This window comes from Oryzias latipes, chromosome 3 (genome assembly GCF_002234675.1).
Source record: "Oryzias latipes chromosome 3, ASM223467v1".
Classification (NCBI taxonomy): Eukaryota; Metazoa; Chordata; class Actinopteri; order Beloniformes; family Adrianichthyidae; genus Oryzias; species Oryzias latipes.
The window spans coordinates 22,265,410-22,509,629 of record NC_019861.2 but is presented as its reverse complement, the minus strand read 5'-3'; the positions used below and the strand labels follow the sequence as shown (position 1 = coordinate 22,509,629).

Here is a 244,220-nt window from a genome sequence, read left to right as displayed (position 1 = left end):
TCATCCTGCGGAATAAGAGGAGGATGTGCTTTGGATTGGTTGTCAGAGCATCACAAGACCCCGCAGAGAAAGATACAGATCGGGCCATCACCCCGGCTTGCAATCTGAAATAAAACCCCATCATTGCATTTGCAGCTCTTGAATTTAGCATAAAGCGGATAGTTTTATGTAGCTTTTTTATTTTTGTTGTTGTTTTGTAACAGTTGTGTTGGTATTGGTCTTGATAGAAGGCCTGCCAAATGGTTGTTTAAATGCTCATCAGAGATTTATAACGTAGAAACATGACTGTATAAAAAAGTCATATAATCCTCATATGTTGCATTTGGATTATTTCTTTCAGTTCTTTCTTGGACAACAAATCACCAATTTCAGGCTTTTTAAATGTTTTATCAAATTATATGAAAACGAAGACATCACAAAAAAGCACAAACCTGTCCTTTTGTGCGCCAGTTCCAAGTCAGGGTAAATGTAAAGGTTGGGTCATGAGGGGAATCTAACGTAAAACCAAAGCTAAAACAAGTATGGAAATCAAAACCCACCTCTTTAAACCTGCCTTTCTACTATGATTGTCCATCCACCCGTTGGCTGGTTTTATTTTATTTATTTTTTTGTAATATACAGTGTCCTTGAGTGACAAGAAAGGTGCTTTAAAAGAAAATGGATTGTTTCTATTAAATAAAGAAAAAAAACCTTCATACTGGATTGGTGGCGGTTCGAGTTACAATGACTGCCACAGGTGCTGCTGAACGACAGGGTGCCTGTGAAAATTGAACTGTTCTTAGTCAAAGAAGGAGAGGAGGAAAGTGTGTTCATACGCAGACAAACAGGAGTCTATTGCTTTAAGAAGAAACTTTGAATTTATGGACTTTGACAGAAAAAAAGAGAGTTGGCCATTATTGAGAAGAAAAGTGTTGTAAAAAAGAAGTAAAACAAAGTTCAGGAGTGGTTAAGAAGAAAAGGAGAGCTAAGAAATGTGGGGTATTATACTGAGAGGACAGAAGACAGCAGAGTGGAGTAACGGAGCAAAATATGGCAAAATACAAACCAAAGGGCACATGAAGACTTGTGTGACAGATTGGAAACAAAATAATGAGAGATGGACCTGTGCAGGCTGGCATAACAGAGAAACAGAGTAAGAATAGAATGAGCAAGGACACGGATGGAAATGTGTTTACAGATTTCATAAGTGTGATGGAAAGATGTAAGAACATAAGAGCTGGTGAATGAGGAACATGTTAGAGAGCACATGGCAGAAGAGGTTGTTGTTGTGGAGCAGAAAGTAGCAAAGATCAGTAAGCATGTTGTTAAGAAGACATTGAAGTGGATATTAGTTAGCCTGACAACATTTCTGTGGAGGGATAGATAGATAGATAGATAGATAGATAGATAGATAGATAGATAGATAGATAGATAGATAGATAGATAGATAGATAGATAGATAGATAGATAGATAGATAGATAGATAGATAGATAGATAGATAGATAGATAGATAGATAGATAGATAGATAGATAGATAGATAGATAGATAGATAGATAGATAGATAGATAGATAGATAGATAGATAGATAGATAGATAGATAGATAGATAGATAGATAGATAGATAGATAGATAGATAGATAGATAGATAGACAACTTTATTTATCCATTTGGGAGGTTCCCGCATGGAAATTGACAAAATGGAATGGAAGAGGCGATAGTAGTGTTTCTGACTGGAATGTTAACAAGATCTTGGAGAATGAAAGGATGCCTGAGGAATGGAGGAGAAGTGTTCTGGTGCCCATCTTTCAGAACAAGGAAGAGAGGAGTTGTGAAACAAAAGAAGAATAGAGTAAAATTACATTTTGTGTTAGAATAGTTGACTCGGCTTAGAAAGCAGCATTTGCAAGCATCAGTGTGAATTAATGCAAGACAGTGAACCACACATGCAATGTTTGCTTTGAGGACGCTGCTGGAGAATAACAGATGAGGTCAGACGGAGCTGCATTGTGACTTTGTAGATCTAGAAAACGTCTGACAGAATATGAATAGAGGAGCTGTGGTTTGAGGTTTGTGTTTATGTTGTGCAGAACATGTGTGAGGGCTGTAAGATGTGCTGTAGGTGTAGCAAAGGAGTTCAGGGTGGAGGTGGGACTGCACCAATGGCCAGCTTTGAACTTCTTGTTTCCTGTGGTGATGGACAGACTGACAGATGAGTTTAAACAGGAATCTCAGTGGACCATGATGTTTGCAGATGACACTGTGATCTGTAACGCGAGCAGGAGGCAAGTGGGGGAACATAGAGAGTAATGAAGGTCAGCAGCAGCAAGACAGATGATATGTGTGTAAATGAGGGGGAGTCAAGTAGAACAGTGAGATTACAGGAAGTAGATGGGCTTAGGATATGTTGATTGTTCTGAGAGAGGAGGAAACAGAGGATAGGGTTAGAAGTGGATGATTTGATGTGGCATCCCCAAAAGGGAGCTGCTAAAAGGCAAACAAGAATCAATTAAATCAAAACACACTTAACCAGAGCTTCATATTTAAACTAATTTTCATTTTAAGTGCTTAGAATGCTTAGAATGTTTACCCTCAGCAATAGATGGAAGATCAGAAATGTAAACCAAGTCCACTTTTGTTTGGTTTATCGGAGCCATGAGGACTTCTTGATTAATGCATCCGCTCAATATAACCATTTAAGTGTATTAGCAACCAGTCCGCATCAATCCATATGGCTGGTCGGTGTGAACCGGCTGGGAGATCTAATTTCATTCTATAATTGAGACTGCTCAGTCACTCCCTCAATATATGGAATTGTGTCTTTGGCCAGAATGCTGATAAATGAACGTTTGTTCAAAGCTGTAAGAAAGGAAGTGTGAAATTAGGACATGCACAGTTTAATTTAATTGTGCTGTGGTTCATTTGTCTCCATCCTGAATAGATTTGGCTGGACAGAAGGTCTGTTTGCTATCTTAAGAAAAGCCACATGTTTTAGGTTAGCTACCCTTTACTATGTTTTATATGTGCGCAGTCACATCTCTGTATGTGTGCCATTAAATTACAAAGCTTTCTATTCATGTAAATGCTGTGGTAATCTCGTCTGTGCTGTATAACAACAGCTGTTTACATAACAGCCTGTGTTTCTATGATGATGATGGCAGTCTGGCTTTCCACCCCTCGGGCCTTTTGCAATATTAGACTGCAATCACACTCGCATAATCATCTCTTTTGCCACCTGCACGGCTTCGTTCATCTTATTGAAAGTGCCATTCAATTCCAGAGGGGTCGGCATGTCAGAGTTCTCAAACAGGTTTCATAGTTTCCATTTAAATAATATATGCTGTGCTTTCAGATGGATGCGGGGCTGTGAGATGCTGAGTCAACAAAAACAACAACAACAACAACCAAGGCTGTGTAGGCTATACCTTTGCCTCAGTGATCAACCATTCTGAATAATTGATGGGTAAATGATCAATTCCAGCTATGGAACATTCATTATGTTGTTTTAAAGCTACCACTCTGATTTACCAGAATCCTTCCAGAAAATTACTTACATGACACAACATGTAAAGGTGCCTCAAGACATTCAGAAAGAAGAGCAAACCAGATGTAGAGGAATCTGAGTCAATCTTTATGAAGATGACTGGGTTGCTCCCAAACATGTCCTTCCAAAACCTTGTTGTTCTCCTCCCCCTGTAACAAAAAAGTCTTGTTTCACGGCATACCATATATAGGCATGCTAAAAGAGCTGAGGGGCAGGAAATGCTTTCTCAACGCAACAGTTGCTTTGGGTCTCAGCTGACTACTGCACGATTGAAAGCCATCATGACATGATTTACAACTGCCTCCAAAAGGGAATTGACTCGTTTCTATTTTTAGCAAATTGAAATAGGGTTGAACGATGTAGAAATGCACAGAAACTGAAACTCTGACAACACTTAAGAATTATTGATAAAAAAGATTAAACACTTTAAGGGCTCTCTCGTCAATGAAAGAATTATGTGATAATCCATAAACTCCATCACTCAGAGGCACCGACTGGATAGGTATGAATGGAAATCAACCTGTGTGCAACGTTTAGAGAGAAATGTTGGAAAATTACAGAAACTGCTATGATGATCAACAGCACATCAGTGTTTTTGGTGATCATGCAGGCAAAAATGACTGCAGACAGAAGATTTGTACTAATAAATGTTGCTTGAGATTGTCAAATAATCATTTTTTTTGTGTTTACTAATGTTATATTTTTAAGTTAAATGTATTGATCTTAGATCAACATGTTTACACTAATTTTGCTCTTCACCTTGTGAACATCCTACATGAATGCTGGGTAAATTCACTTTAATGTAATGGATGCTTAAATCCAATTACTTGGATAAAGCAAACTTTTCAACCTCGGAAACCTGAAATTTCTTTTTTTTTTTTTTTTTTTTAACTTGTCCTGTCCAACAGCTGGGCAGTCAGATGAGAGCTGAGGGCCTCTTGGGTTGGACATATTTTACTTTAACAAGAGGAAACCTGAAATTTCTTTAAAAGCATGCAGAAAGGAACGTGCTCCGTCCCTTGTGAGGACAATGTGACTCTGAAAAAGCCATACAATGACTGTTTAGTATGCTGCTGATCTCCTGCTGGACCTCAAGGAGCCAATAAAAAACACGGTTCTGTATCTTAAAAGAGTAGAGTAAATTGCACCACAAAAATTGCCCCAAAAATTCTACAAAATATACTTTTAATAGCTTTTTGCAATTCTTATTCCTTTTTTCTTTCATGGCATGTGAGAACATTTTTCCAACAGCAGTAAAACGAAATTATTTCAAGTGCTGTTGCCATTCAGACCACCTTGTTTACCTAAAAAATGCTGATTCTTATACGTCACCATTCTTTTTAATCTGTTCTTTCACTCTTCTCTTCATCTCCATCCTGTTTTTCTTCTTTTCTCATGCTGTGGCTAGCTGTTTTGGATTCCTCCACCCCTCCAATAACTCAATGAGTATTCAGAACCCTACAGACAATAAATTTCTAGCAGTGACAGCCAACTCTGGGCCAGAGGCCTATCCGTAAATAATCGAATGATTAAGACTTTTCCTTCCTCTCAGGAGCAAATCTAAGCATCAAAAGCTTAGCACCCAGCAGATGGTATTACAGAAACGAGTGTTTTACAAAGCAAGCTCTAATGTACATCAGGGTCATGTGTTAAAAGAAGATGATCAATATGCCATTAAATACAATCTCTTCCAAGCTCAGAGGTGTATCATCGTCATTCCATCACACCTTAAGTTTCCTACTGATAAAATAGAATAGATTTACCCTCCAGTCCATAGGTGATAAAAATCTGTCAGAGATCCATGAAACAGCTTGACACAATGCTCTCACAGGGTGCTTTATGGGGCTGTGTGCACCAAAACACAGCCACTTTACCTTTATGGTAATTAAAACCAGATCCTGTAATTAAAGATGAGTTCACATTCATGGTTCAGTTTGTTGGAATGGTGTTGAGCACATTTGAAGAGAAAAATGCAGTTAACACTAAAAATTGTGGAGACAGAGGGGAGCACAATGATTTTGTCCAGGCCCTGGGCCTACTGGACCAGTTTGTTACCATGACAACGATGCTTGACTGTGTTTGCCAAAATATGTTTTTCAAAGTTCAGGTGTTTATAAGCCGATTTACTTTGAAACTATTAGAAATCCTAATTAAATATGTGCTTCTCAAACTGTGTGTCACGGTTTTCTGTGCTTTTGTGTTCTAGTTGTTTTTTGTTCTGTGATGCTTTGAGTTAACTTCCTGTTTTATTTAGTAGGATTTCCTGTTTTGTGTTGGTTTCATGTTTTACCTTTTCCCGACTTGTCCTGATTGTGTTCACCTGTGTCTGGTCTTGTCTGTGTGTATTTAAGTCTTGTCTTCCCCTTCCTCCTGTGCTGGTCCATAGTTTGTAGCTTGGATGTTTCCCCCATTTCGAGTTTTTGAGTGTTTCAAGTTTGCCTGCCTGTTCTGCAGTGGTTTTGTGTTTGTAGTTTGGTTAAGTTATTAAAACCCTTGTTCACCTGGAACTCCTACGTCCTCCTCTCTGCGCCTGGGTGCTTCCCCCATTTCCCCTCATAACACTGTGTTTTACCTTGTAAAAAGCTCTTTTGCAGTTTTACACAAAGGATGAAATAAAAACCACCCAATCAAATCAAAAACTGTTAGTACTACTTTAACAATCAGGGTCTAGGAGACAGTGAATGCACAATGTCTTATAAACTATGCAAAGGCTCATCTGTTTTTGCAACGTCACTTGGATGTAGTGCCTTTCAGTTTTATCCTTTCGTGCTGCACCTGTTCCACCTCTAATTCGGCTCTGCGACGGGTTGTGAGGGCAGATCTGAAACAGAACCGAATGTTATGTCACTGCAGCAGCAGCAACAAAGCACAGCATCCTAGAGGATGAGCCCCATGATAAAAGCTGCTGTTACTCACATTTTATTCTGTTCTTGGGAAAATAATACCCCCTTTCCTTTTTAAAGATCATTGTTCAAATTTGTTCTTGAATTGAATAAGTCTTTTGTCGTATGTCTGTGAAGAAGTAGTGCCACGATGAGGTCACCTTCAGAGTTTAAGAAGGACGCCATGTCTGTAACAGGAGCCAAAGATGTGGCTTTCTCTAAATGTGCATCACGGTTAGTGCTGGATGGGGTGACTTTCGCAGCTCCCTCCTGCCACAGTATTGACAGTTGTGGGTAAGCCATGGGCACTTTGTCTCAGAGAAAGCGATGGCTGCAAACCTGTCCCCTGCAAGAAGAAAAACAGCTGTGCTGTTGAGGCGCTGGACTCAGGCTGACACGTGAGTGAATCAGCAAAAGTAACCGCTGTCAGAACAGATATTTGCAGGGGTGCAGTCTGGCTTTTGGAGATGGGTGGTACAAAATTCTAGACTCATCCAGGTTGAAAGCCATGATGCGTGCACATAATAAAACACAGAATACACAAGACTGACACATTTGCATGCACATCTCTGAAAGTGTGAGAGAGGGAAAGTGCTTTATGTTTATTTTATATTTAGACATCCCTACCTTTGGTAACCTGAATCCTATCGTTTTCATCACAGCCTCTGCTAGTCTTTGAGCCCAGCTGCCTTTGGGTTCAGAGCACTCACAACCAATCCCATGAAAAAATGATGCTGCTGCACTCTCCAAACACTTCTGTGTCTGGTTGCCATCCCACAGCACCGTCTTCTGTTCCTCAGAATCTCTCCTGCAAATATAGATATTCCACATGGAGCATAAGTGTGACTGGATGCATGTCAGCATTTTGAATAATTCTTTTGATATTCTACTTATCATTTACCTGGCTGTGAAGGCAGCACTGGTTGGACAGATTACCACAAATCTAGAAGTAGAAAATATTGAGAATTCAGATCAGGGAGAAAAACTGTCGTTTTTTTCATCTGGTTCAGATCCTGCTTTGTGGATGTTTATATATGACGCATCCACCCTAGATAGGTTTTTTACTAAGGATCTGACAAAAATGTAAACATTACAAAGTGTTCTTTAGCCTCAAGAAAGAAAAGAGGTACTGGAATTTTTGCTGTAACACAAATATCTTAAAGTTGTTAAATTAATGTCAAACTGACTTTGAGCAATCGAGCCATGAAATATCATGAAGAAGGTTAGACTTCAGTTACACTTTATTTATTTATTTTTTGGTTTAAAATGATAAAACCAAAACAATCTTGAATAGATAATCTTATTTGACTCTAATATCAGTTAAAAAGAAAACGTTTTTCTTCTTTGATTAACAGCACACTAATAAACTTTTCTCACTTTCTCTAACCTGTGGAGGGAAACCCAATCACTTCTCGTGTCAAAGAGAAAACCTCCTCTCAGCTTCCCTGATCTTTAACCTGGATTTGAATAAAGTGAGTGTTTCTGGAAGTCTGTTCCAGATCTGTGGAGAGTAGAAGCTGAATGCACCTTTTTCATGTTTGGATTCAACTCTAGGGACTGACAACTGAAGACTTGATCCATTTGGGTCTGGTTGGTCTATATGAGATCACAAGCTTAATCATGTGTCTTGGTGCTAAACCATTCAAAGGTTAATTAAACAGCAACAGAACTTTAAAGTTTATCCTCTGGCAGTGCAAAGACCTCAGAATTGAACTAATGTGGTTCTACTTGCATGGTCCTTGTGAGAACCTGAGCAGCAGAGTTCTGAATAAGCTGCAGTTCCCTGTTGTGTTTAAATAGCCCAATAGATAACGTTTGAATATCAATGATCTAAATGGGCAGTTGTTATTTCTTATCTTCATTCAATAATTGTATTCATTGTCATTTTTGATTATGTTTTGTAACCCTATGCTATCCCCGTGCCAACACAAATATGCTGTATTTAAAAGCAATGCTTTTAATTCTTCAGTAGGACGTCCCCTGTGGAATGGCCGTTTGCCTCTGCAGAGGGGGCTGTCATGAGAAAGGAGTTTTAAAATAATGCTGGTTGTATCCTCGTTGTTGTAACATGTGCACGGGCATTTTTCGGCAAGTGCACACGTGCAGAAGAAAACATTTGAGCGTGATGAGTCAAAGTGGATCCTCATGCATGTGTGAGTTTGCAAATGTGCAGGCTTCCTCTCTTGAGGACTGAAAAGCAAACTCTGCTGCCCTCCTCTGAGCATAAAAGTTAATGCATTTCTAAAAAGGCAACTGTCTGATGAATGAACTATAAATATAGTTGAAGTAATGACTCAGACATTACTGCAATTCTTGATCTATAATAAAATAACGTTAATTTCACTTCACAACTTGAAACTAAGACACTTTGCCCTTGCAAAGTGTGTGTTTAAGTAAATCATGTCAACATCACTTATCATGGTGTGAGTGGGAACAGCCTTATACTAAAGTTTAAAACAAAGATAGGTCATTTTCCATACGGAAATATTTGTCTGAAAATAGTTTAACAAGAATCCCATCCACTGCTAATTATCCCTTTTCATACTTCCAAAATTTGTGTTACATGTCTTTTCACTGCCCACATTTCCTGAAAAGGCTGATATCAAATGGCTGCAACTTCAGTCGCTCTGTAGGTTCCAGAAAAAGTGCTAGTGGCTTCACTGTCTTTGCTGGACTTGATCTATTTTTAAAAAGAGATGTCAAGATTTCACAGTAGGAAGTGTTCAGCTTGTTAAGCCACATCTTAGTGGCATGTGTGAGTGGCACCTTAAATGTCATTCATGTGACGGTATCAGAGCATTGCTGGAAAACCTGCGATAAATCTTTTTTTTTTTAATTAAAGCTTTATTTTAAGGCCAACTTTGTCAATATTTTTTAAGTAATTTTTATAGAACATGTGTGAACATGTATGTATTTTTTCACATTCTCACAGTGTTTCATTTTTCTAGTTGGACCACAGGTTACAGCACTTGTAACCTGTGTTGTGATCTTCAGGACACAGTCTCCGTTTCACACTCATTGTGGTCCGTTTTTGTCCGTCGGAATCATTTCGTCTGCTATATCTGTAGACTTACGACACAACTTACATGGAGAAAAAATTCTCACAAATTAATCACAGTCACACTGGAATATTGCAGACTGCTTGGTGCCGTGACAGAATTTTTGGCAGAAGATGAATGGACAGATCAGAAATCTGGAAGAATTAGAAGAAAGTGGATCAGGGCTCTAAACTGTCCAACACGTTGTGTTGTTTCAGCTGGGCGGCCTCAGAGAAGGTGGGGAGATCCAAAAAATGACACTGCACACATGCACGGCAATGAAAAAGAAATCAAATGAATTTACAATGTTTTAAAGCAATATTTATAAGGTGATTAACTTGTAATTTTGAAGTTTTGTTAGATGTATTCCTCATTTTAAGTTGTTATTATAGCTAACTCACTGGCCTAGTGGTAGAGTGTCCACAAATCTACAGTCACGTCATACCAAACACTAAAAATGGAACCCATGTGCAATATAAAAGGCTACCGATGAAGCAATTTGGATGAAATGTTTCAACGAGAGAAGATAAGAAGTCCAGATGCTGTGACTTAGCTTCAAGTCAGCATTACTGGTTTGGATTTGGGGTTCAAACCACTGAATTATTCCCAAGCAAGGCTGTGACTGGAATTCAGTGTTCAGGATGGGTCAAATACAGTGAATAAACTCTGTTCTGGGTTGTAGAACTATCAGTAAAGAATTGCATAATACGTTTTAACTGCAGATAAACTTTTAGAATATTTTTTTTCCTGCTTTTTTTCTGGCTTTTTTCCAAACCCTGTCAGAAATACATTAGGTTGCTGTTAATGGGCACTTAATCTTGTTACACTGCTTGCATCATCTAGCAGAATTTGAATGAAAATGAAAATAAGTGATCAATGTTTTTTAAGTTTAAGTTTGATCACCATTTTGTGAAAATACAGCAAAGCAAAACGCAGCATGAGTTAAATTTATAATCTTTTTCTTTACGCACGATGGCGCAGTGGTTAGCAAGAAGCAAGAAGACCCCTGGTTCGAATCCGGGCTGGGAACATCAACAGGGAACCTTTCTGTGTGGAGTTTGCATGTTCTCCCCGTGCATGCGTGGGCTCTGGCAGCCCCATGACCCCAAAGGGGGACAAATTGATTAGAAGATGAATGAATTAATTAACAAACAGAAAAGGACTTCTTTACTGGAAGAAATAGTCAACAGAGCCAACTTTGAACCATTTAATTTTTATTTTTTTACTCATCAAATTTTGAGACTCTGTCAAAACAATAAGAACTAAAAATTAGTAGAATATCTGCTAACAAATCCAAGCATCAGCTTTTGGCTGACTCTTTTGCGGGTCATCAGAGTGAATCATTTGCCACCATCTAATCCTATCCTCTGCATCCTCCTTTGCTCACTCCAACCATCATCATGTCCTGGCATGACCGTGGCATCCTTCTACTGTTCCATCTTTGAGCATGTCCTTTTTTATGGTTTAATCAATAAATTGTATTCACCCAACAGCTTTGCTATTGTTATTGATAACATCATTCGTGTTTGCAGAGAGTTGCATGTGTGCTGTGACACAGTTCATGTTGTTAGCCTCAAGGTGGCAGCAGACTGGCACAGTTGAATTCCTCTCACAGAAGAGGGATAAGCTTAACTAGGAAATAAATTGTAACCTCATCCTCTGAGCCTTTGAACAGTCCGGTAAAAGGGCGGTATAAAAATGCCTCTTTCTGGCTCCCCCATCCTGTTTCTCCCCTCACCCCCACCCCCTCCTCAAACCCCCCTTGCGCTCTCTGTCTTTTAGGGAGGGTTTGTAAGGGCTGCTGCTTATTAAAGAGTCTGCAAGAGCAATGTGTTGAAGCACGGCCAGCTCAGCTCTCGATCTGAAGAATGTGTTGGCATATACAAGGGGCGCCACTCAAATGGAACTTTAATTCATTTACACAAAAACCAGAACAATCGTAAAAACAGACCTCAGGGCTGAGAGTTAACGGTTTAAGCAATCAGGACTAAAACATGCTTCACTTTTTTTCTAACTTCTGGTTGAGTTTTGATTATTGCTTTACTTTTCACGTTATAATGCGGTAGTAGCATGTGAGAGTGTGTGTCTTTATAGTTGTTCATAGGATGATAGAGGTGGGCTGTGAAGGAAGCTTTGATGTTTCCAGCCAAGTTTCCCCTGTGGACAGCAGCTGTTATGATAAACACTCTGTCCGGTAGCAACGGATCCTCCCAAGATTGTTTCCCACCTCTCCTCTCGCTCCCTTCTTTCTCTCTGTTTTCTCCTGAAGCTGTATTTAATGGATGGGAAATGAAAACAATAGCTGGGGTGGTGTGCAGTCCAGCAACCTGACGGTTGCACAAAGAATGTTAGGAGAAGACTTTGAAGCAATCAGAACACAGTCCAGACATTGTTTTCATTTAGGACTTTCTGAGTGGTTGAAAAAGAGACGGATTGTTCATCACTTCTCTAATTTGTTCATTTCTAATTTGGTGGGAAAAAGGGTGAGCAGCTATAGGCAGCCAAGCAACACGGCTTAAAGAACAACTCAATGGAGTCCTGCAATCCAATTTTACTTACATGTAGATTATCTAAAGATTATTCCTCTTGTAATCTGGCATTTGACAGAATCAATTAACAGATTGTCAGTTCATCCTCTTGCATAAAGACAGACAACCAGGCACAATCATGCTACAGAACCATTAATTTTTCTGTAGCATGATTGTGCCTGAGGATGATCCATCTAAACAGAAAATACATGTTTTTATATCTTTTCTTTCTTGGATTATCAGACAAAATGTCTCACAATTTCTGTGGAATCCTCAAATGAAAGTGTTCTATATGAGAGAGAAAAACCTTATTTTCTTTAAAAACTTTTAATTTGAAAAGCTTTTATGTTTGAAAGGTGCCACATAAATAAATGTGAAGTTTTACTTCATCCATTAACACCTTGATTGAGCTTCCTTTTTGTCTTCAGGTTGGCATCAATATATTTATGCTCTTCTCCTTTACATGTCAATCAGGGTAGGTCAGCCCTGGTCCTCAAGAGCCACAATCCTGACTGTTTTCCAGCTCTCCCTAGACCGTTTGCTGCTGATTAGCTGACTCCAGCGATTCCACATCCTGGTTATCATAACACACCTGATTTACATAGTCAGCATCAAGCAGTCCAGGGAGAAACAGTCAGGGTTGTGGCTCTTGAGGACTGGAGTTGGCCAGCCCTGGATCTCCTTTTGGTTTTTCTGATTCCCTCTCCAGAATGGAGTTTTCATTTTTTGATGTCCCTTTAACCTCTTGATGCTTGGCGTCCACATGCATGGACATCACATTTTGGGTTATGTTACCTCAGTAGTTAATTCTGCTTAAGTGGGGCCCTGTGTAAAGGGATAGTACAAATATTGGCCCGGATCTTAAGAAGTTAAAAATGATTCCATCTTCCTCCTATGGAAGGAAGATCCTCAAAAAATTAAACACTGCCGCCTTCATCTCCACTCCTCCTCTTCTCTTTATTGTCATTCGATGCTGCAAGTAAGCTACAATCACTTCGTCTTCACTGTCTTAACAAAGGATTTTAGAATTCCACACCAAGGTAGAGGGAACTGAATCAATTAATAAATAATCATATAACAATTTACTAATTTTGACTTTAGTTTATATTTGATCTATATGGGTAATACTTGAAATGTAAATCCTTAGCTGAGATGTTTGTAAGAAGTTAGTTATTTTCATGAATATTTAATGTATGCTCTGTGGCCACGACAGGCCCAAACCACAGGCACCCATGTGGAACGAGTCAGTGAACAGATCTTTATTCCGCCATGTGTAAGCTCACTCAGTCAAACTCCCATACTTTTTGTCACTTGTTTTTACTTGCTCATTTCCTCCCATTTGCCCTTCAAGATTTAACTTCCAAAGGTGATTCATGAAGTCGTCTTTGTCTTGTTTGCAATGTGACCCGCAGAAGGAACGCACATCTTCCAGCTGTGTTGAAAAACACTGGGAGTAGAGGGAAAGCAGTCCTGTAAAAACTCTGGCAGAATATGACCCACTGGAGCTTCCTGAATTCATATTCATATTTTCATACTTACTTTATTCTGTGCAGAGATTGAGAAGGCTGGAGCCAAAAACAGGCATTGTGGAAAAAACTGAAAGGGACAAAGACAACAGTACATTGCAGAATCACATCAAGGCAAAATATAAGATTTCTTCATTTGGCTTAGATTTTGGTAATAATATAATAGTGTGGATAATAGGTTCATATGAGTTCTGGGCAGTTTTCTTTTACCCATTTAAAATTACGATTTTCAATGCTGACAAAGCAAAACAGCTAATACTGAAAAATGCTAAAAATATCAAAAATATTCATCAAATTTTAAAGGAACCTATTTGTACAGTTGTATTTAGTCAGAAAGAAAAAACAAGACACAATCTGCCATCTGTTAATTATCATAGAGATTTTAAACATCTGCATCCAGCCTGAACGTTTAGTCTGCATCAAATAGGTTGTGTTTAAAAACTTTGTATTCAGCTTGTCTAAAAGTGACTTTAGATTTATTGATGCTAGAATATAATTGAATCGGTTAGTTCAAAAGGGGTCCAAGTCCAAGAGGTTTGTTTTTCCAGGAAATGATTTTAATTGCATAGCTTAAAGGGAGGCTACACCAAATGATTAATACTTTACCCAGATTCATAGCTTACAAAAGCTATAATAGAAAGCACCTTACTTTTAGAATTTCAGAGGACTGGCTAATTAAAGTCTCTGGACTTGGGCCCTTCTTGAATTAAACAGGGGCGTGCCATATTGGATAACTAGTGCTGCCATCTATGGGATAAAGCAAAACCCATGCAAGACAGGCCCAAGTCCAGGAATTTTGCACTTAATGCATTTTAAATGTCAAGCATAGTCAATACATTACAACGGACTTGGGACTTTTTTGCACATAATCAGATAGCTTTTCCCTTGAAGACAATAGAACATATAATATCTCTATTTTGAAAAAAATGTGGACTTGGGCCCCTTTTGAACTAACCGATTCAATTGTTCTGGTTCACCTCACTGCCACGCTCCCAACTTCCACCATACTGAACACCCTCTTAGGGCGTCAGTCAGTGAGCCAATCTATCATGGGAAATTTGTGCTAATGAGAGGAAAAACAAGGAAAAATGGTTGACAGACAGACGGGGTATTATAAGTGGAATATGGAAAGGCAAGAAGATGTAGAGCCCTGACCTCAGTGATGGATGAGGAAGAGGATGAGGGTTGATGGCTGTTCCCCTTATTTTTTTTAGCTCCTCTTAAGTATAAAAATCATACGAAGGGATAGCTGGTTTGCTGGAACAAAAAAAAAACTTCAGATTAGATGCAATTGGTGAAAGTTAAAATAAAAAAAGGAAGTGCATCAATACCATAGAAATTCTGCAAAGTAATCAATCAACATTTGGGTTTTACATGGTGAAGAAAAAAAACACTGTAGATATTAGTCAAACAAGGAGAAACCACAGATACTTTATGGAAAAACCTGAAACAACAGAATAAACGCTGGACACAGATGTTGCATCCTGGCTTTGCAAAAAAACATGACAAACCTTATCCCCATCGTCCTTTACTATACCAAGAGATGAATTTTAGAGATGTAGAAAGATATAAATAAGCAGATTCAGACTTGTGTAGTATGTAAATGCTGGATTATACACAACTGCAGCAATCATATTTCCAAACAAAACCAAATAAACCTGATTGCTATTATCACCTAATGACTTCTGGGACATGGCAAAAAAGGTTAGGTTATTGAAAAAAGAGGAGGATTAGAGAGTAGCGTGAGGCGAGGAAGACATGGAGCTAGTGAAGTTTAAACAAGTGGAAAAAGAGGGAAAGCAGGAGAGGAGAGGTTTCCCCTGCAGGGCTGTGTGGCTGGCTGTGTGCTCCTGTTCTGCTAGGCGGCCGTGGCTGGCTAAATAAACAATCCTAATTGGCTGTGGAGCCCCAGTAGTCTGGGGTTTCATTCGCTTTCATCCTCGGGAAGTTGCTGGGAAGCTGTGGGAGAGCTGAGGTGAAGCATCATGGTAAACACACATGTGCGCCGTGACGCACACTCATGAGGGCTTGAAGACAGACGTGCATAAATAAAGTGAACTTGAACCTATAGAAGCTGCATTTTGATACTTTCTTCTTCCTGTTCTTTCTGAAAATTGAATGAGAATGTGTGAGTGCGTTCTTGTGAGTTGCTTTTCTGCCTACAGTTGAGCTAAAGCGAAAGGGATGTGACCACCTGTCTGATATACAGGCAAATCTGCACATCTTTATTTTTTGTATTTAAACATACTTTATTTAAGTTATTTTTATAATCTTCGGAAGATTTAAAACTTTATAGAAAATAATAAAAAGCCTATTTTACACCAACCTATAGACTTTTTCCATCATAGTTAGACGTGTTTTACACCTTCTCTAAGAAAACAATTTATTATAAAACCATGAAAAAGCTTTTATTTTGCAAATAATTTGATTTAAAAAAACATAGAAAAGGTTTAATTTGGCTTTGCCTTATTGTTCACACAGCCAGTGATCTAATAAATATGTTAAGAACTGAAGTATCCAGAGGAAAGCCAGTCCTGAAATTCTAAAGCCCACATTTTCACTTCAATGCAAATGTGTTGTCTGAGAGAAGAAAAGCAGAAAATAAGAGCGTTTTTCTCTCTAGACACTGGCTTCCAGCCCAGCATGGCTTGAGAGAGGGAATTGCAAGAGTGGTTGTCATGGTGGAGATCAGCAGAACAAAGAAAATGAGAGTGGAATTAAAGTAAGCAAAATCTTTGTTCTTGTGATTCATCTGCTGCAGAAATTTTTAAGCGCAAAAAACTTCTGTTGCGTTCTCCCTCTTCTAAGAGAAGTCCTACAGTAACAAGTCATGTTATCTATTAAACACTCGTTATTTCAAAATACGTTAACTTAAATTAAAAGTTGTAGACATGTAAATGAAATCAGGGTCAAAATGCTGTCAATAATTAACCAAAATCATTTTTACAACCATTACCACAGCTTGACCGTAAACCTGCTCCTTGCAGAGATGCAGGCCACTGAGTTCTAAGCATCCTCTGGAAACTTGAAGCCCATGGTGGAAAAGCTTCTGGCAAAGTGCCCAAATCATGAGTCAAAGAGCTGGATGCTGGAGGAGGCTCCGACCCGTTTGGCCCCATCCCTGTTAAGCACAACCGGCTCACACAGACCCCAGGAATCCTCAAAACAACCAGAGAAGATTCCGTGTCCTCAGCTACAGGCGTGTGTGTGCACACACCGGTGTGTGTGTCTCTGTAAAAAAGTAGACTTACACAAGCTTTCCTACCTGCCAACATGGCAGGAGGACTCAGAGTAACACACACATATATTAAGGAGCAGAACCGGAAAAGAAAGCACTCACTCTTGACAGCTGGAACATAATGTGTGCTCGTGTGATTGCCAGGGTTGAGATGAAGGGCTCTTTTTTGGGGTAGGAGCAATCAAGCTGTCAATATCAGTGTGCAAAGAAAACACAAACGCACATGAACACATGGACAGGTGATGGGGGAAAAATAAGGGGGATTTGGAGCAGAATTTAAGAACAGGGGTTTGAACTAGGAGCACGATTATTGATACGGACAAGGGCAGACAGTGGTTCTCAAGGTTCCCTCCGAAGATGTCATGAGCATTTCCCTGACAGCAAGGAGAGAAAGTAAAAAGGAGTGAGGAACGGAGAGGGTGCTCTTCATCTGAAGCCTGCAAGCAGCCAAAAAAAACAGCAGACTCCAGTAGGTCGGCACAGGAAAGAGGAGGAGGGTGTATGTGTGTGTTGAGGAGGCGAGGGGGCTGTTAAAGCCCTTGTGTGTGCACTCTGTTCTCTTCAAGTGTTTGTTTTTGGCGATTCGCAGGGCCTTCAGCTGGACCCATCCCAGGGGAGTCATTATATTGCATTCTTTTCCCATTATTCCAGGCGTCTCCGCACGAGCAGCACCATCCCCAGATTTGACTGGCCTGTCCTCTGGCCCACGCTGCACCGTCTTTTCATCCTTGTCACTTTTTTTGTTGCTGTAAACAATCACGTTATTAGTGAAACATGGTGATATTCCAAAAAGAAAGAGAGCTTGAAGAGTGGGCTGAGGGATTTCTGCTGGGAAAAAGCTGGCACAAGAGTGTGCGTGTGTGCATCTTAGCTTGAGCGTTTTTCCTTTCCTTTTGAAAACTTTATCCTGACACATTTCAAATCAACACTGAAGATCCAGCAAATTTGGATCTCTGTCCTTTAAATTGCCACATGTGCTTGAAGCAGGGAACATGAATGTGATCCATCGAACAGGTGTCCCGAGCTCTTCACTTCCATGGGATCACAGCAGAACTCCACTGGGATCACTTATCACCTCCCCACAGTCATTCTTTCTGTCTCTTCTGCATCTCCTCTCCCCTTTCCGAAACTTCTCTTTGACCTTCCTCTGTGCAGCTTTCTTCTCCTGGGTCTGAGTGACCTGGGAATGGAGGAATGCTGCGCAGAAGTATGTCATTACTTTTCAGTGTTTCAGAAAGACGGAGGGGGACCGGCCTTCCACCCAGGAGGCACCTCACCACTGACAGACAAGTCCAGGTGAAAGTGGCTCGGGTCGTCCCAGTGTCACAGAGGACACACACATTTTACGCACACACGCGCTTTGGCACACATGCACAGGCTCCAGCCAGGCTGTGGCTCTGTGGGAAGAAGGGGAAAGGTCAACTTCAGCTGTGCTGGGGATCTCTGTGAGAGCAAGCAGGAGCTTCCTGACCCAAAGTCACATGGCAAGATCACATGATTTGATCATGCTACATTCCAAATCTACATTTTTTTTCCCTTTTTTCTTTGATTTAGGGTTTGATTGTTTGCTTATATACTTTTACTTATATATCACTTATACAAACAAAAAAAAACAATTTACATTAATTTATCTGCATTTTCTTTTTTTCTTTTTTGTATTTTTAAAAAAAATGCAATTATCTGTTCTTTTATCATTTAGCTGTTTTTGAATAAAAATAAAAGTTGTCAAGAAATTTTAACACATTTTGGATTTTCAAAAAATGGTTCCAATGGTCCTAAAACTGTTTTGAAGGACCATACTACACTTGGGTATAATAAAAGGTTAAAGTGTATTTGACTCGATTTACAAGTGTCACAGTGTTAAATTAGTGCTTACACATAAATAAATTTTAGCTTGGATTGACCGATTTGCTGAATTTAGGTAAAATTGTTTGAACTGATAATTAAATGACTTTTTCTACATTGAGCTGTTTTTTTCTCGTGCAGAGGAACCTCATTTTTCAGTTGCGATGATGACCTTGAGGAATCAAAAGATCCCTCAGACTGCATGACTAACAAAGAGAAAGCTCTGACTTCCTAGCCAAAGTTGCATGATCTTTATCTCCAGTCAGCCTGGCATGCTTTCCTTCTGCAAAGAAAGATAATTAGACTGTTGTCTCCAAAAATAACATTTTACAAGGCCAAAGACTCCGGGCAAGCTTCACCGCTCTGCAACCGCAGTTTGTAACTCTTTTCACAACAGTTTACAACCTGCTTCACTATTTCAGTGATGACTCTTCATCAAGGAACTGAACTTGTGACTCTTTGGCTTGATTCATGTCCTGCGTTACCTCCCTGTAATGGCATGTACACCCTTACTTCCTCACTGGCAGGATGCAGGGCTGCAGCTGGCAGAGAACAGCGGCTGTTATTTCTGGCATGAAAGCGTACCTGCCCCTTTCAGACCTTAACAAACAAGTGACACCAATAAACAATGAAGACTTATCAGAGCTTATTCACAGCCCCTCCAAACCCCTGTCAGTTCTACTCCTATCACTAACTTGTCATTTCAATAAAATTGTGCAACTAAGCTTTAAAAAATGCCCGTCAGGTGATGGGTGTCCCCTCTGTCCAGGTAATTTATTTCTCTCCGAAACGTTCTGGTTAACTTTCTGTTGCTTTTGTTGGATGCATGTTCAGGCAAAAAACAACAACTCGATCAAAAATTCAAAGGTGCACAAATAAAAAATCTTCATGTGATGACTTCTGCACAACCCAGGATTATCAAAATGAGCAGTGACCTCACACTCTTCAGTTTTACGACAATGACCGTCTAAATCAAACTGAGGAGCTGAGGTCAAGTCTCATAGTAATAAACACTAAGACAAAATGCAGACTTGTTTTTATTATCATAAATCAAGCCCATTGAGTCACTGGTAGGGAATCTGATGTGCACATTGAAGGCTGATCCACACACTTAAAGACCCACTTTAATTAAAATGGTGTTTTTAACATGTTCTTGTAGCATTATTCTCATGATGGAGGACACATGTAAAGAAAGTTCAGCTTAGAACTGTGTTTCTGACTATCTCTTCATTCAAATTGTTAGCAATAATAGGATCAATATGCACATCAATCTGTGCAAAAGTTTGGAAGTTGTTTGTTTTCGTGGGTGACACACAGAAACACTGCCGAGATCAACTCTAGGTTGACGCCATGAAATTGGCGGCACCCACTTCCGGGTTGGAAAAGAGCACAGGAAATACAACTAATATCTTGTAAAAAATGTGTTCTTTTGTGTGCCAAAGGTTATATATTATCCCATAGATGGATATTGTTTACTACAGAAGGCTAAGAATAGCATGGTATAGGACCTTAATAGACTGAGAGTGCTTTACTGAGAACGCTTTGAAAGTAGATTAAAAGCTGATCGAAGTGGGACTTTAAGGGTGTATTCAGACTGGACACATTTGGTTTGCTTAAAGTGAACCAGAATTCGTTTCCCCCGGTAATCCCGAACAAATTTTCAGTCGGAACACACCCAAGTAGACCCTGGTCCGGGACCAGGAACCTCTCTCGGACCCATCTTTCGAAGTGGTCTCAGTTTGTTTCCAATCGGACTGAGTTTCGGTTCGCTCTGAGATTCCTCAGTCTGAATAAAATCCATGTGTTCATGTGACGTAAACACAGTCAGAATGTAGCAACAGATGAGCAGCAGACAAATGTAAAGCAACGATTGTCGCACTATCAAAGAGGAAAAAAAGGTTCAACTCCTTTCTGGTTTCTCGTTTATTTTAATACAGCTGAAAACACTTCTTACATGCTTTTCTGTATCTTCTTACGCGGCACACGCTGCTGTGACATCATTCTTAAAGCTACCTTGTAGTTCCTTAACAGAATTCTCTCAAACCAATGCCATAACACCACAACGATGAGACACAGCAACTTATTGAAATGTGATCGGATGAATGCAGGCTCACCAAATACAACTTGATGTGGACCAAATTAAGTGGACTGGGTCCAGAGTAAATGGTTTACCCAGTCTGAAAAGCACCCTAAGACATTTTAAACAAAAGATCCATTCAAAAACTAAGAAAATTATGCTTTGTCCATTTTTCTCTATTATTGTACAAACAAAAACGTTAGCATAATATTAATGGAATGTATCTGAAAACTAATACAACGCTGAAGCCCACATCGTCCCAGCACATTCACCCGCAAGTGAAAGTTAGTGAATGTGAAGGAGAAATTGTCCTGCTTGAAAAAGACTCTCGCCATTTAAGACTGAATAGTTTTTAAACACACTGTGGGTCTTCCACTTCAAAGACGTTTCAAAAGGCACCACAAAACTCCTGACCACATGCTCAGCTGAAGAATTGATTCCAGATCTGTGTCTTGCACCAAGTGAAACATGTTCAAAGTGTTATCCACAACACTTTCTGCTTCGAAAACACACCTGTGATGTCTTTTGCTGAAATAAAACTATGGTTTTGAAAATTGGCAACATTTGGTGTTTGCTTGAGATTAGATTACCGGTACTGGTTTTTCCTGTTGAAGGCCAAATGTGGATCAAGGCCTGAGAAAGGAGCCTGGGAATTTAGTTTTTTTTTGGTTTTCTTGTGCTAAGTGGATTAAAAAAGAAAAAAACGAATGCTCAGTTGGAGGATACAATTCTTCAGAACAGATTGCCCCTTGTTCTCATCACATTATCCAATACCAGTGTTGTTTACTTGACATGTCACTACTAATTAGATGAAATTAAATGTAACTGCAGCTGAAGCTCCTCTATTTGGTATAAACCACAAGGAGCTGCAGAAAACATTGAAAGGCTTTTTCCTGTTTTAGTACATAACCATTTCCTGAGCATTATGATCACCTGTTTCCACTTTGTGACCACACAGGTAGATGGTACTTACAGTCATTTCAAATTTGTACATCAAACAACACAAGACTTGCATGAGCAAGAGAGAACAGCTATGGCAGAAAATGAGGAATTGAGAAAATAAGATGACAGAAAGAGGATGGATATGGGAAGGAGTGTTCCAGCAAAAGGTCGCTGAAGAATAATAGCTGTCAGTCAGCCTTGACCTGGGCACGTCTGCTTGATCTTGTGGGAGCAGTTTGTCAGAACATACAGAACACAGTAGATGGAACTATGGCATTTTCCTGTGGAGGAACAACCTTTGGCTGAAACATCAGCTTATGCTTGAAAGAGGGAACCACAAAAGTTCAAATGGGTTTTTTGTCTGACAAATATTTTTTTTTAAATTGTTTTATGAGCATATGTAACTGTTTTTGACTCTTGATTGAAGGTTTAAATTGAAAAAAAATATAAAACCTCTAAATATGCAACATTTCTGCTATCTTTTTTTGCTTTTTCAGCTCGTCTGCTTTTTAAAAGAATGGTGAAGTGTGCAGTCCTGTGGTGTAGCTGTAAAATAATGCCTCCCATATGGCCGTGAAAGCCATGGTACATATAACACCCCACAGCAACGAACAAAAACAGACAAGCTGTGTGTGTGCAAAGAGTGTGCAAACACTACTGTTAAGTTGTTTTATGGTGTTAAATCATCTGATGGGTAATCAGGCATTTTAATGGCAATCTGTTCAACAGCAGCAAACACGTACCAAAGGGAGGAATCCACAATCCATCCATTCATTAAAAAAAATGCTGTTTAACACATGACATTTCAATTTAGTTTGTTCAAACTTTATTTATAAATCGACTTGACAACTATGGGTTATTATTTATATTTGTTGATGCTTGCTCTATTTCATTTGTTTATTTGTCTTTCCTCAGTATTTTTTTATTTTTCTCCCTGGCATCTGTGATTTGCCAGCATGACCCTCTGGCTGCAGCAGGAGCTGGAGGAGTTGCAGGATTGGGGATTTCCCACAATGCAATACCAAGGTTGGACAGTGCACGGCAGCATTGTAAATCTGTGTTATTTGTGGCACACAGCATTTTATAGAAACTGTAAAATATGATAAGGAATGGAGTCCAAAAAGTTTTTTTTTTCCTGTTAATAACAAGACATTTATTTGCTATAAAACTGTAAAAACATTGCTTTTTGTTTTTCATCTCCTTGCTATTTGAACTGTTTCCACAACAGGTGAACTTCCCAAAAGAATGTCTTTCTGATGCACTGATGGAAAAAAAATCGATTATATGTCATAACAATTTTCTTAGATAAATAAACTGTCCATAAATATTAAATAAATCTGTTGTTTTTTTGTTTTGTATTTTTTTAAAAAGTTGTTACTTACTTGACATGTTTTCCCAGCTGCTTATATAATGCAATGCATATACTTGATTTTTTTTTGTTTTTGCAATGTGGAATTATGTTAATGTATATTGTGTTAAAGGAGATGAGCAGTTTTGGCACAATAGACCTATACGTTCATGATGCTTCATCCACTTTGTTTCACACAACATTTTCAGACTGGAAAGTTTTTACTTTTAAATGTTTTTGGCTTCCTGTTTATTTAGTTGTGTGCTACATTGCATTTTTGACACTTATAAGGGCAGATTACTTTTTTTAGGATGTTTCCCTGGTGTTTCTTTTCTGTGTTTATTTCCAAAAGCATCCAAATTAAACCTCATGTTTCCAATTAAAAAGCTAGTGCCAACCATGGAATATGAATGGATGAGAAATGTCACAGTTAGTCTGCCTCTGCTTCATAGATGGTCTAATTACTCATTATTACTTTGGCCCCTATAGCTGACTCCTATTGCAAAAAATTAAGACAAAATATTACAGGTTTTGCTGAAAGCTACATGTTTGCTAAATCATGAATGTCAGGAGCCAGAGGACAGGGGATAAAGCACAAAAACAAAAGTTCACCTGGATGATTAGGTGACAACAAAAATCAAGCATAATAATTAAAATTCGCATGAATGGATTGGCTGGATCCCTGCAGGAACCTAGTGGAGCTGAAGTATTTCTTAAAAACAAGCAGTTCTCTATATTTAGGTATTTTAATTAATGAACGAAATTTTATTGTTTTAAAATAATAACACATTGCCTTCTTAAAATAGAACATCAGTATGTTTTCTGCTAATAAAAATTAAATGCAAACCTTGAAAAATATCTGCTTAGGGGAAGAAATTCTTAAAAATCTAGTTTGTGTGCCTTTAATCAAAATCTGTTGAAATCATTAAAAAATATATGATAAAAATAAAGACAAAAAATGATTATTAGCTTTGTGTATTGTTGTTGTGGAAGCCGATACAGAGACTTATTACAAAAATATATATGAGTTTAGACTTGAAAGTGTGGCACCGGAAGTAACGCTGCCTGTCAGGCTTTATAGATGGTTATGGTACCTACACAGTGTTTGACAAGCTGATGAAAACTGATCATGTGACTCCTGTGAAGGACTTTTAAAAGCAGATGACATATGAGCCTGTGGAAATGCATGTTTGAGTGTTCCACAGAGCGTGACCCGCGTGCGCGACGGCCAGCTCCCGCGCGTCCGTGCACGTGCGATCTGTGCTACGATATTGTGCTGGTGGGGGGGGCTGGCAAGGGGTGGAGGTTGCCTTTGGGGTGTCGAAGCGGGTCCCGTGAATTTGGGATGGCGCTGTGTACAATGCGAGTGAGTCAGTGGCCAAAGTTGCACGGTGCGAGTTTGGAGAAAGTTCGCTGTTGATCCGAAGTTCATTCATGATGTGGAAGTGCAGTGCACACATGCGGACTACAGACTCCAAATAACACGGACTTCTCCGCTGCTTTGTTTATGGACGTTTTTTGCTTGAAAAGCAAAATTTTGCTGGAGCCGCTGCCGTTTCAATGGGTTGTCGTCTTTCTTATCGCTCTGTAAGTTGGACAAAGATTTATTTCATGGCTGGAGACGAGTATTTGTCACGAATATGGCCTAACTGATGATGCTTTTGTAGCCTTGTCTCGGGTGTTTAAAGACAATGAACTCCCCCCGTGAGCAGGAACTGACACCCTTATCTCGGAAACACCGACTTATGGCTGCAACAATGCCCGGCGAGGACAGCCCCCTGCCCGGCAACTCATCCAGGGCTGAGCGGAACGGAGTCGGGGGTCTTGTCCACTGTTTCATATGTGGAAGCGGAGTGACTCCGGGGAAGGAGCTGAGGTTACAAGTCACATTTCAGGGAGAGAGGCTTCCATTTTTCCCGTTTCTCCAAAACCAGGAGCCAGCCCCGTGCGCCTGTGAGCTGAGCCCGGACGGTTACGCACTGGTGTGCGCCGTGTGCCACTGCTTCCTGACGGAGCAGTGGAACTCCTTCGAGCGGAGCAGGACACCCATCGAGAAGCGCATGTACTGGCTGAAGAGACCCTATCAGTGCGACTCTCGGCGGGTCCCGCAGGAGTGGAACATCTCCTATGATCTGGAGAGGAGGATCAGCGTCGGCAGCCAGAACTACGACGGTGGCGCAGAGTCGGATTTCTCCTCTTTTTCCGAAAACGAGAACCTGTCAGATCAAGACATGGATTTAGTTGACAAAAGTGGTGTAGGCAAAGACAAGTGTCTCAGAGTGTCTGGCAAAATGACACGAGATGGTGTCAGGAGAAACAATGTCATCAATATTAAAAGCAGCCCAGAGTCACAGCGCGCGCTGCGATGCGTGATGGGGATCTACGGAGCGCAGGGGTCGCCTAAAGCTGAGCGGGTTCAGTCAGCATGGCGCGGGGCTAAAATTATGAATAATGTCTGTCAATCATCGGAAACTCTGGCAAAGTCCCAGGAGAGATTCCATCAGCGGGGTTATGACAATCCCCTATCTGACCCACCTGTGCAGGACAATGGAGTCATTATGCGCAACAGGCGCTGGCTGGAGGAGGAGAATGCCAGACATGTGGAATCGCGTCAGATCCTGCATGCTGCCGACAGCAGCTGCGCTCCGTCCAGCCGTCCATCACTGCAGCACCGAGGGAGTGCCGAGGATAACTCCAACGCTGCGCTGTCCTCTGTTGGAATGGCTGCTGCCATCCCTAAATGCACCCGCACTGTTCCCAGGGAGAACGCCTCTGACTACTCAGATGAAGATGAGATCAACATCACAAGTGATGATGAAAGGAATGCCTATGGTCGCAAAAGCAACCACGTCAGAACGTTGACAGTTCTCTCAGCCTCAAAGTGTTCTCAAGCAGATCACAGTGCAGACTCTAGTCCAGAGAGGTGTGTGTGTTACATCTGTGGGACTGGCCTCCGACATGATGATCAGTTTAAAGTTAGTGTGCAGAAGCAAGAGAAAGCGCAGGATGAACCCTTCTTCCCCTTTTTGTGGCTTCACTCTGCTCCCAGAGGTGCAGTTCCCATCAGTCTAGCTGGCACCACCCTCATCTGTGGCAGCTGTCACTCCTGTCTGATGCAGCAGTGGCAGAGTTTCCAACTGGCTGACGTCCCCATCCTCCAGCGCTTGTATGTTGTTCCTCTCAACCAGACTGGTGCTCTCCATCACTCCCAACTTGCATGGGAAGATAGAAAAAACTCTGCATCCACTGAATGTATTAGTGAACCCAAAACCTTTCATGAGGCATGTTTCCTCTGTGGTCAGGAGTCTAGAGGAGACATGAGAGCAGTATATGCACAAGTCGGTGCTGGCAAATCTCGTGGAGTGATGTATTTTCCTTTCATTAACCTGCTGCCTTGCCCACCGAATGCACAGGGGATGAGGAATGGGCGTGTACGCTGCTGCCACCAGTGTCACTCTCTCTTGGAAGACATCTGGGGTGCGTACCGGCGCAGCCTCAGCGAGGACCTCATCACATCTGTCAGCTCCTTCCTTATTAGATACCACGCCTCCTTGCCAGCTGATGAGTCTGGAGCTGTGTGTTTACAGAGAGGAGTGAACACAAACTCCAGCAGCTCCATTTCAGTGTGTTACCTATGTGGAGCTGAGCTGAGTGCAGGAGAGGAATATCAACTGCACGTCAACCCACCAGGTCGCTGTGGGGAGAGGGAGCCCTTCTTTCCATTTCTCACTGTGCACCCTCCTGCACCCCGAGCCAAGCCAGTTGACCCTACAGGCCTGGTTTCGGCATGTAAACTGTGCTTCCATGACCTACATGCTCAATGGGCACTTCATGAGAGCAAAGGCCAAACTCCATCAACCCCTGCAACTTGTAACTTACAGAATGCCAACCCACAGCAGCCCAGCTCACCCTGGGCCCGCCAGTACAGCTGTGAGACTTTTGTGTGTTTCTTCTGCAGGCAGGAGCAACGCAGGCAAGGTAGGCTGTGTGCTGTCACTGTGCAGCGGCTTCCTGTGTTCTTGTATGCGCCCCGTAGCCCTCGCACACTCCTTGTGGATGATGGTGGGAGGTTGATGATTGGCTCATGTGTGGAGTGCAAAGCAATGGTGCAGCTGGGACAGAGCATGCAGCAGGACACATCTAAGTTAAGATGTGGAGCTTCAACTGAGGAGAGGAAAGATCCAGAGACTCCCCCACCACCGCCAAGACCCAAGGTAAGAGAAAGCGCATGCAGCCTAAGTGTGACTCAGAGACACTGTAAGCTTCCTTACAGTATGGCACCTGTTCTTCCTCTGTTTTCTCTACACACATGGTAGCATTTAGTTTTTCTGAGTAATGTGTTCATGGAAGTACCAATAAATAATCATCTAGCTGTCAGATTGTATAAATATTCTGTTATGATATGGAAGTTGTTTGCTGTTCTGTTAATATGAATCATAGAAGAACCGTTCTAACGCTTTTGTTTGGCTTAAAGCTAAAAAGAAATTTAGGTCTTTTCACGACCATTCATTTGTATCAACAAACTAAAATTATGACCAAGAGCAAATAGGTTTTTGATGTGTTAGTGTGTTTGTTTGAGCCAGCATGACTGAGCAGTTGGTTTTTGAATGAATGCAGTGAAGACTTTGTTTAAAACCATAGCAGTAATGATGACAACTGTGACAGTTGACAAAAAGCAATACATATCTGAGTTTGATGTTAAATGTATGGAAAGTATGACTTAAATGTAAATAAGTTTATAAGCTACAAAGATACCAGTGTCCTCAGCATGAAGAGCATCAAATGTAACAATTGTCACAGTTCTGTGGCAGGATAACATCAGTTTCAGACCTCAAAAACATTTTCGATTTTTATAGTGCTAGAGCAGTGTTTACACGTTTAGTAGGATTGAAATAATTAATAGTGGATGTATTTAAATATTTTATAACTAATAGCTAATCAATTTAGGGGAGCAATTTAGCTCGTGCTGGTTTGCAGCACCTTTCCTTCTGTGAAACCAGGGTTCAAAACCGGGCTGCTCCCTATTCCCTTCTCTGCTTCTGTGCCAGTCCCAAGCCCAGATAAATTGAGAGGGTTGCGTCAGGAAGGGCATCCGGCATAAAACATTGCCAAGCTAACCATGCAACTCATCCTCAAAAGAGAGGTTGTTTCACTGTGGCAACCCTGATGGGAAAAGCCAAAAGAGAAAGAAGAATAGCTAGTAGATTTGATCAACTTCAGGGTTTTTCATTCTAATACCACATTCAATCAGTCTAAAAAGATGTTTGGTAGTTTTGTTAATTTAGGCAGTGATATCATTACATTGCATTTCTTTAAAATGTGTGTCATGTTCATTTATTTATATTTTCAATATAACTCCTCCCACCCATCCATTTCTTGGGTGTCACAGGGCTGCCAGAGTCTAACCAGGCTACTGTTGGGGAAGGGTACACCCTGGACAGGTCACCAGCCTGTCGCAGAGCCACCAGTATGAATTATTTTCCCAAATAATGACAATGAAAAGTCATTTTAATAAGCTACGATTCTGGTCCAGTGGTCCGGATGGGTTGGCATAGGGCACACAGTACACCTGTTTTAGTCCTCTGAGCAGAAATCACTATGTCATCATTAACTTTTTTTGCTTTCTTTTTCCCCACTTTTTATTGTTAAATAAAAGCAAATATCTATGTTTGTTAAGTCTTCCTCTGCCTCCGTCACTTCTGGTGTACTACAAGGGTCTGTTTTGGGTCCGCCTTATACTGCCTTTGCAGCATATTTTAAGATCTTCATATACATATATATATATATATATATATATATATATATATATATATATATATATATATATATAAAGAGCTTTAACACCTCAGGGTGTTTTTAAAATTCATATTTTAGGCAGGTGTCTATATTCGATCAAGAGTTCAGGAGGATGAATGATAATTTTATCCATCTAAATTAAGCTAAAACTGAGGTCCTCGTCTGTGCGCCTGACAAGTGCCTCAGGCATTTGCCTCTCTCTGATAGTCCAGGGGCTTGGTCCACTTGCTTGCTTAAGTCAGCCTTCTGTGAGGAGCCTCGGGGTAACTTTAGACCCAGTTTTATCTCTTGACTCTCACATTGGGTCCAATTAAATTATGAAATGGAGATACTCATCCATACTTTTACTTCTTCTTGTCTTGCTTATTGCAACTCCATCTTCACATGTTTAAGTAAAAAATCTGTCGACCGGCTACAGGTCGTCCAGAACGCTGCTGCAAGGCTTTTAACCAAAGTTATCACACGTGACCCCATTATTAATCCAGCTACACTGGCTCCCCATCTGTTTCCGTATGCATTTTAAAATCCTAGTTTTAACATACAGAGCCCTTAATAGTCAAGCTCCGATCTATATAAAAGATGTTGTGCGGCCATACACTCCCAGTAGGTTCCTGAGATCATGTGACCAGGGTCTGATAGCTGTTAAGAGAACCTGGCTAAAAATTAAAGGTGACAGAGCCTTTGCAGCAGTGGCTCCATCATTCTGGAACTCCCTTCCTTTCAGTCTCAGATCCATAGGCTTAGTGTTTTCTTTTAAAAGCAGCCAAAACAGAGCTTTTTCCTTATTTCTGTTTTTACTCTCTGTCTTCTACTTTGTGTTTTACTGTGAAGCACTTTGTGATTTTTTTTCTTGAAAGGGGCTATATAAATAAAGTTTATCATTATTATTATTAAATATAGGATTTGCTTGGATTCCGAGGAAGTTTCTCGTCATAATTTTTGCCTCGTTAGTGATAAAGTGTCCGTCTAAAGTCTGATTTAGCCGGTGACCTCCTGCCTGACATCATACCAGTGGCATGTAGAGCAGGAGCTGCAAACTGCTCCAGCAAAACAGGTGCTTTGTCCTTTAGCTGTCATGCCTTACACTTGAGTAAGTTGAACTATTATGCAGGAAGTAGCCACCTGCTTTTTGCTATTGCAGTGTGCGCTCACATACAAAGTTATGCTCAATTGAATTTTGATGACTGCAGCTGGGACCCCCCGACTTCCAAATTAAGAGACGTAACAGCAACCATAGTGGAGACGATGTCCATCTTGATGAAGGCTTTTTTTTTATATTCCTGTTGGTACACAAATCCATGTATGGAAATACCATATGGGTGGGTGACACCCTGTTGTATGAAATGAAAACTAAGATGTGACCGACTTGGTAAATGTGATGCAGATAGACACAGCTGTACGCGTTAAGGAGGTAATCATGTCTTTTGTTTGTGGGTTGCACACCAACTGTCATTAAGAGGTACTAGCTGTAGACCATCATGCATAGAAAAGATATCAGACCAGCAGGAACCTCAGTCAGGATGTGAGTTTAAATAATAAACATAACTAAACAAGAAAGAATGAGAGTATATTAACCACATGTAGCTGGAAATTATGTTGTAAAAGAAAAAAATAATTAAAATAAAAAGAAATACAAATTGTTACCCACAGATGTATATATTTAAACTGATTTAATTGTACGTCAACATGCTGTAAGTTAACATTTGATATGTGACACGTCACCTGATCGGAAGAGTTTATTTAAAATAATCTTTAGTCCTTTCATTAACTCAGCGTACACCAAGTGTTCAAGACAATGAATAACTTTATTTTATGTAATTTACTTCTAAATAATACGGGAATGTAAAATATATGACCTTATGCTGCATTTAAATCATTAAGATCATGACTACTTACTTTACCAATGCATTGCCATTAAGCATTACATTAGATGAACTTTGTGAAACATTTGGGCTGTTTTTGTTATTCAACTCCTTAAAGATAAATCTATAGCAGAAGCTTGTTTTCAGGAAATAACATTTTAAATTGTTTTTTTTATTATAAACATGTAATTGTTGTCGAGGTTCCTTAAGATGCTGTTGTTGTCTTCATATTTTAACATGTTTAGCTTCAGTGAATAGGAAGTTTTTTTTGTTATGTTAAAACTAATAAATACTTTTAAGGTAGAGTGAAAAGAGAGGCCTGAAAACCTTGAGCACTTAGTGTCTGCAATCTTTTTTCTGCTTGATTCACCACACATTGATTAGCTGTATTAGATTTAGCAAAATGCACAAGTTTGAATGCACTCTCTTAAAGAAACAGCTCAATTTGAATTAAAACACAACAAAGGGCCAAAGAGTGTGGGTGATATTATTTCTTTAGAACTTTCTGAAGCTCCTGACTCACTATGATCATTCTACACATCTATCATTTGTTTAAATTGATTTGTTTTGGGCATTGAGCCAACGTTATGTCATTACTGTTAATGGTGTGACAAACAGTGGCTGTTTAAGATTTCCCTTTTCATTGTAACAACATTTGATTGCAAATTGCTGCCCTCCTCTGGATGGTGGCACTTTTGTGTTCTGCCCAATCAAAGCAGCATCTGTTGTATACTTTTTTGATTGCAGGAGCCCGTTTTATCTATGGGTTTTGACTAGAATTTGTCTCAATAACTTGAAATTTTTTGCTAAAATCTAGAAAAACCTAAACATTTTTAACGTTGCGGGCATTCAAGTCGAAGGCCATTACAAATGAAAGAATAAAAAATAGGTATTTCTAACAGTTTTACTATCATTGTTTTTATTTGATTTAAAATAATCGCATTTTCAGAGTCTGGCTGATGAAATGTGCCGACTCTGCCACCTTTTAGAGTACCGGTACACAGTTGATGTTTGTCAACGCAGGTTCTCTAGAAATTTCTTTCTTTTTTAAATGTAGTCAAACAGCTGTCATGTTTAAATAATCTTTCTTTTAAATATATTATGTAACATGCTGACTGCTTTCGTGATACGGTCTATGAATTCCATTTTAATGCATGTGTACTTGTAAGCTGGTTTGAATAGCGTTGCTGTGAGTTCCTGTTTGGCAGCAAAATATGTGAGTGCACTGAGCCAGTAAATGAGCGGTCAGCTACCAGGCTGAAACAAAAATCAAGTCATTTGAGTTCAGGCAGTGCCAGCGTGAGTTTGTCTGCGTTTGCGTGATGCGCTTTTATTTTCCGGGACCTCAATTGATTTCTGCGTGATTTCTGAAACTCATGAAACTTGTATTTATTAAACATGAATTTGTGTATGTGTTGACCTAAAGGAAGTTGGAAATTTTAAACTAACAAGAAATATTGACTCTAAAAAAACAAAATCCCATAGCCGTTTATTGAAAAATAAACACCTTTTACTCAGTCATTATATTTGGCATTATAACTATTCTTGCTACCTTTATTTAAACATGTTCCTGCTAATCATACTTATTTTTTTCACGATATTTTTCTACTATTTTTTTAGTGCAAGTTATTCAAGTTATAAACTGGCCCATCACATGCCCTTAATAATGTACGGGTGTCCGCTGGCCCTAGGTCAAAAGTTTGAAAACATTTGACAGATTTTGTGTAGCCCACTTTCAAGTGGTAGTTGTAGGGCTTACTCCTGATTTTTCCAATTTTTACCAGGCTGGGATTTGTCAAAATACTTTGATTTTGGTTGCAGATGTGAAATGATTGGATCTATAACGACTTTAACTTGTGTTAAAGAGCGGTTGCCATAGAAATGTTGATTCAGAGTTCAAGTTGGACCAATCACTGCTTATTGACGACGTTGCCAGTGGTGGTGTCCGTATTGCGAAAAAATGGTGACTGAATTGACTTAATTTAGTTTGAAGCAGTAGCAAGTCATTTCCTATGGGTGACAACACACTCGCTGGGTCCATTTCTCATACACAGTCAATGATGTACACACATGTGTGGTAACAGGTTCCTCTTCCTTACTGAAGTTTGCGTTGTGATGCTATACACTGTCCGCCAGACTGAGATATAAGTATTTTTCTTTCAGAGGTAATCCGTTTTAACTGTGGTAATTATAGGAGACAAGAGAGTTTTCCAAACTAAGCTCCCTCAGTTTTTGACACATAATAACTGATGTTCAAGTATTCATTTACGGTCCTAAATGTGGTGCACTGCACTTACGCGTATCACCATCTCCCTCAAGAACAGCTGAAAGTTTTTTTTTGAATGTGTGTTTGCCAGGTGGTTGGAAGCACTGGCAGGTGTTTGCCTTTGTGCTGGCAAATGCAGCTGTAGTGTTGCCACAGCTGTTTTTTGTGAATAGTCAGTGTACATGGGCAGTTCTGCACCTGGAGACAAATTTAGTGTGCAGCACAGTAGCTATTGGCAGCCTATTTCCTGAAAAGGCATTTAACACGAGATCTGTTGGCTCAATTTTTATTTCTTGCTGCAATATAATGTTTCTCATTTGTGAGGCTTTTTCACATCTTTTGAGGCTCCCTAAAGGCCACGCAAATGACATTTATTAATTTTTTAGTTCTTCAACTCCATTTCCATTTTATTTCACTTTCAAGTGAAATAGAGCTGTTGCATGACAGCTGCATTCCTTTTACCAGCCAAACATACAATTATTGGAGAAATAGAAATGAGCATTTCTACAAACTATTTTGAAGCTGCTTTTTGCCTCAAACAGCTAATTGTTCGATTTGGATTATGTCCTTTTCGTTCAAGCATCCTCAAGTCACGCGCCTTGTATCCTCCACCCTCATTTCCACCCTCACTCATGACATTCTGCCACCTTGTTCCCCACATACTCAGCGTGCCCTACTAGTCTCAGAGTGACTGCACAGACAGAGAAAGAGAGCAATTCTTGTCTTAGCATCAAAGGATACTAGAGACTGTGCCTTCAGATGAACAACCCTGTAACCGTTGTTATTACATTTAACATCATGCTTTCCTATTCTTGCACTAAAAGTCTCTGAGTGACTGTCATGAAGGATTTATTTTCTGCGATGCACAGAAGCATCATTTTCTCCTCCGCCGTCTTCAGCTGCAGAATTCAGCTGCCCGACTACTAACGGGGACCAGACAGCGTGATCATATCACACCAATACTGCTCTCCCTGCACTAGCTGCCTGTTTCTTTTAGAATTGATTTTAAAATCTTACTCTTGGTTTTTAAATGTTTACATGGTCTGGCACCTCCTTGTCTTTCTGAGCTCTGCGATCTGTAGGCCAGATGCTCTTAGTGGTTCCAAGGACTCGACCAAGGGGGACAGAGCATTTTCAGTGGCTGCTCCTAAATTCTGGAATCGTCTCCCCCTGTCAGTGAGGTCTGCCAAATCCTTAAATGATTTTAAATCTCTGCTAAAAACTCATCTTTTTACATTGTCTTTTAACACCAGAGAGAATGATAGTAAGGCAGCTTTTTTAGTATTTTCCTTTATGGATGATTTTATTGCTATCGTTTTACTGTGCTTCTTTGAATTTTACCTATGGTTTTTGTGTATTTATACTTGTCCAGCACTTTGGATGTCTGGCAGATGTTAAAGCGCTATATAAATAAAGATGGATTGATTGATTGATTAATTGATTGATCATTTTATCATGTTTTGCCCTGCTGTCTTTAGCCATTTCATCTGCCTTGTTGACCAGTGATAGATATAGATTTTCATGGCTGTTTAATCACGTTTGTGATTTTAGTAAGGAATAAAAACTTTAAGGCATGCAGTCTTCTTTGAAAACACTTACCAGGATGGTCAGTGGCATTTCTCACATGGTCTGCGTGATGTTGACCAATATAAGTGAGTCACAGCAGATTTCACAATCCTCAAAGCCACAGTGAGCAGCCAGAGAGGAAAGTTCTCAGAGAAGAAGTCCTAGCCGTGCAACATGCTGCCAGACAGCTATCAATTTTCAAAATATGGAGCTAGAACATTTTACTTTTGAAAGCTCCATTTCACGCATGGTGAATAGAATAGTGACATAAAAAAGCTCATTGTCTCCTCCTGTATAAAACACTTAAGTTGTTATGAGAGGCTACAGACACAGAGGGACTCGAGATGTTTTTATGTTCCCCTCTTCTTCTGGGGGCTATAAAAATAGCACTTGGCTCAAGTTAAGTGTCAGAGGTCTTCTTCTCTTTCTCCTCCCTTCTTTTTCCAGCTGTGTCATGTCTTTTCTAGGCTCTTCTGTTCTGCATCACCTCAGTTTTTGCCCCTTCTTTCTCCACTTCCCTTTTTCTTGTTTTTTTCCCCCCTTTAGCCCCCTTTACCCCCTCTCGTCTCCTTCCTCTTGCTGTTCATCTCTCCCTCTGGTATTAGGGAGGCCACATGTTGCTGGCCTCTCCTGGCGGTGCGAGCCCCGTGGCAGGCCCTGGCTCCAGGCTGACGCTCAGTTTGATGTGTGTGCGCGACTGAATGTGTGTCCGTGTGTGTGCGGATGAGAAGGAGGACTGTAATGTGCTCTTGCATGCCTGACAGCGAGTGCATGTGCGCACAAGTGTGTGAGGCTGCTAACACAGTAACTTGATCATGGTGTGGCCGAACAGTACAGTGTGGAGCAGTGCTGTGATTTATCCCGCGGGGCCAGCAGATGGCTGCAACAGGAGTTTGTTTAAGTTTGCTTCAGAGCTGGGCAGGCAGCCAGGAGCGTAGAGGAGGTTTGCCAGAAAATGTTCACTAACTCTGGATGCCTAACCACATTACTCCCCCTCTCTTCTCCCCTCTGCCTCCCCCTAACCCTTCACAGCCCCTTCGGTCCAACACACACACAGACACACGAATGCTCTTGCAGACTTTCTGTCGCTACTCTCCTTTTACCCCTCTCTAATTTCTGTCTTTCCTCCCATCTGCTGCGCACACATGCTTACATACATATGCACGCTCACACGCACATGTACGCTTTAGTTTGTGAATTCGTCCCTGTTCTGTTGGCAGCATCTCGGCTTCAGACATGATCTCACACCTCAGGAGTGGACATTAAAGACTGAGGACGTGTCCACTGCGGTGGGGGCCTTCTGAACACAATCAGATGACTGGCACTCATCCTCTCATACTTGAAAAGGGATTGATCTCCTGAGCATAAATAGCAACAGCCATGAGTTGAACATACACGCACGACACACGACTGATGAAATAAAGTCCAGTTGGATTTTTTTTTCCTTCAATACGAGGCTTTTTTAGCTTTGTCCTTGGTTCTGTCTCTGTGTTGAGGGAGGCGATGATAGCCTTGCGTCACCTCATTTCAGGTCAACCTAATAGATAAATTCTCAACCTTTTGCTTCACACATCGGCTGCACTCACCACCGCTTATCTACTCTACATCCTGTACTTGTCTGTCTCTCCTCTCTGCATACTCCTCTGCTAGACAGAGACCTGCTCAAAATCGGAATGTCACATTGACTAAATCAGATCAAGCAGGACGCATAAAAACACAGCTGAAGAGCATGTCTGAATGGACACCCTGAGATGATTGGTGAGACTGTGTTAATGTGCACTGCTGAGGTAAATGTCATGTACGGGAAAGTGAAACAGATTTAGGCTTTAGGCACATGTTAAGTTTCATCTGAACTGCCCAATTCCTAATCTTTGATTAAGGGGAACATGTTGCCTATAATGTCCTCATCTTCAGTTTTTTTAAATGAATAATAATATTTAACTGTCTACATTACATGAATATTTGAATTTCATAGAAGTAGGTTTTTTGTGGCATCGTTTACTTATTCAGGCTTAAATGAAGAAATCAGTTCCTCTTAATGATTATTAAACTTAAAAATGTTTAAATGTTATCTGTATCATACCATCTGATAGTGTTTAAAGTTACAGGTATTTACTCCAATGTTACCAACAGGGGAGATTGTCAGGAAGTTTAAAGCAATCATTGCATGCAAACACCATGCAATACAAAAACGGCGGGACAAGAAAGCCTTTTGTTGTTGCACACAATGATATCATGAGAATTCCTGAGATGTTGTTATTTTTTTCTTTTAAAGACCCACTCCAATAAAAAAAGTGTTTTGGGTGTTTTTAACATGTACTTGTGGCATGTTTCTGATGATTGAGGACATATAAAATTAAAATTAAAATTCAATTTCTAAATATTTCATCAATGAAATAATTGTGAATAATATATATTTCTGATGAACTCCTGCCGCTCAGCAGAAGCTAAGTCCTAGATAACACACTGTTTTCTTTTTTTAAATTTTGGCTAAAAAAATCATAATCATAATTTAAACAAACACTGGAAACACTTTTAAAGTTGATCAAAAGATGACTAGAGTGGAACTTTAGCACTCTCGCCTCACAGCAAGGGGGACCTATGCTGTGTGGCGTTTGCATGTTCTCCTTCTGCATGAGTGGGTTTTTTTCCTCCCTCAGTCCAAAAATATTCATCATGGGTCAAATGGTGACTCTTAGTTGTCTATAAGTGTGTATTTGAGGGTGTGGTTGTATGTCAGTGTGTGGCCCTGCAATGGACTGGCAAACCATTCAGGGTGTTTCCTGCCTTTGCCCAACAGTGTCTGGCATAGGCTCCAGCAACGGGGCAACAGGGTTGCAGGAGCTTTAGAGGAGATTCAGAGGATGCGTGTTAAGCTTATACTAAACTTGCTTATCAAGCAAGTTTGAAAATGGATGGATGGATCGCTTCTATAGAAAGAACTTCTATGATCCATGTTTAATGATTTGGTCATGGTGTGAATATTAAACTGTTAAAACATCTAATTCTGTGTTTGGTTGATTTGCCAAAGGATTCAAGTTAAAATAGAAGGAAATGAACTGGTAAAAGAAACACTCTGTTATTAGACCAATTATTACCGAAACCTAAGGTTATCTCACGTGGCAGACTTCAGAATTATAGTTCCCCTTTGTGATCAGTGTACTGTGTTTCATTAGACACAGTAAACAAATTAATCTGGACAATGTGGACAATTCTTTTTGTTGATTTGAATTGATATAATTTTAGATAGAACTGGGTGCTGATTTTTACCAATGAGATGAGAGTTCAGTTTCTTACTTTTGCTGTTGTTATGCATTCGTAATCAGAGGGTTTTATGGTGTCAGGGTGATTTTCTATGCAACACGCTTTACCATGCAACATTTGTTTTTGAAAACCATTTCAAATGCAGATGAACCACATCAAATAGAATGGATGAAAGGAGGAGACAGGTGAATAAGAGCGGGAGCAGAAGCAGCCGGCAGCTCCACTCCTTGATGGCCTCAGAGGAGAGGAAGTGTGCGGGTCACAGGTCAGCTAGCTTAGCAGCTTGCTAATGAATATTTATATGCCAAGGTTACATTCAGTTGACACTCATGGGTTTTTGCCAAACTCATTACTTCAAGTGTGTTCATGTCTGCTTTCCTCATTACAGTCATTTGTTATGCAGGAGTGTTGTTTTTGAAATTGCAGTTACAAAAAACACTAAATGTAGACCCCCCCTCCTCCTTTCCTCATGTTTATTTCAATAATTGGACTTTAGGTTAAATATGGTTTCTAAATGAATGCTGTCCTTTCATGTGACTACATTCCAGTTTTAATAGCATTTGCAAACATAAAGCCTCAACAGAATTTTTAAAGGTTTTGTCCTTATTAGGTTAAATAATATGTCCTTAATTTATTGTTTTACTATTCTGTTATTCCATACAGACTTTTCTCTTTTCAGACTTCGCTTTTTAAAATCTTTGTATGTTTCTTAATGAGTATGATTTGCCAGCAGTCAGTGACCTACAAACACTTAAAACTGAAAAGATCCTTCTGTAGTGAGTAATGAAGGGTAACACAAACAGGACAGTGATTCAGAGGATACAAATAACGGTTTGTGCTAAATTTAGACCTTTAGATTTGCTGATTCTATCATACACGTTCTCCTTGTAACCCTTGTGCTATCCTTGGCACTTTAACATTGGGAGTTGGGTCATCTAGACCCACTAGACAGTGCGCTGAACCTTTTTTCTTCAATGATTTGTGAACCTCACTGGTGTCCATGGATAACATGAAATCTTTCCACCTTTATCATGGTAGGGAGAACACGTCAATGTGAGGGTGGGGTCATCTAAGATAGCACAAGGGTTAATGTCTGTACAAAGGCCTGCTTTGGTTCTGTCCAGGTGGTCTTTTTGTGAGCCAGTTGTTGTTCACCTGCTGGTTTGCCTGAGGAGATCTACGGGCGTAGCATTTCAGTGAATCCAGGCCTCAGACAGACTGACGCTGGCTGAGCAGTGATCAGATGCTTGTTTGACTTTCACTCAATGCAGAACATGTGTCTTTGTGGTGGACCGATTCAGGCTCCACAGGTGCCAGAGCTGTTCAGAGTTGAATATGAGCGTGTGACTGTGAGTTTGACTATGTGAGCTTTCCACAGATGTTGTGTGAGCATTTGGAGTAGCTGGTGACTTCGAGAGAATCTGTCAGAAAAGATCAAAGGCATCTTTCTCTGTTGTTCCCCTGCTCTTGGCTGAGTCAGCTTGCATGGAGTCTGAGCTGCTTTTATGGAATGTTGCTGAGCTGCTTCGCGGTCTGACACTGCATGCACGACTGTGGTGCTGTTGGATGTCTGCGATAGGTTGTTAAAACTGACTGACAGCCCTGCTTTTATGAGCTGCAATACATCAGCCAGTAGACCTGCCGTGGGAATAAACCCGTACATGTGTGTGCGTAACTCACAGCGCAGTGGGGATCAGAAACAGGGCCTGCTGCTGAATGATAAGGCCTTCTGACCTTTTCACCTCAAGTTTGTCGTGATGAGGTCATCTCAAATTACACGCAGCCAAATGCTCCTTGTGCTCTGGTATTAAAAACATGATGGGAAAGCTTTGTGAACAAAGTGATGGATGACTGTTGTCTGGCCAACTCTATGTCCATCACACAGGAAACAAAGACTTACAAACTAGGAAAACTCCTAACAGTCCCAGTATTTTTCTTTTAGTAAGAAGTAATATAAGTTAAGGAATCTCTGAAGTTCTGGGGCGGCTGGGGTTTAATTTTGCAGCCTCACGGCTGTGAAGTGGACCCTGGTGTTGTCCCGGTCTGGGTTGGCGCTGTGGCCATGCTCCCGTGGGCGGGCTGGCTCCTGGTATGAAGAGATTCCCAAATGCCGTTTCCTCACAGCAGAGCCAAGCCTTGTTTGTTTGTTTGTTTGTTTGCTTGCTTTTTTATTTATTTATTCATTTATTTATTTATTCATTTATTTATTTATTTATTTATTTTAACTTGTATTGGTAGTCAACATTCATTGTCGTGGGTCATGTGCTTTAATGGAGAGGAGTGGGAAGGGTGTAGGGTGGGTTGGGTTTTTACTGTAATGTTGTGTGTTTTTTGTTTTTAATGTTAAAGCGCTTCGAGCTGCACGAAATGCATGATAAGCGCTATTTTATAAATAAAGTTTGATTTGATTTGATTTGATTTGATTTACAACATTGAATAATCTTAGATTCCTTATTTATTTGCATAATTATATCATGCTATTGTTGCTTGTACTGCTCAGACAACTAAGGATCTAATTAAAGAACCACTCTGATAAAAGTTGTATTTATGGTATTTTTAACACGTTTTTATGGTATTTTTCTGATGATGGAGGACATATACAAAGAAAATTAAGCTTAAAATAAAAAAAAAACAAAAAAACGTGTAGACTAATAAATCCATGTACGTCTTTGTTTTATCTCGTCCAAACTGGTATCTGGCTCAAAACCTGCAATATTGCTCGTCATTTTGGTTGCACCGATAATGTTAGGTTGGGGTTGTGAAGAGCTGTAAGCTAGCAGGAGAGGACTCAGTTATGGGTAATGGGAGAGGGGGATGGGGTTGCTCCACACCAGAGATTCTGCCCACAACTTACAGGCAAATTTCTAATGAACTGCTGCTGCTCTGCAGAAACTATGTCCTAGAAAATGACTTTTTTTTTCTTTTTTGAAAAAGAAAAACTTAAAATTAAGAAACCTTGAGAAGATCCATGGCTTATGGTAAATTTAAAAACTGCATTAACTAAGAAATGATGGTCAGTCACAGAGTGATTTGTGTGGAACCAAATGAGAAACGTTGGAGGAATTCACACAGACATTCAGAAAAGTACTTGGTTACCTACTTACCAAGAGTGAGATTTTGTTTGTGTGTGTTTATTGTGAGGTTAAATTATCCATCACTTTGTGGTAATCACCATTTCCTCACGGCTTTCATCAAGAGTCTGTTCATTGACAAATTCACTCATGATTTTAAAAAAAATGTTTTCAAGGTGAATATGTGTTCCATGATGAAAAGGTTGAACTGAAAAAGTTTAAATGCCAGCATATTTTGACAGTGAGCTTCACCTCATATCCGAGACCAGGAGGAGCATGCAGGAAAATAGCATTCATCTTCTGTTGTGGACTTCCAAGCCAAGTGGTTGAGACATTTCGTTCTCACATTTGATCTCTGGATATTTGTCTTTTAAGAACTTTAGTCTCTCTTTGCTCTCCAAGTCTTCCTCCTCCATCTCTTCATTCTTGTCCTCATCCTTCTGTCTGTCTTTCTTTCAAGCCAATCTTTCCGGCGCCAGGGGCTGCTTCTTCTTTTCCCCTCCGGAGTAGTCAGATGTATTGGTTTAATGTTTTTTTTTTTAACCTAATTTTGCATTTTCATTACTTATCTCCAAACATTTGCATTGCTTTGTTTTGGGGTCACCAGTGAGAGGCCATGAACTGCTCAGCAGGGACAGTGGTATGGATCATGTGTTCAGTGTAGTTTGTGTGTGTACCCCTTTTTAGTGCACAGATGTTCTCAAAGGCTCCAGATTTAAGGCAGTGGTTCTCCCTCTCCCCTTGCAGGAAAAAAAGGGAAGTGTCTAATAAAGGCAGCCATATGAGACGAATGACTCATACACACCCGCACAGAAAGAGTCGGCTTCCATCGATCTCTCTGAGCTTGTGAAAGAGACTCAACGAATGAGTGAGAGCGAGGCAGGAAGCTGAGAGGGAGGCTGTGCCAAGCTGAGGCTGAATTCCTGCCAAGAGTCTACTTGTTTGCTCGTCTGGCTGGAGCCAGAGGCTGACCTTATTAGCTAGGAGGGCAGCCGTCTTATTAAAACACATCTGGCGCTCAGGGAGCCCAAATAGTCCTCATATTGTCTTCCTGCTTGCTCCTGACCTTGCGTTACCTAGCAGGAATGCTGACACGAGCTTCACGCATCTGCTCAGAGTTTCACCAGGGTCTTCTCCCCCTTCCTCCCCTACTCTTTCACCCTTGCTGTCTTTACTGGCGCCTGCACGGTAGCTCTATGGGACCTGTTTTTCTTCCTCCCCCCTTTTTCCTCTTCCCTCCCACCTTTTCCACACACTACCCTTCAACACCACCATCACTCTTTGGCGTTGTGTTCTGGTACCCCCCATGGAGAGGCTTTTCTCTTTTTTTTTTTCTTGAGCCCTGCCAGGTTGCTGTACCCATACAATTATTTCTGTACGTATTTGTTTTATGACAGGCTGTAACCTGGTCCTGCGGATTTTTTGAAAGGATGGATGATTCCTGAGGGATGACTACTCTATTATACAGCTGGTTGATTTGGGGAAACCTGTAGAGAAATGCAGATATTCAGACTTTAACTTTAAAGGAACCATACTTCTTCAAGTCAAGCTGTTAAAGAGCCTCAGACTACGAAAACTAAGGTTCTTATTAAAGACACACTCTGATGAAAGTTGTGTTTTTGGTATTTTTAACATGTTCTTATGGTATTTATCTCTTTGTGGAGGACATGTTTAAAGAAAATCAAGCTTGAAATTCCATTTCTAATGATTTCTTTATTCAAATAATTGTGAAACAGGAGCAGACAAAAATGACATTTAAAAAAGCTTGTAGTTACTATGTAAAATCTGTAATGTGCAGGCCACAAGCTCCCTGCTCCTCTCCATTGCGATGCATTCAAATAGATCCATGTATGTCTCTGTTTTTTCCGTCTGAGCTAGTATTTGGCTGAAAACTTTACAGCTGGATAGCTCCAATATTGCTTGCCGTTTTTGTTGCACAGGTAATGTTAGGTTGGGGGTGTGAGGGGCTGTAAGCTAGAGGGGAGAATGTAAACATAGGGGATGATGGGAAGTAAGTGCAGGCTTACTATCTGCTAACAGTCCCACCCAAAGCCCACCCAAAGACGTTTGAGGTGGATCCTCCTTCAGTTAGTGGATTCACATCATTTAGCTTTTTTCTGATTTATTTATTTATTGTTTTGTGGAAAAAACATTACTTCTTTTAATAAAGTTGCCTAAATTTGAAAAGTTAATTAGGTTTATATATTAGAGATTTTTAACTGTAAAATTTTGCCTGACTAGTCTACAGCAAAGGTTGCTATGTTGTTTATGCCTTAAAAATGACAGGTGATTAGCTCACAGTAAATGTAACTGTAAGCTCACCTGGGTGACCAGCAGATGGAATTCCGTCTGTTCATTATCCTTTAGTCGATCACGCCCTAAAAAACTTCAACCATGGAGCTTTCTATCTGTTTAACGTGACATATAGGATTTTCCATGAGTCAAAATAACGTGTTCATGGTTGCGGAGTCACATCTGTGATTTGACATCTGTTTGCTGGTGGAGTCTGGACTCACTCAAATCGGGAAAACAATTCCTCCTCTTCCTTTTTTCTCTTTTCTGTCTTCTTCTTTTAGCTTCTCTGAGCAAATCCTGCCTTTCTTCTTCATCTGTTCATGTATGAGTGGCTGAAAGCCCAGCCTTTGTGGATGATAAAGCATATGTGTGCGGTTTTGATCTTCTCTACTGCTCACTTGCACAGTATAAAGCCACAACCAATGATGAGTCACTTTTGCAAATTTGCATACTTCGTTTGCCGATCCACGTCTAATTTCCATTATTTATACGATGCCTTTAGTATTGATGTAGCAGGCGCCGCTGAGACTACATTTGTCCGATTTTGGTTTTTACTTTAGACATCTGCTTTGTCAAAGGTAGTTGTTTTTGTTTTCTGCTTCAAACAATAAGATTTGATGAGCTGCAAAAAAAACTAAGCTATACATTTGTTTTTGCATAAAAGCGATGCTAATTGTGGACTAAGTCCGTCATAAACACAAACATCAGCTCCTGAATACGTGAAGGGAGGGATGTGGTCACATATACATAAAGCGTTTGCATTTCTTGGATCTGGCAAAATGATTAGCGCTCTTGACCGTCGGCTCTTTCATCCCCCCTGTTTTACAAGGTAACACACACACCCCAGGTGATCTGCTAAAAGCTTTGTTTTATTTGCTCCAAGGCTGTCAACGAAGAGCCTTGCTCACAAATCTTTTTATGTTCATATTAGCGTTTGTGTGCTTGCTGTGAATGCACAGAGATGCACGCCCCATGCATTTCCATATCCTTAATCGTTTTAGAGAAGGTGATTTAAAAAACAATGTATACGCTTACATGTTTGTGTGTGTGGGGAGCGATAGAGAGAGATAGTTGGCTGAACAGACCCCACATCCTCTGGGGAGATTCCTAACATTCCTTTACTTCCTTACACACTACAAAGAAACCCATTTCGCAAGGGCCATCTTGGTTCTGTTTTGTTTTACACACACACACACACACACACAAATGAAAAAGAAAACAACCCATCTTAGGTTGTTAAGTTAGGTTTACTGAAGCAGCTTTAGTTCTTTTATTTATTGGTTTCAGCAAGGCTCTCTGAAGCTGTGATGACCATACTTCATGTGTGTGAGTGGGTGTGTGTGCCATGGGGTGGGCTGGAAAGCAGAAGTCTCTTCCTCCCTCCTTTGATAGAATAAATAAAAGTGCTTCCTCCCTCTGCTCCTTGGCTCTTCCTGTTGTCCCCCTCGTCCATAGAAGAAAGACCATGCCACTTCCATGCTGTACATTTTTCTGTCTTCTATTATTCTGCTTTTGTTTCTGTAGCTTACGACTTCCTCTGTCATTTTCAAATTAAGGGAAGGTATTTCCTAGTATTTCAGAATTCTCTGTAATGAAAAATCTTAAAATGTGAATACCTGGGAAACACACAAATTAATAAAAAAAAAATTATGAATTTTATTTAATGTGTAATTTACTTCTATGTAATTCAGTTCCTTTTGCATGTGAAGGATTTTCAGGGAAATGTGTGTGTGTTTTGTGTAAATGTTTTGTGTAAATGTGTGTGTATTCTGTGTGCGTGTGGCAGCCAGGTCCTCAGCCTGGGAACAGCTGTTCAGAGCTGCGTCGGCCACACATGTTTATGATTAGCACTTGGCGACTCCCCCCCTTCTTCCCTCTCTCAGCTGCCCTCCCTGTTCACCTCCCTCCTTTTCACCAGAGGCTGCGGCACGCTAGCGGCACCAATAATTTTAATTCCTAGTCTGAGTCTAGGAGCTCAAGCCTGTGTGCACAACCGCACACAGGCAAGTGCACGCAGAAATGTGCAAGCACAGACTTTTGCCAAGAGGGGGAGCACTCTACTCTCTGCTCTTTCATCTTTTCCTTCACCACTGCTCTTGACCTTCTGTCTTCACTGCTCCAGTAGTTTCCTCCACAGATGTTTTACCTGAGCAAGTTCAGAGATGACTTGTGGGGTCAGGATGTCCTCTTTCACTGCACAGTAATCCCTATGTTAAAGCTGTATATTGCTCTCCTTTCTCTGGTAGAGCCATCAATTAACCTCATGGTTTCTCGGTGATGTGATTGAATGAATAATAATCACTTTATCAGTCTGTATGCCTGCTATGAAATGACCATGTTAACCAGAAAGAAATGTCTTTCGGAGTCTTAAATTCTCGTGAAGCACATAGGAGAGCAGCAGACGCATTAATTCACAGAGGAAGATGGCTCTGTGGGAAATGGAAGAGTAGAATTAAAGAAAAGCCTAAATTTTGCAAAAAGGAGAAACCTAAATGATCACAACAGAAACAGATCAATTCAATTGTTTTTATAAGCCCAATATCACAACAATAGTCCCCTCAATGGGCTTCATACCGGTAATTGTTTAAGAACATGTAATCATAAAATTAAATAGGTAATGGCTAAACTAAACAGACTAGGCTAAACTGGGCATCCCTTCCCTTAGACCCTCCTTCTCAGTAAAGAAATACTCCTAAAAAAATTGAATTCTGGGAAAAAAAGAAGAAAACGGAGTGATCCCCACGAAGGAGGGATCCTCTCCCAGGACGGACAGGCGATGTACCAGAACCAGAATTAGCTTATCTAACTCTACAATTACATAGTTAAATAGTGCAGCAGATGAGCTTCATCCAGATGGAGATGGGGGACGCCTGGGGGCACGAGACAAGCCAGAGGCGAGTTACACGACCAGGTACAGGAACAAGGACAAGCCACCTGGAATCACTCCGGGGAGTGGGAAAGAGGGACAACACATGAATCGCACTGTACCAAAAAGAGGCATGGAGAACTAAATGATAAATTAACATGTAAAACAGAGCAAAAGAGGATAGCAAAAAGCACAGCTGTTTTGATCAGTCCTTTATTTATCTGGATTTCTGTCTGATTATTTTATCAACCCTCTAGTGAAATAGAATCTGGTACAGTGTTTGCAAATGCATAGTGGTCCAGTGCTCATTAATAACAAGCTTTGCTCCAATCATAAATATAAACATATCCTTTGTGTATATCAAGAGAGCCTGACACAAACACATATTTTGAGCTGTTACATTTATAAACATTAAAAGCTGTATTATAGCCACAAGGAGGCCCAAGTCTGGATCTCCCTGTGCCTGTACCCATCCTGGATAAAAAAACAGGGTTGTGAGGGGCATCCAGCCTAAAAATCTCTGTGCACAGACACCTCTGTGCACATCTCTGAAAACGGATTCATTGTGGCGCCCCAGAAGGGGCCAAAAGATAAACAACAACAAATAGCTGTATTGTTAAGGATTTGGCACTTTGTCTAGATCTTTCATGTTACTCCCCATGATTCAATATTGCTTCACTGTCCCTGTGTTGCCTGTACAGCTTCCCTTCAGGAATTATCTTGTGACAGAAATAATCAGTGAAAACATTTTGACACTGAGAGAAACCCACCATCGTCTGTTTTAGTTTTGCATGTTACAGGTGAACACGAATGCCGTGTTTTACGTTTCTGAATAACGGTCTGTTGGTATTTCTGCAATGAATGTACCTTTACTTGAGACTAGTAGAGATTGGAAGGTAGAAGGGTGATGCAGTTGCATCAACACCCACCAGATGGAGGCAGAACTCTATATAGGAGAGGCTCAGTGTTGTACATAAGAAAAAGTGTGTGTTATCCAATAAAACGAATAAGGATCTCACCACAGGTTTATGTTCAAATTTTTTGTATTCTTTTGGACTCAAAAGATATAGTTCTGGTATTCAAGAGAACAACAATTCAGTCTTATTTAGAGCACCAAGTGGTTCAACTATCCAGCACAAAAGAACAATATGTGTAGTTTGAAAACCTAGGCCACATGGAGCAGCTGTTTAAATGCTTTGTATGGTAACTGCTAGGGTGCTAGCATTTGTGTAGACACATGTGGTGAATGGTGTCATAACTTGGGCTGTGTTGTGGTAGACTTTCGGCTCCACACACCAGGCAAGTCTGTAATTACACAGACCAGTACACCCACACGCCCTCAAACACACACATGCATACGCACACACACAGTCTGTGGTGCTTTCTTTCTACCAACTCTCAATATCTCTTTTGGTTAAACTTCATGTGACACTTCCATGGTTGTCCCAGTTCTGGTTTGGCCATGAGATCTGTTGAAAGAGTAAATGTTTCAATGCTTTCTGTTCAGTTGTTCTCATGCTAAAAGCTTTAGCAGCACACATATTCACATAGACGCTGCAGCGCCACATCTTTGGATGACGTTACAAACATCTCCGAGAGGTTACACACCTTTCCAACAGACAGTTAACAAACAACTTTTAAACCGTCTCGTTAGCATTCCTCTGTTTTGTGGGTTGAATTCCCCCACACCTATAGTAACAGATGTTTGACCTTTAACCTCCAATGCTTCATTTTGACAGTCTGACTTTTTCAGTATGTGCCATTGATGGGAAGAACGGACAGATTTCAATCAAATTATTCAATTAGTTAAAAACCGGACAGTCATATGCTGCACCCAAACTGGCCTAAAGTATGCTTAGTATCTGAATTTTATAAACCCTGTCTTTCTCTCTCACACACACACACAAGCAGTCCCAGATGCACACAAATGCCACACAAACGCATTCCCACTCCCAGGGTGGCTAAACTAGATTAGTATGTATAAAGGCTCATAATCCCTCCTGCCTCCCTAGCAGGCGAAGAGGAGCCTGTCCTCCAAATTAGGTTTGGCCTCTGCAGTGATGAGCGGCTGCCAGCATCAGTCCGCTATATTTGTGAATATGCTGTGAAGCACAAGTCTGTAGTTGCTGTGATGAAGTGTACAATAGACACACTCAAATGAAGGGTCAACTGAAGTTGTAGCAGCAGCAGCAGCGTTCCAGCTTTCAGTTTACTGGGGTTTCATGTTGTCTGCTTCTGCTAAATGTCACATTACAGAAGCGGACTCAAATCTGCGAATCATAAACAGTCTCATTTTAACAGCAGGTTCTGCTGGCTTATTTTGCTGAATTGTGTTTAATGCAATTAAAAGGAATGTATTGTAGACAAAAAAGCTGTTTCCCTTAACGTTTTTCTTTATTGGAATAAGATGTTTGACATTGACTTAAGACTTTGTACAAGCCCAAATTCATATTCATATCTGTAATTCAGCAGATTTTTTTTACTGGGTTTTGCTAAATACTGCTTTTCATACTGTATCTAGAAGTGCTATGTGGAGGTTGTGTGCCAGTCTAAGATGATTTAGAGATGCTTTAACCCAACAGGCCAGAGGCTTCCTGACCTAAACAAAGATTGATATACAGGCCAGTGCATGATGTAGCTGTATAATACACACACAGATTTCCTGGCTGGCTGGATTATAGTATTACAGATCATGGTATTGTACTTCCCTAACACATTCAGCTGGTAAAATTAAATAGCAAATCTAAAAAATATACATTCTTAGTCAATACAATAATCTATATTAGCTTTCATATTATTTTAATTCCTTTGATTATTCTACTTAGCTGATAGTGTGAACGGTGTCCTTCTGTCATCCTCTGTTAGGCTTATCATCACGATTCAGCTGGCCTAATGTTATATGGAGGTTGTATTAGCGATGGGGCTGCACTCTTTCGGGTCTTTAGTGTGCTAATGGTGAAGGGCCCATAGGGAAGCACAGTAATTGCTCTTTATTTATGCTAAAAGACGGCTATGATTAACTAATATCACCCCTGAGTTAATGTGTGCACGCAGATTAACACACATGCAGTGTAAACGTGATCTTCCACACACACATAAACATAGATCCCCTCTTATAGAGTTTTTAGCTGTGAGACTGAGTGGAGAATTGCAATAATCCCTGGTGGCAGCCAGGACTACTTCTAAAGAGGGAAAATAATGCGAAGAAACAATCACACCAGTATTTAGTTAAATGGTTTAGTAGTAAACTTAAAGGGTATCATGCTATAGAGTGCAAAGGGATCCAAAATATTTCAAAACATTGCTGGATGTGAATGTATATGCATATTTTCTGCTTGCTAAAAAAGCAGATACAGCAAAACGATCCTGTGTTATGAGGAGACAGACAGCAAGCGGGGAAAGTCGTGTTCTTCTACAGCCTATTTAATTTACATATGACATCACTGCATTGGTCGCGTTCTAGCTGTGTTGTTCTTGCTCTCTGTCTCATGTACCCGCCTGCGTATGTGCCTGTTGGCATACTGTCAACTCCCCACAACAGCAGTGTTCTCATGTGTTTACTCCTAGTGTAGAAATTGTACACCTGGCTGTAATCAGAGCTGCAGTGAATTGCTTACAACAACAGTGTTCCCTCATTATGGCATCTGCAGATCACCTTTGTGTATAGGTGTGTGTGTAGGGGGGTGGTGGGCTTGGTGGAGGTGGGAGTTATTGGATTTCCTCTAGTAGCCTTACAAGCATTGACATTGCATGTGGACGCAGGCGAAGGGCCCTGCGGGTTATATGTGTGCACACTGTGTGCGCTCCAAAGATTCAGGTTGATTGGATTTCAGCTGATTAGCTCAGATCTGCCTGTATGGCTTTGAATGAATGAAATATGAAGACCTGCTAAATAACGGTATTCTTCTGTTGATGCGTTCCCAGAACATTGAGTTTTCTCATTAAACAAACATTGATTTGACCCAGCAATCCACAGGAATGTTTGACCTGCGCAGATATGATCACAGATAAATAGAAGTGTACAGATTATTTGTTAGTCCACTACATTACATGGAGAACGAAGCATACATATAAGATGAAATTGATAATTAACACTGTACTATTGGGCGATATATTTTTTATGTTTACACAGTAGAACATAGCCAATTATGTAAATATGTCCTAATTGTCATCAGTAAGATCAATGGATAAATTAGTTTGGTCTAACCATCAACCTGTTGTTAGCACAGCCAATCTCTTCTGCTTTTAGTGTTGTTTACTTTGTGATTTCCTAGTTATGTGTTAATTAGATAAGCAGCATATCTTTTAGTATTAGTCTTATCCTTTTTTCCCATGAACACTCAACTCTTAACGCTCACTCCTTCTTATTCTTAGTTTCCAACATCTTTGTATTTCCTTTTGTACTGATTTAATGTCAGTTAGTTACCCAATTTGCTTGTTCCGGGTGCTAAATACGTGGTAAACTGCACACAAACTTACACACACAGCTCTGTACACACAGCTCTCGCCTTGCTCCGCCCTTGGCTCATTGCTGTCTCTATGTCTCAGAGCACACGTTCATTATCTAATCTTCCTCTATGTTTAATTTACAGCCTTGGCTGCTGCTGCCATATGCTCCCTTTGTCTCAGCCTGTTAATACACTCCCTGAGATGTACACACACACACACACAACACACCACATCAACAAAGGTCTGCATGTACTTACTGTACTCTGCTTTTGCCTCACCATTCAGTAAAAAGGAAAGAACTAAATAAAACCAAACTTCCCAAAGGCAAACTGCATCTACCACCATTTAGCAGCATTTTTTACCCTTCCTGTGTTCACAAAAACAGATCTCGGTCTGATTATGCCTTGGTCTGCTTGTGTGTTTGATGTTCATGCATAAAGAGGAGATTGACAATGTTAGATAAGATATCTACTAATAACTCCTTCAAGCTATCTTTTGCTATTTTTTTTCTACCTGTCATTACATTACAGCATTCCATTATAGGTGTGACCTTCCCAGCTGGAGCATACTTGTCCTATATGTCATTTGCTGTGCCTCTTCTACCACTTCAAAATACACACATTGCAGTGTTTACTATATATCCTTGCACAGGATAAGGCAGAGGTGTGTTTGCACACTGTGTGCTCATCCAGGGGCAGCTAATGTAGTGTCACTGTGAAATATAAATGGGCCAAGAGCAGCCATGCTGTAGATGAGCACTCCCAGTCCTTTTTATACAGCGGGGTTGTGTGAAGAGCCCCTATCCTTATTCATTGTCATGGTTCTGCAGTTCTGCTATTGACTTTAAGTGCAATGATGCTACCACCTACTCTGTGCATTTGGGAAATATAATGAGCTGCAGCAATGGTTATTTCAATACGATGGAGTGGTGAGGGCAGGAGATGAGAGAGGATAACACAAGTGGAGGAATAGAGTCTGTTTGTATGTGTTTCACTCTGAAGCAGAGTAGATTCTTGCTTTTTTACCTGCAGCAGTTTACCTCAGTTTACGAGCTACACGAGTTGCTTTCCTGCACTTCTGTCCAAAGACAAGTTCTGAAATGACGCTCTCACACATTAAGGCACTTTCCGCTGGAGTGTGTGTGTGTTACAAGTTTGTGGTTAGCAAGGCTTTCTCTCTGGCTCCAGAGGCCCTGGCCAAGTCAGCATTGAGGTTTGGATCTCTTCTCTCAATGCTCCACACAGTCTTTTACACACACACACGCACACACAGGCATACACCCTGTGTATCTTGTATTTCTGTTTCACACATCAGGCTTTCCCTCTGCTTTCCCCAAAGTAAATTCAGTAGAATTTAGCTTCTTTAAAGACCCACTGGTGTTTTTGTTCATGTTGCATTTTTCTCATGATGGAATACATGTATTAAGAAAAGTAAGACTAAAACTGTGTTTCTAAGTGTTTCGTTATTCAAATAATTGTGAATCAGGAGCAAACGATAAAAGGCAGTTTGAGAAAGCTTGTTGTGACGTAAAGTCTACAATCAGCAGGCCACAAGTTCCCTGCTCCACTACATTTCGATGCATCCACTTGCAGACAAATAGATCCATGTACGTCTTTGTTTTCCTTGTGTGAGCTGCCATCTAACTCAAAACTGTACGGCTGGATAGCTTCAATATTGCTCGACATTTATTTTACACCAGTAATGTTAGATTGGGGTTGTTAGTGTCTGTAAGCTAGCGGGAGAGCGTTTAAACAAAGAATGTTGGGAAAATAAGTACTCTGTGCGAACAGTCCAGCACACAACTCAGGCAAATCTTTATTAACTTCTGCCGGTCTGCAGAAACTGTACCCAAGAAAATGACACAGGTTTGTTGATTTTGGCTAAAAACAGCATAATCATAGTTAAATGACCAGTGGGAACACTTTTTCAATAGATTAAAAGACGATTGGGTGGGACTTTGTTTTGGTTAAGTCATTCCTGTACGAAACATTGAAACAAAGCTATATATTTTGGGTGTTCCTCTACAGCTGAAGTCTCCAGGTGTGCTTTGCTGCTTTTTTCATTTCAGTGAAGACACATACACAAAGAAGGCACCATATTTCAGCTCTTAACCAGACAAAGAGCCATTGATTTTAGCAAGGCGTACAAGGAGTTAGAGGTGATCAATCTTGTTAAGCCTGTGGACCCCTCAGAAGATCTGGAGGAGAGTGGAAGTGAGACAGAAACAGAGACCAAGCAGGGGGAGCAAGTTGAGAGTGGTGTTCTGGAAATCTGGTCTTTTAATGGGATCACGGGGGCGGTGCTCCACAGATCCTAACATGAACTTAACATGCATTTCTCTGCAACAGGTTCAGCTGGGGATGGCTTTTATCAGGTGGGCAGCAAAGGAGAGGAGAGTTATAGTGAAGGAGGAGTGATGGAATTGAGATAGAGGTCGTGCAGTGATGCATGAAGTCTTCAGGGATTTGTCAGTGTTTGTGTGTGGTGAGGAATTTTATGGTGAGACTCAGATCTGCTTATCTGAGCATACAAGTGAGCACTGTGTGGTTCTGAAAAAGAATGGAGTGGAAGGACTATAATCTCCAAATTTCAAAAGGATAATTGTCAAATGGATTAATGATTTTAAAAACTGATTAACACCGATTCAGCATCTCTACTAGGAAAGATGGCTGGCAAATTATGATGATTTTGTTGGTCAAAGCTGGTCACATGTTGCACAGTTGTAAGATAGTCTTTAGTGTCAGAAGAGGTCACTATGTTGTTTGTATCTTAAATGTGGTTGCAATCAGCTGTTTCTTTTTATTTCGACTTTCTTTTTTTTCTTTCTCGCTCAATGCCACTTTAGATCCAGCTACAGATGACAAGATAGACAACACAATATTGCTTAAAAGCACATTATGTTACCTTTGAAAGGAGAGATGTTTTAATGAGTTGCTGTTAGCTTTTTATTTCCTGCTGAATGTCCTAAACTGTAGTTTCATTATGGCCCATATAACATATCTGTCAAAAATCTGTCCATAACAATCTACATTGCATTGGCTCTGTGGAAAAGAGGCACAGATGGATGCACATGGAAATTTTCTTCTTTTTGCCTGATGTTTAGGACCGAACAGATGCTGTGTTTTTATTATGTCTTTGGCCAGACTGCAAAGTGCCCAAACACAGAGACTAAAAAAAACAAACAAACTGAGAGACAGACCACAGCGTTGAGACATGTGACATCTAATCAATTATTACAGAAGTGTTGTTGAAGTGTGGTCATTGTGGGCTGGATCTGCTCTATGGATCAGGCTAGTATCATTGATTAGCTGAAACATATGATGTTCCTGTACGGACCAGAGGCTGGAAGGCCTGTGGAGACAGAGTTCTGCTCAGGCAGAGCACTTTGACTGGCCTGAGGCTTGGAGGACAGTCCGTTAATGCTTTGCTGCAGCTGATGCACAGCTGGCCCACAGCATATCTGGTTCTAGAAATGTACAACTTAATTAAATTTAATTTTATTTATAGAGCCCAATATTTACAACATTAATCATCTCAATGGGCTTCATACCGGTTAGTGTGTAATAAACATGAATCATAAAGAACATAAGGTCATGGATTTGAATAGGTAATGGCTAAACTAAACAGACTAAACTAAACTGGGCATCCCTGCCCTTAGACTGCAGTACTGGGATATCCACATACAATGCTACACATGCGACAAAATGCACATATACTGTAATTTATGTTACATATCAAGAGATTACATCTGCATTTAGGCATATCATTTCATAATTCTCTTTAGTTTAAGCATGTACGGTATATTAACAAAGTATATTTACAAAGTATCCAAACATACTTTTGTGGAAGTTTATTTAAGTTTGTTAATTTTTATTTTGTCAACTTGATTGTATTTCCAGCGCTGTGGAAGCTGCTGATGACATTAACTAATGTCGCTAAGAGTAAGGTCAAAAGGTGGTAATCTGAATAAAATTATGAAACACATTCAAACGTTTGACCTTTTTGATGACCTAAATCACTTTTTTTTGTTTTTGAACGGTAATTATCATTTTAAAATAACTAATGATACAGTTTAAGTTCTTTTTCTTGTCATAATAAAAACGAACTGAAATAAAACACGAACAAATGCCATACATCAGTTATTTTCTAATTGAGAGTTAGTCTCAACATAGGTGGTAGACAAAAACTGTTGATCAGACCCTACACATCTATTTCCTAGTTTATTTTAAAGCATAGTGCTTATATGTTCAGTCTACTAAAATGTAAAAAGTATGAATGTTGGATATTCCTTAATGTACAGACATGGTCAAAACTAATGTTTACAAAAAAGTGTTTTCATCAAGATGCAGACTAATTACTGGTCATGAACAAATAACCTTGTTGTTGTAGACATCAGCACCTTACCAAATGTGGAGACTGGTGACTGTCTCCTGGCTGTTATTGCTGCAACTGGCAGCTTGACACATTGATGAATGTTTAACAGGCATGGATGCATTGCATGTCAGTGCACAGAAACACACCGAAATCTATCACATCTGTTCGTCTAGCGCACACACACACTTACACGCATCATGTTAAATCCATCATGGCCTCTGTGTCCTGTGCTGCCAGCTGCTCACTGTTGTGTTACTACGTCTGCCCTGTTGCTAGGATACATGCACATTCATAGAGTAGCTCACCCCTTGTCATACACATTCTCTCTTCACCCATATGTTGCCAACGTGCTGCTGATTAGAAAGATGCAAATGAAAACACACGTGCTTGCACACGCACAGCGGGCTTTCTATTGGCCTGTTGATGTATGTACACCAATTTAACACAGCGCTATAGAGCATTCTGATGTGCACAGGTCATACATTACATGTAAAAAAATAATGTTTTAGTAATTGAGCTTTAGAACAGTTCCAATTCTCGTTAAGTTACTATCATTTTCAGTTGATTACAATCTTGTTTGTTGCTATGAAGGGATGAAGATTAGAGGTTGGATGTAAGACAAATATTTGTTCACTAGTGCCTTTGGTGAGTGCTGTCCATTTATTTCTTTGCAGTTCATCAGGAGGATCACTTTATTCCTATCAGTGAGGAAACCTTCCCAGCTGCTCCCTTTATTTACCTCACATCTTGGCACTGTCGCTGTTGTCTTTTTATCTCTTCTTAAGCCTGACTCTCTGCCTGTTCTCCATCTCCACTGTTTCCCTCTGCTTCCCTGGGTTCCTTTCATACCCAACTTTTCATCTTTACCTGCTCTCTTCCTACCGCCTACCATTTCCTCCTCTCATCTCCCATGCTCGCCTCCCCTCCAACCTCTTATATTGATGCCAATTCTTGCCCTCTCACCTGCTTTTGCTTCTTCCTCTCCATCTCCTCTCTCAGTTTCTCCCTATCTCACACTTACACAGCAGATGAGATTGTCTTTTACAGAGTCTCACTTGCCTGCCTCTCATCATTTCCTCCCTTCCGCTTTGACCGTCTCCCCCCGCACCTCCTTCCTTCCCCCTCTGGGCCTTGTTCTGCTTTAATCAGAAACTTAAGTGTTGCATCTTCACCCTGACAATTTTTGCCATTTAGTCTAGGGCTGTAGAAATAGGTGCATCCAGTTAGTGTGCCAGTCGGGATGCCATGCCAGCAGTAGCAATGATCAGCCGTAGCCCCCGGCAAGAGGAGCCACTGCTCTGCACGCACACATTCACAAACACACATGCTAGCAAACAACAGCAGGAGGTGGAAGAGCAGATACTTAGCCATGGCTACCTTTGAAATGCTGCCACACTATGCCTTGGAAGGCCAGAACAACACACAACAGTGACAATAGATCACAGTGGGACAGGTCATTTTCATAATCAACCATTTAAACTTTTGCTTGCTTTGACATCCAGTCTTGACTTGATATTGTGTGTTTTTTTAGATGCAGCCTTTCATTGTGGTTGAAGAGAATTTTTTCATGTTGTGGCTTCAGGACACCAGCAGTCTGTTTCTTGGCCACTTGGCATGCTCGTTCTGGAAGGCACTGCAGGCCTCTCCCCAGCTGGACCATGCCTGCTCTCAGTCTGGCTTGTCACATCCAGTGAGCCAGCTTCCTTCCAGCACTCAACCATCTGTTCACATCCTTTGTGGAACTCTACCTGCAGATATTATGAGAAATGAATATGAAGTTGGCTGACTAGTGCTTACATACTGCAGATATGCCTAGGAGGTCCCTGATAAAGTTTGTTTGGAGCCAAGAAAAGCAGAGCATCTTAATCTTGAATTTGGGAAAGGATGTAGAGTGTACAGGTGAAAAAATAGGATATCTAAACCCAGGGTTGGCACATGTCTGTGACACAAATAAAGAAAAAAAGGAGTCCACACTGGTCCAGGGTATCTATCCTCCTCAGATGGCCGTTTGGGCTTGTTAAGCTATCGCCTGGTAACAGAGACAGCCTATCAACAACCACCACGCCCCTTTGCACATGCTCACAGAGAGGGGCTCATTTGGATCTTTGAAGGGAAAACACACACTCCAGTAGAATACACACACATGCACACACATGCAAAACTACCCACAAATCCTGGCCTGTCATTGCTCTCCATTGTTGGCTGCGGTTGCTTTCTCCTGGTGTGACTGCCAGCAGATGGCTACCACTGAGCTGTCAGAGACGGCCTAGGGCCCACACACAATCACATACTCTCTCACAAATACACAGGAACACTCGTTCATACAAAGAGAGTCTTATTGCTCACAAAACATATGCATAGTTCCCACTGAATGGTGTTATCATTGGCTCAGTAACACTTCTCTAGTTCTGCTTATACCTCACTTTTTACAGTGTCTTTTACTCTGCCTTTTCGCAAAGACTCTTGATGTTAGTCTGCGGAGCGGCTCAGCTACAGGCTGCCCTCATGACCAGAACTCTGTAATGTACATGTGATCAATGTGATCAGCTTTAACCCAGTGTTTGACCTTGGAGCTCTAGAGGAAACTGTTTCTGGGGAGATAAATAAACTAGTACAAACAGAACCGAACCACATTAGATGGCTTACATGATTGCATGAAGGGGAATTTTTTTAATACAGCGATGTAAATCTGTCTATGTAACTTCTTTCAAACATAATGTTCTGATAGCTCAACTGGTTTTTACTTGTTTAATTGAGCAAAGCAATTGAACCCCCCCCCCCACCCCCCCACCCCCCCCCCCCCGTCTGCAAAAGAAAAAAAGTTGAAAGTAGTTAGATCATCTATCAGGGCAGAGTCATACAAACCTCAGAGTAAACTACAGAAAAAAGGTACACACTTCTCTCGGCAACGCGCGTTCAGGGCCACCTCCAATGAAATTTCCATGTAAATGTGTGTAAGTGTGTGTTTCTGGCTTCTGCGTCCACAACATCGCGTTCACACCTGACTTGAGTTTTTACATCCATTTTTGGGCTCCACATACAAAACATATAGCTATTGAAACGCGCATTGGAAGTTGGGACCAATCAGAGACTCGGATTTGGTAGTCATGCGGTGAAACTCACCAAACACTGAGTGAGCTAGTTTATTTGGTGAAATAAATATAAAACAAATTCGCCATATTCGTCGTTGCAAGGACACTATCAATGAACCCAACCGTTTCAGTTTTGTGTGCAAGATTTGCGTCATTTTAACATCTCGCACCAAACCTCTTCCAACGGTAGGTGGCAGACATGTGCTGGTAAACAGTAGAAAAAGAAGCCCCTTCCTGCTTGTCCATAGTGAACAACACATTCAACTGTGTGAACTGATTCCATGTGTAAAAGTTCTAGTGAAGTGGCTGCCAAGCCCTGTCCAAATGTAAAAGGTCATGGCCGAGGTCAGTAGATGACTGTAGCTACATGACATTCTTCCAGCATCTAATCATAGCTTTGATAAATGGCTGCAGAAAGGCAGCTGGTAGACGGCAGGCTGCGTTTGTGGCTGTGTTAGAACAAGACATGAGGAGAGAAGAGATGACAGGGTCTGTTCTTTGCAAAGGAACCCCCACACTCATTCACTCATGCAGGCAGAGCAAGTATTGACCACTTGGGGTCGTGATCCTGAAGAGGTTGTACACCTGACAAGATGAGCACGGCAACACCTTCTTTTGTCTGTGTCTAAAACCCCACACCTCCACTCAATACCTTTACTTGCGCCCGACGGCACATCTCCATACATCGTCACTCTGTCTGTCTTTCACACACACACACACACACACACACTCACAATCAGAGTTTGTTGTGTCTGCAGAAAGCTGGAGCTAATGACAGGCTTTGTGTTGTGTGTGCTCACTCAGCTGCCCCCTGGACTCACTTTACCCAGGCAGTAGAAAACAACCCTTTGTGCTTCTCTCTTTCTATCTGTGCATGTCTTTCTATGTTGTTCTTGCTGTTGGCCTGCTTTCTTCCCCCCCTGGAGGATTGACTTGTTTTGCTGTGCCTTGCTGTATATATTTCAGACGGTATATATTTTTTTTCTGGGTTCTTACGGTGCACTCAAAGGTAGAGCAGTGGTTTTGGCTGACTTAAGCCATTCACAATAGCAGGTAGATGGAGGAATAGGACATTTTATAATAATATAATATATATAATATAGTATTATATAATATAATAATATTAAGAATATTGGATTTGGTAGTCATGCGGTGAAAGGCTGGGGAATATTTTATTTTCCATGACTAAGCACATCATCCAGTATAAATTGTTTTTTTCTCAATTGATAATAAAGAATGAAGCATATCAAGTATTTCTGAGGCAGGACTATACATTAGCAGGACTAAAACATTTATTTGTACTACCTATCAGTTTTGTTGAACCTAAAAACATAAATCAGAGCTGACAGAGTTTGCTGAACAAAAATGTCTTTCTTGTCTGTAATTTTTTTGACTTTTTTTAAAACGTTTTAATGTTTTTTTGTGTGTGTGGGCACTTTAAAAATATTTGTTAAAACATAAAAATAATTGGAAAAATACAACAGTGGTTTATTGAGAGTTCCTAATAAAATTGAACGCTTTCTTTCATTTACTTTTCATAAATATTATTCAGAATATTCAACTAAGCATAAAAATGTTTTGACTGAAACAAAAATGAATATAGAGGCAAAAATATGCTCTTATTCAGAGCAAGGGCTTTGTTCAGAATACAGTGTAGATGGAACATAGTCATTGATCATGTTAGGGACTGGCAGGGTCACTAAATAACTGGTATTGTCTTAAGACACTCCAGCTCTAATCCATCACACAGAGGTTAACACTACGGTAACTATAGAGATAGTGGTCATCATAGAGCAGTGCTTTATCTCTTAACTTGTCTTCAGTTGTGTGTGGTTCATTGCCAAGTGTTGTCTGCAAAGCAATGGGACATTTCATTATTATTTTCCTTTTATATTTTATGACTGGTTGTGCTATGTTTTGATGCCTTTCACAAGTGTATTGTTAGGTCTTCACTGGTACATCTGTTATTCAGGGCATGAAGCTTTATCTTGAAGATGTTTTACCTTAATCTGAGCGGCTTTGTTAAACTTCTTCCAGATGCATCCAGTATATGAAAAGTTAGTTTCTCTGAAGAAAATAAATCCTATAATGATCCTGAATTAAGGAAATCCTTCACAGACAGTTTTCACAGGACAGAACAGAGGTTCATGTTTTATTTCTTGTTTTTCTTTTTATTAACCCTTGTGCTATCTTACATGACCCCACCCTTACTTTGACGTGTTCTCCCTACCATGACAAACGTGGATAAAGGTGGAAAGATTTCATGTAATCCATGGACACCAGTGAGGTTCACAAATCATTGAAGAAAAACAGTTCAGCGCACTGTCTAGTGGGTCTAGATGACCCTATCCCCAATGTTAAAGTGCCTAGGATAGCACAAGGGTTAAAGCCTTTCAATTGGGTTTTCTTCACAGCTATTAAGACAGATTAATGCAATGGTCTGTGATCTGTTGTGTTATGAAGTTTTGACCATTTAAGTGTCAGTATGACTGGTCTAACAGAAATGCTTTTTGATTTTCATGTCTAGAAATTAATCTCATTAGCAGTATTTTTATGGGCTTTTTCAAAACAGTCTTTCTGTATTTTTCTTTTTTGTACTGCTGTGTAGCTTGATGTAATGATAATTTCCTCCCCTTTTTCTTACTAGTTTAGAGGTTTTTTGACATTTTATTGAAAATTATTAGAACAATTACACCAAGTAAGTAGAGTATCAGCCACTTTTAAGCTGTCAGTTTGTTTGTTACAGCTTTCTACCTCCTGATGTGTCCCTCTAGCTGTTTTATGTCAAAATGCCAATTAAAAGCATTTCTTTTCATAATGGCGCAACAATAACTGGGGGGAGGGGGGCAATGAAACCCTCAAGATTCCAACAATCGTAGCTTACAAGCTTTATGAACATATTTACAATACACAAATAATTTCATATGCCTCTTAGCCCTTCAAGTTAAGAATCTGATATTGCTTAGTTAAATTAATGCTACGATTTCCTAAAATTCTTGAATGTAACTATAATTTGTATTACTCATCAAATGACAACAGATCAATGCAGGAAGAGACTATTCAATAGTACTTTCATCCTGTTGGAGATCTTGATTTGAAGTTATGTTCAGTTGTGAATGTTGGATTTATTCCTTGTGCCTGTCGATAAAAGTCTAAAGTTAAAGTCCCATTAGCTGTTACACACCTAGGTGTGTGACATTTGACCCGTCCCCCGGAGGGGGTGAGCCGCGCTTGGGATCCATTTGGTGGTTTAGCCCCCCAATCCAACCCCTTTGTGCTGAGTGTCAAGCAGGGAGGCATTAAGTCCCATTTTTAGAGTTGTTGGTATGACTCGGCCTGGATTTGAGCTCTCGAGGCCACTGAGGTGGTCCACATGAGTGTGATAATGTTTTATGCCTAGATGTGTATCCGCAGCTATTTAAATGGGATGTCTGATCAATGACATGTACAACAGTTTCACCAGTTTTATAGTATCTTTTTTTTTTTTTTTACAATACCCATATTACTTCTTAATTCCCCAGGCTGAATCAGATTACCGATATTCTGAAACAGTAATCTGATATCTTTGTATAAAAGATCACCTATATGTTAACCTTCTTGTCCCCTTGCGTCCAGTTTTCATGGCCAGCATGAGCAAGGAGTAACAAGTGGTTTAATTCTCTTAGAAATAATTTATGTATTGAACTTGAGCTCTGCTGTCTACCAGGACAAGCATGTTTTAACCTGAAGGGATCACTGCTGCATGTCAGGCAGAATCATGGTGTGGGCTGAGGTCAGCTGTAAGTTTCTGGTCTGCTCACATCCAGCATTATGTCAAACATGAGTTTTTCTAAGATAGAAACACACTGTCTATTCTTAAATCCCGAAACTTTATCCTCAATCAGGCTGTAATGTTTGATCAACAGTAAAAATTCTTGGTTTATCAGCAAAACACATTAATTTTATGTGCCTTATTTTCTAGTTTAATCTTTAATATCGTAATGCAACCTCTTTCTAAATTAATATTTAAAGTCCTTGAAAGTCCCAGTAAATATTGAAGTATTATCTGCGTTTAGAAAGCTGGAAGCATTGCTGCATGCATGCACTCCATGTTGTGTTCATATAAGGTTGTTTGTGTCAAATTGCATCTATCAAACACCAATCAAGTCAGTGGGAGAAGTGCCTCTGTTCTGGTTGTTGTGTTTCCGCCCCCGACTGACCTGAGTCTGACCTGTGTTTGGCCCCTGGTCCTCCTCAAGTCTGCCGTGTGGGTTTCCGTGTGGGTTTCCGTGTGCGCACATGCAGTACACAGCATGTGTGTGAATGCATGTTGTAACATGAGCCTGGGGTTAGGACAAGACTACTGCACAGTTCATTCAGGCAGAAAAAGAAAGACATGATAGCCTCGGGGTGGGCAGAGGAAGGACGAGAGAGATGGCAGGACAGCTAAAAGAGTGGGAAAAAAAAGGGAAGGTCGAGGGAGAAAGCAACGGACAAAAAGTAGCTAAGCTCTTCTTAACTCGAACTCTGTAGAAGAGAGATGTCATTGTGTGTCAGTTCGCTCGACTAACCAGCCTGTAGCAGAAGAAACAGATCTTTCCCCATCCTTCTCACACGATGCTACTTCCTCCCCTTCCCACTCTATCTTTATCTGCCTCTTTTTCCCTCATATCTTTTGGTGATAGCTTTTCTGCTTCACTTGAGAAGAGGAGAAATAGTCTTCAGCCCAGGGGAAAACAGCAGGACTAAGTTAGAGACCAAGCAGTGAACCTGTCATGTCTTAAGGCATGTGTAGTGGAGTTTTTCTCCCAATCATAAATAGGTGAGTGAAGATGGGCTGCACCAAATGTTGAGGACGAAGGGTCCGGAGGCGGGGGCACACTGCTAGCTTTGCTGCAGCGTCTCTCCCCCCCCCCCAGTATTTTGAGGAGGTTGGCACTCAGCTCTTCAAACACAGACGGGATCAAGTCTTCAAATCCCCTGGAAATGTCAGCCACGTTTGAGGAAATGTCAGCAAAGCTGAGAACACACACAAACACACATCAACCGAAGCATGCGCTCACACAGGCAGTTGTGCCCAACACCACAGAAACTAAATCACTGAGACATGAGGAAGTTATGTCTCATGGGTGAAATCCACCTCATCTCTTTGGTTTTCACAAACCTCGGGGGAGAATTACTGTTTCCTGCTGCAGGCATTTATTCACATTAATGCTCTACTTCTAATCCCTGACATTTTCTCATGAATACATATCTGCCTTGCCGCTCGCTGACATCAATGATTCAATGGGGTTATGATTTAACTTGTGATCATCTCATGAGAAAAACTCCAGTGATCCTGGTCTTCAAAACAAAACAAGGCTGGGGAAAAAAACATGACAAAAATGCTGGAAATACATTTTCAAAAATCCCTGCAGGTAACAGGAAAAATGCAACACCTTCAATGAAAGTCGTGTTTTTGGTATTTTTGACATGTTCTTGCGTCATTTTTTCTCGTGATGGAGGACATATAGAAAGAATTTAGAATTAGAACTGTGTATTTGAGTATTTCTTTATTCAGATGAATAATGCAGTTTGAAAAAGCTCTCAGTTGTGACGTAGAAACTGAAATGGGCGAGCAACAAGCACCCTGCTCTGCTCCATTCCAATACATCCACTTGCAAACAAATAGATCCAAGTACGTCTTTGATTTCTCGTCTGAGCTGGCTTTTTAGCTGAAAACTGGATGGTTGGATAGCTCTGATGGTTCTCACCATTTTTGTCACACTGGTAATGTTAGCTTGCAGTTGTGAGGGGCTTTAAACTATTGGAAGAGAATGTAAACAAAGGGATGATGGGATATCAGCAAAGGTTACTGCCACGCCAGCAGTCCTGCCCACAACTTAGTGGCAAGTTTCTGATGAAATTGCTGCGCCGCACAAACTGTGTTCCAGAAAAAAGACACAGTTTTTTTGGAGTTTGCCTAAAAACGGCATAATCATAATTAAAAGACCACTGTGAACTCTTTTACAATAGATCAAAAGATCATCGGACTGGGACTTTAAGAAATCCAAAACAATTCAAAATGTAGATTAAAGCCATGTTCCCTAAAAACACAACAAAATGAAAAAGAATTCTCCGCTGCTCCTGCTGATTCATTTATCGACATCTTCAAGTGGATTTCCTGCTGGACCTGTATGCATAGCTAACGGATGTCTCCATCACACTACATTTTAGATTACAAAAAAGTAGTACTTTTTGTTGTAACAAATGTCGCTAAATTTCTTTGAGTAATATATTACTCAACACATCCAGTAACTTGTGTTAATAGACTGAGCGACCAAAACAGTTTAAAGACTCAAGACCAGAAGAGATTGGAGGATCAAGATGTGACACAAAATGTTTGTCCTGCTTTTAGTTGGACAGTTTATGTTTTTATTCATGAACTAATTACCCTACTAGCTTTTATAGAACCAAACACAATTTTTTTGCCTCATATTAAAGTGTGTTTAAGCCCAATTTAACCTGAAGGGGGCACAAGCCAGTCTTTTTCTGTGGCTGTCCCAAGTCTGGGTAAATGCAGAGGGTTTTGCATCCAACACGAAGCCAAAGCCAATTTAAGTTGAATCGTAAACAGAATTTTCAGACCGGATCGGTCGTTAACAAATAGGGAAGGGTAGAAAATATTGCCTCAATACATCTGTTGTTAAACTATAATAGAACGTAATTCAAATTTTAGAGTTTGAGATATTTTCTGTACTCTGCCTGACTAGTGACCATTTGGTCAAGACAGGTTCTATTGCCTTAGCTTGACTCCATTTCATAAGTGAAAATAAATTTTTGTTTCCTTATAAATGCAAGTCCGTCTGTTAATCTGCATGTCATCACCATGATTTACACTCAGCTGGTAATGTCTGGTGATCCTATCAGAACACGCTGGGCTCTATGGTGCTGTGTGATCCCTGCTGGCAGACTCTCTGTATCCTGCTCTATCGTCTATTAGCAGCTTCCTCATGACCGATTAGAGGATAAAATTAACCTCACTTAGGCTTAGCTTTGTAGATTCTTCTAATTTCCCCTTAATGACTCCTGCTCTGTGTTTGAAATGCTCTATCTTTGTTGTCGTTGTTAAATTGTTGTATGTGTTTGTGTTTAATCTATAAAAGGCTCAACTGCACAGGCTCCAAATGTTGTTTTATCAGCCTTTAGTGCTGAAGACTGAACAACATCACATTATTCATAGAAATGGATTTACCTTTACAGATACGTTTGGATTCCTCACAGAAGATCAAATTGGCTTTAATATCTTTTTATTTGTCAAATCTAATTATAGAGCCTCTCACTTTTTGCCTCCGCTCTGCATGTAATTCTTTTTGGCTTTGATTGTTTAGCCTTCTTTTCACTATGCCGCTTGTGAACTGTGAAACTGCAACAGCCAGTTGATGCCTTCGCCCTGTCTTACACTGTCACTGTAGAACGTGTTTGATATGTTCTATTCAAGATCAGAGATGCGTTGAATCACATGGGATCAGCCTAAGAACTGATGGAAAAACTGTTTTCATAAGCCTTTAATTAGGCCACGCCCTCAAGGTTGTTGGTGAGAAGTGCGATGGGGTTCAAAATCAGAATACCTTTGTCTGGTTTCTAGGTAGCTTTAGTTTTTGTGTGTGTTTCCGGATCAATAAATAAATAAAAAATCTTACTTAACCAATACAGTGTATTTCTTTTGTGCTGCATATATACTGTAGCACTGTTGTCTGGTTGGATGAACTCCTGTTATTTCTGTCAACTTTTGTTAAGAGCAGTAATGCTGCTGAGTAAACTTAACTTTCATGCTTAAATTTCCATACAACAAGCAGTATGGAAATTTGGATACGGTAGTAATGAGAGCAGCAGCTACATGAAAGGTTTGCCAGCAGATCTTTGCATTGTGGCGTGCTGTTAGACATTTGAGAACGGTTGAACCTCTGTTTTCTTTCTGCCTCTTTTAACATCGATTGAGTGAAACTCTGGCCACTTTCCAGGCTGTTTTAGTGACAAAGAGTTCAAGAGAGAGAGGAGAAAAGAAGACAGCACAGACTTAGCAACTGAAAAGGTGAGGAAATCTGTAGGCAGGTTTATTGTGTGTTTTATCTGACGTAGAGTTAATCCTCGGGCTCAGACATGACTATTTATCTAGACGTTTTTTAAGCACATGACAGGACAGAGGAGGCACACCCAGGCTGTCTGATGATGAAGATAAAAAGTGACACACTTCCTGCTAAGACAGACAATTACTCTGATACTAGAGTCCCTAAAGTGGGACAGCTTTCTACCGAGGCTTATTGTAAAGCAAGATCAGTTCCAATGGTTTGGAACGTCTGCCACGTAAGAGACGGTTGCCTGGGCTTGAAGAAAGGGCAGGGGGGCAGGTCTGAAAGAGGCAGTTGAAGGAGAAATCCCCAGCCCAAAAAGAAAAAAAAAATGAATTTCCATTTAGGCCAACAGCCAAAACACTTATGAGTTTTTTTGTTGTCTCACACCTTCTGTGGTTTTTGCCCATTCAACTTTTTATCTGCAGGAGGAAGTATTAGCGCACCTCACAAACATGTGCTTGCACATGCAAACTCAATCACATAAACGCCACATAAAAAAGCACTAAGTATCTCATGAAATCATTTTTTCTTCATTTTATTTTTAGCAGTGTGTGTTTAGGAGAGGTGGTAGAGTCCTGTCAGTTTTCAGTGCCCTCCTCTGCTCTGTCGCACAGTGTCTCTGCCTCCCGCTGAGAGATATGTATATTTCATAAACCCAGGGTGCCTTTTTGTTTTAAGAAGCCCTTTCCTGCTTGTCTCACTGGTGCTCGTCAGTGGAGGGAGCCATCACAATCTCTTATTCCTTTTTTTTTTTTTAATCTTCACCATTCCTCTCTCCTAAATGACAGCTACCCTCTGCTTCTGCCGCCGCTTTTTACGGTCAGCTTGTCTCTCTGCTCAAGTCTCATCCCATCTATCTTCCCACTTTCTGTTGTGGAAGGGAGCGGGCTGGGCACATGCGAGTTGGCTCGGTCTGTCATGCAAAGTCTGTCTCTGTCTCTGCAGCTTCATCTTTGATTCTTGCTGTCTGTTTTGCGGCTATATCGCTTCAGGAAAGGGACACTTCTTCAACCAGAACTGCATAAGCTTTAGTTGAAATCTTTTTATAGCAGAGATGTGAGTGCTGTGACAGCAGCTAAAAATGGTCCCACCAGTGACAAAAAACAGCTCCAAGTGTTTTCTCTATTTGCAACATTCACCATTTTTCCATTTAAAACTTTGATTTAAATGCTAATTTTGAAGAAATGAAGGTTTAAAGAAAAAAACTACTACAGCTTTTAAAAATTCAGTTAACCCTTCAAAAATAAAGAAGTGAATGAGATGCTGCTTTGAAAGAAAAACCTTGCAGACAAACTTTTTGGGAAAGAAATCAGTATTTTTGCTGGCCTTGTACGGTTTTTTTTCTAGAAAAGTAAAGAAAATATAACACTTTTTCATTTTGTTTTCATATCTTTTAGGCAAAAACTGTGCCTTCAAGTTCAGCTGGGGCCACTAAAGACGTGGATCCAGGTTTGGGACCTTCTCAATCTGCAGGTGAAAACCCTCCTTCTCGCCCAAGGAGCTCAGAGCCTGAGAGAGTCGATCTCCCACCTTCCAGTAAGTACACAGCCCCAAAATGGCAGCTGCCTTTTTTCAATATTCGTCACCCCTCTATTTCTTCCTGCCATTGTGGCAGACATTTTGACAATTTTGAAAGTTGTCAACTTTTTTTGGTTTCTACATTATTACTCTGATGAAAAGCCTGTAACCTTAAAAACTGAGAAATCAATGCTATTTTATTTGCTTTTGCTGTATTCCAGTTACAGTACATCCCTCCTCAACTTCACTTAGCAAACATCATATCACTTCTTTTTTGTTCTGTATAGAACACATTTTTACTTAAAATGAAGTAAACGGTGAACCCCCTGGAATGAGTGTGGTTAGATCACCTAGTACTGTACGCATCACCTTTCTACACACACAAAGTCATTTTCTGGCCTGTTGGATCAAAACAATTCACCTATTCACTCTGCAGTGGGACTCTGGATTAGTCATTTGCCTGCAGTTTGTTTAGCAAATGTCCTGAGGATTCAATCCCTTGAGGAACTATTTGAATGCATTGTTAACTGCTCTTAATTTTAAATCCTCAGACAAGATAAACAAGTCACTGTGAAAGTTCAGCATACTTGCAAATCACATTTTGAGCTTTTTTTAAAAACATTTTTGTAATGTTATGTGAAAAAGTAGAAGTTTTACTACAGTTTGTGGTATGTTGATTGGTTTGTGACCTGCAGTATTTAGGGGCGGGTTACTTTGTATAAGAATGGATACGTGCTTTACACATGAGTCATATTTAACCCTGTAAAGCCCACTACATCAAAGAATTGACAGAAACTCTTTTTTATGAAATCCTCCAAAAAAGGAATTCTTTTGAGATATAACTATTTTAATTTAAAATGCAAAAATATTGACATGATTGTTTTGAGAAAAATTAAATTATTTATCAATATTTTAAATTTGATCCACACATTTTTAACATGGTGTTACTATATTATACAAAAAAATCATTATCGACAAATTTTGCATGAGTTTTTCTTAACATAAAGTTTTGAAAGTTTGTTAAACTTGTACTGCAAAAAGTGTTTTTCATTTTTCATGGAAGGAGGAATTTTGAAATGGGCAGAAAAAGCCCTTCTACTGCCCCTAGTGGTATTATGATGAACTACAGGCTAGAAAACATACCAAGTTTGGACAAATATGGACCAAGTCCTTTACAATGGGTTTTTAAGGAACATTTGGATCATGCCAATCAGAAATGCATGTGTCAAATATGATAAAAATTATTACATGGGGTTCAAACTAGGGTTCTCAAATTCCCATCGTTTGGCTGTTGGAATAGAGTGTGGTGTTTGTGTATGTATATATATATATATATATATATATATATATATATATATATATATATATATATATATATATATATATATATATATATATATATATATATATATATATATATATATATGTATGCGTGTATATATATATATATATATATATATATATATATATATATATATATATATATATATATATATATATATATATATATATATATATATTAGGGTTGTGCCGATGGACGATGTCATCGTCCATCGTGATGGGTGACTGACATCCCGATGGAGAGACCACCATCGTGATGCCACGCCCCCGCCACGTTGCGCGTCGACACCATAAGCCGCGGTTACATGTACAAAATATTTTGATGGGATCAATGGTCGGATTAGAATCCAACCGTGTAGATGGGCCCAGAAAAATGTTTTCAGAATATAAAAACGTTCACTAAGGTCACAATTTTGGTCGGAATAAATCATTCGCACATGCGCAGTATTCGCACATGCGCAGTTTGAAAACCGGAAGGGGATACAACTTCCGCCGAGCGGCTTTTTTCCCAAACTTTATTGAATGTAACAATTCAATACAAAACGATAACAGCGCCGAGCGGCTATATATATTGACATGTCAGCTCGGTAAAATACGAGATGATCTTCTAAACGTGCTTTTAATAATGTTACGGTTATTATGAAACACCTGTTCGCTCATCATTTGAATTTTAATCCGTGTGGTCAGTGCTTTTTCTGAACGGAGCCAGGATTAGCAGTATGCTAACACGTTCTAACAACATTAGCTTTGGGTGGCGCTGCATCCTGTGAATAACATCAGCCTTTATTTAGTCGGGACACGACTGGAAACACAAATCCACGTGATTGTTTGAATGTTTTCTAAGGACTGAGCAACATTTCTGCTTTGAAGCTCAAACCGCTGTGTGTGTCTGCTGACGATCCGAACTGTGCTCAGACACACGTTTAGACCCGGTTCTGAGTTCGGTAGCTAGTACCCCTAGAGCTGCGGGACGGATCGCAGTCTTAAATCTCCCACACATACCGCTCATGTACCCCCCCCTTCCCATCAAACACAAAGCTGTAAATTCGCACTCCGCCGGTCCACTCCGCTAAGTGCGGGAGTGGACTACTTCTTTTCTATTTTGTTTGTTACTTTTTCTGTTAAAGTCACTTCCCTCAGTTTATACTGGCTCATCGCGGATTAACCATTAGTTGGGAAATAAAATGAAAAAAGCAAAATAACGAATAGCAGTTATATAAGAACGAAAAATGTAAAAAAAATACCCCCCCCCCCCCCGACGATGTCATCGTCCATCCCGATGGTTGACAGCAAACATCGTCAACGGCCAAATTAGGGGACATCGCCCAACCCTAATATATATATATATATATATATATATATATATATATATATATATATATATATATATATATATATATATATATATATATATATATATATATATATATAATGTTTATATTCTTTTCTGTGTACTCTTCTGTCACTGAAGGATCGTCGATCGATGTCGTTATGGTGCTGCTGCTTATGTCTAAGTAAAGGAGTAGCCAATAGACCTTTTTCACACTTCCGCATTTTTCGACCGGAAATACGTCAATGACGTGTAAAAGAACTTCCTGTTAGCATAGCGGCAGATACGAAAAATGGCAGAGTCAAAGAATCGGAGTTTCTGTTGTGTTCCTGGCTGTTCGTCATCCAACCAAAAACAACCCTACCTTTCATTTCATTCTTTTCCTGTGGATCCAAACCTGAAAACGAAATGGATACAGGCGATTCGAAGAGATGAAGGGCATAGTTTTACTGTAAAAACAGGTAGCACCTTTGTCTGCAGCCGGCACTTCGCTCCGGAAGATTACATTGGTGGCTGCGTCGTTCGTCGCCTGAAGAGTGGTGTTGTCCCGAGCCTATTCCCTTGGAACAACTTTACTGCTCCTTTGAGAAGGGAGTCAGTGTATAACAGAACTTCCAAACGGCAGTCTATGCAGCTATGCTGTGCAGATAGCGACATTGAAGCTAAGGCAGTAAAGATGGATCACGACTACGTGTCACACCCACCTGCAGGTAAGGTTGTTCATAATGATTTGTTTAGTTAACGCTAGTCAACTATGTGTACCGTTATTGGATAAATGCGTTTGATCAAATTAATGTTTATAATATAAGCTGTTCACAAAATTCAACTAACGTTAGCCTACTACATCTGTAACATAGTCTCATGCTGTCTAGCTAGCTGTAAGGAGCCAGAGATGAGCAGTAGGGGAGAGTGGGGCACAACCTAACGCTTTTTAACTGTTTCTATTTTTGTAAACCTACTTTGGGTTTAGAGTATTTATTTTTCCCCAAAATTAATTTGTAATATGACCATATTACAGTTTAAAATGTAGTATGATGTAATAAAAAATATACAAGAAATCTTAAAATATAAGTGTTAATATAAAATAACGCAATTTTAAAAAAACTTAAACAATTTATTGATGTGGTAGCTAGTAAACACATTAAGTTTCATCATGCTATACATGCATGTGTGGAAGTATTTAAAACAAGTGTTACAACTGGCCCTGTGTTAGGTTATGTCCTGCTCTCCCCTATTTTAATTACATGTATTTGATTACTTTTGAGTATTTTGTGATTTGTATTTTCCTTAACAAAGATAAATGAAATGTAATTTGTAATAAATACTTAAAATACTTTTTGAAACATAATTGTGTTGTGTTGAAAGGTAGCATAAATATGTTAAGACTGGTTTTTAATTTCTTTATCTTTACAGGTGCTCTGGACGAGGCTTTGGATTACATCCACGATTTAGAAGCCAAGTTGCAAAACACTGGTCTACCACCCCCTACTCTCTTCAGCCGGTACTGTGCATCAGACGACCAAATACGTTTCTACACCAAATTTCCATCCGAGAGTGTTTTTACTATTTTTTGGGAGTCGATTGCACCATCTGCACATAGACTGGTGTACTGGACCAAAGCACAGAGGGCGGGTGAGGAATGCTGCGAAGAGCCCAGCCCACCACGCATCATGCCATTAATAGATGAGTTCTTGATGTACTCTATGCGGGTTGCTGTTGGCATGAAGGAGCAGCTCATTGCTGACATGTTTAATGTGAGCGTTGCCAGGGTTAGCAGGGTTACCATCACCTGGGCCAATTATCTCTTTATGATGCTCAGCTCACTTCCCATCTGGATAAGCAGGGAAAAGGTTAAGTCAATTATGCCCCTTAAATTCCAGAGGTACTGTCCCAATGTTAGAGTGATACTAGACTGCACAGAAATTGCCCTGGAGACAGCCTCATCCCTGACTTTACAGTCAGAAACATTTTCATCTTACAAAAACAGGACGACATTGAAAGGGCTAATTGGAGTTGCTCCCAATGGTTTGGTGACATTCATCTCACCCCTGTACACTGGGTGCATCTCAGATAAGGAGATCACCAGGATCAGTGGAGTCCTTCCCTTGCTGGAGCCAGGAGATGATGTCATGGCAGACAAAGGGTTCCTCATTCAAGACCTCCTTACTGACATTGGATGTAAGCTCGTCATTCCACCTTTCAAGCGTTCCGCTCAATTCAGCAAGGAGGAAACGGAACAAACACAAGCCATTGCCCGCCTCAGGATTATAGTGGAAAGAGTGATCGGTAGAATAAAATCCTTTCACATCTGGGACTCTCCCGTGCCGCTCACACTGATTGGCAGCGTGAATCAGATCTGGCTAAACTGCTGTGTTTTGGCAAATTATCAAGGACCTTTTTGTTTTGAAGATTGAATGTTTGATATGTAAATTATGTATCATGTGTAAATAGTATGTAAATAATTTAGTGTTCCCACATGTTCTTAAAAATCTAATTAAATTGTTATCTTAATATTTTTTATGTTGAAATGTGACTTTGACTTCACAAAAAAATTGAACAAATAAAACAATTTTGTTCAAAATTGTGCCTCATTTAATTTTTTGCTATGACATCAACTGATTAATAAAAGCTAAATAACAAACATTTACAATAAAAATAACATTACAGATCATCAACAGTAAGACAGAAGGCTGAACTGATTGTTAAATACAAGATTATTGTAATTCAAGGTATGCATTCATGTATGTGCCATAATAATATAAATCCAATTTCTCTTTCATTTCTGCTATGAATGAGTCATCACGCCAAATTCTTTCCACAGTTATCGTTGATAGGGTATCTGTAACAAAATCACACCATGTCAGTCCTGTGATTGCCAGCTGGCCCTGAACCTGCCAATAGTACTTATGTGAACGCCTCAGACTGGCGTGGCCTTCCTGCACCTTGAGGTGAGCAACCTGTGATGGATCATTTTTTGTGCTGCTCTTCACCTCAACCAAGCCAAAAGGAGGCGACTCTGAAGGGTCATACACACGACCGTCTGGACTGGCCCCGAGATGTGGTGCGTCAGGGTGAATGAAAAATCCTGCTGGTAAAACGTTAACTCTCAAAAGTGCAGCATAGTTTGCCAGCACTTCAGACTCCACTAGGAGACCACGCTTCATTGCAGCTGTTTGCTTTGTGGAGCCTCTGATCATCCGAATAGCTGCAGACTCCAGCTCTGCACGACACGCCCGACTACAACAAGCATCCCAAAATAGACTAGCGGTCAGCCTTGGTCGCCGTAGCTGTGTCCACGCAGGACATTTGGATTGCTGCTGAGTTTCTTTTGCTATCTCGCAGGACAGCTGTGGTGACACTTCTAGAGACTGGAGATGCATTAACTGATGCAAGGTCGGGACGAAATGCAACCTGGGAAAAGTGTGCTGCATCACAGGAAGGGAGGGAAATTCTGGAGCCATGTGGTGTAGGAGGAGGTCACTCGACTTCTTGGGTGGACAGTGATAGGACATGGGGGATCCACGAGGGACAGACCCAAATATGGATGGCGACAGCTCCATTTCAGAAACCCCATCCAATACAACAGCCATGAGAGATTGGGGCTGCACCTGGCTTAATTTGCTTCCAGATGCCATCATATCTGGATCTGGCAGTGGTCCTACACAAGACAAACACAAGATTATTGGTCACACAAAAGAAAAGAGATGAGTGCATAACTACAACTAAATTTTATTCATTATACCTGCAGTAACCACAAGTTGGTTAGTCATTACATTAAAAAAAACTTAACTTGCTCTCACAAAGCAACAAAAAGTTAAATTATTCACCTGTATATGCCTTGTACAGTGTGGACCTCAGACCTTCCCGACCAACGGTTTTGGGCTTTTGCACCACCAGCTCACTAACAGGTTCAGGATGGATTCCCTTATAAGTAAAAGGCAAAAAGCAATTAGTCTGTAGTCACTACTGGGGGTGTTTTTATAATAATTTACAGTTGTTATGGATACACATCAGTTCTTGAATCATAATGACAATTTGATCACAAACCTACCTGTGTTCTTGGTCTGTGCCATCTTTGCAAGCCACTCGTGCAGGCCAGGGGGGGTGGAACTGCCTGCAGACCCAGCTGTGAATAATGTGCGGTCTGGTACAGGATGGCAACTAGGTGATTGCAGAATCCTTTACCAGCCGCACAACTGCAGGAGAAAGCCTTCAGGTTGGCACTTTCTGCATTCAGTGATATCTAGACACAATAAATTAAATAGGTTACAATTAAGTTATTCTTATGTTGCTATGTCAATGTTCATTATAACATGAAACTATAAATTTCCGTAGGGTGACCAGATTTGAGTGTGTAAAAAAGAGGAGTAAAGTGAGTTTGTAAGATATTTCATCGAGAGTAATTGGTGTGCAGAGCTGCATGCATAAAGCAAATGTGTTCACATTTCATCTATGTTCAATGTTATTTTATTATATAAGTATCAAAAAAGCGGACATGTCCAGGAAAAGAGTACATCTGGTCACCCTAATTTCAGTAAAATAATAGTAAGTGAAGAAAGTGCCGCAACCGCAGCAAGAACAAGAACAAACACGCCAGAACGGGCAACTTTTGCCAACCGGCATACTGTCTTTTATAGTCAAACCTCCAGTTTGTGAGGCTCCTCACTCTTTCTCATTGACCTGAAGCATCTACCTCTCACTACCACCTGTCCCTGGAGTATATTTGATACTACAACAAAACATTACGTGTTATCTCACATAGAAAAATACACAATTTTACAATAATGTCAGTAACATTTCATATTAACATGGTACAGCTTCACCAAATTACTGGTTGTTATGTTAATCTCATGCATTCGCACTTAAACACACACAAAATATTCACTGCCATGTGTTATACCTTATATTACAAATTCACAACACCTAAGATTAAAAGTTGATGTACAGATTTATACCGGTGATGATGCGGCTATGCTATGGCTAAGCTAGCTAAAGCTTACCTTGGTAATTGTGGATAAACTCTTCATGGAACAATTTATACCCCTTGTCCAATTTGCTCCCTTTAGTGGACGAATGCATCTCCACACTCTTCACCACATCGGCGCTGGTGAACTTCGGAAGACAACTCAGGCTCGTCGAAAACACTAGTCTAGCTGCCATTTCTCCGCCAACAAAGCACAAACCGGAACTGGTTTTACACGTTGATGACGTATTTCCGGTTTTTGCGAAAAAGGTCTATCACAAAAGTGTTTCCGCCTTGTCTGATTTGATTGACAGACAGACTCATTCTGCTGAAAAAGGTCATTATGAAATAAATAAGTCATTCTGAAAAACAGCAACATGAAATAAAAACAAAGCTACTTTGTAAAATATTGATTTTGAAATCCAAGGCTCTGAAAAAAGCCATAGAATTATAATAATATTCAACATGATTAAAAATGAATATTTTTAAATGCTGTTTTAAAATAATGAACAGGTTTTTAAAGCAAAATGATATCTATTTAATAATATAATGGCTAATTTTAAAATGAGTGTGCAGGTTTTTCACAATTTCATGATCTCTTTATATATTTATGAGAGATAAATTGGTTGATTGTGCATTTGCATGTGTATTTGCATTAATTATAAACAATTCGGGACTCTATATTTTTCACTTTAGAGCTCTTTTTCCAATATTTAATATCCATTTTGCCTTGAGTCCCATTCTTTTACTGAAGCTCATATAATGGTCATTAAAATAAAACTCAGTTGGGTTAAAATATACAGTCCACACAGACATGCTCACACAGTCACTAAAACACTTTATTTGACAAACATAACGAAAGAGTCACAAGCATCCACAGGCGTGCACACACACCACGGAATGGTCCTGCTAGTGGTCTAATGTGGCTTGTGAAGGGAGTTTTCATGAGTTATTTAACTGCTCTCTATCATGCATGCTGTGCTGCAGCTTACACTAACGTGACATGGCCCATTTCCTCCGCTCAAGCTAGAAATATGACACAAGTGCTGCTTGTGGTGCTTACAAGAGAGTGGCAGAGAGGCACGCAGTCACACACCTTTGTGTCTAAACCTTTAAAGGTGTTCTTACGCCGTTTTAGCGCAGCATAAATGGACTGAGTCATCATCACAGCTAAACCTCGGCTAGGGCATTAAAGTGGTTCAGTCAATCATGAAAATCCTTACAATGAAAACTGACTGAGGTGGGGGGGGGCATCCGAGCTGTCCAGTGTGATTCGGATCATTGGATGCATGAAAATATTTGCTGAACACTTCACATATGAATTCGCTCAAAAACAGCTGCTTAGTCAATATATGGTGATGGGCCAAGTTAAACCTCCTGCTTCATTGACTAACACAGCAATCTGATGGAGGATGTTAACAATAGCTCACAAATAATGCAAGAATGAATGGAGAAGCTCTTAAACTTTGGCTTCTTGTGTGCACCTCATCAGGATTTTCCATGCCGTTTTTCACCGTTCTTCTAGTTTGGTATTAAGAAATAAATCTGTTGTATCTCTGTCAGTGTGTACTGAGGGGTATTTGTACACTAAAGCTGTGCATACTGAGGGTAGGATGGATTGTCACATTAGCAGCGTCCCACTATGGAGACCACCTGAGGGGAGGTTATGTTCTGAGAGCCTATATCAATCTACATTTTATTATGAGTATTCATTTCTTAAGATTTGTTTGAATTAATTTAACATGTTTCTCATCACTAAACAAGCATTTTGGAGATTATTGGGTTCAGTCTGACTATCACTGCATGAGGAAAAACCAATTTACTAAACATTTCTATGACAAAATGGAAGAAAGAAAGTGATGGAAATGTATGTCAGCTAGAGATAAGGTTGAGCAGCAGGTGGGTAAGAATGCATAAAGATAAGAGCTTTGAGATTACAGGAGTGATGTTCGAAGAGGAAAAGGAGGATAATAAGCGGAGGACAGGTGGAGATTGTCAGTGGATGTGTTGCTGGGAATGCATTCAAACCTAATGTACGGTGGGTGCAGAAGCAGAGGAATAAAGGCCACTGCTTGCTCAACCTCCTCCTATTCTTCTTTTCTTTTGTCTGCATCTGTAAGAGGGGGGAGGCTCCTCTAAAGCAAAGCAGATAGAATGGAGTATTTGTTGATGTGGATGGGAATAAGTGATTAAAATACCACTAGGAAAATTTAGGTAAATTAAGTCAGCAGACCACCATCTCTACCTTTTTTTGTTTTTTTTGCAGACTTACTATGCAGGTTCATAGAATAGACAAGCTAATAATAGATTGACTTCACCTTCCTAACAACAAATATTTTCTTGAGGTCACGCCGGCTTGATGACCTGTGTGCCCTCTGTTTTCACTCATCCGTTTGAATAATTCAATGATGCAGTAATCAGAGGATTTGGGAGAAGCAGAGCTCTGTTCTGCAGTGTGGCGCCAGTTCTGGCGGGCGGTAGTCAGGAGACGGTGGGTTTGGCGCTGCGCCACACTTATTAGCCGCATGCAGGGTGGACATGGGCCTGTGCCCCCGACTTAATCACTCACTTTGTTTGCATTTGCGTGATGAATCTGTTTGTTTGTGTGTATTGGTGCGAGTCTAGCGTTTGTGTCCAGATTCTTCTTTGGTCACACTGACCTTCTTGTGCCGTCACTCTTGGTTGATTTGTCCCCTCTCCAACACATTCCTCCCTCTGAGAGGCTGAGAAACAGACTTTTAACCCCATCTCCCTCCCTGCCATCTCTGTCCCTTTCTTTCCCTATTTTTTTCCACACTTCTCACCGTATATTGAGCGTGCCTTTTCCATCTAGAGCCTGCAAGCCAAAGAGAATGGGCCCAGGGAGAGATCTATAGATACACAATTGCTGGAGCACATCATTACTTTACCATAGCTCATCGCTGGAAACAGCAACCGGCTGGAAAACTAATAGATGCAAGCTGTCGGAGTTCAGGAAGTAATAAACCCTTCTTCATTTCACACATTTAATTATTTCCTTCTCACATATTGCACAAAAGACTTTAAATTATGACAGCTAAAGTGTCTGAGCGTGTTCCTTCACTCACTAATGTTTGGTTTCAATATGCAGTATGTTACAGTACAGTGCTTGGATTCTTATCTGTCCTGGAATACTGTCACAATAGACGCACAAAATTCGACTTTACCCCTGAAGCATGACAGTAAACAAACAAACAAACAAACCAGCAAGAAGGTGAAATACAAAACAAAGCACGTTCAGTGACAGAGTGTGTCAAATGTGTTGCTGGTTGTGGCTTCACAGTAGTTCAGATTTATGCGGAATAACATCCACAAAAGAAGTGTGAGGAATTCTGAGCCGATTGGAACACTAAATGCGTATAGTACCTTGTAAATATTTACACCGCAAGTTTACTTTAAAAAAATGTTGGTGGCTTTAAAGCTCAAAACAATCATACCTAACTTAACATGCCAGATGGTTTTCCGAACCATCTGGTGAAGTCAGTGCTGGGAAATGTCTGAAGGCAGTACTTTGCAGATGATGGGCTGAGCCATATGTCTTTTAGTGTAAAATCAAATAGGTCGACAATTCACTCAAACTTGACCAGAGCCTAATAAAAGATTTTTCCCTCAATGTTTATTTTTGCAAAAGGCAAAGATTTCACTCTGATCAAACCAAAATTATGTCTGTGTCAATAAATAAGTCAAAGGCTCCCGGCCTAAAGGAAGTCTTCAAGCTTCCATAGTAATATTATTGCATTTCCTGCTTTACCTGCATTTAATTCACATTTTTATGTTCAGTTATCAAACTTTTAAGTTGTTTTTACAAAATAATGTAACATGAAGAATTTGCACCAAAGAAATTTCTTCTTCATTTTGGTACCTGGTGTGAGTTAAGTGCTTAGTGTGAAGCTCTGAGGTCGGGTTACAGACGTGTTTCAGCGATAGCCCCCAAAACAGATGACCACTTAGTAGGAGACCTTGTGACTCTGACCTCTGACCTCACATTTGCCAGGAAACAGGTGTTTAACGCAAGATGAAGCCTGAACGGCGGCAGACTCATAGCTGGCGCCAATATGTGTTGTGGCTGTGTTTCTCCCTGACATCTTCTGTTGAGGTCCTCTCCTGTTTGGCCCCCTTTTTTTGTTTTTTTAGCTGTATTCCTTGCCTTTTCTTTCATCACTTTAGTCCTTCCCTCCTCTTGTCCAACCAGCCTGTTTCCACGTTTCACCATTGCTTGAATCTTTTCCTCTTCTTTCATTTTTCTCCATGTCCTTTCCTCCCTTCAAGCTACCCTCCCCTGTCAGGCGACTAGGCTCAGACTAAGTGCTTTCCGCTGTCTCTCTGCAGGTGGGACTGTAATAAAGCTTGTCAGAAGGGAGGTACAGGTCGCACTGTCACACGCTCTTTGCCTTATCTCTTTGACTCTCTCCTCCATCTCGTTCTCCAACACTCTCCTCTAAGGTCCTAAGCTTTCATTGGGATGTTTTTTTTAGTTTTTTTTTAGGTCTACCCTTTTCTTTCCATTTTGTCTGGTTCTTAACCTATGCCGCGCTCCTTGACTTGTCTCCCATATCCCTGTCGCTTACTGGTTTCCCTGCCAACAGCACTTTCCGGAGCAAGATGAAAAAGAGCAGCAACAGGAGACACCCCTCTCCACATAACAACCGCACACTCACACACCAGCACAGACACACACGTAATCCATGTAAATGACTCCAGGTGAGGTTGCATTGTTTGCCCAGCTGCTCCTCCTAACCTCTCCTCTCCTCTTCCATAGTAAACAAGCAGGTTACATGGAAATCAGCTTCCTCTACACAAAACAGTTCTTTCTTTTAGGTTTTGTATTTTTTGCTTTTTGTGTTATTTTTGCAAATATGTGCTTTAAACTGTCAAGAGCAACAAAAAGCCATTTTCATTTTGACCTAAGTGTGCATAACGATTTGTAAATTACTACACTAATGTTTTTTTAGGTCCTTTTGTGAGGTCACATTTCTTCCATGCTTTAAAACAGTAGTTTTCATTCATAAAGAAAATTTGTTGTAGATCATACAATTTTTTGTTTGTTCGTTTTTTCCTATTCTTGCCCATCAATGAGCCTGATGTGACCATGGGGGGTTCAGAGTCTTGCCCAGAGGTAATTTAAGCAACCTGAACTACATCAGCCCCCAAACTTAACTGAGCATGTCTGATAGTCCACATGCTGGTCTTCAAGTTTCCAGTAGAAATGCCCTCTCAGTGCCTGTCTGATTCTAGCCACAGGATGGCAACATTGAGCCCACTCCTGATATAGGAATCCTCTCAAACTCCTCTGAAGCAACATTGGCACACACCTTCTTTCTTTCTTTCACACATACACATTCACACCACTCTCTTTAGTCTATGTTAGCCCTGACTTGCATAAGGTGACAGAGTGCGGTGAATAATTTAGCCCTGGCCATGTTAACCACCGACAGAGAACATGGCCTCTCTCCTTCACCGTTGGCCTCAAAACCTTCTATTTCACTCTCACTCTTTCTTCGCCTCTGTCTTGTTTCCATATCTGCATTTTTAGTGTATGCTTTTCAGATGACATTCATTAGATCATTGCTTTTTGATTTCAGAAATAAAACAAGATTAACTATCCCCCCAAAAAGGGTTAAACACAGTGACGTGCACAGGATTTTAAAGGGGGAAGGGCTCAAAAATAGGGCAGCAAAAACCCTTTCTTCCCCTTTAAACAATAAAGAAATTAAGTAAAAATTTTAAAATGGACTACTATTAGATAAATACTCAGCTACTGTAGATGATGGTGATACAGTTGTCATTTTTCAATGTAAACAAATTATTGTCAGCATGAGTTCATTCACTTTATTATAGACTTGAAAGACATAAAAGTAATAAAACACTGGAGGCTTTTTATATTGGCACATTGTGCTGCAGATATAATCAACAGGAGTCAAGTTTAATACAGATGGTAATATTTTAAAAACAGATATCCCACAACCTTTATCTCCAAAATTCTGGAATCATTAATAATATGTAATAATATCATACTGTTGATGTGAGGGTACTTTAGTTTACTGGTAGTTTGTTTTTTCAGTGGCGTTTTTGGTCATCTGTCCTCAATCAGTCACTCCGTTCATGTTTATTATCCACAGTTGTCTTCTTTTCTGGTTTCTGTTCTACCTTGTCAGGTCAACTGATTTGTCGTTTTTTTTGTTACTTCACGGTTTTGTACTGTTTAAGTTTATTTATTAAACCTTTACGTTTTTCTGCCTACAACTCCAGTTTCCTGCATTTTGGCTCCTACACCTTCAGTTCCTGACACTTGTCTCCAATGTGACTCTTGTTCTAAATGGAGATTCATATCCAGATAAATTCTCTTTTGCATCTTATCCTCCAAACACAGGATTTTGTTTGGAGGTTAATACAGAACATTGTGAAACTGAATGAAACTGAGTTAAAAGAAGGCATTTCTAATCAGAGAATATTACATTAAATTGATACATTTAGTGTCAGATCTCCCTGGTGTTGTATTTTGAAATTTATACTGAACTTCCTGTCCCTGCATGATCTGCTGTATTGAATTGATGCGCTGCACGGACATCTGGCTAAAGTTAAAACTGACTCCTTAATTTTCAGTTTTGTATAACTTTCGAAATATGTGCGGCCAGTGCTGAACTTTTTTCTTGGCCACATGGAAAAGTGGAAGGGTTAAGGTTTGGATTACGGTTAGGGTCAAACCTCCAAGTGGTTTCTAGGTGTAGCTGTTTCTGCAGCTCATCGCTCCTCCAGGGGATGAATCAAATGTGCAGAACACATTTCACACACCTATGAGCGTGACGACTAATCAGTCTTTAACTTTAAGTTCAACTTTAAACGTATACGTATTACTTGTGGCCAGTATGAATTTCCATTGCTTTTTGAGCTGGTGGCACGTAAATATGTGCAAATAGCATCAGCCTTTTCTAAAATATGAACCCTATTTAAGCTCATTCAATTAGCGGATGGCAACTAGTTAGACCAGAACCCTCAGATTCACGTTGTTAAGTCATCTCTTCAGGTCTCCCGCCATCCCCGGCTGTCCCTAACTCTCTGCTGCAAAGAAAGAAACGGCAGCTCAGAACTCCTGTATTACAAAAAAATGGGTTTGATAGAATACTGGGGGGATTTTGTAGCCACATTTTTCATTTTTTCATTTTTCTTATATTTCTCACAGAAATGTATTCATGTTAATCCAATAAGAATCCAAGAAGAAAAAAACAGAGTGAACTTTACTTAACTTTACTTTATTTCTTTGGCATCTCTCAGGTCAGGGTGAATATAGTAAAGGGCCAAATTTAAGAAGAAATAAAATAGAATAAAATTAGACAACATGAGTACAAAGTATAAAATATAAATAAATAAATATGAATATGAATATTGTAGCGTCCCAATCTTTCAGAAGAATTATTGCACATGTGGAGTTAATTGTTTATTGCACTTAATGTACCAACTGGATGGCATGTCGTATGATTCAGTTCAGTCGTCTTCCCTCTCTGATGTGTTACGGCTATACGATAAGTCTGCCCATACGCAAATGTTACGACATTATCGCTATAGCGATGTACGATCAGGGTATGTCTTCAGATGTTAATGACAACAATAACCGCTTAAAATGTTTATAACGATGAAAATGTTTATTATAATGAAAAAGTTTACTTTCATGTTGAAAAAAAATCTAAGGAAATATTAAGGCTCAGGACCGTAATCCTGCAAAGGACTTCAAATGTTTTCTTCTCCTCCTGTTTTGTTTGATGACAGTTTACTCCCTTAGGTAAGAGGATACAGCACCTATTACAGACACGTTATGAACTCCGTTAACACAGACACGTTATTAATGGCAAAGCGCCGGCAGCAGCCCCTGAAATCCCCTCAGAGTGAAACCTCTTGTCCTGTTGCCAACATCTAAAAATCAAAAACACTCAAACACAGAGAACAACTCCAGTGTGGCTTTCATTCTATCACGTATCAATGAAATGTTGATTGTCTGTGATGGCAACAATTTACGATTATACAGTGTTGCATTTAAGCAATGGTCTTTTACTTTTCTGAGCTGTAATCCAGTCGTGGAAAACTCTTTGTTATTGAGGAAAACCTAAATTCTTGTCATCATGGAGTTATCCGGTGTTTGAAAGACTGGGAGGCAGAGCTGTCTGGAAATGCTACTGGCAGCTATCCATCCATCCATCTTACTCCGCCTATCGGGGTCGCATGGGCACCGGTCTAAGGAAAGGTGCCCAGACTTCCCTCGCCCCGGCCACTTCCTCCAGCTCCTCTGGGGGGACCCCGAGGCGTTCCCAGGCCAGCCGAGAGACATAGTCTCTCCAGCGTGTCCCGTGTCTTCCCTGGGCCCCTCGCTTCTCGTTCTTTCGGTCATGACCCATAGCTCATGACCATAGGTGAGTACTGGAATGAAGATCGACCGGTAAATTGAGAGCTTTGCTTTCTGGCTCAGATCTCTCTTCACCACAACGGACCGGTACAGCAACCGCATAACTACGAATGCTGCTCCGATCCGCCTGTCAATCTGATGCTCCGGTCTCGTGAACAAGACCCCAAGATATTTAAACTCCTCCACCTCTACGGTCAGCTATTATTTTAAAAACATTTTTTATTTTAATTTATTGATAATGAATTACAAGATGTTGTCTTGAAACAACAAACGTAAAAACAATATACATATACAAGTTACGGGAATAAATATAAATCCAATTACTTTACTTAACCTAACTACCACAATCTTGGCCACATCGAGGAAATGACAGGTTGGGTAGCCGTTAAAGATCAGGACTGATGAATATAGACCATAATGCATCGCGTTTGAACAATTTTTTGGCGAAAAAAAGTATTTAAATGTATTTTTTTAATAAACTATTACCGTTGACATCATCAGAACACAGTGGATTCATAAATAGTTGTTGATTAGGTTTTTACTTTGTGAGATCGGTGTCATATTGTCATATTTGCTTAAAAAAAAAAGCACTGAGCATTTTAAAATCCATTTTAAAATCCAGGGTGCTGTATACTCCCGCACTATATATAGGTTTTTTAGTAAGTAGGGATTAGGGTGGGAATTTGGAAATAGCCTCAAACATGTTGTTTTGCTTTATTGGGGGGGTCTGGGTAAAGCCAGTCAGTATCTGGTGTGACCATCATTTGCCCCATGCAGTGCAACATATCTCCTTCGCATTGAGTTGATCTGGCAGGCTCTGGACATACTGTTAGAAACCATCTCAGGAAACTCATCTGCATGCTAGATGTGCTCACTATTACAGATTTAGACAGACTTGTGAACAATATTTTAGTGAAATTGTTGTTTCATATATGTAAAAAATGTTTCAGATCTTTGGGTTCATCTCATGACAAACGGGAGAAAAAAACAAGTGTTCTGTTTATATTTTTGTTCAGTTTATTTAAATGAACCCACTATTAATTTATATATGGCAATATGTAAACTCTGAAAAGCTTTGTTTCTATTTGCATGTTTAATGGAAAAAAATTGTTAAAAAGCCCTCCTACAAGGAAAAAATGAAGTTCCTGTTTCATTTACTTTAGAGAATTTATGGCACTTAACCTACTGGTAAGGTGATACAAACGGTTCAAATAAGTGCAGATGGTTTGAAAAAACAAAAAGGAAGACTCGACGGTTGGCTAACAGATCCATCTGTCTGTGACTGTGTATCCAGAGTTGACTTTAGCCAATCAAGGGAGCAGAGTGCAGGCAGTGGTTCAGTCAAACTCAATGCAAAACTCTGTCATCGTCTGAGCAGCACTTCATTTCAAATCCAGAAAAAAATGACAGGCCTGATCTGTTTTTGTAGTCCCCATTAAAAAGGATATGCAATACCCAATGCAGTATACAACACTTCCTTCCTGTTATTTTTGCGCCCTGTTCTACCACAAGCGTGTGAACATGGTCCACGGTGTGCCATTTTTTTCATGAAGGCTACGTCTTCTTCATTATTTTTTGTGCAGTACAAGTTAAAGATGCTGGCCATCTATGGTTCAACTAAATTGAAAAGGTCAATTATGTTTCTGTAAAAAAAAAGAAGTAGGATCATGTTTTGTCAGTGTCTAGATGTCACATATTTATCTCCCCATCTCTGCATTCCTCCTCAACGCTGCCTCTGTCAGTAGATTTTATTCTCTGCATTTCATGCATTTGTTTTCTTCTTTCTTAAATTCTGCCCCACCTCCTCTCACACAGCCACTAATTGCACTATCCTCTTCCATCTCTTCATCTCACCCACAAACACATCCAGATCCCTTGAAGTAGGGGTCATGGTTGAGGCGTGCTGTTAATTAGCTGGCAGTGGTTGTTGTAGCAATGCAATGGTAGGGTGTAAATAATTAGGTGGCATGTGCATGGTGGGAGGGAAACAAGAGAGAGAAGGGAAAGAGTGCAAAAAAAAAACACCAGCTATGAGTCCTCCTTTTATCCTCTAAGCTCTGATGAGCTCGACTAATGAGAAAAAATGAGATGCTCCCAACCAGGGAAGAAAGCATTTTGTCTTTTGCGTGTTTTCTCTGCCTTTCCTCTGCCTCTTGTTCTCTTACTGTCTTCCTTTTGTTTCATCTGCCTGTCATACTGTCGTAAAGCTCCACTGAGCTGAAGTCACCAAACCGATCCCCTGCAGTTGTACGAACACAGCCCCTGGGTCTTATTCAAGCACAGGTGCTTTACATTAGACAGGTTTTTTTGAGAGTTTAAATATGCTAACAAATATGCTATAGTTGCTGCATGTGTGTTTTGTTTAGAATAAAATAGATGGAGAGATGTCCAAAGGGCAAAGAAAGAGTGGGAAGGAAGCAGAGGGGGCACAAACACTCAGAGATCTATTGATCCTTTGCTGAGTTTAGCTCTGTCTCCTTGACTTTATTTTGTACTGCCTCTCTTTTTTTTTTCCACATGTCAACTACTGCGTGTGTGTGTCTCACCCACAAAACACTGCATTTATATGTTTACAATGCCGGAAGAACTCTGAAGTGGTGTCAACCTGTCCGTGTTTTATCTGCATCATGAATATTTGGAGGTGCTCACAATATCCTGGCTGGTGCCATGCTCTTTCAAACGCTATAAACACGCAAATGCAAAAAGCCCAGCGCTCCAACTCCAATGAACACATTTATACGCACAGCGTAAATTGATAGTTTAATAGCTGGCAGGCCGCTCCAGTTCTGTGGGACTCAAAGTGTCCAAGGTGACAGGTTTATGGACAGTTTGCCAATGTCACTGAAGCAAGACAGCTACTTAAAGCACAGCTTTAAACACTTCAGACACTGTTGTTAGTATAAATCCTTAACTGATATCAGTTGAGAGAGCACATACTCAACCACGCTCCTCACATACACACACATAAGAACGGCCACGTTAAGTTCCACTCCGATCATCTTTTGAAAAAGTTATTTTTTACAAAATAATTTAAGTAAGTCATCTTTGTCATGTGCTTTATTGATATTTCAAGATTCTTAATTCTGTCTGATAAAAGTTTGGAACCGGATATTGATAAATCATGTTATAAAATGGTTACGGTAGAACAGGGGTGGGATTATATAAATTCGCTTCCTTCCACTCCCTTTCAAGCAATATTTATTAATATGACTAATTATCCAAAGTTTGATTAGTTATTGTACAAATGTATAACTGATGATTGTATTGTTTTTGTGTATTATTCCTATTTGATTGCTTGAAATAAACCATTTCAAAACAAATCAAATCAAAATTATGGTTATGCCATTTTTGGCAAAAATTGATAAAACTGTTGCTTTTCTAGAACAGTTTCTGCAAACCGGCAGTAGTTTATCAGAAATTCACCTCTGACTTGTGGGCAGGACCATTGGTGCAGAGTGAACTCTTTCATTTCCCATCATCCCGCTATCTTGCTGCCCCTCACAATTCCAACCTAAAATTACTGGTCCAACAAACGGTGAGCAATATTGGAGCTACCCAGCTGTACAGCTTTGAGGCAGAGGCCACCTCAGACGGAAAAAAAACAAAGACGTAGATGGATCTATATGTCAATAAGTGGATGCTTCAGAATGAAGCAGGGCAGGGAGCTTGTGGCCTGCTGATTGTAGATTTTATGAAATAACTACTGGTACAAGCTTTTTCCAACATCTTCTCTTGATTTGAACAAAGAAATACTCAGAAACACATTTTTAATATTCATTTTCTTTATATACATACTCCATCATGAGAAAAATGCTACAAGAACATGTTATAAAACATGATTTTCATTGGAGTGGGTCTTTAACGGCTATATCATCTCTAACCTTAGAAACAACACTCAAAAATACCAGGCAAAGACATCATTAAAAACAAAGATCTTATCTAAGTTATTTATTGCCCTCCTGCTGTAACGTTAACAACCAACAGTCACTTTTCCTTTTTCTTCCTCTCCTTGCTTCTTCCCCTTTGACTAATGTCGCTTTAACTGTCATTTAACTTTATGAGGTTCCCTAAAAGAAACTCAAAGAGAACATCCCTCTCTCTTGGCCTTTACATTTGAAATATCTCCCATAAGTCATGCTCTCTGTGTCATAGGAAAAAAAACTCATGACAGGAGGTGGGGTTGACAGCGGGGAGTTATGGATACTTGGTTGGTTGTATTTTAGAGTTTTGTTAGTGTCAGACGAGCCCTCTACACAATGTGTACTGCATCCAAACATAAATTAGAGCACAAAGGGAGTTGCACAAGTTTCAGGTCTAGTAAAATACAGGAGGAAACTGGAAGACGTGTAGAGCGATAGAGAGGATTAGGGAGGCGATATGTCTTTCTTTATGAGCTTTCTCTTTGTGGATGCCATAAACAGAGGTCAGCTGAAGAGCAGGTGTTTATAAGGCTCCCCTCTCAGAGTGAGCACATCAAAACACTTATAAAACTGTGATCAACACTGATTTGTGTGGATGTGTGTTTGTTCCAGCAGACACACATTTTTCTTGCTCTGTCACTTGGAAAAAATCTGTTAATGTGTTAGAATGAGTTTGTTTGAACGTAAAGGTTTACTGGTGACAAAGTTGTGTTGTGTGCATGTATATTTTACAGCTCAACAAGAACTTCAGGCTGCACAATTACCAGGCTGACCTGAAGTTTACATCTGTTCATTGTGAAGCAAAGGGCTTTATTTAGCTTTTAACAAAGTCTGTTAAAGTCCAATTTGTTGTCACACACCTGAGGCACCAGTTTTTACACACCCGCTTTTGACCCATCCCCTGAGGGAGTAATGTGCCATGGTTAACCACACTTTTGGTTTAACTCCATCCTCCAAACCAACCCTTGTTGATAAATGTCAAACTGGGAGCCATTAAGAACCCATTTTGGGGTTTGTCTTTGGATTCAAACCACAAGCGCCCAGTCCAAGTGAGGACAATCCACGATTTCCAAGCTCAGTGGCTTTGTGGACGAGTGTCTGACCTGAGACTGAAAAGTCATGAGTTCAAAGTCATACTCGAGTCAAACCAATGGGACCCAATGCCTCCCTGCTTGACACTCAGCATTGGGGGGTTAAACCACCAAATGGTTCCGGAGCGTGTCTGCAGTTCACCGCTCCCCCAGGGGATGGATCAAATTCAGGGAACAAATTTCACACACCTAGGTGTTCGACAACTAATGGGACTTTAACGTTAATTAGTTAGGTTAGCAGAGCTAAATTAACTGGGATGGGAAATGGCATACTGTAGGCACTGGCTCTCAAATAAAAATTCACCTTCACCACTAGCATGCTCAGATCTCTGTTGGGTCCCTGTAAATTGTGCGATTAGTGAACACACCTATGTGTTGGTGTTTGTGTGTGTGCAGAAATATATATGTGTGTGTGTGTATGCCTCTGTCCTCTAACTGCTGGTGTTTTTTCTCTATTCCACTGGGGATAAAGAAAAGGTTTGTTTGATTAATTAATGGTGTTAGACATGAATGTAAATGATCAAAGGAGCACATTTGCATTTCATGTTTAATTATTTATGAGCCCCGATTGCTGGTGAATTAGGACACCTGTGAGGACCCTCTCCTCCCAGCCTAGACATACACACATTCACCTATGTTCACAGACTCAAGGGCTTCTTGGGATGTGTGACCTGGTGTGTTTAACCAGACCTGCTCCTCACCCCTATCTGTTTTCCCTGCTGTGTGCAGGGATGCAGGTCACTGCACGCTCCTATCACTCCTATTAGCTTATGTTGCTACCTCTGGCTGGGGTTCACATGTTCTGATTAGGTTACTCTGTAGTGCTAAGGCTCATACTGTCACCCCTGCCTGTATGATTCATCTCCATGGAAACAAAAGAATAGCTCTGATCTCATTACCCAAACCTCTGCCATCTCGGACTTCAGAAGAGGTCTGGTGGTGTGAATGAGGCACAAGGAACCTGGAGAGGGAAGGAGGCAAGGGCCAGCTCAAAACAAAAAAATTGCACAAAAGAAAAACAACTGCGTAGAAGTAAGAAAAATGAAGAGCACAAAGTCGGTTCAGATGCTAACAAAAGACAGCATAATGAAAGGTATTATTTGTGCTTGCTCGTCTTCCTCATATCTACCCTCATCAGCAGCAGCATCCAACTGCTGCACAAATGGGCCCTTGTTGCCATGGATATGAGCAATGGTTCTCCCGTTCTGCACGATGGGGCTCAATGATAAATGGTAGGATGTGAAGGAAGTTAATAATTTATCCCAGGAAGGGAGCGAGCATTCTGGAGAGTGTTACCTAGCATAGTGGGTTAAGCGCCCCAATTGTAGCATACCAAGCAATACACTCACAGGACGAGATAGAAAAAAATGAAGACAATCTCAGTGGAACCCATGGGAAAGGAATTGTCAAGAGACGATGTGTGGGGGAGAAGTAGGGGGTCAGTGTTGTTCTGGGGGAAGATCGCTTTGTCTTTTTTTGTAGAATTTTCAGAGAAATAACAAATTAACAGACCTTTCCCAGGCATTCAATAAAGATCTCCTTCCTCAGTGCTTTTACCAGAAATGAACTGCTCAGGAGGCTTTGGGCTATAAAAACAGTGGCAGTCGATGCTGCAGAACACTGGCGGAGGGGTATTCTGTGCTGTCGCTGTCACAGAGACACTTAGCTTACATTTACGCAAAGATTATTCCAGATAAACCAGCACATTGGAATATTTGTCATGACACTTTGTATTATTCTTTCTGATAATCCCTTTGGGCAAAATAAGCCCCATTGTTGCAAAATCAGGTTAATATTTGTGACCCTCTGAGAGAAAATAAGAAGCTCGAGAGTAAAGGGTTACATAGTAGCAGGCCCACACCTCTGAGAGCATTAACACAACACCTGCTTCCAATTTTCTCTGTTTTACGAGGTGCTACATTCTTTTCTACTCCCCTTAGTTTTTTTCTTTATTTGCGACATTCTTTGACTTCCTCTTTTTTTTCTACTGTCCTAACCATCTTGCACATAGGAGCTGACGGTGCTCGTCCAGGGATATGGGGTTACAGCATTGGGTTAATCTGTGGAAACATATCAGATGAGCTTGATTTCATTATTCTGCCTTTGATAGACTATAGGCAGAGGCTCAAAGCTACTTAGAATGATCCTCTCCTAGCTGTTGCAGAAAAGAAGCAGTAGTCTGTTATCTGCTGTGGAGCTAAAGTCTATTGTGTTGGACACTTTACTACATCCTGGAGTGGATTTGGAACATAATAGGCTTGTGTTAAAACACAGCAGAGCCTGCACCGCCTCCCACTGATTATTTGATGGTTTTTTTCAGTGCTTATTCCTGTTTTGAGTAGTGTTGTTTGAGTATATGCTTCTTAGGCATGTGTGTCTGTGTGTGTGTCTGTGTGTGTGCTTGGATCACAGCTTGTGTGTGCCCAGAGAAATAGATGACTAGTTGTTTCTTTTCATTTCTTCTCCATTTTGTTTCGAGTGCCTCTGTTTTCCTGGAGCCTTTTTTCTCTGCCTCCTTGTGGGTGATAAGTGATGTTGATAGCTGTGATGGATAATACCACCTTGCACACACACACACACACACACACACACACACACACACACACACACACACACACACACACACACACACAAGCACACACACACAGACAAAAATATATACAGACCCATATATTCTGAACGCACACTAAACCTCTGGTTCCTCTGATTCAGCTGAACGGCTATAAACATTGCTTTTGTTTATTCGTACAAGCTCTTGTGTTTTCTGAAATGTTGTGTGGATTCCCAACGCAGAACAGCAAGCAGAGATAAAGTGATGACTAAAAGCGGAGTACATGTTGAGGGGAAGATGTGGAGTGAAGAGGGACAGAAATCAACAAACAATTCTTACACGAACTACCACAATTACGTTTTCCTCACGAACTGTTGCTGGGGGCACTTTGCCTCTTGGATGCTCACCCCGAGGCAAATTAATCTTTCTTGAGGTGACAGAACAAGCCCCATCCAAAAAATAAAGACCCAAAAATTCCACCCGGTAATGTGAAATTTTTCTTTATCCTTAGACATCTTTGTTAAAATTCAGAATTATTTTTATCATCACCAGGAAAACTATCTGAGAACAGATTAGGTAATTGCTTCTACTCTTAAATGCACCAGCTGGTTGGACCTTTACATTATTCCCAATAGATCTTGTATATGCTCCACCTACTGCACCTCTGGGTGGCCGTGATGCAGTGAGTAGTTGACCCCTGATCGAAGGTTCAGTTCCTGCCCTGCCTGTCCATGTGATAAAGTCTCCTTGGGCAAGACACTGAACCCCACATTGCTCCTGATGATTCTAGGTTGGTACCAGTGTGTGTATAGGAGAATGGGACTATGAGTGTAAAGTGATTTGGAAGGTAGTAAAGTGCTATGTAAGTATACACCATTTACCATTTATGTTCTATCCATAGCAGCCTATTGGGGGAAACAGGAGCATCTAATTATCTTTTACTAAGTTTGTTTTAGTTTTTTGACACGGTACATCACTTTATAAAGTTATAAGATAAAATGTAGACACGTTAATCACACTGCACTACAGTGGGACTGTTAGGCTTAAAGTTCCACTCCGATCATCTTTTGAGCTGTTCTAAAAGTGTTCCCAGTGTTATTTTAATTATAATTATGCTGTTTCTAGCCCAAATTTAAAAAACCTGTGTCGTTTTCACATAGTCACATAGGTTCTGCAGAACGGCAGGAGTTCATAATAAATCTCTGAGTTGTGGGCGGCACTGTTGAAGCAGAGTAAGCCTGCCCCTATTTCCCATCTCCTTCTGTTTACACTCTCTTTTGCTAGCTTACATCCCCTTACAATCCCAACCTAACATTGCAATAAAAGTGGTGAGCAATATTGGAGTTATGCAGTTGTGCAGTTTTGAGCCAGAGGCCACCTCAGACGAGGAATACAAAGACATAAATGAATCTATTTGTCTAGAAGTAAATTCACTGGAATGGAGTGGAACTTGTAGCATGTGGTTTGTCGATTGTACAACCTACATCACACTACCAGCTTTTTCCAACGGCTTTTTTACGTTTGCTCCTAATTTACAACAATTTGAATAAAGAAATGCTCAGAAACACAATTTAAAGCTTAATTTTCTTTATATATGTCCTCCATCATGAAAAATGCCACAAGAACATGTCAAAAACACCAAAAACATGATTGTCATTGGAGTGGGTCTTTAAGGCTTTTTCTGGTGAATAAGCTGTGTTTTATCTTTCAAAGATGGAGATGAAATCCAAAGCAGATCTCCCAACTTTAATATATGTTCTCCATAATATGTCTGCTGTATCTTTGACTTCTTTGCAGGGATTTTTGTATTTCAGATTTGCTGATGGGGAGGTGGGATACCTTAGCAATTCCTAAAGGTGTGCTTTTTTAGAAGTGGAAGTCAATGGGAGGATGACTGTAATGAATGCATATAGTGACATAAACATGAAAAAAACAAGTCTGACTAAGGATTCCCCTTAAAAAAATCCCTAAATAAATCTTAGCCCTCCTAATGGAATCATTTTTGTTACAATAAGTGATGAGAACACGCAGATTTAATGTAAAATTTCTATAGTAAGCCCCCAACAGTACCATTGGAGGAGTTCTGGTCATTTGTGACAAAAGCTGATCATAAGGGAAATAAAGACTCTTTGTAAAACAAGATCAGCCTATTGCACATCATTATGCTTCTTATAGAATTCTCATGTGGAGCGTGGCGATGGTGTGATTTTCACTGCTGGTAAACACGCTGCACTGTACAATAATGATGCAATTTCTCTCTGACTTTAGAAGGAAAATTAATAATGTTTTTGTCAGACAACACAGACTTCTGCTTTGATGTAAAGGGCTGGTTTAAGGAATGGCTGACTTAAGTATATATCAGTTAGTCTAGGAAGAAAAAAATAAAAATGAAAAACAAAAACACTGCTTGTTTTACTTCTTTATAATAGATTGTAATCTGGCACCTTGCACTGTCCTACAGGCAAACCTTTATGTTTTGTGTCATAATTAATCTAAAGTTGGGTGGCACACTGACTTACAGCTTCATCAGCCCTCCACCTCTTGTACATATTTGTTGACAGACACATGTGCACACTGATACGCACCCAAGTAGGCACATGTACTAAATCACGCTCCCATGGGCTGCCTTTGTTCTCAGCATCTGTTTCTCTCAGTGATTAATTGCAATTAGAAAGAGATTTGAAGGCCTGTAGAAGAACACAGCAAGAGGAAAAAACATCAAGACTAATGAGGGGATGCATTCATCAAAAAGAGCAAAAGAGGGAACAGAGAGTAAGGCGAAGGGAGGTTGGATGGAGGGAGAAGAGTGAGAATGGCGTACAAGAGCCTGAGCGAAAGAAACGGGCAAAAGATGGGGCAGCAGTGGAGGGGCATGCTGAGATGTTAACGACTGAAGTAGCAAAAGAGCATGACATAAAGCATAAGAGGAAAATGCCTGTCAGAAATACAGAAACGCAGAGGCAGTTCTCAAAGCTCAGGCTGCAGAGCAACACCATGGGGGACTGATTAAATATGGAAATCATAATTGCTAATTGACCTTTATTAATCACAGCAGTCAGTGGAGGGCTGAATTGTATTTCTGTGACTCTGTGTGTTTCTGCTTTTGATGTTGTATTTTTTTTTTTTTAAAAAAGCTAAAGTGCTGGTTAATGGTTCATTGTGTATGTGTGCCTAATCACATCAGTCAGTCTTCTCTGGTCCCAAACAGCTCTCCCATATTTACCAGTAGCTTAAACCTAAGAAAACGTCAGAAGAGCACGTGTGCACGATTATGCAAACTGGGTGGTAATGAGTATTGCATTAATATGTAAGACATGGAGAGTGCTAAATAGGGTCACTGTGGAACCGTACTCACTTAACTACCAGATGCTATCCAAATGTTTGCATTCAAGACCCATTAATTTCTCTTTATCTCTTTTTATGTTGAACTCCTATAAAAACTATGAGGTTTTTTGTTCTCACCTTACTTGTACCTTCCTTTTCCTCCGAATCGTGCCATCTGAATCTAGTTGTGCTTCCATGTGAGTTTCTTTACTCATTTTATCTGAGCACACACTGACGCATACGCCCGGATGTCAGTCTTGTTGCCAGATCACACAGATTTGATTAGAGACTCCCTAAATTCATTAACCCAATGTGATTTAGGCAGCTGTCATTAGAGCCACATGTAAACTGGTATGAAGTGGTCTGATTTGGTTTCAGCTTGTCAAGAACATCAGCTTCGTCCACTGTGAGTTCTGGATGTCTTAACTCTTCTGTAGCTGAAAACAAAACCAGAGACAATAACTCAAATTCACCTCTGTTAAACAACTTTCTTCAGTGAACTCTTTCACTCTCAGACACTGGAAGTTCCTGAGGTGAAAAGAGACTTAGATTATTTTAAGGAGACCGGGCACAGAAAAAGAAAAAGATAAGACCCACCTCAATGAAAATCCTGTTTTGTTGTTTTTAACATATTCCGATGCTATTTTTCTCATGACGAAGGACATTTATCAAGAAAAATAAGATTAAAACTATATTTCTGAGTATTTCTTTTTTCAAATTATTGTGAATCAGGAGCAGACGAAAAAATACCATTTGGAAAAGCTTACAGCGGCTACTTACAGCTACAACTGCTACAGTTGGCGTGCGACAAGTTTCCATTCTGATGCAGCCACTTGCAGACAAATGGACTCGTCTGAGCTGACATCTGGTTCAAAGCTGTCCGGCTGGATAGCTCCAAAATTGTTTGCCATTTTTGCTGCACCGGTAATGTTACGTTGCGGTTGTGAGGCGCTGTAAGCTACCGGGAGAGACTGTTTACAAAGAAACCATGAGAAATAAAGGCAGGCTTACAGTCCTGCCTACAAATCAGTGACATTTTTTATGACCTCCAGCCACTCTGCAGAAACTATGTCCAAAAAAATGCAACAAAAAACCTGACTGCACACATCAGCAGTCAGAACTGGAAGTCCTCAACCGTTCCCTTCATGTCACTCGAAAAAAAACTTTATTTTAACTGGTAATATTGTTGTGATACTGTTATATTTATTCCTGTTTAAAGCTTCAATAAAAGTATTTTTTACAGTTCTAAACACTTTTAGAGTTAAGGTTAGGGTTACTGTTAGAGTAAGTTGTATTATTGCCACTTCCGACCAATGCTCATTACCAATGATGTCTGTTGCCAGGTCCCTCGCAAGAGAATGACACAGAATTTTGGATTTTGCCTAAAAACGGCATAATCTTAAATAAAAGACCACTGGGAATGCTTTAAAAGAGTGGGACTTCAAACAAAAAAAACTTTTTTATTGTATTTCTGATCAACTCAAAGTGGAATCTATCTACATGGTTGTTCCTCCCATACTCCCACCTGTGGATCTGATAGGGAGTCAGTTGCAGTTCTTAGGGCACCAACAGTGTCATTTTGATCCTCAAGTAACAGAGATGGTGGGCCCCTTCCCCTCTCAGTCCAGGCCAACCTAATCCCTTTAGCTTGGCCCCGGATCAGACGACTGTGACTGGCCTTCCATTTCACACATTCACAAACTCACAAGTACACACACACACTGATGTCAGAGGGCTGTGAAGCCTTAAAGGGGGACAATCGCTGCAGGTCACAGAGGTGGGGAGGAGACATCAATCAACAGAGGAACAAATGAAAATACTAAGTTAAAAAAATTAACAGCAGATTTCCCCTGGCCTATTACCATTTTTGGACCAGTCTCGTTCACCATTTGTAACTTAATACCAGACTGAGGTGAAACCACAAACATAGCCTTGGTGTTGTTCCTCTTTTGTGGTGTGAGAGGGAGACAGGATGTTGTAGAGCAAAGCTTTGCTGCGTTTTCAGTTTCTAATGCTGCGAACACAGCGGTAGGGCTCCAAGGGTGCCATGCTTCTTCTGTCCAGCAGAGGGCTCTTCTCACAGTGGAGCAGAGGGATCCCTGCTTTTGTCATGACTGCTGACATTACTGCTCATCTATGAAGGAGTAATGACTGAAATAAAGCAGTGTACAATGTTAATGGCATTTGAATTAAACCACTTCTAAATTAATTAGCTAAGTAAAGTATGCAACAATCTAAATGTCACTGTTGATAAAGCTGCTGTTCCTGTAAGCAGTCAGGGGAATCGACAGACTGATTTGTTTAGTGTTATCAATCTGGGTTAGGCTCTGCTAGCTCTAGGTTGTTTCATTTGTTTGTGTATGTGAGTGTGCGTGCCTGTGTGTGTGTGTGTGTTTACCTTTGGGTAGAAAGACAGTTTGATTGAGCTCTGCATCGTAACACTGTCTTTTTGCCAGACGGTTTGTCTCTTAGCCAAGACTCTGCAGTAGAGAAGAACAGAATGATTATCTGTCACAAGGCGCAGCATTCTTCATCATTCTGGATAGCAGTAGCCCAGACTGTCCCATGAATGCCTTGGACCACACACTAAATCAGACTTTTTTTCCTGAAACTTTGAGTATGTTTTACAGTGGTCTCTTATTTTTTTGCAACATCAAAATTGTCTTTTTTTGTGTGTTTACCTGATGCCATTACTTGTGCGTCTGGAGCTTTCACTTTACAGAAGGCACATGGGAGAACACAAGTCTTTTGTTACGGCGTATGTGATGCAAGCAGGGGGATGGGAGGGGGGTCAGGATGGTGCATGGTGTTCAGACAGGAGCGTGAGAGGAATGTCAACCACCTTTAACCTCTACACTCATTAATGTTAGGGGTGCAAGGTGATGATGTGTTGGCTGGATCATTTATAACTGCGTATGGGTGTGTGTGTGTGGGGTGGTGTCAAGGCAGACAAGATTTATTACGTATTAGCAGGAAGAGAGGAGGAGGACAGAGCTCCCAAAAGCCTAGGGTCAGGAGGTCTAGCCAAAGTTCACGAAAGGTCAGAGTGCTGAGTGGATATCAAAGAGCACCCTGGGAGCAAGATATGGCCAACCAGGACCAAATAGGCTTGCAGGGGCTAACCATTCAGACAAAAGCAAGTAAACACATACACACCATGCTTGCATATTAGTGTAGAAGGAGTGTATAAAGGCTGTGGTTGTGCAGAGGTCATAGGTCAGGGGAAATAGCTCGACTCGATCACAGATTTACTCGTTTTACCTACACAAGTATGCACGCACCAGCATACCAACGTGGGTTACCTCTTGACAGCCTGCCTGCAAATATGCTTTTAAAATACACATTTAAACCAAGCGTTCTGATAGACCCAAACACACATGCACTAGCAGACAAAGCCCCACAAAGGCAGCTAATTTCACACTGGCTCTGCTGGGGCCCTGTTTGGGCATGGCTGTGAAGCACAGACAGAGAGACAGATGGTGCAGGGCTGGCAGGAGGAGTTTCTGCTGTCCTCCATGCGCGTGTGCACCAGTGTGTGTATGAATGCACTTGACTGGTTGTTTGTGCCCATTTCTGCATCCGAACCCTCTCCTCTGTGTCTTTGTACATTTTCGAACACCATGCTGTACTTGCTGGACCAAATTAGAGCTGCGGTTGGAGGCTATGTTACCAGACCTTCTGTCCTCGGTTCTTCCTGTTGAAAAGCTAGGCGTCCGGAAATGCAGACTTCAGTAACATCTTAGAAAAGGTTTTACAATCTGATCACATAAAATTGTACCACTTGTCCGAGTTGAGACAGTTCATATGATGAAGACTTGTTTAAAGTTCGACTTTCCTGCTTGAAACTCCAAATATAATTTTTCTCAATTTTGTATGGGAGGTGATGTTTTCTAATGCGCTTTCCATGCAACATTTGTCTTTCTGGGAATGTGTGTGGAAACGTGTCTTTACCATAATTGAAATGACTGGTTGCTTTTTGCATACCCAAAGCCACCAGGATTGTGTCCACGGGGTTCTAGAGAATTTCTAGGAAGAATAACACGAGAATCAGGTCTGAGGATAATGGCAATGTAACGAATGAGTCGAATATTGAGGAGAAATACAGGTGGAATTAGCAAGCTTGAAAGCTAACAGACAGGCTGATGACTGAAGAGAGTGACTGAGCGGTAGCCTTGCAAGCCAACAAGCGATGAGATGGACAGACAATGAGCCAACCATGCAGACAGGGAGTTGGTGTCATCCCACACTGGGAGAGCAGGAGGAGCAAGACGTGTACATATTCCCCAGGACAGGTGGCCGAAACATGCCCCTGCTGCCACCTGGCACTGCCCACCATGAGTCCTTCGATCATCTTCTGTTTTTTCGCCATAATATTGCTGCCAGCTCTTGACCCGCTCTTCCACCAGGATCCCTGTTGAGGCAGGAAAGCAGCAAATGCCCGTTTAAACCACTTTAAAAGTCTCTTCATATTTCACATTGCAGGGTGAAAAGACCAACCAGCTAGAAGAGAACACATTTAGCAATTAGTTAATCCTATGGCCCAGGCTTTTAAGTCAAGGAAAGGCTGAACAGGCAGGTGGAGGTGGTGGACTCCGAAGGCTGGGCTCTGATTCCCCTAAGTGGCAGAGGCCACCTGCTCTCATTCACTGCTCCGCAGCCCTGTCTGACCGCAGCCCGGCGAGCGCCACACAGGCTAATTAAACTCAGTGTGGCACAGACACTTTTACTCCCACTCCCACTGAGATACAGACATACGCCAATTCAAATCAGCAGCATGAGTTTTCTAGCACAAACGGAGACACACACATAATAAAGAACCCACGTTCTTTAAATGGTAAGAAGTGACAAGTGCAAACACTATCACGCAGAAACAGAAAAAGTTGTGATGCATGCATGCTTGCAGACACACGCTGATTTTATGCTGCCAGGAACGACCCCATTGTGGAGTGAGGTGTTCACTCATGTGTTGGCTTCCATCTCTCTTTTCTTATATCATTACAGCTTTCGATTATTGTGTAGTTTCTTGGCATACTGTGCGGGAAAAGTGTCATTAGGAAAAATCCTTCACTGACACCACAATGCCTGGATTCAGCCTTTTTTTCTATAAAATGTCTTGTGTTGTTTTTTACTTTGGTTTCCTGCTACACAGCAAAAACATACACAATTATTTAGTACCTCAAATTATCAGATAGTTATTTAAGATTTCCAGATGTCAACATAAATTGTTTTTTTTTGCTTTTTTTCTGTATGATCCTATAATTGATTTAAAATCTGTCCAGTATATGATCCATCATTACAGTTGGGATAGGCTCCACCCCCTGATAGGGGGATGAAACATGTGTAAATGGATGGATGTTTGCATTTCCTGTTAGAACTTAGGAAAATATATAAAGCATCACAGTCCTGCCTAGGTTTTCCCTTTTCTCATAGAAGTCAATTATATGTTGCTCATATTCAGTTTTCTTTCCCTATTTTCTTTAAGGCAATTTTGCAGCCACATCAAACCTCATTTCACTTTCCTAAAACCTACATTCTGCTGCTTAGCTACAACTGGGATATTTCTAGATGCAAATTTGAATAATCTGTTTAAAGTAAATTTGCAAAATCAAGGAAGGATGATCTGCAGAGGGAAAAATATTTAATTTGAAATAAGGTTTGTTTGATTAAGTTTGCAAAGCTAACTTTGCCTGAAACCTTTCACAAGAAAGAAGCGAAAGGGAGCCAATATTATGGGGGTTGATGAAGAGTATGTGAGAGTTGGTCTGGAAAAGAAGAGACAGTGATGCTGAGAGACACTAAGAGGTGTGACTGTTGCCTAAACTGATTTAAAGCCCAGCCCTCCCAGGCCCTCGCAGCTTCTAGCATGCCACAGGGAGCTGTCTGATAATCCTCTGTTCCAGGTAAAACGCTTTCTTCCTCCAAAAGCCCAGACCCATCTCCTGCAAACACATCATTAAAAAAAGCTCTCGGTTGCCTGTTTTTTTAGCCGCCTCCTCGTCCAAAGACTACTTCTCTTCATCCCTGCATCTCTAATAAAACTTAGTAACATAAAAACTCTGCTCTATAACTCGTGTTTGTTGATTGGTGCTGAATCAGCAATCAACAGAGCAACAGCGTTTGTTTTGTCTGGTTAAGGTTCCGATTAGGGGCTGGTGCTTTTCATCTTTGGAAATCAGAAAAATCACTGGAGAGAAAAGACACAATTTCGGCAAAACGTGACAATGTAACATAAAAAAACAGCACATGACAATTTCACCAAAGACACTTAAAGCAATAAGAAAAACATCATTGGACAAAACAAAACCCCAAAACTGTGACATTTCACAAGAGTCGACAACAAACTGGAATTCCTTTTATTGTACAGCTACATTACAAAGCTGTCGAAAACTCCACGAAAAACTTCCAAACATTTTCTCATCCTATAACTCAATAGACTGTCATGATTTTTCCCTACAAGTTAAAGAAATACATCCATTAGTGAATAAAGACTGCCACAAGCCATAACCTTTTGCATAGAAGCGCATTTACATAGACGTTTCTTTGAAAGTGGCCGCTTGAACCCGAGCCTGATGTGAACGTAGAATTATACCACAAATGGTTAAAAAACAAAAACAAAATATTTCTAAAATATTTTGAACTTTGTCTCTCCAAGTATGCATGACTGAACGTCTCACACAAGTAGAAGTGAAATGCTGTGTTTTTTAGTAGGTGCACGTCCAGAATACTATTTGCCTATAAACATTTCCTTTGCTGATGAGGTTGCACCAGGCCCTTCAAGCTGCACTCTCAGTGTGCTCATGATTGTGTGATGTTAACCTTTGCAGCTGCATGATAGACAAAGCTTTTTCTTTTTTTTTATTTCTCTGCCTTGCTGTGTTTAACAAAGTCCTTCTGCACACAGCAAAGAGAAACTCCCCTATTTACACTCCATCACAGACACTTAAACAGTGTTCCCTCGCCTCCGCCTTCCATTTCTTCTTTAATCTCTTTTTCCTCTCTTTTTTTTTCTATATCCACTCCATTTAGTCATTAGGTCGGCTCTCATCTACATAAGCTTTTCGTTGTAGCACTCGATTGCACTGGGATCCAGCTCATGTATATTAAATAAGCTGTCTTGTTGTGTCAGCCACACAGCCTGCCCTGCTCTCTGCCTTGTTCCACTCCTTTTTGTCTTTGCTCCTTCTCGCCTGAGCATCTTTCCCTCTTCTGCCTTTCCTCTGTGTTTAGCTTACTAGCCTCCTTCTCTCCCTACCCCCCCCCCCCCCCCTTCGTATTCCTCTGTGGGGGTATTAGAGCCGTTTCTGTTGGCCGTCACTCTTCATAAGTGGTGTCTTGCTCAATGTGTTCCCCCTGTTCCCGGTGCGAGTGCACATCGGTGCCCTGGTGCACACTCTCTCTACAGGCCTCACTCAGAATGGAAATGAAGGGAGGCTGTAATGAGTCCCTCTCAGCCAGGGTCCCCGACCCCACCACCATCAGCCAGCTTAAAGGAGAGAATCACAGAGACAGAGAGAGGGTAGAAAAACGAGGGGTCAGAGTTGGAGGGAAGAGGAGGCTCAAGGGAAAACACAAGGCTTTTTTTTCCTTTTTACACCCCCCTCTTTTAGTGTCTGGTTGCCAAGCTGCTACAATGTTAAGCTGGCCTTTCTTCTGGTCTGTAGGGAACAGTGTGGGACCGCCATGCTGAGCAGAAAAGAATGATTTTTAGAGAAGGGGGGTGTCGATGAGGGGAGGAGGAGAACAGTTGTGTAGAGCAGAGGAAAGTAGAGATAAGAGGATCAAACAGGGATCAAAGGCATCATCTGTATTTCCAGCAAGAGCATATGAGTGAGGTGAAATGCAAGCATTGGGATGTTGACGACAATAAGGAAAACTGAGACAACCAAACTAGCATCATTTTTCTGGTGTCTGCTCATTATAAGGAGCCAAAACATCCTTGGTGTAACACACTGATTTTGAGTTCCTTGCAAAAATCTGGAAAACACAAATTTTTTTGGGAAATTGAAATTATAATATCCAAAATACTTTAAAGGCCCAATCCAATCATCTTTTGATCTTTTTTAAAAGTGTTACCAGTGGTCCTCAATTATGATCATGTCGTGTTTTGCCAAAATAAGAAGAAAAAAAAAATCGTTTTTTTAGGGCATTTTCTGCAGAGCGGCAAAAGTGCAGTGTTTTTTTTTTTCTTTATATATGTCCTACATCATCAGAAAAATTGCTACAGAACATGTTAAAAAGAAAACACAATTTCCATTGGAGTGGGTCTTTAAACATCAAACAAAATTCACATATATTTTAAAGGATTTGGCTGGACGGGGTGGAGAGGTCTGTGTGTCGGGATGTGTATTTATTGCACTTGAAAATCTGATTATTTCTTCACAAGTGGATGGGTCTTCCTGGATGTTATTTACAAAGCATCTTTACCCTGTTCACCAAATCACTCAACTGAGAAACTGGAGCCTTGTCAACACAAACTGACATGGCCTCCTGTGTGTACGTTGGAGTGTGTAGAGAGCGAAAGTGTGTCTGTAAGACTGTGATAGATGAGACACAGCTGATAAGGAGAACAGGGGTCTGCAGCAGTCAAACAGTGCACAGATAGAGTGGCTTGGTTTCCTGTCTACCACGTGTGTGTGTATGTGTGTTTGTGTGCATTTCTTGCTGAGTTATTGTACACAAGATTGTCTGTTCAGAGGCAGATGCCTGACTGGGCATGAAGCCCAGGAAATGTGTGTCTCAGTGTAAGAGGGTGATGGCTGACTCCACACGCCCTCTGACCCTGCCGGGCAGCACAAGTCCTTCTCTGTTTCTCCTCACACTGATTAGAGGGTCAGAACTGCAGAGCCACACACACTACAAACCCCACACACATATACACAGTGTGTTTCTCTTGGCTCTGCCATCAGCAGAACAGAGAGGAGAAAGAGGACATTCAGAATCACGGGGAGGTTAGGTCAAATGGAGAGAAGGAGAGACCACAGGGAGATGTGGAGAACAGCAGCACAACATGCATTTGCGAAGATTAGTCAGAATATGAATAGCACAGGATATAGGGTCAGGGAGGAAAGATATGTTCAAACAAAGATAAAATGGAGGAGGGTGAGCGCAATAAACTTGGTTATTGGAACCAGAAGGAGCCGTGCGTGAAAAGCGAGGATGGGTGGAGTCGTTGTAATAGAAAAATGAGTCCTGGGGATTTTTTCTCTCTCTCTTTATCCAGTCTTTTATTTCCTTGTAGTCTGTAAGGATGAGTCAGTTAGCAATAATTTATTTTTCTTTGCAAGCATGACTTCACTCGCCGTTCTAACCTGTCTATTTTCATATCACGCACTCCAACGGTCCATTCTGTCTACATGTAAAAATGAAAATAAGGAAAATCAAGTTAGCACCGTCCTTAGATGCAGTCTTTGAGGGAAGCTCCGTATCTGTAATCAAGATAGGTGTGAGTTGATGGAGATTTGGTGAGTTTGTTTCAGTATTTGCCTAAAGGCGTAGGTGTGTAGGCCACAAAACCTTTTGCATGCATTTCCTACTTCGCTTTTGTGTGTCTGTGTGTGCACATGGCTGCAGGAGCTGTCCGAGCCTGCATGTGGCACTGACCCATGTAAAGAGGTGGAGTATGTGCGGCATACATAATTGATGCTGTGTCTGTCACACACACACAGAGCTGCATGAGTGTTGCAAAGAATTCCCATCTTAACATGGTGGTCAGAATGTGGAGGAGACAGACGCACGGTAAGAGTGAGTGAGTATGTAACATTCATACCTGGTTATGAAAAAGATGGCTTTCAGACAAATTCTGACTCCATCATCTTTCTCTGATAGTATTTTTGAGTTCTTCTTTTTTTGGATGTTGAGTCTTTTTTGGCTTTCTTCTGTAAGCTCTGTTACCACACGTTTGTATTTTCTGTGGCAGTTTCTCACTCGCTCATGAAGCTGCCCTTCCGGGTTATAAGATAAAAACACTCAAATAAGCCTTAATTGGAAAAATAACTCCACTTCCACACTGTAAAAACAGGGCCCTTAGAAAATATTAAAAATATTCTCTGGCCATTGGCATATTTTATTTAAATAAGCAAACAAAATCTGCCAATGGACTGAGAAAAATGGTCTTACCAAGAATTCTTATTTGAAAAAAAAAATGTAGTCACTAAGGCATGTTTCGTCAAACTAAGATTTTTTTGCCATTGAAAAACTTTCTTCTTATTATTTTTCTTCCAAGACAGAAAATAAGACAAATTTTGTCTTATTGTCTTGAAACGGTTTTTTTTTATTACTTAAGATTCAGGTTTTGCTGTGTTTGTGTGGTTTGGCACAAAAAATTTCAATCACAGCCCCATTTCATGTTTTTGATTTTTTGTTGGCTTTAACCGAATTATTGTTGTGATTTTATTTAGTCATAATTATTCTCATTTTGGGGTATTTAGTACTACAAACGCCCCTCTCAACTACCAACTTCCTACTTTATTCTGTGTCTCTGTAAAACAGGCAGCAGCATCTATTCACCTCTTTGCTCTTTTTGTCTTTTTTTCCCCACAGTTCTACAAAAGATGTATGTTCCACCTGTTACACTGTGACAGCATGTCTGCTAACACAAAAACACATTCTCCGGGCCAAGACGCCCCCTAAATATTTCGCATCAGCCTGACAGACACTTGGACTAATAAAGACGTAGAAAGACATGATGCTCAGACAGCAGGCTTTCCGAGCTTTGTTCCCATTATTTTCCGTTTTCCTCTTTGACCCCTAGACTCTGGCCATGGTGTTGGATGCCTGTAGTTGCCCTCTGCATGTAGAGAAGGGTCAAAGGTCAGATTCTTGCATAACCTTTGAGGAATGGCTTTTTAAAGCTTAAACCTTCAAAAGATCTGAAACTACAGCTGTTCTGACAGCAGCTTTGGCTGACGCTTTGACAGATCATTGGTGTGGTTTGATTAGTCTTTTGTGGCATAAATTGGCAACTGAAAAATTGAGTCATTCACAAGTTTATCACAACCTTGCTAATTTTGACAGGAACCTTTTTAGCAAAGTGCAAGAAGTTAGAGAAAAAAAAGTCTCTTTTTTTCTGCATGTTATTGTCGATAGTTCATCTCTTACCTCCTCTGGTGTTGCCATGAACATTATTGTCGTCTGTGCCTTTAAAGAACAGGTTGGATGGGGTGTATCCCAGAATGACTTATCATTTCATGAAAGGCTTCTGGTTTCACTAGAAGTGGCTATCAAAGGAATTTGTATTTCCCCAGCTATAACACTGAACACAGTTCTCCATTCCAGTTGGGGTCAGAGCCCAGGTGGCTCTGAGCATATAGGAGTGCATAAGGCAGAGAGGTTATCTGAGCCATAAGCTGCACAAATATAAGGGAGTGCTTTCTCAAAGTGTTTGCATCTGTCTGTCTTTGCAGATGCACTTTGGAATGCAGGTCTGAGATGTGAATTTTTTTCTCTTTGTGTGTGCACATTTGTCTACCTTTTGTGGTCTTGGGCCGGGCGACAAGGTACTTGAACTATGGCCACGGTGCTGTAATTAGAGACAAGGGTTAAAGGTCGGCTATAATTCTGCTAGCCTGGGACAGGAGCTCTCCTAAGAGCTGGATAAGGAGGCAGTGTGTGTGTGTGTGTGTGTGTGTGTGTGTTTGGGGAGGTTTTAGCTGTTAGGAGGAGAAGGGAAGAAAGGGGGTGTCTTACAGAGCTCTGCCTAAAGCAGACTCCTTACTGAAAGAAGAGAGAAAAGCAGCCATTAAGTGGTGTTTGTTTTGTAACTGTTGTCCTCCCGTTCCCCACACAGCGACGTATTTATTGCTGAATGTGTGTGTGCAGGCTAAAAATCTTAATGTTCGTTTCAGCTGATTAGCTTTTAGATGCTCCTTGAGTACTTAAACTTGGGGAAAAGGAAATATTGGATTTTTCGAACGTAAAGGTAATAAAAAAAAGTAATTAATGCTGTTTGTTGTTTTAATGATAAAGTCAGAACTGTTTTCCACTTTGCAAAGATTCCTGCGCCTCTTCTCTCTTCCAGTTTTCAGTTATCTTTATAAAAACCATTGTTGCTGCCCCACTTTACTGAACATGCCAGGCTCTTTACGTTACAGTGATACGTCAGTAACCATTTGGATTAATAAAGCAGCTCCATCTCAGAAAACCTGTAGATGTCCCATTAGATTTGTCATTGCTGAGGAGTGGTATTGTGGGGCTTGTGCTTTTCTCTAACACCAGACAAATTCCATCAAACTATAAAGTCTCCAGAGGGAGGAGAGGAAAAGTGCATTTATCTGTTTGAAGTGAGCAGTGGAAGATTTACAATTTGGCATTTCTCGCGGTGAAAATGTTTTGTAACAGCTGCGGGTTTTAATCCATACGTTGACTGTGTCTGACTCGAACCAATTACTGCTTACTGACGTCGCCTGGCTCAGACATAGTGACGTCTGTATCGTAAAAATAAATTGCGACTAAATTGATTTCATTTCATTGAAACCGGAAGTAAGCTATTTGCCATAGCAAGCTCTCCTAAGAGCAGGATAAGGAGGCATCACACTCACTCGGTCCAGTTCTCTCACAATGGTCAATGGTTTTGACATGTTCAGAGGAGCAGAACCACATACAAACTAAGAAAGTTATTTATTAGACAAAAGAAAATCTATCTTAAATCACTGAGATAACAGTGTGTGGGTGTTGGGTACAGGAGAACTGAGTCTCTCTGTTATTTGACATATGGTGATCAGCAGACCCGCTCCCAGTGCAATGTGTGAGGGGGTTTCCCCATCACTATGTGCAGCTGGACCTAAAGCCTCAAGATTACACATGCAAAACAAAAATTATTTCTAACATTTTATTGATTTATGAATTTACACGTTTTTTGTCTGTTTTTTTTTACCAAAAACATGAATACAACTTTTATTTTGATGAGTTTTAACAAAAAAAAGTCACTTCTCGACATAAGTGGTTTAGGCGCAGTTATTGATGTTTTGATTAGGTTGGGAATGTTGCAGTGGAAGGTCCTCTCGGGAGCATAAAACAAGCGCATCTGAAGGCCTGTTATCTTTATGTGTGCACTGAGCTCTTACATTGAGGGAGTCGCCTGTTAACTGTGTGCCAACTGGCTCAAAAGCCTTGGCAGTAGTCAGGCGTGCTTGTGCTCACTCTGATGCTACCACCTGTCCGGTCTCTGGAAGAGTCACCAGGTTCTGCAGGGAAGGCCTCCCCTGTCAGCAGGGGGTTCGGGTGTGTGAATGTGTGTCTTCTGTATTTTATGCGCCGGGTGTGTTGGGTTGAGAGGGGAGGTAAAACCCAGTTGGGGGTGAGGTCAGGAAGTGCATGGAACTAGCTGGTCTGTCCGACTCCTGCAAAGACAATCAAACTATGGCACAGTCATGGCCTGGTCTGCACGCTGCTGCGTCCAAGTGCCAGTGAAAATCTGTCTGTCTTTCTACCAGTCCATCTGTCTGTCTGCCTATCCATCTGCATCCTAAATTTGTGTGTGTGTCCTTTTGACTATATGTTTGCCACAGCCCGTCAAAACCGCAGAATATCAATAGCAGAGACAGAAGGAAACACGCTACTCCTCAGTTCTTTTTTACAGCACATCTGTTGATGAAGTATGTGGGATATATTGGTTCCAAAAACCCTTGTACCAGCTTTCATCAAAGGATTGTGTGAACACAGACTTGCTCAATAATTTAGGTACTGCAAAGAGTGGTTCTGACTAAATAATGAAGGAGCTTGGCACTGATGATCAAGATCATCTGAGAAAGGAAGAGTGTGTGCACTTGTGCAGCATAGATAGGGGTTCATCCATGTGCTTCATTTTTTTTCTTAGATGGCACCCCTGTCTCATATGACCATAATCAGTCTCACACATGACAAGTAAAGGGCTTCAAATCATCTGAGGACTGAGAGAGTGGTAATCTACCACTGCAAAAAAATGAGTACTCCTCTGTGGCTACACACAGGCACCAGGAGCATCAAGATGTAATCAGTATGAACAATCAAGGGAGGGACCTCATTTTCTGTTAATGTCTCGGCCTCCAAACTACAACAAACTTACAAAAGAAAGCCTGTATGCAGCCCAGATTCATGCATGTGAGCATTGTATTTTGCTGTAACCTTTGTCAAATTTTGTATCCATGTTTTTATTTATCTCCCTCTTCACCTTAATGTTCCACAAATTGTGAAAACAGTTGAGGTCTCCACCTCTGGTTCTCACTCAGTTTGCTTGTGGTTCAGGTGCATGAAAAGGGTTCCATGCCAGCTGGGTGAAAGGTCAAATGCCGTTGAAGCCTGTTGTTATCTGGGGGTTGTAATAGCGACGGATAGTAATGGATGGCTTTAGACCACATGTCTAGTGACTTTAAAGGCTGCTGCTTGACCTTTGACTTCTGCTGACCCGAGAGGTCTAGGCAGGAGGCCACAGACTGCCACTGGAGCAGAACCTCTGACCCTCAGATCAATGCGGGGCAAAGGCTGAGTGCAAGGCTCGCTCGATGACACTGTATGGGGATGGTGGTTCACCGGCCCCTTGCATAATGTTACGTTGCTTTTACAGTGTTTATCTTGTTTAAAATGCTGTTCAGTGCAGATCCATGTAACTTTCATCAATGCTGGATGCTGACTAACTGCTGATTTGACTTTTCTCTTTTTCTCAAATTTGCATTTGCAGTGCAACAGCACACTTGGCTTCGTATGAAGGGAAACTTAACTTATATAAGACAGCTGACTACTGGAGTTCAATATGTTACAAAAAGCAAGGATCTAAAATGGATTGGCCTTTTAATAGCTGATACAGATCAAATAAGAAGATCCATTTTAAGCCCCATCCTAATCCTGCAGATTCTCTTAAGCCTGTCTTTTTTTTCTGGCCATGACTTACATGTTTTGGCTTTTCATTGATATAGTAGATGGATATGGCAGTTTTTATTCCCATCTGATTCTTTCTGCTGAGGACCCTGCTGCACTCTCATTTCTCATCTCTGCACCGGATCTAAAATTTGCACAGACCAGTGAGGTTCTCTTAGATAAATCACACAACTTCTCCTACGTCGGCCGCTCACATGAAAAATTCCTCTGAAACTTGGTACATATGTGCATTGTGCGGATAACAGCAGCAAAGGGTTGTGGGGGTGTTATGCATTGAGGATTTCTCTCATAATGCAGGCAATCCTTCTAGTCTTATCTCAGGCTGTTAATGTCTGGGGCCAGGGGAGGCAGAAAGTTTGCGATTCATGGCCCAGACCTTGGCTTTGTGAGAGCAAACGTTAATAACCTCACTGGGCCCAGCTCTCACAGAAACACCACCTCATATAGAGAATTCTGTGTGACTCTGTGTGCAAATGAGAAGGAAACCACAAAGACAGGACAGTAATGGCTGAAGAAACACTGAACCATTGCAAATTGTCAGCTTTACTCTGATGTTTCATTAAGCACATGAAGGCAATTTAGGCAAGTTTTTCTGTGGTTAAAAAAATATTATGTGCAAAATGATGTAATATCGAGAATCCATCTCAATGATCTATTAAATTATCATATTGCTTATAGGGGATTTATGAAGCACGTCTCATTAAAGAAGGTTGCTGTAATACAGTTTATCCTGCATATATTAGATACAAATTGCCTAGCAGTCATACACTTTTTTAATTGTGGTTGCATGCAGACACGCATGAACTAAAACACACCAATAGAAGCATACATCCACCTTGAGCTGCTGTGGTGTCATTCTGTGAACAGAACTTTTCATGGTGAGTTTTTTGTATTAATGTCTGCTTCCGGTTTGACCGGGTGAACACAGCACAGCAAGAAGCTCAATCAAACAGGATCACCCTTAGTTTGTGCAGGTCTGTGTCTCACACTGAGAATGACTGAGCAGAGTGCTGCAAGAAAACAGCATTTCTCATTTTCATTTTTGTCATTTTTGGGTCTTACATCAAGAAGGAACAAAAGGGCAGAAGATGACTATGAAATTAGAAAAGTAAATGAAATGCATTTACTGTAAGTGAATGTTATTTTTTACGTTAAATACAATAATCCTGCTTACTTACTATAGAAAATATAGCTATTTCCCTTTTACCAGGATTAAAGAAATGAACATGGCTAGGTTTGCATCAAGTGTAATTTTAAAAATTCAAATCTTGTTTTGATTGAAGAGATTGTTTGATTGGCTGATGCATGTTTGCTGTAATTCATACCAAAATAAAAGCCTATTCCAAATCAATCATTTTTTTTTGTAATACCAGTAATGTATGAACTCAAACTATAAGGTTTTGCAAAGCTAATGACAATGAATTTATAAAAGAAGATGTGCGGGGAAAGCAAGAATTTAAAAGGCCAAATTACTTTCCCCCTTTATCCTAGGGTTGGATGTGTGTGCTTATGCGTGTGGGAGGTAGTTGATAAATCAAGCATTGATAAAGATACTTGCTGAATGTAAGTGGTCTGCTTCATGTTTTTATAAGAGCACAGCAGAACAATCAATCTAAACCCAAATGTCTTTTAAGATCATATTTTACCAGGTTATTGCTATAAAGGATTATTTGTATGTTTAAGTTATTCTAAGGATGATTGTTGTAAAAAAACGCCCCTCTCACCCTCCGCGGGTGGTTTCTCCTCTAAGCTCGGGTCCTCTACCAGAGGCCTGGGAGCTTGAGGGTCCTGCGCAGTATCTTAGCTGTTCCTAGCACTGCGCTTTTCTGGACTGAGAGGTCTGAGGTCTTTCCAGGTATCTGTTGTAGCCACTCCTCCAGCTTGGGGGTTACTGCCCCGAGTGCTCCAATTACCACAGGCACCACTGTCACCTTCACTTTCCAGGCTTTCTCCAGTTCTTCTCTGAGTCCCTGGTATTTCTCCAGTTTCTCATGTTCCTTCTTCCTGATGTTCCCATCGCTTGGCACTGCCACATCCACCGCGACGGCTTTCCTCTGTTCTTTATCCACCACTACAATGTCTGGTTGGTTCGCCATTACCATCCTATCAGTCTGGATCTGGAAGTCCCACAGGATCTTTGCCCTCTCATCCTCTATCACCTTCGGAGGTGTTTCCCATTTTGATCTTGGGGTTTCCAGTTCATATTCTGCACACATGTTCCTGTATATTATTCCAGCCACTTGATTGTGGCACTCCATGTATGCTTTCCCTGCCAGCATCTTACACCCTGCAGTTATGTGCTAGATTGTTTCAGGCACCTCTTTGCACAGCCTACACCTTGGGTCTTCTCTGGTGTGGTAGATCTGAGCCTCTATGGCTCTGGTGCTCAGGGCTTGTTCCTGGGCTGCCAGGATGAGCGCTTCTGTGCTGTCCTGTAGGCCAGCCCTTTCTAGCCATTGGTAGGACTTCTTGATATCAACCACTTCAGTTATGGTCCGGTGGTACATCCCATGCAGGGGTTTGTCCTCCCATGGGGATCTGTCCTCCAGCACTGTATCCTCTGCTCTCCATTGCCTGAGACATTCACTGGGCACACTGTCATTTGGGGCCTTGAGCTTGATGTACTCATGCATCTTGGATGTTTCATCCTGGATAGTGGCTTCTACGCTCACTAGTCCTCGGCCTCCTTCGTTGCGGCTAGCATACAGTCTCAGGGTGCTCGATTTGGGATGGAACCCTCCATGCATGGTGAGGAGCTTTCGTGTTTTAACATCCGTGGTCTGTATTTCTTCCTTTGGCCATCTTATTATTCCTGCAGGGTATCTGATAACTGGCAGTGCGTAGCTGTTTATTGCCCGGGTCTTATTTTTGCCATTGAGCTGGCTTCTCAGGACTTGCCTTACTCGTTGGAGGTATTTAGCTGTTGCGGCTTTCCTTGTTGCCTGCTCCAGGTTGCCATTTGCCTGTGGAATTCCAAGGTACTTGTAACTGTCCTCGATGTCTGCTATTGTTCCTTTTGGGAGTGAGACTCCTCCTGTGTGGACTACCTTGCCTCTCTTTGTCACCATCCGGCTGCATTTCTCGAGCCCGAATGACATCCCAATGTCAGTACTGTAGATCCTGGTGGTGTGGATCAGAGAGTCAATGTCACGCTCGCTCTTAGCATATAGCTTGATGTCATCCATGTAGAGGAGGTGACTGATGTTGGCCCCATTTCTGAGTCGGTATCCATAGCCAGTCTTGGTGATTATTTGACTGAGGGGGTTGAGACCTAAGCAGAACAGCAGTGGGGACAGAGCATCACCTTGGTATATCCCACATTTGATGGACACTTGTGCAAGTGGCTTCCCATTGGCTTCAAGGGTGGTTTTCCACAGCTTCATTGAGTTTCCTATGAAGGCTCTTAGAGTCCTGTTGATGTTGTACAGCTCCAAGCATTCAGTGATCCACGTGTGTGGCATCGAGTCATAGGCCTTCTTGTAATCAATCCAGGCTGTGCACAGGTTGGTGTGTCGTGACCTGCAGTCTTGAGCGACTGTTCTGTCGACCAGAAGTTGGTGTTTGGCTCCTCTGGAGTCTCTACCAATGCCCTTCTGTGTGTTACTCATGAATTGATCCATGTGCCTATTTATCTTGGTTGCAATGATGCCTGACATGAGCTTCCATGTTGTGGACAGACAGGTTATTGGCCGGTAGTTGGATGGGACTGCACCCTTTGAGGGATCCTTCTGGATCAGGATCGTTCGCCCTTCTGTTAGCCATTCGGGGTGAGTCCCATCTCTTAGCAGCTGGTTCATTTGTGCTGCCAGGCGCTCGTGGAGTGCGGTAAGCTTCTTTAGCCAGTAGGCATGTATCATGTCAGGGCCCGGTGCTGTCCAGTTCTTCATATCTGAGACTCTTTCTTGGATGTCTGCCACTGTGATGGTTACTGGATTCTGTTCAGGGAGGTTGCTATGTTCTTATATATATATATATATATATATATATATATATATATATATATATATATATATATATATATATATATATATATATATATATATATATATATATATGTACATATATATATACACACACACATGAATGAACACAGAGCGTTTGAACACGGAGCGTTTATTCTCAATTTAAAGCAGCAGGCACCAAATCTTTTTTAAAACAGCAGGTCATTTGACATAGAAGCATCAAACCCAAAGAGCTGCACAATGCATTTTATTTATTTCTAATCATAGTTTGATCAAACACTGCATTTGTGAACCTCAGGACTTTATATTGATTTCTTTTCTAGATACACTGTATTGTAATATAGGAACATGTAAGTCTGCCTTTTAAGAAATGACATAAAGATCAGTGGAAAACTATTATACGGCGAAATGATTGTTGCCATAGAAATACCTTTATTCTGACTGACCCACACATTTTGTGAGTATTATGTTTCTCTGATGCCAGGGAGAAAGTGAAGCTCTCCTTTCTGCTTTGATAATAAGGTGACATTTTACTGAGTGCAGCCTCTTTAATAAGAGCCTTGCTTTTTAGATCCACTGCTGCTTCACTGCACTCGCTTTCCGCCTGGCCTCTCTGGTTCCCTTTGTCTCCTTTTCTGCTGGTAACTTTGCAATTTCTTAACATGCATTTAAAGTTTCTCTCATCCGCCTTTTTACCCCGGATTGACCCAACAGTGAAAAGCATTTAACCTGTGGTACCTCTAGTTTTTATCGTTATTTAAATTTTCCTCAAAGAAAAATTCTACACCTTTGAACAGTTAATTAAAAAATAATTGTGCAGAAGTTTGTATGAGCTGCTCCTTGTGGTGAAACAGGATAAGAGCTGGATTTTCAGTCAGAGGAGCAGATGGTAAAAGCTGACCTCATATTACATTTTTAGAGCATCGGTTTGCCACAGACACTCAGTCATGGACTCAGTCCAAAAGTTTATTTCCTTAATCTCATGCAGTCTGACATGCAACAGTCATGTAACAGATATTTCTTCATGATGTGGCAACACCCATGTCAAATGATATTATGCAAAATGTATATTTGGCACAGAAAAGTATTGTAAAACATGCCAAACAAAGGCTAGTGTCTATATTATTGTTGTTGTTGTTGTTGTTTGATCAGCAGAAATAAAAGATCAATTTAAAAACATACTATTGTTGTGTTTTTGGTCTGACTGGCATGCTATCAAAAATACGAAACCTATGTGTATTGATGAAACATCATGCATTTTTTTTCCAAGATAAAGAATTTCCTTGGATTAAAAAACAGGATATTGCTACTCATCACAGCATAAAAAGCTTGCTGTATAGAATTATTGACAAAAATATCTTCTCTTTCCTGCATTACATTCTCTTTTTAAGTCGTTGTCCGTGTACTCAGAGACACAGAAAGATTCGTCTCAGCTGTGCAACAAACAAGTCTCTGCCCCATTAATTAGCTTACCAAGCACCATAGAGAATACAGATGGGGACTTAAAGTCATAATAGTGATAATAGAAGTAAAAAAAGAAAAGAAGGGAGAGAAAAGTCTAGGATCATGTAGCCCAGCCGACATCTTGTGATTAGGCTGTTTGTGCTGGAGAGGGCAGCACAAGAGGAGGGAGAAAAGGACAGAAGCCAAATATAACACATTATTACAGTTCCTCTACTGTTGCTTTCAATGGTATCTGCATATTCTTTTTTACTTGTTCTCTGGGTAACATCCTTTTTGCAGAGTCCTACAATTATATCAAAAAAAGAGTTGCATGTGAGGTCACTATACTGTAGGTATTAGCCCACTTCTACTGGTTATACCATTATGTTTACAACATTAGCAGTTATAAAATAACAGAATAAAAACATTTTAGCTCCATCAAATAATCTTTAATTCTAATTCTACAAATGTTTGAAAGCCTTTGACGCTTGCATTTATGTATAGCTAGGAAAACAAACAAAAAAACAAAAAAAATCCTTGTGTTTTTGCTGTCAAGTAGATGGTAAATTAAGGTAATTTTGGAGCCAGAGTGCTTTGTTGTATTTTTGCATCAATAGGCTTCAAGTGGTTAATGCATTTTGGGCTTTGAGCAGACCATGGTTAAACTTCTCAAACCATTGGCCATCTTTTTAAAAGGCCCTCTAGGCATCCCCCTGGAAGGAGGCCACACAAAGCATTGTCAGGCGTCCCAAAGAATACACTAGAAAAAGAGGTATCCTGAAATTAGCAAAACATTCATCATAAGGAGCCATAACTTGAAATAGTTAAATGTGTCCATGCTGCAAGTATTTTACATTAACAAGAAATCTTATAAGATATCAAAATCTATAAATAAGGAGTACCACACATGCATTCAAAAAAGCAGAAATATGCTAAAAAAGTTAACTGTTATATAGAAATACTTACAACTGAGTGTTATACAGCCCTTGATCAAATTTTATTTATTTTTTTTAGTCTGCAAATATCTATGCAAATGGTTTGTCTTTTGAGTTGTATGTACCTAATTGTAGTTAGTTTTGATGACAGTGAAAAAAAAAACTAGTGTAATTAGTGGAAATTACTCATTTTACACCAACATGTGAACAAAATGAAAATATGATCTTGATTTTCTATTGTCAAGAGTTTGGAGCAAAGGGATTTTGACTCATTCATTTTGATTAATGTCTTTACTTCTAGATCCTAACTGTAATGAAACAAAAATTATTGACTGTGCTGACTTTGAGAACTGCTTGGAAAGGTGTACATCAAAGAGAAATTAAAACAACTTAAAACCTGGTAATCTACCTTGATTGTCTAAAAGCCTGCTTTTGAATCATTGTCACTATCAAATAGTTTGCGGTGTAGGCTTCCTGGAAACATGTTGATAATAAAAAAAGTCTGCTCATCTTCATGACCAAGCCAAATCACGGCCGGATAGCTCCAGTAGTGCTCGCCATTTTTGTTGCACCGGTAATGTTATGTTGGAATTGTAAGGGGCTGCAAGCTGGTGGGAGGGTGTAAACAAAGGAATACTGAGAAATGAACACCAACAGTCCCACACACAACTTAGAGGTGATTTTCTAATGAACCCAGTGCGTTCTTCAGGAACAATGTCCTAAAAAACTAAACAGGTTCTTTGGCTAAAAACGACATAATCATAGTTAAAAGACCACTGGAACGCTTTTCCAACAAATCCAAAGATGATCGGAGTGTTACTTCAAAACATTATCGTGTTATATTAAACGAAAGAAATGCTTGAGCAACTTTCTTTTTTTTTTGCATGCCTCACATCACCTGTGCTTACTATTTCATCTCTGCTCCATGGAGATGCTTGCACCTTTCTCTGCTCTACCTGCTATTATGTGTAGCAGAGGTGTCTCTAATGGCCCGTGGCTCTCCTTTCCTCCACCTTTCCCCTTTCATTTTCTCATAACAAGCCCCCCTGCCCTCTCTCACTGGAGCTCAGACAAGATTATCCCTCTGTTATTTTCACCTTCCACTCCATCCCACACTTCCTGGCTCAAGCATGACCCCAAAGAGGCAGGAAATGGGCATTTGCAATACTCATTTCTCTCTCTTGCTCTGTGCCTTTCTTGCACAATATGTCTCTCGCCCCCTCCTACCAGGCGCACACACTTGGAACAGGTCACAGATCATTTCAAGCACCTTGAGTGTAGTGAGGCAATTACTCTCCCTTCTGGTTACCTCCAGCCACCCTGCCGCCTCTCGCTGCTTGACTTTGAGAGGACCCTCCTCTATTATCTCCATTCCTCACACAAGGGGGAGTCTCCAGTAGTGATGTTAGCCCAGGACTCACATCACTTCCAATGCTGGTGTACCACATTCAGCCTCTCAGCCCAGTGATCATCTCCGTGCTCCTGGTCTGCAGAGGTACTATCTGCACATCAAGGTGCCACAGTGTTAGTTATCTGTCGCAGCAGAACAGACAGAAAAATGGAGGCTGAGACCAGGGGACATATTACCTGAGTTCATCTCAGACTGGCTCGTTGAATAAGTGGAGCTATCCGTCACCCGTCTCCACGCTCTGTTTGTTTCTCCTTCATCACACTCCCTCTTAGCTCTGCTCCTCATCATGTCTGACACTAACAGACAGCAACGTGTGTGTCTCTTGGTTTTTGTGTGTGTGTGCTAAGATTTATGGTGGATACGCTTTCAACAAAGAGCCGGCAATAAATTTAGTGACATCATGGCAAATGGTGAAAATCGAAGTTTTGAAGCACTTACTTATAGCCCACCAGAATCTGCTCTTCTTTAGGGAGTCAAACAACTTAGTAGACACACACCAACAGGCACAAAGACCATCCTGCAGGCCTAATAGAGGTTAAGATCGTTTAAAAAGCGTTGTAAATCCTATCGCACAAGCCCAACTGAAGGTGCTTGCTTGCCTTTTTGAGAGATCTGGGTGGTTGGTGAACTGAAAGGTTAAAAGTTATCGATCCTATACACATACACAAGCATACATATATATTCTATGCTCTGTTTATCACAAAAAGGCAACTATAGATTCATACTGGGCATTTAATATGAAAAAGTAAACTACAGATCCCAGTTAGATCTCTTAAAGTCTGCTAATGGGATGCCCTGTTTGAATATGTTTCCTTTTACTTATTTACTTCTTTTATTTGAACTTAATTCATTGCATGCTTGTTTTTTCATGTTAAAAATCCATGTCACAGTTTAGTCAAAACATTTTTCAAAGCACTCCGTGACAGTTTGTCAACCTGCCGAAGGTGTAACCAACCCGCTTTTATCTAAAGGCAACTGGAATTGGCTTGCCCTAATTTCAGGTGAGATGTTGGATGAATGGATGGATGGATTTTCTTGCAGCATGTGGTACTCCTCTTCACACCATCCACTATTGTAAGTCATCTTGAAGCCTGGGATCTAGACGAAGAAACGTTGGATTCACCTGGCACATTGTTGCAAATGAACTCTAAAGCTTTCCTACACTACTAAAGGTTCATTTAAACAAACTCACAAAGTCTTTTAACAAGATTTTTAATTGGATGCATTCAGCCTTTTTTAGTTCTAAATATAATATTTTGTTCATTGACAATAAATGCACTTAAATTACTTCTTTTTCACCCCCAGAAATTTGCTAGCACATTAAGTGATACTGACAAGACATGTTTCTATGATTTTGTTCGGCAAAAAAAACGAATTTCATTTATTTTATCTGTTTTTCAAAAAAAACATTTGACATACTTCGATTATCGTCTTTTGCAGGAGAGTAACGACACAAGCTGTTTTCATCTCAATGTCAAAATGTCAGAAATCAACATTTCTCCTTATGTAATGTAAATAATTTAGTCAAAGACATTACAGTCTTTGCCGTAACTGTCAATTGATAGATTTTTTTCTTATAAGGGCATCTCTATCTTGATCATTTCTTTAATGTGATCGGGATTCTGCAGAACACCATAAAAAAACGTTTGGGTTTGAAATGATTCATTAAAAATGAGAAAAAAAGTAAAGTCTAAATTACAAAGGGATATCATATGGCGAACATAAATCGACAAAAATGTAACGTCTGAATTTACTGTGCTGAAGAGAGAGTATTTTTAGTATTTTTATGAAACAACTGCTGCATAACAAGTGAAACTGAAATTTCTTATGAACTGTGAACCTTGACAGAGGCTGACAATCGGCCCTCCTCCCCTTTTTTTTGCAAGGGCACTTTGCCTAGGGTTTGTTCCCACGGTGACCAAGCCCCCCCATACTCTGTGTCCCTTGATCCTCTCCCGCCCCCTCCTCCTATCTTTTACTAAATGAGAACTGCTTTGACCTCAGTCTTAAATGGTCATGACACTTTAACAAGCAGTACAACTAGCAAAACATGTTCATTGAGTAATGTCGGCCTGCAGTTCAAGGTAGTTTCTCACACTTTGCTATGAAAACATGTACTGCTGGAGTTTGGTTTTAGCCGTCTACTGATCTAAGACTTGTTTCGTTTTCTGTCCTGCGTCTTTTCATCAGCTTTCACAAAAATAATTTTCTTTTCTTTACACTCTCAAGGATAAATGAGCTCCATAGATCTTTTAAACTGTACTTAAAGTGTGGGTGACATGGCCTATTTTAATAAGCCAAAATATAGTAAATAGTTTCTATTTCATGTTGCGATTGTTTTTAATATTTTTCGAAAAAGAATAAATAGCGAAAAACGCAATATAAACAACGAGGACGGCCGCCGGCTTCACGCATTCCGCCGAATTCGCGCCGCCCTGTTTGTGACGTAACGAAAGGAAGACAAGGCAGACAACATGGCTAGCACCGATAGCGAAGCACAGAGTGATGCTACCGTCTCTATTAGCGATTTATCATCAGATGAACAGAAAGATGAAGAGGAAAGTTGCGGAGATTATCATGATGATGAGTCACTTTTGCAACCGTATCGATTCGAACCCTTTTGCGAAAGTGAGGAGGATATAGCAGAAAGTAGTAGGTCTAGTGATCATGCCGATCATGACGATAGCCAGCATGAAGATTCGGCTAGACTCCAGTAAGTCTAAAAAATGTATAAAATTAAATTACTCCACTTACCCTAAAATATACTCAAAATGTCCCCTTTTGGCCTAATCTAAACAAAGGTAAACACTGGTTTTCAACCCAATTTACAAAATAAATGTCACAAAATAAAAGTTTCCCAGATGGTACTACTCTTTAGTTAACAAAGTCACTGTATACCATTAACAACTGTGGAACATTAACAGTTTTACCCGTTTGAACCCGTTTGAAACCTTTTCTCGTGCGCGCGCGCGCTCACACACACACACAGTTCAGTTTACTCACGGTACCGGCACCTCAAAAGCAAAAGAAAAAAAACGTTGCAGGCCTGTTGCTTCTCTTGCAAAACATTGAGTGCGTTGAAATACTCCAGTTGGATCCAAGGACAACAGAAAACACGACTACTTCGCCTCAATGTGATCCATCGTGATGCACACTAGCTTAGCAGCCTCCGCTCCCGACTCCAGCGCCGTCCTCTCCGACCCAGAAAACGGCTCGCTCGCTTCCAGCTCACCCGCCTTTCCTCGACTCAGAAGCCAAGATCCTCCTCCCAACTCTCCGTTCAAAATTCTTCGTTTGTGTCCCGGTTTTTGTCCCTTCGAAAACGCAGACTTCTCTCCTGCAGATCTGGAGGGAAAAATCCTTCGCCGTCCACCTTCTTGAACTTTCCCCTTTTCAGCAGCGTTTCTTGTTTGGGAATTTTATACACAGATACACTTTCAGTAGATGTATTGCTACATCCAGCTGCCACACAACGACTTGGCATGTTGATGATTAACAGATTTAAACACGAGAGAAACGAAGACTACCGGTTTTGTTTACATGCTGTCCGAAGCGGAACTGCGAAAATCAACGCCTTTCATGACGTCACAGGTCATATCGGGTTCACTTCCAGCCTGCGCTCTAGCGGCAGATCCAAATCTCTGATTCCTTCGAAAGATGTCTATTATTCATATGCTTCGGATTTTTTTCGACGCGAACTATTGGTATCAATAGAATCAGCGTTTAAAGGGCTTTTTTATTTGACAAAGTTGTTCAAAGCATGGCATCCACACTTTAAGTGTATATGTACACTTGGAAAAAATGTTTTGGGGTAAAGAAAAAGTATTTCTTGGCAACTAGTTTGCTGTTGTAATGGTTGAAAGGTTTCATGCTCTTCTATTTTTTTATGGGCTCTTAAATACCCACATCTTTGACAACTGGAAATTTGGAAAATACAGTTAGTCCTAGACCTTACATATTCAGTACTCACTTTGGAAGAAGGCCATCAGCAGTGGTGAAAAAGAGAAAAAGAAAGGAGTTACTAAGAATAAATGAGTGGTGAAATATAAAATATAATATTTTATGAAAGTATTAGGACTTTTTTTATTGTATTTGATCAGCAAGCCAACAGCTATTTGATCAACTAAAGCAGAGAACAAATTTAAACCTTAGACCATCAGCTGTGTTCTTTTAAGTAATTTGGGTCTCAGACAATTTTGCATTTTCAATCTGACTCTTGTTCTTTTTATCATTCAATCAGCTGGAGCTGCTTGTACTCGTCCTCATTTTAAATTGAATGTGCATTCTTTATACATAAAAATCAAAGAGATGACATGTACCACTGAAATATCTTTGAGCTAACACATATACCACCTATATTCTAAAATGTAAAGACCCACTCCTATCATCTTTTGGTCTTTTAATTAAGTATGATTATGCCGTTTTTAGTCAAAATCCGTAATAAATGTTTGGTTTCCTAGAACAATTCCTGCAGAGCTGCATGAGTTCATCAGAAATTTGCCTCTGAGTTCTGGGCGGGGCGGGATCATTGAGGCGTAAACTTAAATTATCTTTAGATATGCCCCCGATCATCAGAAAAATGTCACAAGACATGTTAAAATAATCAAAAACACCATTATGAACACAGGTAACTCCACTATGTGCTTTTGTTTTAGTGTCACGTGTTTGCATAAATGCGTATGAAGGTGTGTTGTAAAGCAGCATTCTTCTGCTTTGGCAGAGGATCACACAGCATTAATCCAGTTGTTATCCATGTTTGAAAACGGAGTTGGGTCCTGTTCTTTCCCCATTTTGGTTTCTGGTGTGTCAATGTTTCTGTGTGAGTGTGAGAGTGTTGGCACCAGACCCAAGGGTTGCTTTGGGTCCACACTGGCATTGCAGAAGCTTCAATAAGATTGGTGGGGACAGTAGGCCAAAGGCCACCCGGGCTAGTGACTACTGCTGGGCAGAATGCCCCAGCTAAACACCAGCCAAAACTGCTGAGATTCACCCCTGTGACTCCCTCTCTGTGCTTCTGCTTTTATGTCACACCCACTTTGTCCACCCTTGTTATCCGTTACCCAAAAGATGACAACTAATTCGTTACTGTAGCAGTTTTCTTTTGCCTAAGCTATATTCTTTCTCCTAATTATAATTGGATAATGTCAGAGGCTGTGTTTTTGGCCTGATCAATGAGGGGCCTACCTGTTAAATACTGTATTGCTAAATGTGCTGCCACACAAAAGCAGTTAGAAGCTATTTAAGTCTGCTCTTAATTAGATGTTTACTTTTTACCTTGGAGTGCCCTCGTAAACTGGCAGCCTGTTATTTGTGCTCGTTATCCAGCAAAGGGGGCGTTAACAGCCTCATCTCAATGCCAGGGAGAAACTGTGAAATCTCTGTGTTGTTGAGCTATAAAGAGAAGAGCAATGCAAAAAAATGTGGAGAGAAGCTGAGAAGAATTGAAAAAGTGGTGAAGGAAGATAAAGAAGAAGAGAGAAATGATTAATCCAATCGAGCCTCTTCGTGTCTCATCAATAGCCATTGTTCTAAAATGGCTGCCTCTCTCCAGCTCAGGCAGTGGACTGTGGGTAGGCTAACACAGGAGCTAATCCCAGAATAATACAAAGACGAGGGTAACGTTGAGGATGGGGACTGTGCCAGCAGATTAGTACGGGCAAAAAGGATTCACACACAAGCACACACTGGGTATGGAATAGAGAGGCAGCTACAGATTGAGTGAGGTGCCTATTGGATTGTACGGCTTAGAGTTTAATCCCATGTGAATGTGTGCTGCTGGTACTAAAGTGGAGTGTGGTAGAGCTGAACTGAGCTGCCGGGCATTCGCATTATAGTGAAGCTGAAGAGGTTATGTATGAGTATTTGTCAGAGTGAGTTTGATACTTCATACCTGATGGAAAGTGTCTTGTCTCCTGTTGCATAAGGCCAGTGGAGGGACCATGGTCGTTTAAGGCTTTTTGACACCTCTCAAAGGAAAGTCACTGATTTTCTACAAATTAAAAGCACCACGCTCCCTTTGCCTCGCTTTTCTATCGTCCTTGCTCAACAACTCCCTTTTTATTCTGCTTCCTGTGTTATCTGCTTCCCCTGTCCTCCTGTCGATCTGCCCACCCCCCACCCCCACCCAGCAGCTTTTTCTGAGATGACAGAAGGGTGTTTTTCCTTTGTCAGGGAGCTGCTCGCACATTCTCTCTTCTGTTGACAGGTAAAAGACATGAAAGATACTAAAAGACTGAGCACGATGAAATTCTCTTGGGAGGAGGAGGAGGAGGAGGGAGAAGATGCAGAGGGGAAGGGAAGAGAGTGATGGGGAAGTGGGGAGGGGACAGGCAAAAAGGGCTGCTAAAGCTCAGCTAAAGGTAAAGTATTTAGTGGGAAAAAAGGAAGGATTGAGTCAAAGGAGGAAAGAGGGGAGAAGGGGAGGAGAGTTTGACAGTCTGTGACCTCGGGTAAGTCTCTTCGACTGTGTGCTGATGCGTGAAACCTGAGCACACGCAGTATTAGCACGCCTCACTTACCAAGCACAGCAGAGGTCTGACATAGGGCAAGACAGCCTCTGTATACACACACACACACACACACTGCTCTCCAACATGCAAACCCTACCGGCTCATATGCTGGCTCATGTAATGATGCACTTGCCCAATGCTTACCACACTCACACACATAAATCCGAAGCCTATAGCAGGATAGTGTGTTAAATCCACACAAGCGGTGAGTAGTGAAGGTCAATCTGGGCCCCTGAGGTGCTGGGGTGATGCTGCCCCTTTAGCTGCTTTTTGCTGCCTACAGTTTTTGTGCTCGCTTGGCATGGCGCCACATCCCCGTTTGTGGGCTTGTACAGTTGCGTGATTCACAACTCGCCTCAGGCAGGTTGAACTATAATCCAGTGCTCCCTAGCTTTCTCTCTTTCACGCCCCCCTCCTTCGTGTTTGTAAGTTAATGGGTTAACCATCTCTGTCCAATAAACAGGGATAATTGAGACAAACAAGCCAATGAGGAAATGTCACAGGAGAGCTCAAGTCAGGCGAAAAACACAGTGCCAACAGCTTTTTAGCTGTGTGTGTGTTTGAGGGTGTGTGTGTGTGTGTGTGCATGGAACCCTGTGTGAATGCATGTAGTTAAATATTAAATCAAGTATATTGCACATGCACATAAATATATGTTTGCCTGTAGTTGTGAACGTGTGCCTTTAAGCTTCTTTTCAGAAACTTTCTCTAAAGCATGCATTTGTTTCCTGGGTTTCCTAGGTTTAGTTTGCATACCTAGCACCTGCTTCTGGGAGATCACACAACCACCTAGATCCCTTCCACACATACACAAAAGACTGAAAAAAAACACAGGGCACATGTACACACCTATTTGTTAATCAAATGAGCTGTGCTCTTGAAGATTCCCTCTTTCGTTCCACTCTGATTCCCTACCTTGTATCTGGTTCTATGCCCTCCTGTCTAATAACAACGGAACTTGCTGAGAAGTGGCAGATCAGACGTGTTTGATGTTGAGACAAAAGTACTGGAGGATGCAGGTACAGTGGGAGAGTGGCTGACAGTAAAAAGCTTTATCAGAGTTGAGATGAGTAGCAAGATGCATTCCCTCAGCAGGGAACAGGAGCCCTTGTTGTCTGTCCTAGAAAGCAGGTGTGCCAGAAGGAGTTATGGGAGGAGATTTGATAAGACAACACACAGGTTCTGGTCAGCTCTCTCCCACAACATTTCTTTGCTGTCTAGTTTCTGCAAATGATGACCTGAATATGGAACATGCATATACTATATACACAAACAATATTTATTATATATACTGTATATCACACCTACATTGCCTACATTTGATTTGATTTGGTTAACAAGGTCTAAACCAGCTGTTGGGGAACCAGGTCAGGTTAGTGAGATAGGGTCTTCTGGAACAAGATATTCATGGCCAAGATATGAAAATAGAGAACTTTTACAATTTTACTTTGAAAAAAATATGGGAACAACATCTAGGGTGACATCAAAACAACTGCCAAGAAGCAACTGTAATCAAAGCTAGGGATTGAAGACCTATAGACCAAATGCTACGGCAAGGGGGGAGCCAGGATGACAGGTCAGAGGGGAGAAATTGTTCTCTGCAAACTTCAAGATTGGGTACCAAGCTCCACCAGCAAGCCTAAGTAAGCTTTACACAAGAGCACCTGACCTCAAATTGAATATCATAGTCAACTTGGGGACCAGGAATCACCATAGCCGACTACAATTAGCAGCAGTAATGTTTGAGATTTTTGGGTGTAGGAAAACCATCAGACGAGGAAAAAAGAGGCTGGAGACAAAGAACACGGTAGCTTGCAAAGAGGTCAGCCAGCTACTGGAACTGCAGAAAGATGTGAAACCTAAGAAGTACAACCAAGGGTCTTGGGTATGCCCCAAAAAGCTAGCCCAAAAGAGTACAGCCCCAACAAACCATCACCCAAGCACCTGCCTCTGCACAACATGGAAGCTCCTTTCAGCCACAGATGAGCAGGCACATTGATCAATACATGAGCGTGCTAACCCTAACCCTGAAAAGGAATGGAAGAAACTCCAGGGGAGCAAAGCAATACCTACTGGGGAATAAAGCAGTCACTAAAAGTTATCCTATTGCCAAGGAATGTTTGCTCATGTCCATAAAAAAAAGACAAAATTCACTCACTTGTAGGTTTATTTTTTTAGCTCATTCCATTTATTAATGTCTGCTCTTTTCTCTTTACATTTTTTTCACTGTTAAAAGTGTTTCGGATAATGACCAGCTGTTTGTAGACTGACCTATTTGAAGTTCAAGGTCAGGCCTGTTGAGCTTGTAAGGAATTTGCGTTACACATGTCCATTTACACGTATTTGCTGTCACAAGAGGTGTGACTGGGCTGCGTGACAGGACCAGTGTCAGAGAAGTGTTGTGAAGTATTAGTGACAGATGTGTAGCCTGCTTTGGATAAGTGTATGCCCTTGTAGGATTGGTGCCTGTGTCCTACACAGACTTGTGGTTAAGCTATAAACACATCAGGATTATTTTGTGGTTAAATTTACTTCTAAGGCCAGCTGTGTGCATCTAGTGTCCACTGACTGAGTAAACATACCTTCAGTAATGTTATATTTATTGTGAAATACAGAGGTACTTTCTGAAATATTTCAGTAACTGAAGTAAGGCGACAGTATGGAACCTCAGACGTTAGATGTAAGTAATATTTCAATATCATTTTATAATCCTGGAGGAGAGTACTGACAACAGTGTTAATTTCAGGACTACTTTATTTAAAGGTTTGCGTTATCAGTCTGTTAATTGTATTTCTTAAAAATGCATAAAAAAACATGTATTTTAATTTTCTAGTCATCACTTAAAAAACGAACCACCTCTTTTTTTTCCATGTCAACTTTCCATCCCCTCTTTGCTGTTGCACTCTTCACATCTTACCATGGCTGCACCTTAGGTGAGTGCTTGAACTCTTGCACACACATGAACATTACTTAGTTGCTTTATCTGCTATCTGAAGGCTCTGCGTGATGCTACTGCAATTCACAACAAAGTCACACTCCCAAATAATATTGGTCAGAAAGAGATGTGATTGAAAGTGTTTGGCTGACCTTGACTGCTTCCCTGTTGACACAAAGGTGAAGATCTGTGATTAAACTGGAAACATGCGATCACTTGAATACAATGAGGTTTTGTATTTCTTCTTAGTAGTTAGGCTGAATGTTGCTTTTTCATGTTTCATTTTGAATCATTTTTTTGTTCTGTCCTGGGGAAGCAGCATGTGTGTGCGCGGTTGTGCCCCTCTATTTGCCGGCATGCAAGCACGGTGCTCAGCTGGCCAAGCGAGAGTTGTGTAATTGCAGGGTTATTGCTGCTGAGCCTGATGGGTAATGACACATTTGCAAATTAATTCTCAGTGCAAGGCTGTGATTAGCATACGGAGAGAAGCATCTTGCACACAAAGACTGATACACTCAGCCGCACACATGCTCGCACACTTCACAGGCCTCTAATCACCATTGAGAGGTCAGGTTAAATGGGGGTGTGTAATGGTGGAGTGGGTGCAGGCTACAGCAAGTACGGGTGAATGAAGGGTGATGGGAATTTCTTTTCTCGACACATGATGAAAACAATACATTTATTTTCTTTTTGAAAAATTATATCACAAAGCCTCTGCTGCTGTCATTTAACTTTCTTTCTAGTTAATTTGCCATAAAAAACATAAATATTTCTTTTATCAATTAAAACATATATCCCAGAAACATAGTTCTTGTGACATTCTAGAGTGCACCAACTATGAGGTTGTATTGGGTTGCTAAACAGTCTGCAAAGAATGGTTAAAGCTTTATTAGTTATTTACCTGTGAATGAAAACCCCACCAATTCAATAAGAATGCATCCTGCTTTCTGCTAATCTATTTTACTTGTCTTGTTTCTTTTTTTTAATAAAAATAATGGTATGTACACAGAGAAGTAAAGAGCATAGCGGCTTCACAGGAAGTTGGCCTGTTCTGTGTAGACGTGTGAATTCCGTCTTTCTTTCGTCCTCTCTTTGTCTTTTTGTCCGCTGATTGGATTGTCCCCCACTTCCTGCTTTATCCTTCTTAACGCTCTCCTTTGTTCCTTCCTATTTTCCCTTCTTCCTCTCACTTTTTAAACACACATCTTGCAGTTTCACATGTTTTGTGAACCTTAAGGAGCCCTCTTTTCTTTTGAAAATTCTGTCCAAGGACAGGCATGTGCTCTCCTTAAACTCAGTGTACTCATCCACATAAAGAATGATCCTCTTGTTAAATATTAGAGAGCAGCAGCTATTGTCTAGTATTTCTTATCCCTCAATGAGCATCTGAATAGAAAAGTAAATAAGTTATATTTTTCATTCCCTGTTCCCTATACAGCATTGGTAAGCTAATAGTTTGAGATTATAGATTCCCTTTTTGGTCTTCGAAGAAAACGATCTAATATTCTGATTTACATTCATTTGAAAAAAAAGAAAAAACAATGTAAATGTTTGTGATAAATAGGCAGCAACTGAATCCTCAAGATACATTCACGCCGCCCTTGTCAACGCGTGTTCACTTCCAATGAAAAGTCTATGTAAATGCACATAAATGCATGTTTTGGACTTTCACATTTAAGATTTTTGCATTCCTGAGTTTCAACAACTGTCGTACCAAACGTGTGGCCATTGAACGCGCGTTGAAAGTTAAACCAGGTTAAACTTTGACCAATCAGGCACTCGGATTTGGCAGTGAGGAATGGATTGTGTCCCCTTTAATTCATGGAAGTGCCAACCGTTTGAAAAGCAATCATAATAATTTTGTACCCAGCTTGAATTATATGACTCCTGGACTTTCATAAATGAGCTGTAAAAGAAAAAACCTGGAGCGAGATTTGTACAACTTTGAAATTTCCAACTGTATTCGGTGGACATGCACTAGTAAACAGTAGCAAAAGAAAAAGAGGACCCCCCTCCCTGCTCATCCAGTGTGAACACCATATGCTGAAAAACGCACGTTGAAGAATGGACGTTTAGCGCATTCTTGAACCTGCGTAAAGTGCCCAGTGTGAACGTAGCATTAAAGATCACTTTCACAAAATAATCTTAATACGGGATGAGCAATTTTGATAAAACTTGGAGTTAATCCTATTTTAAAGGAACCATTTGAATGTACAAAAATGTGACAGATTTTTTTTTAAGGTTTTTACACTTCATGTATAAGACTTATATTTTGTTGAGAACGGCTAAATTTATTGTTTTTGTTTTTTTGCCTTTGGCTTGTCCACTGTGTAGAACCTGAATGTTGCATTTTAAGTTGTCTGTCTGTCATCAGACTCTATAGTGTAGTTGCCTCAGGGAGACATGCCACCCACCAACCTGTCTCACAAGGTGCGAGACACTTCATCGCCCACCTCACGCACACACCTGTGCAAATCAGCCCGGAAGCACGCGCATGCCTTGCAGCAATGGCAATGTGGGCTGTTTGCACACATTTAGCTCTACGCAACAGTGTTGTGGCAAACGTGAACATGTTTAACTGTTTCTTGCAAATATACACACTGTTGGCACAGCGTCCCAATTAAACATTTACTCGTTTATTTTAAGGGGCTTTGTTCTTACAGAAACCCTACTCCTTCCTTGTTCCATCCATATCTCGATTTCGATCATTCCTCTCCCCACTTTGTGTCTCTTTCATTCTGTCTCCACCTTTAATCAAAACCTATTAGCGATTATTTGCTTCATTTGCCAGGGAGCATGCCTTCCGTACACCCACTCACTCTCGCTTGGCTTGTAGTGATTGTGAAAGCGTGTTTTGGGTTTTATTACCTGCTCTCCGAGTACTCGTGAAGGCATAATACCCCCTCAACATAACCCCCCTCCGCTTCCTCACTAAACTCTTGTCAGTATTCTGTTTTGCTCCCCCACTTAGCCTCATAGAATAGGTTGGAGAGGTAGTGACCCCACAGGGATAACTGTCCAGACCTTACCTGTCCTGTGTCTCTTTTTTGAATACCACTCCAGCTATTCCCGTGATTTGCCGTGGAGGCTTCCCAGCGGATAGTTAACTCCTCACCCCAACTGCCACCCTCCCAGTCAGGTTTGTGTGCAGAGCAGGCGGTGGCATAGCACAGGATGCTTGCGTGTTTATTCAAGTGTGTGCGCACGAGGAGAGAAAGGGGAGTGAAGAGGGTTGGTGGTGGTGGTGGGAATAGTCTGGTGTCGGCACAGCATGGTGAGCAGTCTGTGCACTAGGCTGCACAAGCCAAGTTTTCCTAGACGGACACACAAACGCACCCACACGCACACAGACAGAGACGGGGACTCTCATTTTCAAAGTGGAGAACGGAGGCGGGTTTTTTTTTATATTTTCTTCCTCCAAATACACGGCTGTTCTATTGTGAGCTTCTCTTGAAGACCTGCTGCACCTACTGCACTAGCTTTTGGTTGATGCCTTCCTACTGTCTGATACAGTGTGAACAGATGCTCCCTTGATAGTCGTTGGCCTCTCGCTGTCACCAGGGCTGTGCAATCAGCTGTCGCCCTGACTCCAAATTGAACTACAGCCACTCTGCTCCTTGAGGAAAGCATCAGCACTGTCTGGTATTTCCTTATCATCTGCACTCCTGCATTTTCTATCCCTTCTCTTGCTCCACCACCCCCATCATACACACACAGCACAAGTGCAGACAACCACGCACACACATCCATGCATCCTTTTCTCTCTGGTCGTGTTGTTGCCTGGGGGGAGTTCATTCTGCCCTCTTTCTCTCCTCCTCTCCTCCACCTCCTTCTCTCTGTTTCGGCCACGAAAGCGAGAGAAGAAAAATGGGAGGGTGAGAAAATCAGAGAGGAGGAAGAGGGGAAGAGAGATAGCAGCAGAGGTAGCAGAAGAAGCAGAGCCGCTTCTCCTCTGATCATCTTTCTTGGACAGAGGGATAAAAGACAGTTCCAGGGATCAGTCACTGCTCTCGTCCATCGTCGGGATTTACCCACTCTGGGTTTTTACTCCCTCTTTCTTTCTTTTACCTCTTCTTGGGACCGGGCTTGCTTGCTTTTACATCTTCCTCAGGCTGTCCCGATTGTCTGGGTGTGTGCGTGTGTGAAAAACCTACAGAAAGCTTGCCTACTGCTGCCACTTAGAAGCGGACTGTGAGTGTGTGACCTTTTGCCCAGGGGATCTGGGGCAACAGCAAGGGGGTCAAGAGTGGGGGCGTGCTCAGGGGTTGACCCTTGCACTGCGCAGTCTGTGCATGTCTGTGTAACTGTCTGAGGGTTTGTGTGCATGTGTGTGTCTTGGCCGGCTGGGCGGCCCCAGCCTCATGCTTGGTTAGCGAGGACCAGAGAGCAGAAATGACAGGCTGAATCCCAGGAGCGGCACCACACAGACTCGCGTTTCTGGGCGGTTGCGAGGGCACGGCCCCTCTGTCCAGGTCAGCCAGGATTGCTGTTGCTCCTGTTTAATGACACTGAAAGTGTAACAATGTTTGGACTAAAAGCACCACTTTACTACCTGCCAGGTAAGATGCTGCTTATGTGATGTCAAATTGTGCATGCCTGTGTTTTTATACCTAAAGAACTATAGTTTGCAAAAGTATGGTGGTAGATGTATAAGCAACTGAGACAAGCTTTCAGTTGCATTTAAGAAGACACAATTTTTTGTTCTAATGGTTCCTGAGGTTACAACCTAATAATCAATGCTGCTAACGCTTTGTGACAGCAACTCTCCCTCTGCTTCTCTAACCTTTCACCCTCTTATCACCACAGACGTCATCAGGTTTAGATGGATGCTTAGAGATGTCCTGTTTTAGCACAACCTCCCAATCTGTAGGAAAGAAAGTGGCAAATGTTTGTTTGTTGCATGAGTGATTTGTTTATCTGAAGAAGAGCGTGTGCTGTGGCTGCCGCTGGTTGGTGCTTCAGTACATTTTATGACTGACCTGCAGCAGGTTGTGGAGAGGACTATCGATATGACAGAAAAGAGGAAAAAAATTAATGCAGATTTAAATTTTACAGTTTAAAATCTAAAGTCATTACAAATTCCATTTAACTCAACTCTTGCTCTATATGTTTATATTAATTTACTGTATTCAAGAATATTTATTGCTGTCAGGCTTTTTTATTTTTGGGTTTTTGTGTCCTTAATGAGGTCATGGCCATTGCCTGTAGATACCTTTTTTTAACTAGATGGTCCAAAAGACTCCTCTGTTTTCAGTTACATAAACAGTCAACTGGTTTTGTGGCAGACATTATCAAGAGTTTTACCACATTAGTATCTGATTTAAGTGGAAAATCAGTGACACTTAAATGTTTTTTCTAAGTTTCAAGCAATTGCAGCTTTTTGAACACGTTTTTTCTCCACCTGTGTCTTTCCTCAGCATGCTCTCTGTGTCGTGCTAGCCCACCTCTGTTTTTCATAGGGAGCATTTTGAAATGGATATTTGCTGGTAAAGGCTGTTGAGAGCCTGCTGTGTGAGAAATAAAGACTGAAAGAGACACACAGAGGTGCTTGTGTCAGGGGTTGCAGAGAGGCACAAAGGACTCAATGCAGCAATTTTCTACATGTGTCAAAGCCTCTGACCGGTGTGCTCTTGAGACTCAAGGTATGGCATGCCTAAATTAAACAGAGCAACAGGAATTAGCTGGAATGATGAGAAGACGCTGGAAGGTAGGTTGAGACAAAAGGTCTTCTCCTTCCCAGTTTGTCGCCTTGGAACTTCTCCCATCTCCTTCTTCATCCTCGTTATTCCCTTTTCCTTTCCACCCTGACCCACTCTTGGTTACTCTCTGAGTGTGTGGATGTGTGTGTGTGTGTGCTCTACTGACTGCTCCCTGTGATCCTTAAACCTCCGACACCCACCTAGCCTGCAGCAGAGAAACCACACAGATTAGAGACACAGAGAGAGGGGTTTCTTTGTGACAGAGGCCAAAGCTAGTAAGGTCAGAGTGTGTGTGTGTGTGTGTGCCCAGCACTGTGGGTTGCTTCTTCTCTTCCCCCTTCTTTCATTCAGTCACTGAATGAGCCCCGCCTGCCTTCCCATCTTAACCACCGTTGCCTTGACGACCATGTCAGACACATGCTAGTTCTCCATGATTATTTGACAACAAAAAAAAGGTTGGGTTAAATAAAGAAGAATGGGTTGGGGGTAGTTTTGATGAGAAGGAAAGCAGACAAAGTGGAGAAAGACCTGCATTAGCAGAGAATAACAGCATTTGGTGTGAAGATGAAGGTGGAGAGCAGAAGCACTTGAACTTAGGTTGCATTTACATCTCAGCTGAGGTAAGCAGAGCAGGGAGCAAGCACATCAAAATGGACGATGGGTCAGGGTCACTCTCTCAGTACGCCTCCTTCTCACCTTTGACTTCTCTTTTTTTTCATTTATAGCTTACATTCCTTCTTTATTTTAACAAAGCTAAGATAATTTTTATTTGTTTTCTAGATGTAGCTGAAATATTAGGAGCTTTGCTCACTAGGTATATTACTTGAAGTCCCACTCCAATCACCTTTTGATCTATTTTAGAAGTGTTCCCAGTGGTCTTTTAATTATGATTATGTGGCAAAATCAATAACCTGTGTTGTTTTCTAGGACATAGTTCAGTGGGAATTTAGAAATTCGCCTTTGAGTTGTGGACAGGGCTGTTGGTGCGGAGTGAACCCATACCCCCCTTCCCGTCATCCATCTGTTTATGGTAGCTTACAGCCCCTCACACCCCCAATCTAACATAAGTATTGCAGCAAAAATGGCGAGCAATATTGGAGATCTCCAGCTGTACAGTTTTGAGCCAGGTGCCAGCTTGGACGAGGAAAACAAAGACATACATGGTTTTATTCGTCTGCAAGCTGATGCATCCAAATGGGGATGAGAAGGGAGCTTGTGGCTTGCCCTTGCAGGTTCAATGTTACTGCTACTGGCTTTTTCCATTTCTGACTGTTGAAATTCTTGACCAGTCTAATTTCCTACATTTTAAGTGATGCTCTTTTTGAATGACTTCTCAGGTCCAATTAAAAGTATTTAAGACCAAGCACGCAAATAAACGGTGAATAAAGATCTACTGCAACAAAGTGTACAGCTGTTTCATCAAAGCTGCTCTTGTTGACATTGATAATTGTATGAGTATAGTGTATTTGTTCTGTCATTCACTTCATTTAAAGGTTTCCGTAATCTTGTACAAATCTTGCGAACAAGAGAAACGATATTGGAGAAGAAAATTGCCAAGTTTGCAACAAGATAATGTTGCAAAAAATAAATAAAACAGCTGAGATATTTACCTATTTGGTATGATGACAGTAAATTTACAGTTGAGTAAATAAAGAAAAGTATTGTCCTCTTCAATTCATCTTGTTTATGAAAAATGTAAATAAATATCAAACCGATAACTATATTTTTAGGAAATCTAGTTGAATGCATTGGCGTTTTCTCATCATGTCTCCTTGGTTCACTTTAAAAATCAATCTCTGGAAAAACTGACAAGGTGGACAAAACGCCCTTTTCCCCTCTCAGACAAATTCAGACCAGGTTAATCAATATGTGTGTAAGGCATCCCCAGTGTTAATCCCAGATCAGAGTGTGGACTAATTGCTCATGATTATCAAGTGCTCATTTGAGGGAGAAAAGCTGGAATGTGTGTTCGGGCAATTTTGTTGTAAATACAAAAATCTTATGTGTATTTGGAGAACAGCTCCATGACTCTCACTGTTAAATGTAAAATAGGAATATACACTATGTAAGAAGATTATCTCTGCAGCAGTGAAATCATTATATCCAATTAACTACAACATCCTTCCTCTTCTCTGCTCCTGACTAACATCTACTCAAATTAAATTCTTTCAAATCATGTTTTTGCATCTTACGCTTTGTGTACAGCGTCCATCGATGTGTCACCCATCTCTCTGCATCTTTTTCCTCTTCCCTCTATGCTTTTATCCCTCACTTTACTATATCATTGCATCCATTTATCTATTTTATCCCCCTTCTGCTTCATAGTCCTGCCGTCCCTCCATCCCTCCCGCTCCATATGCTCTGACAGCTCTGTCATTAGATGGCAGTAGCAGCAGTAAAGCAGTCACAATGATAGACTACCAGCTCTCTCTTCCTTTCTCTCCACCACTCATTCTTCCCTGCTCTGCCCTTGCTATAAAAGCTATGACCCAGCCACAGTGTGGCATCTGCTCCACCCAAGTCCACTGGAAGCCCCGCCCCCATAGTGTCTGTAAAGGTCGCTGGTGCCACATCTCAACAGCTGCCCTGCTTGCCTCCTATAAACTGCTGGTCTGTTAAGTTTTGACCCTCCACACCTGTGGCCTCTGCATTGTAAATCACTTCCTGCGTCTGTGCAGGTCCAAAAACACACATTAATATTTAGAACCTAATGCAAAACATAAACAACTTGGCACAGGGTTTCACATAACCATAATTCAAAACTGCTACAAAATAGAGGTAATCTATGTGTCCCACAGTCTCTCGTCTTATGTAAAAGCTTTACCCATCGTCTGACATGAGAGTATTTGCGATGATGGGATTAGCTTCTATGGAAAACCATGTTCAAAAAATAGGAGCAACCAGATCCCTTTCCTTAGGAAAACTTGATGTAATTAAATACGTTTTTCCCACAGAAAAGACAGTTACAACCATGCACAGGCGGCATATGTGAATTATGAATAAAATTGTGTGAAATAGTAGTCAGTATTCCAAAATCATTTTTATTTTATCTTATTGTGGAATGAAGCCAGTTTTGTTGCAAAAGCTAGAAAATATTTAAATACTGGGATAGGAATGGCTGGATGTTCTGTGGCATTAAATACTTTCGCCTGAGCACAAGCTGATTAGCCTCATATAAAAACAACAACAAAAAACAAGATGTTTTATGTCTGTAATCTTGTCTTGTCAGCTTAACCCCAAGGCAGAGCAGTTTGTCCACTCCATTGCTTTGTATATTGAATTGTTTGCTCTGCTCCTCTGCGGCTCCGGGCAGCACACACATAAAAATGCTAGAGTGGACTGGTAAATATTTTCTTTACAGGTTGTCTATATACTGGGGCATTATTTGGCAGCTCTTGTGTATCATATTTGCAATTCTCATCAAACATTGCGCTGCAGTGGGGAAAACTCACTTTTGCTTTTCGATTTGGAGTCTTTTTGAGGCTTTATGACCCCCCGTGTGAAGAAGAGGAGCAAAGAGTACGTGAACCCACATGTCCCAGCTTTTTGTGTGTGCATATTATGCTTGTGCGCATGTTGTCACCTCTATCCTGAAGTATCAATTCAGCACCAGAGACAGCTAAGCTCTAATCGTCTTCATGTTCCTTTGTTTCTTCTAATTAAATTATACTAAAGAGAATTCTAATTAAACCCTCTGTACATCTGATGGTGTCATGTTTGTGCTCATGCACACAAAAGCCCTCACACATAGATGCCAGATGTGTATTTAAATGCTCAGAGATGTGCTGCAGATCAACATCAGAAAGCATCAGCTTCAACTGGTTTCTAAGCATCTTTTGACCGCCAGCAGCACAACACTGACCTGAGAATGAACAGGGGGAAAACATGGAGGTTTTGCTGCTTGTGGGATTGATTTGGTGTGATTTTGTGAAGCAAATAATTAGTAAAAAAGAGTAATAAACTTAGTTTTTAAATACATTTTTGAAACAAAACCTAATGAATATGGGGAAATACAGCTATGAAGAGACATAAATTGTTTTTGTTTTTTTAAAGGTGGGAGCGTTTTATTGATTTTTGTCTGCAGCACTGATGCGAGTCCTTGAACAGGGTCTCTGTGGGAACATTGACGCAGCACTATAACAACAAGCTACACAAAGCTCTGACTCCTGCAGATTAGAGTTGTGTTCAATGGGCTTCAAACCTCCGGACCAGACCACCGCTCCAGACTGGCTGGGGCCATAGTCCCACACACATGCATTTATTTGTTTATTTATTCATTTCACATAATCAATGAGATAACCGTCAAGGATATGGATTTTTCTATAGAATGACTGTACGGTACATGCTGCACATACATCTCTGTTAGGCAGAAAGGGTAATTTTTCAAAGCATATTTTCTGACAGCATGAGTTTAAAGCTTTCTTTGTCCAAATAATTTTGCCCATAATTTACATTAAAATTAAATTTATTTTAAATTCATGATAATAGTTGGAATAGTTTGTTTTACGTTTTAGATTACTTCGAAAGGTAGAGAAAAACTTAGCAAAAACATATAAAATACAGATAAATTACTGTTATATTAACTTGCTTTAAGGGTTGAAACTCTATAACTCAGCCTATTTGGTGCATACACATATTGCAGGTATTTGACACAAAAGATATAAGTGTAATATTGAAATAAAAACCTTTTTTTTGGCAAAATTATCATACATATCTTTGTGAAATAACAATCTCTTTATGTTGCCCAACTCAAAAATGTCATTTATTTTTTTTCATAATTCTGGACCAGACAGAAATATTTACTTAATATTAGGAACCTGACACAGTAGATTGTCTCCCTTACACGAATGTTTGTTGGTTGCGGTGTTCTACATGTAAACTGAGATTAGAATAGCTGAAAATATTGGTAAATGACCCTGTTCTGCAGGGCAGCAGGCTTATTTTGTTCATGTCCAGACCAGGGGCCTGTTTCAGAAAGGAGGTTAAGTGTAAACTCTGAGTGCGTTAACCCTGAAATCAGGGAAACCCTGGGTTTACGTTTCAGAATGGGAGGTTTGTTAAACCAGAGAAAGCAGAGTAAGTCAAACCCGTTTCTGAAAGAGAGGTAACTTATACTCGGAGTCAGTGTCCATGGTTACTTACGCTGTGAACCTAACCTGGTCGGGAGCAGGTTTTATTCTCTAAACTCAAGGTTTCTGCCGGTCCCCTCCCCTTTTTAAAGACGAAGCGGTATTTTTCGCTTTTACCTTCATTGCCCAAATTTCCGTCACACAGAGACGGTCTAAGTGACAAGAATGGCTTGTCCTTTTTTGGAGGACCCAATAGACGAGGAGGCTGCATTAATTCGTAGAGAATTACATTTACCTCGTGCGAGGATTTTGAGACCTAGACTCGATTTTTTGTCATTTCTCCATACGTTTTTGTTTGAGCGTTACCGTTTTTCGTTGCAGTCAATTACATATATACAATGAAAACAACATTAGATATGTATTGCTATGTAGATGTTTCATATGTCAAATATTGTCAACAAAGCCTACATCCATGACATGCTCAAATTTGACCTGATTGAATTATGTTTTTATACTTCATTTTTAGCTGCTGCCATGTTCTTTTAATTCCTGCAGGATTGCATCTACATCAAAATGAAATCAGGGACATTGAATTAGATTAATGTAACAATTACTTTTAGGAAACACAATTTGCTAGTACTGCTTACTTTCTTAATCCCATATAAACTTATACCACTTGATCAATACAAGGGTAGACATAAGCTCACTTTTAAAAACACAATTGCATGTATTAATATTAAACTGACCAAGGTTTGCAAAAGGGAAGGTTAACAAAGAAGTCCTCTAAACATTACCGACGTTAAATGCATTTTTCCCCAGATTGGTTCTGTACACTATGCAGCATTTCATGCAATTACACCAGGAATAACACTTCAAAAGTACACCTAAATATCGCCATTTTTTTATTTCACACCTTACGCTATTTAAAAAGTTATAACAGCCAATATTTTATAACAATTATTTAAATGCAAACTTGAACGCTAACTGTCTCTGTTTTGCAGATGCAGCGGTGTTGCTTGTCTTCCGGAATATGTGCTCATATTCACTGTAACTCTGCAGCAGCACGTCAAGTTCATCTGGCGAAAAATACGCAGACCTCTTTTTTTTTCACAGTTGCCATGGTGACTCGTAATATCTGCGCTCCATTGATAATGGCTTCTTATAGTTGCGGTGCGCACACTTACCTCCGAATCAGTCCACTCAGAGTTGATTGACCTAACTCCGATCATCTTCTCTGAAACAGAAAACTCAGAGTAGTTAATCTCTCGATTGACCAACTCAGAGTTCAAGTTTAACCTCAGAGTTGGTTGAACCTCCTTTCTGAAACAGGCCCCAGGCTTAGAAGTTGTTTCACCACACCTGTTTTAAAAAACAGTCACTGTGTCTTGAATGGACAAATACATTAAAAATGCAAATACATTAGAGCAAATAGTCAATTTTTAACTGCTCTTCATGGTCAGAGGTGACAAAAGCACACTAGATGAATAAATAAGATTAGAATTGAAATAAAGAGCTAATCTTCACTAGCTTCTGGGTCTATCTAAGATTGTCCTAAAAACAGACAATTGCAACTTCCAGACTTTAATGGAAAACAGGTTTCTTTGATGCTGAAGGTTTTCAGAAAATAAGCAGATTTGTTAGTGATGTGTTTTTGGTGTGGTTGGTAAGTCTAAGCCAATATTAGACATAGGGATGTCAAAAATAAAAAACAAGAAATTAAATTTTAAAAAAGCAAATAATTTAAGAAGACACTGCTTTTTTTAAAGTCACCTGGTCTCATCCATGTTCCTTTTTACACTTTTATAGACTTTCACCAGCTTATGTATTTATTGGCAGTGTGTGCAGCCTGCCTTTTAGATGATTATATGTTACCCGCCTTCTGTTTATGTGCAGCTTTTTTGTTCTGGTTTTGTATGATAATCATCCATTTGGGGTGTCAACAATTCCTCTCATCTCACTCAGTCAGTCCTCTGAAGCCAGAGGGGGAGGCAAGAAGGAGGCTCCAGTGTTTATGGATGAGGTTGCACATGCCTGTGTCACCATGTGAGCGTTTGAAGGGTTGAGAACGGACAGCCGATGACCTCATTGTGTTAGCAGGAGGTGCAATTTGGCACAGTCAGTGGTGTAATGAATGAATAAGCTATCTCTTCCACTTGATTCACTTGGGTTTGAGTTCCATGCTTGTTCTGGTTTGTATTGTTTTCCGCACGCAGGAATTGGAAATGAGTTATAGAAGACAGATGAAGGAGTTGACTCCAGGCAAGGTCGCTATTCCTCTTTCTCACTCTTGATGGTTGATAACAGTCAGATGGCTTCCTCAGAACCAGGAGTAGTGACTAGAGAGCACAGGATTGCTGCTTCATCTTGAGCCTTTCAACAGCTGCAAACAAATAGCACAGCAGTGAAAGTAAAACGTACATTCCTCACAATATGTTAGTCTTTGAAGAAGGCATTTGTGCTCTAAAAATGCAATTTGCCATTTTTAACTATCAATAAAAAGATGGATGGAAAGAACTTATTTTATCATCCCACATCCAGCCCTAACAGTCCTGTTTTTCATCTTTGTTTGATTGGAGCCTCAGGGTATGCTTGTAGTTTTTTTCCTCTTTTGAGCAAACTGAATGAATTGGAAAAAAAAATCCTGAAAGTTCAGCTGAGGTTACAGTTTGAACTGGAAAGTAAACCTTCTTTCCCCATCTCACACACTACTGTAGCCGGGTAGACATTCAACATACCTCAAGCTGTTTGTTCAGGAAGGGGTTTCCCTAAAAACCCAAGCACAAAACCAGCTGAAAGCTGATGCATTGATCTGACATCCAGTCACCCCCCACTCCAGAGGTGATTGATGTGGCCTGGCGCCTTGCTCTAGGTTAGCCTGCTCCAGTCTCTCAACATCTTGTCAAAGAAGGTCTGAGAAAAGAGGAGTGTGGAGAAGAGTAAATGAGAGTTGCAGAAAACCAGCACAACGTGTAAAAAAAGGGGCAAATGCAGGTGAGAATTATGCACACCAAAGGGTAAAACAAGGGAATGTGGGCAGACTGCCAAAAGGGCTTCACCTGTTTGTGAAAAAGGAAAACTGGCACACATGATTGGGTTAGAGGTGTGAGTGTGCATGCTTTTGAGAGAGAAGGAGAGGGAGTAGAAGTACGAGGAGTGGATGTGAGGGAGAGAGAACAGATTTGGGGAGGATCCGGCCAGCTGAATCCTGCTGAGGAGCAGCAACAGTAAGCTGGCACTGCGGAGGCGGGCATATGGAGGGCAAGTTGGCACTTTGGCTGCCACCGGAGCGTGCACCTGCCGGCAGGGGGAGATCCTGCCAAGATGAATAGAGGGTGCAATGAAGAAGGAAAGAGATGGGCTGTGTTCGTAGCAACAGAGTGCAGTTTTGGGCTGCTGCAGATGGTTTGTGTGTGAAATTTTATATGCATTATACTGCATACACTAAATATTACACACACACACAAATATATGCACCTGTTGTCTGCATGATTGAGGACAGATGTTGCTTTCTTTTGTGTTGACACGGCCAATCTCACTTCAGTGTATTGTGTCATTACATACAGCTTTGGAAACAGTATGAGATCTCTCATCTGCTGTCATTCTCAACATTGAGGAGTGGGTGCATTTGGTCCAGTGCAAAAACAGCAAAACAGTTTTTACTTATCTTCTGCTTTCTTTTTAGATGTTTCAGCTTGTCCAAAGTTTTGCCTAGTTTTTGTTTTTTTTTGTTTTTTTTGTCAGTGTTATTTGTGTTCACATTTTTATTTTTCGTCTTGCATAAATTAAAATGCAAGACTTTACAGGTTAGAAAAAAAATATTTTAATGCATCCCCTTTAGCTGTTCCCAAGCTTTAATGAAATGCTTTATAGGTATTCAAACAATGGTAAACTGAATCTTGGTACAGAACTGTTTAGTGATTGGTGTTTTTTGTTGGCTCAACGTTGACACAGATGCAGAAGCCACAAGACGGTGATTTCGTTAAGCCGCTGTCAAGGGAAGTTTTTAACAGCCCAGTGGAGCTCATACAAGAACATACAGCACAAGCAGAAGCAAGCATTTACTATTTCTTATAGAGTTGTCCACATGTCAAACCCTACTTTGCATTTTGTTGTTAAAAAACAGAAAAAACATAAAACTTTTTTTTTAATTATATATATACAAACATACACATGCATATATTTGTCTGTTTGGATAAAGGGTGGTATGGTCATTTTTAAAAGTGAAAACATGGGAAAACAATATTAAAAGTGTTACCACTAGATTTAGCCCCAGTGAAAATTGGTGTTTTGAACATGTTAAAACTGGGTTTTTGAGTATTTCTTTTTTTTTTATTGGTGAGAATCAGGGGCAGACGAAAAACATGCAGTTTGAAAAGCTTGTCTTTGGGATGTAGAAACTACAATCAGCAGGCTATCATCTCCCTGCTCTGCATCCATTTGTAGATGACTAGACCCATGTACAGTATGTCCGAGCTGACATCTGGCTCCAATCATGCTCACCATTTTTGTTGCTCCGCTAATGTTGGTTTGGGGGTGTAAAGAGCTGTAAGCTAGCAAGAGATTGTAAGCAAAGGGATGATTGGAAATGGGTGTGAGCTTACTGTGCACCAACAGTTCTGCCCACAACATTGTCCTAAAAAAACACAGTGTTTTTGATTTTGGCTAAAAATAATAAAATCACGATTAAAAGATGACTGGAAATGATTTTAGAAGATATCAAAAGATGATTGAAATGGGACTTTACATCATTGCTGGTCAGCCCGGCTACCGTATGTTTGTTAAAATTGTTTTTAAAAACAAATATTTTAAATAGACATTCAACCAAGAGGTCAGTCTCTTTGACTCATGGGGCCTAAGAACAGGAGGCAAGTGTGATATCCATGAATGCTTATATTACTGTGTTGTGATGTTGCAAGCAGTCTTTTATCAGTGGTGTAACTTTTTTTGTCTTTTATTAACTTGTAAATGTACTGCAAGGCACTAAGAGATATTCCAGCTTTTTTTTCTGAACTCAGATTTCAGTTTTTACATTCCAGCTTTAGCACTTCCAGTCCATTCTGATTCTACACGGCATCAATTGTGTTAAGTGATCCCAAACTTGTAAGAGAATTCCCTGTTATTGTGCATTTTTCATACAGAAGGTTGTGGGTTTAGCTCAAATGCTCAAATGCTGCTGCCTCTTGGCCAGGACGCTCTTGCAACAGAGATTTTTAATCTCAATGAGTTTTGTCCTGGTTAAATAAAGGTGATAGAAATGTTGTCATGACACCGTTTAGATTTCAGTGACATTTTGCTTTCTATGAAAAGTAAGGCTTTTGGACTTAGATCGCTGTTGTCAAATGCAAAGCCCAGATGTTTTCTCCTTGGCATACGGTATGCTTGATACAATTTGATGATCAATAATAATCCTTTACAAACATTTTTTGGGAAGGTAAAATGTGCTACACAACAAAAAAATGACCACAAATCCTTGACATGTGATTTGACTCTTGTTTAGCCATGGATGCCAATTCAAGTGTCTGGGTTGCCATGTTCCTTCTGATCAGCCTCCTCAGAGAGCAGGGCAGAAGTAGATGAAGGGTTTTACACGCTGGCAACCAAACTGAGGCTTGGAGGTGTTATCTTTGCCCCTCACTGTGTTGGAGTGTGAATGGGATGCAGCGAGAGGAAAGGGAGAGAGGAGCTGTGGGAGGGACTGCGACACAAAACACTTCTCTTTTATTTTTTTAAAGAGGATGACTAACAGATGGTCTTGTTATCATTAAAACTAAAACGAATACAGAGAAAATTGTTTATCGCAGTTTTTCCTTCCCCAGGTGAGATGTTGTGCGTTCACTTTCATTAGCTAGTTAAACATGTATAGAACGTTTCATGCATGCATTGAGAACTTTGCCCTGCTGGCTCAAAGTATGCACCATCTGGGTGCAGGGAGTGCGTTGGGATATTTGTGAAATGTGTTCTTGGCTTAAAGACCATGTTTCCAGTGTTCACAGTCATAGCTTATGTTGTTTTGGAATGGTCTCTGTTACCAAACACTTAATGTGTCAGTCACAAGTCAACCAGTTGTGCAAAGACAATGGATCCATTAAAGGAACTTAAAGTGACTCCAGTTGGCTATTTGTAAATATTTACATTTTAAGGGATGATCTGTCGCAGGGCAATTGATAGGCATTTTTGGCTTTAGACTACAGAAGGAAGTACTTCACTAATAACTGCATGACTGCACAACCTGTAAAATTTGACAAGTTGTGCTAATGCAGTAAAATAACAGTAAAACAACTGAATAATTGAGAGTTTGGAGTGTTTCAAAGTATCATTTAATAATCACTTATGGCTACTTGGAACCATATCTGAGGTTACACCAAAGAAAACAAAGAAAAAGGGTTCAATTTTCCAAATATTTTACTAAAAAAGTGTCTGCCGAGGTAAAAGAGAAGTAAAGGAATCTGTTCTAACAAGGAGGAGGAGACGGCATGTTCATCCACAGATGAAGGCCTAATCCTTTCATTCTATCCTCCTCCATCCCTCCTTCCTCCTGCTTGCTTAGCAGTGAGATGAGAGCTTCTGCTTTGTAACAACTGCTTCTTCATGTTTGTGTGTATCAAGGATCCAGACTAGTCCATAGCTTATCCCTCTGAGTGTGTGTGTTCTGCAGGGGATAGAAACGTCTTAGCCTTCTTTATCGTCTTACAGTAGACTTCTCACTATTGCTGTCTGAGCTCCTGAGGAGGAAAAAAGTGATGGGAGAGTAAGTGAGAAAGCATTCCAACTTTAAATCATCATCATTTTTACTTACATTTGTGCTTTTTTTCATTTTTTTTTTTTTACTTTTTTTTGTAAAGGTGAAGGCAGAGTTTACAGTGACAGGAAATGAGGATTTCTGTTGCAACATGGTCCTTGTATCTCTGTAAAGCACAACAGAGAACTGACACCACTGTCTGAATGATTGTCCTCTTTATCAGTCATGTTCAATACCACAAAGACTTCAAATGGGATTTCTGTATTCAATAAAATGATGAGAGGTAGATTAACAGATGACAAGAGGAAGTAATAAGACAAAAAAATGGTTAACACTGGAGTCTCGCCTTTTTAAATACATGAAAATACTCAGTAAGAGAAAGTCTTATTCAAAACTCCACATAAAAACAGAATGTTCCATGCAGATGTTATAAGTGGTGCCATTTATAAAAACTTAAATAGCATTTATTGATCTTGCTCTTTGGTCTTAGTAGGAATTTGGTCCAATAATTACATCCAGAATAGCTGCAACATGCACACTTAAACTCCATAATTAAAAATAGCCCAAGTTAGGTTATTTATAACTCAACTTTGAGGGGGAATAAACAAACAAACATAAATTTGATTAAAATATAACCATAAAACAAAAAAATAGCTCTGCTCCAAAAATTAACCCAAAAATATATCCCAACAAAAATAACCCAATAATTGCAGTTGAAAAAATAACCCAAGTTTTATTTAATAGCAGCTTAATTTCCGATCATTTTGGTGACTAACTTTTCAATATGTTTTATGATGAATACTCACAGGTGTTGCCTATTTTACAAAGTCACACATTATCTCCTATTTTTTATGGAAGTTCAATAGATTCAAAGGGATATTGCATGTGATAATGCATTTAAACGTAAAAATGTTTCCAATGTTTTAAATTAGAGTGTAGAAACTTGAAAACCAGCAGACAACACTTGCAGTTTACCAGAGCTAGACAAATCAAATAAAACTGTTTCCTTTTTCTTTATACAAATAAAGTGATGAACTTACCTCAGTTTGTCTAAGAGATGACTCATCTAGTTTTATCACATTTTTCTACCTCTCTGTAGACCAGTGTAGATGGCTTTTGCTGTACTAACCTCTTAAATGTGCTTTTATTTTTAAAATGGGAGTATAATGCACTCAAAGATAACACAAAATCACAACTAATTCTGCAATTGGAAGACTGGAAGAGTATTGTCCCACTTTATTTTCTCAAACATTTTGCTTTTTACTTTTCATTACAGGTCATGCCAATGCAGTTTTTATATGGTATATATTCACTGCAGCCCATGGTTTCTTCTCATCTTCACTGTTGTTTCGCACATAGAAAGATTATCAGTTCAATCTTCCGCTTAACTTCATGCAAACTGTGTTCTACCAGTGGACCTGCTTTGGCAATTACACCTTTTCCTGAAGCTGCATTTCCGAAAAGTCAAAAACAGCTGCGTCTTTGCCCGCGTCACAGAGCTTGATCGGATTTTAATATCTAGACAGCATCAAACAGCGGATTATCTCCAAAACTCTTCTTTTCCTGCCTCGGTTTTACTTTGTTAACTGTGAGCAAAAACCATTGCCACACAGGCTGTCCTCACTGCTAAATAGAAACTTCCTGTCTCTTCTGCTAACGAATCTGTGGTTAAAGACATGCATTTCTGTAGGTTCTAATCTCTTAAACTAGTGTGGTAGGTTGTGGGTCTTGTTAGAGTCCTTGATGTGTGCAGAAGAGTGGTGATGAGCTTAATGCACTCTGTCTGTGTCCTGGACGTGACCACCACATTAATGTAGTAAGCTACTAGTACAAAGCCCTGTCTGCTGTATTCTGATCACGTTGCAATTTCTCTTGCGCTGTGTCTTGTTTTGTCATTTTGACAACAGCTACACTACACTAAGTATTGTGGAGTTGGAATCCTGTTTAGGGGGAGAATGCACTGTCTTTATGGTTATAATTTTCATGATTTTTTTTTTATTTGATCATAACTTAAATTCATAAATTCTAAAATCTTTAGACATTTTCAACACCTTATTATTTTATTGTGACCCCTTACTCTATCACTTACATTAATATGTTAGATTGTATGGATACAGAAAGCTGCTTTAAAGCTAGTGTTCCTGCAGGTTTAGATATAGATGAGGTGACTATCATTTAAGAGGGAATGGTGGGTGTAAGCAAACGGATTTTTATACTAATGACCTAGTAATGTATTTGGCTTTTATTTGACTAATGTGAAAAGGGGGGAAGAGGAGGAGAGGGCAGTAGGAGAGGGAGCTGACAGCATGTCATGGGTGGTTAAAGCACTGAGAGAGTTGAGAGGAGCCTTGGGTTGCAGGGCTAAACGCTGTAAATAACATCAGAGTGCAGCTAAATGGAAATCAATGCAATTATCCAATTAGTATGAGCTTGAGCTCACCCTGGCTCCTTATATACCCCCCTCCTGCCTATATTTGTTTTTCTGTACATTTGCCACTCTGTATATCATGTTGTACTGTACATTTGTGGGCACAGTTGCCAATATGTTGTGAGAAACAACACTCAACAGCTCAACACCGTTTATATGAGGAGTATACAGAGGAAAACATTTGAGTGGGCTGCTCATCTGAAGCCATAAGGATTTTGTTCAGGTTTGTCCACTTTAATCACTCCTACTGGTATAACTGTGGATTATGATGTTGAGAGATGATTCTTTATTCGAAATATAGCTGCTTTGGGTTTCAACTTGCCAATGCTAGCAATGACAAAATGTAGATTTGTGGATGGTGGACGGGAAGGGAAATATGTGCAGAGGCTGGGGAAATGGAAAAGATCCAGAGCTTTTATGGATTAAACATTCATTAAAAAATATTCAAATAGTCAAGTCACACAGGGGTTGTCCACATCATTTAATAAAGTGTCTCAGCGAGTTGGGTCGACAGCTCATATGAGCTGATTGCACAACATGGCGCATCTGACATATATGTACATAATCAGTGCTTACATTATTTCTGCTTTGAAGTCTTTGCAAGCAGTAAATGATTTGAGTTAAGTGCTTATTTGTCTTGTTTTTGGTATGCTGCACTGCAACTTGCAGTACTGAAGCACTAGTGATTGCTGTTTTCATTTGAATGAGCTTGCATACATTTCCAGATCCTTGTCAGTGTTTGCACGTGTTAAAACAGCTCAGACACAGTTTTTCAGTGCACCTGTATGTTCCACGTTTACAGGTTTACGCTCTATCCCCCTATGGCTCCTCTTTGATTCTGCACACATGCTCTTATGGGGTTTTTCCTGTCTCAAATATCACATATTGATTAACCAATGACCACCTATTTTTAATGTATCTATTTTATTTTAAGTCCATGCAAATAATGAATGTACTGCCTCTTGATCTTTTGAAGGGAACACAGCACAGCTTCATCTCTACAACAGACGTATGGAAACAGTTTCATCTAACTAGTGATTGAGGAATTATCTGTAAAAATTCTGCATTTAACTAATGGCTACTGCAGTTAAAAATCTGCATCCTGGTAGAGATGAATAAATGTAGGTGAGGCTACTAGAACATGCATCAGTTTTGGCTCATTCGTGAATGTGCAAGCACTGAGTGCAGAGGGTCTAGATGGTGTGTATGTGTGTGCTCTTAACATTCCCAGTGACAGCCAACAATTAGCTTGTGCAAGTGAGGCTAATAAAGGAGTGTACATTGTTAATTATGTCACAGCAGCAGGGTGGGGAGGTGAAATACATTTGAATAATGGGGCGAATATTATCACAGGCAGCTGTGCTCCTTGGCCCTTTTGCACATCTGATAAAAGGTGCCTGTTACTGCATGTGTCCACTCAGACCCAGGAGCCGGTCTAACATTTATAAAGATTAAACACACCAGTGCAAATGAAGCACACAGACACCAGCACCCCCTCCTAACACACTTGCACAACAACACAGAGGCGTGAGAGACGAAGGGGATGTCTGAGTAGTCTGCTCGTGCCTGGTTTTCCAGATCAATGATGTGTGGCTGGGTGATCGATGTGAGGGTTTAGCGGACTGGAGAGAGCTAATGGGCAGGTCAGTGGCTCAGACACATCCTGGCTCCCCCTGCCTATTACAGCTTCGTGTGTTAATAGGCCTCACCACACTCCCCTGTTGCTGGCACACACATACATAGTCATCCAGAGAGTAGGAGGACTGAGTGAATGTGGCCTTGCCAGCTCACTCTGCACCCTTCCTCAATATACTCCTTGTTTTAACTGGTCCCCTTAACATGCTTTAGTTTGTACCTTAGTTTTATTTCCCTGCTTTTATAGTTGACCTTTGGCTTGCTTTTAACGGTAAGCACACAGAGCCAGAACGTTTGGTCCTGCGTGTCTGCACGTGAACGAGACGGAATGACTGACAAACAGAATTGTTAAAATATAAAGGAAATTGCTGTGCAGCCTCCACGTAATTTCATCAAGTCAAGCACACACAGGCTAAAACACAACCCATACCCTACATTTGTAACTGACTAAAACAAAAAGGAGGTGGTCATTTGGGACTTTTGGTAGAGCATGTCAGCTGCAGTTTGACTGAAAGCCTGGAGGTCTTAGTTAGATCAGACAAAGAACAACAGCTTTTTTTAACACATTGTTTGAGGAGAATTATTGTGAGTGTACATTAATGTATATTGAAAGTTCTTCTGTTTTTTTTATTTTATTTTATTTACATAATTGTTAGGCAATCCTGCAACGGACTAGCAACGTGTTCAGGGTGTACCCCATCCAGTAGCTGGGACAGGTCCTAGCAGCCCTGTGACCCTGAAAGAGATCCAGCGGGTTAAGAAAATGGATGGATGAATAATAGTTATGCTACCTAGTAACATTATTTACTATTAAGCATTGATTGTTAATTGAAACGTGCAGTTTATGGTGCATTTGAAAAATTGGGCATATACAGGTTTGCCTATTTGTCTAGTAAATGTATTATCATTTGCTGGTTCTGTTGATTTAGTGCAGAAGGTCTGTGGCTTGCTTTCAATTGTTGCCAAAGTAGTATTCTTTAAAACCCAGGATAGTGTTAAAACAACTGTCAAAAATAAGGAGTTTTTATTTAGAATCTGTTTTACATTTCAGAGAAATGTCAAATTGCCAGGATGATATTCTTGTATTTTTTACTGTTCTGTTATAGAAGACAAGAAAAGTAATTTTCCTTTCGCCATTATAGTCAGTTAGAGCTCCGTCTTTTCATTTGTATTATTCGTCCGTAAACAACTGCTCTGCTAATGTGTAAGCCCATCTGTATTTCTACCTTTCCTTGGTTTGTCTTTCTCTCATCCCTCTGTCTGTGTCATTCCTATCATCTTTCATTTGCTGTGTGGCATCTGATCTGCATGGTAATTACCTCTCTAAAAACTCTAAATTAAATGACTGGCTGGTAGAATATGGAGCACATGCTAAACACGGATTGACTAAAATACTCAGCCCTTTACTTACATGTGCTGACAAACATGAATGCAACATTTTGTGTTTCTGTTTGATAGATGTCCAGGCTTTTATGAAGATGCTGAAGAAAGCACAATTTAGAAAAGCCTGGAAAGTAAACTCAGAATAAACCCCACAATTTCAACAGGGGAGGCTGCAGTCTTTTCTGGCCCATCTGTGCTGAATTTGTCTCCCCCGTCAAGAAGTCTTTAAAAGCTGCCTCTTCTTTTAAGCATGATGGACGCAATTTGGAAGGTGGGCAGTGGGGAGGTGGTCCTGTGCTATTTGTGTTCAAGAAGACTATGCACATTGACTGTAGAGAGGATCTTGTTGAATGCATAAAAAGAAGGGGAAAAAATCGGACTTGAATCTGACAGAACTGGGCAAACATTTCTGAACATTATGCATGGTGGCATGCGAACAAGCTGGCACAGACATACAACTGTACGGTTAACCCTGCCACACATAACATTTTATGGAGTGGAGCAGGAGTGAGTTGGGAGTTCATGGGATGTGATTTCATCATCAGTCAAATAGTTAGGTGCATTATTTGTTTGGCTCCTCTGATAGGTTTCCGTGCACGCAAGCTCACACACGTTTGCTGTTTCCAGCCATACAACAAGGCTGTGTCTCTGGTGGCTGATAGATTGTAATGAATGTAACAGCAGTCAGATCCTTCAAAAGCCTCTCAAATGCTTAAGCCCCTTTATTAAATTAAGCTAACGATGCCTAGGGCCAGGTTCGCTGCTGGGAGAGAGGGAAAGAACTGGGGAGGGGGGAACAGGCGAGGGTGGTGCAAAAAGGAAGCAGTGACTGTGGAGACAGGGATGTGGAAGCAGTGCTGAAACAAGTATTCTAAACAGTGAAGAATGGTACGTATGGGCGGCGTTCAGCGTTAAAAAAGGGAAGTGGAGGAGGTTAAGCAGACAAGAACAGGAGGAGTTGGAGAAAAGGAATACCCAGCAGACTCCTTACAGTTATGCAGTGCTACACCTGCAGCAGAGAAGTGGAAATTTAATTAAGTGCCGTCTCATTGTGGGGGATTCACAGTTTGAATGTGTGCTTTTGCAAGTGTGTGCCAGAAGCTGCCGACTGAAACAGAAACCCTTCATCTGTCTGCTTGTAAACTAGGCAGGAATTTTATAAAGGTTTCACGTGTTATTGGTTGTGTTTTTCTTCTCCACATGAATTGGACAGTTGAAATAATCATAAAAGATTGTATAAGTGGCAAAATGTCTACATCAACTAATAAATTGTAGAATTTATATGTGAAAGAGGATTTAAAGAGCTGTTACAGTAAGCATTGTTAGTCTGGAGAATTCACATACCAGTTCTCATACAGGCCCAGCAGAAGTAAAGGTAAAGCTACAAACGGGCATGCGTGTGTGTGTGTGTGTGTGTGATGACCTGCTAAATCCAAAGTAGCTGCTGATTGGTACATGCATAAGGAGGGGCGTGGCCAGTTGCTTCACGTGCTTGCTGTACACGCTAATGGAGCACAAACCAGTGTCCTGTTTGGACTTGACCCAAACATGGGTAAATGCAAAGGGCATCCAACCTAAAACCTATAGGACAAATGGGATCCAAAGAGAAGAGAGATAGATAGATGGATGAACTGAAATGATATTAGCATGGTTTTCTTAGCATTTTAGGGGTTCAGAGGGATATGACACCCCACACGCTCAGCACACCCAGACCCCCCTCCCCACCCCCCATAATGGGACTGGCTAAATCCGACCTGGGTAACGCACATATTGTCACATGGATAAAAGAAGGGCAACATGCAAAAAAAAAAAACACAAGCAAGCTAAATATAATGCACTTTAAAGGGCAACAAAAGTTCTTGTGAGGCTCTGTGCTTTTGCCTGCTATGGTTGTGGTTTGTTAATGTAATTGGGACATGAAACGGTTTCTTTTTATTAAGTTGGTTTTTAATTTGGAGAATTCAGAAATTAGCGGTTAACAGAAAATATAGTGATGGTTCAATTTCACCTTCTCCTAGGTGATAATTGGTTTAATCCTTATATTCTATAGAGATAACCTGTCTTTACCTGATATATAGGTGCATTTGATTCGGCATACATAGTTGAACCATTGATATATCAAACAGACAGAAGCAGTCAGCTGAATTGCCTGTGTTGGCTGTCCCCTTGTGGACGTTTGCAGGAACTGCTGTCTCCTGTTGTTACCAGCATGAAACTGCTGGGAAGAAAATTATTGCAAGTAAGTAAAATGCCTTTTTTAAATTTCTTATTTACTCAATAAATCATATGACCATTAAAGACAAATCTAGCATCATAAGCTATCAATCCTTTTCAGGAATGATACCAACATTTGGTTGTATTGCTTTGTTAAAGGAAATGCAAATATAAATCAGAGAATATGTATAAATAATAGTTTATAAATAAAGACATGGCTGTTTACAGAAACATCCTACTGGATTATATTTCCATTATGGAAAGAATTTTCTACTCAAACTCTTTGTTGAGTTGTTTTCAACAAATGTAAAACATAAATGCATTACGGGTTTATTAAACGATCACTTTGGCATTAATGCTTCTTTAAAACAATTTTTCAAATATTTAATAACCACATTAACATTTTTGTTGCCAGTCAGAACATGACAACACACTTTTTGGATGAATTGGATTACCTCATTTCTACTATATTCTGTCAACAGTCAAGTGAGTCTGTCAACTTAGAAGATTGTTTGTTGTGCTTTGCTATAGTAAACGGAAGGTAACTTTCCTCTTTACCTCCTTCAAATTCAACAAAATGACATTTGGGGTGAACCCTTGTGACTGTGGGTGTGACGGGGAGGGAGCAGGTGCTCTAACCTCCCGCCCTCCGCGGATGATTTTGGTCTGTCTGTCCTGCCCCTTCGAGAGGAGAAGCTCCGCCCCTCGGCTCCCGGCAGCTCAGGCGCCTCTCTCCTCCTGCTCCTCCTCCTCCTCTCCGGCGTTTTGCTCTGCTGCGCTCCGTCCCCGTGGCCTCGCTAGGCGTCGGAGCTTCCTCCTCCGTGATAACAAAAGTGCGGAGTCTGTGTTCTCGACTGCAGGATGGACCTGAGCCTTCCCTGCTAGCGGAGGTTTACAAATTTGTGCTCGCCGGCGGAGTAACCCATATGTGTTTGCGGTGAGTGATTTTTCTTTTCAGTAAATCTGTACACGAGCTGTGTTTTCAAACCCGGAGGTGTTTGTGTCAGCGCTCGGCATACGGCGGAGGTTGGTTGAGGAAGTCATTACTATATCGAGGAAACGGGTTCTATTTTTTTTCTCCCTCCCCTCCTCCCCCTCCCCGGAAGGTTGGTGCCGCCGAGCCCTGGTCGCCGTCGCGTGAGTGTGAGCGCGAGCGCGCTAATGTGTGAAGGAGAGACAAGAAAGACGAGTCAGTGAAGCAGGGAGTGAATCGGGCTCATCGATGCCTCCAGGGGCTCCTGCTTTTAGCTTATTAAGTATTTGCCTATATTTACTGCTGATGTTTGTATTATAATCGGGTTTTGAGAATCAGAATGTCCTGAAGGGTTGAAAGGAGCAGCAGCCGACCCCCACCCCCCAAATTAACTTCCTCTAACAATGTTGGAGGCTGCAGCTGGAATATGATGTGTGTATTGTCCTGGAGGATTTCAGCGTTCATGATGGTTGTCACGCTCACAGTTCAGTTGAGCTTTGCCCTCACAAAAACTCCTCTGTTTTGTTTGGCCCTCTTGGTTCTTCGGTCTCCAGTCAGACTGGCTCCTTTTTGAAATGATTGTCTGCTCCGCGAGGGGCATTTCCTCCGCTCGTCGTGTGACACATTCTGACCATTTGGTGCTCTCCGGGCGTAGGCTTTGACCCCGCGGACATGGTTTGACCCCCAGTGCAGTTATGTGCGCGTGCGCGTGGCAGGTGGACCGTGCTGAGGCGCTTCCCACGCGCTCCTTCAGCTCTTTTGAACCGCAGGCGCGTTCAGCAGCTGCCTCCTCTGTGAACAGAGCAGCCACTCATCACGCACTCCGGGTGTAAAACACCGCCTGCAAACACAGCGGAGAAGCAACAGGCTTCACTGAGTTCCCTGTGCTTCATCTGCTGCCTCGCTTTGTGTTTCAGACACTCCTGATAAGGTTAACCGCTCTAAACCTCTAGTTTCCTGAAGCAACTTACTGATTTTTTTCTTTTAAATAATTATCTGGTGTATAGGCCATCGTTTTAACCAACAGGCTGGGTTAAAATATAATCTTTACTATAAAAATGCAAAATCAATTATTTAAAATTCTTGGAGTTAGCTTGAAGTCAAATTTTTTATATTTCTTAAAGCAAACAGCTTTTCTACTAGTTTTTACTGTAAGAAATACTGTTTTTATTGATACGTTTCACCTTTGTTTGGCATAAATGACTAGTAATGTGAAAACAGTTTTTCATAAACAAACAAAAATAGCTTTAAAATGGAAATCTGTGCACGTTTTTTATGATTTATTTGCAAGTTTGATAAGCGTTTCAACAGACACCTTTTGCTGCTGTAAGAAACCAGTGTAACAGCTTCACTCATTTCACTTTCATACAGGAAATCTCTCTGATTAAAAAAAAAAAAAGTCGCCCTTTGCTTTATGGCTGTTTACATGTTGTCGCATTTTGATTTATAATTGATGTCTTTTGGTTTTTAATGTTTGCTTTAGAAGAACCTTTGACCCCTGAATATTGGATTAATGGTTTTCCTCTCACCCTTGTTGTTTTTTTTTGTTTTTTTTGTCGTTTACACATTGGGATTAAAAATGTTTGTTTGTGATTCACTATTATGACTTCTTCATGTTTACTCTGTTTGATTTACAGACGAGAAATAAAACATGTTTAATTTTGGAATTGTAAAGTAGGATTTGAAGTTTATAATGCTTTAAAATTCCTAGAGTTCCTGTTTTATTGTTCCTTTGTTCTGTATTCTCAGTAAAATGTCATAAAAATGTAGTTAAGTGTAAAATCATTGAAAACTTCGAACTTGCAATAACTTTGCTGTTCATTTCCTTCCCTGTCCTGGCAAAGAGAGGCCTCATTTAAATACTTTCCAGTAATTATGTTTTTTTTAATTAAATTTGAAAAACAAAAATGTTTCAATATTTCAAACATCCTGAAATATTGAGCCTGTAAAAATTTTACAAAATCCTTTCTCCATTTTGGGAACATGTAATCAGCATTCATTCGTTACTCAGAAAAGAGAGTTCTTCATCTGTCCCAGGCATGTAAATGAAACCTGAAATTCAGTTTCTTACCCTACATTTTTGTTTTATGTTCCAGCAGCACAAATATAAATTCACTCATGAACCTTTTTTATTTAGATTCCTTTCTGAATGACCGGTTTGTGTCATGCAAAGCCTCATGACGCTGCACTCGTCACAGCTGTTCTTCTCCTACCATAAGTCTGCAGATTACCTCTTGAGTTGTCCATGGGAACCTATGTTGCAGAATGACATTAGCCGGAGTTGTCAGATGTCTTAGACATGCACGTCTGCCGTTAAGCATGTGATAATAGTGTGCGATTATTTATTCATATCCTACTGTGAGGAAAATCAGGTCTCCCTTATTATATTGTGCTTGACGTTCTTGAGCATTTACATGGTCAAGCTGCTTTATCTAGGCTGGCGTGTTTTCAGGTTGACGGCACTGTTTGTCAAGCTGTGGCGGCCTGCAGTATTGAGCGTGGAGGGTCGACCAGCAGCTGTATTGAGCAGTGTTGGTGACAGTTTGTCTGTGGCAACAGCACCTGGCCCTGTTTAGAGAGTGATTAGGAGAGTCCCAAGCAGCTCCTTGTTCTGTTTACACAAGGAGCTTGGAGTTAAAGGTGACCCACTTTGCATTTTCTTATCAACAGGCCACATTGATAGCTTAAGCAGCGCAGACTGAAGAGAGACCTTTGCATGGGTTTACATAGTTCCCTAACAGGGAGACAGGGATGGGCCTGACAGGGAGCAGCTCTGCTTTGGCTCGCATTACTGCATTGTCCTTCCATAGTATGAAAATATGAGAGCACACATTGCTCTCTTTGTGTCAGGGCAGGGTTTATGCATGGTTGTGTGAAGAAAAATAAGCTGTTTTTGAGTGCAAGGGCTTTCTTTAATGTCTCTTCCCAGCTGCTATCACAAATTTGCAGTCATCACTTTCTGGTACTCTTCCTTATTTATCGTGGTTGATCTGTCTGCCACTTCCTTGGTGAGATCTGTTTTGGACTATGTTATCAACGCTGAGATGTTAAGAGAGAGTTTCTCCTTTCCTATAGATCTATTTGTTAACTCTGAGCATGAGAGAGAACCTAATCTGCCCATCATCAACCTGCTCTGTGTGAACAGAGCACACTCGGCTGGGTTGGTGTTTAAACTAAACAGAAGCTTTAGGGAAATGTCAACAAGTGTACAACTATACAGATACATCCTTCCTTTGAAAAGCCTTTTATCACTGTTGTAGAAATAGTCACAAGTCAATGAATCAGTTTGCAGACTGAAGCCTTGTAACGTGGCTTTGCTCACACTACATGACTTGTATTGGAACTTTGGAAATCTCAAGTGCTCTACTCACTCTGAAATAAGCAGTAGAAAGAGTTGGAGTTATTGGCTTTAATTCCCAATTCCATGACTTTTGGGAATCTTGTGTAGGCACGCCTTCACCTATCCCTATGATATATTTATCTGTAGATGTTGGTGAGGAAAGCAGACTGTGTTTTCCTGAACAGATCATGTCTCCGTACTTGGATGAAGCTTGACGTTGTCTTTGTTTTTTTGACTCAGTTTGTTTTATTACAAATTTTATCTATATTCTACTTGAAACCGTGTGCATCATGCCTTTCTTTAACCTGAAAGACAGCGAGGAAGAACGGCTCTGCTCTTTGATTAATTTAGTGTCCGTGGTGCTTTTGTGTTCTTTTGTAAGTCTGTTTAGACAGCACTGCACATGACTTCAGTGGAAATATAATCTGCTGTTTTTCTTTTTTATTTAAGAAAATAAAATTAGCCTTCTTGAACCAGAACTCGGATCAAATTGCGGATAGGAACCCTGAGGAAAACATTTCCATTCACAGAAATTGGTCCTGTTGCATTGACCAGACTGAAGCACCTCTTAGATAACTTTAGATTGTGTTTGTGTGGCTCCTGTTTGCTGCTGCTGCTGTTGTTATACCCCAGAGCCCGATAAGCATAGCCAAGTAAACAACACAGGCAACACAAGGGCACAGATAAGTGAATCATACTCACACTCATTACATACCATACTTGACTATTGCCATCACCAAGCAGGACTTCTTTCATTATCAGTTTTTGAATGAATCACATAGTGTGTTTGTCTCTCTTGCTTTTATGCTCCCTTCTGTTATACTGCAGCTCTGTAACCCATCACTGTGCAAATTCCTGCTCTTTAACAAAAGGCTTTTCTTCTCTTATCGAATAATCATTTCTTTCTTTTGCTTTTATTTGTTTTTTTTTTCTCTCTCTGCAACCTGTCTACTTGGCTCTTGCATTTCCTCTGTTTCTTTTCCATTTCTGAGGTATCTGCAACATCAGCTGACCATCATATTATGTGCGTCTGTTTATCAGCAGGGTCTGCTTGTATATGAGAACAAGGTCAGACATGTGCCTGAAGGGGTGAAGCAAGCTTTGCGGCCAAGTGTTAAGATCATCTAATGGACAGAGCTACAAACCCACATCAGTAGAAGACGTAGTTGTTAAAGTACTTTAAGTACTGTCTTTACCAGGATAGTTATAAATGGATTTTACATTTTTTTGCTTCGACACTCTTGTTTTTCCCTTGTTAAATTCTGTTTCATATTTTTGCTATGTGGGTTTTCTTCTTCGAAGGGGGGTCTAAGGGCAGGAATGCCAGTTTAGTTTAGTCTGTTTAGTTAAAGTTTTAGTATTATCCTATTGAATTCTATGCATTTATGATCCTTTTTGATTGTATATTTACTTTATAAGACTTACGAAGCCCACTGAGATGACTGTTGTTGTGAATTTGGGCTATATAAATAAAATTGAATTGAATTGAACTGCTTTAGCTCACATGGCATAATGTGCAATAATTCAGTGAAGTGAAAGGGAAAAACACACCAGTTGTATTCTAAAGGAACATTCTTGTATGAATTTCAGATTTACATACATTTTTATCTAAAATACAAATGAGTGTCTGCACATTTGGTTTTTTTTTTTTTAAATAAATCTCCTGCCCCTTGTAACAAAGACATTTGTTGCACTTCCAGTGCAGGGTCTTCAAACAACACTTTGAGATTTTGTCACAGTAAATGCAGTGGAACTTACATTTGTTGTTTACATTTTTTGCTACTACTTGGAATAACTGACTGAAACAGACAAAAAGGATATTCTCTTCCTGGTGGAAAATCAAGGAGCAGAGGACGTTCTTTCAGTTTTTTATCCCTATTTCCCAGCTTTCTTTCGTTAAATTGTAAGCGCTTCCTAAGCTCATGCTTCATGTTTGTCTAAGCATATAAAAATGTGTCATCAGCATAAAGCAACATCAATTGTGTTACAAAAGTTTCTTTACACTTAATGAGACTTAAGGAGCATTAGTTGGACATTTGGAGCTTTTCAGAAATGCTTTTAGGATCATGCAATGTTGCTAGCAACAGTGTAATAACACAACAACATAGAAGTCATCTAAGTTTAGCCTAAAACTTTATTTACAATCGGCTGTAAGTTTTGAATTGAGAATTATCTTTATCCTTTTTTAAAAAACTGATTTTGAGTGTCTGCAGTAACATGTTGCAACCAAATGTGTGCAACAGAAAAATGAGCATGCAAGACTCAAAATTGATCTCTAGTTTTGCCCCATTCTGTTGTTCTGCCTCTGTTGATTTAACGTGCTCATAAATAAAACGATGCATCGCTAAAAAAATTGTGATGAAAATATTTTGTCGCATTGTCAAATATGACGACACATCATTACATCCTAATGCCACGTGGAAACTTGCAGAAGTCAAGAATACTTGTTTAGTCCTATAATAAAAATTCTTGTTGGAACGCCATCGCATGCATCGAAGATGACTATGGCCCTGATGTTTCAAGAGTAAAACAAACCTACTTGATGGTGTAATGATATGAATTTTGTCCATTTTTCTGTACCATTAGTGTCATGCAGGAGCTACTATTTTATCATCATAATCCTTTGGTATTTACTTTGATTCTTATATGGCTTCAGACAGTCGCTTATTCATTGAAGCATTTTGTTGCCTTAAGGCCCGTACACACCGGGACGAATATTCGCCAGGCGTTATTCGCCAGCGTTTTTCGCCACGTTTTTTGTGTTCACACCCAGGCGATTTTCGCTGACGATGAGTGGAGTGAACATGCAATTTCATTCCCTGACATTAGATGGCGCTTAATGTAAAACAGAAATACTCCTGTACACAAGGTGGCGCTGCGCAACTTTACGCTTCTTAAAGTCGCTTTTCACTCAGAAGAAGAGAGCAAGTATTTACCCGCTTGTCAGAATCAAACAAAGAAAACATGAATATTTCAAGCACCAGTAGCTCCAACTGGTGCTTGGTTCGGGGATGTTTTAGAATGTCCGTCATTATTGCTTCGCGGCAGTGTAGACGCTACTTGGCGTCTATCTTCTTCGCTGGTATGTGTGCTCAGAAAGGCAGTTTTGTGTTTGAGCGCCCCCAAGTTGTGTTTTACTGTAACTTCAGAAGCTCCAGAAACGTGGGCAAAAGCGCCATTCTCATTGGTCGAGTAGATTTCGACGCGACGCGTCGAAAAAAAAAAACGAACCCGAGGCGTTTTTTTTTTTTGACGCTTTAACGCGTGGCGTTTTTTCGCGTCGGTGTGCACACTCTCGTTGGTGCCCTTTGTTTAGTCACGAGGCGTTAAACGTCGGCGAAAATCGCCGGCGAAATTCGTCCCGGTGTGAACAGGCCGTTAGGCTATGCTTGCATTAATGGATTATTTGATTTTTCCCATTTATGCTGCTTGTAATAGACTCAGCTTGGCCAACGGGCTCACAGTTAGGAGAAATTGGTGAAGGGAACTGTTCACCACCGTGTGCTGTTGTGAACACGGTCAGCACCAAAACCACCAGATGAATTGCAAGAGCACAAGCATCTTTAATAGTTCTCCATCTAGTGGTTCTTTAGTATATTATGGAATACATTCCTCGACCTAAACAGAGATAAAGATGTATTTCAGTGCTTTGTGAGGTAAAGCTGGCTATTTGTTTATTATTTCCCTATGTATTTTCCATACTTTATGTGTTGTTTTTTAGGGCCATGGGAGAGCTGGAGCCTTTAGCAGCTCCTATTAGTATTAGATGTGCCAAAGGTTCTGGGCAGGCTGCATACAGAGGGTAATACAGAGTGCAATGTCGCATTTACCCTTAGTATCAATTTAGAATCACTAATACAGTAGATTGTTTTCTAAAACGGCAAACTTCACATCATCTTTTAAAAACTGTTTATGTATTTTTGTTCTCAAACATTTTTACTCAAACGGCATAATTAGTGATGGAAATTAAATGGGAAATTTGAAACTCTTTTTTTGTCAGTATTTAGTGAAGTATTTGGCCCTTGGCACAGAGACTTGTCAGCTGCCCACCCACAAAAAAAACCCGCATCTCTCATCTAATCATAGAGCATCCACACTCTAGGATGTTCACAGGCTTTCCAAGCAAGAACAGACACCAATTAAACTAATTACAAGATTATATTAGGGTAACTGAACTGCACCCTACGATGGAAAGTCAAGTGAGTGCTGAGTGCAGGTCTGTGTGTGCGCTGGTGCACTCTGAGAGTAGGGGTTCGTGTATTGCTTTTACTGGATCAATTTAAAAACAAAGTTGCCTCGTGTCGTGGTGAAGATTGCGGGAAGAGATAAAACTGAGTTAGAACGAGAGCGTAGATAGACACCAAAATACGTAACATGAACAAAAAGTCACTCAGAGAGCTTCAGTGCAGAAGATACAATCTGTTTGGGCTGTTTGACATGTGGGCTGTTTTCTTTATTGGTGTGTATTGTGTGTGTCTTTTATACCGTTTATGTGGCATAACGTGTACTCAAGAGCATCACAGGTGCAGGTTCTAGGGCAGGTCTTCCTTTGTTGAGTTCACATGTTGAAAATCTCTCGCACCTGTTCTATCTTCCTCCCTCTCTGAAGAACCTTTTCCACCTTTGTCTCCCTATTGCGGGTGAGGCTGATTTAAAAAGGACCTCTGCAGGACATGGTGATGTTAGGAGTAATAATGACGAATCAGAGCTGATCTGCTGCCTACTTTCTCTCTGGAACAGCTGGGTCCCGGCAGAAATTTGGCCTCTCACCAGGAAAGAGGCAGCGATCAGTCCCTCTCAGAAGAAAGCTATAGAGGGCACGGCCATGGAGGCACAAGGTTGACTCTAGAGCGTGGACCACAAAGGGCAAGGAACACAGACAGCCGGTGTTTTTATGTGTATTTGTGCGGTTTAATACCCGTCTCTTCATGTCTGTGTTCATTATTTCTAAGCAGTGTTGTGAGGTGTAACCAGACAGTTCTGTTATACACCCACACTGGTGTCTCGGAGTACAACCGCACACTCCAACGATGACATGAATACACACAAGCAACCACAACCCTAGCAAGCTGTGCAACAGCTGATATGTAATTAACTGAAAGAGGAAATGACACTGTTGAGTTGGGTGAGCAGGATTTAGCAGGGAGAGAAGAAGTCACATCAGCTTTGTGTGTGCATGCAAGTGTTTTTATTTGCCTGCACATATATTTAAATCTCAGTGTATATGCCTGTGTAATGGAGTACTGAAAAGGAGAAGCGGGGAAGTCTGGACGGTCTTTATACAAATGTTATGCATTTGTTGCAAGATGCCGTCATCCAGGTAGGGGTGAGAGTAAGACAAGTAGGAGGTGAGGGATGATTAATGTGTGAGCGCACGAATGCACTCCCACATGTACAAGAGGAGCCTTTGACGGCTCTTCTTTTGGCACAGACGACTGTGTTTATACACATTCAGAACCAGGTCAGAAGAAATGTCAAAGTGTTTTCTGCAAAAGATCCGCAACTAATGAAACTCTCCTCTTATTGGTTGATCAACATCCCAAAACACTGACACTATCACCCGTCTTTGTCTGCCTATACTACATTTCTTACATCTTCTACAGAGAAATAGTGCTGTAAATTCAGGATTTCTTTGATAATGGAGTATTGTCTTTGGAATGAAAAGTGAAGGAACTCAGTTGTGTGATTGCCTGTTAAAAAGTGCAGCTATTAGAATATTGTATGAGGGTAACATAGGCTGATATCTCATTTCAAAAGTCAAACAAACCTAGAACTACCAGAGCAACTTTATCCTGCTGAGCTCCCACTAATATCTGTTTGTTATCTAATGTTTGTTCAAGAGTGAAATAACTAGGATATGTATACATGGTTGATAATCAACTTTTAGTATTCGTGTCAACGAGCATTTTTCTCATTGGTGTTTTCAACTCTTTGTATCTGATTGGCTGTTTTGAAATAATTTAATGGTGAAATATGTTTTTCCGGAGGCATTTAACCTCCAGGATCGAATCAGCTGCTTTACAGTGACCTCCTTTTGATGTGACAATAATGTTATGGTTTTACATGCAAAACAGATGTCTAAAACTATTCTGAGCACTTATTGGATTTATATTTGAGGCTGTGTGAAAAATGAAATTTCAGCAAATATGAGATGATGTTCAGGAAATCACACAAAGATCCAACAAAAGAAAAAAGAAACCCTTTTATTTGTCAGTACCTTCTGAGATTTAGTTAATAAATAGTAGACATTTCTTGCATTATCTGATTCATCTCTATTTTTTCTTTATTGAAGTTTTAGAAGAAAGCAATATTTTTAATTTCCTCTCTTTTTGTCCTTATGTTCCTTCATCCTGAACTTTTTGCTTCACCTTTCGCCTGTGATGTGATATTTTGCAGCACATCTTTGGTAAACTATTAATATTTCTCTGTTTGTTATCAAAATACATTTGAAACTCTCACATTTTATCATCTTAAAAGGGAGAAACTTTCCCAAAGAACAAAACAATAACTGTAAATTTCTTAAGCGGGCCCTTTTACCAGAAGGATAATACTTTTTTGGAGCAAATATGTTTCTTCCTGTTTTTAAATGACTCAATAGAGCTGCAATTCCATCATAAAAGAGGCATAATGCTATTTTATTGTAAAGCATTTACAGGGATGTAAGAGTAGAGTAAAACAACAAAATTGTGTTAAAAACTTAATGGGTTTATCTCAGACATTCATTTTGTTCAAAGAGGGCAGACCTGCTTCCAAGTAATAAGACAGAAGGAGTTATCTTTTTGGTTTGTAGAGACACATTGGAGACAGCTGCCGTTCATACTGAGCTGGACCTGATCAAGCCACAGCGACTGGATCAGGTAGATGGGTCAGGAGCACTGCACTGCTAGTTTTAACAAGCTGATAGGCAAATCCTTTCCTGGTTAAAGATTAACCACTCGACACAGCTGGCTCTGCGTTATCTCTCCAGTGACCAGGGCATACAGGAGCCAAGAGGATTTACTCAGCGTGTGTGTGCCTCTGTGTGTGCGCGTGCTTGATCTGCATTCCAGCTAGCAAAAGGGTGGAACTGTGTGTTTCTGTGTGGCAGTTGGTGTGTTTGTTTGACTATGAGAGTAAGCAATCAGCTTTTCTCCCAGCTGGGTGTTAAAACTATGTATTTATTGTATGCCATTGAGCAGTCAATCTGTTCTCAGTGTGTGTGGATGTGTGTGTGTGTGTGTGTGCACAACCACTCGCTAATGTTTGTGTATATGTTGTATACCACATACTTTTTTGTGTTTTGTTTTCCTTTGGGGTGTAACAGAATTTAAAGTATCAGTTACACCAGGAAATTTAGTGTGTAAAATCTGCAATGGTAAATATTAGGAAAAAGGTCTTCTTACATTACAATATAATTAATAATAATAATGCATTTTTTTAAAATAATGTCTACTTTAATTAGTCTATTTTTTGTTGAAGATTGGGCCTTAGCTTTTATAAAGTGAGCAATTATACATTTATGACAATTTATATACTTTATATTTTTCAGCATTTAAGTGCTGGGACATTTTCCATTTCACTTAGATTTTCCGGATTGACTGTAATATAATGCCACCTGCTGGATGTTTAGAAAACAGTAATGATACTGAGCCATAAACAGAGTCATTTTAAGATGTGGAGGCAGGCTCACTTATCTGGAAATTCACAGAACATTACTCCTCACAAGTTGCTTAGACTATATAGTTTATAGTTACTCGTAAAGTGCTATCTTTGATCATCTTTTGTTGTAACTTCCAACAGTTTCTTAAGTAGTTTTGTTCACCCCAAAATATAACTTTAAAGCTTTATTTTATAAATTAGTAGAGAAACAAGGGCCAATAAAGCTAGACTTGAACCAAGACAAACCTTGAAGCTGAGGTTGAAAGTGTTCTCCATTAGTTATAGCTTTGCCCTTTCTACTGACTAAGAGAAAACGCACAGTTGATTAAGCAAACATTTGTGGAAAACTGTTGGTAACCACTGGCTGCCCGTGTGTCTGCCTTGCCATGATGCGGTCTGTTGGTGTGACCATGTAATGCAAGCTTCTTCAGATAAATGACGTCAGCACAGGTCTCAGAAACCGGTTGGGTTGTTTTTATCCTGTTGCACAGGAATGAGACGGAAGAGAGAAACTGGCTCCAACGAGTGTGACAGTGCTATTTATTTTCAAAGGAGACAGCTCATGGCCTCAGGAACACACCTGAGCCCTTTCTAGAGGTGGCCTGTTGCACAATACTGGCCCCATGTGGTTTCAATCTGAAAATGGCTCCTTTCCCTGTCAACGCTCTCACTCATTTGCCGCTTTAACGTTCTGAGGAAAGTATCAAGTGACAGAAGGAGGAAATGACTAAAGAAACAACTCATTCACACCCCTTTAGTGACGTTAGGATTGACAGAGGGGGAAGTCAAACCCACACAGTTTTACCGTTTTCCTGAGCCCAGGAGCGTCAACCACAATCACACGTCATCTTCTCCACCCAGATAACAATGCCACGCAACTGTAAGTTGTGAGTCTTTGAGAGTTTCTTTACTTTATGTGTATCTTCCTGTTTTGAATGCAGGCTACTTTTAAGAAGCATTAGCTTGATACATATTTGAAGACCCACTCCAATGAAAGTTTTGTTTTTGCTGTTTTTAACATGTTTTTGTATGTAAAGAAAATGAAGATTAAAATTGCGTTTCTGAGTATCTCTTCATTCAACTCGTGGTGAATCTGGAGTGGATGAAGAAATGCCATTTGAAAAAGCTTGTAGTTACAGGCCACAAGCTCCCTGCTCCGCTCCATTCCAAAGCATCCACTTGCACACAAAAAGATTCACCTACGACTTTGTTTTCCTTGTCTGTGCCTAACTACTGTCACTCTGCAGTAACTATGTCCTAGAAAACAAGACTGGTTTATGATTTTGCCTAAAAATGGCATAATCACAATTGAAAGACCACCGGGAACGCTTTGACAATAGATCAAAAGATGATCGGAGTGGAACTTTACTGTAACAGGATAGCTCATTCATTTCAACATATTGAAGTCAACCGACGATTATGGTTTTAATTAAAAAGGAGGTCTAACACTCAAGGTTTCTTTACCAAAGCCATTGAGCTTCACACAAGCCAAGACATGTTTATCTTACTCTTAACTGTCTTTGTTTAACACTGCCTACCTGCCGTCACACACACAAACACACACCTGCATGTGCTTCAAACAACACCCAGTTGTACGCTCCTCAGCAATAGGGTCAAATGTGCTGACCGAATGAGCACCCTGCCCTGTTCTCCCTCCTTCACTCTCATCCCCTCCCCTCCCCCTCCTCTCGTTTGCCTTGGCAGGGCATGCATGCCTGTGTCTGTTATCTACAAATGGCTAAGGAATTATAGGTTGAGAGAGGAGGAGGAGTGAGGGAAAGTGTGAGGAGGGAGGGAAAGCAAGGATGAGGTCATGTGACAACACAGCAGCTGCTAGCCCAAGAATTTCTGTTTTCTCACTTAGAGGGAGAGCTCAAGCGAAGAGGGGCGCGATAGGCAGCATGTGTGGTGTTGCTTTGTTAGATAAGCTCTAAACGGTCTTTGTGAGCTGTGGTACGAGAGGAAGGAAGGCAGGCTTGCTGAGAGACCGAGGGCGGATGGGTAAGAGGAGACAGACAGAGTGCGGGAAGATGGTATGTGTCCTGTCGGTAGCTGACGGTGTGTGCTGGGATGGGCTTAACATGAAGACCCAGCCGTGGGGGCTCCAGGCATTTCCAGTTCTTTGTGCAGTAAGGACCATTTCAGTTTCTGTCAGTGATTCACAGGCCACTGGTGGGGCTTTAAATGCATGTATTTGTCTTTCCTTTCAGTTGTGTAACTTGACTACATTTCTAACATTAAAATGTTGTGAATTCTGTAATGATTTGGCTTCTTCCGAAGTTTATTGTCTGTGTCTTTTACAATGTTGTATGACTTAATACAATGATAAAGTTAAAATATTGCACAGCGGCTGGACTTTGTTGGTTTGTTTTTCACCGCTTGGTTGCCACTCTTTCAGAGGTCCTGTGTCTGCTGCTTAGACAGACATCACTGTTGATTTCATTATTAATTGTTTGCTGGGTTCATCCAGAGTGCACTGGGTAACTGGGAGGTTACAGGCTGGACAACTCAAGAGGTGTTGGGAATGCTATTCACCCTTTCATGCCTGACCTGCCACTGTGTGTGTCCACTCAAACAGACACTCAACAGCTTTGCTTTCCTGTCAGGAGGGAACCTGATCTTTTTATAGCTCTCTCAGTCTCTGTGGTAAACCCAGATATAACTCCTACTTATCTAATTGTGGTGTTTTGTAGTGAGCAAGTCTTATTGGCAGTTTTTTCTTCTTTGTCATAGGTGTTGAATTGTACTTTAAATGCACAACTAAAAACCATTTAGAATAATCCCTAGCGATGTTGGTGTTTTGGTGTCAATAATTCTTGCTCCCAGAAGCTGAGTGACTCTAAAATAACACTTGTCCTCCAGGCCACCCCTGTTGTGTGTTCTGCTTGAGCATGCAGCGTTATCGGACTCCACGCCGGCATTTAGAGATTCCACTGACAGAGGGGCTGTTGGCATGGTTCGCTTTACAACACACACACACAAGCGAAAGGACAGCAGTCCCAGCCCTCCGCACCCCTTGACCCACCACAAAGCTTGGAACAGACTTAGAATTAAACCTTCAAAGTAAACAACAGTGTTTAATTGTCTGAGCTGGCATTTTTTGAAACACATTTTCATCCTTTTGTGTCATAAAATACCAAGGCTGAACTCCTGGTTGATTTTGGAGCGTGCTCCTAGAGTTGTTGTATAACTCTTGTCATGGACCTCTGGCAAAAATGCTTGCCACTAAAGTTCTTCAAGCGAAAGAAGGGTGACCTGCCCTCCTAACCTCTCACCTTTGACCCTAAGCTATACAACTACCAATCTATACCATTCCTCCCAGCTGTCACAAACAGATAGCCAACATCCCAGTCTGCCCTTTGTGTTAGGAAATGTGCCTTTTTAGCTGTTTGTTTTGACAGTTTGCAAAGTTTTATGTGGTAAAGTCATTGTAGCTTCTCTGATATTAACGGCACTTTCATAGTACTTTGTTTTACGATTAGTTTTTATTTTAACATACTTATTCTTCCCACTTTTTTTGTACTTTTAGGCATGAGCCATGAGCCAAAGTCACCATCATTAGGAATGATCTCCACGGCCACACGTACCACGGCAACGGTCAGCCCCCTAACTCCATCCCCTCTGAACGGCTCCATCGTAGCAAATGGAAGCCCAGCCACCCAGTCAGCCCACTCTGGATTTGCTGCAGCTCTACGTAAACTGGCAAAACAGGCCGAAGAACCTCGAGGTAATGCTGCATTTATTGTTTGACACTTAAAGTTTGTAAGCATCATCTGCATCATTTCTGGTTTGATACAATAAAACATGATGTGCTATAGAAAGAATCGTTGAACTACCATCAGCAACAAATACACATTTGCTTGCCTTTCTGCAGTCTTTGTTTTGAATATCTGGTAGCTCAAGGCTAAGGTTGCTCCTGTACCAATACTCAGTAAATCTTTAGAATTTTGACATTAAAAAGGAAATGTCACAATTTTCTATTTGTAAAAATGTTCTAAACATCCAAAAAACACGTTTCTGAAGTTTTTAAGGTAAATATACCAGCCGTCTGTCTATTTTCTGAACCCGCCTTATTGGGGTCAAAGGGATCTTGGAGCTTACCTCTCTGCTGTTGGTTGAAGTTGGGTACACCCTGGACAGTTTGCCTACCACAGGAAGCACAGAGAGGCAAACACCAAACAAACACTCACATTCACACCTAGAGATAATTTAGGGTTACGTATTAGCCTATGAAGTATGTTTATTTTGGTCTGTGGGAGGAAGCTGGAGAAAACCGATGCTTACCGTAGGAGAACCTGCGAAATCCACACAAAAAGTCAGCATTTGAACCAGGGCCTTCTTGCTGTGAGGCGAGAGGTTTTCCTGTTCTTCCTTTGGTCTGACTTTGGTTGGTTACTTGATGTCCTTCAGTGCTTTTAGCCCAAATTTGCCTCCACAATACATTGTTTACCATAGGTACTGTGAGGTGAATGGCTTTTTAAAAGTTGCTGGAAGATGTACTGATGTGCAGTGTTAGGTGTTTCACCATTTGTTACTTTGCTGTTTGAGTTTATGCTAAATGCTACCAAGACTCAGTAAACTGAGTGTGTACGGTTTGTATTTTTCAGGAGTTGTTTTTGGCTGTCATACATAGTGCGTGTTGAAGCACAGGAAGGTGTTTGAACATTTAGGAATCCGTTTATTTTCTTTTTAAAGGTTTTCAAACGGTCATGTTTGTTTAAGAACATGGTGGAAATAAATGTGCTAGATAATGTTGCCCAGTTGTGGCAAAGTAGTGTAACATGCAAAAAACTCAGAAATGTTTTCTTGATAACAATTCTACAGGAATTATTTACATGTCTGTACACTATGTTGCCAGCAGCCTTTTAGGGAACCATAGGGCACCTGACAGTGTCATGTCATCACCAGAAAAAGAAAGAGGCTGTAAAACTGTTGAATTGGCATTACTTTGCCACCGGTGGGGGGAAGAAAAAAAAACTACGACTAAAGTGTAAATATTTCCAAATGAAACCATATTCCATTTTTGGTCAGAGTAATGACAATCTTCTGCTCTGATTCTGATATCAAGTTTCAATCAGTTGTTTGTTTATCACAGTGGTTTGGCTCCTTTTACAAAAGGAATTCTCGAGCCTTTCATTCACTGCCAGCTCTTTTTGCCCCCCCAGTCGGTGGGCTTAAGCAGGAACTGAACAAGTATCGACGATTCGAACCAAATAAGCGAACCGCTGTCCTCTTTACAAAATTGAAAATTCATTCATTTTTGGTTTATGTGGAAATGCTCAGTTGGAAGACACAGACATGCAGAAGGAATAGAATTCATTTGTTAAACGAAAATCTAAAGTTTTTCAGACTTTAAAAAGGCAATACTACCATGATGACTGAGAGAATATTGTATTAGTTGTGTTTACTGCGGCTTCGGCTTTGACAAAGAGAAACCTAGGCTGATCTGAGCCCATGTCCCTGAATACTTAATTGCATGTGCTTGTAAGTGTTCATATATTAACTCTGCAGTTTCATACCTCCTTGTCAGTAGCCTTCTCATCTCATAAAGCTTTATCCTGTGCCTGCGTGGAATAAATTACGCAGAACATTCAGTAGGTTACAACCTACTTGTATATTTCAAACATCTAATGTTCCTTATTTAAAATAAAATTACATTTTAATCATTGAAAGACCCAATATAAAGATGTATGTGCAAAAGGAACAGAGTTTGACTTATAAAAATGAATGCAAAAATACAAATAACTAACAAAAATATTGAACAACATTTTGATGCATTCTTGTTTAAATAATTAAGATTTTTTTTCAAGTGTTTTAAATAACTCTAGAAGAATAGTTTTCCAGGAAATTTTTGTCTTAGATATTTGTAGCTTTTTAAATCTATTTATTCAAGTATTTTTACTTGACAATTTCGTGAAGGCTTGTTTGTTTGAAAACAGCGCCTAACACTGACCTATCAAGAGAAAATTACCCCTTTAATATAATGGAAGTTTTTGACATTTTTCTTTACTTTTGTTCATTTTTTTTAATTGTTTATTTTATTTAGTTATAGGGCAAAGTTGTCAAGGTGTTGAGAATTGCAAATGTCTCTAGCAAATGGATGAAAATGTTCCCCCACTATCAAATTGTGTGTGTCATCTTAATTATTACAGCATTACTAACATATTATTGTTATTTTTCTTTCAAAATTCATGATCTGAAGTGGTGAGTGGTTGTCTGTAGACAGCGCCTTTAGTTAGTCCAACATTTGTGTGTATGTAAGGTCATTTTGTGACTCTGCCCCGGCTCCATAGAGGCCCAGCTACCCCAGCTGTCTTGTCTCTTGTTTGGCCTTTTAAATCAGATGGTCCCTGGACACCTTGCTCTCTAGCCTACAGCAGTGTGAGACCCAGAACCCTATAGATGATTTATTACCTTCATCGAAGGAGTATTCATGCCAAACATTTCCTCTCCTCCCCTTGAGTCCTTTCTCCCTTTATCTGTTCTGACTCCTGAAGCCGGATCCCTTTCAAGCTGGTTTTCAGTGGGAGTTTAACAAACGTACTACCCAAGTACAAAAAGACAAACATATTTACTTGTTTGCAGTAAATTCATGATCCTCTCATAAACAAAAAAATGTGCTTTTACTTTTTTATGTTTTGCATTATCTCAGTTACATATCCCCTATCTAAGTAACGCACTCAGAACACACACGTTGGTGTATTTGTGAATCAATACAGAATCAGCTTTTTTCCTCCTGTTATACACCGTGCAGATCTCGCCTGATGAAACTGCCTCTTCTTATAGGTTAGAAGCAGAGAAAGGAGAGTGTTATTTCTTTTAGGTCCCTCTGACTGTTCCTTCTGGTTGAAGTCGGTAGTGGCGTGTTGGTGAGTCAGTCCTTAGGCATACGGCAGGATGCAACCACCAATGTTAAGAGCATGAGCTCCAGGGTGGACAGAGTCATGAGGCCCCCTTAGCTTAGGTCTGACTGCAAGCCCCCGCCCCCCCCCAAAAAAAAAAGACAAGAAACACACCCAATCCCCACACACATACAAACAGTTGTCTTTGCAACCATATGAGCCTTGTGATTTCTTTGCATGCTGCAGCCTGCTATCCTTTCATTATCTTTTGACTCAACCTCTCCGTCTCCTTCTCACCCTCAGGTTTCTGCCTCTAGTGAATAAGACGGCATATATGAGATGAGTCATGTCCTTAAGGTCACGAGGAATTAGTTTGTTTTGAGTTTTTGGTATTGCTGGCCCAAACTGATTTAAGACCCCGAGCAGGACTGCTGTTTATACGCACTCCCACATGCTCATACACACACGTGCATATGTACATCGTCACTTGTCTGTGGCAAGTATAATGAATAGGTCTGTTTACTGAGTGCTGCGCTGTGGAGGGGAAGTGATGGATAATGAGAATCACAGCAGCATAAAGGACACACTGCAGTGCCAACTGTTGTGTAAGAAAACGCACAAACATGCCATTTCTAACAGATAAAACCTGCTAATAACTCCGTAATTAGGAGATCTGGGTTCAATCATTTCCAGTGAGTTTCTTTGTCACTGACTCCTTGACACATAAACACGACAAGAGTTTCATAACTGGGCTGAAACCAAGCGTAACTACTACCTGGAAGGATAAACAAAGCAGGCAGAATAAAGATATTTGGAGCAGATGAAACCAGCTTAACTAGCTGACTAAAAGAAGCATGGGAAGTAATTAGTAGAACTGCTAAAACCAGGGGTGTTGGTCAGATTGTGTGTTTGAAAGTACGTGTGTGGCCGGAGGCTTGGCTTGTTTCTGGGAGCCCAGAGCATGCTGGGACAGCAGGCCACTGTGTCTGCGACCCCTCCATCTGGAACCTGCCTGGAGCTTACATAGCCTTTCTGCGCTTGGCGTGTGTCTGTGTGTCTGTGCATGTGTGTGTGTCTCACAGGCAAAACCCTTAAGGCAGTAACTGTCCCTGAAACGCTCACAAACAAGCTCATTGGTGTTTCCCTTCTGTTTTTGTGTGGACCACAGCCGTACACCTCTCATGGCTCTCATCAGTCACAATTATGTACAGTTTGTACAGTTAGCAGGAGCAGTGCTGCTCCTCTTATTCCATCCGCCATCTTGTGCCTTCTTTTTTTTTTCTCCTCTCGCTGGCACTGCAACACAAACTGTGTGTGTGTGTGTGTGTGTGTGTGTGTGTGTGTGCCTCCTTCCCCTCCCCCAATTCAGTGATGCAGATTACAGGCTTTGTGTTGTGTTGTCAGTGCATGGCCAAGACTGTAGTAGCAGGTGTGTGCACTGTTTATCTGCATTGGTGTGTTGGTGTATTAAGTGCACGTGTTGAGGCTTGTGCTGATGGGGTGGCATATGGATGCAGGGCTGGCTGGGCACTGCTATGCACACCAGGTGTGAAATGGACTGTTTAATTAAGTGCTGATGTTTTTGTAATGCATGCTGGGAGGGAGAAGGGTGGAGGAGGACGTGTGGGGCGGGGTGGGGTGTGTTGGCAGTGAGCAGATGAGCAGCCTCTGCATGGCAAGGCGAGCCGTGTGTTTGACTGTTTCGACATCAGTGATGGCGGTGGTGATGAATTAGGAGGGGCCACTTGGCAACACAAATATATTTATTGTGTGGTTGTCTTTTTATTGGGGTGGGGGGCACAGATGACTTGTGACCACTGACTGGAGTTTTCATTGGATCAGTAGCTAAAGTAAAAGGTGTATCCTGTGCAGAGACCTTTAGCCTGAGCTTTTGGCCACAGGCTTGGGCATTTTGTGTGTGTGTGGCTTAGCTTGAGTGATCAAGCATGAAGGCAGTCCTGGAGAGTGGGACTGCTAATAAAGGAGGCGATGGAGAGAAGAACTTCCCATTCATCACATCTAGCTTCAGACTTATACACAGTTGTTTCTTTTATTTTCTTTCTTTCTTTTTTTGCCATTTCATGGCACTTTATTCTCTGTTCATTTGACCTTGTCTGAATTCTCTTCTCAACCTCGTGCTTTTACCAAAACACACATGTACCCGTCAATACAGCAGTGATGATTGGTGCTGCTAATGAAGTGAAGGTCAAAAGTTGACAAGTTCAGGTTCTGCTTTTGGAAAACAAAGATGTACATGGATCTATTTGTCAACAAGTGGATGCATTGGAAGGGAGCAGAGCAGGGAGCTTGTGGCCTGCCAACTGGAGCACCTACATCACTTCTGTTTTTTTTTCCAAGGCAGTTTTTCGTCTGCTCCTTATTTACAACAAATTACATAAAGAAATACTCTGTTTTATTCTGAATTGTCTTTATTTATTTTCTCCATCATGAGAAAAATGCTACAAGAACTTGTTAAAAACACGATTTTCATTGGAGTGGGCCTTCAAATAAAAAAAAATAGATACATCAACAGATTTTAAAAAATGACTACAAAATTAAGAATAAACTGAACTTATAATAGTAATTACATTGCATTTGAAAGAAAATACATTAAGAGAGGAGTTGACGAGACGAAGAGTACCTGTGGTGTTGTAATAGAGGTGTGCGGGATCAGAAAATAGATAAAAGCAGTTTGTGTTTTTGTGTCTGGATAATGTGTTTGCCCACTGAGGAAGGATGCTCAGAGGTGTACACAGATTCTCCATGCTGTTGGAAGGGGAGGGAGCTGTTGGTAGATGGCTTTTGTCTGTTTTATTTCTTTCCTACCCTCACTGCTTCTCTTCCTGCTGTCTTAATTATTTAGTCTGCCCTGCCTCTTTTCTGGTGTGCTCTGCCTGTACATGGAAGAGGAGGAGATGTCTGTAGGGGGTGGGAATGGGGGGGGGGGGGGGGCAGTAGCAGTACAGGGCTGTTGCTTAGCAGTTGAACATCACTATGATCTTTCCCTACCACCTCCTCCTCCTCCTTCTTCCTGCTTTATTTGTTCCACCTCCTTGCGTTCGCATGATGTTGTGTTTGTGTGTGTGTGTGTGATGTGTGTGTCGTGAGTGAATAGGCTGTGACAGTAGAGCTGTATTAAGAGTACCTCTATTCCCCAGGCTGAGTGGGCTGCTATTGATTGGCCTAGTCTTGCAGGGGAGAGTAATGGCTCTCTGAGGTGAGGGGGGAGGATTAGGCCACTAATTGCCATTGTGCAGACAAGATATGACTGCTACCACCTCACCCTGCCCCCCATCCACCATTCGCCCATCTGCACCCCTTATCGCTGCTCTCCTTTTTTATTCCATCTGTGCTCTCACCTAACACCTCTTTTGCACCATCACTGACAGTTTTTTTTTTTTAATTCTTATTACCAATCACTCTACTCTGTTTTTTTCATTTTCACATCTCGCCTCACGGAGGCCGTCATCACGTTTCCTCTGCCCGTCCGCCAACATTTGACATTTTGGAATTTTAAGTTGCCTTCATGTTAATAAATACTTCAGATCATTTGTTGTGGGTGGTGCTCAAAATTTCCAATGTAAAATGACTGAATGAACCATGCCTGAACTCTTTTCATCTTACACTGTCTGTTAGGTTATGTTGCCATGGAAACCATGTCCAACAAAAAAAAATTGTTGAGTAGATGACACTTCCCCCCCCCCCTCTCTTCCTGACGGTGGTAATCAGTATTGAAGTAGACCTGAGAAGAGCCTGATATTTCAGATTTTCCTTATCTTAAGATCAAGAAACAATCATTTTTTTGTAAATTGTATTTACAAATGTATTTACATAATGCTATTTTATGTTTTTATTTTTATTTTTATTATTTATCTAGCTATGTAAGAGCTCTGGAACTACAGAGAAATAAAACAAGATGTGTTAAAAGTGAAGCATGTGACCAGACCATGACACTGCCATGGGGTGTCCCTGGAGGGTTTTGATAATGTGGCTCAGCCACAGCAAAACAGAGCGACTCATTGGGCCCTAGCTATCCGCCACCTGCTGTGCATGCACATGTGTTGGAGGGGGGAGTTGAGTGCATGGCTGTAAGCGCTCCATATACATATAGGATTACTGTTCACATTCAAGTGGTGTGTTATCATCATGTGTGTCTGTACGTGCCAAGGCTGTGTGGCTCTCAGGGCTGCTCATCCTGAACACTGTCACTTTATAATAAGGGCCTAAGGTCATCCATCTAGCTGTTTGTGTTTGAGGCAGCAAAACAACAAACACCTTGATATAAAAAAAATCTACCGAATGCACATGCTTTTATTTGTCTTTATTTGTAAAGGAAAAGCAATATCTTCATTTATACTTAATGCACTTTGTTTCCATTTGTCTCAATAGTTGTTTTTCTTTTTCTTTTCAGCTGCATCTTCCATCAGTAGTGAGTCATCTCCAGTTTCTTCCCCGGCCACCAATCACAGTTCTCCAGTCAGTACACCCAAGAGGGGCCCCCTTGGTCCAGGAACGGTCCTGGTTCCCCCAGTGGTCCACAGTGTGCCAAACACCCCGCCTGTAGTCACTATTGCTCCAACAAAGACTAGCAACGGCCTGTGGAGAAACGAGGGGCGCCAGGTAAAATCCTATTTAATACCCGTTTCTTTTTTCTTTTTTTATCAGACCTTGAATGTGTACTCTACTGCTAGTTGTAATTTTCCATTCCCTTGTCCTCACTTTGCTTATTCCATATGAACTCTCCTATAGATGAACCCAGTTTATTGGCTGGGTCATGAGGCATTTATTGATTTTGTAATTTCCCTGCACTTACTGATAGTTTTACTTTCATATTTTAGATGAAGCTGGCAGATCTAAGAGTGTGTCTTCCACCTGCTCACTAATTGGCTTCATACATTGGCATCTTAATACCAGCTGCCATTGGGACATTACAGTGGCTTTAACAGCTCCTAACATCTGTGCCATTCTAGGCCCCCACTCAGTCAGCTTTTGGATCAGTCTCTACTGCTCTTCAGTCTCCCAACACCCCCTTTTTGTCCTCATCTTTTACCTACGAAGCAGTTAAATGCAACAGCCCAATACCTCAGCTAGGTTATGCAGTAAGGAGAGGGAAAGTGGGAGAGCTGCTTGCTTTGATAAGAAGTGGATTATAGATTATGGCCTTGCTTTAAGCTTCCTTATCTGGGCTTGGGGCTAATGGTTGAGGCCAAGTGCTTGGTTATGGACAGCACTTGGCAACATGAGGAAACTCGCAGGGACACTGACGGTTCCCTAGAGACAGACTGGCAGAAGGGTTTTCGTAAAGAGTGGGTGAAGAGGTCAGTCTGCCATTAATATTTGGTAGATTTCAGCATATTGTCCTCTTTTCTGCAAACTCACTTCAGCCTTACTCTATCTACAGCTTTTACAAAGCGACCCCTCTGCAGGTCAGGGGTCAGCCAGATGTGTCGGAGGCTTTCTGAGATTGTTGTCGTCATGCCTTTGGCATAGTTGCCTCTCTCTGCCTCCCTTTCAGACGGTGCTGCCTGTTCTCTTGCATTGTGTGTGTGTGTGTTCTTTTTTTCTCAGTGTATGTGTGCATGAGGTGGGGGGTGGTAGCTTAGGTCAAGCTTAAATGGGAGAGGTCAGGTCACTGGGTTTTGTCATAGCCCCACATGCAGCTCGGGGCCACCCTGCCAGAGAATGAGGACGCTAAGTGCTTTGATAGCAACAAGAGGCAAGGATGAGCAGTTTGAGGGTGGGAGAAGAGGACGATGCGTCATTACAGCAGGCGTCATCGCATCTCCTCTTTTTGTGTCAAAGTCTTAAAAAAGAGCAGTGGTGAAACGGAAGTGTTGGTCATTCTGAAATGTGTGCCCACATCTGCTGTACTGGTTTGAACACATTTTCATTTAAATTGGTTTATTATGCATTATTTTATATATTATTTTTGAAAGACATTGCAGTGTTTCCCTGACTGAGATAGGAGAATGTAGTATATGGATGTGTAGATATGAGTACATGTAGAGGTGATGGGCTGTCAGAAAGGGAGGCCTTGGTGCGTTGGCATTTTGCTTTAATGACTGCAGGAGTCTGCTCCTGCTGCTGCCTCTAATTGCTCTATAATTGGCAATTTGGATTCATGGCTCCATCTGAGAGGCCTAAATGAGCACTCTACAATGCACTGGGTCTCCCACCCTCACTGAGGGTTACAGTGGCCTGACTTAGAGGGTTGTTAATGGACGCGTCTTTGAGCTGGAGTGCTTGGATTTGAAAGGGGGCCATATGTCAGACTGCTGATAAATAAGTGTGTCTAGTGAGTCAAAATCCAATATGTAGTTGTATCTATGCAGGTGAGTGAGGCACCTGTCTTATAGTAATGAAGGTTACAATTTTTCTTAGAATCTTACTTGAGCTGTAAACTCACTGCACTTATGGGTAGTTTTGGACATTTCTTTACTTTCATTTAGCATAATACATTTTACATATAAAGGTGATTTAAATAGTTCCATTGGCTAAATTGTAAAAGCGAGGCTCTCCATGGAAAATATGTCGCAACAACCTTTCAGTGTTGCGAGTGTTTAGTTTTCTTTTGAAAGGCATTCTCTAAAAATGTCCTTTTAGTTCAAATTCTGTAATATAATAATAACGGTAATTCTAATAATTGAATTTGTACCAATTTTAGTAACTGCTTTACAGCCGAAACCATAAACTATGATATTATTTACCATGTTTTTATACTTTTACCCATTCTACTATCGGGCTCCATAATTAGATCTGAAAATATATGCCACTGTTCATACATAAATAGGAATTCCATAGTGTTTTTCACACTGTAGTGTCTGTTTAGATACAAACACTTCTGCTTATTCAGTGTTTTGAGTCACCTCCCTGCTACTCAGAATCCCAAATTTGTAATTCTGACCTTTCACTTACTAAAGACATTCATTGTCATAAGATCCAGATGAAAATCATGACTGAACATAGTATTAACCATCTTGGTGATATTTACTGATAATATGGCTGTGTGAATGACCGCTGACTCCTCTTTGTATTTTGTACACAGCCATATTTTACCTGTCTTGAATAGCTGCAGGGTGATGCCAGATAATACAAGGTCTGACAAATACTTACCCGAGTTAAAAGGCACAAAGTAGAATAAGGCCTAAGACGATGTTTTAATGACCTTTAAGAGGATGTTATTAATCAGCCTTCACAGAGTTTAATGAAAATTAATTACAAGTTGACCGAGTCGACAAGTGAACATCAACTCTTAAAGTTCAGGCTCTTTAGGAAATACAATGAGCTGTCACAACTTCTGTTATCAGCAGTTGAACTTGTCTCACCTCTCACATCTTTTTCTTTTTAATATTTAAATAAAAAAAGAGCCTTAATTGCAGCATGGAGACAATTACGCCATCTATGGTGAGACTTGCTGACCCACTCTTGCCATTCAATGTCATATTCTTTAAGATTTTACGTTTATGATAAACAAAATGGTTCATTTATAATAGAAAAGTATCAGAGGTTATTTTTTATGTCTGAACATGTAATGATGCATAAAAATCAGATGCCTGGAGAAGAAGATTGAAGGATGAAAGTGCAGTTATATGAAGATTCAATTCTGTTTGTGATTTGAGTTCTGCTCCAGTTGGTTACTGTCGTTGGGAGGATCCACTGTTTCACTATGATCATAAAGCTTCAGAATGAGGACGTTTGAGTCTGATGGAATAAAGTGTTGCAGTGTTTAGTGAAGCGGAAGGAGCGACCAGTAACATTAGAAGACTGGGAAGTGTGAAGTGGGTTTTAAAGCAAGGGTGATGTGAGGAGTCTGAACATTAGATGGGATGTTGGCACATCAGTGTCAACCCGGGTCAATGGCTGTGGAGCAGGATGAGGAGGTAATAGCTCAGTAAATGGGATTTGGTTTATCAGATGCAGCAGTGAGGGAGGAGGCAGCACTGCTGGAAGGTCTCCTTCTCTTACCAGGGAGCCCAGAGGTTAATTTAGTGGGTTGGGAACTTTGTCTTCGTGGCTTCATCTCCATTTTTATACCTGGTCTTTATACTTATCGACTTGAATTCTACTACTCTCCATTATATTTGTTTGCTTGACAATTTAAAGTAAAACTTAGCTTAAAGTCTCCCTTCGCTCCTCTTTTTATCTATTTTAAAACTGTTCCTAATGATCTTTTAATTATAATTATGCCTTTTTTAGCACAAAATTTAAAAATGGTGTCATTTTCTAGGACATAGTTTCTGCAGAGAGGCAGTGGTTCATTAGAAATTAATCTCTGGTCTCCACTTCCCGTCAACCATCTGTTTACACGCTCTCCTGCTAGCTTACACTCCTTCATAACCCCACCCTAACATTACCGGTGCAACAAAAATGGCGATTAATATCTGAGCAATCCAGCCGTACAGTTTTGAGCCAGACACCAGCTCGGATGACGAAAATGAGGAGGTACATGGATCTACTTGTCTACAAGTTGTTGCATCAGAATAGAGCAGAGCAGAGAGCTTGTGGCCTGCCGACTGTAACTTCTTCATCACACCTACAAGCTTTTCTGAATAGCATTTTTTCTAAAAAAGAAATACTTAGAAATGCAATTTTGATCTGAATTTTCTCTTATGTATGTCCTCCATCGTCAAAAAAATGCCACAAGAACATGTTATAAACAAAAAAGCACAGTATTTAATTGGACAAAATCTTGATTTTTTTTTTTTTTTTCTCGTGAAAATTCTCCTTGAAGGCGTAGCCCTCCATAAACATTTTGTACAAACTAAGATATGGTAAAATCGTCTGGGCTTCAACTGCAGTTGTAGGCAGAGGAAAACCAAAGCTGTGTAAATACGCTACGCCTCCCAAAATGAGATGTCTTTTGTAGCTCTGACGGTGTGTGTGTGTGTGTCTGCTGAGTGTTGAGGGACTGGATAAGTGAGACCAAGCTCGCTGCCAAAAGAAGGATGGAAGTGAAAGAGTAGAGGGAAGAAGCTGAAAGAGAAGAGCGAGGGATGTTGCATTTTGGACCTTGCTTTTTCTGTTGATGTTGTGTAATAATCACAGGCACGTGTATGCCAAGATGAAACTAATTGCCTTTAGAAGGACTGCTTCTGTAAACAGTTACCACATCCTTATTGATCATACTGATGTCACCTCATGTTTACAATTAGTGGAGAAACTGTGGCTCAGAGCTGTCTGCTTCCATTTTCTTTAAAAAAAATGTTAAGGTGTCTGCTTTTGCAAAAAAAAAAGAAATGTCTAGAAGTGCCCATGTTAGGAACAGAGGCTGCCACGTTACAAACGGCCCCTTCTTTCTTCTGTCTCCCTCTCAAAGGATTGGATCCAAGAGCCATGACAACTGTACTAGTCATAGGTTCTCACAAACAATGACTAAGACTCCCTCTATCTTCCTCCAGGCTGACTCAGGACCTCGTGGGGCTAGCAGGGAACGTCTTGGTGCAGAGGGGTCCATCTCCCAGGAGAAAGGTGGTCCCTCGGTCCCTGCTCACCTCCTGGGAAACCCCTATGCTTTCGGCCTCACCCCTGGTGCCGTCATGCAGGATTCCCGGTTCCAGCCCCTCAAGTAAGTCAAATGCCTTTCTGCTGTATTCTGCGGCTTTGTAAATTTGTCACGTTTTCAGATGAGATTTAATGCCCACTTTGATGCTATGATCAATAATTCATATGGACATCAAGCTTACTGGAATGAGCACCAACAGCTCACATTATTCTTGTTGATAAGTGTCAGGAATAATTTGATCTCTTTGTGGAGACCGATGCATCTTGCAGTTCTGACATGGCAGCAAATCAACCTCCCAGCACTTGTAATGGTTTGTGCCTCGTCTCCTTCTATCCCTTCAGCCTGCCCAGACAGTTGCCCAATGCAGTGCCTCCTGGTCCTCTGCCAGAAGAGTACTTGCGGGGTTTCAGGCCTTATGCCACAACTGAGGATGCCCTCAGGATGCCATCTCTGCCCTTGGGTCTGGACCCTGCAACGGCAGCCGCTGCAGCCGCCTACTACCACCCCAGCTACCTGCCCCACCCTTCCTTCACACCATACAGGTAATCTGCTTTTTGGGGGCCTCTGTTTGGACTGCAGTCATTGCAGTCTGCAGATTTTAGGGGATAATTTATGGAAGCAAAATTCACAGGTTAAAAAAAAATGAACTTGATAAAATTATTTTTGCAAGTAAAGCACCATGTTTCAAATCTTTATCTAAGATGTTTATGAAGAAAGACCTGACAGAAACGGAGATGCAGGTTAATGAAACACTGGCATTGCTCTTTCTAACATGACCTAAGATTTAGGTCCTGAATTATACATGTGCAGAATGTTTTTGTTTTTTAAAGTATCTGGGTCAGAAATGTCAAAAAGCTTTTAAGCGGTCTATTAAAAATGTATCCGATATTATTGTTTCTTCACAAAGTCTGTGCTAATGCCATTCACATCTATCAACTTCTTTAATGATGCTCTGAACATCCATTTGTGGTTTTATTTGGCTTTTAGTAGCCTTTTGACTCTTTTTGAAAAAAACATTGTGCAACAGTGCAAAAGTCTGAGCCTTGCTGACAAAAGCTGAGGGAAATCATAAATAATGTTTTGGAATCTCTTTTATATTGAAATGTGTCTTCAAAAAGTGCTTGTTTAAAAATGTTGCTGTTAATTCTCCATTGAGGTAAAGCATGGTGGGAGATCATAAAAACATGTGGGATAATGAAAATGAAAGGCTTTCATGTAGACTCAGAGTTATAATGCACAAAAGTGCAGATATCTGTGTGCATGTGTGAAAAGTAACCCTGCTCAGTTTGGGTTGTCACAGAGGCTGCACACTCCTTCTCTGTCAGCGAAGCAAGATCTTAGGACTGCAGCATCCATCACACACACTGCCCTGTAATGGATTTAATGAGGGGCTTGGCAGTGGATGTCTCACACAAATACCGAAGACACACAACTGTCTCCTCCGAGCTGTTGTCATTATTCAGGCAAGCTGACAGACATGGTTACATCCTTAAAAGGGAGGAACTGGTGATGCCACTTCTTTGAGAGATGGAGGGACTCTAGATAATGGGAGTGAATTCTGCTATGTCGCATGGGAAGACTGACTTTCTCCTCTTTTCTTTTTTTTGTACCGATTTCCCAGGATGGATGACCCGTTCTGCCTTTCTGCTTTGAGGTCACCCTTCTATCAACTGCCAGCAGGGGGAGCATTACCTCCCATACACCCCTCTGCTGTTCACATGCACCTGTCAGGAGTGCGCTACCCTGGAGACTTCACACACCCTTCCCTATCAGCACTGCAGTCAGAGAGGTAAGGTGTCCCACGTTCTTTACTTCTTAGATGTGTGTCCTTTTTCACCAACACCTCCTTTTGTCTCTTTGTCCGCTTTGTTTTTCAGGCTTCAGCTGGAAGATGAGCTGCGGCAGCGTGACAGGGAGCGCGAGCGAGAAAAAGAGCGGGAGCGCGAGGCAGAGCGGGAGAAGGAGCGGGAGAGAGAGCGAGAGCGGGAAAGAGAACGGGAGAAGGAGTTGGAGAGGGAAAGGGAGCGCCAGCGAGAGCGGGAGCGTGAGAAAGAACGAGAGAGGGAGAGGGAAAGGGAAAAGGAAATGGAGAGGCAAAAAGAGAGGGCACTGAGGGAGAAGGAGCTGCAGGCGTCCAAAGCCATGGATAACCACTATCTTACAGAGCTCCACGCCATGAGGGCACAGGAAGAACGAACCAAGCCTGAGAGACTAACTCCTAATCGGGCTGGTATGTGTCCATGAACTCTCCGAACTCCCCCTGGCTGATTATCTTCCTCCTTATAAACACTGTACCTCACCAAAAGCTGAAACAGCACTTACTAATTAAGTCACTATGGATTGTCATATGAAAAAAACACGAGCTTTATGTAGCTGCTGGTCAAACAGTTCTGCCTAAGCATTTATTCTGTTCAAGTCAGGAAATAAACATTCAAGTGGTTTGATTGCTTTAGAGTTTTAAGTTGGTACTGCACTAAACAACCAGAACAAGAGGTCTGGTAGAAGTAAATCTTATGCTACGTTTACACCACCCTTGGCACCACACCACGTGTTCAATCGACCATTTCTAATAAAAAGTCTATAGAAAAAGCAAGGTCCAGAATGCAACATCCCTCGCTCTTCTCTTTCGGCTTGGGGTCTACGTACAAAACGTGCGTCCATTGAACGTTCATTGAAAGTTAAACCGGTTGGACGTTGATCAATCAGGGACTGATTTGGTAGTGACGTATGGGTAGCGTACTTTTCAAAATACAAAAGTACCAACTGTTCATGACAGAGAAATAAATGTGTTTTGTTGCACTGCTTTGACATTTCGTTCCAAGCTTCTTTCAAATGTAGGTACATGTGTTTGTATCAGGTAGCGACAGACTTGTGTGAACACCATATGCTGAAAGCGTGTTCAAGAACCCGCATTCAGTGTGCTCTTGAATGCACGACACATGCCTGTTGTAAAGATAGCTTATTAAAGTCATATTCATTATCTACTGAATTTTGTGTAACATGCAAGTAAGAACCACACAGACAAAACACATGCAGTACATGGAGAAAAGCAATTTATCTTTAAAAGACAATAGATCAATGATTGTGGGTTATGGTCCATCTCTGAAGTTAAGCTAAAATCAAATTAGCTAAAGTCTTACGAACAAAATGTCACAACTTGCACAAATCCTGTGGTTTTGCACTTTTTAATAATTCTTTGGGATAAACAAAATGAGCCATGGTTGTAAGCCATCCCTGACTGGTCTGTCCATTTCTTTCCCTCCAGATAAAACCAAAGAGCCCGCTCTTCCAGCTCCCAAACCGGTCCCTCCTGGAATCCACTCCTCGATAGTCCCCCCACACCACCCTGTTCCAAGTCTGATTTCAGGCCACAGCCTCTACCTGGGGCCGGGCTCTGTAGCCACAGGTCTCTCTGCCTCAATGATCGCTCAGAGGGCCAATGAAGAGGAGAGGTGGTTGGCACGGCAACGGAAGTTGCGGCAGGAGAAAGAAGACCGTCAGTACCAGGTGTCTGAATTTCGCCAGCAGGTTCTGGAGCAGCATCTGGACCTGGGTCGGCCAGCTGACGTACCAGATCACAGGACAGATGGTCATAGGTGAGCTGACCCCACTAAAGCTAAATTAGATGAACTAGAACAAACACCCATTCTTTTCATTTTGACTTCAATAATTGATAGCTATGATGGAATTATTCATGTGTTGTTTAATATTTTCAGAGATTTTTTTAGACAGTTATGTTATTTCTGTGGTGTTTCTGTCTTCTGACAGAAAAAAGGCAGCCATGTCTGGGTAGTGATTGAGCTTATAGGACCAGGAAGTGGATTCAAACCAGCAAGTGTGTCCATAACATACACAAAGGCTAATTCTCTACTAATCCTTTGAGCCATGCGCAGCATAAGCCACCACCCACCTTCCATTGTTGCTGTGCACAGCTTTGTGCCTTCCAGTGTGTGTTGCAAAAGTTGTGGTTCATATGGAAGGACAGGAGGTGTACACACATCTGCTATCAGTCTCTCTACAGTATAATCACATAATCACAGCTCACAGGCTACAGATTGCAGATAAGACACACACGTACTTATTCAAACGCATAAAAACACAAACAGAAGGCATGGATAATTTAACACTCCATGCACCATGAGTAGTCTTACTAAGAAATAGTAGATAAAGTTTCCATCACCTGTTTCTTTTTTCTTTCTTTCAGTTTACTACATTTTTTTCTCCAGAACTTCAACTTTTTTTCCAAGTCTGTCATCCTGTTTTGGATTATTTTTTTCCCTATCTTTCTATCTGTTTGAAATCCATTCCTCTCTCCATACAACTATAATATTTTTTCTTCTCTGGCCAAGTGTCATTTCTGCTGGCCTCTTTCCTCAGTGTAGTGCTCTCCTCCATGTGAGTGTATGTGTGTGAGCCTCACTAACAAGATCAAAAACCAGCCGGTGTATCTGGAGGACAGTGTGCGTCTTGGCCACATCCTCGCTCTGCTGAGGGCAACTCTGTCAAGGCTTGATAACGGAGTTGAGCACAGACACCCTGACATGGCTAAAACGAGGCCCGGCATGAACACTGTCTTTTTAACAAGGGCTTTTATTTTGGAAAAGAACTAGTGATGTTCTCTGCATCTAACAGATTTTTCATTCTTAATGTTACGTTTGCAGATCTATACCAAATCACCATGAACAAGGAAGCAGGGAAATTCACCCTCACTTAGGTGCCCCTCCACCACTCATCTCACCAAAACCTAGCCAGCCACCACGCGATCAACACCCACCGCCCCCTACAACGCTCTGGAACCCGGCGTCTCTCATTGAAACCGCTACAGAGTCCAGAAGGAACCACGAGCCCTCAGGGATGGGACACTATGAGCTCAGTTTGATGCCCCCGGGGCCCTCCAAATATGAAGATGGAGCCCAACGGAGAGAAGTGGAGAAATATCCTCCTCTTAGAGGTCCTCCAGGCCTGCCGGAGCCTAGCACTTTCCTTGCCGATCTAGAGAAATCCACCCAGACTTTTCTAAGCCAACAGAGGGCCTCACTGTCACTGTCGAGCCAGTACGAGATGGAAGGTCCCATCAAAGGTGGTGCTGGACTGAAGAACTTCCAGGGTCATCCAGGGCACAGTAGGCATGGTTTAGGACTTGGAATAATCCCTGGAACATCAGTGGGGCAGGTATCTTCTGCAGGGATGGGGTCTGAGGCAATGCTGATCTACGATGAGTTTCTGCAGCAGCACCGGAGGCCTGTCAGTAAACTGGACCTGGAGGAGAAGAGGAGAAGGGAAGCCAGAGAGAAAGGTATCCACCAGATGTTTCCAAGTTTGGGAAATGATATGAAATGATCTAATTTTAGCTCATCTGTACCTGAACCGGAACTTCATGAAGAACCTGTGTTTTTTGCAGGTTTCTACTATGAGCTTGATGACTCGTATGATGAGAGTGACGAGGAAGAGGTGAAGGCCCATCTCAGAAGAGTTGCAGAGCAACCCCCCCTCAAACTTGATGATTCCTTGGAGGTAAAATATCAGCCGAAAACCATCTCTGCCTGACATATCTGTGTTACACAGAGAGAGCAACGATTTCCTTTGCTTTCATCAATGTCCGTGCAGAAACTGGACTTCCTGGGAGTGTTTGGCCTGACCACTGTAGCCCAGCGTGATGAGCTTGTGCAGCAGAAGAGAAGAAAGAGGAGAAAGATGCTCAGGGAACGCAGCCCTTCCCCTCCTGCCTCGCAGTCCAAACGCACCCCACCTCCTCTTCAGCTCAGCACTCGCTTCACCCCCGAGGAGATGGACCGAGCTCCAGAACTGGAGGATAAGAAGCGATTTCTTACCACGTTTAAACTGTCCCATGTCACCGTACAGCAGAGGAGAGGTGAGGGATTATTACATCAGGCAGTCCTGGTTTACAGCAAATGTTTGTAGTTCATCCTGCACTTTACAGGCACTTTAATAATTGTGTATTAGGATTACACCTGGTAGACTTAAATGTAACAATGTTTTCAATGCAGGGGGGCACTGATCCTTATCTTGATGCCTATCAGAACTCGTATCTCTATTTTTTAAGAACAAAAGACTTTAAAAGAGGATCAAGTGGCCTTAATCTGCCAGTCTATATATCCGTCTGATTTTTTTTATTTTCCTTGATCGTCTCTGCTGTGTACAGACTATTTTAAGCCCATTTAGCTCTCAAAGAAAATGTTGGTCATTCTTTATTCTAATGCTTGCTGATGCTTAAGTTCAGCTGAGCTCTTTACCTAACAGCAGTGCTACACTTTCATGAACATGCTGACTCCAGGCCCCAAAGGAATTAATAAAGGGGTCAGAAAATGTTCGTGTCAACCCTGATACTATATGCTGCAAATATTAAGCAAAGTCTGCACAATGTAGGCTTCTGCTTAGTCATAAGAGAAGACTTTTCAAACACAAAGAACTTGCACAGAAATCCTGAATACATTTTTAAAAATAGCTTCTTTTTTTTTATCCCAACCTTAACTTTTTTCTAAAACTTCTCACTTAATCAGTTGGAGGCTTTGAGGAATTAGTAAAGCTCAAATGACAGTATTTTTTACATTTTGGGGGAAAGTCTTTTTTTAGGAGTACGGATACCCGTCAGAACTGAAAGCTGACAATGTGGGAATTACCTGTTGCTGCCACCAGATGGCGGTAAACAACCACCAACCACGTGTGGTCACGGCTAACCTCCCACTACCACCCATACACACAGGAGAGGAAATAGGCGTTTTCAAGTCTGGGAGAAAAAAATAAGCCAAGCAAAACTTCTAAAAATATATATTTTTTATTAGATAACGAAAAGGTGATCGAGCTTCTTCAAGCCATTAAAGAGAAGAGCATAACCTTAGACAACATCAGACACACAACTCATCCACTGTGCAAGAGCCCTCCAACGCAGATCTCTGGTAACTCGCAAACATTTAGCATCTTCATCATTATTTCTCATTTTTTTATGTTCCATCAGAGCAGAAGTGATTTAACATTTCTGAAAAATCTTTCTCTCTCATGATAACAGAACCAGCATCTGCACAGCACTCCTCTGAATCAGAAGACCACCACCTCAGAACAACACAACAGAGCTCCTCCTCACATTGCCTAGCATCCACCAGTGACCATCCCAAACCCCACGGGGAGACGTTAAGGCCAAAAGCGCCCCCCTCGCCAGCTGTCCACCCAGACAAGGCCCGGGGGCCCAGTGAGGGATCCATCTCAAGGAGGAGCTCCAGTCTGCTCAGCAGTTTGCGGCCCCCGCTCTCTCTGCAGGCCAAAGAGGGGCTTCACAGCGTCAACGGACGCACAAAACCCTGGGACAGCTTCACTCCTGAGGAATTTGCCCAGCAGTTCCATGAATCTGTCCTTCAGTCCACGCAGAAAGCTCTGCAGAAAAACAAAGGTGAGGAGAGGTTTCTCCTGCGTGCATCTACACTCACCGTAAGACGCTGTTGCTGGGCTCACATTTGACGCTGCAGGAATTGATTTCATTGTTAACATTTTTTTAAATGACAAACGTTTATTTACGGTATATGCTTAAAAACTGTCAGAATCATGTGAGCAAAAATCGTGCAAATATTTTTTGTATTAGAAAGGTAAAGAGCATTTTTTTAACAGATGCAGAAACAAAAATATAATTACCTGCTGGTTAACTATTGTCTATTTTTATTTTTTTCCCCTTTTTAAACAAAATCACAAAAGTAACTTTGGAAAAAAACAAATCCCTAAAAATGTAAGTTTCTCTATTTGCCATCCTCCTCCTCCTGCAGGTGCAACCACAGGGAACTCCGAGTCCTCCCACCTCCAGGAGTCGTCTGTTCACTACAACATTCCTGAGCTTCAGAGCGCCCCCGGCCGACCACCGCAGTCCAGCGCCCCGCCATTTCCCCACACACTTTCCAACTCTCACTCCCACTCTAACGGGCAGCACTTTCAAATCCCCCCCCACAAGGAGGCTTCGGGGATGAGAGAGGACCTGTCAGGTCCAGAGGACTCTGGGGAGGAGGAAGAAGAGGAGGACGAGGAAGATGAAGCGCCAAGATTCAAGTGGCAGGGAATAGAATCTATATTTGAAGCTTATCAGGAATATGTTGAAGGTAACCTCAGTGTGTTGCTTTAAATTTTAGATATTTATTTTTAAAGAGACGTGTATTGTTTGCTTGACACTGTAGAAACTTTAGTATAAAACTGCCAAAGTGGAATGCTACTGGTGTTCCTACAACTATTATAGGAAACCTCGTTCAGTTACGTATGAACAATTCCTTTTTTTCTTGCTAGGTTTGGCTGTTTTTTTCTAGATTCTGCTCAGATTTTCACAAGAACAGGAACATTTTGATATTTGTCTAACCCCAACCTTGCTGTCTGTCTGTCTGTTCGTCCCTTCCTTTCCACTCGGTGTTTTCACACAGAGCAAAGTTTGGAGCGACAAGTTTTGCAAAGCCAGTGTCGAAGACTTGAAACTCAGAACTACAACCTCAGTCTGGCTGCTGAGCAGCTCTCTCATACCATGGGGGTGAGGAAGACACACACACACACACCCACACACACACACACACAAAAATGGACAACCATGTGTGGAAACAAGGGGGAGAGATGGAGCTTTGAAGAAAGATGCAGATTCTTTGACTTATCGTAAACCTAGAAAAGCTCATTTTAGGGATCAGGGATTTCCTGGTCATTTGACTTTGAGTATCTGTCGACACAGAGTCCCGATTCAATACTACATTTAACCCTTGTGCTATCTTAGATGACCCCACCCTTACATTGACGTGTAATAAAGGTGGAAAGATTTCATGTAATCCATGGACACCAGTGAAGATCACAAATCATTGAAGAAAAAAGCACTGTCTACCCAACGTTAAAGTGCCTAGGATAGCACAAGGGTTACAAAAATGAACACATTTGATGAACAGTCCCTGATTTTTATTATATTCACCTTAATTTATCATTTAACATTCAAACGGAGCACTTCTGTGAAGTAGCTTAAACAATCAGGCAAAAATAGAGCGACTATCGACTAGAAAAGGCAGTTAACTAGTAAATAGGGATGATACGGAGTCATGTAAAAAAGTTTGACTGTAGCTTTATCGAACACGTTTGATCACATTAGAAAAATTCCTAAAAATGGATGAAAAATTGTTGTTGCATGACAATGATGAAGACTAGCTCATATCAATGTAACCATTTACTAGTTTTGGTTGTCTTTAAGAGATGAAGGATGTTTTTCTTTTTGAGCTCGCTCTTTGTAGACGCTCCTTTGGCAGCCGTCTCTCTGTCGGCAGCACACGGCGAGAGCACCTCTCATTCAAAAGAAACTAAACCCTGATCTAAGTTTAAGTTTGTAGGTTGCTGTTTGCATTAAGACAAAACCCAAGAGTTAATGTCTGGCTGTGACATTAACTGTGTGTGTGCCTCCTGTGTTCTGCTGCAGACCTCTATAGCGCTGATCATAAGAAGAATCAAATAAATATTAGATCCCTGATTCGGATATTTCCTATTCCAATTTCCGATCACATGATTGGGACATCACCTGCTAAGGTTCACTGTTACAAACCATTATCATTTTTAATGTTGGATATTAGACCCAGATGTGAGATCCAGATGTTCTCTCTTTTTAAAGTGACTGTTTGTGCCTGCAGGAGCTGATGTCCCAGAGACAGAAGCTGGCCGTGGAAAGGGAAATGCTGCAAGCAGAGCTGGAGCACTATAGGAAGTGTTTGACACTGCCGCAAACACACTGGCCAAGAGGCGGCCATTACAAAGGCTATCCTCCGAGGTGACCCTGATACACCAGTCTGACTGCCCCCTGCCCGCCCCCGACCTTAGCCACCTCTCCTTTGTACTAAGAATTTATTTTTCATGGCTCGGTCCTCTAAACTCCGTGGAGGAGAACACGGCTGGCTGGAGAACGCTGAGTGAGTGGATGGACGGAGTGAATGAGTAGCTGGACAGTTGAATGCATGAGAGACGCTGTCCTTCAGCAAAGGACACTTGGTGTTTGCATCGTGCCTAGCCAGGGGACTGCACCACAAGCCACTAACGTGTGCCAATGTAGCCAACCCAAGATCAGTGAGAGGGTGGAGCAGGAAAGGCTGAAGGCCAACACACGCTGACGCCTCCGCTCCCACACTCACCCACCCCCTGATGCTCTTTTGCTCTGCCCACACGTCCCTTCGCGCCACAGCCACACAGACAATCCTGCCAATGAGGGAGCAGCTACCCCCACAGGGGCATCATCACAAGACTTGAAAGCTCCAGATCTCCAAACGAAAGCTTCTGGTCAATAGTTTTTTTGGCCGAGGGAGCTTTTGAACTGGAAATGCACTTAAAAGCTGAAGAACTACCTGGTGGTACTGTGTTACAAGGAAGAACTTTTCAAATTAGGGAAGAAAATGCACATTTTTTTGGAATGGATTAAGAAAATGTTTTATTTCGAAATAGAAAATTTGAAAATAAGAATTTAAAAAAAAAAAAGGTTGCTCAGCCTTGTATTGTATATAAAATGAAGACTTAAAAGAATTTTGTATGTTTTTATTACTTTAATCATTGTTCTCTTAAAAGAAAGCCTGCCATTTTTATATGTTTATGCTTTTTTTGTGGGGGGGTAAAGAAAGCCTCGCTTTTAGTGTTTGTACTGCTGCTGGCCGGAACAGCTCACTTTTGAGACGATTAACAGAGTGAGGGGAAGTAGGAAACCCTCCTGCTCTTATTCTGTCTTGGCACTGCGCAGCTAAGACCCCGCCCACCGCCACCTCAGCCGGCCTCCGAGCCCAGCAAAGCTGACTCGGAGGCAGCGAGACGTGGCTCCTGCCCTCCCATCCCCTCACAGCAACATGTCTCCCGGTGGAACAGCTCCCCCCCAGCTCTGCTTCACTGATGCTGGCACGACTTGAAGACCCTCATTCAGAAACCAGACAGCTGGTTCCAATATTTCTAGAAATGGTCACAGGGATTGCTTGATTTTCTGAAGACATGAAGGCTTGAGATGTCAGCTGAGGAAACTGGTTTTTGATGCTTTATCTCACCATTGGACCTTCACTTTTACTTTCTAAGACTTTACATAGCATTGGATTCACAATATGACTATTTAATGTTAGACTCCATGAGGCCAAGCCCTCACTGCAGCCATTGAAGGATACAGTGCCAAAGAGGACATACAAATCATTTTGGATTCTTTACTTTTACAGGAATTGCAATTGGGTAGCCAAACACTCCAAAAAGAAAGTCCCTGTTCTTCTGTTGAAATTTTTTGGCCTGTTTTAATAAATTCCCCTCGTACCTGAAGTTGCCAAAATGTTGTAACAGAACAGTCGTGACGGAACAGAGCTGGGCATTTGGTGGCAGAAACGGAAGGCTTTGCTTGATGCTGCATTTTCCTTTACAAGCTCCGCCTCGATCCCTTCCGTCAGCTCTCATCCTGAGATCGGGCGAGCGCCGCTCCTCCTTCCTGCCATCAAGCTCAGCTGCAGGTTTGATTTTTGACGCCCCCAAAATGTCAGCAACTTCCCAGATCCGTTTGAGGTCACGGCCGTGGCAGTCCTGACGTCTAAAGACATCCAACGTTTTCAAATTGGGCCCACTGTAGTTTGTTTGAAAGGCTGAAGCACAAGTCCACACACACACACACACACACACACACACACACACACACACCCACACCATTTTACTTCCAAGTGCCTCGGTGATTTGGGAGCATGTGAATGAGTTGCTGTCCACGTGGACGCCAAACATCAGTGATCAGGGACTCGCATTGTACGTTGAAGTGTCTACTGTACGCCTCCCACCACACACGAGATCTGACACTAAATTCCTCTGTCTAATCGCACCCCCCCCCCCCCATTCGACCCCTGAGACCTTACTGCGACGAGGTCCGAGCCACATCAGAAGAGTAAAGAGCGTTTGTCGTTTTCACACAGCAGTAGAGAGCCACTGGTGCAGCCTGTCAGTCAAACAAGGGAGCATGCATGCTGACGTAAGCTGCCAATCCGCTGGGGGTGGGGGGGACGGCGCAGGGAGGGGAGGGTCTTACTCAGCCCGCCTGCACCCCCCCAACCCCCGCACGCCCATGCAATAGCCCTGTTACTCAGTGGAGGATGTCTAGATGCTGTGAAATCCTGTTTTTAAAATGTACTTGTTTGCATTCATTGTAATGTAATATATTCTTTGTTGAATGTAGTAATTAGGTATTTATGAATATATGGCTGTGATTTCAGACAAATAAAATAAATTCTTCAAAAAGGATGCGACTGCTTGTGAGGTGGATTTTAAAAAGTGTTTATCTGTTCATTTCAGACAAAAACTGACCCTTTTTTTGTTTCTTTTGTTAGTTGATGGCACCTTCCTGCTGATCCATGATCATCTAGTAAACTCAACTAACAAAATATCCTCCTGGAATACAAAAAAGTATATTTAGAATTACAGAGAGATCCAAGTAATGACTAGAAATGTACTTACAACGTGTGGCCGTTTTAAAAATACTAAGTCAAAAAACATTTTCAGTTCCAGGCTTTTTAACCCATCAATAGTCTGCTTGATCAGTTTCCAATAAACACAAATAACACAAGAGGTGGACTCTTGTCCACGTCTAAAGCCTTCAGTAGTCCGTGAACGTCCTCCCGCTGGACCCTGCCTGCAGATTGGAGCGCAGCTTGAACATGCAGTTCAGAGAATTCAGGAGGAACTCTCTGATGGTGTTGATCTCCAGCAGAGTCAGATTGTCCAGCTGGAAAAAAAAATGGAGGGAATCAAAGAATTCTTTGTCTATGTTGTCTAAAAAAGATCATTGCCTTTAAAGACAAACATTTATTTTAAAGAAAGATTCCAACTTTTGAGCAAAATACAATTTAGGCCTACAATAAATCGCAAATTTATGGTTATTGTGAGATCAAGCTGTGCAATATGCATATCGCAAAAGACTGGTGAAAATTGCAATAAATGGTTACTTTAACCCTTGTGCTATCTTAGACGACCCCACCCTTACATTGATGTGTTCTCCCTACCATGACAAAGGTGGAAAGATTTCATGTAATCCATGGACACCAGTGAAGATCACAAATCATTGAAGAAAAAAGGTTCAGAGCACTGTCTAGTGGGTCTAGATGACCCAACTCCCAATGCTAAAGTGCCTAGGATAGCACAAGGGTTACGTGAGCTAAAACAATCAGCTTGAAGTATATAACGAATCAAATAACCCCCTTTATGCATTTGACCAATCGGATGGAGCCCTTTTATGTTAGATGCTGACCTATGTAGACAAGGATCATTTGGAGTCTAATTTTTTAACTGTTTCAGTGAAATGGAAATGATGTTTTTGGTTGTTTTGCTATTTGTTCATTAACCGCAATTTGTATCGTCATTGTAATACTGATCACTAATATCGGAAATATTATCGCGAGTTTTCCTCACATCGTGCAGCCCTACTACAAAGGTGCATCTCTCACCTTGGCGTGAGCCTCCTGCTGACTGATGAAACTGTCAGCAGACAGGCGCAGTTTAGCAATTCGAGTGTCCCAGATGTCTTTGACCAGGGTGCGGATCTCGTCGGCTTTGGGAATGTTGTCAGATGCACTGGGGAGATATGTGGAAGTTAAATGTGTGCTCCGGCGTGGAAAGGCTGTTTCGTTCCGTTTGAAATGGCGACTCACTGGTTCAGCAACAGCTTGGTGAGCTCCATATAATAGGGGCTGGGAACGGGCGTAAAGGCCTCTTCTCTCTTCTCCAGTTCCCGGATTTCCTCCAGCTTCTCTGCAGGAGGAAGCAGAGCATCAACAGCAGGAAGACAAAAAACAGTCCATGAACAACATGAGCAGCTGCCTTTCCTTAAAAAACAACATGTTTGCTTGGTCAGATTGTATAACCATCACACTTTAGAATAGTGAACAGAGTAAGGATGGATTTCTATGGGCTAGCAGCTGCATCCAAGTCAAACATCTTTGAGTACAGTGTGAAGGGGTGAACAGCACCCCCACCTGGACTGCAAATCAGTGGAGACGTCTTCTGGATGAAAGAATCACCCATCTGACAGTAGAAGTACACCTGCATTGGGCTTAGAGCTGCACGATATGAGGAAAACGATATTGTGCGATATTAATGACCAATATTGCTATGACAATATAACTCGTAATACATGAACAAATAGCAAAACAACCAAAAACATAATTTCAATTTGACTGCAACAGTCTTACACAAAGAAAGCCCATAAAGACTGAGGAGCTTTGCATGGAAGAACTTGATTAGTCAGCAAAGAGCTCTGAACTCAACCAACCTCACATCTGCACTCCTGAAAGAATTCCCAGAGAAACACAATGCTAATTATTATATTGGGCTGTTATTTCACTTCCCGATAAATACCAAATCAATCCAGTCTTCAAACATTTAAATAATGGCTTTTTCAAATGTTGTATTTAAGCTGAATTTTACGAATAGTGTTTTTACACGGATGAACCTGCAAAACCTCTCAATGCTTTCTACAACATAAATATATTTACTTCACAGTTTTGGATTTGTTTACATTGTTGTGTCAGTTTCTCCTCATCAGTAACAAGTTAACGATGACCTCAAAGTAAACCTTTGAGCAACGTTACAGAAAAAAGTTATAGTTACCGTTATTCATTTCTTTTCAAATGTGTCATCTTAAAAAAAAAAGGGAAATAAAAAAAAAGTAAAAGAAAGAAATATTACCAACATCCATCCAGTCAGGTGGAATAATTCTGCATTTCTGTCTCTGTTTGAAGTTTAGAGCCAGCCACAGCGGAACGTCAACAGGCAGGCCGGGATTAAATGGACCCAAGTCGCCCTGAAGACGAGCATGAAAACCATCAGCCCACGCATCAGAACCAAACTCTACACCAGGGGTCTGCAACCTGAGGTTCTGTTGAGGCTCTTTGGCTTTGTAGAAGGGTATAAACAAAGAATGGCTGTATTTTAGTTTGACATGGATTTGTATGTGCTCCTGTCAAAAACAACAAAACACAACACCGGTGTAATTCAATTACTGTAAATATTTAAAGGCTAAATTAAAATAATAATAATAATAATAATAATAATAATAATAATAATAATAATAATAATAATAATAATTAAATTGCCACCAAAACAATAAGTGATTTAAGAAAGGGACCCAAATGTCTCCTTTGGGTTAAAGGTTGCAGACTCCTGCTCTACACACCACACTAAGTTTGGTGTCATCAGTGTTAAGAAACACACAATGAAAGGGCATCGTAGTCGTTCATTTCATCAACACTGTTCAATTCCGAACAAAAGATTGAAAAGAATCCGGGTTGATGTGCAAAAATAACCGCACTTACTCCAATCAAGTAGATTTTGTCCAGGCTGAAGTTTGGAACGATCTTCACCAACTCTTTTTCGGCAAGAAATTCAACCTCAGAGGGATCCATCGCAGCTCGATGTTTCTCTAATTCATTCAATTCAGCACGAGTTGTCAGCTGTTTCCCGCGCTGACAACCCGGAAGAAGGGGCGCGTGACGTCATACACCGGAAATGTGGTTGGTTTGTCTTATTTTTATTTTATTTTATTTTTTTATTTTTATTTTTTAATGATACAGAAAAATAAAATAAAATAAACACAAGACATTAAAATAAAATAAAAAATAAATTAAAAGTAAATTAGAAAAAAAAAAAAAAAGGGGGGGGGTTTACATAGACATTGTAATGATTCTTAGTTTAGGGGGCTATCAAAAAGCTGCAATTTACATATGATACTTTGAAGTTCCATAGCAAGTTTGTTTTCCATGAAATTTACACATGAAAAAAAAGAGCAGAGTTCTTTGTGAAACGTAGAAAAAAAAGGTTTGATTTTAAGGAAACGACATTTATGTTTATAGAATTTACCCAAAATAATTACAACATTCAGAATAAGTTCTGTGCTTTTGTTTTCTAAAATAAACCCAAAAATGATATCCTTAATAGAAAAGTCTGCTAAAAGTGGAATCTTGGGGAAAAGCCAATAATGTAAACTATTCCAAAAGACATCAGAATAAAAACATTCAAAGAAAAGATGCTCAATTGTTTCAATCTCCACATGACAAAAAGAAAAACAGTTTTCAGGAATTCCAAACCGTTTTCTTAATAATTCCTTGGACGGGTAAATACCTGAAAAAGTTTTAAAGTGGACTTCCTTGGCTTTAGGAGGAATGGGGAGTTTTAAGTATTGAGTTCGTATTTGTTTCTTTTTTGAATTATTAAAATATTGGGTTATATAATTTGGATTTAAGATGTAGGGAAAGGACGTTTCATTAAAATATTCTCTGATTTGATGGTTTGGGAGTTTGGCAGTTGCTATATTGTGTCCATTAATCAGAAGCTTGGGGAAAGTAGGATGTCTGTAGATGTCATTATGAAACAGATCAGAAACTGAGCTCACAACATTTTGAGGAATGGCCTTAATAATTTTTTCAAAATCTTTTCTATTTGTCAGTGAACCATATTTAGCCGTGAAATCATCAAAAGACATGAGAGTGGCATTGTCATTAAGAAGATGCATTAAAGACCAAATTCCATTTTGAAACCATGTTGGAAAAAAGATGGATTTGTTTCTGATAGTGATGTATCTGCAGTTCCATAGGGGAGTGTTGTGTGGACTGTAATTGTGTTTATAAATGAGCTTCCAATACATGAGAACTTGCTGATGAAAAGACGAAAGTTGAATGGGAAGTTTCTTATTGTCAAAATCACAACTGAGTAAAAATTGGATCCCTCCTAGGCTGGAAAATATTTTATTAGGAACAATGAACCAAATACTATTTTGATTCCTAATAAATGATTTTAACCAGTTTATTTTTAAGGTGCCATTAAGGCTGTTAAAGTCTATGGCTTGAAGACCTCCATCTTCATATTTTTTAGTCAGCGTACCTTGTTTAACATAGTGTGTTTTCCTTTTCCATATGAAGTTAAAATTGACTTGATTAATAGATTTGATGGCTTGTTTAGGGACACCTATAGAATAGGTGGGATATATGAATCTGGATATGGGTTTGTCTTATTATTGTTTTTGTAGCGTTTGCTTTCATTTAACTCACGAAAAAGAAGCCTTGTATTGACCTTACGTTAAGTTAAAGTTGGACACATGACCGGAAGTTCATGTTTTAAATGAAATGTGCATGATACAAAAAAAAAACTGACTTAACCTCAGTAATATCTTTAAAAGTATTGTAGCGTCCCACCGACGCAATAATGAAGCGGAGGCGACTGTTTCTAACCGTGAGGCTTTTTAATGACTTAGGAACAGTTACTGTCGGCCGTAACCACGCCAAATACAGTACAACGATAATCAGAACTTCCCATCAACGCGTCCATCCTCTCTCCCCTCATGCACCCACGACCCCTCTTTTATTGTCTGCTCCTCCGCCCATTCTCCCGCTCATCCAATCACACTGGAGCAACGATGTAACACAGAACACATTAAGGGAGCCCCAACAACGTTAGTCGCTACACTGCCTCCCCCCTACAAAGTCCCACGTCCCGTGGGGTCACACACAAAGTCACGGAGGTGGGGGGGGGGGGGCAGTCTCAGTCTCCTGGGCCTCCGTGGAGCCGGCACGGATGGCGCCATGTGATGTCCCGAGACCACCTGCTGCTGTGGGGGTGCATGTGGGGAATTGGCGGGGGGACCAGCCCTAGCATGGGTGGGGGTAGCTGAGGGGGGCAACGACCTCCCAAAGTACTGCTGTGGCCGTGCATCACCCCTGTACGGAGCCAGTCTGTCCCTGTGGAGGGTCACACGCCTTCCTCCAGGTGGGAGCTCAACCCTATAGACCACTTCTCCCAGCTTTTCCAGCACCTCACAGGGCCCCACCCACTGACAGTCCAACTTAGGGCACCTACCCTTTTTCCTTTTCGGGTTATACACCCACACCAGGTCTCCTGCCTTGAAGTCTTTGCCTTTGGCCCTCAGGTCGTAGTTCCTCTTCTGCCTTATGCCGGCTTTCTCCAGTTGATTGCGGGCAAAGGCATGAGCCGTGTCCATTCTGTCCTGCAGCTTCCTGGCATATTCAGGTCCAGGCGGAGCTCCCAGGGCATCGGGGGGTTTCCCAAAAGACATTTCTGCTGGCGTGCGTAGCTCTCGTCCCAACATGAGCAAAGCAGGTGTGCATAAGGTGGAGTCCTGCACTGCAGACCTGTATGCCATCAAAACGAGTGGAAGATGCTCGTCCCAGTCACTCTGGTGTGCTGAGGTGAGGATGGCTAGTTGCTTCACCAGGGTCCTGTTAAAACGTTCAACCAAGCCATCACTTTGGGGGTGTAAGGGGGTGGTCCGTGTCTTCCGCATGCCCAAACGCTCACACATGGCGGAAAACACAGCAGACTCAAAGTTCCTCCCTTGGTCACTGTGAATGACCTCAGCAGCGCCAAACCTAGAAAACATGCCCTCCACCAGGGCATCTGCAACAGTCACTGCTTCCTGGTCTGGGATGGCATATGCTTCCGGCCATTTTGTAAAGTAGTCCATGGCAACCAGAACAAATCGGTTACCTCTGTTTGTGCGTGGAAACGGGCCCATGATGTCCACTGCTACTCTCTCCATTGGTGCCCCTGCTGCCAGCTGCTGGAGCTCAGCCCGGGACCGATCAGGGGGGCCTTTATGCGCTGTACAGATGTCACAGCGGCGGCAGAAGTCTTCCACATCCCTCCTAAGCTGGCCCCAGTAGAACCCCTGGCGGATGCGACGGAGGGTCTTTGACACGCCAAAGTGTCCAGACCCTGCAGCTCCATGGCAACCTTGGAGGACTGAGTTTCTCAGCGTACGAGGGACCACCACCTGCCACCGTTCTTCTCCGGTAGCCGGCTCTTTCCAGGCCCTCTGAAGTACTCCATCCTTCAGTCTCAAAGCATCAAACTTTTCGAAGAGTCCTTTGGAACCGGGGGAGCACCCTGCCACCTCCCCCCACTCAGGTTTGCGGCCGGCCTCCACCCACTGCAGCACTGGTTGCAGGTCAACATCCCACTTCTGACACCAGTGTAGCGTCCCACCGACGCAATAATGAAGCGGAGGCGACTGTTTCTAACCGTGAGGCTTTTTAATGACTTAGGAACAGTTACTGTCGGCCGTAACCACGCCAAATACAGTACAACGATAATCAGAACTTCCCATCAACGCGTCCATCCTCTCTCCCCTCATGCACCCACGACCCCTCTTTTATTGTCTGCTCCTCCGCCCATTCTCCCGCTCATCCAATCACACTGGAGCAACGATGTAACACAGAACACATTAAGGGAGCCCCAACAACGTTAGTCGCTACAGTATTATTTATTAACCAAAAAGTTTGTATCTTCTTATAAACCATATAAACCTGTCTTACAATACTTGTTCATTGTAAAACAACAACCTATTATCTATTACCTGTCTAGTGCTAGAATTTCTTGACACAGATGAACTTCAAATGTCTTTTTCTTCTTTGTATCATGCATATTACTATTATTATGAAATATGAGACACATATGCTTCCATACATTACAGGGGAAACTGGTTTCATTCAAGTTTACGACAAAAAGCGGCTTGTTGACGGCGTTATTGCACGCCCAACATTGATAAAAAAAAACCAACCTCACCTGACTTTGAAGAAGGGTCGTCCACAAGGGGGCAGCATTTTGTTTTTATCTACCACACGTCTATTTTCAAACCAACAGATGTGATCGATTCGTTATATCGATACAACTCATTGTTTGTGATAATGCTGTTTGTACTGAGATCAAAATATTATATTTGTAGACATTTTCCATCATACCTTAAACATTCAAAATACATTGTTTCAGTTTACAGACTATTTTAAAAACGTGGTATTACTTTGTTTAGTTATGAAAAAATAAAATGGACTTTTAATAGCATAAAATGACCCCCCCCTCGATAATTTCAAAGTATACACACAAATCTAAAAAAAAATTATTTCATATTTAAAAAAATAAGACTGTATTTACCTTCAGACATGAACCAAAAGTGGAGTTTTGTCTCATCACTAGAATAGAAACTTTTCAACTCATTATCAGAGTATTTAGGATACCAAGAAATGTTGCATCCCACTGTTTTGGAAAGAAAAAAAACACTATTCCTATTATTTTTTCTTTATAGTGTTAAGCTTTAATGACATTCTTTAACCCTTGTGCTATCTTAGATGACCCCACCCTTACTTTGATGTGTTCTCCCTACCATGACAAAGGTGGATAAAGGTGAAAAGATTTCATGTAATCCATGGACACCAGTGAAGATCACAAATCATTGAAGAAAAAAGGTTCAGCGCACTGTCTAATGGGTCTAGATGACCCAACTCTCAACGTTAAAGTGCCTAGGATAGCACAAGGGTTAAAGGATTGCATTTTAAAATTCCTCAGAGGATCCTCTTCCTCTTTGTTTAGCTCCATGGCTGTCATTAATCCTCCTTCCATATTCAAAGTAATTTTATCCTTTTTTTTTTGGTTTGACAGTCTTTGCTACAAGTATCTCTGGAAAGACCCAGAGGCACATCAAATTAAGGCAGTTAACTAATTTCAAAAGGCGTTGACTAAAAGCTAAACCCCGATCTTAGAATCAGTTTTGCTTTCGAATGCATTTGCTCATCAAGGCAAAACTCTTTCACTAAAGACAAATCAAATACGACAACAATTTTCTTTCAAGTAACTTTCATTTTACATTCAGTTCTTTAATGTAAAACAGATTTTACAGTCAAATGTTTAATCTCTGCTTTGCTCCAACTGTAAATACAAAAGATGTTTTAGAAAATCCAAAGCCTACTTTTATTATCAGTTCTGTAAAAAAGTACACATGATTTTGTTTTACTACATTTACTCGTCTGATAGAAAACATTACTGTTGAGACATTTTAACAAATGAACCTCTATTCAAACTTCATTACTTCATGCAATTTTTGCTTCATCCTAAAATGACTTTTTTCAGGGGCTTAACATCTTCTCGAAGATAATTCACACAATAACTAATATTATTCAAATAATTTAGAAACACCAGACTGTATGGCTACTCATTAGGGATTTAAGACAATCAAATGGTATAGAATTTATATATTTTAATCTAGTAAAAAAAAAAAAACATTAGAAGAAAAATAAATCATTCATAAGGTGACCTCCGTTATGATCTCAAGATCACCTTCTAAAGGTGACCACAGGCAAACGGTTCTCACGAGGAACCTGCATTTCAGAGGCTCTGGGCCGACTCATCAGTGCTTCCTTCAGTGCCTGAGACTTTGGATGGAAACTGCTCAACAGGAAGCAGTTTTACTCTGTGCTCATGGGAGAAAGACTTGAGGTCTAGCACAGGTCCAGCACAGATTTGTTAATCATAGGGTTAGTCCAGTCGTTCCTTAGATCATCCAAGTGATTGTCAAAGTCAATCAGGTTTTCGTAGGACCTGCCCTCAAGCAGAGCAGATGTGATCTTCTGCGCTTCACTCCAGTCCTCAAAAGAATCCCTGAAACGCACACAACAGTATTACCTGACGTTTCATTTTCTTTCATCTAGATGGGCGTTTGAGCTTGAGCTTATTACGGTTAACACACGAGATGCGGACACACGTAGCCTCAAGTACTCACAAGGTGACATCTCTGCTTTTCCACTTGTTTTCATGATGATCATAAATGATCACAATTGGTTCAAAGCAGCTCATTGTTAACCTGCTGTTGTCTATCTGTGAAAATGGAAAGAATGATTATGTGGGAACAAAAAGCTGCAATTCTGAAATAAAAAATAAGCATTTAGTTTAAACATGTCCTGTCAAGTTAAGCACCATCAGCAAAGGTCTACTGATTTTCTCTGCACAATTCTATAATTTGCCCCGAACAACAATATTAAATGCCGGCTAAATTGGTCATTGTTACCATAACAATGGCTGCATCACTGAAGTTCTCAGAAATTCTGGCCGCCACTTTTTCCGCAACTTGATTGGGTCTGCAGGAGAGATGGGACAGGGAACGTAAGCAGGGTGCTGTGCGGACGAGGTTATCACTGAAACTGTGGCGCTGGCCGGTCTGCATATCTGTACCTTGAATCCTTTTTGCGTTCGTTGGCTTGATAATATCCAGCAATTATATAGTTATTTTCTTTGCACCAAGTGTCAATCTGTGATGTGAATAATAAAGAAAAAAAAACAAGATTAAAGTCAGAACATTGTTATTTACAACAAAGAAATCTAATCTAACCTAATCTTTTTGTTGTGTAAACACAGATTTACGATTGAGTATTAGGAACCCATAAAAATAAAAAAACATTACATTTTTGAGAGTAAAGTTGTAAAATTATGAGAAAAGAAAATCCCTAATTTTAAGAATAAAAATATGAGGAAGAATGCACTGATAGAAATACAAGTAAAAGAGTTAATGTTTTACAATTAAAAGTTATAATTTCATAAGATATAGGTTGAGAATTTCTGAGATTAGAGTCATAAATTTATGAAGCAAAGGACTGTTTACTAAAAAAATACAAGAAAAATGAACTTCTATCAGTATGAAAGATGTAGAGCGTTTTGTAAACAATTACTTCAGCATTGGTTTCACAAATAAGGTAACACTGGTGAGTCAACATTATTTTATAAGTATACAGACATTAAAAAGAACTTGCAGGCCTTTTCAGGAGATGCCTGCCAAAATGTGGATGGAGGCGTTCACAACCAACTATATTTGAAAATATGTAAGGCTTTTGGTTTTTGCACTTGAACATACAAATCAAATCTGAATAACAGTGGTTTCTATTAAATGACAGGTAATTTTCCAATCCAAAGTAACTAACAAGGGTTCATAAAATGCACAAAAAAAGTCATTCAAAATGAGTTCAGCTACATTCCCATGAATGAGATATACTTAAGTAAGCATTCTTCTCTAATTAAACCTTTATTTATGAACACAATCTTTTCCCCTAACAATTGTTATGAAATGTATATTAAAAAACCAATGCAGTCATTTAGGAAGCGTTGTCCTATACTAAGCAAAATGGGTGATAATGTCACTTTATTCTGGGTTTTAGAGGAATATGCTGAAGCTTTTTGGGGAACATTTATTTCACATGTTCTACTGTACAGAAAAATTATTACAACATTTTTGTATTTTTTTAAAACTCATATTTTTCACATTAAAAACCGAAAATGAATAACATTTTTTAAACACATCAGTAGTATTAAAATTAAAACTCCAATATTTTGAAATACCAACTTGATTCAAACAACAAATAACACATTTCACTGTAATTTGATAATAAAATCCACAAACGTTGTGTCCCTGCATTGCTGTATCGTAATATATCTACTCTGAATGCAGGGGCCACATGATGTACTTGAAAAATACTCACCAGAGTTAAGGCTACTTCTAGCATTGGAGCCAGAGCCAGAGTGCCGTGGAACAGAGGCAGACAGTCCACGCACAGGACCGGCTCACTGTCTTTCTTCCTGTCCTTGGTTTTTTCTGCCACCAGCAACCCATTCACGGCGCAGTTGGGATATTTCGCAGCGTGTAGGAGCATTTTACAATACGCTTGGCTTGTGAGTTGAATTGGCATTGTTTCTGGTAAAAAAACAAACTACTGGACTAAAAGTTCTTTTGTGAGTGGCGGAGAGGCTAGTCCGAAGAAGGTTAGAACTGCTGTCGCTAGCCGTCGTTACTTATCATACCCGGAGAAAAGTGGATATCAACACCAAGCTGTCGACTTTCTATCAAAATACAGAGTTTAAGCAATAACATCTATCGAGTTCATTCACTATATGCAACTATCAAAACTTAAACAGATTTTTTTCTTGTTAAAATAGTAACTCCACGTCCAGCAGAAAAGCTAAGCGTGCTTCGAGTCGTAAAAAATTAACGTAAGCCAGGTTAGTTCCCAACGCGCTTTACGTATTTCCGGTCTGTGCCCCACTTCCCTTCAGACCGTCGGCGGACAGCGGCACGGAAGAGATTGCAGGTGGAACTTTTTTCATTTCGCAATATAATTCAAACCACAATCATATTCTTCGCGGTTTTACATTTTTGTTTGTTTTTGCACCGTAAATATTGGATTGTTAAGCAACACTATAGCTGAAATGGACGATTTCTTTCAGAAATGCATTCGGTCACTGTGTCATATATAGCATAGCTTAAAAGCTAAAACACCGGCAGCTAACGCAAATACTAGAGAAAAACATAAAAACCTCACGAAGAAAGCTGTCCATTAGTCTGTTGCGAGGTCGTTTTCTGAAATGAATGTGTATAAATGAAGGCAATTTTGTGTAAATTGTTGCAAATCTGTAATTTAGTGGTTATATTTTTCACCGGACTTTGTGACCTTGTGTGAGTAGCTAGCGCTAACATTAGCCTAGCCTGAAGATAATAGGTTAATGTTATTTTTCGAAACATGTCACTTAATTATATCTGTAATGACTCATGTGGTCTCAAAACTATCTGTTTAGTACGCTTTTATACATGTTTGGTGGTAATAGAAGTCTGGGAAAGTTTTAGTTAACAAAAAACTCCAGTCTAATATAATAAGTGTCTGTAGTTATTAACCTTTAACATTATGGGGCATAATGTCAAGTATATTATGGACGTTTTCTGTTTTTCTCAACAAATAAGGAAATGCATAATCAAATTATTTTTGATTCAACAGAATGCTTGCAACAAGGGCCTTCAGCCTGATTGGCAAACGCGCCATCTCCACGTCAGTCTGCGTGCGTGGAGGACATGGTAACTAAGTTTTATCCCATGTAAAAAAAAAAAAAAATACATATGTCTGTATTTCCAATAAATAAATAACTTGAATGCTAAATTTAAAAAAAAGGGACGGTAGCCCTCTCTCTCTCTTTTGTTTTTGAATGCAAGTTTCTTTATCTTTTAAGTACTTTTTTGTGCTGACATAATTTCATCCTGCAGAGTTAGAGTAAGATTTGGACAAATAAACCAATTTGACCGATGATTTTCTTTCTTCTTCTTTTTTTTAAATAATTTTTGTTTATGATTTTAAGTAACTAACACCTTGCTGCACTTGACCAGGGGGATAAAAACGTTACAAATAGAGGATCAGCTGGTTTTGTTGCTAAATGAAAATTATTTCCTGCTCTGCCCTGCAACAGTCACAAACGACCTTTGCCCTGTACAGTTTCCTACTGTGCTGGTTTATGCATTACGGTGGGAATCCACAGCTGTTTGTGTTCTCTGCTGTGACTGACATGCATTCAATTCTAGGCTTTCCTTCCCAATTCTTCAGTAAATCATTTTGATTATATATTGGTCTGTTAAAACATTACTTCCTCTGGAAAAATAGGACAAATGCTGATATCTGTAGAATAATTTCTTTATTTGTTTAAGTCCTCACCAGTTATTTAAGGCATATTTTATAATAACCTATGTTTAATGACAGTGGCCTTTTTATTTGATCTAATTATTCTAGAGTTGAACCACCTTACAGCTGGTTTTAGCACCATCCCCTGGTCAAAAAAGAACGGCCCCCCTTTCAATTCCTGTTTACTTAACTTAAGGTGTCATGACAACAAAACTGTTTAATTCAGAAGCTTTAATAAATTTGTATTCCAAATCCAGGTGTCGCTAAGGTGGAGGACTACACTCTGCCTGCATACTTTGACAGACGGGAGACCCCCCTTCCTGAGATCGCTTATGTCCAGACCCTGACCCCAGAGCAGAAGGCCCTGAAGGAGAAGGAGAAGGGTTCGTGGGCAGCTCTCTCCAATGCTGAGAAGGTTGCATGTAAGGACTGGATGGCATAAAGCTTTGTTGTTTTACCCCTTTGGAGAGTGTTTAGACTAAATCTGTCCTCATATAACATATGTACATAGAAAACAAAAAACTTTTCTTTTTTTTTCTCAGTGTACCACCTCAGCTTTAAACAAAGTTTTGCCGAGATGAACCAGGGGACGGGGGAGTGGAAGTCCGTTGTTGGAGGGATTATGTTCTTTGTTGGTTTGACTGGCCTGGTTGTACTGTGGCAGAGAAAATATGGTAAGACAAAGATCAAGAGAATGTAGTGTTCTAATTTCCTCCTGTGGTGAAACTTTGGTTTTTTATTAATTTCTGTTCTCCTGTCAGTGTATGGACCTGTCCCTCACACATTGGATCCTGAGTACAAGCAGCAGGAGCTTCAGCGCATGCTGGACATGAGAATGAATCCAGTTGAGGGCTTCTCTGCCAAGTGGGATTACGAAAACAAACAATGGAAAAAGTAACGAAGAGAAGGCTTAAATCAATAAAACGTACTTTGACAAGACAGGCAGATCTCAAAGATATGAACATACATATGTTTATTTTCCATTTGTTCATTTTACCCCAATCTGTGCTTTTTGGAAGACCACTTCCTCCTATGGTCCTTGTGTACAATAAAAACTGTTTAACCAATTAAAATGTCTTTGAGGGGTTTTGTTTTTACTGCGACTCCTTCAAGGGTGCTACATGAGGTGGATGCGTGGCCAAAAGTTTTTTGGAACAGACTATTTACACATCAATTTTTCTTTGAGCTGGCATGTGAGATTATGTTCAATTAAAAGTGCATGCAGGCGCCGCAGTTTTTGTGCTGGTACCAGAATTCAAATAAAAATTCATTTTGCAATTCAATACTAAAAAAAACTCATTTCAATTCATTGTTTGTTTTAAAGACCCACTCCAAAGAAAATGTTGTTTTCTGTATTTTAACATGTTCTTGTGGTATTTTTCTCATGATTGAGGATATCTATAAAAGAATTAAAGATTAAAATTGCATTTCTGATTATTTTTATATTCAAATAGTTCTGAATTAGGAGCAAAAGAAAAAATACTATTTGAAAAAGTTTGTAGCTGTGAGGTGGGTGTCACAGTCGGCTGGCCACAAGCTCCAACATTGCTCGCCATTTTTGTTGAACTGGGAATGTTAACTTGGGGTTTTCAGAGGCCGTAGGCTAGCGGTAGAGGGAATAAACAGATGGATGCTGCTCTGCAGAAACTATGTCCTAGAGAATGACACTTTTCTTTCTTTTTTTTTGTGTGTGGCTAGAATCAACATAATTATAATGAAAAGACCACTGGGAATGCCTTTAGAATAGATCAAAGGATGATTGGAGTGGGACTTTATATTATCTTTAAGTAACCTAGAATCTATTGCATGTTATTTTGTGTGTGTTTTTGTGTCTCTGTCCTTGAACATTTCTTGTATGTTTACTGGAAGTAAGTTATTTTTGGCTTCAAAGATGATGAGTGCCGTTTTAAGTTTCACTAGTTCCCATAACTTCAATAAAGCCGACTTTACCAATAGTGCATTTGTATGTATCCCATAATCCACACAATGAACTATTCCAATAGATATGTATTTTAAGATATAGAAAGACTGTAGATTTGTTTTATAAGTATTTCCCCAAACTTCTACGCTGTACTGTAAATATGGTAGTATTATTGATAAATATATTAGTGAATGTGCTCTGTGAATGAGTGTAGCTCTGACTTATTTGTGGCTTCCAGCTTATTTTGTGGTCCAAAATTTCAGTCACTCTTTCCAAAACATGATTATCAATAGCAACTTTTATTTCTACGTCTGCAGGAATGTGGAGATTTCCAAAAATCATGAATTTAGTTTTGTCAACATTGAGTGGGAGTTTATTTTTGTCAAACCATTGTTTGAGTTTCCCCAATTCTGTATTTACCATTTTTACTACTTTAATTCAATTCAATTTTATTTGTGGGGAGCCGGTTTAGCTCGTGCTGGTTTTTCGGCGCCTTCCGTCTGTGAAACCAGGGTTTGAATCCGGGCTGCTCCTTATTCCCTTCTGTGCCGGTCCCAAGCCCGGATAAATTGAGAGGGTTGCGTCAGGAAGGGCATCCGGCGTAAAACATTGCCAAATTAACCATGCGAATCCTCCTCAACAGAGAGGTTGTTTCGCTGTGGCAACCCCTGATGGGAGGAGCTGAAAGAGGAAGAAGAATTCAATTCTTTATTTATATTGCCCAAAATTTACAATAGTCATCTCAATGGGCTTCATACCAGTAATTGTGTAATAAATATGAATCATACTACTTCACTGAGATTCTCCCCTGTACATACCATACTTGTGTCATCGGCATATAAAAAGTAATTGAGTGTATTTGACACCATGTGTATTTCATTTAGATATAGGATGAACAATGTTGGGCCTAATATTGACCTTAGCTTAAATTTAGCAGGGATGTGTTCCATATCTTTCTAGTTTCTTTCCTAAAATGTTGTGATCAGTAGTGTCAAAAGCCTTTTTCAGACTGATGGACACTCATACTGTGAACTCTTTATTTTCTGTGCCATTTATTGTTTTTTCCCTTAGTTGCGTAATCGGCATGGATGTTGATCTATTTTTTCTGAAACCATATTGGTTGTTGGACCTTAGTTTATGTTTCTCAAAAAAAACTGTTCAGCCTTGTGAGGAACACTTTTTCAAAAATTTTGGAGAATTGGCAGAGTAAAGACACTGGTCTGTAATTTTTTAGTTGGTGTTTGTCCCCTGATTTGTGTAATGGAATTACTTTAGCTCTTTTCATTTTTGTGGAAATGTTCCTGTTTGAAAGGATAAATTGCAAATGTAGGTTAGCGGGTCAACAATGGAATCAATGACCTTTTTCATCACCATGATATTAATTCCGTTACAGTCTATAGATGTTTTGTTTTTGAATTCTTTGACGACTTTTAGAGTTTCTTTTGCTGCCACAGGTTTCAAGACAGTTTATTTCGTCGTCTAACTTTGGCTCTATTTTTACAAAATATTAATTGAACTCCTTAGTCATGATATAGCTTTATAAGGTGTTAGTCATTCTGAAAAAAAATTAGTTGTGAAATTATGACAATTCTTTTACATTAAATATTATATTTGCACGAGGTTCCAAAAGGGTCATGAAAACCGTTAGCCCTAAAATTTTGCCAAAGGTTGGCAAAATATGTGCCTACTGCTACAGGACTTTCTATCTCTTACTCAATTAAAATGCCATATACGTATTTTTAGATAGCCTGAAAAAAAGGTTTTTACATCTAAGGTTAGTTAGTAAAATGTGAAAGATCGGCTTGTAATTAGTAAGTTAAAGAAATGTAAATCTATACTGTAATTGATCTGAATTTGTTGTGCCTTCATTTATAAAGAAATAATTTGTCACTCAAAAGCCTGTCTTAAATAATCTTTCTCTCGTTGGGAGATTTTCCACACTGCAGATGGTTGTTAGAACGTTAACAGAGCAGGGATTTAAGATGTGATAATCCTGTTTGTAGGCCTTGTATGCCTGTTAGAATCTCAGACCTAAAGCCTTAAAATCCTACCCAGCCTGATCTGGGCTGGTTCTTCTGCTTCACAGGTGGTCGATGGCCTCTACCTCGGAAATATCAAAGGTAAAACCATTTTTTATTTTTTTTTATTTTTCTAAAATGACGGATGGATTTACTGTGAAAATTGAGTTGTGCAGCCCTGGTTCTTATAGGACTTTATGTCTCTGCTTAGGGTCATGTGTGACAATAAATGTCATTAGAAATGCACTTTTTTTTGCAGTTATGTATGTTTATATTATACTTAAGGCTACACTGTGGCATATTTACCATGTTTGCATTGAATTGATTCTATATGAATGCAAGTTACAGTATTACTATTGTATTTTATGTATAATTGCAATAAAGATCATCATCTTTTAACATCATTCTTATGAGATTAAAAAGTGATGTGCACTTTGTTGGTTTGCATTGTGGGGGATTGAGTTTTTTTCCCCTTAACATATATATAGAACCTATGGCAGGCTGAGAATCACTGGTTATTGTTGCAGAGTTTCTGTTTCTTCTTTTGTCAAATGTGGTTTCTATTGTGCAAAGATCCAAATAACTAACCCAAAAGACAGGGAGTGGCTTTCTGCGGCTCGACACACAGCCTCTTCCCAGTAAATGTAACTTTCACTCCATTGTAACTTTAGCCATCTTAATAGCAGCTGTATCATTTATTTTTAGTGCAAATGAAAGACACAGCAGTTGCAGAATCCTTAGCAGCTTTCAATAAAGTGGTCAAAATTATTTTTTCTTTTCAAATATCGAGTCTTAACTCATGCAATTTAGAACTAATTGTTGGATCAATTCTGCTTTGAATACCAGTCTTTTGTTCCTGTAAATGTTTTATTGCATCACCACCCATATCACATTAATAGATATCACATTAGTTTGCTTGTTTAAGTTCATATTTTGTGTCAACATTTTTTATTATTATTATTATAAAGATTTTTTACATCACAGATGCAGAAACCAGAGAAAGTTTGTCAGAAAATAGCATCACTCACATCCTCTCTGTGTACAACAATCCTCAACCTGTGTTTGAGGTTAGTAAACAAAACCATTTGAATTTGTTTTGTAAAGGTTTTTTATCATATTGTTTTAGGTGAAAAATGTTAGTCAGCTTTTACGGATTTCTCAAAGATCCAGTTTTGCCTACTTGCCAGCAGAGGGCAGTGGTGAATCATGTTTGAAGAGTTCAATGTTATTTCTGCAGTGAAGGTTTTTAACCCTTGTGCTGTCCTAGGCACTTTAACATTGGGAGTTGGGTCATCTAGACCCACTAGACAGTGCGCTAAACCTTTTTCTTCAATGATTTGTAAACCTCACTGGTTTCCATGGATTACATGAAATCCACTCCACCTGTGTCATGGTAGGGAGAACACGTCAATGGTCATCTTGACCCCATAGGACAGCACAATAGTTAAGGGATCTAATTTCATCATAGAGGATACAGAGATTTTTATTTTAGTGGTTTAATCCAAATCTATGTCCATACAGTCTTTTATTAAATGTGTAACACTGACTTCTGTTGGGACTATATTTAAAGACATTACCTAATGTGTTAATATGCATTTGACATAATTAATGAAAAACTTACATTCTTGCAATTATTTTCACATTTTCATCAATGTTTTGCAGGACAAGAAGTACCTCTGTATTCATGCAGTTGATGCTTCCAGCCAGAACCTGTGAGTACATATGGATGTGGTTTTACTAAGATGCATCAAAGCTATTTCATTTTCCTTAGCCTATCATTTATTCTCTTCTAATTGCATGTTGCCGTTGAAGCCCTTACAGAAAAGCGATCTGAAGAAGGACAGATGATTTTTAGTAAACAAACGAGGTCTAAACTCTACCATCAGGTTTGTGTTCTGTTTGCGTGAGAAAGGGATTGAACTTGTTCACTGAGAGATTGTTCATCAGGATGCCGACTGTGTGGAAAGAATGCCCGCCAACCCATTAGTCATCATGCTAATGGCTGTTTATGCAGAGCTTCGGACCGTGTGCGGCACCAGTTGATATCCAACTTATTTGAATAATTTGATGAGAAAAGATAGAGGGGCATCAGACATGAGTCCCATTACTAAGGAGACGTTTCCTCTGCACTGTATTCCACATAAAGCAGGAGCAGGACTCTTAACTCGATTGGTTCTCTTCTGTGGGCGGTGGGGCTCCTGCACAGACACCTGTGGAACTGTAGACATTTCTGTTCATCTTCTCAGGCTCCAGAAAGTTCAAATAAAAGTGGTTTTAGTTCCTTAAAAAAAAGTCGAAATACGCGTCAAAAATAAAGCTCAATGAAATTAAGTCACTTATAGGTTGAGCTCAAGTTGTTGGCTGGATCGGGCTTTGAGGTGTCTGACCTCATGTGTCGCAATCGAGCGTCCCTCCGTCAGGCAGCAGAGGAAGGAAACCTCCCAGTGACATCTGGCTCGACCACCCTGAGCTTTAATAAACCCCCGATGTCACAATCAGAGGCTCGACTGATGTCAGGGTGAGGCCAACTGCCACGCCACTGCGCTTGCTGTCAACTGGGGGGGGGGGTGTCAGCGCGATCAGACCTGATTTTTAACATAAAACACTTCAAGAAACACATTTATTTGATCAGAACTGCACTGAGGTGGAAGTTTAACTACTGTGTTTAATGTTGGGTGAATGTAGAGTAGATGTTTTCTCATGAAAAATCACAGTGCACATTCGCCCTCAGGTTCTCAAAGTTTTTGTAGCGTAGGACCAAATTAAGAACTCGACATTAGACTGGGGGCCAGTTTTGGTGAAATAAATGGATAACCAGAAAAAGTTGTTTTTAAAAACATTAATGACCAAGTGTCATTTGTACAGTTAACCAGGCCCTCCAGATGTTTTCCCAGTTGCGGTCTGAGGTTGCGGTCCAGATCTTCAACTCGTCTAGTAATTGTATCATTTGACAGACTTTCTTTTGCTCTAGACAAACAATGTCAGCTACTTTCTGCACACATTCTTTTTGCAAACTCCCCGTCACTGAAGGATTTGCTACGCCGGGCCATTTCCAAATCCACAACGTAGCTTCTGTCACAGCTTCACTGGATTTAACCATTTTTGTAAACATCTGCTGTGCAGCATAGCCTCGTTGTAGTTGTTGGAGTTTATTGTTGTGCTCCTCGCCCGTCAATTTGTCATCGTTTTTATGATTTGTAGCATAATGACGAGTTATAGTGATTTTTTTTTGAGCATTGCATTTGCCTGCTTGCAAATCAGGCACATGACTTTATTCAGCCCATGAGGAACGACAAAGAAAGCATTTGTCCACTTAGCTTGACAGCGCCTTTTCTCCTCGCCAACACGACGTTTTTCCTCAAAGGAACCTGCTCTGGCTCTCTTGTATTGAGGGCCACAAAAAATCTTCCCGCAGGCTGCCATTGGACCCCGGGCCGCACTTTGAGAACCCCTGCATTAGCCCATAAAGGTGTTAACCATGGCTGAGTTAGAACTATGTCGTTTTTTTGGTAAAACTATAATGGACAAATTACAGTTGTTTAAATAATAAGAAAAAAACACTAATACAAATCTATCAAATTCCAGAACTTTTGTTTCAAGTATCCTGCAGCATTTCAGCTCTGACTTGTCAGTTGACTTGTCCAAATTTTTGCTCATTTAGTCTGCTGATTTTGTCTTAACATATTTGCATACTGAACAAGACTGCAGGAAACGTCCCTTTCAGGAAGACGGAACGATCTGCTGAGGAGACATCTTTTGAAAAGGAGATTGGGGCTCAGGAAGGAGGGGAAAAAAGAAAAGTGGCAGCCGGTCTATTTTGGCTCCTGTCTGTTACTCTGTCTGCTGTTGAGTAACAAGCATCTGCTCCTCAGGAGACGGTGCGATCAACCATGCGCTTCTTGATTGTGCAAAACACTATCAGTGTTTCCTGACAGTTAATAAGAGTATCTGAGGGGCATCTGCCCTTTCCTGTGCTGTTTTGAAGAGGGTCTTCTATGCTTAACCGGCAGCTGTTTTAACCCTTTTTGTTCAGTATGAAACTTTTTGTTTGCAGAACACAAGTTTTAGTTGCATTTTGAGTCAAACAGACTGTCTCCAAATTTTAGATACTAAGTGAATTAAAGTGTTAATTTAGCAGAATGACAAAAACAAAGATTACTTCCCTTGTCTCTCCCTGCTGTCTGCACTCTGGTCTACCACAGACTCCTTATTTGAGCAGAGCCAACATTTTTGTCACATGACAACTTGGAGTAGAGGAAAAAAAACTCTCCACAGCAAGAGATTTTTTTTTTTCTAAATTAAAAAAAAAACCCTCATCAGAGCTGCGTCAGTCCTTGCGGAACAGTTGCTCTTGTATCTGAGATCCAACTCCAGTTTCTACAGTCAGATCAGAAAGTCATCACAGCTTTAGAAGCTTCTTTGAACTTCAGTACGAGGGCCTCTTCTCAGGAGTTTCAGTTCAAGGTGTTCTTTCTCAAATCCTTGTTATATGAGCCTATTTTAGCTTTACTGTGTTATTATGAGAATCGTGTAAAACTTGTTTTTCTGAGGAGTTTGGGTTTCTCTTGATTTAAAGACATGTTTCCCCCAAACATCATATACAGCAGACTAGAAACTGTCTGTCTGTCATCCAGATGATTGATCTTTAAAAAAAAAATTCTATTGTTTTGCGTGTTTTTTCAGAATACAGCATTTCAAAGAGTGCATTGGCTTCATTCACGAATGCCGCTTGACTGGTGGAGCTTGTCTGGTTCACTGGTAGGTTCTAGGTTCAAACCTTCTCTGAAGTCTGTAAAAGTGTAAACAATGCTTGTCTTTCAAAACACACTCTGAAAAAAAAATCCTTCTAGGAATACATTTGCAATCGTTTCAGAATAAAATTCAAATGCAGGGGACTGCTTTCATGTTAAAAGTCCCACTGTGAGCTTTTAATTATGATTCTGCTGTTTTTAGCCAAAATCAAAAAACCTGTGCCGTTTTCTAGGACGTAATATCTACAGAGGGTGGTACTGTTGGTGCGGAGCAACCCCACTTCCCCTCCCCCTTCCCTCCCATTTGCTGAGAGTTTTCTTATTTATAGTCTTTACAGCTAACTTATAGCCCCTCACACCATCAACCTAATATTATCAAAATTGGTATTTGGTAATGCAACATAAACAGCGAGCAATATAAGCGAGCCATCCAGCCGTACAGTTTTGAGGCAGATGCCAGCTCAAGTGAGGATTACAAAGACGTACATGGATCTATTTGTCTGCAAGTGGATGCATTGGAATGGAGTGGAGCAGGGAGCTTGTAGCCCGTCCATTGTTTTCTTTACGCAACAAATATGCTCTTTTTATCTCACTGCATTTTTTTGTGTGCTCCTGGATTAGATAAATTAGATTTATCTGTGCTTTTCCAGATGCCACTGCCACCCAATTCATAATGATTTGAATAAAGAAACACTCCAAAGCTCAATTTTAATCTTAATATGCTTTAATTATATTCTCCATCATGAGAAAAACACCACAAAAACATGTTAAAGACAACCAAAACACCATTTTCATTGGAGTGGAAATTTTAAATGTTATTTAATTAATTATTTTTTTACTCAAAGCACCAGTTTGCATGCAAAGTGCCACTCAAATGGGTTAAACCATCGCAGCATGCTAAATATGAATGACAGTTATTGTCCAGTTCAGTCCAGATTGTCCTTATTGCATTTTATAAGTAACAAATGCATTACAATCTTTAACATAAAAAGTATACAAGCATACGCCATATACTAAAGAGTTTTGGCTGTAATCTCCATTCTGATTAAGCTAAGGGGACAGTGAAGAGGAAAACTGGAAGATTTCGAAGAAGAAAAAACTGCTGCATCGGACTCAGTAAGTGCGACCAGATCAACTGCTGCAACCATTTGAGAGACAGTCCAACCCAAAAACACTGGAAAATCTGTTAGAGGGCAAAAGGAACCAAGTTAGGAACCGCAGCAGTGAGGGAACAGGAAGCAGACCAACACACTGAAGCATCTGTTAGGAGACAAAAGAGGTGTGCTTAGCGACTGCAGCTAATTTTAAAATCCCTTCAACATCTGTCTCCTCAGCCTGGCAGGGGCATCCCGCAGCACCACCATGGTAGTGGCCTACCTGATGACCGTCACCCACTACACTTGGGAGGATTGCTTGTCTGCAGTCAAGTCTGTGCGTTCCTTCGTTGACCCCAACCCTGGCTTCCGGGACCAGCTGCAAGAGTACCAGGAGACGCGAGTGTCAGAGGTATATGTTAGCCAGAGTAAATTTAATAGTCATTTTTTTAAATTCACGCAACGCTTCACAAAAACCAGTGTAAAACATCTGTTTGGTAAAAATGTAGTTTCAGAGACTTACTGTGAACTATGTACAACTTTGTTCATAACAGTGGGTTTAGGGAGTGAACAAGCCAGCAAGAAGAAGTTAAATGAACATCACTCAGCTGAGTTAATTTACTTAAAATAATCATGAACAGACAAAGGGTGAGGGGTGTCTCTAGATATCCTATTTATTTCGGTTCATGTGAACGGTCATCTGGTCCATCTTAAAACATGGGTCACAACACAAATCCCAAGAAATCCAAAAATCTATGGATGTGGAGTAATAAGGAGGTACCAGCAATATGTATCAATGGGATGTTTCTCAGCATATGATTTGCTCTGAACAGTGCAGTTTGAGAGGTAACCAAGTCAAATGGTTGGGGTGGGATTATATTAGCTTGCTTCTTCCCACTCCTTTTCAAGCAATAAATCAAACTCTACTTATACCTCAGTTAATGATCACTGTATTTATTTCTGTAATGAGTTTGATAAATATGTGTAAATTCTTTATTGCTTTGACTACAATGCTTGAAATAAATCAATAAAATCAAAATCAAATCAAATACGGGTGTCAAATCTGCTGGCATTACACAAAGCAGCCATGGGGACTCCAGTAAAGGCTGACTTTTATTGGCCAGAATAATTATTTGATGGATAGAGTACTAATCAAATTAGCCAAATATATATTCGATACCTTTGTCCACTTTTTTCTTAATGTGGTCAGAGTTACATTCTTCATCAAACAGTCTATCATTAACATTTATTAGCTGCTGAAACTTGGAGTTTAACCCAAATCAAGGCTATGATTCACCCCTTTGTCATCCTTTCGCCGTAGGTGTTGCTGCAGGTAGCACAGGTTAAGTCATAAAATTTGAATACTGTGAGGAGCGTTGTGACACACTTTAGCACGTCTGCATTCACATTTTCACACGCTCACACTTGAAAACAAGAAAATGAGAAGGAGAAAAAAGAAGATGAAACAGAAAGTAATACAGTTGTGAAGCACTTATAGTCATTCACAGATGAAAGTTGATACCATTACTCAATGGCAGTTTTTTGAAGCCTTATCATTTTTTTTCCATTTTAGGCTGTGATGCAAACTTTTAACATTACTATAGGGTTGTTTTTTTTTTATTGGCTTGGGGAAGATTAGGTAAGATTCTCTTGACCAGTTTAACCAATCTTTTTTCTAAGTTTTTAAGTGTCGATTTATTTGTGTCCACCTAACTTTTTGAGGTCTATCTTCCCCTCATCATCCATTCGAGATACATAATGCCTTTTGGAGAGGGTCTAACACTGAGAGAAAAATGATCACTGAGCATTGCTAGAAGACGACGTGTTTTTGAGTTTATTCACGCACAGCAAAAACGTTCCTCATTCCAGACAGTTTTTTTTTTAAGATAGACATTATTTTGTAAAATATTTTTAAGCTCAACATTCTTGGCATGGTGACTTATATGCAAATTAAAGCTCTGTGGACTGGTAGATGGATTTGAACCTGACAGGGCAAATTCTGCCTGGAGGTCTCACGTCACCTGCTAATGTTAGGCATTTCAAGCATCCATTTATCTCCACGAGGCTTTTTGTGCAACCGTTTTTTTCTTCTTTCAAAAGGCAATTGGCAGCGAAGGAGCATTTCTCGTAAACCAGTAGCTTTCAGCTAAAATGGTTCAATACAACAGCATTAAAAAGGTGTATCAATAGCAAAAAGCTCATTAATTAGTTAAATGTTATGTATTTTCAAATGTATATTTTCATGCATGACTAAAGTAAAATGTGTGTATTTTTGGGTTTCTTTTCTTTTTCTTTTTCAATTAAAAACCCAAATAAACAAATGAATCAAAGAATTTGGGCGATTGTTTTATGACAATTAAACATTTTATAAAACTAATACATCAAGTATGCATTATACATATTAGTAAAAAAACAATAAGAGCTAAGATTTGATGCTCTGTTGCTGGTGTTGCAAAACTGACATTAAATCCCAATTTGCCTAAATATTGCATTGTGTATTAAACAATCTGATTCTTAATAAAGATTATATGGAGACTTGCAGCATTTAGTGGCATTAACAGGCCTATACACCAATATATCTTAATGTTTAAATTTAACCGTGGAATCTATTCGGAATATTCCTTTTTGCTTTAAGTCCAGAACAAATTTCAACTTGTTGTGAATTTCGTACAGATGAAAGTCAAAGGTAGACCCATTCACTAATAACCATCATCTGTTGGAAGTAAAACATGAGTTTTCTGTTCATAATTTCGAAGGATTGGAGCAGTGTTTGCACTGGGTGTGCGTGAAGGGGAACTGCTGGGGTTTGCTTGGATTGCATTAGCTGGGGTTTTGTTCATCACGTGTTTAGCCTTACTGTCAGCATCTTGCCACACAACACAGATGGAGAAAAAAAAATGGTCATCATTTGTAAAGGTTGCCCTGATTTTTCTTTTTTAGGATTTAAGATTAATTGTTGTTGTTTTTTGTTTTTTTTGTATCTGTAATTTTTGCTAGTGTGTGAACAGTTTGGTCTTCCAGCCAAACAAGACATGTGAGTCCCACTGGGGAGGGCAGACAAAGCTTTGTTCCTAAATGAAAATAAATTATCAAGGAAGAATTTCAAGAGGAAAAAACACAATGAGATATTTGCATATCTGTAAAACAAATGCAGTGTTCATGATGAGAGGATTTGTGGTGTTTGTACTGATAATCATTTCTATCTTTACACTTTGATTGCTAGCTGGAGCTCTTATCCAAGCTGACTACTGTAAACCCGTTTCAAACGGGTTTTACTTTTGGTATAGATATCTGTCTTACACTTGAACCTATTCTGCAATGTTTACTTTGTAACGTTGTTGGATTGCTGCCCTGAACGGTCTTTTCTGTGGTCCTTAGGGTTTGGTTTAATGACTATGTTGATGTTATCAGTCAGTGCATTGCTTTTTGACTATGATTGATGCAACAGTACACATTTTTAGGAAGATGAATGTATTACTGTAAAAATGACTTTCACTTCATTTAATTCAACAAAAATTAGGGATTGCACAAATCTGTGGCTAATTCTTAGACAATTATAGAAAGTTTGTTAAATTCATGCGGTGGTCAAAACAAAGTCCAAAGCTTTTGTGCATTTTGATAAAACTAAAGGTGAATATTATTATTAATAATAATTTTCTAATATCTATGCTTTTGCACAATCCCATTAAGTCTTAATAATATAAAAATAGAACAAAAACTCAGCAATCGATCAATGTCGAAATGTGTTTCGACATTTTGGGAAATGTTGCATTAATGGCTAAAATGAGATTCAATTATTATAATTATAAGTATAATTAGATATTGAATCCAGGTCCAAAGTCCTTTCTAGAGACTTTTATTTTTTTAACTTAACATTCATTATTACCTTTAATAAGATCTAGACAGAGAAGAAATGTAGCACTGTGGCATGTGAAAGGTTAATTTAAATTAAAAAAATTACGTTATATCTTATTTTGTACACTAACCTAGCAGAACTGCTGAAGATTTGACGTTTTAAAACAAAGATTACATTATATAAATGCCCCCTGTAAAGCTATGCAATAAATATAATAATAATAATAATAATAATAATAATAATAATAATAATAATAATAATAATAATAATAATAATAATAATAATAATAATAAATGTGTGTCAAATCAAAGTATGACTATCATTTGCACATTTAATGTAATTGGTTGTTAAGTACACCAACAATGCATTCAAAAATAATTGTGCTTATCTTTTTATCTACAGTATCGAGCCTGGCTAGAATCCAGCTTCCTCTCCAGTCCATTCAAAGACTCTGACCAAGTGGGAGCTCTACTGAGTCAGCGCATGGAGCAATAGGATGAAACACACATGCTACTGAAGTCCACTGTGTCCTAACTAAAGCCTTAAGGGGGAAAAAAACAGAAAAAAGTTTAAATTCTCACATGAAAGTCTTTGTTTTTTCTTGAACTCTTAGTTGTATTTCTCTATTTACTTTCAAGGCGCAGGGCCTTACTGTAAACATTTCCATGATGTGGTGCTGAGTACAGTCACAGCAGTACTGCAGACGCATTACTAGAAACACGACATCCTGGACTGGGCTTAGATAAACTATAGCTATGTTGAAAGAAGAATTACTCCAAATGTTTTCCTGATTTGAATGAAGCGTTACATTTTTAATGTCTACAAGCTAATTTTTTTACAAGATTATTTTTTTAATAAAAGAGTGACTTTAGTTATATATTTATGGTGTCTTTGTTTAGAAAAAAAATCACATAACTAATGAGACATTTAATTGCCAATAAATCTGCAGTATGAACATGTGTCTGTGTTGATTCCAAAAAAAGAAAAAGAGTTATGTTTCTTCTTATTATTTTTTTACTTTTTCCTAGAAAAGTTATTCATTGTCTTTCACTTTCGGCTTCTCCCATCAGGGGTCGCCGCAGCGAAACAACCCTCCCTCGAGGATGAGTCGCATGGTTAACTTGGCAATGTTTTACGCCCGATGCCCTTCCTGACGCAACCCTCTCAATCCAACCGGGCTTGGGACCGGCACAGCAGCAGAGAAGGGAATAGGGAGCAGCCTGGAATTGAACCCAGGTTTCATGGACGGAAGGCGCCGCAAACCATGTTTAACTAATCTCCCACTTAACTAATTTTCTGTTTGAAGTAGGTCAGCAGCAGATTGATCACAGTTCAGAAGGAGAATTCATCCCTGGAACTGCTTTTCACTTATTGAAACGCCACTGACTAGACAACGATTCTACATGTCACATACACATAAATGTAGTTATTGAAGTGCTAATTTTTGTGTCAAAAATGTTTAGTGTGTGTTGTTTAAACAGATGACACCACAAATGCAACGCGTGACTGCATTTCAATTTTCAGCGGGGAACATGTTTAGACAGGTAGACTATTTTCCAGAGGCATACTCGTTGACAACCGTTTTATCCTCATCTTTTGAGGTTTTTTTTTCTCTTGGTCTTTTCTGTCCTCCATCACAAGTGACAGCTACTTTGAAGATAGGTCAATCTGTCATACAGATAGCTGGATAAATGGATTGATGGATAATGTCTGTGTTGAACTACCAACCAGTAGTTGAGAGACAAAAAACAAATTGACAAAAAGACCTGAAATTTAAAGACAAAATAATGATTAAAATAATAATTTTTTGTAGTTGCTTCAGCTTCACCAACCTGACCCCTCTGTAATAAAATCATAATACCGTATTTTCCGGACTATAAGTCGCCATTTTTTTCATAGTTTGGCAAGGGGTGCGACTTATACTCCGCAGCGACTTATATTAGAACTATATTGAAATAAATACATTGTTAACCCTCCTGTTATGTTCATTTGTGAGGAACAGAGATGATGTTCCTGGGTCAATTTGATGTATGAGGTATGTTAAGTGTTAAGAGTATGTTAGTGACTCAGAGAATCAGCAAACCATTTTTTACAATAAGATCTTGAAGGCTAAAAACATAATATTCTACTTTCCTATGATTTCATAGATTCAGAAATGCAATAAAAATGACTACATTCTACAAATACAGGATGAAAACATAGTATTAGTTTGACAATGAGGCTTTATGAAAGGAATAAATAAATAAATATGAGAAAGAATTACTGTGAAATTATGAGATAAACAGTCTGCTATGATTGTGTCATATGAGTTTGTGCAAGTTATTATATCTTGGTCTCAGATTTAGACTTATAGTCCAGTGCGACTTATCTGTGTTTTTTTCTACTTTAAAATGCATTTTTGGGCTGGTGTTACTTATACTCCGGAGTGACTTATAGTACGGAAAATACGGTAATATCCAGTTTGTGCCTAAAATTGCATTTTTCATGTAAGAGTGGCTTGTTTTGTGTACAAAAATAGATGAATTATATTTATTTTTAAAACCCACGTTTGAATATGAAGAGCTCTTAGAATAAATTGGGAACCATTCGGACTTTGGAGGTTATTTTACAAATAAAATGAGGAATATAATGGCAATCCTATAGTCTAAATATATATATATATATATATATATATATATATATATATATATATATATATATATATATATATATATATATATATATATATATATATATATATATATATATATATATATATATATAAATAAAAGGATAAAAGAATTAATGCATGTTTATAATTGATGCTGTATCTGTTTATGTGAAATGTCTGAGAAGATATATCTTCACATTGATTCGCCCACTTCACTTGTCTCGTTCGTTGAAACCTTTTCATCTTTATGCGAGTGGGAATGCAAAACATTTTTGTGTCAAAACCCGCAGCAGAATAACTTGTGATTGTCTGGTAGAAGCTGCTTTACAACAATCTCCCGGCCAGGCCATTTCTTGTAAATCGCTCAGTTCAGAGAAAAACGTCTTCCGGACTGGGCAGGCTCAAAAAGCCACGTGTGCGCTGATTGGTCAGCATGAGGAAGGGCGGTGAAGTCCCGCCCCCGCCCAATAATTCATAAACTTTGGGCCTGACTGTGTCTCGCATTTGATTTTAAGTGACGGTGGATCTATCGATCAGCACCACTCACAGAACTCACCTTAACTACTGTAAGTGCTTTTACTTCTTATTGTTTTTGTTATTCAATATTATTTAATTTCCAAAAACCTAGAAAGTTAAATAATTTGATTATTTACTAATTAATACATTAATTGTTTTATAAATACCTTATATTATGTCATCTACAGAGAAGAGCGGTCTATCAGGATGTTGAACTCAGGGGGTCGGAGGTTGAAGCAGTGGCTGATTGAGCAGATCCAAAGTGGGCAGTATTCCGGCCTGCAGTGGGAAGATGAAAACCACTCTATGTTCCGAATTCCATGGAAACACGCAGGAAAACAGGATTACAACCAAGAAGTTGATGCGTCCATTTTTAAGGTGGAGGCTTTTCTGTGCTTTTTTATCCAACAACAATCTAAGAACATTTTGTATTTAGCAGCATCATTTGTCACACTTTTCCTTCGTTACCCAATGATTTCAATATTTTACGAACAATGATTAGTATTTATTTGTATTTTTTAAATAGTTATAATTTTTTTTGTTAAATTTAAGGACTAAAACATCCAGCACCTCTCTAAAACTGAAATGTCCCCCTTCCACAGGCTTGGGCTGTGTTTAAAGGCAAGTTTAAGGAGGGAGACAAGGCTGAGCCTGCAACATGGAAGACCAGACTCCGCTGTGCCCTGAATAAAAGTCCTGACTTCGAGGAGGTGGCCGAGCGATCACAGTTGGACATCTCAGAGCCCTACAAAGTGTACCGCATTGTGCCCGAAGAGGAGCAGAAGAGTGAGTCTTTTTTTTTTATGGAGGTGTGCGTGCTAAGTTGTGGTGAAACTAGAGAAGATGTTTCCATTCCCTCTTTGTTTGTGAACAGCAGCAGACATCCTGACAGATAAAATGACAGTTACCGTGTTTAAGACAGTAGAAAACCTCAATTGCTCTTCTTCCATTCTCAGATGGTAAGAGCTCCATGATGACCATCCCAGCACCCACCAGCTCAAGTGATATGAAAGACATGGACTGCAGCCCTTCAGAAATAGAAGAATTCATTAAAGAGGTAAGATTAGCCTTTATTCGTTCATTATTTCTTATAGATGTTATCCTGCCGTCTTGTTTCGAGATGAACCTCCACATTAATTGTGATCCGCTTTGCGCGCCCAGCTTTTTTCCTTTTCAACCCTTGTAGCGCTGCGAACGCACGGACTCCGCTTAGCTCTATTGTGTGTTGTATAAAGGTATTGTTTTGACAGGCTCTAATTTCCATGGTGTCTTTTTGCAGGAGGACGGCTGCAGCATTCAGGCCAGTCCAGAGTACTGGTCCCAAGGCAGCATGAATGGTGAATTTAACTTTCTTCTATTCACATGAAATAAGACCTTTCACACATAATTTAGGTCTCTGGTGTCTTCTTGAGTTGTTCCTCACACACTGAACTGTCTCTTCAGGCTACTTCAGTTCTAAAAAACAACTTTCTGTGAAAAAAAAAAGAAAGCCCAATCATTTTTCTCATCGGTTGAATTCTGCAATGGAAGAATTGACTAACATCCTGTTGAACTTTGCTGACTTAAGGGATTATTTCTTCGTGAGATTGTGTTAGAGACTGTATTTCTGATGATGCAGCAAAACAATGACATGGCAGAGTGGCTGCAGTCACCGTGTTTAAAAATGGACTCTTTCTTTTCTTTGTTACAGCTTTGCCATTGAATCAAGACCCTTTACCATCAAGCAGCCTAACTTCAGGTATTTACTCACGTTGACCATCAAAGCATTGCAATAGAAGCACTAAAAAGTACTTTATTGTGTTGAATAAATATTGATAATCTAAAAATGGGTTTTTCTCCTTCCAGCTTTCTCTCAGCTGATGATCACTTTCTACTACAGAGGGAAGCTGATGCACAGCGCCTTCGTCACTCATCCCGAAGGCTGCCGCATTTCCCCCCAGCAGCCCCTGGGACGAGGTGCCCTCTACAGTTCAGACAGCATGCAGACTATTCATTTCCCCCCAGCTGAGCTCATCGAGTACAGCGAGCAGCGCTTCGTCACTCACAAGCTGTTGGGCCACATTGAGAGAGGCATCCTGGTGCGTGCCAATCAGGAAGGGATCTTCATCAAGAGGCTCTGCCAGAGTCGCGTCTTCTGGAGTGGGCAGGGAGATGTGGGCCAGTACAGCTCCATGCCCTGCAAATTGGATAGGGATGCCGTGGTGAAGATTTTCGATACGGGAAAGTTTTTCCAAGGTGAGCCCGCTGTGGCATGATTTCATTTGAACACTTTATGAAAAGAAATGTTAGATTGACGATGTGATAAAATCTTCTCAATATTTTCTCCTTTTTCTGGAATCTTCCAGCTCTGCAGTTATATCAGGAGGGTCAGATTCCCGCTCCCGACCCCACAGTGACTCTGTGCTTTGGAGAGGAGCTCAGTGACTTAAACAGCGCAAAGAGAAAACTCATCATTGTGCAGGTAAATCCACATCAAGTGTCTCACTTTAAAAGCTAAAAATTTGCTAGAACTCAGACATTGACATGTTTTTCTTTTGTGCTCCCTCCCTGGCTTGCAGATCAGTATGGTGAACTGCCAGCACATGCTAGAGACAATAAATGTTCACCGCTCTCAGGCCTACTGCAGCAACCCAAACCTGGAGATGCGGGATGATCTGGCCACTGAGCAGATGGCGCGCATCTACCAGGACTTGTGCAGCTACAGTGTTCCCCAGAGGTCAACCTGCTACAGGGACAATGTGTCCATCACTGCCTGACCCAGAAGCAGCACCACCTGACAGGAGCCCGCCAGAATGTCCTCCACCCAAAAAAAAAGACATATCAGGGATGCTTTTCTTGCGCACAATGAAAAGGTGAATGAGCACACATGAAGGCAAGGAAACACACATCCTTCTCTGCTGATAGTGTTTCCAAGCTGAAGCTCAGTGTAAAAAAACTACTGTTTTGCTTGTAAACATGGCTAGCACAAAACTGTCCTTACCCTCTGCTTGATTATTAAAAAAAAAAAACATATAAAATACATATATTACATGTTATTATATGTCTGGATTCTGACAGCGGTTTTATAGGTGTTGTTCCCAAAACTAGATTTTACTTTGTCATCATCTTTTTTGTGTGCAGATTTTCAGGTGAGTTGCCAGTTCGGTCATCTTAGTCCAAGCATAAAACTCAAAGACATCAAAGATATTTTTGTAAGAGAAAATGTGAAATATTCAATGCAATGGGGCATTAATGCACAGATAGGTTTTACTATCAACTATTGTTTAGGTTTACAGCTTTATTTCTTCATGTTTTTGTAAATTTATTTTCAATTAAAGTTTTTAAAGCAAAACTATGTGTTTTGGTTCCTATTTTCCTGTCATATTACAACAATGTGGACTTTTGAATTTAAATAAATTGAAAATATTTGAATTTTTTTGAATCACATTTTTGAATAAAATAATTTCAGTCAGACGACTCATGCAGTAAAGAAAGATTTATTTCCATATTTCTTTTAGTTTGGCGTAAGGCTCCGTTCAGATTCACAAAACAAGGATCTCCATAGAAAACTTTGGGTATAAAATTACCCGTAACGGAGCTCACAGGTGGAAGCCGGGGAGGAGGGTGGGGCGACGAACGCAGAGCTCGCGGAAATGGATGAAGAGGGATTGGACCGCACACCTGGAGCTTAAGTAGACGCTGAACAGGTGAGTTGATTAGACTGAACCGCCCGCAGGGAGGAGTCACCAGGTAAACGCACTGCTTGAGCTGCCTGCATGAAATACTGTATATGAAGGGCCAAAGTCGCCTCCACCTTCTGAGGAGACTGAGGTCCCTTGAAGTGTGTGTGCCTCTCTTACGGACTTTTAACCCTTGTGCTATCTTAGATGACCCCACCCTTACATTGACGTGCTCTCCCGACCATGACAAAGGGGGAAAGATTTCCTGTAATCCATGGACACGAGTGAAGATCACAAATCATTGAAGAAAAAAGGTTTAACGCACTGTCTAGTGGGTCTAGATGACCCAACTCCCAATGTTAAAGTGCCTAGGATAGCACAAGGGTTAATGACTCTGTGGTAGCCTCTGCTATCCACTACGCCGTGGTCTGTTGGGGAGCAGGCAGCACAGACCGGGACAGAAAGAGACTCAACAAGCTGGTCAGGAGGGGCAGTTCTGTCCTGGGCTGTCCACTGGACTTTGTGGAGGAAGTGGGGGGAAAGGAGGATGTTGGTCAAGCTAACATCCATCATGGTCAACACCTCTCACCCACTCGAGTCAGACAGTGGAGGCGCTGCGCAGCTCCTTCAGTTGCAGACTGTGACACCCTCCATGTAGGAAGGAAAGGTTCCTCAGGTCATTCATTCCCACAGCTGTTAAAATGTACAATGGCAAAGTTTAAATATGCATGTACAAAACTGGTTATCATGCATCCATAGCCCATCTGAATATATTGTCTTTTACTTTATTTTATTTTATTATTACGTATAACATATGTTAAGTCGTAATAGTGTATATAGGTGTAGATTCTTCTTCTTGTTAAATGTTATTACTTTTGTATTTTTGCACATTGTAAACACCCTTTCATTCTTTTTGCACATTGCTGTTGTTGTTCTTCAGCACTAATCCGCTGTAGTAATTGAATTTCCCCAACATGGGATCAATAAAGAATATCTTATCTTATCTTACTCCCAAGGTCGTTCATTTTCAAAAAAAACAGCACGCGTATAAAGGAAAAAAATTGCAAAATTTGGAAGCTTTTGTTCAGAAATATCACAATACAAAGATTCGGAGAAGGTACATTTTTAATAAATTAGTTAAATATAGGTTACTTGGTTTTATACTGTCAGTATTACTCTTTATTTGATGTAGTTTCACAACCTATCACTTTAGATCTTAGGTAATGGCACAAAAAAAATAGATTTTCTTGTCATGATTATATCTTGCAAACTGCAAAACAAAACTCCTAAATGCATTTGTGTACAATTTATGTATATTTCTTTTAATGCTAAAAAATGACTGTATCCAGTCTAAACCACCATTTGTTTTACCACAACTTTGACTCACCAACAGAGGCTTGATATTTCTAAATTCCTCCTCTATAAACAAACATCTTTGAATAAAATTTAATAAACAGAGAGGATGAGTTCTTATGAATAAATTGGAGATAAGATAAAGAAACAAAGTTTAGATCAGTAAATAGCTCCAGAACAATAAAGGCATCTTATTTAATTTTCTAATGACTATGCACTAGTGCAGTCCAACCCCCGCATCCTTATGTACAAGGATTTTCAGTGTCGGACTGGTTTTTCTGTCGGGCCGCTGAACAGACTTTTTTATGTGGGTGTGTTTTCACTTCCCATCCAAAAAACCTTTGGTTTCCAATTGTCGTCTTACGTTGTGGTCACACATTTTTCAAATACCTGTTTTCTGTGGTTAAATTTCAAATCAGAAGAGATGAGTGTTTTTACTGAAACCCTGCTTGAAAACAGGCCTGTTAGCTGATACACATCTGTAAACCTCACAGCTTAATTTAAACGGAAACGTTACCTTTTGGTTTTGGTGATGTCTGGAACATTTGACGATTGATTTATGAAACCTTTTTTTTTTACTTTTTGGCTACTAAATAAAGGTTTGATTGATGTGTGACACAAAAATAACTTTTTCAGAATAACCTTGTCAAAAATAAAAAGGTCACGTGCCCTCAGTAATCAAACAATATTTTTGGATAGAGCAAGTCCCTTGACTTAGAAAAAAATCATGTATTGGTTCAATTAACACAGACGGCTTTTTCATCACGAGTTCTGGTGTGCTTCTATTTAAATGTGGTGGATCTGGTTTAGTTCCTCAGAACAGGAACTTAGCTCAAAACTGTCACAGAAAACTGACTTCCCCCCTTTTTTCTGTCTTCGTTTTTTCAGGGTTGGGGTAGCGCAGTTCTTTAACTGCATTTAGTCTTTCCAATAAAACCAGGTATTTAACACATTTAAAAAGGAATACACAAATTTACAATCAAACACCAGCATAATTTCTGTTACAGAAACAAAGTAATGAAGGAAGATAAGGGTAAAAAGTATAGTTTTTACAAAAATACATTTTTTGGTATTTTTGAAAGGAGCAATGTGATTAATTTAACTAGAAGGGACATTTTCTGTTGTGAAAATTATATATATTTTTCAACTTAAATTGTTTTTTTTTTTGCTTTTCTCATTGTGTAGTTTTATTATTATGTCAGTTTATTCCCATCAGAAACCTTTAAAAATATTTTTAATTGGTTTGTCAAAGTTTTGTTTTAGGAAAGCTTTTTATGTTTAACGAAAATAAATCTTTTTTTGTATACAAGGGGAATCAGCGTTTCAATATTCTGCAGCTAAAATCTGGAACAGCCTCCCTGAAGTCGTAAGACAGGCCTCTTCTGTGTTCATGTTCAAATCTAGACTTAAAACATTTCTGTTTAGCCGTGTATATGACTGAAAGGTCCTATCTGCACTTTTCTTTCCTTTCCTTCCTTTATTTTTAAATCAATTTTCAATTTTTTTTTTCTTTTCTTTTAAAGTAAATTTTACGTTGATTATTTCTATGCTGTATTGTGATTTTAATGCATTTTTCTGTTTTGTGAAGCACCTTGAATTACTTTGTGTACGAATTGTGCTATACAAACAAACTTGCCTTGCCTTGCCTTGCCTTACTTCACCAGTGTTATTTTTTTTATCTACCAACAAGCTTTTTTTAATATACCAACAAATTAGTATGGTAGAAAAGTTATGACACATGTCCACATTTTGTTTTTATTTAAACTTGACATCTGTGCTTTTGTTCTGGAAGATTGTCTACTGGTCCTCTTTTTAATTTGCCATTACAGCAGAATAGTTGTTCACACTGCTATTTTTACATTGATGGTTTTTCTTATAAATGTTGGTTTAAAGAACAGGAAAGTTAAAACGGATCATTTAGGTTACTTCCATTTTTTTTCTTTCAATAAAATAAAGATCAAGAAAAAATAATTATGACAATATCACAACATCTGAGCAACATGGAACAAAAATTAATAGAAAAGGCTTTAAATTGTTGTTTAATCTGTTTAAACAAATCCACTTTGGGTTCAGGATTTTATTTTTACCTTTCAACTTTGCTGGAGATACAAGATGAAAAGAGGATTACCAGCGTCTGTGGATTTGTTTTGTACTTTATCAGTGTCTGCAGTTTGAGTGTCTTCACATTGCAACACGTCTTTGTGGCGTCTGAGGCTTCCCACAATAAACCATCAGAGACAAACACGACTGATGTTGCCATCACGTACAGCAGTGGCCATGTGCTCCTACGTTCAGGCTCACTGTGTTGTTAAGGACTGCTGAAAGGAAGAAGCTCTGATTTTTGAGAACGAAGGCACTTCAAGGAACTCAGCAAAAGAGGAATAAGAATACATTAGGGTTTTTTTTCAAACATTCAAAAACACATTTTTTGTCTTTCAAGATTTGTGGATAAATCTGCTCTGCTGATTCATCATTTACTCTCCCAACATTGGGCTGCAGGCTCAGTGCTGACCTTTCCATTGCGTGGTTGACTCTCTGCACCGTCTGCATTGACTTCACAAGTTCTGATGGAAAACTGTTCAAACTAATAAAACATGTGTGGTTGATATTTTTGTCTGGTGGAAAGTTGTGATTTACTAAGAAGCTGTGTTAAGCAAGCCAGGGGGGCTGCTGCCCTAGTGTATTCTCTGGGGAGCGCTTTGGTTTAGAAGCAGCATGGGGTAGATGAGAATAGGCATTCAGAGAGGAACTGGGAGAGCGCTGAGGACGCTCGCAGTGGAAGGACAGGTGGATGCTGAACCCACATCCTGGGACTCAGGGAAAAAGCCACCTAACCACACATGTTGTGTTCACAAATACACACATACACTCACACACCATGCTACTACAGCCGCTGACCAAGGATCAGATCCTCTAAATTGGTATCAGTTCGTGTCCTTAAAACCAAAAGTATATCTAGCTTCTTCAAGTTTGAATTCTTCAAGGTTTTAGCCAAAATAAAGGTGTAAACTGTACAAAGATGAATGGAGGAGAACATCAAAGGTCATCCTTTATACACTACATAAATAATGTTTTATTGGTGCACGAACAGATGGAGCCCCTGGAGGAGAGTAGGAAACATCTAACATGTAAAAGTGAAGATAGGGAAGTCAGTTGAATTACAGGAAAGTAGTTTATTGTAATCAACCATCAATTTTAATAAATGGTAAGATCAGAAAAAAACTTTTTTTATGTTTTTTTGTGAATAATCTTTTTATTCAGATGTGTTTCATTCAGTCATTGGCTGAGGACTAGATTGTGTCCTCACTGCTGCACTCTGTCACAACAGTGATCCCTGACTGACTGTTTGTCTCTGGACAGGAAACGCGGGTAGAAGCCCAAACAGAAGATCCAACACAGAACTTCTGCCATTAAAAAGAGGAAGGATCTACACGGCCTACACAGGCCTGAGGAGGCAATTAAAACCCCCTTGCAAGCAAGGTGTTTATTTAAAAGTAAAACCAGTGTGGAAGTGAATGCTCGAATTGGTTGTGAGAATTTCAATAAATGCTTTTGAAACTTAAAAAAAAAAATCAGGTAAATCACAGTTCGTGTTTTTCTGTATGGAAACAGACCGAGAAATGTACTGAAAATAAACAAGGTGAAACTGTGAGCATCTTCGAAGGTAATAAAGTCATTAAACTGAGAGGATTTATTGAAACAAATTTCAGATTGTAGAGAACAATGTTTTTTGGAACCCTAATAAGACACATTAACCCATCTTTGGTACTTAAATATTTTTGTTTCATTTTCAAAAAAACAAAACCTATTAGTAAAGAACAGATCAATTGATTTGAACATGAAGGGGAAGGCCAGGGTGGGGTGACAGTCCCCGAGGAGCCAAAACCAAAGGAGCATGCGAGACTCACAGTTCAGTGATCTGTGTGTCTGAGCGCGCTCTTCGTGCATGCAAAGCATTGAGGTGTGGGGTTGTGGGATGCCAGAAAGGTGATAGTTATGAGCAAACAGAATGATACCTGTGAAACAGACTCACTTTGATGCACAATTTCACACTTCACTCCTTTAGTTTATATGTTTAAGGTTTCAAGAAGCAAAAGAATCTAAAACAAATCAAATCAAAAACTTGCATGTTCAGATCTGTTTAATGGAGAATGCTGTTCAAGATGCACATCAAAAAAGAAATGCAATTTCCCAGTTATATAAACCTCAAAAGTACCAAATAAAAATTATTTTAAAGTTAAAAAAAAAGAGCTAAATTTGAGAAATACTGTGGCTTTTTTGGAGCATTTCCAACGGTGAGAAAGGGCATTTTTTGCTTCTGCTTCTGACTAAACTTTGCAGTTGCATGAATTTTTATTTGGCTAACATTGGCTATTGTGAAAGTGAAATGCAACAAAATGAATCATTCAACATCACAGTTTTCTTATCTTTTTATGTTATTTTTTTCTCTTTCATTTGTTGCATCTACAAGTGAATCTACAAAAAAAACATTAATTTTTTCTGTGTTATTTTTTTAAATACCCACCAGTCAGATACAATATTTTTTTCACATCATCCCCAGTTTCTGGTAAAACCTATGGACAGTTATATCTCAGGACAGATGTGCAGAATTTTTACAAATATTACATGTAATCTTTGCAAATATATTGGTACGGATCTTTTATAAAATTGTGGAACATTTTCTGTTTACTTGTGACTTAAATGTTTTTTTGACTTCTTTTTGATTTTTTTTCCTGCTTTATATAATTAGATCTGAAATGATCGTACTGTTCTTTCCATATTTCTCCCTTGTCCAAAAATGATTCTGACTTTTTTGATAGGTGATTGCAAACCCATTTTGTTGCAGAGCAGCATTTCACAGCTTCATCAATAAGTACATTTTTTATGTTGTGTTTAATTAAATACAGATTTGAAGTGACCATCACAGAATGGAGTTTTATTTTTATTCCAGCTTTTTGAACAAAGACGTTGCAAAGGTCAAGTCCTGTTTCGTGATTTTGTCTTTTACGCAGCAAAAAGGGGATTTAAGGACTTTGAACTGAAACATGCTGTAGACATTTAGTAATTCAGTGATAGAGAAGCAGAACCTTTGTCGGAAAAAAAAGGTAGTTTTAAATTGTATTACTGCTCTGACTGACAACACGGCTTATTTCCGAGTTTAGCTTCCTGACACGCTGATCAGGCAGCAGGTGCTGCTGGGATGGATTATTTTAAGTTGCACTAAATTGGTTCCACTACAGCTAAAGGAATCTCTAAACCACAGGCCCGAGCAGAAAGTGCAGTCACGCTACATACTTCCTTATTTGAAATGCCAGTGACCATCACATGACAACACTGGAATTACCTGTAAGACAGTAGTATTTTTTGAAATAGACAGTCTGAAGCAGTTAAAAGATTGACTGATGATGGTCTGCTTTTTCACTTATGTAGTGTAGCTGACATAAAAACAAACATTGTGCTGTGATTAAAAAAAGTCAACTGATAAGTGAACACTTGGAGAAACCTCCAACATAACTGCAAACAAGACAAATTGCAGAGTTTTGCTTTTTCAAAATGCGACGAGAGGTTTAGGTGTATTTTTAGGACCAGATTTGCATTTTTCTCTGCTCCATTGTGCACCTTTGAAGAGACAGTTTGGAGGAGCAGTGAGGTAGAACTTCTATGGCTAGTTAACCATGATGGTTTGCACAGTTTACAGTTCACATCAATAGATGTGAACTGTAAGGGAAAAACCTGCTTATGTAACACTAAGCAAAAGGCTCATAAGAATCTGAAAAGTGCAAGAAGACAGTGAAACTTGTGTAAAAGAGGAACTGGATTATTGATGGAATTTGTATTCTTGTATTGTTTTACATGAAATGCTGTTTTTAGTTTTTACAAATGTAACTGTCTGCGTTTGGATTGTTTGCCTTGGTTTGAGCAAATGAAAGGCAAACAAGTTAAGAATCCTTAGTTGTACTAGCTTTCAGTTGTTTGCTGCCATCTAGTGGCAAAAATTGATACGCCTTTCCCAAATTTAAACTGACATGATTCTTGATTTTTTTTAAAGTGGATGACTTCTTATCATAGTTTGAGTAATTATTCTAATCTTTAAAACAAATACATTAAAATAAAATAAAAATTGTCAATCTTATTTGTGGCTAAACTAACCTAACCAAAAGCGAAAATACATAAATATAATTGTTATTATTAAACAAACAGGCAAAGCTAAAATAACGTTGGATATCATAAAAAGAAGAAATTATGGGAAGAAAAAACAGAAACCAGAAGAAACAAGTCAAAGAATAAAATTAGCAGGTGTCAGCAAAACAAAAGGGAAAATGCTCATGGTGCGGTCGACCGAAAAGCCTTTGCATTTCGCTATTGTGACATACAGAATGAAATCTCTGTGTTGTTTTTTTTCATAGTTCCATGTTGTTGTTTGCTAAAGCAGTTTTGGTGAACCAAGAATATCCTCAACTCTGCAGCCTGTGATCACACCAAATTCTGTGGGAATCAGCAGGTATTACAGAAGTTGGATAAATAGATCCAAGTGCTACAAAGATGTAGACTACAATTGTATAAATTGTCGCAGCCAAATGCTTAACTACCACCTCACATTCTTTTCCCAAAAATCACAGTCTTACAAAGGCCACTTTTTTTCATATATTGGAGCACCTGAACCTTTAGAAGTCTCTGCACGGGCATGATGCAAAAACAAATGTTTCATGGTTTAACATGACATACAGTCATTACTTTTGTTGCATTTACAGATTTGTAAAATCAGTGTTAATTGTGTCTTGCATGTGAAAAGTATGAAAGGAAGTCATGGTTTATTTTTGGGTTTAAAACAAAGAGTTCCCTCAAAGTTCAGGGATGTGAAAGTACCTTTTGTGGTGTGAACAAGCATGTTTCCATGAAGAAGATATTTTTTTCTCCTGTAACTCACATGGGTACGGAGACGTTCCCTTTTAGTTTTACGCTGTAAAACAGTAAAAGTAGTAGCTGCAAACTTGGTTAAAGAGGCAGCTACTTGACTCTTTGAAAGTTTCACAGCTGTGTGTGTCGGGAAAGAACGAACTGGAACAACATTAGTCATACCACAAAACATGCATTCACACTCGACACAGGACTGCAACTTCTTACACATAATATGATACATCCAAATGCATAAACACAGTACACACGTGTTTCATAGACAGCAGAAATATAATTTTGGTGGAACCTCTGAAAACTGTGGCTGAGATTTACTCCATGTCTCCTTTTAGCTCAGCCAGTTCACAGCCTGTTCATCGCACCGTGAGGAAAATTAATGTGAAGTCAAAAGAGGACCTGCAACCCCCCAACACACACACACACACACACACTCTCCTGAGTTACGATTTCCCGAGTTTCCAGGGAAACAGCCTGAACCATCATACATCAGTCTGAGTGTCAGCATCCTCCTGAACAATGTGTGACCTCTGGGCGTGATGAGGTTCATACAAGACAGGTCCACATTATATACAAACACACTGCTCAGCTCACACAACCTGTGCTCTGAAGAACACACTGCAACCACAAATAAACCTGTCAGGATTTTAGAGAAGTTTGAATTTCGACAACACTTGATTTGATTTAAGCATCTGTTAATAGTTTCTAAAGTTAAAAGTTATAGAAATGTTTTGATTAAAAAAATGGAAAAGTCAGGCATCTCTAAAGTTTTTTGGCGCTCTATGAGAAGTAATGTTATTGGACAAACTGTTTCATAATTCAACCAGTACTCTTGATGGATATGTAATGTAAGATTCTGAGCAAAAAAAAAAAACGTATTCAGCATTGTAATTGGAAATCGTGCCTCTAAAATCACTAAAATTAAGTGGGTCCATTTATATTCATGCATGCATCATCACATACATTCCTGCAAAAATTCATTTGTAAAAGCCAATTTTTCTATTTTGCATGACTACTAGTACTTGCTTTTAGTTCATTTCTTATTTTAATAAAAAAAAAACTTAAACCATTTCAAATAATTTAATTTTTTTCAGTAAAAAAGGAAAGAGTATTTAAAAATGTGTTGTGTTTTATTCCAGGGGAGGGATGCAGGCTCTTATGACAGTAAACTAACTGGTTTGATGGCAGTGTAGCCTAGCTGGAGGTGACAAGGTTACAAAACAGTGTGGACCCTGGGATTGGATCTATCTGTATGACTGTCTGGAAGCATGACAGCTCTGGGTTTAGTCTGCACCCAGACCTCCTACAAGCATGTCTCATTGTTTACTGATCCAGGCCTCACACTCCTCCCTCCGCATATCTATCAATCCAGCCGGACCACACACACATATGTGTATGAATAAGACAAATACAAATACACACAGCCTAATGCAATGGTTGTTGTCTTTGATTAACCTCAACACAATCCATGGAGTTCAGAAGGTGACTGCAGTTGTTAGTTTACCTCAATTAGACATGACATTTACACTGACACTTAAACTCTTGAGCAATCACTTTTATTCGCTGCAAATGAGTAAACCTAGCTCTAGTTCCATAAAATATTGTAACCTTGACCACTCATTTCAGTTCTCAAAGAGAATGAGAACGATGATCTCAGTTGGCATGAATTAAGACCACTCTCTGCTCTAGTGCTGATCTACGTCACTGGGTTCCCCCAGTTACAGATGTGTGCTTTTGGGAGCCAGACTCCTGCTCTTTCCACAGGCAATTTCCTGTAATACAAGAGAAGTTTGTGATGATGAGCTCTGAGATAGCTGATGCCTGCTGGTGATACCTGTACGCTGGGGAGTTCTGTCCGTGTCTGAACTCAGAAAGGCTCCTTACCGATACTGACTCACCCGATGACTTCTGCTAGCTTTCACTAATGTGAAATGGGAAAAAAAGAGTAGCACTTGTTTTAAAGTGCTGATAGCTACCCATTTATGATGATTAGCCAGTGTACAAAAATCAAACTGGGTCTGTGCTGGTTCCAAAAAAGTGGTGGATTCGATTTTAAGACCCCCTTTGATTGAAGCAGGAAGAATCCATCCCAAATATTTATCATCTACCTTTGAATTTTGTCTATTTCTTTATTGTCTGGCTTGTTCGACCAACTCTGAATACAAATTTGTGCTAATCTTAACCAATCCCACAATACCAAACTTAACCTGCTAGTTTCCTGTAACCCTTGTGCTATCCTAGGCACTTTACCATTGGGAGTTGGGTCATTTAGACCCACTAGACAGTGCTCTGAACCTTTTTTCTTCAATGATTTGTGATCTTCACTGGTGTCCATGGATTACATGAAATCTTTCCACCTTTATTCACCTTTATCATGGTAGGAATAACAAGTCAGTGTAAGGGCGGGGTCATCTAAGATAGCACAAAGGTTAAGTTCTTTTCCTCCTTATAGACCGTGGATCTGCAACCTAATGCTAAAGGAGCCATTTGGTCCAGTTTCTTACTGACCAAAACCTAACAATAGCTGTGACGTGCCTGTTTAGAAAATATTCTTCATTTATGTTTAGTGACTATTATTAAGCAATTTAGTTGTACAATTTGTCTTTTCAATATTTACAATAATTTAATTATTATAATTTTTGTTCTCTAACTTCTTTTACTTTTGACAGCAGCACAAATACGTTTTTTTTTTTTCAAAATAAAACACACCCTCTGACAAAAAGGGTCCTCCGGCTTCAGCAAATGTATTTGAAATAAAACTGCAAGAAAAGTCAAATCAAACATGGCATATTCAATCATTAAGGCTTTGGTGCACCGTGATTCTTTTTCTCCTTTTTCTATCAGATATAAACATATCATATAAACATATCATCAGATGATGTGCTTCAAGCTTATTGTAATTACCATTATTTTTGTTATCTGACATGTTAAATTTCTAAAGGACAACATTTAATTAACTAAAATGTTAAAATCTTTGCTGTTTTTCTTTATTGCCACAGACCCACAATAGAAAGATGAAGGAGTTGCATGTGGCTCCAGACCCTCAGGATGCAGACCCCTGCTGGAGACGGTCATGCATTATGAAAGCATCTCTGTTAAAATGTTGTACTTTAGTTAACAAGAGTTTGACCAAATTCTTAACTCAGCATGTCAATAAGGGAAATACATCTCAGGAAACATTGGCAATTTATGCTTATAATACTTTTTGTCTTGAGTCAAGTTTTATATGCAATACTTAAAGTGAAGATGGGGTCATTTATGGAATCACTGTGGACAATCAAAATGAAAATGGAAGGGTGGGGCGTGCCACCACAATAACATTTAGATTGTTTGAGTCTTAGCTCTTCGAGCCTTGGCCTCAAGGGGGAGCTAGAGGAGAAGAAGGGGAATCATGCAATTCAGATAAATGTGTAACATATATGTCTATGGATAAATGTCTGTGGGCCCATAAACTAGTTTCACTCGTTCAGTCCATGAGTCTCCAGCTTACATTGCAGTTTCCTGATCTTCCCTTTTAGCATTTCATGATACATAACATATTTTCTGTCTCTGTTACTCAGAACAATGAAAATAAAACAAAACCACAGTTTTTAAAAGAGGATTTCTGTCTATAGACAGTACTTCAAAAGAAAATCTTCATTGTATGAAATTCTAAGAGTATTGGTAAGAATGGATTTATTGTTCTTGGAAAATCAGGCTACATAAAAACCACCAAAAAGCAATTGCTATTGTTATCTTGGGGGACCAACTATGTCTAAAGTTACCTTTTCTGTGTGGTCACATTACACTGGTACAATCTTCACGTGCGTAGGAGTCTCATGCAAACAACATCTCAAGTGTTTTGTTTCCTTGCCGTCTCAGAGGCTCTACCAGAGCCAACAGATTTCTGTCTTACATGAGTTTTAACACCAGGTCACACAGACAGGATGTTGATAACATCCTGTAAAGTCTGCCTATCTTTCCTTTACTCAGGTCCTATGTTCCTCTCTGTCTCATCCACCTTCCCACCCACACCAAGCAAGGATTCATTGCAACATAGACTCACGCAAAAAAAAAAAATACATCACTGACTTAAGTGAACGAACACAGAAGTAATTGTGAAAGGCCTGCAGTTTACTTTATCCGCTAATAATCCCACTCACTTTTGGCACAAAGCCGCTGCTTCTTGGATGGAAATTTTAAAAATTCCATTGTTGAGATGATGAAGCAACAGTGTGATGCACAGACTAAAAACAGATTCAGACAAAAGGAATTTATATTAAAATATTTTTGGTCTTAGAAGAAATTCTAAAGCTCAGATTTTCAAAATAAAAGCATTCTTTTGAGATTTTAATCCTTGACCTCGCATTGTGTTCAGCATGCTGAACTATTTTTTATCCCTATTTTGATTTAAACATCTATCAGGAGTAGCATTTCTACAATTAAAGCTGACATATTTTATCAGTTGGTAATGTTGATGCTTTTGACACCTTTTAAAATCTATTTCTGGGCGCATATTGTTTTTTTTATTCTCAATGGAAACAATAGAAAACTTGCAGAAAAAAATCTAGTTTTGGTGGTAAATTTGTTTGATAAACTTAGCATATTCCCACCGATGTTGCAGCATTTTCTGTTTCCTATTTTCTTGTGCCACAAAGTGATAACCACATTGTTAGAGTCGGGCTGGTGCCTCCCATTGGTGGCAAAAGTGGAGTCCAAGTTGGAACCAATCAATCATGCAGTTCATCAGCTCTCAGCAGAAATGTATAAATTTGTCCTTTGTGCTCTGACATTAGATAGACTATGAGGGTTATGCTGTGTTTAATCACTCGCCTCCTGTGGGTTGGCAACTGTCCAGAGGGCCCGGGACCGCTCAGGCCCCCTGTCAGGTCTAGCCTTAAGGCAGGATCTTCGAGGCCTGATTACAACACTGTCACAGCATGACAGATGAAGGTTCTAAAGAGCTCTATCTTTAGCTCTGGGTGAAGCCTTTACTGCTGCCTCCACTTGGCTCTTAAGGGAAGAGTGGTGGGATGAAGAGGAAGGAAAAGGCAGGACAACAGATGGTGAGAGAAAATAACTTTTAAATGAGAATAGTTTTTATTTTATTTTGCCAAATAACACTAATTACAACAAGAAAATAAAAGAAAGCCTAAAAGTACACACTTTCAAAGTAAAACTGTATTTTTAGAGAAGATTGTAAATTTCTTATGTATAAAGCAAGAGTGTCTATAGTCTGTCTTAACCTTCAATCACCGACACGGTGGTATTGCTGTCAGTAAAGAAGACAGAGCAGAGTTTTCTCTCCCTCCCTCTGTCTGTCCACCTCCCCTTCTCAGACCTCTGTTGGTTTAACCCTGGTGGGCAGCAGGCAAGCCTGACAGCGCCCAGACACTATCATGTGATTTATGGCGCGCTCTGAGAGTAGAGAAGAGATGACCACTCAGGTTTGACCCCTGCCATGTTATCAGCCTCTCATCAAGACGCAGAAAACACTCAGATTTATTATTGCTTACTCAGTCGAACCATTTATACCAAGACAGCACTCAGTTCCCCTAATCCCACTAACGAGTTTATTTAACTTATTTTAAAAAATATATTAAAAGCAAGCTATTATACGCATTGATTTATTTACGTTCAAATCCACTGTATATTATTTTCAAAGACTTATACATAAAAAAATAAATGTTACATATTTATTTCTAAACTATTCCACATTTTTTAAACTCGGAAAATACGTATGACACCTTATCTCAACCTAACAGAAACCACATTGTTCATGTTGTTTCTGCTGAACTGTCCATTGTTTCTTATTTATCATAGTCCCCAAATATAAAATATATGTTTCTATGACAAAAGGGAAGTCTAAAAAATGTATATGTATTGGGTCCTGGCATTTTCAAATGCCGAAAACTAAATGCTTTGGCATTTGTTTGGCTTGGAAAGGTTACGAAATACTGCATGTGTCCTGTAGGGGGAGCTGTACACAATGCTTTAAAAGCCCTAAGCTGTCTGTTCCTTGCAGAGATGTAAAGTTGTGTTTTAGCTACTCCTTTGGGACAAAAAAAGCATAAAATCCTGATAAAAATATATCTACAAATTCAAAGCTAAAGATTTCAAAACTCTTTTATGCAAAGCTATCTAAAATTAGAAATCTACATCAAGACATAAAATAAAACGCACCAAACTTGATGACTTATTTCCAACCAGAAGAGTTTTATTTTCCACATAGTGCACCACAGAACATCTTTCAAAACAAGAGCAGGGCTGGGTTTAAGGTGATGTAAACACAAATCTATTTCTGTGGCTGTGACACACCGTGGTTTCTCTGGAAAGAGAGCAGCAGGCCAGCATTGCAACAAAAGAGGCCACACAGACAGTGGTGGTCAGAGCATCTCTCTGGATCCAGACATTTACAGACAAGCGAGAAGGGGAGGAAAAAAATGAAAAAAAGAGAGCATCAAAGTCAAACGATGAAAGCTCAGAAGTGTTACAGGCCTCAAATTGAAAAAGATCAAGTCATTTGGATAATGGACAGCAGGAGGTACTTTCAAGAGGTGCTGTTACACCCATTTGTCTCAATACATTTAAATACAGAAAAATACAAAATCATGATGTAGTCAAATAAAGAATAGAGAAAAAGTACTTTAAAAAACACTTTTAACTATTTTTACAGGTTTTTTAGCAGCTTTAGCTTGGTACACAGTAAAAAACAGAGAGGAAAACTTTGTGGAGTGCTTGAAAGGGAGAAACAAGCCAGATTACTTTGCTAAAGTCATCCTGACACAGTGACACAGACCAGACTAAGAGCTCCCCCTCGTAAACTCAGGAGTGAGTCCTCAGTGATCTGGCACGCAGCGACAATGGCGTGCACATATTTGAATTCATGCACAGTATCGTCCTTACATGATAAAGTTCATCTCATTTGGCTCACGGGTGAACTGGTTCAGGGAGGGAAGTCTAATCTGTTGGTTTACCTGAATTTGTGAGCTTGTTTTATCAGTGGTGGAGAGTTTCTGGCCACCACAGAGCAGGGATCGATCAGACAGCAGACAGCAGACAGCTGAGACCAGACATCAGCCAACCTTTCCTTTTAGTGAGCCTTGGCCCACCCAAATGACTCCATCAATCTGTGGATTGAGTGCCAGAAACTCTCCTCTGTAATCCAAGAGCCTTCCTCCCACCCCAAACACACAAACACACAAACACACACACAACAAATCTTGCTCACTTGCACTGTTGACCACATTTCCAAAGAGCAGAGGTGAATAGAAGGTGTTGTGGATGAGACAAATGTCCGCTCACAGCAAACTACCTTGCTAACTATAAACAAACTTTTAACTATTTTGGCAGATTCACTCCAATCCACTTACCAAGGAAGGTTAGTCAGTGATGCATTCTGAAATCTGCGCTGACATGAAGCACAACTCCTGCATGCTGCTCTCCTCATCACCTACGTTAATGCGTGGGAGCTGGATGATAAAGAGCACAGGATGTGTGCGTTACAGAGGTATTTTTCTAAGTGCATCAGATGAACATGATGTTACCAAGTTAGAGTTTCGCAAGGAGACCATGTGCTGTTCACTTTATGGCTTTTGTGCATTTCGAACGTTCCATTTTCAGCTGAGTGAAAACGAGTGACGCTGGTTCGTGTGAGAGTCTGGGAACAAAAGACTATAACAATTGAGAAACAAGACTTACAGCAGCTTAGTCACTCAGTGAGGGCTAACAAAGTTTAATGAGTGATGTTTAGGTTGGTCGTTGCACCCACATTTGAATTATAGATCTTTTCCATTCCAGTTTCAACATTATGTCACAAGCCAAACAACAAAGTCATGGCATGACTGTCAAAAAAAAAAAGCTGAAAATGTTTCCAGTAAGCAGCAGACTTACACTGATGATGACTAACTGGCCACAAAAAGCGTCATCAGATAACAGCAACCATCTTTCAGAAACATGGAAATTGACATCGTTTTAAAAAAATGGATCTCTTAGTGCCCATTGATAAAATAAACTGTGACTCGGTTCTTTCACATCCCACACAAAAGAAGAAAAATAAATAAAAACTAAATCTTGTTTTGGAATGTCTGCACAACAAGGAGATACAAAATGTATGATCATTTCTGACAGAAAAAGAAGGCATTTTGAATAAACACAGTACCTTTCATGTGCAATATTGATATGTATTTAGTTTTTTACTATATAATAATTGGAGTACCGTGAATGCATAATGCTGTAGTTTTGAAGTTCATCTGACTGCTCACATGAATTTGATAGCGTTTGGTAGATTGACTGATGGTAATCTTAAGAAAAAAATACAATCTGGCAATTAAACATTGTACATTTATTTGTTCGGCTTCAGCTGAATTTGAAAGAAAAATCCAAAGCATCCTAGTTCTTCCTCCCTTTGTCAGCCATCAGCCTAATCACGCTGTTTGGAGACGGGCTCATACTCTGTAAACAACATTTGTCATTTTGGAGGGCAGTTTGGCGGCTGACTGTCATGGTACCGGATTGTGGAATTTTTTTACATTGAGATTGCTTTTACTGAGGGAGAGGCCACCTAAAACCACCTCCCAAAAATGGTACTGTGTTGGTGCATCAAGCACAGTTGTTAAATGTTAAATGTATATTCTTCACAGTGTAATCCTTGTGCTATCCTAGGCACTTTAACATTGGGAGTGGGGTCATCTAGACCCACTAGACAGTGCAATGAACCTTTTTTCCTCAATGATTTCTGATCTACACTGGTGTCCATGGATTACATGAAATCTTTCCACCTTTGTCATGGTAGGGATAACACGTCAATGTAAGGGTGGGGTCATAGGATAGCACAAGGGTTAATGCTGAAATTCCACTGTTGCCAAAAACTGTCTTAATCTTCCAGTGCACTTGCTTTTGACTCCAGGCCTTTCACTGAAGGGAAAACCTTGATGCTTGCTGAAGTCATTGAAAACAATGACGCTTCCTGACACTGACAGAGGAAAATTTGTCAAAACTTTATAATAATCATCCTCAAGCTCAGCTGCTGCTGTTCATCCTGATGCTGTAGGTTCCATACAAATATGACAATGACATTTTATTATTTATAACCACAACTCTGCTGCAACACAAAAAATAAATCAGCTATAAAACTATCTTTAATTCATACCTAATAAATTAACATAATTTAATTTTTAACATAAAGTGACCAAAATAATGGTAATTCCAGGTTTATATTAACATAAAAATAATCTTTTTCTAATGAGTAAATGTATGTGATAAAATGTGAGCAAATCTAGAGTTTTGCTAGATCATGTTGTGTTTGTATGCCTGCTGCCATGATATTTGTGTTAAACTGCCACCACTTGCTGACTTTTATTTCCCCTGCAGGGATTCAGATTCAGATAAGCTCCATCTCCATTTACAATCACAGCTCCTGAGATTGAGTCTTTTTTTCCTCTAATAAGTAAATTACCTCTAATACCTTCTGTGCCGTACATGGCTGCTTTCAGTCTCCTCTGACGCTCATGGAAACCAGATGTCAGGCTTGCCTTCCAGTGCATGCATACAGCATCTAATGTATGGTGGGGCAGGAGAACACCCAAGGCACATGGATTTAGGTGACCCCAGAAAACGTAATAGATAACAGTTCATCTTCTTCATCCTCCACTTCAATCTGCAGTTAGCTGTTTTACATGTTAACTTCTCTCTGCTTTCAAGGTTCTATATTTCCCCCTTTTCATCAATCCAGTCCTTTTATCAGTGCAGCCAACTTTATCCCCACTGGAGTAATTTCTTTTGCACAATAACAAACACTGGTTTTGTATTAAGGCCAGGGTCAGTTCCACTTGGCTAATGAGGGTATCAATCGATCTTAAGGTGCAGCACCGCTAGTTGATAGGGGGAAAAGCTTTTTGGTGATCAAGAACACCACCTGGAGAACATATTTATCCACGTTGCTTGTTTGACATTCCTCAACAGCTGTGTACCAATAGTGTAAATACTGCAAGGCTGCTAACTGTTGCTAATGATATATCCTCAGTTTACAGACGTATCCATCATTGGTTGATGATAACTTCTGGTTTTGGAAAGTGAAAAGAGAGTTAAAAATGATACCATATGTGGTGCTTAAGGTGTGATGAGTACTTGTGTGCATATGTGAGTCGAGCCTGCAGGGAACCGTATATGGCGTGTGCATGTGCATGAGGTGGTGGAAGGTAGGAGGACGGTTTTGTGGATGCTCACTGAAAGGCCTCAGAGGTGCTGCACCACATTAGCCAGAGGAACTCGCTGTTTTGTGTCATGTGGTTTCTAAAAATACAATTATGGACGCTCCTTCACCCCCTTCTCCAGCCCACACAAAGATGCA

At 40.3% G+C, this 244,220-nt stretch overlaps 6 protein-coding genes and 1 long non-coding RNA gene across 13 annotated transcripts; 4 read left to right on the top strand and 3 right to left on the bottom strand.

Moving 5' to 3' along the window:
- The first annotated feature begins 24,219 nt into the window (after positions 1–24,219).
- On the top strand, positions 24,220–192,139 carry gse1 (Gse1 coiled-coil protein). Of its 4 annotated transcripts, XM_011491844.3 has the most exons (17): positions 24,227–27,160; positions 67,338–67,476; positions 167,084–167,281; positions 174,808–175,016; positions 179,795–179,961; positions 180,240–180,440; positions 181,520–181,687; positions 181,776–182,128; positions 183,164–183,494; positions 184,560–185,194; positions 185,300–185,412; positions 185,506–185,770; positions 186,702–186,815; positions 186,926–187,303; positions 187,671–187,997; positions 188,310–188,413; positions 189,540–192,139. In XM_011491844.3, exons 1-17 carry the CDS (start codon positions 24,638–24,640, stop codon positions 189,678–189,680), a joined length of 6,366 nt encoding a protein of 2,121 aa, XP_011490146.1. In that variant the 5' UTR covers positions 24,227–24,637; the 3' UTR covers positions 189,681–192,139. The 4 variants fall into 4 exon arrangements, with proteins under 4 accessions (XP_011490154.1, XP_011490146.1, XP_011490159.1 ...); XM_011491852.3 differs by lacking the exon at positions 186,702–186,815 and having other exon boundaries at positions 24,220–27,160; XM_011491857.3 differs by lacking the exons at positions 24,227–27,160; positions 67,338–67,476 and adding an exon at positions 130,370–130,995.
- LOC110017710 lies at positions 95,813–129,759 on the bottom strand. 2 transcript variants are annotated; one of them, XR_002872969.1, is made up of 4 exons: positions 129,466–129,759; positions 98,725–98,802; positions 96,790–96,871; positions 95,813–96,542 (listed from the first exon to the last, which is right to left on the bottom strand). It is a non-coding gene; the product is annotated as an uncharacterized LOC110017710 (long non-coding RNA). The 2 variants fall into 2 exon arrangements; XR_002293206.2 differs by having other exon boundaries at positions 96,790–98,802.
- A 15-nt stretch (positions 192,140–192,154) lies between the features above and the next one.
- Positions 192,155–195,386, bottom strand: gins2 (GINS complex subunit 2). The gene is made up of 5 exons (XM_023953508.1): positions 195,207–195,386; positions 194,581–194,695; positions 193,545–193,644; positions 193,341–193,467; positions 192,155–192,622 (listed from the first exon to the last, which is right to left on the bottom strand). Exons 1-5 carry the CDS (start codon positions 195,294–195,296, stop codon positions 192,494–192,496), a joined length of 561 nt encoding a protein of 186 aa, XP_023809276.1. The 5' UTR covers positions 195,297–195,386; the 3' UTR covers positions 192,155–192,493.
- Positions 195,387–200,515: 5,129 nt separating this feature from the next.
- On the bottom strand, positions 200,516–203,712 carry emc8 (ER membrane protein complex subunit 8). Its single transcript, XM_004067219.3, has 5 exons — positions 203,202–203,712; positions 201,904–201,980; positions 201,740–201,809; positions 201,455–201,549; positions 200,516–201,333 (listed from the first exon to the last, which is right to left on the bottom strand). The coding sequence occupies exons 1-5, from the start codon at positions 203,406–203,408 to the stop codon at positions 201,174–201,176; spliced, it is 609 nt and encodes a 202-aa protein (XP_004067267.1). The 5' UTR covers positions 203,409–203,712; the 3' UTR covers positions 200,516–201,173.
- On the top strand, positions 203,245–206,233 carry LOC101171816. 2 transcript variants are annotated; one of them, XM_004067218.1, is made up of 5 exons: positions 203,245–203,391; positions 204,489–204,565; positions 205,418–205,582; positions 205,703–205,834; positions 205,922–206,233. In XM_004067218.1, exons 2-5 carry the CDS (start codon positions 204,490–204,492, stop codon positions 206,056–206,058), a joined length of 510 nt encoding a protein of 169 aa, XP_004067266.1. In that variant the 5' UTR covers positions 203,245–203,391; position 204,489; the 3' UTR covers positions 206,059–206,233. The 2 variants fall into 2 exon arrangements, with proteins under 2 accessions (XP_004067266.1, XP_004067265.1); XM_004067217.4 differs by lacking the exon at positions 203,245–203,391 and adding an exon at positions 203,701–203,807.
- A 1,471-nt stretch (positions 206,234–207,704) lies between these two features.
- Positions 207,705–219,755, top strand: LOC101160226 (dual specificity protein phosphatase 22-A). The gene is made up of 7 exons (XM_023951106.1): positions 207,705–207,742; positions 209,119–209,201; positions 210,084–210,166; positions 210,762–210,811; positions 213,783–213,857; positions 215,185–215,356; positions 219,203–219,755. The coding sequence occupies exons 1-7, from the start codon at positions 207,705–207,707 to the stop codon at positions 219,293–219,295; spliced, it is 594 nt and encodes a 197-aa protein (XP_023806874.1). The 3' UTR covers positions 219,296–219,755.
- Positions 219,756–221,911: 2,156 nt separating this feature from the next.
- Positions 221,912–225,297, top strand: irf8 (interferon regulatory factor 8). 2 transcript variants are annotated; one of them, XM_023953506.1, is made up of 9 exons: positions 221,912–222,016; positions 222,155–222,344; positions 222,569–222,752; positions 222,923–223,023; positions 223,246–223,303; positions 223,657–223,704; positions 223,812–224,201; positions 224,312–224,427; positions 224,525–224,722. In XM_023953506.1, the coding sequence occupies exons 2-9, from the start codon at positions 222,174–222,176 to the stop codon at positions 224,720–224,722; spliced, it is 1,266 nt and encodes a 421-aa protein (XP_023809274.1). In that variant the 5' UTR covers positions 221,912–222,016; positions 222,155–222,173. The 2 variants fall into 2 exon arrangements, with proteins under 2 accessions (XP_023809274.1, XP_020569339.2); XM_020713680.2 differs by lacking the exon at positions 221,912–222,016 and having other exon boundaries at positions 222,174–222,344; positions 224,525–225,297.
- Positions 225,298–244,220: the final 18,923 nt, after the last annotated feature.

Excerpts from the sequence above, each read along its gene's own strand:
- gse1 (XM_011491844.3), top strand. The coding sequence starts at position 24,638 with ATGAACTCCCCCCGTGAGCAGGAACTGACACCCTTATCTCGGAAACAC. Across the intron at positions 27,161-67,337 it reads CACCACCGCCAAGACCCAAG|GCAAAAACTGTGCCTTCAAG; the intron begins GTAAGAGAAAGC and ends CATATCTTTTAG. Across the intron at positions 175,017-179,794 it reads GGAGAAACGAGGGGCGCCAG|GCTGACTCAGGACCTCGTGG; the intron begins GTAAAATCCTAT and ends ATCTTCCTCCAG.
- gins2 (XM_023953508.1), bottom strand. The coding sequence starts at position 195,296 with ATGGATCCCTCTGAGGTTGAATTTCTTGCCGAAAAAGAGTTGGTGAAG. Across the intron at positions 194,696-195,206 it reads ACAAAATCTACTTGATTGGA|GGCGACTTGGGTCCATTTAA; the intron begins GTAAGTGCGGTT and ends GCTCGTCTTCAG. Across the intron at positions 192,623-193,340 it reads AGCAGGAGGCTCACGCCAAG|CTGGACAATCTGACTCTGCT; the intron begins GTGAGAGATGCA and ends TTTTTTTTCCAG.
- emc8 (XM_004067219.3), bottom strand. The coding sequence starts at position 203,408 with ATGCCAATTCAACTCACAAGCCAAGCGTATTGTAAAATGCTCCTACAC. Across the intron at positions 201,981-203,201 it reads TAGAAGTAGCCTTAACTCTG|ATTGACACTTGGTGCAAAGA; the intron begins GTGAGTATTTTT and ends TTCACATCACAG. Across the intron at positions 201,334-201,454 it reads AAAAGCAGAGATGTCACCTT|GGATTCTTTTGAGGACTGGA; the intron begins GTGAGTACTTGA and ends TGTGCGTTTCAG.
- LOC101171816 (XM_004067218.1), top strand. The coding sequence starts at position 204,490 with ATGCTTGCAACAAGGGCCTTCAGCCTGATTGGCAAACGCGCCATCTCC. Across the intron at positions 205,583-205,702 it reads CAATGCTGAGAAGGTTGCAT|TGTACCACCTCAGCTTTAAA; the intron begins GTAAGGACTGGA and ends TTTTTTTCTCAG. Across the intron at positions 205,835-205,921 it reads ACTGTGGCAGAGAAAATATG|TGTATGGACCTGTCCCTCAC; the intron begins GTAAGACAAAGA and ends TTCTCCTGTCAG.
- LOC101160226 (XM_023951106.1), top strand. The coding sequence starts at position 207,705 with ATGCGAATCCTCCTCAACAGAGAGGTTGTTTCGCTGTG. Across the intron at positions 207,743-209,118 it reads AGAGAGGTTGTTTCGCTGTG|CCTTAAAATCCTACCCAGCC; the intron begins GCAACCCCTGAT and ends TCAGACCTAAAG. Across the intron at positions 209,202-210,083 it reads CTACCTCGGAAATATCAAAG|ATGCAGAAACCAGAGAAAGT; the intron begins GTAAAACCATTT and ends TTTACATCACAG.
- irf8 (XM_020713680.2), top strand. The coding sequence starts at position 222,174 with ATGTTGAACTCAGGGGGTCGGAGGTTGAAGCAGTGGCTGATTGAGCAG. Across the intron at positions 223,304-223,656 it reads GTCCCAAGGCAGCATGAATG|CTTTGCCATTGAATCAAGAC; the intron begins GTGAATTTAACT and ends TCTTTGTTACAG. Across the intron at positions 224,428-224,524 it reads GAAAACTCATCATTGTGCAG|ATCAGTATGGTGAACTGCCA; the intron begins GTAAATCCACAT and ends CCTGGCTTGCAG.